This window comes from Halichoerus grypus, chromosome 7 (genome assembly GCF_964656455.1).
Source record: "Halichoerus grypus chromosome 7, mHalGry1.hap1.1, whole genome shotgun sequence".
In the NCBI taxonomy this organism is placed as follows: domain Eukaryota; kingdom Metazoa; phylum Chordata; class Mammalia; order Carnivora; family Phocidae; genus Halichoerus; species Halichoerus grypus.
In genome coordinates this window covers 43,399,015-43,687,372 of record NC_135718.1, presented here as the reverse complement: position 1 = coordinate 43,687,372, position 288,358 = coordinate 43,399,015, and the positions used below count along the sequence as shown (strand labels likewise).

At 38.4% G+C, this 288,358-nt stretch overlaps 2 protein-coding genes and 1 non-coding gene across 15 annotated transcripts in view; all 3 read left to right on the top strand.

Annotated features, from left to right (window-relative positions):
• RGR (retinal G protein coupled receptor) overlaps positions 1-2,192 on the top strand; it is an 11,656-nt gene extending 9,464 nt beyond the window's left edge. Inside the window, exons 6-7 of one of the 2 annotated variants that reach the window (XM_036103960.2) lie at positions 992-1,105; positions 1,543-2,192. In XM_036103960.2, coding sequence (XP_035959853.1) covers positions 992-1,105; positions 1,543-1,674 — 246 coding nt within the window. In that variant the 3' untranslated portion in view covers positions 1,675-2,192. Of the gene's footprint in view, positions 1-991; positions 1,200-1,542 lie in introns of both variants that reach the window. The other variant, XM_078077496.1, reaches the window with a different exon arrangement.
• Positions 2,193-48,805: 46,613 nt separating this feature from the next.
• On the top strand, positions 48,806-240,060 carry CCSER2 (coiled-coil serine rich protein 2). Of its 12 annotated transcripts, none has more exons than XM_078077491.1 (12): positions 48,809-49,040; positions 91,621-93,070; positions 94,300-94,496; positions 134,600-134,690; positions 143,427-143,589; positions 156,094-156,289; positions 183,200-183,283; positions 188,874-188,960; positions 209,079-209,168; positions 225,880-225,964; positions 237,780-237,878; positions 238,706-238,940. In XM_078077491.1, exons 2-12 carry the CDS (start codon positions 91,660-91,662, stop codon positions 238,798-238,800), a joined length of 2,598 nt encoding a protein of 865 aa, XP_077933617.1. In that variant the 5' UTR covers positions 48,809-49,040; positions 91,621-91,659; the 3' UTR covers positions 238,801-238,940. The 12 variants fall into 12 exon arrangements, 10 of the variants coding, with proteins under 10 accessions (XP_077933617.1, XP_077933618.1, XP_035959858.1 ...); XM_078077492.1 differs by lacking the exon at positions 237,780-237,878 and adding an exon at positions 231,679-231,718 and having other exon boundaries at positions 225,880-226,012; positions 238,706-238,794; XM_036103965.2 differs by lacking the exon at positions 237,780-237,878 and adding an exon at positions 231,679-231,718 and having other exon boundaries at positions 48,810-49,040; positions 238,706-238,794.
• On the top strand, positions 122,082-122,179 carry LOC118543192 (U6 spliceosomal RNA). Its single transcript, XR_004920962.1, has one exon. It is a non-coding gene; the product is annotated as a U6 spliceosomal RNA (small nuclear RNA).
• Positions 240,061-288,358: the final 48,298 nt, after the last annotated feature.

Genomic DNA, 288,358 nt, shown 5'->3' with positions numbered 1-288,358 from the left:
ACAGGGCTGCCACGCCGGTTTTCTCTTCCCTCCTCCCCCGCCTGACTTGAACCCATCAGTCCCCGCAGCATCAGCAGAGGTCGCTGCGCGTGGGCGCGGGGACCTCAGTCAAGAGCAGAGCGGCTCCGGGAGGTGACACTGTCTCCGCTGAGGGCTCCGTTCTCCTCCCGCCTCAGCTCCGCTCCGGAGCCCCTCCGTCAGGGCGAAGCCCATTTTTTTTCTTTTCTTTTCTTTTTTGGACTGAGGGGCAATTCAAGAGAATAAATGTCTCCCAACTGACATATTTGTATTTCATCAAGAAACGTGTCCTCTTTCAACTTAAGTCACCATCTTCGTTAAAGGGAGACGCAAAGAGATAATAGGCACTGATTTTCAGCGTCCGCTTTTTAACGTCCGAGTGTGTGGGGGAAGCCGGAAGAGCCCCTTCCGTCCGGAAATTAGAGCGCAAGTCGTGCGCCTCCCTGTGGCCAGAGGCGGCACCACAGGGCCCGCCCGCCCTTGTACCTCGCACCTCGCACGTTGGAGAGCCGCTTGGAACCCAGCGCAGGCCGACCCGCCGGGGGGCTGCGGCGGCTGCAGGCTGCTGGCGAGCCGGTTCTGGGACTGAGGCGTGAGGGCAGCCCAGCCTGGGGAGCCGCATCACCCGGCCACACCCACGGAGCCCAGAGCTCCGCAACCCGAGCGTGGACCCGGAAGGGAGCTCATTATCCGCCCCCTGGTCCCCGCCTCCAGGTAAGTGAAGCATTATCAAACCATTTTTGCAAACAAGACAACTGAAGTCAAGTAAGGTTAAATGACAGGTTTAGGGTCACACAGCTTACACGCCAGAGAGGTCCGTCTGGCCCCAAGGTCCTCCGCAGGCTCAGCGCCTTCCCACAGCCGGGTCACACTGCCCCGCCCGGCTGCGTGCCCACCTGGTCGCCCCCCGCGCGTGGGGCCACAGCCGGCTAGAGCAAGTCAGTGCCTCCCTCCCGTGACCATCTCTCGGCAGGTGAACACCACTGTGCCGGCCAGGACGCTGCTGTTCGGCTGGGGCCCCTATGCCGTCCTGTATCTCTCTGCCACCGTGACGGACGTGAGCGCCGTCTCCCCCAAGCTGCAGATGGTACAGACACCTCCCGGACCCAGAGTTAGAACTCGCTCCATCTCCGTGTCTCTCCGTCTGGCCCCGTCTCTTTTTCCTGCTTTCTGGCCTCCTGGTAGTCTCTTCCTCTCTTCCTTGGAACACTTCTATTGCACGGGGAATTTGCTTCTCTTGGGGGCCACACGGGGCTGCACCTTGACATTGCCTTGGCCTCGCGTGAGAGGACAGGGACAGCCACGCTCTGGGACCAAGGCTAAGACTGGTGATCAGGACGGGGTGTGCTTCCATGCGTCATCTGCCAACTGGTCAAGGAGGCCTTGGGAGTTGCAGAATCCAGCCCGGGACAGATGACTGGTGGCTGCGGGGTGGGGGGTGGGGGTGGGACTGGGGTCACCAAGTGGGACAGGGAGAGGAGCCGAGGCTGCGAGGCTTCTCCCTGAACTTTTCTGTCCCAACAGGTGCCTGCCCTCATTGCCAAAACAGTGCCCACGATCAATGCCATCAACTATGCCCTGGGCAAGGAGATGGTCCACAGGGGAATCTGGCAGTGCCTCTCCCCACAGAGAAGCGAGCTGGACCGAGCCCGGTGAGGTTCTCCGGGGGGCTGCTCAGACCCAGGCCCACCTCTGACACCCTGGACTGAGCCCCGGGCTAGGAGGCTGCCCCGGAGTCCTGCCCAGCAGCCTCAGAAGCCAAGCTCCAGACACTCGCTCCCTGCCTGCCTCGGGATGGCCCTGTTGGGCCTGGGCCTCGGTCAGACACGGGGGATTCAGAAAGCACCCAGGCTGCGTGGGAGGACCTGGGACGTTGGCGCCAGACAGATACGAGTTTCCATCACAGCCCTCCAAACAGAGGCTGAGAGACCTTGGCAAAGTCACTCCCTCTGAACTGAGCTTCCTGACCCATAACGTAAGGTCTCCACGGGGCCGCTGTGAGGTTTAAGCAAGATAATGTGTACCCACCACACACACGGAACCTCATTAAAACAGCTGTCAGGGCTCTGAGTCTTACAGAGAAAGGCGTGAAAGCCCCCGGTTTCTTGTGGGAGGGCCATCCAGGCTGTCAGCGTTCCAATGCCACTTATTAAACTGAGATCTGGTGCAAGCGACTGAGTCTGTGTGTGCCTCTGGTTCCCAGCTTGTGAGATGTGGTGACGGGCATGGTGACTTCACCGGGCAGAAGGGACAGAACATCACCTGGCGCGTTAAGTTCACTGACAGCCACCAGCACCCGCCGGTCAGAGACAGCTAGCTGCGTGCTGCTGAGTCACCAGCATTAAAAATCAAGATAATGTATTTAAAAGTCCAGATGTCTGAAGATGAGGCCCCACCAGCCTGGAGGAGGCTCCCTGGCAACAGTCTGTAGAACTCAGAGCAGCTCTGTCCTTTGCCCGGCGCTTGTCCCCTTCCATTCCCCTTCCATCAGCTGTAGCTTGTATATTCCCTGCAGAGCCTGGCATCTAGGTTTGTGACAGTGATGGGGTCCCCATCCCTGGATGGACATCTGCACCCCCAGCAGAGTCAGCATTTCAGGGACAAGGTGTGGCAGGTGCACAGACCTGGGGGGACCCGTCGCCCTAGAGGGAAATGGAGGTGGTGGGCTCTGCAGAAGGTCTGATGATGGAGAGCTGGCTGCCCCAGGGACCTCGGATGCAGGAAAGGTGAAAGCTCAAGCCCCAGATGCGGAGCAGGGAGGAAACAGGTCCCCAGAGGGTGGGGATAGGATGGTCATGAGAACAGCATCTGGGGTCCCTGTGTACCAGGACCTGCCTCTCAGCTTTGCAGATGCAGAAAATCAGGTCACATAAACGTGACTCACAAGAAGTCTGCATTCAACAGAGGCTGGCTCCGTCACTGGGCAAAACCAAGTGGAAGGGAGAAGGAAGCAGCCTTCACACAGCACGTTTTCTAGACCACGCCCTGAGCTGGGTGCTGTAGAGACAAGATGCCACTGAGCCTCACTCCAGTGACCAGCTGGGTTCCTGGTCTTAGGCCTGCAGTGGGAACTGATTGGGGAAGTCCTGGGACCTGAGCTGGGCTCCCATACAGGCTGAGTGGGTGGCCACAAAGGTGACAGTGTCCAGAGCCCAGAGATACTGACCCTGCCCCCACAGTTCAGGAGTCCTTAAATTGTCTTTACTGGGGATCTGCCCTTCTCTCCACCATTAAAGACACTAACCCCATAAGGTGGAACAAGGGAGCACAGTGAGAAGAGAAGGGAGGTGACCCCCAGACTCAGAGAGGTGGGGGGGATGCAGGCTGGCCAGCCATGGTCAAGGACACCTATAGCTCCGGCCCTGCACCCCAAGCCTGTGTAGAGGGGAGAAGGTGGGCTCGGAGCATCTCCAGCCTGGACTGGGTTGGCAGGAGATGGCAGGGGCTGAAGCAGCGCCCCATGGGGAATGACCAAAGCCCCATGGGAAGCCCCAAGTCTACCCACACCCCCGACTCTCACTCATGGAATGAGTTTAGGGAGCCTTGCCACCTTCGAGCTTTTCTGCCCATGTCTCAAAGCACTTTCAGGATCTGGAGTCCTTGTGGACGCCGTGTGCAGAGCCTTTCCTCTGCCCTCCTTGCTACCACAACCCTACCCTGCACTTCCACAGAGCAGCTCACCTCCCAGGCCAGAAGGACAAAGGAGGTGGCTGGGTCCTTTCGGATGCCCACCTCCCTGCAAGCCCTTGGCACAGGCACCGGACTGGGAGAGGAATCAGAGCCGGTCCCTGGAAGACCGTCAACACCCGAAAAAACTTAGAGCACTGCCCCCAAAGCCCTGGAACCTTCTGCAACTCCCCCTGCTCTGCCCGGCCCCCACCCAGGCCCATACACAGCCCTCAAACTGCCTGCTGATCTTCTCCATGTTCACTGTAGAATACGTCAGGAACTTTAACAGTCAGGAAAACATATGAAGAAAGCAGTTACTTCTGTCTCCTTGACGTGTTTGTTTCCTGGCCCCTTCTGTTCATTGATTTTGGTGAGTGTCCCTCCCCTCCCTCCTCACTCTGCTGTCCCTTCAGGCTCCTGTTGAGCAGTCTGCCCCAGGTCCCTTTCCTCCACGCGCGTAGGGGGCCCCCAGTGCCGCTAGTAGGGACAATGCCCTGCTCCCCCCACACAGACACAACGGGCCTGGGGGGACACGCCAGTCGGTCCCCCAGCCCACACCATCCATCACTGTTGCCATCATGCTCTCCCTGAGCTCCTGCTTGGATCACCTGGTGGCAAAGATGCTCTGTCCCCATCGGACACTGGGCTGATGGGGTGAGACGGGTCCGAGATCCTTTCCAGTCACCTCAGAAAAGGTCCACCCCTCCTTACCTCTTCCTGGCTTTTGTGAGTAAAAACTGTGCTAATCTGGCTAAGAAGGTTCAAAAGTAGAGCCTAGGGTCCCAGCTGTGTCCACGCAAGTGGAGTCACATAGTCATCAGCATTATCGACATTACCCAGAAGTTTCCTTCAGAGTCTCCGCAAGTCTCTATGTCAAAACTAAACTCTTTTCCCTCATTCTAGGTAAATTAAACATGCCCTCTGAGCTCCACGGTGTGCTCGGTTTAGTCACGGGTTTCAACAGAATTGTCTCCCACTGACTTTCAATGTGCAGAGCATGTCAGCCCCATTCTGGATTTTCCTTTAAGTGGCTGTGGCTTGACTTAGTAACCTGTGTGTCTCCATTATTTTAAAAATGTAACCCAAGGGGGAGGGGAGCCCCGTGCACGCCCTCACATGTGGTGCTGAGGCTCCAGCCCTGCCACCCTGTCACTGGGGGGCCCTGGGTGAATCCCACGCCCTCTCAAGCCCATCCTTTCTACTCAATCTGAATGGGCTCCGACAAGGGCACGAGGTTTTCAGACTCTATCGAAAGTCTAACTCTTTTTCAAACAAGATGTATGTTATGGATTGTATGTTTTTGTCCCCTCCTAAAATTCATATGTTGAAGCCCTAACCCCCAATGTGACTGTATTTGGACATAGAGTCTTTACAGGAATGATCAAGATGAAATGAGGTCATAAGGGTGGGGCCCTGACCTAATAGGACTAATCTTTTTGTAAGAAGAGATACCAGAGAGCTCTCTCTCTCTCTCTCTCTCTCTCTCCTCTCTCCCTTGGGCATCAGGGAAAGGCCATGTGAGGACACAGATGTCTGCAAGCCAGGGGGAGAGCTCTCACCAGACACGAACCCTGATGGCACCTTGATCTTGGACTTCTACCTCCAGAACTGAGACAATAAATGTCTGTTGTTTAAGCCACCCAGCCAGGGGTATTTTGTTACAGCAGCCTTAGCAGACTAATACAATGTTACCCGAAAGCTCATTGTTTAAAACAGATGGAGGGCCCTGCCTTGCCTCCTGCTCACCAGCACCCAGAGTACCCACCCAGTCTCACTTCTGCAGAACCGGGAACTGCATGAAACCCAATTTAAAAGGCACAAAATTTGCCTTCTAAGATCACCTACCGTTCTCAGATCCATTTATTTCAGAGTTTATTTTTGTAAGGAAATATAAGTACAGTAGAATAATAGCCCCCGCCCCTCCCCATCTTCCTGCTGGGAAAGACGGCTCTGCCTATTGACAAATGGACTTGAATTAAAGTCACAAACAAAATAGCAAGTTATCCCTGAGGTATAGGAATGTATAATCCCTGGCCTCCCCCTCCCCCCCAAAAAAATCCCCCCTGGAACAATTTTTCTGGGGAGGGGAGGGACTGTGTGCCTGATTGATTAGCAAAAAAAGGAAATATAAATTAACTATGGCCTAAACTATGTCTATATTTTTGCTTAAAAAGTAAGGGGATTTTTGAAAATTTTCCACATAGAGAAATAAATTCAATAGCAAGGTAACAGGCCTCATTTATTTGTATCTTTCTCCTTGCCATGAAATTGGTAGGATTTCATGTTGTTTTCTCTGTCAGAGACATTCCTGGTTCAATTTGCTCACTCCCCCTCCCATAAAACTGCCTCCAGTATTATTTTCCCTATCTCAGTAAATATCATTACTCTCTGTCCTGTCATATAAGCTAAATGAAAAGAAAATGAGGGGAAAATGCAAAGATCTGACACGCATAAATGCTTGGTAGTTTAGGACCACGCAGTGCTTAGCTTCTACCACAAGGTGGCAGTGTGAACTCAATGATAAATTCATCCTGAACCGTTACCCTGGACGTACCTTTCAGAAGAGCCTGGGAGTTCCCTGGTGAGGCCCTACGGGTGAATTCCTGATTCCTGCAGGATCTCAGGCAAGCTTTCTTTTCTGCTCTTAGTACAGAAGCCTGATGTCTAGCTGTTTTCTACTTCAGATGATGATGTGATTCCCCATCTCTCCTTGAAGGGAACAGAAATTGCATGCCCACTGGCCAGAGACCGCCCAGGTGGCCCTACAGCGTTGCCCCTTTCTTTGCCTGCAGAACAGTCACTGGAAGTCTACCAAATATAAACCTCCGAAGTCTTCCTGCACAGAGGATTTGATTAGGAGGGCATTCCAAGTACTATGCTCAGAGAAGCAGCCCGAGCCTCCTCGAATGTGCAGTAAATGGCATTTGGTGATGGTAATGTTTCTAAAGTCATGAGTGCTGGAAAAGCCCTGGGTGAAGGCCAAAATCATAATCCCTAAATCTTCCCTCTCCTCTTGGTTGTGGTAACTTGCTGTTCCCCTCGTAAGCCGTTCCCTGGCCCTGACAGCACACACCTGTTCTTTCCTCTAGCTGCCCCTACAATGGCCTCCATTGTCTCCCTGCAAGGCACCCTCCGCCCAGCTGCCCCTCCCTCTGCAGCTGTGGGAACACATGCAAGTCCGTCCCCTTCTAGGTAAGAGGCAGCATGGCAGCTTGGAAAGCACTTAAGTGTGGGTATTGGAGAGACGGAGGCATGAATCCAGGATTTGCCTTTTATACAGTGTGTGACCAAGTTGGAGCAAGGTTCTTATCTCTGAGTTTGTTCTGTGCCCGCCAAAATGGACTCACCGGGTGGCATAATTTAAAGCACATGGCACGTAGGGGGTGTTCAACAAATATTTCAATTCCCTCCATCAGGGACCTTATCGGCTCTTCCTTGCTATCCCCTGATTTTTCTTATTAGTCACTCAAGAAAGGGGTATATGGGAAAATTACGAGTGTTGGGAGACAACTATATGCAACACGCATCAAATCTGCTACCTCATTTAATTTTCTGCACATCCTTAGAAACAGTTGTCACACTTGTCTGCGCATTGAACCATCTGGGGCTTGGTGATTCAGAGTGTGGTCTCTGGACCAGAAGCAACAGTTCCGCCCAAGTGCTTCTTAGAAATATAGACTCAGGCTCCACCTCAGACCTCCCAAATCTGAATGTGCTTTTTAACAACCCCCCACCAGGTAATTTGTGTGCACTTAGAGCTTGAGAAGCATGGTGGAGCTTTACAGACTACTGGTGTCTGGGTTCCTCCCACAGAGACAATGATGTAATTGGCCTGAAGAGCTGGCTGAGCTTGAGACTTTTAAAAGCTCCCAGGTGATCCTACTGTGCAACCAGGATTAAGAACCACTGATGGGGGGGGATTACCGACATCCATTTTACAAAGAGTGATTTAGCTGAGATTTCTCAGTCATCTCTGAGTCATCTCTGAGACCATTCTCTGCTGTTTTATATGCACATATAACATATATGCATATAATATGTACATACATATATATACATATGTATATATATAACAAATACATGCATATGCATATTAATATATACACACACCTGTACATTTATATCTATGTACACATGTGCATATATAATATATACACACATGCAGATATATGTAGCTTTGCATGTATAACATAAGGCACATGCATATTAATATATATGCATGTGCATATTAATATATATGCATATGCATACTAACATACACACCTGTGCATATATAATATGCACATGCATATTAATATACACGTGCATGTGCATATTAATATATACACACATGCAGATATATGTACATATGCATATATTACAGACATAGGCGTATGCATATCGATATGTACACACATGTGCATATATAACATATACACATGCATATTAATATATACACACATATGCATACACATCTCCCTCCAGAAGTCCTTTATTTTTACTTACCTCCATCTTATCCTATGGCTTGCTTTCATCTTTCTCTTACTAATTCCCCAAATCCCAAAGATCATAGACGAGCAGGAGATCCTCAGCCCAAAGCTTTTTGTTTTATCACCATGATATCATTTACAAGATAATAGGGTCAGGTCTTGTAAATAATGGAGAGACTAAGGCATAAAAATGTTGAACACCCTGCTGAAGGTCATAAGTGCCTGGGGAAGCTTCCTGGCTCAGAGATTTTCGGGTTTCAGTGCAGGCAGTGCATTTTGAGGTGGGAGAAAGAGTCTGACTTCTCAAACCATAAAATGCACAGGATCATCTGGGAATCTTGTTAAGTGCAGACTCTGGTTTGGTAGGTCTGGGGTGGGGAGGAGAGTCTGCATTTCTAACAAGCTCCCAAGTGAAGGGGATGCCTCGGAAGCTGTGGTGTGTGTGGCCAGAGCAGTACACTATAATGTGATCCCAGCTGCCTGGCCTTCACGTCCCAGCAGCTGACTGGGGTGTTCGTTCAGTCTCTCTCACCTGGCAGATGATTCAGACCAATGTTAACGGTGTGTCATTGGCTGTGGGGATCCACTGACCTCCATGCCAGGCCTCAGCCCACCACTGGGTGGCGCTCTGGGAACACCTCCCTACAGGTTTCTTGTTGCTGAGCCACTCTCGGGTGTTCATTGAACAAATGTTTATTGAGCCTAATTATAAATCAGGACACAATTTAAACAAGACAGTCAAGGTCCTCATGAGCAGCTGACATTCTAGTAACAATCAACAAGTAAGTGTATAAAGTAGATCATTACAAATTGTGACAGGAACCCCAAAGGAGATAAACAAGGGATAAGATAGGAAGGGACTGGGAGGGTGGTCAGGAAAGAGACCTCTGAGGAGGTGATATTTGAGCCCAGACTTAAAGGATGAGAATAAGGCAGTCATGTGGAGGGCAGGGGAAAAGCATTCCAGGCAGAAGGAACACGCAAGTGGGAAACAGCATGACTGTTCAAGGAACATAAAGATTCGTGAGGCTAGAGCAGATGGACTCAAGAAGCAATGAGAGATGCAGGGACCACGTCCAGCAGGGATGTAAGGTAGGATGGGTAGGAGGTGGTAGATAGAAAAGATGGATTAGGTTTTTTGGTGGTTTTTTTTTTAAGAACAAATTAAAGTCTTTGAAAGGTTTTAATGAGGAAGTAGCCAGATCTGATTTCCATTTTTAACTAGTCTCTCTGACTGCTGTGTGGAGACTACATTGGAGTAGCCAACAGTGGAGGTAAGAAGGTGAAATGGATACTGTTATGCTAGTCCAGGCTTCAGGTGTTTTGCCTTGAAATGAGGAAAGTGATGGTGGTAATGTTAAGTGAACAGATATGATATATGGTTTTGGAAGCAAATATAACAATTTGCTAGCAGTTTGAATAAATTCATTAGTTTGGTTCTTTTGATTTCAGGAAACAAAATTCAATCTTAACTTTCTTCAGAAAATAAGGACAATTTACAGACATAAAAATGAAAGCTGATAGTTGTAGGCTTCAGGCAAGGTTTGATCAGGGCTCTAGCCTTATTTTTCTGATTCTCAGTCCTGCTCCATCTGTTCCCCACCCTTTGTGTGTCCATTTATTCTTAAGCTGAGTCCATACATTGTTGCAAGAGGGCTTCAAGAGCAAGATACATACATGGTGGCAAGATGGTTTTATTTGCATGGAGGAGAGGCAGGTATCATTTCTCAACAACTGTAAAACAAAAATCTTGATTTTGGGATTGATTGAGCCATCTCTGAACAAATATCTATTGCCAGGAAAATGGATCAGAGAGTTAGCTTAAAACCCCCACTATACCTCCATTGCCAGTGGACTGATTAGCTTTGATGGGAGTTACTAGACACAATCAGCATGGATAAGGGATGAGATTACCTTAGTTGGCTTGGACCAATCAAAGTATGGGTGTGATCCATCCTACCCAAAAGACATAGGGGCTACACAGTGGGGAAGAACCACATGGATGTTGAGGAGAAACGTACAACTTCCATTATTGTAAACTGTATTAAGTTTGAAGGCATGAAAGAACATGAGGATGACACCTAAGTTTTTGGAGATGTCAGGCAAAGATGGGGAAGACCATAAAGCTTGGAAGGGAATAAATACAGATGTCTCTTGGTACTCAAGTATCTGAGTCCAGTGAGCATTTGGAAATATGAGCAGGAGCTAAAGGGAGTTGTCCTGGGTGGAGTCACTCACATCGTATGGCATCCTGTAGGTGTGGGACAGAGTGACAAACTCCAAGCCACTGATGCAGTCTCTTCTTGACTCCTAGCCCAGGGATTAGCATGAAGAGAGGGTGGCCTAGGATTCTGATTAAAGAGTTAGGACTAGGGATTTTCCAAACCAAATAAAGCCACGAGTATCAGTATTCTGCTACTAAGGAAATAAATGGTGGATCTTAGTAAACATGTGGATGAAAAAAATTAGAATGAAAAATCTTTTTCATGTCTTTTATTTCTGTGATAGTTAGAACAACCAGAGGAGGGAAGTAGGAAGTGGATTTGGAGCCCCATTTTTTTCGATGAAAACAATGATTCACACAGGTTAACTGATGACACCAGATCTCGTGTTTGAACCCCATCCTCTTGATTCTAAATGTAACCTCCAAACCCTGTAGATCCAAGTATCTATGGTCAGATAAGTTATTCTCGGAGATGAGATGTGTACATGACTCAAGACAGGGGAGATAATTTAACAGGGTCACAGCAGATAAGATGGAAAAAATCCTGGACTCCCAGTCAGAACATCAACCTTGGAGCTTTGCTGCTTCCTTCCTGTCTGATCTTGGGTGACTCATTGAATTTTTCTGATCTGCATTTTCATCTATCTAATAAGGGGCTTGGGGTAGGTTAGTTATTTTCAGAGTTTAAAAAAGAAACCTTTTTTTTTCCCTCAAGAAAAGCCATACTAGGAAGTGTAAATAAATTAGAGAGATCCCAGCACAACTTGTCCCCTACACTCTTCCCCCAAGACCATCATCCTGGAAGGTCTGAGGACCCCTCTGTTTTGCTTTTCAGGAGTCTGTAGGGTTGCTTCCCTTTTTGCGTAAGTCCTGGGGTTGCCTACCTTCCCCAGCTTTAAAGCCTCCAGTCCTCCAGGAAAGCTGCCTCACAGTCCCTGTCTCCATACCTGGCCAGTGCCACAGGGCAGCAAGTGTTTTCTGTGCATAGCTGTTAGTGCATGAGCCTCGTGGATGGAGCACCTTGGTTGTTTTCCCTGTATGGGTTTCAAGGAAGGCCTTTGTGGAAGCTCAAGTATGAGGGAGTTGAAGACAGCGTTGTGCATCAGTTGCTGTTAGCAAGTGCATTTGCTAAACCCTTGCTCAAATTAAACAGGAAATGATTAAAGTTTCCTGGAGTTAGGAAAGGCAAGAATAATAAACACTCATAATTATGAGCAGCATTGCTGTACACTGTGTTTTGGGCTTTATATGTGTCGTCTCATCCAATCCTCTGAACCTCCTAGGATCACATTATTATGATCTTAAATATTATTATCCACATTGCATATATGGAAAACTGAGGTTCTAAATGATTATGAAAACTGCCTTAGGACACTCTATTAAAAAGTGATACAATTGGGATAGAAATTCTCAGAACTGTCTAGATACAAATGCAAGAATAGTTTTTCCAGAATTCTCTAGGATTAAGAAATAAGGCCATAGCATCCCAAGTCAACATAAATTTTTTCTCAATTGTTACCTTCTTTAGGGGTTCAATCACTCATTGCTTCAACAACAGCCTGCTATTTACCAAGCACCTGGCTTTGCTCTGGAAGGGAAAAATAAGGAGGTGAGTAAGACACAATCCTTTCCCTCTAGGAGCTCACAGCCTAGCAGGGGAATAAAGTAGGTCATACATACCATTTATTATAAGTGCTATAATAGAGGTTAATTCAAAATGCTATTGGATGTCAGCAGAAATGATAGAATTAAGGGCCTCTGAAAATCTCCACAAAAGCAATAAAAACACTGGTAAAAAATTAGAAAATCAGTGTTATCATAACCCTGGACATTAACAAAATCTTCCAACAATCTAAGAAGTGTTTACTAAGGAAATTTTCCTTAATATAATTTTCAACAGAAAATTATAAGGCATGCAAAGAAACAAGAAAGTATGTCCTATATCTAGGAAAGTAAGTGATCAAGAGAAACTGTTTGAGAAAGCTCACATATTGGATTTACTAGACAAAGACTTTAAATCGGATATTTTAAACATGTTCAAAGAACTAACGGAAACTATGAGATCAATGTCTCACCATCTATAGAATATCAGTAAAGAAAAATTATAAAAAGAGTTAAATAAAAATTCTAGAGTTGTGGGGTACCTGGGTGGCTCAGTCAGTTAAGTGTCCGACTCTTGATTTTGGCTCAGATCATGATCTCAGGGTTGTGAAATAGAGCTCCGTGTCAGGCTCTGCACTGGGCATGGAGTCTGCTTAAGATTCTTTCTCTCTCTCTCTCTCCCTCTATCCCTCCCCCCACCTCTAAAACAATAAATAAAAATTCTAGAGTTGAAAAATACAGTAACTGATATGAAAAATTTACTAGAGAGGCTCAACAATAAATTTGAGCAGGCAGAAAAAAAGGATTAGTGAACTTAAAGATAGACCACTGGAGATGTTCTAGTGGAAACAAACAAAGAAAAAAGAGTTAAGAAAAATGAACAGAGCCTCAGAGACCTGTGGCACACAATGAAGAATATCAACATGCACATAATGGGAGTCCCAGAAAGAAAGACAAACGAGTGGGGGCAAAAACAATACTTGAAGAAATAATGGCCAAAATTTTTACAACTTCAATGAAAAATATTAATCTATTATCTAATAGACATAGGACAAGCATTTAACAACAACAAAAAAACCCACAACACTTTCTTATGATACAAACACTCAACAAACTAGGAATAGAAGGGAACTTCCTCAAACTGATGAAGTGTATCAATGAAAAACCCACAGTTAACATTATACTTAGTAGTGAAAGGATGAAATCTTTCTGCCTAGGATCAGGCAAGGGTGTTCACTCTCATAACTTCTCTTCAACATTGTACTGGAGGGCAAATAGGCAAGAAATAGAATGCATCCAGATCAGAAAGGAAAAAGTAAAACTTTTCTATTTGCAGATGACCTGATCTCATATATAAAAAATTGTAAGCATCACACACACACACACACACACACACACACACACACACTCAGAGATAATAAACAAATACAGAAAGTTTGCAGAATACAAAATCAGAATAAAATTAACAATTGCTTTCCTATACACTAGTAGAGAATAATCTGGAAAATTCAGTTAGGGAAACAACTCCATTTATAATAGCATCAGAAATTTCTAAAAAATACTTAAGAATAAATTCATCAAAAGAAGTGCAAAATTTGCACACTGAAAACCATAAAAAATGTTGAGAGACATTAAAGAGGACCCAAATAGATGGAAAGACAGGCAGTAATCGTGGATTAGAAAACTTAGTATTGGTAAAGTGGCAATAATTTCCAAATTAGTCAACAGATTTACTGCAATCCCTTTCAAAACCCTGGCTGACTTTTTTTTTGCAGAAACTGACAATCTGATCCTAAACTTCACATGGAAATGCAAAGGACCCAGAACAACCAAAATGATCTTTAAAAAGAACAACATTGGAGGACTCACACTACCTGACGTCAAAACTTACTCTGGGATGCCTGGGTGGTTCAGTCATTAAGCATCTGCCTTCTGCTCAGGTCATGATCCCAGGGTCCTGGGATTGAGCCCAGCATCGGGCTCCCTGCTCAGTGGAGAGCCTGCTCCTCCCTCTCCCTCTACCTGCCGCTCTGCCTACTTGTGCTCTCTCTCTATCTCCCTGTCAAATAAATAAATGAAATCTTAAAAAAAAAAAACAAAACTTACTCTATAGGCACCTGGGTGGCTCAGTTGGTTAAGCAACTGCCTTTGGCTCAGGTCATGATCCTGGTGTCCCGGGATAGAGTCCCACATCAGGATCCTTGCTCAGCAGGGAATCTCTTTCTCCCTCTGACCCTCCCCGCTCTCATGCTTGCTCTCTCTCTCTCTCTCTCAAAAATAAATAAATAAGCTCTTTAAAAAAAAACTTACTCTAAAGTGACAGCAATCTAAACAGTGTGCTACTGTCACAAGGGCAGACATAGAGGTCAATAAATAGAATCAAGTCCAGAAATAAATCCTTACATTTATGATCAACTAATTTTCAACAATGATGTCAAGATAAATCAAAAGGGAAAGAACAGTCAACAAATGTGCTGGGACAACAGGGTATCTAGATGCAAAAGAATGAAGTTGGACTTCTACCATACTCCATATACAAAAATTAACTCAAAATGGACCATTGATCCAAATGTAAGAGCTAAAACTATTAAACTATTAGAAGAAAACATAGACATAAATCTTTGCGACCTTGGATTAGGGACTGGTTTCTTAGATAGGATACCAAAAACACAAGCAACAACAGCAAAACAATGGACAAATTGGACTTCATAATTAAGAACTTTTGTGCTTTGAAAGATGCTCAAGAAAGCAAAGGCAACCTGAAGACTGGGATAAACATCTGCAAACCATATATCTTATTAGAGAGTGGTATCCAGAATATATAAAGAGTTCTTACAATTCAACAATAGAAGGACATATAACCCAATCTTTTAAAACAGGCAAGATATTTTTATAGACATTTCCCCCAAGAAGATATGCAAATGGAAAATTATTCCATGAAAAAATGCTCAACATCATTAGTTATTAGTTAATAATACCAAACCATAATGAAATATCATTTCTCACCTACTAGGATGGCCATAGTAAAAAAGATTGACTACAACAAGTGTTGACAGAGGTGTGCAGACATTGAAACCCTCATACATTGCTGGTGAGAATGCTAAATGGTGCAGCATTTTGGAAAACAATTTGTAAGTTCCTTAAAAAAAAAGTTAAATGTATAGTTATCATATGACCCAGCAATTCTACTCCTAGATATATACCCAAGAGAGTTGAAAACATATTTCTACACAAAATCTTGTATGCTGAGGTTCATGGCAACATTATTTGTAATAGCCAAAATGTGAAAATGATCCAAACGTCAACTGATGAATGGATAATACAGTGTATTCATAAAATGAAATAGGATTCAGCCATAAAAAGGAATGAAGTACTGATGTATGCTACAACATGGATGAATCTTAAAAATATTATGCTAAGTGGAAAAAGCGAGACACAAAAGACCACATTATATATTATTTCATTTATAGGAACTATCCAGAATTGGCAAACACGTTGAGACAGAAAATAGATCAGTGGTTGCCTGACTGGGGGAAACGTGGAATGGAGAGGGACTGCTAATGGATACAGGGCTCTTCTGGGGATATTGAAACTGTTCTGGAATTAGATAATGGTATTGATTGCACAACTGTGCGAATATGCTAAAAACCACTGAACACTTTAAAAGGGTGAATTTTATGGTGCGTGAATTATATCTCAATTTATATCTTACCCTATGTCTTAGTTTTATGGTCTGTGAATTGAAAGTGCTACAGGAGCTCAGAGGAAAGTTAAAAGTTAACGGGAGGATCCAGGAAGGCGTCCTCAAGGAAGTGACACAAGTTGTCCTTTTCCTAGCTCTCAAGTCTCTGAATATCGCTGGCTTACAATCATGTCCCGAAGCAATGTCTCTTCAGAGCAGTGAGGTCCTCTGATATTCCTTCCTCGTGCCTTCCTTTCCTCTATATAGGCTTTACATCACATCCACACAATCCAAGCCCCCTTTGTCCACCCATGTTTCAGTGGATGTTTCTTCTACATCTGAATACATTATTTTTCATAGTCATTTTTATTTCTTTGACCTTTCATTGTCTTTTTTTTAAAAAAAAGAAGTATAGTTGAAATACAATATTTTATTGGTTTCAGGTATACGACATAGTGATTTGACATTTACGTGCATTATGAAATGATCACCATTATAAGTCTAATCGCCATACAGAGTTATTACAATATTCTCTAGCCAAATTAATAACAAAGACACAGCCTAGCAAAACAGAAAACTCTTAGACAATGACTGCCCCCCTTCAATCAAACACCATGGAAGAAATTATGGTCCCCTTCCCCACCCACACCAGGAAAAACTGAGTGAGGAGGCTACGCTTACACTCTTGTGAGGGTGTAACCATACTATCCCTGCCAAGATGGCATCAGGGAAGGTCAGGAAGGGAGCAGGACTTTCCTCCTCAACTAAATCAATCCCCCAAGTATCAGTGGAGAACATGGTGGGAGCCTGAACATTCACCTCTCCCCAGCAGCAATGGAGAGCCTTCTCCCCACTTTGAACATCAATAGAGGCCAGATAGAAAACCTGAACTCCTTCCTCCACCTATAAATAACAAGGAGGTGTCACCGTCCTCTGCCAGAGAAAGCCAGATAAAACAGACTCAAGTAAGATCCAGAGACTCATAACATAATAGGAAAATGTCCAGCTTTCAGTTGAAAATCACTCATCATACAAAAAACCAGGAAGATCTCAAACTGAATTTAAAAAGATAATCAACAGATACCAGCACCAAGATGAGACAGAAGTTAGGATTATTAGACGAAGATGTCAAAGCAGCCATGATAAAAATGTTTCAACAAGCAATTACACACCTGCTTGAAACAGTAAAAATAATTAGAAAACCTCATCAAACAAACAGAAGATATAAAGAGAAACCTCATCAAACAAACAGAAGATATAAAGGGAAAACAAATGGAAATTTTATTTTATTTTATTTTAAAGATTTTATTTATTTATTTGACAGAGAGAGACACAGTGAGAGGGAACACAAGAAGGGGGGAGTGGGAGAGGGAGAAGCAGGCTTCCTGCTGAGCAGAGAGCCCGATGCGGGACTCGATCCCAGGACCCTGGGACCATGACCTGAGCCCAAGGCAGACGCTTAATGACTGAGCCACCCAGGCGCCCACAAATGGAAATTTTAGAACTGAAAAATATAGTGACTGAAATGAAAAGTTCAGTGGATGGGCACCGCAGCAGAATGGAGGGGACAGAGGAAAACTTTATCAAAGGAATTCAGGAGTGGCTACATTCATGTCAGATAAAGGGGATTTCGGAGCAAAGAAAATTACCAGAGTCAAAAGAATTTTATATCAGAAGAAAAGTATAAATTCCTCCAAGAAGACACAGCGATCCTAAATGTGTGCACCAAACAACAGAGTTATAAAATATGTGAAAAGACACCGATCTGACAAGAGAACTAGAAAAACACACAATTACAGTGGGAAACTTCAGTGTCTCCCTGTCAATAATCGAGAGAACAACTAAATAGAACATTAGCCGGGATGTAGAGGAACTCAACACACATCAAAGAACATACCTGATCAACACATATAGAACACCCCTCTCACCAACAGCAGAATACACATTCTTTTCAAGGGGGTCACAGAACATTCACCAAAGTAGACCATATCTTGGGCCATAAAATAAGCCTTAACAAATTTAAAGTAATGAAAATCATATACAGTATGTTCTCTGATCACAATGGAATCAAATTAGCGATCAGTAACAGAAAGCTAACAGGAAAACCTCCAAACACTGGGAAACTAAACAAAACACTTCTAAATGATCCATGAATCAGAGAGGAAGTCTCGAGGGAAAATTTTAAAGGGCATTTAGCCCAGTACAACATAGGAAAATGTGTGAGACACAGCTAAAACAGTGCTGAGAAGGAAACTGATAACATTAAATGCATTTATTAGAAAAGAAGAAAAGTGGAAATCAGTATGGATCTCAAAAAATTAAAAATGGAACTAGCATATGACCCAGCAATTCTACTTCTGAGTATTTACCCGAAGGAAACAAAAACACTAACTCAAAAACATATCTACACCCCTATGTTCATTGCAACATTATTTATGATAGCCAAGCCCTGGAAACAACCTAAGTGTCCACTGATGGTTGAATGGATGAAGAAAATGTGGCATAGATATATAATGGAATATTATTCAACCGCAAAAAGAAAGAAATCTTGCTGTTTGCTACAACATGGATAGGACTTGAGGGCATTATGCTAAGTGAAACAAGTCAGAGAGAAAGACAAATACCACATGATCTCACTTACATGTGGAATCTTAAAAAACAAGTTCTAAAAAATTAAACCAAGCTCACAGATACAGAGAACAGATTGGTGTGTGCCAGAAGCAGAGGATAGGGGGTGGGCAAGATGAGTGAAGGTGGTTAAAAGTTACAAACTCTCAGTCATAAAATAAATAAGTCATGGGAGGTAATGTACAGCACAGTGACTATAGTTAACAATAGTGTATTGTATATTTGAAAGTTACTAAGAGAATAGATTTTAAAAAGCTCTAAACACAAGAAAAAAATCTGTAACTGTGTGTTAATGGATATTAACTAAGCTTATTGTGATGATCATTTCACAATATATACATATATCAGATCATTATGTTGTATATCTGAAATGAGTGTAATGTTACATGTCAATTATATCTCAATTAAAAAAAGGAGAAAAGGTCTTAACTCACTTATCTAAGCTCTCACCTCAAGAATCTATGAATAGAAGAGCAAAATAATGAGCAGAAGGAAAGAAGTAATAAAGAGAACAACATCATTGAAATTTAAAACAAAAAAAATATAGAAAATCAATAAAACAGATTTTTAAGTCAATAAAATTGACAAAACTCTAATAAGAGTGATAAGAATAAAAGAAAGAAGACACAAATTATCAATATCAGGAATGAAACAAGGATATTACTACAGACTCGGCAGATAGCTGAAGGATTAATATGGGAATACCACACACAACTCTATACACATAAATTTCACAACATAGATGAAATGGACCATTTCCTTAAAAAGCACAAAAGACCACAACTCACCCAATATGAAACAGATAATTTAATAGCCCTACAACTATTAAGGGAACTGAATTTATAATTTAAAATCTACCAGAAACAACATCTTCAGACCCAGAGAATTCTATCAAATGTTTAAAGAAAAATTAATACCAATTCTATGCAATCTCCTCTAGGCAACAGAAGAGTAGGGAAGACTTCTCAGTTCATTTTAAGAAGCTATCATTACCCTAATACTAAAACCAAAGACAAAACAAGAAAGCTATAGACCAATATATCTCACTAATATAGATGCAAAAGCCCTTAGAGTATCAGTAAATAGAAATCAACAATACATAAAAACAGTTTTACATCATGATCCAAGAGGGTTTAATTCCCAGAGATACAAGACTGGTTCAATATGGGAAAATCCATCAATGTAATCCACCATATTAGACTATTGAAGGATAAAAATCACACAATCATATCAACAGATGTAGAAAAAAAAAGCATTTGATAACACTCAGCACCCATTCGTAATAAAAAGTCTCAGAAAAATAGGAATAAAGGGGAACTTCCTTACCTTGATAAAGAGCATCTAAAAATCTTAGAGCTAACATCGTACTTAAAGAAGAAAAAATAAATGCTTTATCCCAAGACCATGAGCAAAGTAAGGATGTCCACTTTCATAACTCTTGTTCAATACAGTGCTATAAGTTCTAGCCAGTGTAATAAGGGCAAGAGAAGGAAGTAAATACCATACAGATTGGAAAGGAAGACATAAACTGCCTCTATTTTGCAGATGACAAATGACCTACATAGAAAATTCCAGCAAATGTACAAATATACTCTTAGAACTAACAAATATCCTACAAGCAAGATTGTAGGATAAAAGAAAAATGTACAGGGGTGCCTGGGTAGCTCAGTTGGGTAAGTGTCCGACTCTTGATCTCAGCTCAGGTCTTGATCTCAGGGTCATGAGTTCAGGCTCCATGTTGGGCTCCCTGCTGGGCGTGGAGCCTACTTTTTAAAAAAATGAAAAAGAAAAACTTACAAAAATCAATTGTATTTCTATATATTAGCAACTAGCATGTGAAATTAAGATACAATGCCATTTACAATTGCTCAAAGACAATGGAAAACTTAGGTGTAAATCTAACAAAACATATATAGGATTTACATGCTGAAAATCGTGCAATGGTGATGAAAGAAATAAAAAAAGACCTAAGTAAATGGAGAAACACATCTTGTTCACGAATTGGAAGACTCAACACAGTAAAGGTGTTCATTCTCCCTAAATTGATATACAGGTATAATGCAATTCCTACTAAAATCCTAGCAAAATTTTTTATAGATATAGGTTTTAAAAATTGTATATGGAAAGGCAAAGGAACTTAAATACCTTAAAATTTTTGAAAAGGAAGAATAAACTGGAAGGAATCCATTTACCCAATTTCAAGGCTTATTATAGAACTACAGGAATCAAGACTGTGTAGTATTGGCAGAAATTCAGTCACGTAGATCAGTGGAACAGAACAGGGAACTCAGAAAAAGACCCACACCAATACGCCTACCTAATTTTTTTTTTTTTTAGAGATTTTCTTTATTTATTTGAGAGGGCGAGCACAAGCAAGGGAAAGGGGTAGAGGGAGAGGGAGAAGCAGACTCCCCGCTGAGCAGGGAGCCCAATGCAGCACTTGATCCCAGGACCCTGGGATCATGACCTGAGCTGAAGGCAGTTCACTTAACCGACTGAGCCATCCAGGCACCCTGCCCACCTGATTTTTGATGAGGGTGCAGAAGCATACATAAATGGTGCAATTGGACATCTGTAGGCATAAACAAACAAATAAACAAATGAAAATGAAACTTGACCTAAGTGTCACATTTCATATAAAAATCAACTTAAAATGGGTCATGGACATAAATATAAAGTGTAAAACTATAAAACTTTTAGGAAAAAATCTACAGGCTGTACAACCAGCCAAAGTGTTCTTAGACTAGACACCAAAAGGATGATTCACAGGAGGAAAATCTGATAAATCTGACTTTATCAAAATTAAAAACATTTTCACTGCAAAAGACCCTGTTACAAGGGATTTTTGATAAGAACACATTTAACAGTGTCTAGGAAGGGACAGGGAACCTCACTTCAGGTCAATAGAGATTGTCATTTGGGACCCCTTGAAAACAACCAATGACGACTATCCCTATGTTACTGTCATCCAGCCCCCATTCCTCCTTCTGTCTTCGTGGTAATTAGGAGTTACTCACCTCGTGGCTTGCTGAAGTCCAGACACCACTGTGTAATGCAGTTCTTTAATCTGCCTGTCTAGTGATCCCATCACAAATGGCTCAGTGGAGTCCGGCACATTTTGTGGATGGTGTGATTTTCTACACGGTACACTTATCATAGGTGGATGGGACAAATCATCTAATTAATAAAGAAAGCTACTTTCAAAGCCTTCTGTCTCAGACCCAGCTATATGTCTGTTAGGAGGAAAACACATTGCATTTTCTATTTGAGAACCTTTGGAGTTAAGTCTTCAATTTGGGCATTGGAGGGAATACGGAGAAGATGTTGTGACATCTGTTTTATCCAAATATTTTTACAAGGTGAAGATTTATTAACCAGTTACTGTTTTGAACTCTCCATATTAAAGTTTTGAGTGAAAAACACAGTCTGTGATATGAAAGGTCCAGTATCTTCTTACCTTGGAACTCATTTGTGTCATTTATACTATCAAGGAATCAAATGTTAATAATCATAAATACTTTGTTATAAAAACTGCTTTCACCTCTCCTGCCTTCACTATACACTGCTCTGAAAATGTTTCAAATACTTCCAAAGACAACTGCCTCGGGAGCTGTCCCAGAGCATTTTCCCTCCACCTGGATATTAACCTGGCAAGCAGCTGCTTCAGAATTATGCACTTGTGATCAAGCCAAATGTGGTAGAAGCATTTACCCTTGGCTCTTCAGAGGCAAAGAAACTCTATTTTGCACATCAGCCTTATTTTTTTTTCCTTTGCTCTCTGCTCAGAGATCCAGCCCCACCCCATGAAAAGGGTGTCTATTCATCAGAGAGACACAAAGTTGGCTTGTGCAAACCAAGCATAAAAGACACAAGAGCAATTTATTCTGGTTAATAAGCTAGGGGGAAACATGTAGAGGCCAATTGTACAGTGAGCACAAGAAGGGTTTCTTGTCTGGAGAGTGTATAATGTAGCAGACACTGTCATTTGTTTGCCCATCCAATGACCATCCCCCTTTTTTATTGCTTAGGAAAAAAAAAACTATTTGCTACAGAATCAGGCAGGTGGCCATGGGATTTAGGAGAAAATGATTTGCTGCCAATCCTTGTGGATGAGCAAATTACAATTTCTCTATACAAATTTTGGTAAGCAGCCTTCAAGATCTTCAAATAATTCTTGCCTCCTGGTATTTACACCCTCCTGTAGTCCTCTTCTATATAAAATAGGGCTGATGTGTGACCAAAGGGATATTGTGGAAATGCAGAATTTAAATCTGACTTTCAAAGCTAAGTCATCAAACACATTGCAGGCTTTATCTTGCTCTCTTGGATTATTCATTCAGGAGGAACCCAGCTCTCACAGGGTGAAAACCTTCAAACAATCTGATGATAAAGTTCATGGGACCAGGAACTGACGCCTCCTGCCAACAGCCAGTATGAAGTTGCTGGTCATAGGAGTGAATAAACTTTGCTCAGATCCTCCAGGTCTGGCTTCAGACAACTGGAAATCCAGATGACATCTTGCCTGCACTTTTATAAGTGACGCCAAGCCAGAACCACGCAGCCAAGTCTCTCCCAGATTCCTGGCTCAAAGAAACTACGAGTGATAAGGCATACTATTGCTTTAAGCCAATAAATTTCAGGGCAATTTGTTACGCAGCAATATATAACAAATACACCAATCCTGTTAATTCCCACTTCCCCTGTGTGGTGTAGAGGTAGCCAGAAAACCACCAACTAAAAACCAGAGGCATAAATGAGAGACTTTGACATTGCCTCTATCTTATTCTGACAGCCTGGGCCAGTGGTATGCTCATAAGCCTTATTTCAAGAACAATTTAGAAAGCCCTGAGTCTTAGTACTTACCTAGTTCTGTGGTATAAATATTCCCACCATGGTTAAGCTCCTGCTAGCACCACAGTTGGGAAAAGTTACACACAGTTAGCTCTCTTGAGCCCCTATGAGTCAGCTCTAGCAGTGGAGAAAGAATTTAATTCCAGGTCTCTTTCAAGTCAAAGCTCCAGCTCTTTATACTCTGGATGCTGCTATTTCCAAAAAGTTGATAGCACTGAAGACCCTTGACCTAGCTAAGAAGAACTAAAGAGCATTTGGATTAAGTAATAGATACTTTTGATTACTTATTATTGTAGTGGTCTGATTGAAGCCAGGGGATACTGCTTCTTCCATACCCACTTCTTCAGCCTTAAGGGGAGCTCCGCTTGGTGCTAGACAGACCCAGCAAGTAGCTACATTCCTACTCAGTGGGAGAAAGTAAGGTCATCCCTGAAGACGTGGACTGGCAATGTCCTAAGACAGTGACTTAAGAGTACCAATGCTTGACAGCAACCTAGGGATTTCCTGTTGTGTGGTTAGGTCCCCAGTGAATAGAATGGGCTTCACAAACTAAGACCAGGAGCCTCCTTTGAAGCCTAAGATATGGTTGGTTCAGGATTAAACAGACTTAGGGAAGGAACCTTTTATGGTAAGATAACAGCATGGTGGTTAAGTGTCAACTTGGATTGTCCGCATTCACACTGTTTCCGCTAGCTGTGTGACTTAAGGGCATTTACTTAATTTTATAAGCCTGGGCTTTCCCACCTGTAAAATGGGGATAATAGAGTTGATTGTATACAATTATGTATGTTATGTGCTTGGCCTATGGAAAGTATTCAACACAATTTAGCTATTAGGAGTAGTAGTATTATCATTACCGTGCCATGATGCAGGTCACTGAAAGAAAAAAATGCAAATTTTTGACAATAAAAGGGAGACACTCCTTAGCATGTCTCCATATTCACAGCGGTGGAGCTGGAAAGACAAGCTGGATAGGGCCTCAGCGCCCCAGGCCCTCCCCACGGACATGTCAGTGATATTCTTCCTCAGAGGCAGCCCCACCCATGTCCTGAAATATTTCCAACCAGGACAGGAGGACATCACGGCCTCACCCAGCAGCTGTGCCACAGCTGGGCCTCCTGTCGGGTGCCCACTGAATCCCTGGCTACCCCTCCTCTTGTCCTTGTCTATCTGACCTAGTTTCCAACTCATTTGCTCTGCTGGACACTTGTCTGGGGCTGGAACCCTACCTGGATCTTGTGGGCTTTGTCAAGAGGTTGGGGGAAGAGGATCCCACACCCTGAGATGACAGCTGAGGTCCCTCCTGTGTGGGTACCAACGGCCAGAAGAAGGGTGGCATCATCTGTTCAATGTGCACCTGTCCCCGTGACTCCCTCACCCAGATGAGGACTTGCCACCCCACTGTGGATCCGCAGCTGCTTTCTAGAGAGGCTCTCTAGTCCCATGAGACCTAACCTGGCATCCTAATCTTTGCCACAATTTGATATTCCTGAAGTTTCTGTGGGTCTTGTAGATGTCCTCACAAAGGACATCTCCACACAAAAGAAGTTTGTTGTAATTTAACAGTCCTGTTCTTCAGTTCCTGAGCCGTACCTCACACCAGCCTGCAGCCAGCTGTCTGAGTTACCCACATGAACTGAGGGGATTCAGAAGTATCCCCGTCCACACTGAAGTGCAGTACAGAATGGAAGGTGGTAACTCTAATGGGTGGGAACACTTCTGGGAGGAAATGCATCTCTGTGTTGGCAGTTGTTATCTCTGGGTATGGACATAGAAGTGATTGTTTTTCTTTTCTATACTGTTCTGCATTTTCTTATTTTAAAAAAGACATCTAGCATGAGATGCTGTCTAACAAATGTTTTTAAATATTAAAAAATATCTGCCTATCTATCTACCTACCTATCTATCTATAAAGTAGCAGGAGTAAAAGGACCCATCTTGAGTTTGAATCACAGTCTATTCTATTTAGGTCTATTTAGACACATCTGACCACCGGGGTATTAGGAGCAGAGGTCACTTTGCAAGAATGGGCACCCCAGGATGACAGAGACTGGTCACTGTTGAATGCCCAGCATCTAAAGCAGTGCCTGGTGCATAATGGGCACCCAAAATGTGTTTTTAAAATGCACTGGTGAGTGAATGGGAAGGGAGGAATTCCTCAGGTGGAGCCTGATCCAATCAGGAACTTGGTCATCGGGGAGGAGGCCAGACCTGGCACCTCTCAGCTTTGTCTCTCAGCCCCATGTTTAATATCCAAGTGCCAGGAGAACAGGATGTTGTAAGTAAAACTTCTAGAGACAAACACCCTGCTTTATAACTACACCAAGAAAAGGCATTACAGGAGGTAGGGAAAATATATTCATTCCCCTGCTTCGTCAAAGACCACACAGAATCTCTGGCAAGAGGGACTTCCCCGTGAAACCCAGGCAAAGCCCATCCCAGTGGAGCTGAGGTGCCTGGGGAAGCAGCCAGCAGGGTGAATGGTTCTGAGTGGCTTAGCTTTCCCGGCATGGCTAGTGGCAGTTTCTATCTTCTGATTCCATTTTTAGAGAAGACAATTCAGAGGAGTCCTTCTCACTACAACCCTTCTCTTCATAACATAGAGATAAAAGTGAGGTAGAAAGTATTTGCTCTTTGACCTCAAGTGGACATCTTATATCCAGAGACCCATTGGTCCAGGGACACCTGCCTCCGTCACACTGACTGTTGAGCAATAATGTTTGGCAAAAATGATAAGAATACCTATACAGTCATCACAAACTATTTGGAAGTAAGAACAAGGACAAATTAGGCCACAGACGTAACAATCAGGATGATTGAAGTGGAAAGTTCCACTTTCCATTATGGTTTTGTCTCCTGACCCTCAAGAATGAGCTATTAGACTTGGCAAGTTGGGAGAAAAACAAGGATAGAAACTGCCACTACCCTCCCCCAAAAAGGAAATTTTAAGAGAGCATATTGCTGTCCTGCTGAATTCTAATGACAGTACCCCATGCCGGGAAAGCTAAGCCACTCAGAACCATTCACCCTGCTGGCTGCTTCCCCAGGCACCTCAGCTCCACTGGGATGGGCTTTGCCTGGGTTTCACGGGGAAGTCCCTCTTGCCAGAGATTCTGTGTGGTCTTTGACGAAGCAGGGGAATGAATATATTTTCCCTACCTCCTGTAATGCCTTTTCTTGGTGTAGTTATAAAGCAGGGTGTTTGTCTCTAGAAGTTTTACTTACAACATCCTGTTCTCCTGGCACTTGGATATTAAACATGGGGCTGAGAGACAAAGCTGAGAGGTGCCAGGTCTGGCCTCCTCCCCGATGACCAAGTTCCTGATTGGATCAGGCTCCACCTGAGGAATTCCTCCCTTCCCATTCACTCACCAGTGCATTTTAAAAACACACTTTGGGTGCCCATTATGCACCAGGCACTGCTCTAGACGCTGGGCATTCAACAGTGACCAGTCTCTGCCATCCTGGGGTGCCCATTCTTGCAAAGTGACCTCTGCTCCTAATACCCCGGTGGTCAGATGTGTCTAAATAGACCTAAATAGAATAGACTGTGATTCAAACCCAAGATGGGTCCTTTTACTCCTGCTACTTTATAGATAGATAGGTAGGTAGATAGATAGATAGAAAGATAGATAGATAGATAGATAGATAGATAGATAGATAGATAGATGATAGATTTTTTTAATATTTAAAAACATTTGTTAGATAGCATCTCACAGTAGATGTCTTTTTTAAAATAAGAAAATGCAGAAAAGTATAGAAAAGAAAATCAATCACTTCCATGTCCATACCCAGAGATAACAACTGCTAACACACAGGTGCATTTCCTTCCAGTTTCTTTTTTCCCCAATATATGTAAAATTGGGAACATACCACACATCCCTGTATGGGAAGAACTGGCCATTATCTCCCTTTCCTTCAGAAGGATGTGGGGGACCAAAGGCTCTTGGCTGAGAATGAAATGAAGACATTGTTGGAAGGGTTATTTCACAGCCCGTCTCCGGGTAACCCAGGGGGCCCCCTCCAAAGCATAATATGGTTTCTTTATTTTTCAGGCCAGCCCCAAGGAGATCAACCAAACAGGACATCCCATAACAATGCAGCGTACTGACTCCCAGGAAAAAGAGAGGTGTCTTACTAATTACAAGACCGGTCAGGGAAGAGCTCTTTCCTCTTTGTAGGTTTGGGCACTGTCCCTGACAATTAGCATTGGTATTCATCCATGGGACATGTGGGTGTTGGCGCTGGATTTAATGGGTGCATCATTTGAGGAAGCAGGAGAGTCCAAGGTCATGCCAGTAGGAATGCGACAAAGGAAAGCTGACCAATGGCAGGCAGCACGCACCTCCATCACTGGCCTCTGAAGACCAAAGCCCCTCCTGGCCCCAGGATTCACAGGGCACTAGGTTATGGGGTAGGAGTTCCCCAGAGGGCTGCTTGGGATGGAAAAACCCAGATTTGGGGAAAGGGGCTGGAGCCATATAAAAGGATAGGCGTGGAGAATGAGGTCTTGTTCCTCAGATGGGGGTGGGGGGTGTTGCTCAAATGGTGGGTTTAAAGAAAGAGACATCACCACAGTGAGGCAGGTGCAAGCAGGAGGCCCACAGCAGGATTAGGACATGGGTCGTGCCCTGGGGAGCCTCCTCCCCTCAGGGAGGGTCGTGCCCTGAGGGGCTCACCTCCTCAGGGTTCTTTGGATTCTAGGGAGAAGTGCTAATTGCCACCTTCTATGAGACAAAACTTCTTCCTCCACTGCCCTAATCAAAGCCTCTTAATGACATCCCGGGCAGCAGGCAGAGTAGACAGACATATGCCCTGGGAGGAGTCTCTATGTCCTGGAAAAAAAGGAGGTAACGCCATACCTCATACCACGAGGCCTTGTCTTTGTGGTTATCATTTAATGAAAGAAAAGAAAGCATGTTAGGACTCCAGGAGAGGAAGACACAAAGCTATACAAGAAAGGATCTGTAGTCATAACACACTCCCTAGCTCTACAAAGAACATTGTCAACGTAGACATAATAAGGTAGCCTCTGTTTATTGATTTAACCAACAATAGTAATAGAGCTATATTGGGAGAATGGAGGGAAGAAAAGGTGACGTAAGAGAGCTAAAATCTATAGCAGGCAGAGAGAATGTCTAAGACTAATGCTGGGATTAAAGGTGGTTGTCCAGGGAGAGCTGGGGTGTGGTCAGAGGTGCAGCAAGGTTTTGCTTTATCACTATCATCATCATCCTCTTAGCACTCGTAGCCATGCTTGTGCATGACTTTGATAAAAACTGTTACCTCTATGAAGTTATTTAGAAAATGGAAGTGTGCCTGCTCTGTATGGTAGGGGTCTCTGGAGAGGAGGCCCTGGGGACTCTATGGGCGTGAGAGAGGAGAGGGGCCCCCGACACGACCCCACCATCTCGGTGCTGTCCTGGATGACAAGGAGCAGCCAGGGCCCAGGTGAGCTGGCAGCAAGTTAGACCTGACATTTCAACGTTTAGCTCTCTCTTCTGTGTTTCCTATTAGAGATAAATCATCCATCAATATTCAGTCTTCTACTTCTGAATGAGGGATCTGGATGGATGGGAGCACAGCTTGCACTGGGGACATGGAGGGGCAGGTCCTCAGGCAGGTCTCCCAGCTGTGTACTTTGCCACATCTGGCTATGGGGTCCAGCAGGCACCCGAAGTCTTTGCGAGCCCCTCTCTGCCAACTGAGTCTCCCACTCCCAACTCCTCTGAGTCTAGACACTTTCTCCATCCTCCTCCTGGTCAGGCTATCTTCACCAATGTTTTTCCAATTGCAGCATGCAGAAGAATCCTCTGGAGAGCTTGTCAAAACAGAATCCTGGGCACCACACCCAGAGATTTTGATTCTGGGTTCTAGGGTGGAGCTGAGAGTTTGCAATTCTAACAGACTACCAGGTGAGGTGGGTCCAAAGGCCATACTTTGTGGAGCCCTAGACCACTTCTGCACCATGGCTTTGGGGTCACTTTGCTCTCACGGTGGTAGTCCTATGGCTGGCTCATGTGGTTCTCAACTCAGCTGCCTACCCCACATGTTCCTGGGAGCTCAAGAGAATTTCTGGAATCCTTGCATTCCACAAGAGAAACAGTCCTTGCATCCCACAGGGGGATGAGGGAACACTTCCTCTAGCTGTCCCTCTGATGAGCATTCCATGCCACCTCCTGTCCCCTAAAAGGATGTGGGAGCTCCCTGTGAAAGGCATCCTTCTAGAGTACCAAAGGGGAAGAGAAATACAAGCTCCCTTTGTTTTAGGCTTTCTACAGGAAGGGTAATTTTTCCCTGCCATCTTCCCCCATTTTAACATTAGAATCCAAATGTGGAGATGGGTAAACACAAGGACACTGCCACCTGACATTAAATGTATCTGTCTCTCGTCTCTTTCCCCCCAGAACCAGAAAGGCTTTCTTTGATTTCCCCACTAGTCTGGAAATTGCTTCTCCATTGTTAGTTCCTCCTTCTTCCTGTGGTGGACATTTGGCCATGTTCCATGGAACCGTAATGGCAGGGCTGCTGCTGCAGAACATGAGTTAAAGAATATTCAGAAATACTTTGTCCAATGTTTTCAAAATATTGTCCTCGATACATGTAGAAATTATGTTATCCTTTTTCTTTATTACATTTGCTGGACATTCTTCTATTTGTTTATGCTTCTTGATTTGGGTTTATTCATTAATCCTACTTTTTTCCTATTTTCAGATTGAATAATTTCGTTACCGTTATGATGTTTTTCATTTTTAGCTTTCTTTGTTATTTTTTCTAACATCTCAAATGGAAAGCTTCATTGGTGTTCATCAACAACGTTAAAGGTGTATTTCACAATCACATAGAAATCTGTAATTTTACGTAAATGGGATCATGTCATATGTGCTATTTTTATTGCAGACACCTTTGCAAGCCCCTGGCTGTATCCCCTTCCATTAGTACCACCCCTTGCATAATCTTTCCTCTTATATAATAAAACATTTGAGGACAGAAGTTTATCTTTTTATATCATTTGGCTGGATTCCACTGGTTCAACATGTAGCGTGGTCACTGTCTTTAATTTCTACAGACATTAAAATCCTGCCATAGATAATGTGAATTTGGACATAATCCCAATTTAGATCTATGGAGATTGGTGCTTCTTTTCTTCCCTCTCTCAGCTCTCCTCTTCCTTTTCAAAGGAGGCAAGCTAAAATTCTTATCTTCCTCAGGGGAGGGGGGAAACGTCAGATTGGGCTGTGAAGTGAAGAGAATATCGCCTCCAACTTCCTGGGATTCCCCTGGCCCATTCACTCCAGGTCAGTTGGATACCAACCAGCTAAGAGATCCCCGGCTCGTCCCTCCTTTCTTGGATGTCTGAATCAGCCACAGAGCCCAGAATCAACCCTGTAAGTATTTAGGTTGAGACAGCCATCTGCCAGGGGGTGGCACCGAACACAGCCGGGACCTGGATAGGTACATGGTAAAGCTCCAGCTAAAGAGACTTGTCCCTCATCCTGTCCTCGCATTAAAGCTTGCAGTAACATAACCCTGTGCATTTTACAAAATTGAGTATTTGGGTCTCTTCTAAGTGAATTGTGGTGAGGTTTTCCTGGGGGAGGAAATACACCAGAGTCTGCTCCTACCCCCTTCATTGTGAACGCCCAGCCCAGAAAATGGCTCCCTGTCTGTGATATTCTCCTGCTCCTGCTCTCTTTTGGGCTTGCTTCCATCATGCTGTCTGGCTCCTGGCTTTTCTGCACTTCATAGCCTTGGCTCCTAATTCTCTGCCATTTCCTCCCTCAATCTTTCTTGCTTCAACCAATGATTCTGGTAATTTCTTTTTTGGTTGTGTATTACTATTACATAATTTTTATTTATTTCCTATTTTGAGTGGTATTTTTTTAAGATTCATTTATTTATTTTTGAGAGAGAGAGAGCACCCAAGCTGGGGGAGGAGCAGAGGGAGAGGGAGAGAGATAGACTCTCAAGCAGACTCCCCGCTGAGTGGGGAACCAGATGTGGGGCTCAATCCCCCAACCCTGAGATCATGACCTGAGCCAAATCAAAAATCAGATGCCTAACCGACTGAGCCACCTAGGTGCCCCTTGAGTGGTATTTTTTTTTTTTTGAACATGATATAACATTGAAAAACTACACAAGGTTCGGGGGGGCGGGGTGGTCCCTGGGTGGCTCAGTCAGTTAAGTGTCTGACTCCTGATCTCAGCTCGGGTCTTGACCTCAGGGTTGTGAGTGGAGCCTACAAAAAAAAAAAAAAAAAAGAGGGGCGCATGGGTGGCTCAGTCGTTAAGCGTCTGCCTTCAGCTCAGGTCATGATCCCAGGGTCCTGGGATCGAGCCCCGCATCGGGCTCCCTGCTCGGCGGGAGGCCTGCTTCTCCCTCTTCCACTCCCCCTGCTTGTATTCCCTCTCTCGCTGTGTCTCTCTCTGTCAAATAAATAAATAAAATCTTTAAAAAAAAAAAAAAAAGAAAGAAAGAAAGAAAGGAAAGAAAGAGAGAGAGAAAGAAACAAAGAAACAAAGAAACAAAGAAAGAAAAAGAAAGAAAAGACTACACAAGGGTATAGAGTGAAATAAGGTCTTTCATTCCACATCTCTTAGTAACAGAATCCCCTTTAGGGATGTTAACCACAGTTAACATTTTCTTGAGTATCTTCTAAGAGATGGCCTTTGAATTTAAAAATATTTATGGATATACATATATTTATTTTTCCCTATGCAAATTGTAGCATACTATACATACTACTCTGTACCTGGCTTTTCCCTCTTTCCATCATGACTTGGAGAGAGCTCCATTTCAGTACATAGAGAGCTGCTCATTCCTGTTAATGCCATTACATTTCTTTGACTTTTGGAAAAGTGTCTTAGGTCATTCTGAGGACCCCCCCAACCTGCCCTCTGTTCCCCATATTGCATCTTCCAGTAAGAGGTACCCCCTGAGTCCTCCCATCCCCCAAATATCCCCCACCCCCTTACATCCTCCACTCAGCAGCTGGCACCTTCCCTGAAATTCTCCCTGCTTTCCTGCCAGTGGTGGACAGGAATGAAGCAGTTCTAACCACAGCACTTTAATTTCTCCCAGAACAGCTGAGCTGAAAAGGGAAATGGCTGTTTCTGGAAGGGAGTCTGTGGACCTTCAACAATGACATGCTGACATCTGGCAAGGAGCCCAGAGTCACAAAACCTCCCCAGCCATAGCAGACAAATAGCATTTATACAGCGAGGGCAAGGCTCAGCAATATCAAATCAGCAATCCTTTCTGCTTTATCAGAGTGTTTATCGTGTAAGATAAACAAGGGGTCACTTTCCACAAGGAACAGTCAGCATCTTTCTCAGGGCCCAGGGCTGTAAGATATCTCAATTTCCTTACCCCTTGATCATGCAGGTTATTGCATTATCAGTCCCTAAAAAGTTAGCCTTTTCCTCCCCAATTCAGCTAATAGTTTTGAGTGCTTACTACATTACGGGTTGTATTCTAGGCACCAAGACTATAATTGTATAGGAAGGCATGGTCCTTGTTCTCAACCTAGTTTATGGTTTTTTCTTCTCTAATCTTTCCTCTTATATGCTCTAAAACTTGCCTGGTGTCTGCTTCTTGCATAATGTTTCCATTGGAGAGCAACTTGATGGGAAGGATGGAAAAGTACTCAATCTTTCTGCTTGCTTTCCCTTCCTGTTCCTTCCCCCAGTGATTTCCATGGCTCAGGGGGAAAGAGAGTCTCCCGCCTCCCCTGGCTTCATGCCCTGGTACTCAAGATAATGCAAAGGAGTGAAATGAAGGGAGAAGGGACCAAACACTGCATTGAAGTCATCTGTGGTCGGAGACTGTCCCTAATACACACTCTTCTTTTCTTCAGTAGTTGTAGATTTTGTATCTGAGCACAGAACTGCAGAGAAGAAAGAACACATTTGCCAGCCTCCCCATAACTAGTTGCGATCATGAGCTAAAGTTTGGCTGAAGAAATGTAAGAGGAAGTGTCCTGTGGCCACCTTCAGGAATCCACCTTAAGAGACTGCTGGACTACGCCTTTTGCCCTGTCTTCCTTCCTTTCTCTGCCCTGCTGTCTAGAACACAGTTGCTGACTTAGATCTTGAAGATGAGGGCCACACCCTAGGGATGGAAGAGGGACTTTCAGAGACTTGATGGAGCCACACCCACCTACCAAATTGGAACTACGTACACCCTGACTTTTCCATGAGGGAGGAATATGTTTTGGTCTAGTTGTAACCTCTGTCAGGATGAATTTTGCTGACATTTTTCTTTTTTTCATCTCGACTTTATCCTAATAAACTACCATCCTCTCAGAATTCTCAAGAAATAGATTTTAATGTTCATTTTTAAATTTCTGCTGCTAGTAATGGCAACGGTTAATCTGTAGATGTTGGTTTTAAAAGCTATCAGCTGTTCTCAGCCCCTGCCTTTCCCACCTACATAGTAAATCCAGCTTGAAACCTCAGTCCTAGTCAGTGGGTGAGCCGAGCGGCTGGAGTATAGTGTGCGTATGAGGCAGGGCACAGGGTTGCAGAGCAGTTTGAAATTGTTCTTTTGGGAGGTTGGATTCCAATATGCCCGTTTTTACTGAGGTGACACCCTGGACACCTACGTATTCATAGACCCTCAGCCTAACACCTGCCTGACCCACAGAGTCGGAAACAGACTTCTTGCCTCTCTGTCATGAGCGGATCACTTGCTTCTCAACGGCACACATCTTCTTCTTACATCTGTTAGAAGAACCGGCTACTGGTCAGTGGTCTGGGATGGATATCCTCTCCATAACTGATCCCAAAAACCAAGGAAACTGGAAGCAGATTTGACATAGGAGCCAGTTGGGATGAAGTGAGAAAGGCAGCCCATGGGTCACTAAGCAGATGGTTTCTTCCTATCACTGGCACCACTGTTGGCTGGTGATGCGTGGGCATATTTACCCAGCTTAAAGATCCAGGGCAATTTGCATAGTTTCTGAGAGAAGCCTTTCTGGGTTGCTGATGCCTGGCCACCTGCACTCTGCTCAGCTCTAAATCGGATGGGTCATTTGGAAGTGCTCAGCTGCTGTCAACTGACTTAGAGTGTCCATATTGCTTAGAAAAGCTGCTTGGAGAAGTGGCTCCATCAACTATACCAGACTGAGGTGCATGCTGGCTCATCATGTAACTCATATTTGCTAAGTACCCTGCATGTTAATTTAGAATCTTTGCCCCTTCTATTAGAAGTCCTCTTTACAATGTCCTCAGTGACATGAGCCTTGGAACTACCCATCATCATTTTCCTCCCTGGCCCATTGTTTAACCACCTACCCAGGATCACAGACACACTTCAGAGGGTCTTTTGTGTTTGCAGGAGCTAAAGTGAGGCTATGTCATCCAGGGAGAACTAGGGAGCCCTGTGTAAGTCAAGAGAACTATATCACCTGTTACTTCCCCTGCAATCATCTGTCTGGAAGAATAGACAGGGGGCAGAGGAGGCAGGAGATATCATGTTTGAGGAACAAAACTCTTCCCTACCACCGTGCAGCCTTGAAAGCTATAGCCCTCCCCCTACCCCCATACCTTCGAAGATACCTTCTTAGAGAGAGAGGCAGGGAATGGAGAAAGCCGTGGAGATATTAGACCCTTTCATCCAGAAATGATCAGACTTCTTCAAGCGTATTGTTTAAAAGATTAACTATGTCCAAGTTTTAAACAGGTAGATATTTTAGTAATTTTTCCCCCAAAAAAACATCAGGTAAGGACTCAGGAAAAAAAGGCAGCTTAGTTATAGTCAAACAAAGGAATTTAAATTTCTCTGCTGTTACTGGCTGAACGGTGTCCCCTTAAAATTCATATGTTGAAGTCCTAACCCTCAGTACCTCAGAATGTGGACTGTATTTGGAGAGAGCGTATTTCAAGTGGTGATGAAGTTAACATGAAATCATTGGGGTGGGCCCTAATTAAATATAATGTGTATGCTTATAAAAAAGAGGAAATTAGGACACAGACACAGAAGAAGACCATGTAAAGGACACAGAGAGAAGATGACCACATACAGGCCAAGGAGAGAGGCCTCAGAAGAAACCAAACCTGCTGACACCTCGATCTTGGACTTCCAGCCCCCAGAACTGTGAGAAAACACATTTCTGTTGTATAAGCCCCCCAGTCTGTGGTACTTTGTTATGGTAGTCATAGCAAACTAATACATCTGCATGTCTGAATAATAATTTAAATAAATTTACAACCCTATTACATCTTCATTATTATTTTTTTTTTACAAACATTGGAGCATTTTATAATAATATCTAGTTATTTTGCCCTTCCTATGGGCCAGGCATCATTCTATGGGCTTACCTATATCAACTCATTTTATTTTTATTACCACCTCATTTAATCCCCATTTACAGATATGAACACTGAAGGACAGAGAAAAGCCTCACAGAGCAAAGTGTCAAGTGGCAGACAGGATTCAGGGCCAGGCATTTCCATTAACACAGGGAAACTTGGTTTTTCACTTAAACTTACTTCCTGGTGGTTTTCCATATCAGTCCACATATAGTCACTGCTTTTGTTTGAAGAGCCATATGGAATTCTGTGTTTTATTCCAGGGTATAAAACTTAAACCTGTCTTAGTGTCTTTGCTGCTTTAGCAAGTGGCCTTGTGCCCATCGTCAGGAACAGTGACTCATCTAGAAAGAATTAAGACATTTCCTCTCACCCCTGCAGGAGCAGAGTGGCCATTGTGTTTCTAAGGATTGGTAGGCTCTCCTTAACTTAGCAGACACTTTTGCATTGCTAACAGAACTCCTTTTTGAGAAGCTTTGCCTGAAAAGGATTTTAAGCCACATTACGACAGAAAAGAAGCAAAATGAGGGGTTTTTTTTAGGAGTGATAATAGATGGATTTGGAGCCAGCATCCTAAGAAATGGCTGAGGGTAGAAGACAGGAAGGCCTTTGGGTCCTGGGGTCCAGTGCCTGGGCCATCTGTGAGTGGTCCCATCTGTGGTGTGTAGACTGGAAAGGGTCAGATTTAGTGTGAACAGAGGCAGAGAACCAGAGGGGGTTTTGTTGAAGTGCCCAGGAAGGATATCAGACGAGAGAAGAAATAGCCAGGTCAGGCTGCACAGAGGAGAAAGGAATGTACAGGTCGGCACTTGCCCTGCCTGCCCAGCCTCATGGGAGAGCCTACTAAGCCCTTATCCCACAGTGATTCATCTGCAGTGAGGGGCTTCTTCTTAGTATCTGAGGACTTTGGCCAACTTTCAGGAGACCTAACTAGATCATTTTATCCTGTATTCTCAATCTCTTTTTCTGTTTGTTATCAGTTTCTGGGAGATATTTTTCAATGTTATTTTCAATCCCCTCTGTAGAGTTTTCATTGTTGCTGTATCTTTTTCATTTTCAAGGGCTCTTTCGTGTTTTCAGAACATTTCTTTTTAATAACACCTATTCTTGTTTCATGGATGCAATATTCTTTCTTCTCTGCACATATTACTGATAGTTTTTTGGGGAGGGGATTGTATGGAGGGGAGTTTTCTTCTTCCTGCAGAGTTTCTGATTCCTTTCAGGTCTATTTGTTTGGGTCTCTGTCTTCCATGTTAAGGGTTGTCCTCCAGTGGCTTACAATTTTGGTTTTCTGTTCACTGTTAAGTGGGAAAGAGGAACTAATAGATCCTATAAAACTATACTGAATTCTGTACCTATAAAAAGAGACTATACCTTTTTTTGCAAGTGAATATGGAACATTCATGAAAATTGAGCAAATATCAGGCCACCAGGGAAATCTCAAGAAATTCCAAAGAATAGAAATATACAAATAACATTCTCTGGTCATAATGTAATAAAACTTTTAGAAATTAATGACAGACTTACTTAAAATGTTTTAATTTCCTTTTTCCTGGTAAGTTAAAAACACTCTGTTAAACAACTACTGGGATAAAGAGAAAACAAAAAATAAAATAGTAGAATTTCTTGAAGATAGTAAAACAACAACACAGCATCTCTGTGATACTGCTAAAGCACATATCACAGGAAAACTTAAAGCTGGAAATACCTGGTACAATTAAAATGAAAACATAAATATAAATGAATTTAACATTCAAATGGAAACCTAGAAAAAAATTAGTAAGTCAAAAGAAAGAAGAAAGGAATTAATAAAGATACACTTATAAATAATAATTTGGAACACAGAAAAGAGTAGAACTAATAAATCCAAAAGTTGGTTATTTGAAAAACACAAATACAGAAACCATTAGCTAATTTGAGCTTTGAAAGGGAGAGAGCACAGGGGTTCCTGAGTGACTCAGGGTTAAGCGGCTAGCTTCCACTCACTTCATGTTATTAGGGTCCTGGGACTGAGCCCCACAACAGGCTCCATGCTCAGCTGGGAGTCTGCTTCTCCCTCTCTCTGTGTTCCTCCCCCTCACTCATTCTCTCTCTCTCTCTCTTAAATAACTAAATAAATAAAATCTTTAAAAAGGGAGAGAGAACAAGTATACAAAAATAGAAATGATAAGGAGGAAATAGCATAAAAACAGAGAAAACAGTTTTTAAGAAGAAAATACTTTGTATAACTCTATGCAAATAAATGTACAAACATAGAGGATTCAATAGGTATGTTTTTAGGCAAACGCACCTTACCAAAACTGATCCTAATAGAGAGTCTAAAAAACTAGTTAATGTAAAAGAAATGAAAAGGCTATAGGTTATTCCACAAAAAGAAATACACAAAGAATCACAAAGAATATACAAAGAAGACAAATGGTTTCACAAAGAAATTCTACATAATCTTTAAGGATCAGATAATTCCATTGTTAGTTAAATTATCTTAGAGCATTTTATTTTAGGAAGCACATATAATATTAATCCCAAACCTGATAAGAATTGCCAGGTTTTTATTCCAATAAACTTCAAATTTATTTGGAATTAGTTCCAAAGATTTTTATTCCAATAAAAGGAAACCACAGACCATTTTCACTTAAGAATGTCAATGCAAAAAACTTAATATAGAATCTAACAGCAAATTTAAAAGATACGTTGTGATCCAGTGGAGTTTATTTCAAGAATGAAAAAAAAGGCAATATTAGAAAATCCATTAATAGGTAAGCATTCCCACAGATGTAGAAAAGGCATTTGATAGGATTCAACATCTATTTGTGTGTTTTTTTAAGTCAAAGCACTCGGTAAACTAGAAATTGATATATATATCCTTAACATGATAAATAAAAATATATATATATATAGAGAGAGAGAGAGCTATGGTAGAGACATATATATGTACCATAGCTCAAAAGTTAGCTCCTTACTAGCTTTTCTGCTAAAGTAATGAACAAAATAATGTCATTATGTCTTCTATTACATAATATAGAGTTGGAGGCATTAACCAGGAATATTTACAGAGAACAAATTGCATATCTGGAAAACCCCAATGAGTTAATGAGAAAAGTAGTACAAACAAGATAATTTAGTAAGGTACCCAAAAAAGGCATCAAATTAACATATAAAACCCAAAAACCTTCATCCATGCAAACAAGAAACAGAAGACATAATGGAAAAGAAGTCCCCATATATTACAGTATATAAAATACTAAGGCATAAATATAATACGTGCTATCCAAAGAAGGAAAGCTGAAATAACTAAGAAATCACAAATTCGAATGTGAAAAAATGGAAAGACATCAAGTTGCTGGATAGGAAGATACAACCTCATAGATATGTCAATTCTCCCTAATTTATAAATGCAGACCAATTCCAATAAAAATATGCCTTTTTTTTTTTCTGAAACCACATAAGTTGATTGTAAAACTTTAGGAACAGAGGAGCAAAATTAACCAGAAAACCACTGGGGGGGGGGGGGGAAGAGCAATGGAGAGGCTTGGAGTTAACCTTATACAGCTTTTATATTTAAAACCTTTTGGTAATGGTCCATTAATATGCAGAAAGATCAATAAAACAGAATTTAAAAATCCAGAAATAGACTCAATTTCATTCATAAAGGTAATATATGACAAAGGCAGCATCTCAAATTGATGAGATAATAAAAGGCAAGCTGAGGGCAAAAGGCAAACTGACACTTCACATACCCTCTGCCCGCAAGATGGCAGTGCGACACATGTGGCATTCCCCAGGCACTCATGACTGCCCAAGAACAAAAAAAGGAAAAACAAATGGTGAACTGATAAAGATCACAGTCATGTGGAACATGAAACTCTTATCAGTTTGTCACTGTCTTAATGATTTACAAGAAAAACACCATCTTAATAATAGCCAGACCTCCAGAAATCTATAGATTCAATTTCCGGGAGTCCTAACATCATCTTCTCCCCTCCATAGGATAATAAACCCTATATAATTAGTCATTTCTCAGACTTATAATACAGATTTTTCTGCCCAGGGGTCTTGTCCCGTGCTTTAATAAAACCACCTTTTTGCACCAAAAACATCTCAAGAATTCTTTCTTGACCATTCGCTCTTGGACCCAAACATCAAAACTTCATTATTTTGGTGCTCATTCTGGTGCTCAAGTCTTCTCATCTGGACTTTGAGCCTAGGGGCAAATTTGGTAAGTACTTCCTCTTCTCTTCCCTTACTTTCATTTCAGGGCTTTTCAGGGAGTACAGTCTTATTGGAACACTTTCATGTTGATTGCTCAGGCTGCAATCCTCTAGCCCATGGCTACTCTATAGGGAGGAAAAAAGCCTGCCTTTTGGCTGGAAGTTAGTACCAAGGCTGGAATGGTAATAAGACCCAGAAACTTGATGCCCTCTCATCATTTCTGTCCTTATACAAAGTTGTCTTTTCTTGTGCAGAGGACAACCACTTAAGTCACTAGGACAGGTGCCAATCTTAAGACTCCCATGTGAGGTTTCCTCCTCATTGGTCTAATGTGGTCCCCTTCATATCTCTGGTCTAACCATCTTTCACCTCTGCCTGGAGCCAGCTGAAACCAGCACCCAAGTGAATTAAAACCCAACCAGCGACCGTTTCCTAGGGAAGTCAGCTGTAAGGACTACATGTGTTGAAATGTTGCTTAGATCATGGTAGATTTCTGTCTTTATTGTTTTTCATCAACGTCCCCTACTAACTACTTAAATTACAAAATTAGGTAACTTGTAAAACTTTTTTTGTGTGTTTTCCCTGGGTTAAAAATGGCAGGTTCTTCCTGGCACAGCATGGCATTTTGGTCCATTCACTGGCACCATTTGTAGCCTAAGATGCAATGGGGGACACCCACATCCCTCCCACAAGGCAGGGGCAGTGATCAGAGCAATTTTGTTCGAGGGACATCTCCAGTCTCTTTGACACCAGGAATCTCTGACATATCCTGCATGGGATGCCACCTAGGAGTCAGGGTGGATTTTTTTTTTTTTTTTGGTAATGGACTTTCTCTACTTTTCTAGGAACATGGGATCTTCTTTAGTTCCCAAGAATTCTCCCTTGGGATGCCTTTTAACCCCCCTGGAATCAATTCAGATTGCAAGATTTAAGAAAGAAAAAGCTGATCTTCTGTAACACTGCATGGCCTCAGTACTCCTTAAGAGACAAGGAAAAATGGCCCATTAATGGCTATCAGTCAGATCTTTTCTGTAAAAAACCAGGGCAAATGGACTGAGGTACCCTATGTCCAGGTCTTCATGTCCCTGAATCAGGACCCTGACCTAAGGGCCTCTTGCAGAATGTGTTTACTACCAACCAGGTTAATAAACCCCCTCTTAACATATTGGATGATGATTGTGTAAATAGGCCCATTCCTCCTAATATACCTGGGCTACTGGAGGAAACACCAGCCAGTCCAAACAAAGAGGACACCAGCTCTGTTGCTATCCTTTGTTCTTATAAACCACAAGACCCCTCTGCTCCCAGCCAAGCTGGACATACCAGGAGCAGAAGCCCCTATCATCTGGCAGCTCCAACTAAATCTTGACTGCATCCTCTTAGGGAGGTTGCTAATGGAAAAATGGGCACAATTATGTCCATGTCCCATTCTCCATGGCAGACCTGACTCAGGTAAAACAACAATTAGAATGATATTCCGAAAACCCTTCTCAATTTATGGAGAGCTTTCAACAATTATCTATTACGTTTGATTTGACCTGGCAAGATCTATACATCATATTAACTCATTGTTGCACCCCTGAGGAAAAGAACTGTATCTGGGCAGGGCCTCAAGAATTTGCTGATGATCTGGCAGCCAGAGATAGAGATCCTTTTCTGGTAGGGGGCACTGCTGTTCCCAATACTGAACCTCACAGGAATTATCAAAAAGAGACAGGAAAAGGAAAGATGAGACCATAATCACCTGTTTAATAGCAGGAATGAAAAAAGATTCTCTAAACCTGTAAACTTTGATAAAATTCAGGAAGTTACTCAAGGAGCTGACAAGAATCCAGCTCTATTTCAGGGTCATTTGATAGAAGCCATCCGTAAATATACAAATCTGGATCCAATCCCATCTGAGGGAACAACTATACTAAACATGCATTTCATAAGCTCGCACCTGACATTTGCCAAAAAATGACTAACATGACTTTAGGTCCTCGAACCCCCAACCCAGTGCCTACTAGAGGTAGCTACTGGAATCTTTAATAATAGAGTTATGGCCTTACAGCAGGAAAAGGACTGGAGAGCTGAATTGCAGGATAAAATACAGGCTCAAATATGGGCTGCTGCTATTGCAGATTCCCACCACACCATACCAACCAGGGGCCAAAGAAAATGCCAGTATCAGACAAAGGACCAGGTAAGATCCCATGCCATGAGTGTGGCCAAATCAGACACTGGAGTAAAGAATGTCCGAACAAATGCTTTCCACCAGGGCCATGTCCTGTCTGTAAGGAAAAAGGACATTGGAAGAGAGACTGTCCTCAACTCCAGAGAAAGAGGAAGACAGGAACTCACTTCCCCACCCGAGAGCAGGCACCAGAGGATGGGGCCCTCAGGCTGGTCTGGCTCCCTTTGACATCAAGATGACTGAGCCCTGGGTTATCCTGGATGTGGGAGGTAAGTTTATAAATTTTCTTATTGATACAGGAGCCACTTAATCCGTTCTTATTCAGCACTCTGGCCCTACTTGTCTTTCTTTTTTTTTTTTTAAGATTTTTTTTTAATTTATTTATTTGACAGAGAGATAGCACAAGTAGGCAGAGCGGCAGGCAGAGGGAAAGGGAGAAGCAGGCTCTCTGCTGAGCAGGGAGCCCGATGCGGGGCTCGATCCCAGGACCCTGGGATCATGACCTGAGCCGAAGGCAGCCGCTTAACCGACTGAGCCACCCAGGCACCCCCCTATTTGTCTTTCTAACCATACAATTGTTGGCATAGAACGGTAAACTAAAATGTGCCACCAGACAATGCCTTTAACTTGTAAATATAGAAGTCAATTGGCCACTCATGTTTTTCTAGTCTTTCCATTTTGTCCCACTCCATTACTTGGACGAGACTTGATGTATAAACTAAGGAGCAGGTTTGCTCTTACTAAAGAAGAGGATGGATGACGTGTTCTCTTTAACACCCAGAGAATTAAAAACTTATCTCAGTATCCTTTCTAATATCCGGAAGGAAGTAAATCCACAGGTCTGGGATTTCGATGTCCCAGGATGGGCTCTTAAAGCCCAACCAGTTAAAATGACCTCAAAGGACTCAACCACTATACCTCATAAAAACAATACCCCTTAAAACCTGAGGCAAAAGCTGGGTTATAATCACTTATTGATAAGTTTCTCAAACATGGTAATTTAAAACCTTGTCAATCTCCTTATAACACTCCAATCTTACCAGCAAAAAAGTCAAATGGGGACTATCAAATGGTACAAGATATAAGGGCTATAAATGAAGCAGTCGTGCCTACTCATCCAGTAGTGCCAAATCCATATACAACCTCACCCAGGGCCCTGGTGATGCCAACTGATTTACAGTACTTGATTTAAAAGACACCTTCTTGGGGTGCCTGGGTGGCTCAGTTGGTTAAGCATCTTGCCTTCAGCTCAGGTCATGATCCCAGGGTCCTGGGATTGAGCCCCACATCGGCTCTCTGCTCTGTGGGAAGCCTGCTTCTCCCTCTACCACTCCCCCTGCTTGTGCTCTCTCTCTCTCTGCCAAATAAATAAATAAAATCTTAAAAAAAAAAAAAGGCACCTTCTTTTGCATTCCTCTAAGTGAAGAAACACAGCTACTACTTGCTTTTGAATGGACCTCACTTTTAAGCTCACAGGCTCCTCAATTAACTTGGACAGTCTTGCTGCAGAGATTTAGAAATAGTCCTCACCTGTTCGGGGATGCACTTAGTAAAGACCTCCATGCTATCTCCCTTTCTCAAGGGACTATAGTTCAATATGTGGATGATATTTTAATCTGTAGTCCCACAAAAGAAACATCTGATAGTAATTCTGTAACTTTACTTAATTTCTTGGCAGACAGAGGGTGTCACTTCTCCCCTAAGAAGGCACAAATGTCTAAATAGAAAGTACAATATTTGGAATATGAATTAACACCAGGTCATTGCACCCTGTCTACTGACCAAAAAAAGGCTATATTAGACCTTGGACCCCCAGTTATGAAAAAACAACTCTGTACTTTCCTAAGCATGCAGGTTTTTGCTGCCTTGGATTCCTGGATTTGGGCTCTTAGCCAGACTATTGTATGATTCAGTTAAAGACCCTGATGAAGAAACTTTACTCTGGACTAAAGCCCAGCAGATAGCCTTTCAAACATTAAGAGCTAAGCTTTCGTCAGCCCCAGCTTTGGCTTTACCAAATTTAGAAAAACCTTTCATTTTATATGTAACAGAAAAACGGACAAGCTCTGGGAGGGAGCTCTTATCCAGAAATTAGGAAGTGAAACAAGACCGGTGGGCTATTTTTCATAGTCACTTGACAATGTAGCATGGGAGTGGCAAGCTTGTCTTTGAGAAGTGGCTGCAACAGCTCTCCTGGTAGAAGCAGCTTCAAAACTTACTATGAGGCAATCCTTGACATTGATGACTCCACATCAGGTCTAAAGTGTCCTAGAGACCAAAGGCCACCAATGGATAATGGGAGGCTGACTTACTAAATACCAGGCTACGCTTTTAGACACACCTAAAATAATATTCAAAACCCGTCAAACTTTAACCCAGCTATCCTTATGCTTGTACCTGACCATCATACTTTTATGACTAGAACATGACTGCTCAGAGATTATTGATCTTGTTTCTTCCAGCAGACCAGATTTGAAAGATTCCCCTACTGAAAATGTAGATGACACCTGGTTTACAATCCACAGGTGCAGATGCCAGTAGCTTCATGAATAGGGAGAAAGAAAAGCTGAATATGCTATGGTTAGTTTAACTAAGACCATTGAGGCAAAACCCCTACAATAAACACTTCTGCTAAAAACGCTGAATCAATAGCACTTACCTGTGCTCTTCAGTTGGCAAAAGTTCCCAAAATTAATATTTATACTGATTCCAAATATGCTTCCTCGTGCTACATGCCCATGGGGCAATTTGGAAGGAAGGGGGATTATTATCAAGCCATAACTCTGCAATCAAATATGGGCCTGAAATAATTACGCTTCTTGAAGCTGTACACCTACCTAAGGAGGTAGCTGGAATTCACCTCCGAGGACGTCAAAAGGATATGACCTTAGAATCTAAAGGAAACAATTTGGCAGACCGTGCAGCCAAGCAGGCAGCTCAAAATAAATATTAAGTCATACCAGTCTTGATTCCAATAAAGTCCCTAACTCCAGTCTATTCAGACCAAGAAATTCACATAGCCCAGGAACAGGGATATTTAAAAAATGCATAGGACTGGGTTATTAATCATGAGGGAAAAAACTTTATACCCCAAAATAACACCCGACATTTAGGATGACTATCATTGGAAACATGTTCTCAAATCATTGTGCTCCAGACTACTGACTGGTTTGCTACTGATTAGATAAGGAGACCTGGAATTGGATGGCTAGCTCCAGATGGAACCCAGTGGTTATGTGGAACTAACCTATGGCCCTGGCTTCCTCCAGGGTGGATAGACCATTACACCTTAGGTTTTACCTGGATTCATGTGCACATTATCAAAACCATCACTACCCCAGCTAATCTTCGCAATTTATTTATTTATTTTTTAAGATTTTATTTATTTATTGACAGAGAGAGAGAGCGCAAGCAGGGGGAGTGGCAGACAGAAGGAGAGGGAGAAGCAGCTCTCCGCTGAGCAAGGAGCCCGATGGGGTCTTGATCCAGGACCCTGGGATCATGATCAGAGCCGAAGGCACTTAATTGACTGAGTCACCCAGGCACCCCTAATCTTCCTAATTTTTTTTTTTTAAAAGATTTTATTTATTTGACAGAGAGAGAGAGACATAGCGAGAGAGGGAACACAAGCAGGGGGAGTGGGAGAGGGAGAAGCAGGCTTCCCGCGGAGCAGGGAGCCCAATGCGGGGCTCAATCCCAGGACCCTGGGATCCTAACCTGAGCCGAAGGCAGACGCTTAATGACTGAGCCACCCAGGCGCCCCATAATCTTCCCAATTTAAAACAAAGATGAACATGATCTGTTTTTCAATGGTATGACCATTTAGTATCCATTGTTGTTCCATCTGTAGGATTAGAAAGCACAATTTGGCATCTCTAAGCCCTCAATAAGTACACCATGAAGGCACTCAATGATTCACAAGACAGCATCTCCTAACTTATTACTAAAGTCACACAAATGCACAAAGTGGTTCTGCAAAATAGAATGACTTTAGATGTCCTAACCATGGCATAAGGAGGTACATGTGTCATTATTAAAACAGAGTGCTCTGTATACATCCCAGGTGATCACAAAAATGTCACAGGACTACTAAAAGATATGAATACCCATAGAGCAAGATATGCTCTACAAAATCCTTCCCTCTCTTTCAATAATTGGTTAAGTTCCTGGTTTGGGGAAGGACTATGGTTGACTTTTTTTTTTTTTTAAAGATTTTATTTATTTATTTGACAGAGAGAGACATAGTGAGAGAGGGAACACAAGCAGGGGGCGCGGGAGAGGGAGAAGCAGGCCTCCCGCAGAGCAGGGAGCCCAACGCAGGGCTCGATCCCAGGACCCTGGGATCATGACCTGAGCCGAAGGCAGACACTTAACGACTGAGCCACCCAGGCGCCCCGACTATGGTTGACTATTAAGGGTCTCTTTGTTGGACTTCTCATCCTTATAGCCATTTTAATTTTAATATATTGCCTTTTTCAAAGTTTCTCTGCCTGGTGCCGAGACTCCATCGCTACAATAACCTCACATAGATAGATGGCCTTACCACCCACAGAGATACTTCTTTGCTGTCCACATTGGACTCAGCTGCCTCCACCTTTCATAACTCCCCTATACATGCCCTGACTGATGTTGACCCATAGGTAGGGACATCTCTTTGCCCCTGTTCAGCAGAAAGAAGCTACAGAAGATGAGACCTTCCACTTTCAACAACCTTAAAGATTTAAGGGTCAAAATTGTTCAGGGGGGAAAATAAGATAACAAAAGGCAAGATAATGGCAAAAGGCAAACTGACACTCTACATACATCCCCCCACCCCCAAGGTGGCAGTGGGATATGTGTGACATTCCTCAGGCACTCATGACTGCCCAAGAACAAAGAAAGGAAAAACAAATGGTGAACTGATAAAGATCACAGTCATGTAGGACATGAAATTCTATCAGTTCATCACTGTCTTAATGATTTACAAGAAAAACACAATCTTAATAATAGCCAGACCTCCAGGAACCTATAGATTCAATTTCCTGGAGCCCTAACATCATCTTCCCGCTCCATAGAATAAGAAACCCTATATAATCAGTCATTCCTCAGACTTATAATGTGCAGCTTTTTCTGCCCAGGGGTCTTGTCCCGTGCTTTAATAAAAACCACCTTTTTGCACCAAAAACATCTCAAGAATTCTTTCTTGACCATTTGCTCTTGGACCCAAACATTAAATTACATCAGAATCTGTGAGGAAATGATGGACTTTAAAAAATACTTTCTTGGGGCACCTGGGTGACTCAGTCAGTTAAGCGTCTGCCTTCAGCTCCAGTCATGTTCTTAGGGTCCTGGGATCTAGCCCTGCATCAGGCTACTTGCTCAGTGGGGAGTCTGCCTCTCCCTCTGCCCCTTCCCCTGCTCGTGCTAGTGCTCATGCTCTCTCTCTCTCTCAAATAAATAAAATCTTTAAAAATGAATAAATAAATAAATAAATCTCTCTTTTTACCCAGAAATGATGATAGACTTCAATTTATAGTTTCAGGAAGCACAATAAACACTGCACAATATAAATAAGACGAAATCCATTGTAAACCACATAATAATAAAACTACAGAATGTTAAAATCAAAGCTATCTTAAAACATCCAGAGTGTATAGACAGTTTACCCCCAAATAATAAGAAATTGATAAAAAATTATCAACAACAGTGAAAGTTAGAATACAGTAGAATAATATCATCAAAGGTTTAAGAGAGAAGATTCTCACACTAAACTTTACCCCCAGCTTAATGTTAAATTCAAGAATGAAATGAACTAAAATATTTCATACTAAAAAAATAACAGAATTTATTATTAATGAACTTCAACTAAAATAACTTTTAAAGGATATACCTCAAGAAAATGGAGTATGATCCCCGAGCAAATATGAAATGCAATAAATAATAAGAGAAAGTGGTAAACATGTAATTATAAGAAAACTTATACTGTATAAAACTAATTATAATGTCAAAGTCTGGAGGAAAAAATCCAGAGCTAATTAAAATATTGGACAGTCCTAACCTGAGAAAAAGCAGAGAGGAAAGGAGTTACAGAGCTTTAAGATACTTAAGAGATATATATTTATGGTTTTCCCCTAAATATATATACTATACTTTTAAGAACAATCAATAAACAATAGAATTCTCCTTAAATGTTATTTGTTGCAGTTGAGCTGTCGATAAGTGTGGCCCACAAGGATTTCAGTGAGCAGCTAGTCTATTTGCCACATAAGTGCAGCTTGCAGGCTTTAACACTCAGCCAGACCTCGGAGACCTCCAGGGTAAGAGCACTAGAAAGGAATGGAAGAAGGCTTGTGGGTGATGGAAGTTCCAACGGAAAGTAGGAACCGATTCCTGGCAGTGGGAACCCAGATTGATGGTGCCATGGAAGATGCTGCAAATCTCAGCACTTGGGGGTGCCTCTTCCTTCCCCTCAGCCTCAGCAAGACCCCGTGTTTTGGTGTGGTGGGTTGGGTGTATGGTTCAGGCATGGCCCAGAGCACGGGAGGGCAGGGAACAGGGATGGACACAAACGCTGGAGATGCTCACACCACTGTAAGGTGGGAGAGGAGCCCATGTCAGTCCTGAAGCTCAGACTATCAACTTCTCGGGGTCGGGAGGTGCAGTTGACAAGTTTGACCGCGGTCAAGCAGCAAATGTTACTAGTTCTAGGTGCCGGCTAAAGCTGAGGTCCGACGCGGTGCCGGCGTCACGGGTTCAGCCTAGCAGACACCTGAGTCAGGCGGCAGAGAGGCAAGGTCAGGGGAGGGGGGCGGGTCCCTAGGTGGGGGCGGAGCCTGGGAAAGGCCGGCGCGGGGTGGGGGCGGGGCCAGAGGTGGGCTGAGGCCAGAGTCAGGCGGCGGGGGCGGGTCTGAAGGCGGAGCCTGGCCCCGTGGGGTTTGCGCCTGCGCACGGGGGCCCCGGGGGCGGGGTTGCGCGCGCGCGGTGCGCGGGCCCTGGAGGGCGGAGTCCAGGGCGGGCGCAGGCCGAGGGAGGGGGTGCGGTGTCTCTGGAGTCAGGCGCTCCCTCAGGCCGCGGACGCGATGCTGGCTGCTGCGGATCCGGCGGCGGGGCCGGCGGGGATGTGACGGGCAGTCCCTCGCGTCACCTGCGGTCCTTGGGCCTGTGGGTCACTGGGCGGCCCGCAGCCGGGCCGCGGCGGAGGAGGCAGCGTGACCTCCCCACGGTGAGAGTCGGGGTCGGGAGGGGGCCGGAGTCGGGGCGGGGCGGGGCGGGCGTCCGCGACTGTCCAGGGCTGGGGGCGCGGCGGGTCTCGGGCCCAGGCACCTGGGGTGAGGCAGGGACGCTCTCCGGCCTCCCGCCCTCCCGGCACCTTCTCGAGCTCCCCGTGAGCCGCCTGAGGAGGGGCGAGCGTGGAGCCTGGAGGCCGGACGCCCCCCGCCCCCGGGCTGTGACAGGCGCGCCGGGGGCCTCAGGCGCTGGGGCTGTGCCTTTCTCTCAGGAGGAATCAGGGCGAGGCCAAGTTACCCAGTGATTTCAGGGCCAGGATGCTTGTGAGGGTTGACAGGGGAAAGTACCCGGTTGCCCCAATGACGGGTTTTTTTGTTTTTGTTTTTTTTTAATTACTGGGCCAAAACAAAGACACACCCTAAAACACATCCAGAGATCAAACTTTGGTGGACCACACCGTTGTCATAGGTTCAGATGGTGCTTCTCTCTCCTTTTGACATCTGCTGTTTTTATACATATATTTGTTTTTTATGCTACTTTTTTTTTTATCAAAGTAAAAGGCAGAATGATTCCTTTGAGGTAGTCGTCGGTGGCTAAGCTTGAGTTTGAATTTCAATAATTGCAAATTCATCTTTGTAGGCTACCCAGCCAGTTAGGCTTGCATTTCCAAGACTAGGCCTTAGCAGTGTGGAAATTACTGATTCAGGGACTCTTCGTGGTCCCAGATTGAAATGTGGATGTTTTGCTCCCATTGGTGAGATAAAAATTGAGTTTTAGTCTTTTCAGAGTAGCCATTTGAGAAGGCATTCCTTTTCTCCTTTTTTTCTGAGCATTAAAATATAATGGAACCTATTAATTTTGCCAGTTAAAAAAAAACATCATCTTTTAGGCTAGTTTAAAGATTTTAGTGGTGGCAGCTCTTCTTTAACCAAAAGGAATTTAGGATACCCTTCTGCACAAAACATGTCTTATCTGCAATCAATATATGATAAGTATTTAAACATTCCTGAGTGTTTCACCTGAAGTCAAGTCTTCTCAGACATTATTACTGTTTGCCTCTTGTGATTTTTTAAGCTCTTAAGTATTATTTCGTTGTTTTCTTTAGTGTTCTCAACAACATTGACTTCAAAGAATCTTTAGGTAAAAATACACACACTTTCTTGAATCTTTTAGCCGTAATTCATACTCTTTCACTTCAGTGTGGTATTAATATGCTGTAGTAAGAAACTGCTAGAAGCCATCCTAAGGGCAGGAACTCTCCATTTAAAACAACAGCAACAAGCAACCATTTATTCTGTATTTCCATATGGAGACCTGCATTTTGTTTGTTTGTTGCTTTGACTCAACTCCTTTGACTGTATGCTAGAAGAAGGGGACTTTGCTTGCATCCATGACTCAGTATAGTTATTGACTCCGTCAGTGACTCTACATAATCTGTGTTTGATAAAAGTCAAAGTCCTTCACAGTTTCTGATAACTTGTGTTTCTGATTTCATTTCTGCCATTTTGCCTGCCTTTCCATACAAAGACTACGTAAGAGTTCTTTGAAGATGACATCTTCCTTTGTGGTTTTACATTGTTCCTCTGTTGAGAATTCTTCTCTACCTAGTAAACAATTTGCTCTTCAAGACCTACTGAAAATATCACCTCTGAAAATGGTCCAGACATCTTATCCCCCTTGTCTTGACTGATCCAATAGCACATCATATATTCTGCATTTAGCATTTGTCAGTTAGTAATGATTTGTTTATATGTCTGTCTCCATAAGACTTCTGGGTTTTTTCAGGGAAGGACCTTTGCAACTCTAGCATATACTGTTATGTAGTACAGGTACTCAACTACTTATTGAATACATTTTTGAGGAATGCTCTTAATCCTGAATATAGGTTTAAGATAGGCAAACTTTGTTAACTATCTCTTTCAGTATCAGAAAACATGGAAAAGATGGATGTGCAAGGTACTTTTAAATTTCCGAGAACACAGTCAAAATTGTTGTTGGTTGGGAATGAAACCCCAGTTATGACAGTGAAAAATCAATACATTTTATGATGCAAAATTTAAAAAGGCATGGCCAGTAAGGATTGCAGCTTCATTGATTTTAGGACTTTATTTTGAGGCAAAGTAATTTGCCCAAGGTCATGCAGGTAGAAAGGGACAGACCTGGGATACAATTTTGACTATCTGTATTTCACGTTTGCCCCCATTTTCCTAATTCTAAGTCTTAATAATTGTTCTGCCATCTGAGTGGAAGGTTTTGAAAGTCATAGACATGTATTAGTAAAGGGGGTCTATAAATAGAATGTTGAATTTGAAGGAATTAATACATTATTTGGTTCAACTGTAAAAATTCTACCCATTAAACAACTAAAACTCGAAAGGTAAGTGCCTTGTTTGAGGTTGCTTAGAGTCAGTCGTACCCCACATCTCCTGACCTCATGCTTGTGTATTTTTCATTACTTCATGGTGCTTTTGGGGAAAATGAGGAAGCTGCCAGTTTTCAGAGGGAGAACAAATCAACTTGTATTTTCTCCCTCCATGAATGCTTAGCTGCCATTCTTAGGAACTTAGAGCCCTTGAGTGATGAGAAACATGATGATTCATTTGGGGATAGAGGAGAAACCTGACCTTCACTACTCCATTGGCTAGATAGTTTTTAACCTCAGTGCTTGGGGCTGTCTCTGCAGATGCCCCATAACAAGTGGCTTCTGCTCACCATATGGAGATCCCATATACAGTTACGTTTTGATGGTAAAATGAGATTTTAATATAATAAGGTTACAGATGGTTAGTAGCATGGCTAAAATTACATGTATGGCTAGTCTGTATGTGAGAAGAGCCTATCTGATTACTCCTCTGTGATAGGTTTTTTTTGGGAAAAAAATGGACAGTTGTGGTTTTATGCCTCTGAAAAGCCAGTTTTGAAATGTGTATTTACTATAGTGGGCCTGATCAATAGCACATAAGAAAAAAAAATAAACATTTAGTTTTTCTTCTCATTTAATTCTTACCATATATATGTGATTTTATACTATACTATTTTATACTATAATCAAAGCATAAATATAATGTTTAATATTTGTTTTCATATTTAATGTTTTCTTTTTGCTATAATTTTTGTACACTTAAATTATACATGTTACAGTGAATTGAGGTACTTATTTTTAATAGTTGGACATCCAAGTTGTTTCTTGTTTTGCAGGTAATGCAGTTATCATATAGCTGTGCTGTTTTGCTTCTTTACTTTAGGCTAAAGACCCAGGAGGGGGAATTACAAGGTCAAAGGGTATGAAGGTTTTTGTCACTTTTGAAAAATATTGCCGAATTTATTTCTGAAAGTTTTTTTTTTATTGACTTACGCTGCCTCCTGCAGTTTGGTTGACCAGTTTCATCATAATTTTTTTTTTTTTTAAGATTTTATTTATTTATTTGACAGAGAGAGACACAGCGAGAGAGGGAACACAAGCAGAGGGAGTGGGAGAGGGAGAAGCAGGCTTCCCGCTGAGCAGGGACCCAGATGCAGCTCGATCCCAGGGCCCTGGGATCATGACCTGAGCCGAAGGCAGATGCTTACTTTTATAGGTTTTTGTTTTTATTTTTTTTAAAGATTTTATTTATTTGACAGAGTCACCGTGAGAGAGGGAACCCAAGCAGAGGGGGTGGGAGAGGGAGAAGCAGGCTCTCCGCTGAGCAGGGAGCCCGATGCGGGGCTCGATCCCAGGACCCTGGGATCATGACCTGAGCTGAAGGCAGACGCTTAACGACTGAGCCACCCAGGAGCCCCTAGGTTTTTGTTTTTAAAATTTGTTTTTTAGGGGTGGCTGGGTGGCTCAGTCAGTTAAGCGTCTGCCTTCGGCTCAGGTCATGATCCCAGGGTTTGGGGATCGAGCCCCACATCGGGCTCCTTGCTCAGTGGTGAGCCTGCTGCTCCCTCTCCCTCCTGCTCATGCTCTCTCTCTGACTATCTCTTTCTCTCTCAAATATAAATAAAATCTTTAAAAAAGAAGTTTGTTTTTTTAAAAACAGGTGTAAGGGCATCTACTGTCTAACATCACTATCCACAATAGAAAAGCAAATGCAGTATTTTTCTAGTTCTACCTTCTCCTTTGTATGAATTGTCTCTTGCCCATAAATTTATTGGAACCTTTTTACCAATTTCCATTAACACTTAACATCATACATATATGAATCTCTTAAAATATGTATCTGATCTGTTTTGTTGTTATTATTGTGGACTTGGCAGTTTTTAAAATTTAAATCACTGACTTACAAAAAATTTTTCTGATTTCATCTTTTGATTGTGAGGTCTAAGAATGAATGTCACTCCACCGTCTATCTGATATACACTTTTATTTTCTTAAGCTTCTAGAGTTTGTTTTGTTATATGTATATATCTTTAGAAAATTATATATGCAATTGAGATTGAATTTAGTTTATGTGGATTTTATACTATAGAGAATCACATTCTTATAAATATCTGAGTTTCTGTTGGTAAGCAGCTGTTTTTTTCCTTCCTGAGCTTGAATAGGAAATAAAACATAAGTAATCTAGTTATTTTTTTTAATAAATGGATACTTGTTTTTAAATAAATTATAGTAAGTTTCGACAAACGAAAATTTCAGGAAAGCATATTTTGGTTAATTGACGTTTTTGTTGGTTCATGGTTAACCAGAAGGTCATTTCTGATTTAACTCTTATTGTTAATCATTCTAAAGTATATGAGAGTAAAACTTTGGTTATCTGCTTCCTTTGATGAGTGAGACATTCCAGACAGATGAGATATCCCAGGGTAGTAGTTAACATTAACTGAATGCTGGATACTGTGCAGGTACTTGGCATGGAGTTGCTAACTTAATTCTCCTAACAACCATGAGTAGGTTGTTTTTATACCCTCACTTTGTAAATGAGGAAACTTAGAGAGGTAAAGTGACCTGCCAAAGGTAACACAGCTAATAGTGGAACTGGAACTCCGTCTGCCTACTTTTAAAAGGCTCTGTTTGAGAACTGTATTATCCTATTTTCTGTGCTAAGGATTTGAACTTTATCTTGTAGGCATTGGAGAGATATTAGATGTTTCAAAGCAAGGGGATGATAGAGTATGTCTTTTAGGGAGTTGGCTGATGTGGCAGTGTGGCAGTATATTGAATTGTGTTTCTGATAGGAAGTAGTTGAATAGGTCATATGAGAAATGCAAAGTGAATTTGGAGATCAGGGGATATTATGGAAAGATACAGGACTGAGTAACTGATTTACAAGAGAGTGGGAAGCTGGAGTGTTGATTTGGAAGATATGGAGTAGGGTAATGACAGATAAATATGTGCTTCCAGCACTTGGTTAAATTTCTTTCATGGCACTGACTGTGATGTACCTAATCTAGTGACACATCTACCTGCCCCACTGGATTATGTGCTTTTCAAGGACAGGGACTGAGTAGAAGGCATGATCTAATACAGGATGAGCTAATACAGGAAGAAGGCAGAAGATGAATTGGGGGTGGGAAACACCAAATCACCTAAATCAAGTAGTGCCTGGAGGAGGGGAGCTCTAAAAAGTGGCAGCTGTCAGGGGGGAGCGGGGAGAGCCATCAGTGCCAGACTGGGGAGGAGTGTTAAGGAGAGGGAAGTATTAGCACAAAAGCAAATACAGAATGCCACCTTAGGCTACAAACAGTTCTAGCTGTTGTGTACTAGCGTGATAGGCTGCTGACCAGCAGTTACCTACGGCTAAGTTGTCTTTACTTTGCTACTTTTTCCTCCCATACCTTTCTCAGAGTATCCTGTGGTTTCCTGCTTCTTTTAACGTCTGACACACTTGCTACTGTGCTGATGCTGGGATGTGACTCAGCCTATGGAGAGCAACCAGTCAGAACTCTCCTTCCTTTTTAAGTGAGTTGACAAATCAGAGTATGTTAAGTGTAATCTGTGAGTTTTCAGCTCTTCTCTGCTGAGGTGATTGCTTTTGAATGTTCCTCCAGTTACTTCTCTGACTTTTAAGACTTCTGATTGGTTGTTTTGAGATTTGGAACCTTGAGGAGCCAGAGAATTCTTAAAGACTGGATCCATGAAAGCTGAAGTTTTTTCACCTGTTTACTTTTCCATATTGATCAGTTTGAATATAATTGGGTCATCTTTGAGGATTGTTGATCTTAAAAATGCCCCAGGACCATCATTCCAAATAGTTAAGAATCTCTGTTCTCTTTGTACAGTTCTGTAGTTATCTAAGGTGTGGGGGCTTGTTTTAAATTTTCTTGGTCAGTTCCTAACTTACTTCATATGACTGGTTTTCAAAGAGCCACTTAGAAAAGGAATTTGTGCTTGATTTCTTCTGCTATTATTTGCTTCAGAGCATCCTTACTCTTCACTCTCTGCCTTCTTCGCGGTTTTCATCTATCTGGTTTCTATGCTTGGTAAGTACAATCGGAAGGGGAAAAAGAGAAAAAAAAATGGGTAATTACTTTTCTCTTCCCTTCTTTTCTGTAGTTGTTACCACACTCTTCACCCCAATCACTGCTCCCAACTGTCCAATTTGTCATGGCCCCCCTACCCCATATCTTCAATTCTGTGTGTGGGAATGGGAGGTGCAAGACAGCTTTTTAGCTGAGGAATGTGAATGTCTCAGGGTTTTGGTCCTTCTGTAATGTGATGTCTTACAGCTTAGTAGATGCTTTTCATTCCCTGGCAATCTACTTCTCTTTAAAATACAAAAAATAAATTTAGGCCCTATTTCTTTGAATTAATTCCCATTCATTCTCTCTCTCTCTCTACCCCCCCACCCTCTCACTCCTTCCCCTTCCTCCCTCCCTCTCTCCCCTTCTCCCTCTCCTCTGCCTTTCTCTCTGTCCTCCCCCCAGCTTCCTCAAACACACCCCTCCCCCCCCCATACCAAGATACCATAATCTTGATGACAGAGCCCCTAGAGAATACACTAGGGACAGCTAACTTAGGCAGACACCAGAAGGTACTTTGAATTTTGTTGTCATCATATTAATGATATTTGGTTGCAGCCTGAGTGCTTTGGGGAAATTTGAGAGCCTTCTCTGACCATTATGTCTTGGCAGGCAGTGTTGGGGTTGGCAGTTACAGTTTTGTCTGACAATCATACTTTAGAAAGGCAGGAACTATTTGTAACAGCTATTTAAGTGTAGAATGGGTCTGGTGATGTTTTGGTCTGAGTTTGTAGGCCAGGTTATAGGAAACGTACCCAGGGAGTGGGGAGGCAGAGATGGCCATTTTTTTTTCTTCTTATTTTTCCTTTTATTTTTATTTTTAAAAATTTTCTCAGGTTTATTTTCTTCATTTCATGGTTGCTTTTGGCAGCCAGCATTTTCCCAGGCCTTGAGAAGTTCTGCTATATAAATTCCCTCAACCCAGGCTTGAGACCAGATCCTGAGTCTAGATTTTCCTGATTCATGCCATCCATCCATTCAAGAAATACCCACTAAGCCCTTGCTAATAATAGTGCAGGGAAGAAAACGTTATTTTTTGCCTTTGGAACTTTCATTCTAATGACAAGATACAGAAAATAGACAAGTATATATGTAATATGTCAATTAATATAGTGCTGTGGAAAAAAAGCAGAATAAGGCAGAGAGGATGCAAGGAGGATGCTGCTGTGTTATATAAGACGTTAGAGAAGGCTGCAATGATGAATGGTATTTGAGCAGTTATATGGAAGAAGTGAGATTGTGATTTAATCTGTGCAGGTATTAAGGGAGAGTGTTTGAGGAAAATGAAAGGCGTGCAAATATCTTGTAGCTGAAGCATGCTTGTTTTGTTTGAGGAGTGGCAAGTAGATCAGTGGAGGCATTGAGGGGAATGATTAGTGGAAGATGAGGTGGGGGGGCCATAGGCAGTACTGGGAGAGGGGTATATGATAGATCATATATGGCCTTGTAGGCCAGTAGGACTTTAGCTTTTACTCTGAAGGTGGGAAGTACTGAAAGGTTTCGACTTGTTTTAAATAGACCTCTCAACAGTTATGTAGAGAATATCTGAGGCTAGGTATAATGAGATCGTTCAGGAGACTCCAGCAGCAGTTCAGGGTGGAAGATGAAAGTGATTTTAGGCAGGGATTGGGAGAAGTGCTCATAATCTGTATACATTTTGAAAGCAAAGCCAACAAAATCTGATGGTGGATTGGATGTGGCCATTTGTCGGTTTTGTCCTGAACAAGTGGAAGAATGGAGTGGCCATTTACCAAGATGAGAAGGACTTCAGGAGAAGCAGGTGGGAAATAATGAGTTTAATTTTGGACATGATAAGTTAGCAATTCAACTGGAGATGCTGTCCAGACAACAGGTATACATGAGTCTGCAGTTCAGGCCAGAGGTCTGGGCTGGAGATACATATTTCCAGTCATTGGCATAGAGATAGTGTTTAATACCCTGGGAACTGATTAGGATAATCTAGAAAGGAAGTGTGGCTGAATAAGCCCAAAGATTTTGCCTTAGGGTCCTGTAATGTTGACGTGGAAAGGGAGAGGGAGAGGAAAAGCTAGAGCTAAGAGAGTAAGAGTAAGAAGCACTCCACGAAGGAGGAGAATTAAGAGCGAATGGTATCCCTGAAGCCAAGTAAATGTTTTAAGAAGGAGGGAGTGAGTGAATAGCTGTGTCAGATGTTATTAGATCCAGGACTAGGATATGACCAGATTGCTAGATTTAACAATATGAAAATCATTAGTGACTATAACAAGTTCCTGGTGGATTAGTGGTGATGAAAATATTATTGGAGGGGGTTTAAGAGAGAACTGTAGGGGAGGATGGAGACAACTAATTCTTTCAAGGAGTTTGCCATAAACTGAAGATGAGAAAAACAGCGATAGCTAGAGGGGATGTGGAGTCAAGGAATTGTTATTTTTTTAAAGATGGGTGCTTTTCTAGTATATTTGAATAAATATAAAAATATTTATAGCTGATGTAATGATCTAGTAGAGAGAGAAGAAAATTGAAGGAGCTATTTCTTTGAAAAATAAATGAAATTAATTTAATCCTAGTCTGCGGACCCAGGTCTATCATTATCATATATATGTCCTTATGTATTGACCTATTTCTTTCAAATTAAGACAGTGGCTAGTGGGGAAAGGTGTTAAAGAATACCTTCTACCCCCAGTTTGGTGAATTTTTATCAGTTCAAAACTAGTTTTTATACGTGAGTAACAAAAGATTGTGTTTTTTTGTTTGTTTTGTTTTGCTAACCTATTTTTGTCTGGTAACTTCTCCCTGTTTATCGTTCTCAGCAGTTTTGCACAGTGCTTACCCTGTGGTTCTAAATTCTGTTTTGGTAATCTCTGTCCGATATTTAAAAAGGTACTTTAAAAAGTACCTTTTTAAAAAAGGAAAAAAAAATTATTTAATTAAAAAAAAACTTCATAAAGTGTAAGTGAAGTATTTTTAAGAGAAAGATTTGATGGCCATTCTTTTTCCTTTTTTTTTCTAATGTACCTGACCACACTTTTTCTGTAATTGCTTCTGATTACTGAGTTGATGTTTGAGATGAGTTCAGAAACTTATGTTGAAAGCCCATATTACAGTTACATTACTTTATATGCCTCCTTCTGTGGTTCATTTATGTTTGAGTAAGTAGTTGTCAATGTTTAGTGCTGAAGTATTACTGCAATCGCTTTTTAATCTTCTTCATTGGTCTCCCTCCAGATTTTCTTCCCTTAGCCACTCATCCATACTACTGACTTTGGAATTTCTGAAACACAGATCTGATAAGGTCTTATTGTTGCTTAAAAATCTTTTGTGGCTTTCTGTTGTCTACGGAAGTCAGACACCTTTTTTTTTGCTTCTTGCCCACCTCCTGCCTACACCTGCAATCTGCTTTAGGGGATTTGGAGTGCTCCTTACTGGGTTCTAATGCATATCTGATGTTTCTTATCACAGGATAATGGTCAGATTTGCTGTCTGTGTACAGAAAGTCCTCCATTTGATGTGGCCCTTATCTTCTGTCATGGTTCCATGAAGATGAGAAACTCTGTGACATCTCTATGCTTTTGCACATAATATTCCTTTTTTCCAGAATATCATCCAACTTCTTAGCTACTTTGCTAAATGAGTTCATCTTTTTAAAAACCCAAATAAAAGTCTCCTCTTCTAGGAAAGCTTCTAGGCATATTTTTACCACGCCTCCTCTACCTGTCCTCTATGGTATTCTTTGTTACCTGTATTCCTGTAACATTTTGCAGTTATTTTGTTGTATACTTGCTGTATTTTACTCTGTTTTCTGTCATGGCTGGTCTCCCTTGCCTCAACACCAAACTTATAGTCACTCAGTAAATTTTTGTTGAATGAATGATTGAGTAAAGCAGATGGTTATTCACCACTGACCCAGTTTTGATTGACCCATTTGGTTGGGCTTTTTACGTCAATTTAATTTGTAAAGATTATACAAATGAGCAATTCTTTTTTTTTAAGATTTTATTTATTTATTTGAGAGAGAGAGAGAGAGCGCACAAGCTGGGGGAAAGGCAGAGGAAGAGAGCGAAGCAGGCTCCCTGCTGAGCAGGGAGCCCAGTGTGAGGCTCAATCCCGGGACCCTGGGATCATGACCTGAGCTGAAGGCAGACGCTTAACCGACTGAGCCACCCAGATAGCATTCTTAAAGAAGAGTCACATACAAAATGTATTAGGAAGTTAATATTTTATTAAATATTTGTTCTTTGAGCAAATAATGAGATTTGTTGATTCCATTGTGTATCTCAAATCTTTCTTTTTTGTCTGAATATCTGAATATTTTTCCTCTGTGGTTTCAGTTTTTTCTCTTTGATGTTTCTGTTTGGTTATCTTTACTCACCCTCTCTACCCTAAACATATCTTAAACTCAGTTTCTAAACTTGATCTTGACTTTTACATTAGTATTTTCTGTAGCACCATCTTATAAGTTACTTAAGTTTCTGTGTAGCATTTTTAAGTCTCACTTCTGTATCTTAACCGTTATTGAGTTCTATTCTAATTCAACACACATTTTTTGGCCACTTCCCTTGTTCCTGATTTGTTAGTACTTGTGATGAAAGGCTGAATAAGAGAAGGTCTCAGTCCACAAATTATTGTCGTACATGATGAGTATAGTAATATAGTAAGAGTGGAATATTTAGGGCACCTTGGGAGTAGAGAATATCTCTCTTTTATGTACTCCTTAATTCTTACTTTGGCTGCTACCAACCTCTGTCAGGCCCTAGATAATTTTAAGACTGCTTCATAGTTTGTCTTGCCTTAACTCTCCTGTCATTCCAGTTCATCATGAAAGCTGTCATCAGATCGATTCATTGTCTTTAAAAGAAAAAAAAAAGCTACCAGTCTTTCTTCTTCCTGCTTGTGGAATAAAATCCAAAATAGAATACAATCTGGAATGCAGAGGCTTTGGCCCAGACTTCCTTTCTTCTCTTCTGCTACATGAACTCTCCATTCCAGCAAAACTCTTCTACATTCTGTTCCAAACACACTTCATACTTTGCCTTTTTTGCCTTGTTTGAGCCATTCTGCCATCCCAACAGTGTTGTTACCCATGATTCTTCTACTTACTGAAATTGTATCTGTACTTGGATTTAGTTCCTGTTGTTAAATCTAGTGTGAGCCTTTTAGATGATCATGCCCATGTTCGTAACACCCTCTCTGCCTTTATGACATCACTCCTGTTTCTCCTTCTTACTTATTCTTTCTCAGCTGTCTTTACTGACCCCATCCCTAAATGCTCGTGTTTCCCAGGGTTTTCAGTCTGACCTCTTTATCTTCATTCTGTCCTGCTTTCTTTGAACACATGTCGTTTTCATTATCTCCTTTGTATTCATTTCTTCAGCCCTGTTTTCCTCTTGAGCACTCCAGTCCTTAGGTGAGCTACTTAGAATGCCCACCTGATTGTCTAGCAGAAAACCTGGAACTTAAAAACATCAAAGATTAAGTACGTGTTTTCCTCCAGACTCGTGTATTCACCTCATTTTTCTATCTTGGTTAATGATGCTGCCAATCACTCAGTTACTCAAATTATAAACCTGGGAATCATCCTGATTTCTGGTCTCCTGTCCCTCATTTTCCATTAGCTGCAATGTCCTGCTATTGGAGTTGTTCCCTCTCCATTCCTTTACTGTTTCCTTGGGCCAGGCTCTATTATCCTGAGTAGACCATTGTAAAAAGTCCCTTTAAAGTAAGTCTTCTGCCTGATCCTGGATATTGTGTAAGAAATGCATGTTGATTGTATTCTGGAGAAATGCCAAAGGCAAAATAATTTTGGGTCTGCTACCCTAGAATAGCACCTGAACCATGGATTAATCTTTGTGTATCCATTAAAGGTCAATTTCCTAATATCTCTATAAAATGGTATTGTTAAGAAATAATTTATGCTTTGTACAAGAAATTTGCTTACGGATTAAGAATATTTTTTCTAAGGATTAAAGGGAAAAAGCAAGGAAAGATATAGGAAGACAGAGGTCTGGCTGGGACAAGTGCCAGAAATGATCTTATAGGACATTTTCTTAATGAACTAGAAAAGAGATTGTAAGTTTGAAAGTAACACTTGGTGCTTCGTGTCCAAATGCCGGTTAAAGAGCAGTTAACTACAGAAGGATCTTGAGACTGAATAGACAAAACTGAGAGCTTTAGGGTGGGGAATTATAAGCTAATATATTTGAGTAGTACTTTGAAGAGATGTTGTTTAACCATCAGTTAATACCCAGGAGAGACTCCTGATAACATTCTTGCATGTTCCTGGAAGATACTGGCCTAATGTGCTGATGCTGCAGATACGGTACCATACTCACTACCTATATGTCATCTAATATATTTCATAAGCACAAGTCCTTTAGTATTGAATCATTATTTTCTGAATTCAGGTATAGTCAAAGAAGAGCTCTTTAGTTTTTTGAATTTTTTCTTGGTTTGCTAATAGATTTTAGATAGAATTTGTCTTGCTTGTAACATTTTAAAAAGTCAGATTTGCAGAAAAGTACTTTAAAACTTGAGTCCTTTGTGTTCTTTTTTTAATTTAAATTTTAGATAACATACTTGAGTCCCTTATATTCTGAATGAGTCAGCATATATTTCAAGATAATTGAATTTTATATATTGTGAATATTTTGCCAAGCTATTAAGTGTATTTTTATTAGCTTTTGCTGTTGCTATATTGTTGATCTTTATTAATTTTCCAGTGAATTTCGGGTTTATGAGGATGGCACTAGATCCTCACTTGGAAGTTATCTTGGAAAATCTATTTGAGCATTCTGTATTGTAGCATTTTGAAGTTGAGAATGGGGTGTGTGTATCATTTTGGCTTACTGCTGTTCTGCCTAGGAGTTCCTCTGCAGAGGAAAGAAAGGAAAAAGGCTTCAGAGAGTTCTCAAGGTAGACCAGAGTGGCATTTTGAGCAAGGGAGTAGTGTGTAGTCTGGTAAGGAGTCCTGAAAGATCATAGTGTGAGACTGGATCTTGGGTAGTTTGGCATGAGTGGAAGGCAGGGTTTGTTGGGTAGTGGTAGGAGAGAACAGCTGCAAAGGAATACCAAAGCCATATTTGGAATCTTAGCTGTACTTGCTTACTATCTGTGTGTCTGTGGACAGATTATGTGATTTCTCCATGTTGCAATTTCCTTAAATCTGCAAAATCAGAATAATAAAATTACCCATGTTGTAGGATTGTTGCGAGATTTAAATGAGGTAATAGCTACCTGGTACACAAGTGCTCACTCAGTAGGTACCAGTTGTTATTGTTAGTACTGTTTAAAGGCACTTTTTTTGGAGAGCCATTGAAGGATTTTAAATTGAAGAGTGACATGATCAGGTTTATAATTTTGAATATTAAGTCTGGGAAAAGTATAAAGGGTGGGTTAAGGGGAAGAAGCTGAAGGTAGGGAATTAAGGAAACTTAATGCTAGAATACTGGCTAGAGATGATAAGAGTCTAGATTAAGTGGTGTTGGAGAACACAGGATGGATTTGAGAATTATTAAAAATTGACATGTGTGGGACATGTGACACATGTTGTGTTTAACTCTTGATTTTGGCTCAGGTCATGGTCTCGGGGTTGTGAGGTTGAGCCCTGCTTTGGGCTCTGTGCTGGGTGTGGAGCTTGCTTGGGATTCTCTCTCTCCCTCTCCCTCTGTCCACCCTCCCCGCCCCCCCAAAAAATTGACATGTGCATTATATTCTATGAGTTGGGAAAATCTAAAGGGAACTAGAAAAGTAGACAGCAAGGATGTAGACAGAGTACCCAGCTGGGTAGGAGACATTGTATTCTTTCTTTCATTAATAGGAGAAGGCGGAAGAGGATGGTTAGAGGCACATGCTCACCATTGCCAGGGATCTAATGGCTGAGCTGGGCTGCCTCCTGTTCTCCAGATGGGGCTGGAGTATTTGGGCAACTCAAGATGAGTCCAGAGCAGTAACTCGGGCAGCACACAGGGATAATGTACCAAATATCAGGAAGCTCTCATGAGTGCAGGAGAGACATGATAATAAACCACAAATAGAGCTAAAAACAGTACTAGGCTTGAAACAGAGGAAGAGCTAATGTCTAAGGGACTGGAAGGAGATTTGAATTATGTTTGGATTTGAATCTCTGGGTTCTGCCCTTTCTAAGTGCTAAAAGAAGGTCAGGCCCTACTAGGGACTTAGCTAAGTTTTGTTAATTTTACAAGTTCAGAAGTATCTTTTAAGCATTTGGTATTTTAGCATTTGATAGTTGGGACATTTTGAAACGTTAACATATAGTCATTTTGCTTAAGGCTGCATATCTGCTTTATAATTTTGTTTTTGGAGTACTTAATGTATATTCTCATTTAATCATATATTCTTTGCAAGATTAATTGTAGCATTTAAAAAATGCTGCCTTTCACAGTAAAATGATTAGTTTTTAATTTGTTTTACTAAGTTGAATATTCTTACCTTACATAATTTTACTTAAAGACTCTTTGATAATAAAGAACAAAGTTCTGCCTAGAATATTATGACATATATTTTCTTGTCACTGAAGTGTTCCTTGCATTGACTGACCAGTAGCAAGTATAGGTTAAATATAAATGTACTTTGATTTTAAGGTGTGGTTGATACTTAGGCGTCAGCCTACAATACCCTTTTACTTTTTATTAATCATATTTTATAAAATTATAATTATTTGTGTTGTTGAAGTAAACAATACTTGGGGATTGTGCATAGTGTTACTGGCATTTTCAGTTCTTTATCAGCAACACTTAGATATTATGTCTCCGTTGCTATAGAATTAGAGTAAGACTTTTTCTATATACTGCTATGTCCAAGGGGAAGAAACAAAATACCTTCTAGTAAAACTGCAGTCATACATATTTAGATTTTTCAGTAACTTTCATTTCTTCACTCACTAGCTTTCATTGAATGTTTTTTCCTACATATTATGATACTCTTTAGGAATTGAAGAAAACCCCAAATATATTATGGTCCTTGTTCTCAAGGAGCTCCCAGTCTAGTAGAGAAAGTAGAACACATGTAGATATGATTTTAAAAATAAAATAGGGTGACAGTTGCTATACCCAGAGATGTATGGGAGCATACAGGAGGAGCACTTAATCCAGGCAGGTGTCACATGAACATGCTGATTCTGTAGTGAGCCTTATTGCTATTTATTACATGAGAAGCAAAAATATAAAACCTAAGAGCTGTCATCTAGCAGCCTGATATAGATCAGGCCATAGGACTTAGTACATTCCAGAGAGCAGAGGTATAGATACTGTATGTCATGGGAAATTGCAAATTGCAAGAAGCCTGTTGTTATAGCCCTCACTTCTTGTCGTGCTCTCTTTGTGGAGCTATTGTGTATGCTTCTTGTCTCCCTGATGGAGACACCACTCTTGGTAATGGAAAAGCTGGTTGGGGGGAAATACATATGAGATGGATCGAAAAGAATTAGAATTAGTTAGCATGAATAAGGTAAGTGTAGTATTGACTGCCTAACATTTTTTTTAAACTTGGAAATAATTTCATACTCAGAGGAAAGTTGCAAGAATGAAAATAGTACAAAGAATATTCACATAGTCTTAATCCAAATTCACCTACTGTCAAAATTTTATGCTGTTTATCATTTCCTCTCTTCCGTATACACATATGTACATATGCATGTACATATATGTCTGTATACATATATATGGTCTTTTGTACACACATGCATGCACACACACACACCCCCCAAGCATTTGAGAGTAAGTTGCATATATTATGACACTTAACTTCTAAATACATCCACATGTATTTCCTAAGAATAGGGATGAAAAAAAATCTAACCACTATGCAGTTATGGGTTTGCTAAATTTAACACTGATACAATAATCTACCATTTGTATTCCAATTTTTTTTAAAATTTTCACTGACCAAGTCTCCTTTATAGCATTTCTCCCCTTAAACAGACTGGCTGTTATTTTATTTTATTTTTATTTTTTATTTATTTTTTTAAAAGATTTTATTTATTTATTCGACAGAGAGAGAGCAGTGAGAGAGGGAACGCAAGGAGGGGGAGTGGGAGAGGGAGAAGCAGGCTTCCTGCTGAGCAGGGAGCCCGACATGGGGCTCGATCCCAGAACCCTGGGATCATGACCTGAGCGGAAAGCAGACGCTTAACGACTGAGCCACCCAGGCGCCCCCAGACTGGATTTTAAAGAGCAGAAAGTGAAGAATGAGATTTTTTGATAGATAGTTTTTATTAAGGGTCTAAAGAAGCTCATAGAAACTTAAAGTTGGATTCCCCTTTTACTCCAAATCTGTCTCTCCCCCATTCTTTCCATTTCAGAAAATGGCAGCACCATTTGATTAGTTGTTCAGGCACTCAGAAACCTGAGTGTCATCCTTGATTTCTCTCTCCCTTTTTCCTCATCCAATGCATTTAATCTATCAACCAAGTGCTATAGCTTCTGTTTACCCCTGCCTGCATCTTCAACTCTTTTACTCCTTTCCATCCATCCACTTCAACCTGCCCAGACCATCATCATTTCTCATCTGGGCTCCTTCCTACCTAGCTTTTTTTTTTTTTTAAAGATTTTATTTATTTAAGAGAGACAGAGACAGAGATAGCGAGAGAGAGCACAGGTGGGGAGGAGAGGGAGAAGCAGGCTCCCAGCTGAGCAGGGAGCCCGACATGGGGCTCGATCCCAGGACCCTGGGATCATCCCTGAGCCGAAGGCAGACGCTTAATTGAGCCACCGAGGCGTCCCCCTACATAGCTTTTTAACTAATTTTCCTGCTTCTGTGTTTTCTCCCTTCCAATTCATTTGCCACAAAGCAGCCAGAATGATTTTTTAGAACTGAAAATCAGATCGTGTCACTCTCCTCATAACCTTCAATGGCTTTCCATTGGGCTAGAGCACTAGAGTCTACCTAGCTCTTCTTTCTTTAGGTTATAACTTCACATCTTTTTCCTCTGAGATGCCTTCCTTGATGCCCATTTTTCTCCTGTAGCATTTTGTTGTTTTCCTTCAACAGGACTTATGATTTGTAGTTACTTTTTTGCCTGTTTTTTTTTTTTTCCTTTTTCTTTCTCTTTTTCTCTGTCTCCTACACTAGACTGTAATTGCAAAAACCATAGAGACCATGTCTGTTTTGTCAACTTTTGTATATTTAGCAGCTAGCACATTGCTGGGATCATGGCAGGAGATTAAATATTTGAATATGCTTAGTGAAAGGAAACATGAGAGGTTATCTGGTCCTACTGCCCATCCAGTGTAAGAGTCGGAATTTCTCTGGCAAGTGATTATTCAGCTTGTTTTTGAACATTTTCAGATGTACAGCTTAGTGTTTTATGTGGTAGTGCATAACCTTGTTGAATAATTCTGATAGTTTAAAAGGTTTTCTTTACTTTGAGCTGAAAACTGCCTTTCTGTTATTTTTATCCATTGATCCTAGTTCTGTCCCTCTCTGACATCTTAAACTATTTGATAGTAACAATCATATATTCTATTGGTTAGGCTAAAACATTTGTAAATGCTTTACATTATGTAACATGGTTCTTCACTCTTATCCCCTCTGTATATATCCATTTTGTCAGGCTGACTCTAGAAGTGGTATATTGAAGAATAAAGATGTTCTTAATCTTTGGTTTAGTAATTTGTGGTTAAATGATTTAAGCATATTATCTTAATGTAATATAGCGATTGAAATAATAATTGTAAGTATAGTAATATGGGAAATACTTTAAAATAATTTAAAAAGTAAAATGTTAAATCGTATCTAGTTATTATAGCCAGCTGACTAGTTTATAGTTTAATAAGGGGAAAATGTAATGCTAAGAACTATTAGTGTCATTCCAGCTAGAGGTAAGTGAGCCTTCAATAGTCGGCATTAACTCTTCTGATTTAGATAGTGTGTTTCTTCTAGTGTAGTCTAAGATTGCTTGTTTTGTGGCCTTATCACACTGTTAACCCCTTTGACCTCATCAGCTAAAATTACTAAAGTTAAACTAAAGAGCAAAATTTGTTTCCTTGAGATTAAAAAACATTTGAATTTTTCATGGTGGCATCAAATTGGGTTAGAGACTTGAGATACACTGAATGACCAGGGGATTATTTAGGGCATTTTTTTTGCTGTCTAAATTATTTGTTGAAGGTACTGCTCGTATATTATTTGAATATTCTGTACCAATACTGTAATTCCTGTTGTCCTGAAATAGGTTAATATTTTAATATTATTTTTAATCAAAACTAATAAGTAGTAATTATAACTAGAGTTTAGACAGTTATTTCTGAGAAAAAGCTTACTTAATATGCTAAAACTAGCATATTTAAGAGCAAACTTAAAAATAAATCCAGGGTGCCTGGGTGGCTCAGTTGGTTGGGCGACTGCCTTCAGCTCAGGTCATGATCCTGGAGTCCCGGGATCGAGTCCCGCATCGGGCTCCCTGCTCAGTGGGGAGTCTGCTTCTCCCTCTCCCGCTCCCCCCTCTCGTGCTCACTCTCTCTCTCAAATAAATAAATAAAATCTTTAAAAAAAAAAAAAAAAATCCATACCTTGATTTTACAGAAAAATGTCTTTAGAATTGAATTATTTAATAATGTCCAAACTTGGAAAGCTTTTTTTCTCATAAAGGCATTATTTTATATTTGTCAACCAAAAATAGTAGAAAATGATACCATTGGATATTAGTAATTAAATGTAGAAAATAAAATTGAAATTATTCTTTTAATTGATATGTGAAGAAAATCAAGTTTTATTAGAGGAGCATTAAGGAGATAGGTGGACACTTGGAAAGAATGGGAGCAGGGTTTCTTATTATTCTTTGTATCTAGTAATTTGCTTAAGTGGTTGTTGAGTGAATTCAGAAAGAATTGGTGGGCCCATCCGGTGTCAGAAAGGCTGGCTTTGTGGTCAGCAAACTCTGAATGGCAATTCTCTTAACTTTTCTGGACTCAATTTCCTGTATGAGCTGTAATTTCCCAGTTCTAAAATTCTGGTTTATTGAACTACACTGTATGACAGGGTTGCATTTTCAAAGGTATAGAGGTTAATAGCACTTTTATTTATTACATCTAATTTCACTTCAAAATATTTTTCTTGCTAAGAAGTTATTTTTATCTGGTTTATTTTTTTAATGTCCATTTTATATTTTTCATATGGAGAGAGTAATAAGTTTGTGTGTGTGGAAAGTTTTCAGTTTTCTGAAAGGTATAAGAGGAGACTCCATTTCTGGTTCTCATGAGCTAGGACATTCCAGCCAACCTTCCTTCTAATAATAAATAAGCATGCTGGACAAAATATTTTATTTATTTATTCATTATTTTATTTTTTAAGTTTTTATTTGAATTCCAGTTAGTTAACATACAGTGTGATATTATTTTCAGGTGTGCAATATATGATTCAGCAATTCCATACATCATTCAGTGCTCATCAGGACAAGTGCCCTCCGTAATCCTCATCACCTATTTAACCCATCCCCTTACTCCCCTCCTCTCTAGTAACCATCAGTTTGTTTTCTATAATTTAGAGTCTTTCTTATTTTTTCCCCTTTGCTTGTTTGTTTTGTTTCTTGAATTCTGTATATGAGTGGAAATAATACGTTATTTGTCTTTCTCTGACTGACTTATTTCACTTAGCATCATACTCTAGCTCCATCCATGTCAATGCAAATGGCAAGATTTCATTTTTTATGGCTGAATAATATTCCATTGTAGATATATGTTACATCTTCTGTTTTTTTACTTTTTAAGATTTTATTTATTTATTTTAGAGAGAGAGCAAATGCAAATGGAGGGAGGGAGAGGGACAAGCAGACTCCATGCTTAGCACAGAGCCCGACGCGGGGCTTGATCCCAGGACCCTGAGACCATGACCTCAGCTGAAACCAAGAGTTGGACATTCAGCCTACCGAGCCACCCAGTGCCCGTATGTGCTACATCTTCTTTATCCACTCATCTATTCATGGACACTTGGGCTGCTTCCATATCTTGCCTATTATAAATAATGCTGCTATAAACATAGGGATGCATGTATCCCTTTGAATTAGTGTTCTTGTATTCTTTGGGTAAATACCCCATAGTGTGATTATTGGATTATAAGGTGGTTCTGTTTTTAACTTTTTGAGAAACCTCCATACTGTTTTCCACAGTGGCTGCCCCAGTTTGCATTCCCACCAACAGTCCATGAGTGTTCCCTTTTCTTCACATCCTCACCAACACCTGTTGTTCTTGTGTTGTTGATTTTAGCCATTCTGACAGGTGTGATTTATCTATTTTTCAAGTTTTATCTATCTCCCACAGGCACATTTTGTGATTCATAACTGGAACGAAAATAAATAAGAGGTTTTTTTCCTCTGAAATAATAACTAGTCAAGAATTTGAAAAGACAGAAGGAGAGAAGGATAAATATTTTGCTTTTATGTTTGTGTATAAGACTGTGCTTTCCATTATAGTAGCCACTAGCTGTGTACATAGAGCTATTTAAATTTAAATGAGTTAAAATTAAATAAAAAGTAAAAATTCAGTTCCTTAGTCACCCTAGCCACATTCTTAAGTGCTCGATAGCCTCGTGTGGCTAGTGTCTACAGTATTGGTTAGGGCAGATATAGAACATTTCCATTATCACAGAAAGTTCTATAGATAGTGCCATAATAAATTGTATGGGATAGGATTACTCATGAGAGTGAAGACAGACAAAATGGTGACTTGTGTGCATAATCCTTTTAAGGCAAAAGAGACTCAATCTTGAAGGTAGAATGAGGGAGAGGAGGTTTATGAGCAGGGCCCCAAAACATACATACATTTCTTTGCACCGGCCAGAAGGTGGCAGTGTCCACTCAGATCAGCTCGTTATGGGACAGTCACTGGGGAAAGAGGAAGTATGAGGGGAGCAGTCCTCTGAGTGGTGGCCAATGAAGATTTCTGTATATGCAAAAGTTTGTTGATAAGGTCTTTACATTTTAAGGAATACCTATGCAGAAAAAAATTTCTTAGACATTACATAAAAATTTTTTATCCTTGTGTATTTTAAATCTTATGATGTTCAGAACATATTACATGCTGCACATGTATATACACACATAACAAACTAAAGTGTCGTGAAATGCTGTGTATGCATGATGCCTTCTGATATTTTTTATTTTTTATTCTGTTGTATGTGTAGCAAGGATATTGATTTATTACTAAATAGGAAAAGTCTGCTTTAGGATATTACTACAATAAATCTAATTTCCAAAATATAAAATGACTGAAATGTTGCAAAATTAATTTTGAAAATCCACATGAACATTATAGAAACTGCTGAAGCTATAACCATCTTAGGTTCTGTATTGGTTTTCCTTATATGAGACACTTACAAAAGCAAAAATGTTTACATGAAATAATTTTATTGTACTGTTTCAGGTTTTAAGAAACATTGCAAGCAAGTTTCTTACTCTGAGTCCACTGAACATGACATACCTTGGTTTTTTGATCTGATAATAAGACCAGTACCAGGGGCACCTAGGTGGCTCAGTCGGTTGAGTCTGTGCCTTCAGCTCAGGTCGTGATCTCCGGGTCCTGGGATTGAGCCCAGCTTTGTGGGCTCCCTGCTCAGCAGGGAGTCTGCATCTCCCTCTCCCTCTGCCCCTCCCCCCACTCATGCTGGTGTACTCTCTCTCTCTCCCTCTCAAAAAAAAAAAAAAAAGACCAATACCACACACAAATGGAATCACTCCACATGAAGAAACTGAGTCTGTCACCACTTAATAATCCTTAATCTACTTTAATCTTTCATTGACAGCTTGATTATAGAATTCAGATAAAGCCTTTTGAGGCAATCCAGAACTTCTGTTCTCCTTTGCTGGTGTTTTCCCTCACGGTGGCTCATTCCAGTATTATTTTGTAATTCACCCCAAATAAGATAATTCTTTTTCACCTTCAGAAAGTTTTGATTTTGATTTCTCAGTTACATCAGAGTTTCTATTTGATGTTTTTTCTCTTTCAAACAATAAATACCTTCGTGTGTGTGTATACTTGTCTAACATCTTTTTGCCTTCTATTTGTTCTTTAATGAGAAGTTTTAGATTTCCCTGAACTTCACCTGTTTCCTCTTTACAAAAATATCAGTCTTCCTTCATCTGTCTTGTCTCACTGAAAATTTTCCAGTTGTCATTTTATAGCTACTATTTTCCTTATTTGTTCCTTAACTTCCTTAAAATGATGGAGCTGACTAATTTCCAATTCAGTGTCTCTCCTTTTGCTTAAGATTTCTTTCTCAAACTGCTTTTTAAAACTTCTCTGCATCATCTGGATTAGCCACGTCTGTTTCTAGTGCTCTTTTGTCATCTTCCTGTTTATTTATTATTATTTTTAATTATTTTTATTTTAATGCCAGTATAGGTAACACACAGTGTTATATTAGTTTCAGATGTACAATATAGTGATTCAGCAATTCTATACATTACTCAGTGCTCATCAAGATGAGTGTGCTCTTAATCTCCTTCACTTACTTCAGCCATTCCTCCTCCTCTGATCTCCCCGCTGGTAACCATCAGTTTGTTCTCTATAGTTGAAAGTCTGTTTTTTGGTTTGTCTCTCCCTTTTTTTCCTTTGTTCATTTGTTTTCTTAAATTCCACATATGAGTGAAGTCATATGGTATTTGTCTTTCTCTCACTGACTTATTTTGCTTAGCATTATACTCTCTAGCTCCTTCCGTGTTGTGGCAAATGGCAAGATTTTATTCTTTTTTTATGGTTGAATAATATTCCTCTGTGTGTGTGTGTGTGTGTGTGTGTGTGTGATGTATACACACACCATATCTTCTTTATCCATTCATCTATTGATGGCACTTGGGCTGCTTCCATAATTTGGCTATTGTAAATAATACTGCAATAAACATAGGGGTGCATATATCCTTTTGAATTAGTGTTTTTGTATTCTTTGGGGTTATCTTCCTATCTAGAGCATTGCTTTTCATTTTCCTCTGCTGATTTCTTAGCCACCTCTAATTTCTTTATGGTGAGAAGTATCTTCTTTGGCTTAATGTAGAAGAGACTTTAATTCTTTTTTTGTTTGTAGTATTCTTCTGATTTATATTTCATATTTCATTTTCTTAGCTTTAGCTATGTTTGCAAAAAGAGTTATTTTAGATACATGGGGTGCCTGGCTGGCTCATTTGGAAGAGCATGTGACTCTTGATCTCGAGGTCGTGAGTTCAAGCCCCATGTTGGGTGTAGAGATTACTAAAAAAAATAAACTTTAAAAAAAAGTTATTTTAAGATACAGTTCCTACCCATGTTACAGTTCACGGTTAAAAAGTGAATTTTTTCGTACTATGATATTCTTGAAAAAAATTGCAGTTTGTGTATTGTTTGTTTTCAATTCTTTAAAGGCTCTGGTAACTGGTTCTTTTTTTCATTCTTTTAATTTTGCATACTTGTGTTCGGTGGCTTTTTTTTTTTTTTCTTATTAGAGTTAAATTGAACGTCTTCAGCTTTCTGTTCTCAACTCCCCACCCTTTTCCTCATATTCTTCTAGAAGTTTCCCTGAAGTGTTGATTTCTTTAAAAAAAAAGTTATTTTTTGTTTCTTTACAGTTACTTTAGTTACTTTGAATAACCCTTAAACATTTTCTCTTATCTATTCTACAAAACTTTTATACTCGTAAAAGAAGAGAGATTTTCTGATTTGTGCTCCATGAATAAGTTCTTGAATACTTCTCCACTGTTAAATTTGCTTCCTTCCCCACCCATTACAGAACTAAACACATCCATTACTTAATGCTTTTCCTGCAGTTTGCCACCTCCAGGATCTCAGCCACTTCGTCCAGCACTAGAAAAGGTACTGGGAAAAAAACTGGGGGGGGGGAGGCCCATTTTATTTTAGTCTTTTCATTTACAACAAAACTTGCTTGTCATAAACTAATAAATTTATGTCATGATCAGCAGTTTGTAAAACACAGGTATATTGAGTGTTAGCTTAAGAAAATGAATTGGAGAGAGGCTGTATAAGGTAATGGTTAAATTTGAATCCTAGCCCCACTACTACTAACTGTTTCACCTTGGGAAAGCTACTTAACCCTTCTCTGTTTAGTTTCTTTGTTTGTAAAATAAAGATCGTATTTACTTCTTAAAATAGTTGTCAAGATTAAATAGGTTAATATATGTGAAATCCTTAGAACCTTGCCTAACACACAGTAAGAGCTATGAAAGTATTAGATGCTCCTGCTGTTGCTCCCACTCCCACCACTACTACTACCATTCCACTCCACGCTGAGTGCCACTGACGAGTTTAGTGGTCTTGGTCCCGAATAGCCATATGAACTTGGACAAGTTACATGATGTCTGCAAACCTCAGTTTCTTCAACTTTGAAATGAGAATATATGTACTTCTAATGTGTTGTCATGAGGTTAAGATATGATAATTCTTATAAACTGCTTAACACAGTACCAAGCACATACTGTTCTTGATAAAAATTAGCTGTTACCATTAAGGCCCCTCACAATCACGTTGTCTTCTCTTGTCTTCAGCAGGGACAATTAGGTCTGTCCACCCTCCTGGTCCCATAGGAAGAAGAGTTTCTTGTTCAAGTCATGGGGACACTGCAGAGCCTATCTTCCACTGATTTTCCTGTCTCTTGGGATTTTGGCCTGAGCTAGCCCTAGAACATCATTCATTTGTATGCACTGTTGTCTTTTATGTCAGACTCTGTGCTAGATGCTGAGAATTTTAAAAATGAGTCTTTTAATTAAACTACTGATTATAGGTTATAGGCATTTTTGTTATACTTACATTTTTTAAGTTATTTGTATTGAGCACTTTTCCTGTGTGCTCATAACATTCAGTAAGACCTGGTCCCTACTTTCTCTACCACCATTCAGCTGCAAGTACAATTCCCATACCTACAGGTTCAGCCAGTCCTCACTAAGGTGGGCTGATGGGACCTACAATCAGTGTGGCTACTGTACTTGCAGTGTTCAATGTTACTGGGGCTAGAGCCCTGAACAGTATGCCTTTTAAGCTGCCACCTTCTTTGCAGCTCAGGTATAAATCAGGACCTCTGCCTTGTCTTCTTGTCTAACATTCCAAGTCTTATAATGGGGCTGATGTCCACCTAGATCTTGTATCCTATGCGAGTTTGCTCTACCTATTGTTCCCACCATTTAAAAAAATTTTTTTACCTTTCTCTTTTAGCTCTTTCCCTGCATGTTAGAAACAGAAACGAGAGCACACAATTAGAAAAAAAACAAAACTATTGTCTTTTTCTTGTCTTTAAAAGAATGGGTTATGTTTCCTGACTTCATTTCTTTATCTTTTTTTACTCTTGCCCTCATTGTAGTCATTTGTCTGTGCCTCATCTTGCATCCTGAAACTACCGAGTCAAATCATTCTTTTTAGATTTTATATTTTCTTTCCTTATCTGTGGAATTTGACACTATTGTCACTACCATTTAAAAATTCTCTTCCAGGGGCGCCTGGGTGGCTCAGTTGTTAAGCGTCTGCCTTCGGCTCAGCTCGTGATCCCAGGGTCGTGGGATCGAGTCCTGCGTTGGGCTCCCTGCTCCACCGGAAGCCTGCTTCTCCCTCTCCCTCTCCCCCTGCTTGTGTTCCCTCTCTCGCTGTGTCTCTCTCTGTCAAATAAATAAATAAAATCTTAAAAAAAAAAATTATCTTCCAGTTCTTTGCTTTCCTTTTGGGTTATACATTCTCAGCCTTCTCTGTTGCTTTTTTTTTTTTTCCTTCTGTTCGTTCCTTAAATGTTAGTGATCCTCTGGACAGTGCCCTTAGCCTTTTTATCCTTGTTCTACATCTTCCCTAGGTGGCCTCAACTGTTTCCGGTGGAACATTTGACCATTATCTCTGTGCTGACAATTCCCAAATCATCACCTCCATTGAGACGTTGTCCTTGCATTTTAGACTCCTTTACATGACTAGTAAACATCCCCACCTGTGCCCTCTGTCGGTACCTCAAAGTCAGGTTGACATGCTAAGTTCATGATCTCTTTTTCCAGACATAATGCTTGCCCACTGTCAGATCAGACAGCCTGAAATTTTGAACCCTGTTTCCTCTTTCATCTTCTACATTTAATCACTTACTCAATTACTCATCCATTTATAACAATTAAATATTGTGCTTTCATTTTATGCCCACTATTGTGATAAAGTTCTTAAGATTCAATATTGTTAATATCTTTTGTGTTTGTATCTTTTCTCTAACCTTTTTGTTACAGTCCTTGCCATCTTTCTCATGTTATAACCTGACCTATCTCCCTTTCTTCCTCTAGTCCATCCTCCATACCAAAATCATTTCAAAATTTCAAACATTTCAAAATTGAGGTCCGATCACTGTTTTTCTGACTTAAAACCCTCGATTTCCTAACTCCCATAGTAAAGTCCACATTTCTTAGTATGGCACATAAGGCTTTCTGTGGGCTTGTTCTCTCTCCAATGTTCTCTTTTCCTGCTGCATTTCTTTGAACCCTGTTCTCTACTCTTGTTTAATAATAGTTAATGACTGTTTCTTGAATGTGCCATGCTGGTTCTGTGCTTTTGTTTATGCTCTTAGGCTGTATTACTTTTCACATTCAATGTCTTTATTATTATTTGCTATTTATCATTTGAGACAGCTTAAACATTGCCTCCTCTATGAAGCTTTTTATGATATCCCCTTCTCCCACTTAAGGAATTTTTTTGTGTTTTGTGTGTACCCCCATGTACTACTCTGTACACTCTCCTATAGCCATTATAGAGCTTCATTGCCCTTTTCTTGTCTATATGTCTTTTTCTCTGTATGGAATATCTTGTATCTGCACCCTCAGACACAGAGCCTGACTTGTAATAGGCTTTCAATAAATGTTTGAAGACTGAATGAATACAAGTTACTACCATAATGAGACATTCTTTCCTTAGATGGGAATTCCTTTACTAGATCTTAAGCTTCTCTTAGCAGGTACTTTATCTTACTTTGTCTATTTTTCAGGATCTTGTCTCGTAGTTGCTTAATAAAAAAGTATTGTAATCAGAGGTATAGGTATGCAGTGGCTTAAGCAGGGTTTTCCTGCAGAGGAGGAAGTTGAATTGTGTTGGTCTTAAGCACAGTAAGATTGTTCTTATATTTAATGGTCCTTATGTTTTATCCATACATCTTGATCAATTTATAGATGGAAACATTGCACCTAACTTTAATCACTTTGATATTTGCCAAATCAAGAAGATTCTCAGGGCAGATACTCTAGGGATTGATTAAATGCTGTTAACTAGGTTGAGGATTTTTACTTTTTAAAACTGTTAAAGTGTGGGTGTCCTAGTTACTGTTAAAAGTTGTGGGGTAATTATCTAAAATACTTTGTAACTAGGGATACCTGGGTGGCTCAGTCGGTGAAGCATCCAAGTCTTGGTTTCAGCTCAGGTCATGATCTCAAGGTTGTGAGATCAATCCCCACGTAAGGCTCAGCTCAGACTCTGCTTTGGATTCTCTCTCCCTCTCCCTCTGCCCCTCTTGCTCATGCTGTCTCTCAAATAAATTAATCTTTAAAAAATAAAATAAAAAAAACACTTTGTAACTAAATCACACAAGGAGTCAGCAGGTAAAAAGCACAATCCGACTGAGACTGATTGTGTCATGTCCAATTTCTTTTGTAATTTAGTTTTTTAAGTGATGTTTTATACGAAAAATTGTAGGTTTCTTCTTGAAAAAGACTTAAAAAGTTAGGCATCATGGATATGGGTAGGAATTGAGATTCCAAATTGGAATCAATTATTAAGCCAGAAAGAAGCTATCAGGAAAGAGATTGGTTTGTTAATGGGGTTTCATAACCTAGGGTGGTTTGTGGAGGGGTGAGAAAAAAACCAATATCATGAATTTGGGTACCTTTTTTGCCCAGGAAAAGAGGAGCTTATAAACAGAAGCTATAAGCCAGTTCTGTAGGACCTCAGATATTAGTTGAAATATACTGCTTATTTTCTGTCAAGCTGTCTTACGCTTTTTATACAAAAATGTTAATGTTATAGATTTGAAGTAAAACTAACAATTCTCAGCAAGACACTGTTAAGGGATATGCTATTCATTTATAAACAACCTACATTTATAAAACACCACTTTTGTGCCAGGCTATGTCCTAGGGCTAGAGTGAAGAAACAGATGAGTGAAAGGCATGGTCTGGTTTCTAAAAGAACTTGGCCTCCAGTGGAGGGAGCATAAACCTAAAGTGGTCTGAGGAGCATCTTGGTTTGTTGACAGAATAGAAGCCTACAACTTTAGCCTGCTGAACTGTGCCCTGCAAAGGTTGCTTGATACTATGAAGAATGTGTGAAGGGTAAGGGGTTGTGCATTCCAGGCAGAAGAAACTATGTTTAAACATATGTTAGTGGGAGACCTTGCTATGTTGTGGGAGCTCTGAGTCCCAAAACTCAACAAATCAACCATGAGCCTTTATAAGCAATTAGTGGAATAATCCTGGCCTGATGACTACCTACACTATCCATAGAAACCTTGAAAATGCCCTCATCCCCCCTTACCCTCCCATTGGACTTGGTTCCCATTGTGTGTCCTGATACCATCTTTTATAACACTAATTATATTTTTATGCATGTTTTACTGTCTTCACATGCATTTTCAGTCTTTGCTCTGTGAATGCAAGGTTTATGTCTGTTTTAGTCACAGCTATTTCCCCAGAACCTTGTCCAGTGATTGGGTTATAATGCGTGCTCAGTAAATATTAGGTCAACAAATAAAGGGTATTAAAGATAACATTGTAATAGTGTTATGGAAAGCATGTAGTAATAGTTTTGTTGGAGAAGGGGGTGTGATTTAATGCATATTTTTAGCTATGGGTTCTTTTCCTTTTAATTTCAGGCCAGATTTCTTTCCTTACCTGCTGGCTGTAGTTTAGCTATTTAGACTTCATAGAGAACACACATGTATCTTCAGTTGTTTATCTTGATTTCCTCTACCTCTAGTGATTCAGAAGACACGTGTAACAACAAAGGACATCTTGTTTGAAGTTAGGTTCTAGTTAGCGTGGAGGTTAAAAATCTTGTAATGTCACAATTGCCCTTGAAAAGTCAGATGGTGACCTAAGGTCAACCTAGTTCTTTTCTGAAGCTTTGCCTGAGCATTAGTTCAAGTAGTTGGCTTATGCAAGAAAAATCTATCTTCAGATAGTATCACATTCCTGGTAACATGCTCATGCAGATGGGCATGTACAAACGGAGACTTACTGAAGGAAAAAGAGATTCCTATCTTCCCTCATATGTTCACTTTGCTTCGTTCACATGTATAAAAGCTTATGAGTTGAAAGTGAGTAGAGGAGCCTTTGTATGTAGGATCTATGAACCTTCAGCATTTATTCTTTTCCTCGTGGTCCCAGGACCCTTGATTGGCTTTGTGAAGTTTGCTCCTCAAAAGAATTCCTATAACCTCCTCCCACTATTACTGTTTCAAATGATGGGAACATCTAACTCTCAGCTATAGGTAGACCTTTTTTTTTTTTTTTAAGCTTTATTTCTAAAGGATTAGTTAATTCAGTCATTACTAATACTAATGTATATAATTCAAGAATTAACCAGAAACTTGATTTATCTGCTTTATGGTCACTTGCAACTCTGAAGGAACTAGAAAACATGAATGACCATTCTTTTAAAATTCTGTAAGAATGGAGGGCTGCAATCCAGCTATTCTTTTAGCTAGAAATCTCTAATCAGTGAAATCTCTATTTCCGTTTTTCAGTGAAGTAACTGAATTGTGATAACTCTGAGAGAGATCCTGTGGTATTGAGGTGCTTCCTGAATCATCAGAGAAAGCTTACATTAGGTGTTACTATAGCTCTTGCACCAAGTGTATACTATTCAATTCTGTATATTAGTATTTGGTTATCAGAACAATTTGTTACCTAATTTACCAGGTTGGTTTATTATTTAAATATTTGTTGTTCAGTTATATTTGAGATTAATATTAAAATATGAGCTTTATGGTATACTGTCTTAAATACCTTTTTTTTTTTTTTTTTAAGGATTTTATTTATGTATTTGAGAGAGAGAATGAGATAGAGCATGAGAGTGTGGAGGGTCAGAGGGAGAAGCAGACTCCCTGCTGAGCAGGGAGCCCGATGTGGGACTCGATCCCGGGACTCCAGGATCATGACCTGAGCCGAAGGCAGTCACTTAACCAACTGAGCCACCCAGGCGCCCCCTGTCTTAAATACTTTTTAAAATACTGTTTTTAAAGCTTAAATATAGGAAAGAAGCTGGGAGTGTTATAGGAAGTTCTGTGCCATGCTGATAATGAAACTGAAAATGGATACACTGCATTGTGACCTAGACATTTTGGTGAAAACATTTTGTTTTACTTAAAAAATAACGAACCATGGGAGACTATGGACTCTGAGAAACAAACTGAGGGTTCTAGAGGGGCGGGGGGTGAGGGGATGGGTTAGCCTGGTGATGGGTATTAAAGAGGGCATGTTCTGCACAGAGCACTGGGTGTTATACGCAAACAATGAATCATGGAACACTACATCAAAAACTAATGATGTAATGTATGGTGATTAACATAACACAATAAAAAAAAGCCAGAAAAAAATGAATTATTAAGTATCTCACTTTTGTGAACCACAAAGTAATGTGTGACACAGCCACTTCTGCATCATTTCTGAGCTTTGGAGTAGGGTAGCACTTTGGTGTGGTAAGGGTCAAGGATGCCTGTTGTTCTTTTTACTTGGTAGTGTTTTCAGGAAATATCCCTTTGCAAATGTTAAAACAACAGGTCCAGACTGGCTTCATCAGATTAGATTGTTATGTTAATCTAAAAACAGCACAGCCTAGGAGAAAAGCCCTGATTAGGTACTCTTATTTATCCATCATTTACATATTAAAAAATGAGATTTAATGAGAGACCAAGTATTTTGTCCTATGCCACACTCCTAGGAAGTGATCTGAGTGTAAGATTCTAATCTGGGCAACTCCACAGCCCTCTTAACCATTACCCTTTACCACTTTACAAGATAGTTTTTCTCTTGATGGGACCTCTCAAGCCTTTAGGCTTATGGTACTGCTAAATCAAGAGGCCTTTGTGGGAGAAGTTAAATGTAGAGATCCAGACATTGAGAGTTCTCTGAATGGAAGTACAAACTGAGACTTATCGAGGGAAAAAGAGAAGTACTCCTGAGTTGGTTGAGGGGAAGGGAAGAAAGAAAGAGAGGTGGGAGGGGGTTGGAGAGAGAATGAATCCTAAGAGGAGGAGGGGGAACATGTAGAATGTGTTGTATTTTATTACACCTCTTTTCCTCTTATGGAAACATCCTTATTTGAGGTTTACTTTTTTAAAATTTTACTTCTTATTTATTTTTTAAAGATTTTATTTATTTGAGAGAGAGAGCACACATATGGGGATGGGAGGAGCATCAGGGAAGGAGAAGGAGGAAGGAAAGAATCTCAAGCAGTCTGCTGAGTGCAGAGCTGGACCTGGCGCTTGATCTCAGGACCCTGAGGTCATGACCTGATCCAAAACCCAGAGTCGGAGGCTTAACCAACTGAGGCACCCAGGTGCACTTCACTTTTTTAAAGAAAAAATTATATATAGAGTATCAAACATAATTCTCCACAGTATGGTGAATCCCCCCACCCCTCCAGTGTCATCACTCAGCTTTTAGCAGTTATCAGTATTGTTTTATGTATAACACTTTTTTTTTAAGGTATGAGCATTATACTCTTAACACTCCCAACAACAAAAATAATAAAATCCATAATATGATCCAGTGCCCATTTCATGCTCAATTTTCCTGAATTGTCTCAAAAACAATTATTTATTACTGGGGGTTGAATCAGTTATGATCCACACAACGTCCACACATTGCATTTGGTTAATATATCTCTTAAACTTGTAACATTTTCTTCCTATTTATTTGCTGAGGAAAGAAACTTAATCCTTCCTCTTATAGTATTTTCATATTCTAGTTTTGGCTGATGATGTCCTAATGTTTAACATGTTTTTCTATTCCTTGTCCTTCCTGTAAACTGGTAGATCTAGAGGCTTGAATAGATTCAAGTTGAGTTTGTTTTGGCAAGAATATTTCATAGATGGTACTGTGTAGGTCCTCTTGTCTAAGACAACAGGACATTAAGATTGATTCAGAATCGGGTTCTTTTCCCTTAATGGATTTAACAGTCATTAGTGATTGCTACCTGGATATATTAATTCATTAGAGATTGCTTGCTAACCAAACAAGTATATCTGGTTGTCTTTATTTTGTGATTCCATCATTTTTTCTGCATTTGTTATGATTCTTCTGTAGGGAAAACTTTCATCATCAATTATTTGATTGCTTTGAAATATAAGAAATACTAGTGTAAAGACTTTTAATTCTTCAGAGAAGCTTTTTTTTTAAATTGAGTTATAACTTACATACAATAAAGTGCATAAATCTTAAATGATGTACCTCTTAGTGAATTTTTACTAAGCGTTCACCTGAGAAACACCATCCAGATTAAGTTATAGACTGTTAACAACTCAGTCAACCCCTTCTCATAGAGGTAATCTCTATTCCAACATGCTAACCTCAGATCAGTAACTTCAGTATCACCTAGGAACTTGTTAGAAATACATGTTTTAAGACCCTATTTTAGACATATTGACTTGGAAAGTAGGGTGGGGGTGGCACAACAATCTTGTTTTAATAAACCCTCCCAGGTGATTCTGATACACACCAACATTGGTGAACCACTGCTCTGTCCTAATCCTTATTATCATAATTAGTCTGTTCTTGACCGTCTCTTTATATAAGTGGATCAGCTGAACATTTTTTATGTTCCATTCTATTTCCCCAGGTGCAGTGGATTTTTCCCTGTGTCCCAGCGGTAAGAGGGTTTGTTGCCCCTTCCCCGGGAATTTAAGGCTTTGCTGCATAAAATAGAAGGATGCATAGAAGCTAGTGGGGCTTTGTCCTTGTTCCAGCTTAGCATCTTATCTCTTGCATGCTTGTGTCATTGAGAGGAGGCTCTCTGGTGTATTTTCCTTGAATAATAGGTTGAGGCCCATGGAAAAAAGCTCGCTATTCCAAGCTGACATTTTATTCCACATTTGGCTTTTAAGCATCCACGAAAATGTGAGCGTATTACTTACTCCTTATGATGGTCACTTCTTTCTTTTATGCTCTGCCAAAAGTGAAACTGTTAAAAAATGTCTTGTCTCTTCTTGGAGGTTCTTGGCCCCCTTTGGAATTTGGCTTATTTGGTTGTCTTCTGATGTTGGCTCTCTGATGGGCTCAAGAAAAGTTAGGATTTTGAAGATTATCTAGCTGTTCCAGGTTGTTAGGTAGTAGTGACATTCATTGCAACTTTCTGCATCCTAAGTGGAAGTGACATTCTGATCTTTCTATAAATGGAACCACACTATATGTACTCTTAAATATCTGGATTCTTTTGTTTAAAGGATCTTGCTAGATTCATCTATATTGTTGCATGTAACCAGTAGCTCTTTTTTTAAATTACAATGTTGTGTTCTGTTAAGTCAAAATTACTAGTAAATTTATTTTTCTATGATATTCTTTCAGTACATCTAAATCTTAACAAAATGTTTCATTTTGGGCTATTTATTGAGTGTCTGCTATATACTGAACCTTAGGGTTGGGTAATGTATACTGGTGTATCAAACTCAGCCTGTGCCATTCTTGAACTTACAGCCTAGCAATGAGCCATCTGTGTTAATGTTACCCCTGTCACTCTTCTCCGTGACACTTGATTCTCTATAGCCCTGCTCTCGTTGCCTATTTAATTTAAGAACTGCTTGAGCAAGTCCTAAATAGACCAAAGTGCAAAAGGATTGCATACTGTGATTTTTCAATACCCAGTGTCTTATAAAATGTCTGTGGTTAATTGTTATGCCTGTATATATTTTAAAAGGCAGTGCAACTACTCAGGTGTTAGGGTTGGTCATTATTCAAGCAGCTTGGCACCTATCATCTTTACTTAGCCCTTAGCACCATAATGTCATTTGCATGCCCCACACAGTTACTTAAGTTTATCGGAACTAAATGGTAAAATTTGGAGAGAATTTTTGTGGTTTGGCCAGGGGAGCTTCTGGTTCCTCTTTATCTGCTAGTATTTTCCTGTTCCTTAAATTAAAACTTCAGAAAGTAATATGCCTTGAATCTACATTTAATAACATTATTTAATGTTCCTAAGCCACAAATTAATTTAAAGCCTCACTTTCATGAGATGCTTTGATCCCCATCTGCCTGAGTAATAAGTTGTAGCTGGAGGACAAAAAGTCAGCTTGATACAATAATGGGGCTTTGTATTGAGCTTGGTGTGCTCTTTTTAAAACCACAAACAATCTGCAAGGAATGAAGTACTGTTTTAAACCTTTACTTTTGGCTGAAGGTGTCATTTTTGTTTATTTGATTATTGTAATCAAGACTTTGAATCAGTTTATGCCACAGATGAAAGCTAGGAGAAACAGGGCAGAAGGGGATTTGGGGGAAGTGGTTGAGTAACACAAGGTTAAAAAAAAAATTTAAATTAAGATATATTTATCTGAATGTGAAAGCACATATTAAGAAGTGACTGGTTATGGGTATGCAGCCATCAGCATTGCTGTTCAGTTGCTCTGGGTCTCAGTAGTGAATTTATGCCTATGTAAATCCCCAAAATGCAGGCAGTTCATACCTTCTAAAAAGCTATTTGAAAAACTAAAAAAAGAATGTGAGTGGGTGGTTCCTCAGATGATAAGGTAATGAATATGAAAGGAGTTTGAAAAGGTGAAAGCTTCTACTGTTGCTCTGCAAAACTTCTCATTTAATTATATCTACGTTCCTTGCAGTCTTTATGCTTCCCTAACCTTAATTATCCAGTCCCTTCCTTCACTCTTGTACCTCTCAATAAGGCTCTCAGAATATTTCATTCCTGAGGTGCCTGGGTGGCTCAGTCAGTTAAGTTTCAGTCTCTTGATTTCGGCTAGGGCTGTGATCTCTGGGTCCTGGGATCCTGCAGAGCCCCATGCCTGGCTCTGTGCTCAGCGGGGAGTCTGCTGGAGATTCTCTCCCTCTGCCTCTGCCCCTCTCCTGCCCCCACATGTGCTCTCTTTCTCTCTTTCTCTGTCTCACTCAAATAAATAAATAAATCTAAAAAAAAAAAAAAAAAAGACTATTTCATTCCTTTGTCAGGAAGGCAGTCTGCATGGATCCTGGAATCAGGTAGACTTGAAACTGAATCCTTTTCAGTAGTTCATGATTTTTTGGACAAGTATTTTATTTCTTTTCCAAATCTTGGTTTATCTATTTAAAATGGGAGGACATCCACAACCTTATAATGTTATGATGATTGAACAAGGATGTGGTAAGCATGATACCCATCATGTAAATGCTCAATAAAGTTTGCTTTTTCGTTTCCCTTCCCATCCAATTGTGGATTCGTTTTAAAAGCATAAAACAAACAAACCAAAACCAAAAAAAACCCCAAAAAACTTTTATTTAATAGATTTATTTATTTATGGGGGGAGGGGCAGAGGGAGCGGGAGAGGGAGAATCTCAAGCAAGCAGACTCCCCGCTGAGCACAGAGCCCCAACATGGGCTGAATCCCAGGACACTGAGATCATGACCTGAGCCAAAATCAGGAGTCGGAAGCCTAACTAGACTGAGCCACCCAGGTGTCCCTGATTTACTAGTTTTTTAAAAAGGAATTTATATGTAGTTTTGAAAATTCTTTCAAATGTGAAATACCAATACTGTAAATGTGCTATACTTCAAAAATCATTTTACAGAAATTAAATCAGAAAATCTCAGATATTTCCAAGCCCTGTGCCAGGTATTATTCTTAGTTCAGCATTAAATTAAAGCTCACAGACAATATTGAAGCATTTCAGAGAAGATGATATCATTAGATTTTGTAGCCAGCATGTACTTTTTCAAATTGTTATGACTCCATTCTTTAATCACTTAACAGACTGCATATCAGGGTAAGTTCATCAGAGGTAGCATAGCTATTAAAATGAGGTGGACTCACAATGTTTGTTTTATTTCATTTCATAGTTACATAAGCAAATATAGGAGAAAGTTTCATGAATATTTAAAGATAATAGGTAGTCAATCAACTAATGAAGTGACAGTATTCATAATATAAGCAGATATGCAGGCTTTACAATTGAGCCATCAGATTAGTTTATACTTAAGACCACAGCCCAAATGATTGATTTCATTTATTACAATCATTTGTGCAGTTAGAAATAAATAAATACTCTTGATAGGAAATAGTGCATTCAGGTTCTAATAAATTTTTCTTGTTTTTGTTCTGAGTGGTGGCACCCCACTTTGTACCAGTAGTGTGTCTTTCTTATGGGCTTATCTTGTGCCTTTAAATTATTAATACTTAAGATATTCTTGGGAGATAATATACATTACTCTCATTTTAGACAGTAAAATAGAGGAATAGAGAAGTGAGTCTACTTGTGATAGGCAGGGAAATGTTAAAGCCTTTCTGACTCATAGACTGACTCACCAGAGGACAGAATCTTTAATGTGTGTTATTTAGTGATTTGCAAAATGACCCTTATATCTAATATTGTTACCAGTTTCCTTATGTTTATCCTGAAAGTGTTTGTAGGTGTGGAAGTATGTTTTGTGGTAAAGACTATTATTAAAAAATGGGATGGCAGTCATCTGGCATGAATACTACTCCTGTCCCTTTTTCTGGTCATGGCATTTATTGCTGTTTGATCATGATAATTTATCATAGAGTCTAGATTTCACTTTAGAATCTTTTTCAACATAATCCTCAGGGCAGCTGCTAACAGTTAATCACAGGCTCACAAAACAAAGTTATTTTTCAGTCTTGATTTAGTATTTATTAAATTAACTTGCACTAAGAGATTATGAATTTACTTAAAAGTTGAGGATCTTTCAAATTTGTGGTCCTGTGGTAGGACCCAAAGTATATAACATTTAGTTTATGCTCTTAACAGGTTTACTTTCTAATGGGTCAAATAGACATGCCCACAATTAAAAGACAGACTCAGCTATATTACTGATGTGAAAGGAATAGAGAAAGATAAGAAATCAGTTTTAACTGAAAGGTTTGTGGGTGTAGGGATTTTGAACTTTGAGCATGGGGCCTTCGAGGTGGTCTTTACAATAGCAAAGGCATAGAAAGTAGAAAATACAGGATAGATTTTGGGGAATGACCAACAGTCATCTTGGCTTGAATGTATAGTACTGCAAAGATAGTGTAGAACCAAATAGAGAAGTTTAATCTTTGTAGTGGATCTTGGGTTTTATTTTGTTGTTCCTGGGCCATGCATAGTTTTTAATCGGTAGAAGGATATGATCAGATCTGTGCTATAAGAGTGTAACTGTTGACAGTTTGAATCAAAGTGAGATGGGAGTCTTAATAATGTAGGAAGCCTCTGTAGAGAGAGATGATCAGCGTAAGAACCAGAGTTACGGAATGGAAATAATGAATTTAGAATATATTTTTAAAGATAAAATTGATAAGTAAAACATATTAAATTGAGGTTTAGGTCTGGAGAAATTGAAATGGTAATTTATGAAGATGTTCTATCTATTGAATAAAAAAATCTTTTGTTTTTTATTCAGACATCTTCTATTTTTGTGCCTTTTAAGTATATTTTATATATTAAACTTAGTTTTGAATAATTGTTTTTGGTTAGATTAAATTGTTGTTAAGTCTTGTTTTCATATTGAGGGGCACCTGGCTGCCTCAGTTAGAAGAGCATGCAACTCTTGATCTTGAGGTTATGAGTTTGAGCACCCCATTGAGTGTAGAGATTACCTAAATAAATAAATAAATCTTAAAAAAGAGAGTCTTGTTTTCATATTGAATAAATGGTTTTTATTTTTATTTATTTATTTAATGGTTTTTATTTTTAAGACACAGTTTTTTAGTTAAAACTTTTTAGAAGAACCATGAGAGACGATGGACTCTGAAAAACAAACTGAGGGTTCTAGAGGGGAGGGGGGTGGGAGGATGGGTTAGCCTGGTGATGGGTATTGGGGAGGGCACATTCTGCATGGAGCACTGGGTGTTATGCACAAACAATGAATCATGGAACACTATATCTAAAACTAATGATGTAATGTATGGGGATTAACATAACAATAAAAAAATTAAAAAAAAACTCCTAAAAAACCAAAAAAAAAAAAAAACAACTTTTTAAATTGCAAAAATCTGGGCATGTTTAAAATATTTAAATAGTAAAGATTTAAAGGTAAAAAGAAGTCTTCCCTTCACCTAATTCTCACTTCCCTAATGGTAACCACTATTAACACTTTGTTGTGTTCAAATATATGTGTGCACTCGTGTCTTTATGTGATTTCTATCATGCTACCTTTATAAAAGTGGGATCCAGTGTACAGTTTCTCAAAGTAGCAAAAATAGTGTGTTCATTTACATGTCCCAAGTCTAGTCTTTCTCTATAATAACGAGAAGCTTCTGTAATAACAAGAAGTGAAAGCATATAAACTTGAAATTACGCTTTGTAATCAATGTTTTAGCATTCTACCTTACTTAGAAATGATCTAGTAAGTCAATGATTATTCATTAGTTAATTCAATTTAATTATTTTTTAAGTTACCTTTAAAGTTCTTGAAAATTATGAGTAAGCTGACACTATTAAAACATAATTACTGTTGAAATAAAAAGCATGTCAGAATAATCACTCAAATTATTTTTTTAAAAATATTTCATTTATTTATTTGCCAGAGAGAGAGAGAGAGCACGCGTGTGTGCGCACAATCAGGAGGAGTGGCAGGCAGAGGGAGAAGCAGGCTCCCCGCTGAGCAGGAAGCTGGATGCTGGGCTCATCCCAGGACCCTGGGATCATGACCTGAGCCAAAGGCACACGTTTAACCTACTCAGCCACCCAGGCGTCCCAAAATAATCATTCAATTTAAACACAGATTTACATTTTCATAATCTTAAACATTGTTGTATGAGTAAGAATGGATTATTTGATCATCAAGCGTATATGTGTTTCATTAAAGTTACTCTACTGGAATAAAAATATATGCTTATGTTATATTTAACACTGATAAAAAATCAGAAGACAAACTTGTTTCATTAAACTAGTTTTGTTTGCCAGATACTTAACCTTAATTATGTGAACTTGGTTCTTAAAACCTTTCTGAGTTAGTTTCTGTAAGAATGATTTTTAAAAGTATAACACATTTAAAATATTAGAAGATCAATTTTCTTATTTTCTGGGAATTTTGATAATCTGTATAAATGCATATTTATCTCTGTAAGCTAATCAGAACAGAGCTGCTTTAAGAGACTTTATAATCTAATTTATTAATAACCTCCAGGGGTAGGAAAGTAATATGTACTTGGGATGAGAAATAAAAGACCTTTCTGAATTATAGATACATAGCCTTACAAACACTAAGAGAGTTTATAGTTTCCAATTCTACAATTTTAACTGTGGCTACAGAATTAACACAGAAACACAAAACCTGACCTGTCTAGATACCAAAGGGCTATTCTTCTTTCTGGTCCGTGTGAGATTCTTAATTGATTTGAGCTCAGAATAGGTAAACAGAAGAGATAAATGAACAAATCACTAATGGGTCAAATTCTCCTTTTTGTCTCACCCAACACAGAATAGGTCTCTATAAACCATCAGGGATTAGTAAATGGCAGTCCATGAAATCAAACTCTCAATCATTGTTACAAAGTAATTTTTTTTTCTGCCTGCATTCCTGGAGAATGACTTCTTTATCCATCCTTGATATTTTATTAACTTAACCTAGATATGTACTTAGATCTGTGGTTTAATTTTCCTTCTGTTCTATAGATTTTTTTTCCCCTTTATTTTAGGGATAGTTTCCCTTATGTCTACCTGCTTTTTCTCTTCTATTTGTTTAGTTATTCTGTGTCAGGGATACTAATGATCTTTACATTCGATCTCTGTCCTACATCTTCTATCTAAGTGCTCTGATATCTTTTTTTCTCCTCAATACTCAGGTTATTTTAAGACTTTTCTCCTTGCCAATTAGTTTGATTTTTAGTCTTTGGTTCTTTACTTCCTAATTGATTTCCTTAGCTGATTTTAATTTACCTGTTTTGTTTTTTTTACCTTTGAATTCTTGTTGTATTAAATGTTTGTTCTTATTAGGTTGTTCTTTGTTACAAAGAACTCACTGGGAATTTCCTTATTTCCTTTTGTGTGTTTTCTTTCACTCTGGGTTCTTCCTTTGTTCTGCTTGCTATAGTCATTATTTGTTTCTCTCTTTCCTTCTACTCCCTTGTGTATACAGTTGTGTGGCCATTTCTTTTTATCTTTCTAGGTAGAGACTTAACTAGCTAGATCAAGACTTGTATTTGCCCTGATAGAACATGGGTGAATTCCCATTGATTCCTTTTTCACCTTAGCTGTGATTTTGTCTCCTCCTTTTACTGCACCCCCTCAATAGACCTTTTGAGCAGTTGTATGCTGTTCTCTGTCTGCTTCTCTGTGATCGAGGGGTATAAGGTGGTGTTGTGGGAAGAACTCTTCTGGTGCTCCAAGCTCTCCTGTCTCCTTAGGTTTTGTTAAATGTCTACTAGCCTCACTCCATCCTGCTGAGGGTGTAGTATAATTTTAGGGGCTTCAGACCCTTCCCTCAAGTCAGAATAGTGCCTTAGTAGTTGATAGGTTCTGGTCCCACTGTGCCTCAGCTGAGATTTCAGAGCTTCTGTGCTGAAGGTGTTTTCCTAGACTTTTCTATGGCATGCCAAACCAGTTTCTATCCAAACTGGAGGATGTTTATTAAAACCTTGAAGTTTTATCAACTCACCTATTTTCCCCATTACTGCTTTCAGGCAGTGTCATCAGGCTAGGAACCAGACCACATTGTACAGAATCTTTTTCTGTCCACTAGTTTTTAAAGTTTAGAGGTGCTTCAACAATTTTTGTTTGAAGCTGGTGACTTTTTGGCTAAAAATTGTATACACACACATGTATATATAATCTTTCTCTTTTATTAGTTACTGGGGATAGGAAGTTCTGAAATTCTGCTTCACCCCACCATCTTTACTTGAATGTCTGTATAATTTCCTGAATATTTACTTTTGACATAATAACATATACATACTCTAGAAACTCTCAATTTTTAAAGTATAGGGATGGCTTACTAAAAAAAACCCAACAAATTACAGTGTTGTAAGAAAATAATTTTAAAAACCGTCAGTGACCCTAAGGCATATATTTTTCTTTTATTCACATTTTGCACTTCTGTATGCTTTTGTAGAATTTTTATATAATCACAGTGAGCATATAGTGAGCAGTAAGCATATAGCATATTATATTTCTGTTAATGTTAGGATAAACATTTTAATATTTCTATCTCATCTTTGTAATCTCATCATGTGACCATGACATATGTCATACCTTATTAAACAGTTAAATAAAGAACACTAGGTGGTTCTAGTTTTATGCTCTTGTCTGTGCATTGAACCCTTTTGTGTTTGTTGTTTTGTGTTACCTTTAAAATAAATTTGGAAGGTTGAGATTAGTGGGCTAATCAACTTTATTAAAACCATTATACTTTTCACCATGACACCTACTGTAGTATCTATTTATTTTACCAGTTGGAAATTTTTTTGAGATAGTTGCTTAAAATGATACCTGGTATCTCCACTGTTAATGTCAGAAGAATTTTTTTTGGTGTTACTGTATTTTTTCCTACATCCTACCATGATTTTAGTAATGAATTTTAAAAATGTATTCCAGTTTTTATAAGATCACATATGCTTTAAAAAATAACAAATCACATTTTATTTTTTAAAGGAGATAATTCTATCCGAAGTGAAAAAAATAATTTGGATTGGAAATTGGAAGATGTGTTTTTTATAGAAGTGCTTCTTTTTTAAAAAATACGGTCAACATAGAACACTACATCAAAAACTAATGATGTACTGTATGGTGACTAACATAATAAAAAAAATAATGTCAAAATTGGCAGTCTAGTTTCATTAATTCTGGATTTTGCTATCATTATGCATAGCCTAAGTTTATAAAAGTATTTATAAAAATGTTCTTTAGTTTCTCCTAACATTAATTTATTAATTACTGCATTCAATATTTATTAAGAGCTTTGTAGGAATCATAAGTAGGTTTTGAGCTTTGCTGCATTTCATTGTCTATGAATATACTTATTATGTAATAACCCATGTAATTATGCTTATTTAGGAACCTTTAATCTACTTTTTTGTCTCCTCAGATTCTGTCAAATTTTAAGAACAAATGCATCTTATAGCTCATGGAAGAAAAAACACAAATCAAGACATTTTTGGGTTCCAAATTGCCAAAGTATGGAACAAAGTCTGTGAGAAGTACACTGCAGCCAATGCCAAATGGGACCCCTGTTAATTTATTGGGAACTTCCAAGAGTAGCAACGTCAAAAGTTACATCAAAAATAATGGCTCTGATTGCCCATCATCCCATTCATTTAATTGGAGAACGGCAACTAAATACCAGCTCAGTGCACAAAGTGTTGAAGAGCGTAACAGTACTCAAACTTCACACGATAAAGTAATTGATCCTGAAAAACATGCACCTACTCAAGGAATGTTTGATAAAAATGGGATAAAGGGAGGCTTGAAAAGTATTTCTTTACTCACATCAAAGTTAGCAAAGCCATCCACTATGTTTGTGTCATCTACAGAGGAGTTAAACCAAAAGTCTTTGTCTGGACCATCTAGTTTGGGTAAATACACCAAAGGCACATTATTAGGAAGGACTTCATATTCTTCAGTCAGTGCTCCAAAATCACAGTTGAATGGATTGTATGGGAACCGTTCAGCTGGTAGCATACAAAGGCCTAGAGCAAACTCCTGTGCCACCAGAAGCAGTTCTGGAGAAGGCTTAGCACAGTCCCTAGACAATATTAAATCTCTTACTTGTGAAAAAATGGTAAGGTCACAAAGTTTTTCACATTCCATTCAGAATTCATTCCTTCCACCTTCATCTATAACCAGATCACATTCCTTCAATAGAGCTGCAGATCTTACAAAGCCTTATCAGAACCAACAGCTACCCATTAGAGTGCCTCTGAGGTCAAGTATGCTAGCAAGAAATTCCCGACAGTCAGAAGTACTCAATGGGAATGATCACATAGGATTTGGATTTAATAGGCCTTATGCTGCTGGTGGAAAAAAGTTGGCTTTACCAAATGGCCCAGGTGTAACTTCCACTTTGGGTTATAGGATGGTTCATCCCTCGCTACTGAAATCTAGCCGACCTCCATTTTCTGGCACTATCACCGTTGATGGTAATAAAAATTCACCTGCTGATTCATGTGTAGAAGAAGATGCTGAACTTATGGCTAAGGACAGTGCTACTAATAAGGACCAAGAACTAATTGAAAATGATAGTTATAGAACAGAAAATGACCAGACCATGAAGCATAATGCTAAAATTAGATACCTGAGTGATGATGTGGATGATATTTCCTTGTCGTCTTTGTCATCTTCTGATAAGAATGATTTAAGTGAAGACTTTAGTGATGATTTTATAGATATAGAAGACTCCAACAGAACTAGAATAACTCCAGAGGAAATTTCTCTCAAAGAAGAAAAGCATGAAAATGCACCATCGAAGGATATATTTGATTCCCCCAAGGAAAATGAAAAAAGTAAAACTGACGAGTGGATAGATATAAGTGTCTCTGGTAAATATTAATATTCTTAAGTTTGTTTGCTTTTTCTTAGATAATATAATTGAACTTCATTTAGGATTACCTTTTGATTAATTCCAAGATACTGTCAATTTTGTGGAGGGATGGATCTGGATAAAATTGGGGTAGGGCAACTTTTATCTTCCTGTGACTTTTGCTCCTGGTATTATTTTTCACTATTTAAAACAACAATAAAAATACTCTTCCCTAATGTATCTTAACTTTGTTCTTCTTTGGCTCTCATGTACAGGCCTATTCCTACTGCTTCAGACTTTTTTCTTTTCCCCCACTTCCCTAAACAGTGGCATGCCATTTTAGACTGTCTCTTCCCTTACGGTAATAGATGCTGTTTGTTTAGAGTAAAGCTGTGCCAAAGGGTAAATGAGCTAATAATAATACAGGTTATGTCCAATCTAATGAATGTTTTTATCCTAGGAAATTTTCATTTTTTTAAAGGAGGACTTAGATTTCTTATAGTTATACTTTCAGAGGAACTATATTTTTTTAACTGAGGAAAGTGAGATTAGTACCTATTAAACATTTCCTCTTATACTTGGTCATCCTGGTACTAAAAGTCTGGAGAAAATATATCTTTGTCCCCATATAGCCTGAAAAAGAGCAAACTGAAGGGATTGGGTGTAGGCATGTGATCTGGTCAAGGGTCTAGGCTATGCCTACTAACACAGTTTAGTTCAACCCACTATTTAGTTTAGTTGATATTGTTTTCATAGTAAAACTTTCTCTTTGAAAAAAGCAGCGCATTGATATAAATGCATAAAAACCCTTGACTGTCCGAGGGTCTTCTAGTTAGAAGTGAATGCCAGAACAAGTGTTTCTCTTATGAGGAGGCAACTGCAAGGTAAAATGATACATACAGAGTAAGGAGTTTCATGGCCAGTGTGTAAAAGTAAATATCTTAGGAAATATTAAAAGAATATGAAGCTTTATTTATAATTTTAGAAATGTTGCAGAAGTGAAAGATGGCTCCATGAATTTTCTTTTACATAATGTATTAGGAAACATTTCAGTAGGTTATTTAAGATTTTATCTCTGGATCTTTTTTATTATTTAGGATTTAGAAAATGCTATAGTTACTAATACTTTTTTGCCATTTTTTGCTATAATATATTAAATTATTAGAATTTATAATTTATTTTTGAGAAATATATTTTTGTGAATTAATAACTTTTTTTTTCTTTTTCTTCTTAAAAAATCAATTGAAGACAGGAGTGAATGTACAAAACATACTTCTGGGAATAACTTGATTTCACCAGATACAGATTACAGAGCTGGTTCTTCATTTGAGCTCTCTCCATCTGATAGTTCTGATGGAACATACATGTGGGATGAAGAGGGTTTGGAGCCCATTGGAAATGTCCATCCAGTTGGGAGCTATGAGTCTTCAGAAATGAACAGCATAGTACGTATGAATTTGTATATTCTTTTGCAACATTTTGTTTACCTTACTATGGAAAGACTTGTGATACTGCTTGGATTTTTTTAAGTTTATAAATAGCTCTCCTAGTTTAAAAAAGGAAATTCATATCTGTTAAGAGCCTATAAAACATCTGACCTTAATACATAATAAAGCGTATATTTGTGTCACGTGACACTTGAGTTAAATACACTCTCATACATTATATACACAGACGTATATATAAATAGATATACTATGTTCAGGTTAAGCTAAGCTAGTGGTTCTCAAATTTGGGGAGGAAGGCAACGTCTGGATCTAATTTTGGTTGTCATATTGAGGGGCGCTACTGACAAATAGTGGGAAGATGCCAGGGATGCTGCTTAATGCCCTTACAGTGGTATCCACAGCAAAGGATTATCCAGCCCAAGATGTCAGTAGTGCCACTGTTGAGAAATCCTGGGCTAGGCTATGCTGAGGTATCATTTAAGTGCTAACTCAGTGGCTTAACACAATAAAAGCTTATTTTTTTACTCTTCCAGTCTGTTGTAGGTCTGGAAAACTATATAGGGCAACTTCAGTGTTCTCAGCTGCTTTCATCTTCACCATCTTCACCATCACCAAAACAAGGTGGCTTCACCATCTCCTTTTGAGGCCCCATCAAAAGGTCACTGTTGTAGAGGAAGAATGCTGCTAGGTCTCACATGTGCAATTACTTGCCGTGGCCTGCAGATGGCACATGGTACTTTTACTCACAACCTATTGACCCTATTGAGTACTAACTGGGCAAGAAGTGTAATTTTCCTGTGTGCCTGGAAGGCAAGGGAACCAAATATGGGTCAGCACTAGAAGACCTACCATACATTATTATGTGCATATTTTAAGAGACATTGCACGTAATGTGGCTAATATGCCACATGAGTAAAGTGTAGTTGGGGTTTTTAAAGTGACTCATTGTAATTACTCAGTATATAAAATACGATTTTCCAGTAGTTGTATGGGAAAATTGGTAGTCTTCGTGGATATACTAAATTCCAAGTGGATTTTTTGCAAATGTAATTTTCTATGTTCTCATAAACCTGTGACTTGGAAAAAATAAACATCATTACCAGGGAATTGTTAAATTTCACAGACATAGAGAGGACACATATTTAATTTAGAGAGTATCTCTATCTCATTAGATAAAGGAAGTTTAGAAAAGATTATAGTTTTAGGGCTTTATGTGCTTTCTTACTAGGACTTTTTAAAGCATGATCAAAGTGGGAGTGAACATTGTGTCCAGCAGATGGCAGCAATAATCCACTTAGTACCTGACATTTTTCAGAGGTTCCCACTATTTTCAGTTCACTGTTCCTATAACTTAATGATGCCTCTAAAAGAGTTCAGGATGCACCTCGAGGGGCACCTGGGTGGTTCAGTCGTTAAACGTCTGCCTTCGGCTCAGGTCATGATCCCAGGGTCCTGGGATCGAGCCCCGCGTCGGGCTCCCTGCTTCACGGGAAGCCTGCTTCTCCCTCTCCCAGTCCCCCTGCTTGTGTTCCTGCGCTCGCTATCTCTCTCTCTGTCAAATAAATAAATAAAATCTTAAAAAAAAAAAAAAAAAGAATGCACCTCGATTGACCATTAGTCTTTAAGATCTCAGAGCTTCTGATTTAAGAGGAAAACAGTCTGAGAAAGGATGGAGAATTGATGGTAGATGTTCAAAAAGTGTTAAGATCTCCTACTGGGATAGTGGATTTACCATTTTTGTCCTGAAATTCTATCAGTTTTTGCTTTTTATATTTTGAGAGTATTTTGTTAGGTGTGTACCTGTTTAGAATTGTTTTCTTGGTGAAATTGGACTTAAAGTCATAATTTAGTGCTCTCTATTCCTCATGCTTTTTGTCTTAAGGCCCTTTTTTCAGATATTAGTATATTTTATCATTTTTATTTATGTATGTTCCATGCTTTTACCATGAACCTTTTGATACATAGCAAATAGGTTATAATTTTTTTAAATTACAGTTTCTCTTTTTCTTTTAACCAGTGAGTTTAGTCCTTTTATGTTTGCATTTATTGATATACTTGGACTTCATTCTGCCATCTTATTATTTTTAATTGTCTCACTTTTTCTCCTTTTTTTTTTTTTGCCTAGAGTAGTTTAAATGAATATTTAAAACTTAACCCAAAAAGAACTTTTAACATATTCTCATTTTTCTTGGCCTCCCTATCCCTCTCACCAAAGCCCATGTCCCCACCCCCTTCACCCCCAGTTCCCCAGCCACCCTCATGGTTGTTCTCTACAACCGTGCTCCTTCCGGTCCAGGTCAAGATAAGGAGCTTTCATTAGAATGTGAGTCAACTGTGTCACTACTAACACAGTTTAGTTCAACCCACTATTTAGTTTAGTTGATACTGTTTTCATAGTAAAACTTTCTCTTTGAAAAAAGCAGTGCATTGATATGCATTTTGGTGGGAGCTCCTCCTTATCTTGTCATGGACCCTAACAAACAGTTTGTAGACTGACTACTTTGCATAGTGCTTATCTAGAATCTAGGTGATTTTTTTTTGTTTAAATATGAATAGTGTTTTGTTGAGGTATAATTTACATTAAATATAACGCACAAATATTTTTCATACAGCACAAAGAATTTTGAATATTTTTATATAATTGTTTAAGTCATCCACATTGTGATAGAGGATATTTCTATCACCCCAGAATGTTTCCTGTGCTTTTCAGTCATTCAACCCCTCCCCCAAAGGCGCACCCTGTTTTGATTTATATCACTATAGATTAGTTTTGCCTATACTTCATATAAGTAGAATTATAAACATGCCTATTTTATATCTGGCTTCTTTGAGTCAATATTTTGTACTTTTTATAGTTTGTTTCTTGTTTTGTTATATAACATTCCTTTGTGTGAAGGTAGTACAACTTACTTTATCCCACTTATTGATAGACATTCAGGTTGTTTCCAGTTTTTGGCAACTGCTACTGTTGGGAAGATTTTGCTACATGTTTTTGGGTAAACATTTATGCATTTCTGTTGGTAAAATATGTAGGAGAGGCACCACTGGGTTATCGGGTATTTATGTATATAGCTTCAGATGCTATTAGTGTTCCAAAGTGGTTGTACCAGTGTACAGTACCACTGGTAGTAAATGAGCATTCTAGAAATTCCACTTTCTTTTGGTGTTGTCTGTCTTTTTGCATTTTTGCTATTCTGGTGGGGGTATAGTATTGCACTGAGATTTTTGTCTTGTGTTTTGTGATAACTGCTTGTTGAGCACCTTCACCTATGTTTATTCACCCTTAGGATATCCTCTTATGTGACATGTCTTATATTAAGCTGTATTTTTTCTTTTTGGTTTGTAAAAACCCCTTCGTATATTTTGGATATAAATTTTTTTACACACATATATACATACACATTTATATACATGTATGTGTATATATTTCATACATATGGGTTGCTTTTAAAATCTCTTAATAGTGTCTTTTGTTGAGTAGAAATTAACAATTTCAATATAGTGTAGTTTACATTTTTTCCTTTGTTGTTAGCCCTGTTTTGAACTGCAAAATTTTCATTTACCCCAAAGTCTTAAAGATATGTTCTAGTGTTTTCTTCTAAAAGGTTTGTTTTTTAGCCTTTTATATTTAGATCTATGAGACATCTGGAAATTATTTTTGTGCATGTTATGAGGTAGAGGTCAAGATTAATTTTTTTCTTTTTTTGAGAAGTTTTTGTTCCCTACTCTACTGCAGAGTTATCTTTGTTATAAATCAGTGATTGTATCAGTATATTTCTTGACTCTCTTTTAGTTCATTGGTCTCTTCTTTTATCCATGTGTCAGTGCTATACTGTTTTTATTTCTGTAGCTTTAAGTATTGACATCTGGTAATGTAAGTCTTACAGCTTTTTCTTTTCCAAGGTTTCCGTAGCTCACCTTTTGCAGTCTCTTTAATTATTAGAATGAACAAGTCAATTTCTACAAAGAACCTTCAGGGATTTTGAATGGGATTGCATTAACTTTGTAAATCAGCTTGGGAAGAATTGACATGTTTACTACAGTGAATCTTCCAGTTCATGAATATGGTGTGTTCTTCCATTTACTTGGGACTTCAGAAGTATTTCTTGCTAATGTTCTCTATAAAAATTTATACATATTTGCTTTATTTTTAGGTATTTGATTTCATCAATATAAATGGTACCACTTTAAATTTTTATTTTCTTTGTTTTTGTTGTATGTACAAATATATTTGATTTTTGTATTTTGAGCCGTTTTTCCAGTGACCTTGGGGAATTCAATTATTAGTTTTAATAATTGCCTGGAATTTCTACATATACTGTGAAGTCATACCGTTTGCAAAGTCTCCATCTTCCCATCCTCCCTTTTATTGGATGTGTTAGGACCTCCAACATAACGTTGAATTGAAAAGGTGATAGAATTTCAGCAAAGGTTCAATAGTCCACCATTAAAATTTCTGTGTGTGTGTGGTGGGGGTGGTTATAGATATCTTTCATCAGATTAAGCAAGTTCCCTTTGTTTCATTTGATTTTTTTTTTTTTTTTTTGTGAGTAGATGTTAATTTTTCTCTACATTTATTAAAATCATCAAAAATTTTTTTCCTGTTATATGTTATCTGTTAGTGTGGTAGATTACATTTCTTGATTTTCAAATGTTAAACCACCTTCTATTCCTGGAATAAATTCACTTGGTTGTGATGTATTATTCTTTTAAATGTTGTTGGGCTTGATATCCTAATAGTTTATTTAGATTTGTTGCATTTATGTTCATGAGCAAGATGGCTCTATCTTTTCTTTTCACATTTGGTATCAGGGTTGTGCTGGCATCATAAATGAGTTGAGAAGTATTCCCTGTTTTTTTTGCCCTTTAAAGGAATTTATGGACAGTTGATATTCCCCTTTCTTAAATGTCTACAAATTCACCAAATAAAACTTTAGAACCTGGAGTTTCCTTTGTGAGAGGTTTTTAATAACAGATATAATGTTTTAAGTAGATATGCCCATTAAGATATATAGGTATAGTTTTTGTGTGTGTTGCTTTTTGAGAATTTGTCAATTTCATCTAAGTTGTCATTTCTTGGTGAAAGTTATTCAGGGAGCTCCTGGATGGCTCAATCGGTTAAGTGTCTGACTCTTGATTTCAGCTCAGGTTATGATTTCAAGGTTGTGAGGTCCAGCCCAGTGTTGGGTGTTGCACTGGGTGTGGAGTCTGCTTAAGATTCTCTCTCTCCCTCTCCCTCTGCCTCCCACCCCCCTACCCCACTCATGTGCATGCTCTGTCTCTAAAAAAAAAAAAATTATTCAGGATTACCTTATCTTTTTTTTTTTAAGATTTTATTTATTTATTTGAGAGAGAGAGAGACAGAGGTAGCGATAGAGAGCATGCACAGGGAGGAGAGGGAGAAGCAGGCTCTCCGCGGAGCAGGGAGCCTAATGTGGAGCTTGATCCCAGAATCCCAGGATCATGACCTGAGCTGAAGGCAGGCGCCTAACCAACTGAGCCACCCAGGCACCCCCAGATTATCTTATCTTTTAACATCTTTACGGTATTATAGTGATGTCTACTGAGCTCTTGCTATAGTCCTGGCATTAAGTATCTTATATGTATGACCTTATTTAATCTTTATAGCAACCCCATGAGATAGTCAGAGATGATACTCAAAATACTCAACACCGGTATCACCATGGCTATTCACACTATTCAGGCATGTACTTCCTAATATCAGCCCAAGAGGTAGGTGCTGTTATTATCTCCATCTTATTAAAAAAAAGGAATAAACATAGAATCCAAGGATATAAAGCTAGTACATGGATTTTTAATTTAGCTTGTTCCAGAGCCCTGGCTCTTAATCACTGTGCTGTATTGCCTCTCAATATGCAAAATACCTATATGGTCCTAGGACATGAAAGGATGTCTTAAACACACACACACACATACACTCACTAAAAACCATAAAGAAAAAAATTACTAAATTTAATTACATCAAGGGCACCTGGGTGGTTCAGTCGGTTAAGTGCTTTTGGCTCAAGTCATGATCTCAGGGTCCTGGGATTGAGTCCCACATCAGGCTCCCTGCTCAGCGGGGATCCTGTTTCTCCCTCTCCTTCTGCCCCTCCCCCTGCTTATGCTCTCTCTCTCAAAGAAATAAAATCTTAAAAAAATTAATTACATCAAAATTTAAAACTAGACATAGATAATAAATAAAAACAAAGTTAAAAGCCACTGGCTAAGAGATTATTTGTGATACATTTAACAAGAATTAGAAGTCAGACCACATGATAAATTTTCCTTATCAATAAGAAAAAGGCAAAATAATACAACAGATAGAAGATAATGAAATAGTAAATAGCTAATGTGTACTGAGACATACAATTTCACACTCACCAGACTGGCTAAAATTTTAGTCAGATAATAGCAAGTGGGGTGAATATGACGAACAATAGAAATCTTTCTTCACTGCTGGGAAGGATAAATTGCTAAATCATTTTTGGAAGATACTTGGCAACATGTAGTAAAGTTGAAGATCCAAATATGATCTGATCAGTAATGTTATTCTTAGGTTTATATCCTAAAGAAACCCTAACATATATGATCAGAGACATGAATAAGAATGTTTGTTGCTGTACTGTTGTCGTCGTCGTCGTCGTCTTATTATTAGGGATAACTTAAATGTTCATTAGCAGGGAAACAAATTAACAGATTTAAGTGATCTTATACAGTATATTATACATATTATACAGCAGTAAAAATGAATGAACTTACACTTATAATACACATGTACCACAAAAATGTAAAACTAAAAAAAAGAAGTTGCAGAACATTATGTATCACTTATATAAGCTGTAAAAACACATATAAAACAATATTATTTACTGTTCACAAATACATAAATGTATTAAAGGGAAAGAAAGCCATTCCTCCAAGAGCCCTGGTTCCTTTTAATGGAAAATGCTCTTTTTGAAGCCGAATTCTGGGGGCTAGGTATACTTACTGCTGTTGAAAAGTTGCTGCTCCCAGGCATCTTCAGTGGACAGAAAGAGAGAATATAAGTGTGTGTGTGTGTGTGTGTGTGTGTGTGTGTGTGTGTGTGTGTTTATATACATACACATTTACATCAATATTTATTTCTACATTATCTATATATATTGAAAACCATGCGTTCATACTAATACCTCCAATTCCAATCCAATGCCACAGGATTCATTCAAATTTTCTTTCTATATTTGCAACCTCCCTTCTCTGATGGTGATAAACCTGGCTTCTGTTATCCTTAAAATATTTACTTACTTGATCTGTTTTCCTCTATGTAACTGATTTCTGTTCTTTGCCACCACTTCCTCTTTCCCATTTATGTCTTTCTCATCCTACCTGGGCTCTGAAACCCCTATAATGGGTCACACACCATGCATGGATAATGTTTCTACCCTGTTTGGGCTCTGATGTACCATATCAGGCCATCCCCCACATATATTCTGCTTAAATTCTTATATCTCATACCAGGCCAACCTCCTGCCTCAAATGCTCCCTCTTCACTCTCATCATTACCCCTGATGTACTTAAGCCCTGATGTACTAGGCCCACCTGGGCATGGATGCTCTTTTCACATTACTTGGGTTCTAATTGCCCATGTTCACTGTCCCTCTGTATGTATGCCTTCCTTAGCTTGCTCAGTCTCTGACTCTTCATGCCTCACTCTTTCACCCCCAATCCCTACCTGCCAATTTGAAAGAATATTTATGAAGATGCTCTTGGACATCTTAATCTTAATAATATAGGTACAGTATAAACATTCCCAGACCTGTACATGTATCTGTTTTATTATCAAAGCAAATGATAAAAAATTCATAAAAATCATGAAAAATGCTTCTATATGTAGTAAATTTTATAGAATCTGTATTATTTTATGTGATTAATATGAAAATCTGGGTCTGGAAGTATCCAGACAGCTAAAAGGTTCATTTTTCAAACACTGGTTAAATTCAGAGTTTGACATGAACTGCTCTGATTTTTAGGAAATGTGAATTAGATTATTATAATGGTCAGTGAAATTAATTATAATCAATGAGGAAAGTGAACAGTGTCTTGTGTTGGAAGGATTTCTGAGAATCTGGGATTGGCTCAACCATAAAGATTTAAGAGGCATCTATTGCAAAACTGCTTTTTCAAAGGGGGAAAAGTAGTATTTATTTGGAAAAAATATAGCACATATAATACTGTCTTTGTTGTGTATTTGTAGCAATAAAGAACTACATAATCTCAGAAATTAGAAAAATCTCATTAAGGATGCTGGGCATTCTGATTTTTATTGTTTTTGTAATCAGATTCAGACTTTAATTAAAAACACATTTATAAATCTATAGGTGTATTAGTTTTTTCTTATTGCTGTGACAAATTACCAAAAATCTTAATAGCTTAAAACAACATAAACTTATCTTACTGTCTTAGGACCCAGGCCCTCACTGGACTAAAAAAAAAGGTGGGCAAGGCTTTCCTTTTGAAAGCCCTAGAGGGGAATCTCTTTCCTTGCGTTTCTAGCTTCGAGGCTGCCGCATTGCTCGGCTCATAGCCCCTTCCATCTGCAGAGCCAGCAATGGCTGGTTGAGTCTCACCTCATGTTACTATGACCTTGTCTCCCTCTTCTATTTAAGGACCCTTGTGATTACATTGGGCCCAACTGGATAATCCAGTATACTGCCCTATTTTGAGGTCTCCTCATTGGCAATCTTAATTCATTTGTAACCTTAATTCTTCTTTGCCATGTAACCTAACATATTCACAGGTTCCAGGGATTAAAATATGGACATCTTTGAGGTGGCCATTATTCTTCTACCTTGCCTTAGAGTTTTTTTTAAATAATACGATTATTATATTATTTTGAAGTTGACAAATTTAGCTCTAGTACTAAAAATAAAATAGTAAATTTTAAGCACAGTTTAGCCAAACTCATTTTTTTCAATTTAAGTTACTCTAAACTGATGACATAGTTATTGAAGTGGCTTCACTAAGGTTTGTCATTGCTGTAGCTAATCATAGGTTTTATTATTTGGAGATATTTGAATATTTTTACTTGTAATATTTGGTATCTTCCAATAACTGGAAATAACTTATAGCAGCTTGTGTGTGTATGTTTGTATTTTCATGCTAGGTGTGCTGCACTATGAACTATGATTTTAAATAAAAGGAGGATGGGATTACTTTATAACTCCCAGCTTTTGTTTTCTTGGGCATTGGACCAATATATACTCTGGCAATTTATACATTTACTCTGAATTTTCATTTTAGATCTATTGGTCATACCTATCACAATGGAGATTGTTTACTACTCTTTCCCACCCTTCATTATTCAGTTTATGAGATTTTGCATTTGTTTCCATTCATCCACTTGGCAGTGCTATATTGAGTCTTTTATATACAGAAAAATTAGATGCTGTAGAATTGAGGACATAGAGATCATTTACTCTTATCCACTAATTTTATAGATAAGGATACTGAAGCCTAGAAAAGTTAAGTCACACAATCACTTAAGAGACACAGAGGAATTAGAAGTTGGAATAAACCAGCTCCCAGTTTATTGTCTCTACTGTACGATGTGGCACCATAAATTTATACTGGGTTTCTTCTTTAAGGTAAAGAAGGTGCTATTCACTGTTGTATTCTGTTTTCTCTTTGTTATTAAATGTCTGCCTTTTGGAAAATTGTTCCTTTTCAGTCTTACTGGAGAATATCTTTTTTTTTTTTTAAGATTTTCTTTACTTATTTGACAGAGAGAGCATGCACAAGCAGGGGGAGCGGCAGGCAGAGGGAGAAGCAGGCTCCCTGCTGAGCAAGGAGCCTGATGCAGGACTCGATCCCAGGACCCCAGGATCATGACCTGAGCCGAAGGCAGATGCTTGATACCAGGTGTCCCTATCTTTTTTGAAAATCGAAATTTACAGATTAATTGCTTCTCCTCTTGTCTCTGCACCAAACTATAGTAGACTAGAAGAATGAAAAGGGGAAAGGCTAATTTGTGGTTGGATCATTCATTTGTTCAGCATGTGTTTTAAATTTCCACTGTGTGCTCTGTACTCTAGTTACTGAGAAATACATGTGAATAAAGAGACAATTGCTGCCTCAACAGAAACTTATCCACATTAAGAGAGGAGATATACTTAATTCTGACCATTAAAGGAAGATTCCATGTGTGCTTTTAATTAATACATGTTAACCCATTTTGAGTTCAAAGTTTGGGGAAAAATTTGTATGGCATCTCAAGAAGAGCTTCTTTATGAGTTTAAAATGAAAGAACAGTTTTATTTTTTTTGTTTAATTTCTGCCTCCTGTTTCTTTGGGATATATTAATAGGGGCCAGCAAAGCTGTAGCCTCAGGCTGCCAACCTGTTTTTGTAAATAAAGTTTTATTACAGTGCAACCATACCTTTTAATTTATATATAGTCTGTGGCTGCTTTCATGCTGCTATGGCAGGATGAATAGCTGCATCAGAGACTGTATTGCCCACAAACCTAAAAATATTTACTATTTGGTCTTTTTTTTTTTAAGATTTTATTTATTTTTTATTTATTTGAGAGAGAGAGGGACAAGCAGACTCCACACTGAGCGCGGTGGAGCCCGATGTGGGACTCGATCCTAGGACTCTGAGAACATGGCCTGAGTTGAAATCACGAGTCAGACGCTTACCTGACTGAGCCATCCAGGTGCCCCTACTATTTGGTCTTTTAAGAAAGTTTGCTGACTCCTGCATTAGAACACTACAGATAATTTTAAAGATTCAGAAATTAATTTTTCAAACTCAATATAAGTCTATGTAAGCTCTTTAGGCTTTCACTTTTCTTTTTGTTATTTCTAGCACCATTCTTTCTCTGGCCTCCAGTGGAAGGCATCCATCAATCCATTCGACATATTTGAATGTTATGCGCAAGATGTTGAGGATACATTGATCAGGCAGCTATAGCTTTTATTTTAGTGGTGCTTGTGTCCTAATGAGGCCGATGTGGTTGAAATATTTAGCTAACTTAGTAACTATCTTCAGTTAGTAAGTGGGGAAAGTTCTACAGAGGAGAATTACAAAGTATGAAAGTATGTTACTGGAAAACCTGGTCTAGTGTGGGTGTTAGGTAAGGCGTTTTTTGGAAATGATATTTAGGCTAAGTTGCCCTAGGGTTAAAAGGGTATATGTAGTTGCAAGGATGTTACCTGTTTTAGTAAAAAGCATATGAGAAGGCCTTGAGGCAGGAAGGGATTATGGAATATTTGAGGAACTATGAGAAGGCTACTATAGCTTGAGCACTGACATGGAAGGGAGGAGTGGCAGGAGAGGAGGCTATAAGTACAGGCTCTTATGGAGCTCAAAGGATTTGGATCTTTGTCCTAAAAATTGAAGGGGAACTGATGGAGGGTTTTAAGCTTGAAAGGGACATAATTTGATTTACATTTAAAAAATGCTCTGTATGAAGATTGAATTAGAAGGGAGCTAGACAATGTGCTGGAAGCTATTGTTCCTGAAGACGGATGGTAGTGGCTTGGGCTAAAGTGGTAGCAAAATGGAGATCTAGAGGGGTGGGTGATTTTGAAAACAGGCTTAGTAGGTGCAATTGGTAAAATTGAATTATTTGTTAACTGTAGGGGAGAAAAGTGTTACCTCCTCACTTTTAGAAGTTCTGACTAATATTGTTGGTTCTATTCATTCTGCCCAAATCATCCTAAATTGTTAGTTTGACTTGTTATTTTTCTGTTGGTTTTCCTATTACTTCTAATGTCAAATCTAAACTCCTTTGACTGGTTCTTATGCTGGTCTGTCTGGTTGCTTTTAATCTCCTATTATTAGGAGAATATACTGGAATATACTTGATATTTCATTATCTCTCTCATCACTCTTAGGTTTCTGGCACTATGTAAGTGCTCAATATATACTCGTTGGAATGGGTGCTGTGATGACATGCCATTTAATTTGAGATAAATAGAAAAACTTAAAGGTACTGTTTAATGCTATTCAGTATTTTTCCATTCATATTGTGACATAACCTATTCACAAAGTAAGTTTCTAAGGTACCACGTGTCATAATGGCAAGGTACAAGTAACTAAAAATGTGACATTAGCATGGATGTCATAGTGGAGGGACAGCTTACAGAAAGTTGAGACCGTCTTCATATAGGTAAATGAAAATTTTAAACTGATACTGATACTTTCAGCTGTGCTGTGATATAGCATACAGAACTTGAACACATAGAAGGATTTAATCCAACTCAGCTTTTGTTGTTTGTTTTTTTTTAAGATAAGGGGATAAAATGAGACAAGGAAACTAAATTTTTTTTAATTTATTTTTTTTTGCCAAACTAGTAAATCTTCCATTTGCATTTAATTAATGTAGGGTTTTTTTTGACCTGTTAATGTAACTTTTATATATGAAAAAAAGTTTAAATTTATCAAATATCGTTGTGATGACCCTTTAAACACAATATTTTTCTTCACTCTACATTATTTCTTATGGATTGTTTATTACAATCTGAAGTTTAATTTAGTAATTATGTATTGAGCTTCTAGTGTGTTCCAAACATATTGTTAAGTGCTGAAGATACTGATACAGATAAGGTTATCTTTGTCCTTAATGAATACAAAGTCTAGTATGATTGGCAGATATAAATAAATTATCATACTGTAATTTTATAAGTGATGTGCATGCTATGATTAGTATGCATGTGGTCTCAAAATAATGCAGATGGGAGGTTAACTCCGTCTGTGTGTGTTTGGAAGATTTCAAAGAGGAAGTTATGTCTGAGTTGAGTTTCAGTGAATGAATACAAAGTTGACCGGTTGACCAAGGAAAAGAGAGGGTGAACATTCATTTTAGGCATTGAAAACAGCATATTAAACTCCATTTGATGTAATGTGCAATAAGTCTGATGCTCAGCTAAAATGGGCACTCAGTGATGCACGGTAACTTGACTGGTTTTAAGGACAGAAAATTGAATCTCAAGGAAATTCAGACTACTGAAGGAGTTGGGGCCATTAAATACATTCATTTTTCCATCATCCAACAAGAGTACTACTCCAGATCACCAATGCATTTGGCATTTCAATTTATTAAACATTGTTATGATTTTGTTAAATCAACATTTTTAAGTAGAGCCTCCAGGGTGCTGGATGGTGAGCCAAAAGACCACAAGAGAAACAAAGAGAAGTTTACTACTCACAGGCTGTGGAGGAAGTATACCCCTTGTCTTGAGGGACCACCCAGGAAGGTCAAGGCAGGGTACAGGCAGAAAGAGTGAGGAACTGGGGCACCTGCCTTTATTAGGGTCTATGGGTGGAGTGCTTTGGGGTTCCTTTTTGGGGTAAGGTGGATTGTCCAGTTAGACCATAAAGAGCAAGGGTTTTGGTAAGCTTCACAGGGGTTTTACCTAAGGGCCACACAAGGGGAAGGTGTTGGGAGGCAAGGAACTTAACATTTGCTTGTGACTGTGGGCTGTTATCTAGGGCTTGTACTTGTACAAGGGATTAGTGTCAGTTTAAGGCCCTTGCAGGCAGCTTGGCCAAAAATGTAAGCCGAGGCAGCAATATGATGGAATAGCTCAGCTAAGCTCTCAACAAACATACATGTTAACTGAAATCTGCCACCCACCATTATAATCAGTGTGGCTAAAATTGTTTATCTGAAACCTGTAAAGGCTAAAGTAAATTTTAAAAAGATCTAAGTCAAGTCAAGCAGAATTTGACTTGGGTTTTTTGCCAAAGTCTACAACATATTACAAGACTGGCAGGGCAGAGACAGTTTACCTACCTCCAGTAGAAGTCCCACACAGGATCACACACTGACTCATCTCTCCTTCCTTTTCATCGGGTGATGTGCTTATGTGTTGGCCTTTGTCTCTTTCAGCCCACTGGGAAGTACCACAGAAAGGAGGGAACAGATACTTAAACTATAAAGTTCTCAGGCAATAGGAATAGGATTGGATTTAAAACAGAAGAAACATGGGGCACCTTGGTGGCTCAGTCGTTAAGCGTCTGCCTTCGGCTCAGGTCATGATCCCAGGGTCCTGGGATCGAGCCCCACATTGGGCTCACTGCTCAGCGAGAAGCCTGCTTCTCCCTCTCCCACTCCCTGTTTGTGTTCCCTCTCTCGCTGTGTCTCTCTCTGTCAAATAAATAAATAAAATCTTAAAAAACAAAAACAGAAGAAACAGAAATGTCTTATTATAGAATTAAAGAAACAGAATATATTTGATTTCTTTTGCTGTTTTAACGAATTACCACAAACCTAGTGTCTTAAAACAACACACGTTTATTATCTTATAGTTCTGTAGGTGAGAAGTCAGATACAGGTCTCAGTGGGCTAAAATCAAGGTGTCAGCAGGGCTGTGTTCTTTTTGGAGGCTCTAGGGGAGAATCCTTTTTTATTTTTATTTTTTTTTAACCTTTTCCAGTTTCAAGCAGCTGCCCTTGAATTATGACCCTCCCCACTTCCTCCATCTTTAAAGCCAGCAACACTGCATCTCTTTCACCACTCTTCCTCTGCCTCTCTCTTGCACTCTAAAGATGATTACAGTGGACCCACCTAGATAATCCAGGATAAAATCCCTATTTTAAGGTCAGCTGACTGGCAGCCATAATTCCACCTGCAACCTTAATTCCTCTTTTGCTGTGTAACTTAACATATTCACAGGTATTATTCCAGGGATTATTCTCTTTATCAGGAAAATTATTTCATTTCTCCGGAATTCCTATTTTTATTGCAGTAGAATTCTTAAAATATTTTGTGAGAAATCATAATTTCAGCATGGAGATCCCAAAATGAAACAGTGAGTAGTCATTTCTTCCTCTGGAGCTCTTAGATTTGTGACCCTGTATACTGTGTTTATTTTTGTAAGGTGTTCCTGGGTATTAAGGTGGGTTTGTTCCTGGGAATAATGGAGGAAAATCTAAGATGAACATTTCTTGAGAGCAAAAGAGAAATTTATAAAGCATTGAGCTATAGCTGAAGTCTTCTCTTTCTAGTTACATAATTCACAGGAAATAACAATGATGAGTGGTCATTTAATTAAAAAAAAATTTTTTTTTAAGAGTTTTGTGTCATAGGGTATTCTTTGTAAAGAATTTGTGTAGAAATGTCAATAGAGCCCTGTTGTTCTGTTCTCTTGGTCTGGGAACAAGCTCTATTTTAAGGAAATTTCTTCTGTAAAATGTTTGTATTGTAGTGATATTTTATAAGCTTATTTAAACTTGGTCACTGTCATCACATCTGGCCATTGGAGTTTTCTTTACGGTTAGACTAACTGCCTCAGCCTTTATTTCAGGTAGAGTCTTGTAGCAGTACTACATCTGAAATCTCTCTGAGCAGGGATTTTTTAATATTGTGGTGGGAGTGAGAGACAAGGAAGAACTCTGGATTAGAAGTTACTGAGGCTGAGTGTTAGTCTGGATTCATTTTCACTCACTATGTTTTGGGTATCTATGAGATAATCACAAACAAGAATTTTTGAAGCCTTCTTAAATGAGGAGTTTGATCCATTATCCTTTTCAAATCTGGAAATTTTTCTTTTATTTTCTTTTTTTATTATTTTATCCCCTCCCTTGTTTCTGTGCCCTTTTCCTAGAACTTCTAATAGTTGGTTATTATATCTCACATGAGCTTATGAGCTTCCATTCTCTCCTGTTTTTCTATTTCTGTTCATTCTTCTTCTATTATTATTATTATTTATTTATTTATTTATTTTTTTGTCCTTTGTCTTTCTGAGAGATTAATTCTTAGAGTCTGTCTTCTGGCCCTTTATGTTAAATTTTTAAATCAGGCAGTTACTTAATTTTTTGTAGAAAATTTCACACCTATTCAAACCTAGAGAGAAGAGTCAAGGGGGTTCACTATACCAGCTATTCAACTTAAAGGATGATCAAAATCATGGCCTTTTTTCATTTATATCCCGATTCACCCACTCCTCTCCCCAAACAGGATTAATTTGAGTGAGTCTTACACATCATCATGATTTATGTGATACAATAATGTAATATAAAATATTTATTTATTTAAATTTATTTATTTGAGAGAGAGAAAGAGCATGAACCGGGCGGTGGGTGGGGGGCACAGAGTGAGAGGGAGAAGCAGACTCCCCGCTGAGCAGGGAGCCTGACACAGGGCTCGATTCCAGGACCCTGCGGTCATGACCTGAGCCAAAGGCAGACACTTAACTGACTGAGCCACTCAGGCACCCCTAAAATTTTTATATGTAAATGTACACTTGTACATTTATATGTAGATATTTCACTATGCCTTAATAATTAGTTACTTCTCAATGTTTTACTAATAGATAAGCACTCTTGTTCAGACATAGCTAAATTTCATTACTGTACCTTTAAAAAATAAGTCATTTCTTAATATCATTAAGATCCTAGTAAATACTCAATTTTTAGTAAACTTTTGAGTTTTAGTTTTTTTTTTATTTGAATTCAATTAGCCAACATATAGTACATCATTAGTTTCAGATGTAGAGTTCAATGATTCATCAGTTTTGAGTTTTAGATTTACAGAATTATTGCAAAGATAGTATAAAGAGTACCTGTTTATCCCACATCCAGTTTCCCCTATTATTAGCATATTATATTAATATGGCGTATTTGCTACATTAATGAACCAATATTGATATCTTATTACTTAGAGTCCACATTATTTGGATATTCTCAGTTTTCCCCTTCTTTTTCTGTTCTAGGATTCCATATAGGATATGTATTATAATTAGTAGTCATGTCTTAGACTGCTCTTGGTTGTGACAGTGTCTTGGACTTTCCTTGATTTCGATGGCCTTGGCATTTTTGAAGAGTACTACTAGTTAGATATTTTCTAGAATGTTGCCCACCTGGGGTTTGTTTCATGCTTTCCTTATGATTAGACTGGGGAAATATGTTTTTGGGCAGAAGACCACAGAGTTAAAGTGCATTCTCTCAGGGATGTATACTGTCAATATGACTCATCATTGTTGCTGTTGACCCTGGCATGAGATAGTGTTTTTCAGGTTTCTCCACAGTGAAAGTTTTTCTTTTCTTCTCTCTTTCCATACTGTACTCTTTGGGAAACATCACTTTGGGCAGCACACACTTAAGGAATAGCTAGTTATGATCCACCTCATTAAGTGTGGAGTATCTCTATATAAATTATTTGGATTTCTACTGCAAGATGGAAAGGATTTGTCTCGTTCCTCATTTATTTATTCCCTCATTTCTTTATATCAGTATGGATTACATATTTTATACTTTTGGTTCTAATTCATACCCCTGTCATTGTGTTTTTTTGTTATTTTGGTTTTGGGTAGCTTTTTTTTTTTTTTTTTTAACTTTCTGGCATTGTAAGATGCTCCAGACTCATCTCGTATATTTCCTGCCTCAGTCTTAGAATCAGCCCTTTCTCCAAAGAACCTTAGTTTCTTTTTTTTTTTTTTAGATTTATTTATTTATTTTAGAGAGCAAGAGTGGCATGAGGAGGGAGATGGAGAGAATCTCAAGTAGACTCTCTGCTGAGCGCAGAGCCCAACATGGGGCTTGATCTCACGACCCAGAGTCATGACCTGAGCCAAAATCAGGAGTTGGACACTCAACCAACTGAGCCACCCAGTCACCCCCAAAGAGCCTTAGTTTCTAATTGGAGAATTGTATTAGAAACCAAAATTTGCATGTAAGATATGTGGCAACCAGGGTTTTGGTTCTAGATTTTGTCAGCTGAAAGAAGAGATATATGTGTGTGTACCAACCTGTGTATATACACATATCTATAAATATTTCTGTATGTAACCTTTTATATTTTGAGCTAAACATGAGTTCACATATTGATGTGTCCGATTCTAATCCATTACCATGTGCATCATTCTTGCTTTTTCCCCTTGCTTGTTTGTAACCTCCCACTCTAAGAGGAAGAAAACTGCTTACTCTCAGCCATCCATTTATGTAATTGTTCAATTCCAGTATATTTAATCATTTCAGAATTGTTAGTTTGTACCCCGACAGGAAACACCTTTATCAACTAGAGTACAGTGCTTATAGAATTTCTTAGCCTTTAGTCTTAGACTCCATTCACTTCTGAAGTTACTTAGATCAGCACCTTATACCACTCATCCCCTTCAGTGAGTTTGCGTCATACATTTGTAATAAATACATTCAGACTTTTGTCACATTCTGTACTCCCTCCAGGGACGCTGACTTCCTAAAAGATTTTTAAACAAATTTGCATGCATTAAAGTTTACTCCTTGTGCTGTAAAGTTCAGTGGATTTTAACAAACGCTTAATGTTTTGTATTCACCATTACAATATCATAAAGAGTAGTTTCACCATCCTAAAATGTTCCCTATACTTCATCTGTTTATTGCTTTCCCCATTGAGCCCCTGGCAAACACTGATTTATCTCCATAGTTTTGCCTTTTAAAGAATGCCATATAACTAAAATCGTACAGTGTGTATCTTTTTCACACTGGCTTCTTTCATTTAGCAATATGCATTTGAGATTCATCCATGTCTTTTTGTGGCTTGATACCTCATTTTTTAAATTGATAAATAATACTACATTGTATGGATGTACCACGGTTCGTTTATCCATTCACCAAAGGAAATGTTGGTTGCTTCCAGTTTTTGGCCATTATTGATAAAGCTGCCATAAATATCCACATGCAGGTATTTCTGTGTGTAAATGTTTCTTTAGTATATGTGCTGCCAAAGTGAGCCCTGTGTATAGATGTTTCTTTAAATCATTGGGGAAAGTATCAAAGAGTGCAGTTGCTTGCTCATGGGGTAAGGCTAAAAAAGCCTTATTTAAAAGAAACTGCCAAATTATTTTGCAAAGTTGTACCATTTTGCATTCCCACTAACAGTGAGTGAGAGTTCCAGTTGCTCTGCATTCTTATCAGCAGTTGGTATTGTCAGTGTTTGGATTTTAGGCATTTTAATAGGTGTACAGTGGTATCTCATTGTTTTTAAATTTGCAATTCCCTAATAATAATGCTGAGCATCTTTTCATATGCTTATTTGTCATCTGTATATCTTTGGTGAAGTGTCACTTTTGATCTATTGCCCATTTTTTAAAAAAATTTTTATTGTTATGTTAATCACCATACATTACATCATTAGTTTTTGATGTAGTGTTCCATGATTCATTGTTTGTGCATAACACCCAGTGCTCCATGCAGAACGTGCCCTCCTCAATACCCATCACCAGGCTAACCCATCCTCCCACCCCCCTCCCCTCTAGAACCCTCAGTTTGTTTTTCAGAGTCCATCGTCTCTCATGGTTCGTCTCCCCCTCCGATTCCCCCCCTTCATTCTTCCCCTCCTGCTATCTTCTTTTTTTTTTTTTCTTAACATATTGCATTATTTGTTTCAGAGGTACAGATCTGAGATTCAACAGTCTTGCACAATTCACAGTGCTTACCAGAGCACATACCCTCCCCAGTGTCTATCACCCAGTCACCCCATCCCTCCCACCCCACCCCCCACTCCAGCAACCCTCAGTTTGTTTCCTGAGATTAAGAATTCCTCATATCAGTGAGGTCATATGATAAATGTCTTTCTCTGTTTGACTTATTTCGCTCAGCGTAATACTCTCCAGTTCCATCCACGTCATTACAAATGGCAAGATCTCATTCCTTTTGATTATTGCCCATTTTTTAATTGATTTGTTTTCTTGTTGTTGAGTTTTAAGAGTTCTCTGTATTTTTTGGATATAAATCTTTTATCAGATATGTGTTTTACAGTATTTTCTCCTAGTCTGTGCCTTGTCTTTTCATTCTCTTAAAAATGTCTTTCACAGAGCAGAAGTTTTAATAAATTCCAAATTATCAATGTTTTCTTTCAAAGATAATGCTATTGGTATTGTAATTAACAAATCATTATTAAACCCAAGGTCATGTAGGTTTTCTACTTTAAGAAGTTTTATAGTCTTGTACTTTACATTTTGATCTGTCATCCATTTTGAGTTAATTTCTGTTTAATACTTGTATTTGGGTCAATTTTTTTGCATATAATTTTGTCTAAGAGTTGCAGCACTATTTGTTGAAAAGACTGTCCTTTCTACATTGAACCGTCTCTTCTTCCTCTTTGTCAGAATCAGTTGAGTATATTTGTGTGGGTCTACTTCTTCTGAACTTTGTTCTGTTCTCTTGATCTATGTGTTTCTTCTTTTTTTTTTTTAAGTTTTTATTTATTTATTTGACAGAGACAGCACAAGCAGGGGGAGCAGTAGAGGGAGAGGGAGAGGAAGAGGCAGGCTCCCTGCTGAGCAGGAAGCCTGACACGGGGCTCTATCCCAGGACTCTGGGATCATGATCTGAGCCGAAGGCAGACACTTAACGACGGAGCCACCCAGGCACCCTATGTTTATTTTTAGCCAATAACATGTTGTCTTATTGTGTTGTTTTGTCTTATAGTAAGTCTTGTGTTGTATAACAAAGAATTCAGCTGGCTTTTGTATCTAGTTTGTGCATGGGAATCTCTACACCTTTGGAATTTCTCAAGTGACAGGAGTGTTTTTGTTCATGTTGGCCTTAATAGTTAATGCTAATGAGGTAACTCAGGATGGGGGTAAACTATGCAAGAAAAATCACACCTGTGTTTATAGGGTTGGGGCATTGAGCCAGATAAAATTAGTCTCACCTCTGGGGAGCAGAGGAAGTGGGCTGGAGATTGAGTTCAGTATATGGCCAGTAATTTGATCAATCATGCCTATGTAATGAAACTCCAATAACTCTGGACACTGAATCACAGATGAGCATCCCTAGTTAACAATACTCTATGCATATTGTTACTCATCACTGTACCAATGAAGTGACCTCTTTTGGCTCCAAAGAGAGAGAATACGGAAGTTTTATGTTTGGGATCATCTCAGACCTTGTCCTATGTGTGTCTTCTTTTGGCTGGGCATGATTGATACACTTTTTGTTGTAATATAACTGTAATTGTAAAGTGTATTGCCTTCCTGAGTTCTGTGAGTTCTTCTAGTGAATTATTGAACCTGAGGGAGTACTGGGAACCTCTGGATATGTAGCCACTTGATCAGAAGGTTAGGGCCTGGGAACCCCTGAGTTTTAGCTAGTGGTGTCTGAATTGAGGTCAGTCTTTGGAAGACTGTGCTTTTAACTTAGGAAGTTTGTTTTAACTCTGGATCGTTAGCATGATAAGTCATTGGAGTTTGTACCGTAAAAAGTGAAATTTGCTATATCAACCCTGACTCACTGAAACATAATTTGAGAAGAGAAAGGATGAAGGGGCAAAGGAGTGCAGAATTTTTTATTTTTAGATGGCTATATATTCATTCATGATATGAAACTGTAGCTGTGCTGTGATCCATTACTAAAGGCAAAAGTTATGGGATGGAATTTAGAAATGATGATATTCAACTCCCAATGAGATGGCTCACTGGATACATACATAAGAAACAAGCTAAATACAGAATTTCTTGATTATTGTTATGTGTAATAGCTAAAATGAAAGTAATGTAGAGTTCTGGAGCTGATTCTGATGCGGAGGCAAGCTTAGATTTCAGTCAGTTTGAACTACAACCAGTAGTCTTGAAGCCACCTGCAATGGGAAAAATTATTCTAGGACAACAGACAGTATTGCTATGACCTCTGGTTACCAGAAAAGTAGTCCAGTTGGAGGGAGGGCAAAACCAAGAAACTTCTGAAACCAGTGGTTATAGTGCCGAGGAGTTGTCTCATTTTGTGGATCTGTTCATCATCAGCTTCTTGAAGAATTTTTACTGAAATGGATAGTGAGAATGACTAATTTAGGGTTAGTATCTTTGGTTTTGAATGTTATAAAGAGGAAGAGAATGGTTGATATAAGACCCACAGCTTACTATGTAACAGTCACAAATGGCTATATACAGTGGGTTATTACCAAGGGAGCAGGTAGCCTGGTGGACTGGATAAAAACTGCTGTGAAGTTTGTTTACCTGAAAAGAGAGACTGTCTTTCCTCTGTAAATGCCTAGTGGAAAACCCAAGATGAAGTGGCTGTACACCTTATAGCAAGCCATGCTGGACTGGCTTTATGGTGATTGGGATAGTCATCTACTGAATGTGTTCCTTACCCAGATCATGGTAACTGCTATGATTAAGGGGGCCCCTTTTACATGGGCATCCTATGTAACCATGCTGTAAAACCAAGCAACTGTTCAAGAAACTTTGTCATATTTGCTGTCTCTGTTTCCCTTATAGGTACTAAAGATCAAAAAAAAAAAAAAAAAATCATTAACAAGAAAGGAGGGAAAGACAGAAGGGGAGAGAGCCTAGGGACTTGTTCTTTCAGGGCTGGATGTTTATTAGAATGGGATGAATATACCAAACATTGATGAGGTTGAAGCAGAGGTGTTAATGCAGCACTATTGAAGATCAAGTGTACCAATGGAAGCCAGTGCTGGTCCCATACCCTTAAAGGGCCCTAAATAAGTACCCCCTATTTATCTTAGTTTGGGAGAATTTAAAAGGTGAAAGGCAAAGATGCAAATGAGGAACCTGACCTGGAATTACCTGGGACAGTGGTCTGGTAGGTTAGTCAAAATGAAGATTGAAGAAGGGTCTGGGTCCCTTGGCTCTTAACTCTTCCCCTCTGGGGACCTAAGGCCTTATGTATACAAATGGGTAAAATGGTGACTGTGTGTAAACGAGACCTTTCTGGGACTCTTTAACATAGGAACCCCATGTGCTTTGGTATCAAAACCTGTTGATGGGGCGCCTGGGTGGCTCAGTCATTAAGCGTCTGCCTTCAGCTCAGGTCATTATTGAGCCCTGCATCAGGCTCCCTGCTCAGTGGGAAGCCTGCTTCTCCCTCTCCCACTCCCCCTGCTTGTGTTCCCTCTCTCGCTGTGTCTCCCTCTCTGTCAAATAAATAAATAAATAAATAAATAAATAAATAAATAAATAATTAAAAAAAAAAAAAACCCAACCTGTTGATGATGTCCTAACTGTGGCTACTTTTAGACTGAGAGAATATAGTAATGTATGGATTGATGGGATTAAGATAAAAGTTCAGATGAAAACTGGAATGTTTGAACAGGTTTTATGTGAAATGATTGGTTTTCTTTACCTGAATGTTTTATGCAAAATAATATGCCTTACCTAGTATTGTAAAAGCAGAACTGCTTGGTGAAGTCTTAATGATAGAGGTTACCGTTGGGGATGCAACAGTTGATGGGATTATCTTGTTCTATGAAGGTTTCAGAATAATAATTCTACCACTGACAATATAATTACTGAAAACAGTTTGAGGATTTTTTTTTCTTTTTTTCCTACTTGAAATAGTTTCTCCCTGAATCGTTATTCCATGAACTTGATATATAGTTGGGTTTGTGTATATCATTTTACTTTAGATTTTTAGGGATTCATTCAAGCATTGTTTGTATTAGTAAGAAGATTGGAAACAACCCAAATATCCAAATAATACCTGTATTACGTAAGAATATAATATTATGGAGGCTAAGTAGTGGAAGAGATATGAATGTATCTATTTTTGTTTAAAATTTTTAACTTTTTTTTGTTACTCCAGTGATTTTAGAAAAAGTAAGCCGATATGTATATATTTACTTCCCCTCAACTTCTATGCATATGTAATATGCTTTTGCTATTACAAGTAAATCCTTGATAAATAACCTTATCTTTCTGTATTTTGGGGATAGATACTTTGAATTGTGATGTTGAATCAAAGGTTAAATGCACAAGTAATTTTGTAAGATGTTTGAGCAATAATTTTTAATTTCCAAAAGCTTTTTTTCCCTTTAGGTGAAATTCACATAACATAAAATTGACCATATTAAAACAAACATCTCAGTGACAGTACACTTGCAATATTGTACAACCGCCACTCTGTCTAGTTCCAAAATGTTTTCATCACACCAAAGTAAACCTTGTATCCAGGTATTAAGTAGTTACTTCCCACCTGCCCCTCCCCAGCCTCTGGAAACTTCCACTCTGCTTTCTGCATGTATGGATTTACGGATTTTGGATATTTCATATAAATCATGCATACAATATGTAACCTTTTCTGTCTGGCTTCCTTTACTTGCCATGATGTCTTTTTAGGATCATCCACATTATAGCATGTATTGGTAGTCCGTTCCTTTTTAAAACTGAATAATATCCATCATATGTACATTCCATTCATCTATTGATGGACTATGGGTTGTTTCTATCTTTTGGCTATTGTGAATAGTGCTGATATGAACATGCATGTATGCTGATATGAACATGCATGTACATGTTTTTGTTTTGAGTACCTGCTTTACATTTTTGAGGGGCATTTACTTTGTAGTAATTCTGCCTAAGTTTTTGAGGAACTACCAAACTTTTTAAAGCAGCTGAATCATTTTATAAACCACCAGCAATGTGTAGGGCTTCCAATTTTTCTATATCCTTGACAGTAGTTGTTTTCTACTTTTTTCCTTTAATTTTTTTTACCTTAAAAAATTTTTTTTTAATTAAAGCCATCCTACTAGATGTTAAGTGGTATTTTATTGTGGTTTTGATTTACATTTCCCAAATGAATAGTGACGTTAAACGTCTTTTCATGTGCTTGCCGACTATTTATATATCTTTTTTCAGAGAAATGTCTATTTAAGTTCTTTGCCCATTTTTTAAAAAATTGGTTGCTTGTGTTTTTATATATTCTGGATACTAGACACTTATCAGATACATGATTTGCAAATATTTTCTTCCATTCTGTAGGTTGTCTTTCTACTTAATTGATAATATCCTAAGATGCACAGTTTTGATGAAGTCCAATTTTAATTTTGATGAAGTCCAATTTATATTTTCTCTTACTGCTTTTGCTCTTGATGTCATATCTTAAGAATTCACTACAAAATCCAAAGTTACAAAGATTTACCTCTATGTTTTCTTCTAAACATTTATGGTTTTAGTTATTATATTTAGGTTGTTGATCCATTTAGTTAGTTTTTGTGCAGGTTATTATGGTGTGAAGTAATGGTCCAACTTCCATCTTATGCATGTGGATATTTACCTCTCAGCACCATTTGTTGAGATGACTCTTTCCATATTGAGTGATATTGGCACCCTTGTCAAAAATCAGTTGGCCATAGATGAATACATTTATTTCTGTTCTCTCAGTTCTGTTCTGTTGATCTGTATGTCTGTCATGGTGTCAGTAGCACACTATTTTGAATACTGTAGTAACCTGTAATCACATGTTTTTGATTACTTCATTACAAAGATAAGTTTTGAAACCAAGAAGTATGAATTTTCCAAATTTGTACTTTTTTAATACTGTTTTGACATTTGAGGTGCCTCACACTTTCATTTGAATTTTAGAATCAGTTTTTTCATTTCTATAACAAAGGCCATTCAGATTTTGAAAGATTTCATTGAAAATATAGATTACTTTGATTAGTAGCCATTTTAACAACATTAATTCTTACAGTTTATGAACACAAAATGTCTTTTCATTTATCTAGGTCTTTTTTAGTTTCTTTCAGCAATATTTTGTACTTTTCAGCATGTAAGTCTTTTACCTCCTTGGTTAAATTTATTCTAGGCTTTTGTTTTGTTTTGTTTTTTTGGATGCCATTGTTAATGGAATTGTTTTCTTAATTTTTTTTTTTGATTGTTCCTTTTGGTGTATAGAAAAAAATAACTGATTTTTCAGTGTTGATATTGTACCCTTCAACTTTGTTGAGTTTCTTATTAGCTCTAGTAGTTCTTTTGTGAATTCTTTATATCATCATATATATATATATATATATATAAATAAAATTCCATGGTGCCCCAAATATCAAAACAGTATTGAAAAAGGAAAATCATGTCATCTGTGAAACAAGATAGCTTTACTTCTTCTTTTCCAATTCAAATGCCTTTTTATTTAATTTTCTTGTGTGATTTTTCTGGCTAGAACCTCCAGTACACTGTTGAATAGCAATGGTGAAAGCATACATCCTTGTTTTGCTTCTGATTTTAGGGAAATAAACTTTTAGTCCTTCTCTATCGCGTGTGTTAGGTGTGGGTTTTTTATAAATGGTCCTTTATCATGTTGAGAATGTTCCATTATATTTCTACTTTTCTGAATATTTTTGTTATGAAAGGATGATCATTTTGTCTAATGTTATTTCTGCATTGAGGTGATGTGGTTATTTTCTTTCCTTCTATAAACGTGGTGTATTACATCGATTGATTTTCATATGTGGAACTATCTTTGTATTCCTGGGGTAAATCCCAGGCATATAATCTTTTTGATATGCTGATTGGTTGAATTTATTAGTATATATTTATGTTTTTATATCCATATCACAAGGATATTGGTTTCTAGTTTTCTTTCTTTTTTTTTATAATTTTTTTTATTATGTTATGTTAGTCACTATACAGTACATCATTAGTTTTTGATGTAGTGTTCCATAATTCATTGTTTGCGTATAACACCCAGTGAGTGCTCCATGCAATATGTGCCCTCCTTAATACCCATCACTGGGCTCACCCATCCCCCCACCCCACCCCCCTCTAAAACCCTCAGTTTGATTCTTAGAGTCCATAGTCTCTCATGGTTCATCTCGTCCTCTGATTTCCCCCCCTTCATTTTCCCCTTCCTTCTCTTAATGTCCTCCATGCTATTCCTTATGTTCCACAAATAAGTGAAACCATATGATAATTGTCTTTCTCTGTTTGACTTATTTCACTTAGCATAATCTCCTACAGTTCCACCCATGTTGATGCAAATGTTGGGTATTCATCCTTTCTGATGGCTGAGTAATATTCCATTGTATATGTGGACCACATCTTCTTTATCCATTCATCTGTTGTAGTTTTCTTTTCCTGTAGTGTTTTTGTCTGGCAATTGTATCAGGGTAATTCTGGACTCATAGAATGAGTTAGGAAGTGTTATATTTTTTTGAAGAGTTTGAAAAGGAATGGTGTTAATTCTTTAAATTTTTGGTAGAATTCACTAGTTAAGCCATCTGATTTGATAGTTGTTTTTTTTTTTATTGGGAGGTTTGTGATTACTGATTGTGTCTCTTGTTTTAAGTTTGTTCAGATTTTCTATTTTTTTCTGGAGTCATTTTGGTAATTTCTATGCATCTACAAATTTGTCCAGTTATTTTAATTGTCTAATTTTTGTACTGTTGTTCATAGTGTTCATAATACTCTCTTAAAATCCTTTTTATTTTAGTAAGGTTGGTAGTAATGTCCCCATTTTTGCTTCTGATTTTAGTTATTTTTTATAGTTTTGTCTTTCTTTTTTTCTTTGTCAGTATAGCTAATGGTTTGTCATATTTGTGCTTTTCAAATAACCAACTTTTGGTTTCATTGAGTTTTCTCTGTTTTCTATTTTATTTTTTTCTGCACTGATCTTTATGTTTTTTCCTCTGCTAACTTTGGGGTTTAGTTTTCTATTATTTTTATAGCTCCATAAGCTGTAGTTAAATTATTGAATTTTAGATTTTTCTTCTCTTTTTAAGGTAGGCATTTGCTGCAAAAAAATTCACTCTGAGCACTGTTTTTGCTCCATTCCATAAGTTTTGGTATGTTGTATTTTTGCACTAATTTTTCTCTAAGTATTATCTGATTTCTTCTGTGATTTTTCTTTGATCAATTGATTTAGAATATGTTGTTCAGTGCTCACTTCAGCAGCACATATACAACAATTTGGGGAAGATTAGCATGGCCCCTAGGCAAGGATGATACACAAATTTGTGAAGCATTCCGTATTTTTAATAAAAACCTGTTGCAAAGTTCTTTAAAAAATGCATTGTTCAATTTCCATTTTTTTGTGAGTTTTTCAGGTTTTTTCTGTTACGATTTGTAATTTCATTACATTTGGACCAAGAAGATTTTCTTGTGATTTCAGTTTTTAAAAAGTTGTTGAAGATTATTTTGTGAATAACATGTTATATCTTGGAGAATATGCCCCATGCACATAAGAAGAATATGTATTCTGCTTTTGTTGGGTAAATTTTTTTATTTTGTGTGTATACATATATATGTGTGTTTATATAATTGAATTTTTATTTTATATATAACTTGTAACATGTAATATAAATATTATATGTTTATAAGTATATAAATATAAATCTGTATTATGTGTTATATATATTTAAATATTACATATCTGTATCTGTACCTATATGTATATTTATCTTTCAGGTCAAGTTGGTTTATAGTATTGTTCAAGTTCTCTATTTCCATAACAGTCTTCTATCCAGATATTCTATTCATTATTGCAAGTGTAGTATTGACATTTCCAGGTATTATTGTAGAACTCTCTATTTCTCCCTTCAAATTTGTCAGTCTTTGCTTCATATATTTTGCTCTGTTGATTGGTATATACATGTCTGTAATTGTTATATCTTCTTGATTAATTCACCTATTATCAATATATAATATCCTTAAAGTATTTTGTCTGATATTAGTGTGGCCACCTAGCTGTCTTCTGGTTCCTATTTGCATATTTACCTTTAACCTTTATGTGCCTTTAGATACAGTGTGATTCTAAGGTGACTATATATTTACATATGGATTTTTTTTTTTTAAACCACTCTGCCATTTGGGGTATTTAATCCATTTACAGTAGTCACAGATAAGGAATTCCTTATCTGTATCTAATTTTGCTGTTTTTTGTGGGGTTTTTTTGCATGTCTTATACTTTTGTTTCTTATTTCTTCAGTTGCTACTTTATTGAGTTTAATTGATTTTTTGGAATATACCATTTTGATTCTCTTCTAATTTTTCAAATATGTGTATCTAAAATATTTCTTTGGTTACCTAGGAATTACAATGAAAATCCTAAATTTATGACAACCTAGTTTGAATTGATACAAACTTAGCTTCAGTAGTATACAAAAACTCTATTCCTATATAATTTTGTTCCCCTTTTCTTCATGTTATTGTCACAAATTATATCTTAATACATTGTGTACAATTAACATATAATTCTTGTTTTATGTATCTGCCTGAATGACTCCCCTTAGCATTTTTTGTAAGGCAAGCCTACTAGTTACAAACTCAGTTTTTTGGTCTTTGTTTTTATTTTGTAATCTCTTAATTTCTCCTTTATTTTTGAAGGATAGTTTTCCTGGATAGAGATTTCTTGGTTGAGTGTTCTTTAAGCACTTTAAACATGCCATCCCATAGGCTTCTGGCCTCCATGCTTTGTGATGAGAACTTGGCTCTTAATCTTACTATGGATCCCTTGCATACAGTGCATTGCTTTTCTCTTGGTGCTTTATCTTTAGCTTTTGACAATTTGAATATAATGTGTCTTGGTGTGCTGTCTGCATTTATCCTTTTTGTAATTCAGTTTGTTTCTTCAATGTGTGTATCCCTTTTTTCAAATTTGAGAAGTTTTTGGCCATTATTTTTTCAAATATTCTTTCTGCCTGTTTTTCATTCTCCTTCTGAAGTTCTTATCATGCATATGTTGGATGCCTTGACAGAAATCTATCAGGCTTTTTAAAAAATTTTTAATTTAAATTCAATTTAGTTAACATATAGGGTATTATTAGTTTCAGGGGTGGAATTTAGTGATTCATCAGTTGCATATAACACCCAGCGCTCATTACATCAACTGCCCTCCTTAATGCCCATCATCCAGTTACTGCATCCTCCTTACCTACCTCCCCTCCAGCAGCCCTCAGTTTGTTTCCTATAGTTAAGAGTCTCTTATGGTTTGCCTCCCTCTCTGTTTTCATCTTATTTTATTTTTCCTTCCCTTTCCCTATGTTCATCTGTTTTGTTTCTTAAGTTCTGCATATAAGTGAAATCATACAGCATTTGTCTTTCTCTGACTTATTTTGCTTAGCATAATAACGTCTAGTTCAATTCCCATCGTTGCAAATGGCAAGATTTCATTCTTTTTGATGGCTGAGTAATATTTCATTTTATCATACACACACACACACACACACACACACACCCCACATCTTCTTTATCCATTCATCTGTTGATGAACATCTGGGCTCTTTCCATATTTTGGCTATTGTGGACATCGTTGCTATAAACATTGGGGTGTATGTGCCCCTTTGATTCACTATGTTTGTATCCTTTGGATAAATACCTAGTAGTGCAATTGCTGGGTCATAGGGTAGTTCTGTTTTTAACTTTTTGAGGAACCTCCATACTGTTTTCCAGAGTGGCTGCACCAGTTTGCATTCCCACTGTGTATGCAGTGTAAGAAAGTTCCCCTTTCTCTGCATCCTTGCCAACATCTGTTGTTTCCTGACTTGTTAATTTTAGCCATTCTGACTGGTGTGAAGTGGTAGCTCATCGTGGTTCTGATCAAGCTTTTTATTTTTATTGTTTTTCTTTCTTCTACATAGCCTGAATAATTACAATGGACAAATCTTCATATTTGTTGATTCTTTCTTCTCCCTGTTCAGATCTGCTATTGAAATTCTCATGATTTTTTTTTTCATGAGGACCAAATCAAGGTAATTTATTTGAAATGTTTACACAATACCTGGCATCAAGTAGGTATGCAAAAATACAGGTTTACAACTGTATAATCTCTTAATTCTTAAGAGTTAACAGTTAATTGTTCTTTCTTAATTTTTAATATCAGTAAAAAAATTACATAAAATTTACAATTGCAGCTATTTTAAAGTATAGTTCAGTAGAATTAACGATATTCATGTTGCTGTACAACACATCTTTGGAACTTTTTTTATCTTGCATAATTGAAACTCTATATCCATTGAACAACAAGCTCTTCTTTTCCCTCTCCCCACCAGTCCCTGGTAACCACCATTTTACTTTCTGTGTCTATGAGTTTGACTATTCTAGATATTTCATATATGTGGAATCATGCAGTATTGTCATTTTGTGACTGGCCTATTTCACTTAGCATAGTGTCCTCAAGGTTCATCCATGTTACTGCATTTAATAAGCTTTCCTTCTTTTTTAAAGGAGAATAATATTCCATTAAGTGTATATACCACATTTACCCATTCATCTTTTGATGGACATTTGGATTGTTTCCACCTCTTGACTATTGTGAATAATACTGCAGTGAATGTGGGTGTGTACATAGCTCTTTGAGATCCTGCTTTCAGTTATTGTGGATATATACCCAGGAGTTTCAGCAAATTTTTCATTTGTTATACTTTAACTTCAGAATTTCTGTTCGTTTGTTTTTATATTTCTTCTTTACCCATGTTCTGTACTTGGTTAGATATTCGTTGCCTATGGTTTTCTTGAGTTCTTTGAACATATCAAAGACAGTTGTTTTAAAGTCTTTGTCAATAGACAAAATTCAGTGCTTGAGCTCCTTCAGGGATCATTTCTGTTATTTATTTTATTTTTTTATGTGAATGGGTGATACTTTCTTTGCATGACCTGAAGTTTTTGTTGAAAACTGGACATTTTGAATATTTTAATGTGGTAAAACTGGAAATCATATTCTTTACTCTCCTTAGGGTTTGTTTTGTTACTTGCTGTAGGCTGTAGGTGTTTGCTTTTTAGGTAGTTTTTTAAAACTATTTTTGTAAAGTCTTCTTGCTTGTCATGTTTGGTCTAAGAAGTTTGTGTTACTTTAGCATGTGTTTCTTTAGTGTTTTATGCAGGGATTTCCTTGAATGCCAAAAACAAACAAAAGAGACAAAAGGAGGAGAGAAAGAGTGAGAGTAAGAGAGAAGGGAAGGAGGGAAAGATGAAGGGAGGGTGACAGAGAAAGAACAAAGAATTCAAAGCAGGAGAATAAAAAATTCTCAGTCAAAATTAAAAAAAACCTTGTTATCTTTCATCTTTGCACTTTGGCTCTTTGTTCGTGTACTCCTTCAGTGCTTAGCCTGATGATTTACAACCCTGCCTTAACCTTCACTTACTACTTTTTCTGAGCCTAGAGATTAGCTAGAGTTGAAGGCTTCGGGTCCCCTTAGGTCTTTACTGGGAATGCATCCTGCCCTGGGCTTTTTTGTGGCTTTCTAAATTCCTCACTGTAGGGGTGTCTGGGTTGCCCAGTCGGTTGAGTATCTGACTCTTGATTTGAGCTCAGGTCATGATATCGGGGTTGTGAGATCAAGCCCCGTTGCTGGGTGTGGAGCCTGCTTAAGATGAGAATCCTTCTGCCCCTCCCCTGCCATGTGCGCACGCACGCTCCCTCTCTCTCAAAAAAAAATAAGTGATAAATTCCCCACTATACATGGCACCTCTGAATTATCTAATTTCCCAAGGGAACACTCTCCCTAGCCTTTTTCTCAGTCTTTCAGTATTCAATTATATGTGTCAACTATAGTATTTTGCTCCAGGGTGATTGTGGATTGTTTGCCTCACAGTGGTTTTGAGCAATGCCCATTACTTTTCTACCGTGTGTGAATTCCAAGTTAGGCAAAACAAAGACATGCACTTTGTGTCAGTCATTCAGGTAACCCCAGACAGGTTGGAACAGAGAAACACAATTTTTTGGAATAAGGTCTCCACTGAGCTCTTTGGAAACAGGGACCAAGGTCCTAAACTGGGAACAAGATCTGCTGTCCTCAGATTTGCAGCCAAGCTGTAGAGGGGCATACGGGAAAGGCCAGTGTCACTGATAACTGGAATGCAGACCCTTAGAGCAACTCTGAGAAGTGGTTTAGAAGTCTCTTAAGAAGTTAAACATATACTTACTATGTCACCCAGCAATCCCACCACTTCTGGAAATGAAAGTTTATAATCACATAAAAACCTGTACATGAATGTTCATAATAGTTTTATTTATAACAGCTAAAAACTGGAAAAACCAAAATGTCCTTCAGTGAATACATGGATACACAAACTGGTACATCCATGCAATGGAATGCCACTCAGCAATAAAAAGTAATGAATTATTGATCTATTCAGTGACTTAGGTGAATCTTTTTTTTTTTTTAAGATTTTATTTATTTATTTGTCAGAGAGAGAGAGAGAGAGGGAAAGAAAGCACAACCAGGGGGAGCGGGAGGCAGAGGGAGAAGCAGGCTACCCACTGAGCAAGGAGCCTGATGTGGGCGGAACTCGATCCCAGGACTCTGGGATCATGACCTGAGCTGAAGGCAGATGCTGCAACCAACTGAGCCACCCAGGTGCCCCGACTTAGGTGAATCTTAAAGGCATTCTGTTGAGTGTAAGAAGCCAGTCTGAAAGGGTTACAAACTGTATGATTCCATTTATATGACATTCTTGAAAGATAAAACTGTAGTGATGGAGAACAGATCATTGTTTGTTGGGGATATGGGTGGGCAGCGGGTGTAACTATAACTGGATAGTACAAGGGAGATTTTTCAGGTGAAGAGACTATTCTGTGTCCTAACTGCATTGGTGTTTACACAAATTAATATGTATTTTAAAATTCATAAACTGTATACCATAAGAAAAAATTAATTTTACTGCATGATAATTACAGCAGATAGTGATAGTGCTATTCATTTGTCAAAAACTTGGAGGCTTTTGGGGCACCTGGGTGGCTCAGTTGTTAAGCCTCTGCCTTCAGCTCAGGTCATGATCCCAGGCTCCTGGGATCGAGCCCCGCATCGGGCTCTCTGCTCAGCGGGGAGCCTACTTCTCCCTCTCCCACTCCCCTTGCTTGTGCTCCTTCTCTTGCTGTGTCTCTCTGTCAAATAAATAAAATATAAAAAAAACAAACAAACTTGGAGGCTTTCTCCAATTTATTAGTGAAGGAGGGATTCATGGGAGGAAGAACTGGCCCCCACCATCTCATAGCTTGCTCTATTTGTTTTGTTTTTTTTTTTTAAAGATTTTATTTATTTATTTGACAGAGAGAGACACAACGAGAGAGAGGGAACACAAGCAGGGGGAGTGGGAGAAGGAGAAGCAGGCTTCCCGCTGAGCAGAGAGCCCGATGCCTGGCTTGATCCAGGACCCTAGGATCTTGACCTGAGCCGAAGGCACATGCTTAACAACTGAGCCCAGGCGCCCCAGCTTGCTCTATTTGAATGGAAAAGTATTCTCTTCTCAGAGGTCAAGGAAATTCTGTGATGATTCTGCTAATATGTATTCAGAGTTTTAATTCCAGTGAGGCTTGTGGGAAGCCTCTGGGAGCCAGAATATACAGATTTAGGTTTTCTTTGTCATACTCCCAGCTAATGGTCTTATTAGATGGTCTCCCAACTAAAACAGGTATAAGTGGATATTGGCTCTCAATAAGTGCAAGCTTGCCAGTGAGAGGAGCCTGGTATAACAAACATGGGAACAGAAACTCTTTCCCACGTTAACCAATCTCCATGCTACATGGTTTTCTTTCTTTCTATAATGATACAGCTCCTAACCTGTGCAGACGACAGATTTCTAAGCTGGTGAAGAAAAATTACAGTAGATCAATTTTTTTTTCTTTCTCTCTTTGCCTGGTTCCTTACTGAAAAGTCTCAACAATATCTCTGATATAACTCAGAGAAACATAGACCTCCTATAAAGATGAATAGGGGGAAATTGTCTAAGACAGATGTTAGAATCCAGTCTTCAACTCTGTACTGTCTCTCTTGTGAAACTCCTTACTCAGCTTTATATGTCATCAGTGTGGTGCTAACTCCCACACCTCAGATCTCTTTGCCGAACTCCACACTCATATATTGTCATCTGCTGAACATGTCTTCTCAAAGATGCAGCAAGCATGTCAAAATTACCAGGTTCTAAAATTATATATTAATTCTTTTATCTCTTACTAGATTTGGTTTTCCTTTTTTTATACTTTAATTCTAAATAGGAATTATCCATTTGTTCCTTAAGCCAGGAACCAAGGAGCTATTCGTGGCTCCTTCCTTACCTCTCAGTGAGCTTTGGTTCTATAGATCCTAACTCCTCAGTATGTTTCATAACTGCTTATTCTTCATTCTCACTGACACTGATTAATGTCAGACCACCATCATATGTCACATGCATTCTGCAATAGCCACAAAACTGCTTTTTCTTTCCTACTTAAATTCATTTTGTACACAGCAGCCAGAATAGTATTTCTTTAATGTAAATCTCAATTTACCACTTGTGAAAACTCATCAGTCATACCCCTTTCATTGACGTAAAGTCCAAACTCCTTAATGTGGCCTAAATAGTTGTTCATGATGTAGATCTACTTCCCTGTTTGAGTGTTGTCTTAGTCATCTAGGGCTACTATAACAAAATACTGTAGACTGAGAGTGGTTTAAACAACAGACATTTATTTCACAGTTTTGGAGGCTGGAAGTCCAAGATCAAGGTGTTGGCAAATTCATTTCCTGGTGAAGACCCTCTTCTTGGCTTGCAGACAGCCACCTTCTTACGATATACTCACATGGTTGGGGGAGAGAGAGTGTGTGCTCTGGTTTCTTTCTCTTCTTATAAGGACACTAATCCCATCATGGGGTTCCCACCATCATGACCCTGTCTAAAACTAATTACCTCCTGAAGACCCTACCTCCACATACACTCATATTGTGGGCTAGGGCTTCAGTATAAGAACTTTGGGAAAATACAGATACTCGGTCCATAACAATTATTAACGAACTACTTGCAGTTATTTGCATGGAGCAGGTCAGCAGACTGTGTCATATAAGCCACATCTGGCCAACCACCTTGTTTTTTACAGCTTGAAAGATGTTTTTTATACATATATATCTGGCCAACCACCTTGTTTTTTACAGCTTGAAAGATGTTTTTTATACATACAGTATAAAGGTTATACTTTAAATGGTTATATAAGTACCTATATAATATACTGATTTTGTCTGTGGGCCTGTAAAATCTAAGTATTTACTTTTTGTCTTTTAAAAACAAATTTGCTAACACTTAGAATAGATTATGCTTTTTGATTCCTTGCCTTTAGCATACTGTTTATGCAGAAGGTATTCTCCTCTTCCATGTTCTAGAGGCCATATTTGCTTGTTCTTTAGATTTTCTCTGACTTGACCTGTTTTAGGTTTTTTTCTGACAAGCTAAGACTTAGATATCCATCCATTGGGCTTTCATGGTCATTGAGCCACTACCATACTGTAAAGGAACTGTTTGAGGGAAGACAAGTAGACTTGGAGGGCTGTTCAACTTTGTTAAATTAACATTTGTGAAGTAGAGCCCTGGAGTGTTGGATGGTGAACCCCAGTTCAATAAAAGACCACAAAGGAAATTGAAATAGAGGAGTTTTTATTACTAACAGGTTCTGAAGGAAGTATTTGGCATGCCTGGAGGGGCCATAAAAGTGCAGATAAGGAGAGTCACAGAATCTGGGATATGTGACTTTATTAGGGTTGATGACTAGAGTGCTTTGGGATTCCTGAACTAAGCCTGGATTGGTCAATTCAAACCAAAAAGAGCAGGGTTTTTATAAGCCCCACGTGGGTTTATTTAAGGGGTACACAAGGGGAAGGCCCTGGGAGACAGGGTGATTATTGCTCACAAGGGCTGTTGGAGAAATCATATCAGGAATTTACATTTTCTTGTGATGCTGGGGCTGTTACGTAGGGCATGAACTCATGGGAGGGGCTAGTTTCTGTTCAAGGCCCCTGCACGTCCTTTGGCCACACTAAATGGATGCCAAGGCAGCAATATCATAGAGTAGTTTAGCTAAACTCTTGACAAAGACGTGCCTTCCATATATTGATTTTTTTTATGTGTTGAGTTATTGAGAGCATGTCTTTCAGTTGCCACATGGAGGGACAGGGTCTACTTCCCTCCCCCCAAATTTGTTTAGATGTCAAGACTGTATACTAAGAAGGTATGAAACGATTTATTATTCACATAATGATGCTTTATGGGGAGGGCAGGGCAGGTACCCAAAGTCGTCCAGAATAGTTTGAATTAAGTTAGGAGGGGCAAATAGCTCTGTTTTTTATTGTTGTTAAGGGATGTGCCAGGTTGATGGGTTCCCACACTCAGGCTAGGTTTGTGTGGTTTGAACTTCTCTGCTGATGCCAAGAAAGGTACACTTTTTCCAACATGAAGTTTTGCATATTATAAAAGCTTACTACAGAAAAAAAAGAGTATAAAGAACATAAGTACATATTATCTCACATAATGGAAAATTATAATAATCCTTTGACTTTTTCAGCATTAAAGATGAAGTCATATTGTACATATGCAATCTTCTTTCCCCTACCCCCATGTTACAGACCATCTTCCCATGTGACTAAATTTATGAAACATCATATGCAGTGATTTATTGTGAGTGTTAAGTTGAGGCATAAATATGGATGGTTTTCCCTCTCTCCTTTCCTCCCTGTAACTACTGATAACTGTGTTCCCCTTCCTTTTCCACTGGGCTTTCTTAGTACCTTCTCAGTGTGATATCATAATTATTCTATTACTTTTACGTTCATTGAAACAGGCTCATTCTCATTCTTTAAGATTAATTTTTAAACCTTTCGTTATAAAATGAAACCTACAGAAAACCACACAAAACAAATGTAGGGTTTAGTTAGTTATTAAAAGTTGAACATCTTTTTGGCAGTGCTGCTTTTGCTGACTGGTGTGTCTCAGCAAGGCAAGGCCTCCTCTGGACTTAGAAAATGAGATTCTCTATTGCCTTTGATTCTTTGCTGCATCCTTATTTATCAGAGCTGGCTTGGGGCACCCAACATTATTTTGTTTCACACATACTTATATATACAGAGACAGCCAAATGTTTTTATAGGAGATACGATTTTTTTTAGTAAAACTACATGTCAAATGCTTAATGCAGAAAATGAGAAAATGCAAGTACTCTAACGAAAACAAAGAAAAAGAAAAACTCCATAACCCATGTTTTGGCTTCCTTTCAACTTTTTTCTTTGAATATTATAGTGTTGGTTTTTTTTTTCCATAAAATGTATAATTCTGTACATACTGTTTTACAGACCTAGTTTTTTAAGTTAATATCTAGGCCTTTTCAGTGGAAAAAATGTATTTTCTCATTTAAGATTAAAAACATTTTGTGTTCATACCAATACTTTGCACTTATATTCAGGAACATAGGGTTTTAATTTAATTCCATTGTTTTTTTACATCCTTTTTTTCTTTTTCCTAATATGAGAATCCACTTTTCAACAAACACCAATTTAACTGTTTTCATTTATACCCATGTATACACAACTAGAATAATGACACCAGTACTACCATCCATAATATAATTACTGAAAATAGTTTGAAAATTTTTCCTCACTTGAAATAGTTTCTGAGTATAATGCCATAAACTTAATACACAGTTAGACTCATTTATTTTAATTTACTTTTGACTTATAGGGGTTCATCAAAACATCTATAAGAGCAAAAGATTAGAAACAACCTAGTGTGTTTTTTCACCAGTTGACATCTTTCCATGTCTATAAATATATTTTCATTATTATTTTTTAATAAAACAATATTCTGTTGTACGACTGTGTCATACTTTGTGTTTAGCCATTTTTCTGTTCTTGGGCATTTCTACTTTTTTGCCATTCTAAATAATGCTGCAATAACCATATTTACACATACATTTTGTTTATTTCTGAGGGCTAAAAAGACAAAGGAAGAACTTGTCTTTTTAAAAAGGTTTTAGTTAGGGGCGCCTCGGTGGCTCAGTCAGTTAAGCGTCTGCCTTCAGCTCAGGTCATGATCCCAGAGTCCTGGGATTGAGTCCTGCATTGGGCTCCCTGCTGGGCAGGGAGCCTGCTTCTCCCTCTCCTTTTGCCCCTCCACCCAACTCATGCTCTCTGTCGCTCACTCTCTCTCAAATAAATAAATAAAATCTTAAAAATAAAAAATAAAAAAATAAAAAGGTTTTAGTTAAATTTTGACAAATTGGCTTCCAGGAAGTTTATGAATCTAATCCTATCTGCAATATTAATGAGTACTAGATTCTTTTCAATTGTGTTAAGTCACCATGGGTGTTAGCATTTTTTCCTACATCATATTTATTGGCTGTTTATTTTATATTTTGTGAATTGTCTCTTATGGCCTTTGCCAGTTTTTTTCCATGTCCATCTTTTTTTTTTTTTCTTGGCTTTTAGGAAGACTTACATATTAGGAACAGCAGGTATTTCATGATGGAAAGAGGTTCTGTGAAATAATCCCTTTTTGTGTCAAGATTAAATAATTATCCAGAGGTGTTTTTTGTTTCTGCTTTTTCAGAAACAATTATTCCATTTGCTTTAGTCATCAATGCATCCTGGAAGGAAGGCCAACAACACAAAACTGGAAAGTTTTGGATGGAATACCCAACATAGGAAACAAATTCTAATTTTATTCATATCATCTGTAATAAAGTAGACATCCCCCTTCTATAATGGTTTTTCAGTCCATAATCTCTAAATTGTTTAAAAATTTGTGGATTTTTTTATCTTTTTATTTATATATACTAATGAAAGGTCTTGCAGTATTGAATCAGTTCTTGGATTGGAAGGATCCGCTAGTGGGCTACAGGTCAAACTAAGTTCCTGACTTTAAACTTAGTTTTTATTTTGCTAATTTGACTTCAGAATAAGAGTCTTTGAAAGCAAAACATTACTTTTCTCAGGATAGGTGAGAGCTGGCGAGGTTGCAAATAGAGCCCAGGAGTGGCTGCTTATACCAGTTTGACTAGTCCAGTACTATTTGTCTTTTATAGAAAAAACAAATTAAGGCAAACCAAGCCAAGGTAATAGTGGTGCTGAAGTTAAGAGTAGGTGGGTTTGGCACAAGAAAGGAAATGGAATAATCATGTAGTTAAATGCTTTTGTTATTTACATGAGTGGTCCAATCCCTATATATAATCAAACACAACCTCTCACCAAATATGAATAAATTTTGGGAGATTCTTTACCATCTTTGATTATTCAAGGAGATTGATAAAAGTATGGACTCAGGAGGTAGACCTTTTGTGTTTGCATCCTATTTTGGCTCTCTGTACATTAATTTCTAGTAATTATACTAGTCATTAAATCATAGAGTTATTTTGAAGATTAAATGAATTAATATTTGTAAAGTACTAAGAACAGTATCTTGTGGACAGTGAGCATTGTGTAAGTTTTTAAAAATGAATTAAAAATTTCTTGGTGGGAGGAAGAGTAGGAGAAGAATGTTACAAATAGTTTAACAAGTAAACCAATTGAATCTTTTCTATTAAAAAATTTTTATCTTAAAAATTTATTTTTACAACACAAACATTGAGTAAATTCAGACTATCATAGAGTGATGTTTTCAAAACTGATGATTACATACATTTCTTGAGGTAGGTTATAGCATTTTTTACTGCTTTTGTTCACAGGATATCCTGAATAATCTTGAATCATGTGACCTTGAGGACGATGACCTTATGCTTGATGTGGATCTGCCTGAGGATGCACCTCTTGAAAATGGTAAGTGAGGACAATATTGAAATTCCAGAGGCATATATAGTTGAGCTGCTTGTCTAGGGCCAATTTACTATTATTTACAAACTTCTTAATCTCAGTGAAGGAAGTCTTTTCAGACTGAGAATCAATCTTAAGTGATACTAAATAAATTCATTTGCAAACTTATTTAAATGTTTAAAACCTCGATTTTGTAGGTCTTAGATATAATTCTGTATGATCCAATAAAATTGTATATCTATATTATAAAGTAAGTAGTAGATAGGATTTGTCCTTTTTGCCCCTGTGTACATATCCAACTTTTCTTCCCTTTTGTTTTGATTCTAAGAAGAAATACATTTAGAGAAACAGAGATATCATTTGACTTTTGATACAGCAGTACAATTTATTAAATTTTACTTATGATAAGTAAGTTTTACTAAGAATAAGTATTTTTAAAAGATCAATTCTGAAAAAATTTTAAAAAGATTAATTCTGGGAAAATGGTGACCTTCTGAATGAATCATTCCACTTTTTTTTTACTCCCAAATCCAATCTCTCATCCTCTCTGGATCCCAGTCATGCTGGAGTAGGGATTTAGACAATCCATATGCAAGAGGGGCCTAGGTACTCTTGCCCCCACTAACTTAATATTTGTCGGATTTCCTATCTTAAGGACTGATCTAGAATCAGATACCAGCCTAAAAAAAAAGCCCCTGGGGCAAGGGTTGAAATGGGAATTCTCTGGAAAGAGGAATGGCTCCAGAAGATCTGTGGATTCCCTGTCAGTCAACATTTTCCTGGTCTCTCAGGCCTCCCAGGGGCAAGAGATGAACCAAAGAAGGTGGTGAAGTCCTTTTTGTACATGATGCTAGAAAAATGTAGGGATATTTCAGAGAGGGCAGGTGTTTGTTCTGGTGCTATTGAAGGTACTAGGAGCTCACGTTTGTCACTCCTCCCCACCGCCCCCATGCTGCCAGGATGCTCTGTAACAATCTCAAAATCTCAGTGGCTTTCAAAATAAACATTTATTTTCTGTATTCATGGATCTATAGATTAGCTGGGACAGCTCAGGCTGTGGGATTGAGTTCAGGTCTGCTCCTTGTTTCTTCATTTTGAGACCAGGATTACCTGGAGCAGGTTGCTCTCATGGCAGATGGCAAAAGGACAACAGGTTGAACAGAAACAAAAATATAATAGCTCTTAGGGTCTTGACTTAGAACCAACACACTGTTACTTCTGCGCACATCTGTTGGCCAAAGCAAGTTATATGGCCAAGCCTAATACCAGTGGGACTGGGAAGCGGATTCTGTTTGCAGTTAGAAACTCTGTGGCAGAGGACACTGAATATATAATTCTACTAAAGGAGAGAGTGAAGAGCTGAGAACAGTATCTACTCTACCACAGGGGTAGAGACTCTAGCACCTTCTCATGGTTCTGCTGTCACCTGGGATACTCTGGCAACCAGAGTTGAGTTCCAGTCAACTGAGAAAGAAAAATCACAGCCAACATCCAGGAAGAAGAATAGGGAAAACAACAGAACTCCCAGGTTTAGAGTGGCCCAAGGAAATAATAATGAAAGCACTTAAGGAAATAACAGTTGTAGCACAGTGCTTTCTGGAGCTATAAAAGATTTCCTAATAGAACAGTTCAGTAGATGACAGAAAGCATAGCTGCTGTTGAAATCCAAATTAGTGGCCTGGAAGATCAGGTGGAAAAATATTGGAGAACAGGGGAAAATATAAACCATTGATAATTATGGGGGGGGAAATGAGATGATGAACTAGGAGATTTCATGTGAAGTTTTAAGGGTTGGTAGTGAGGAGTGAGGAATATACTTCCTTGGAATAAATCACATCCTAGATAATGCATTTTACTTTGACAGATTTTAACTTCTCTTTGGGAACTTTATACCCTTTCTGAGCTATAGGAATTGGTATTAGAACCTGCCTCATCTTTAGAGGACAACATAAAGTTATCCTCATGATAGATAAAATTAGAATCATAGGGAAATTTAAAATCTTCGAGGTCTTGGTTGGGGAGTTATGAAAAGTAGTAGGGAACCCCTGAGGTATAACATCTCACATATATTGTAGATTTTCCTCGGAGAAGGCAAACAGATTTTGACTGTTTTGAGATAACCGAACACTGAAGAAAGCAGAACATAAGTCTAAAATACGTAGCCTTCCGAGGCACCAAACATAAAATAGTATTCAGGTTTGGTACTACTGGGGAGTAAGGAGTGACTGTTCTCTTTATAGCTCTGAGGTCCTGGATGACTATACCCCCCACTGAGTTTTTTGATTGGGAGGATAGGAATGTTACAAGGACTGGTACTAGGTTTAAAGGAGTTTTCTAATATACTTTTGACTATTGATTTTCATTCCCTTTAGCTTCTGGTTTTGGTGGCTATTATGCAAATTTGGGTAGAGTTTTGAATGGGTCACTCTGAAGCTTGGTGTGTTCAGCATCACTAATTCTGCCAATATCAGTGGAATTTTTACCAACAAGAAGTCTGAGACTTTGTTGAGATCTTTAGTTTGGGTTTAACTTTGGACACAAGTTTGTTATGACTTCATTATGAATAAGGGATCTTCTGGGATTTCAAGGAAGAGGCCATGAGAATATTCATCTGGCAATTATATTTGTATAGTAAATCATGACCTATTAGGTAGCATATGTGATAACACAGAGGAGGAAAGAATGTTTGGTGGTCAGGTGTTTCTTGGATTGTTATGGGCTAGGATTTGGGAAGTGAGAGTTTTCAGAAATATCCATAACTGAGTTGTTTGGTGACACTGAGGGGGGAAGATTATATAACAATAGGAGGGTTTAAGGTTGATATCATAGTGCCTGTAGCAATAAAACATTTGCAAGATTTTCTTTTAATGTTTAGAGAAAATTATCTTTTGAGTGCAAGGATAAAATTGGAAATTGAGCACTTGATCTCCCCTCCAGAACACTTTGATTAATCACCTACTTTATTTTGTCTTTTATTTCACAGGTGATGCAGGACACTTGTTTTTCCAGTGCCCTGCTGTTAGAAGTGTACTAAGAGACTTCTTCCTCTAGTGTTTAATTGGCTGTGGTGGAAGCATCTAGTTGTGATATGTGAAGGACATCATTTTATTCTGAGTTGTATTCTACTTTTTTCTAAGGCTCTTTCCAAGTATTAGAAATCTGGTAATGAGGCTATATTTATCCTATTTCTGCCTTAAAATCCTTTACAGAATGTGAGGAGACTGGTCACATCTCTTTCAGAATCTACCCCTGAATGCTATCTAAAGGTGTTAGTCTACTCTTGAAGTCTGCAGTGGATTTATCCTTTCTTTCCTTACAGAACTGAATCAGAGCCCAATCTACATTCATAGAGAAGACTTTGTTAACAGCCTCTGAAAGTCCTTTTCTAACCTCTTCTAGTTTCTTATGCAATTGATGGAGTTCAGTATGTACTACCCAAAAATATGGCACCTTGGCATATTGAATAGCTTAAGCTCAAGGAGTTTGAGAAAATGGCAGAAACAAGAAAGTCACTTTGACCTCCTCCCCAACCCTCCTTCCCTGAAACAGATCATAAAACCCTCATGTGAGAGGTACCCTCCCTATACCTAGAGGAAAGGCGCATTCTTAATTCCAAGACAAAGAGACTCCCAAGAGGAATCCTAAAAAATAGGGCTTGCTAAGTTTCCCTCAGTTTACTACAGTTACCTCATACTCCTTGACCTGTCATACTCCTCCATGACTGACCACTTTTTATCAAACCTAGCATAAAAATACACAGGTCTGGGGCGCCTGGATGGCTAAGTCGTTAAGCGTCTGCTTTCGGCTCAGGTCAGGATCCCAGGGTCCTGGGATCGAGCCCTGCATCGGGCTCCCTGCTCAGCAGGAAGCCTGCTTCTCCCTCTCCCACTCCCCCCGCTTGTGTTCCTGCTCTCGCTCTCTCTCTCTTTCGAATAAATAAAATCTTAAAAAAAAAAAATACAGGTCTGTTTCTTTGGGTCTTTATTTCCTTGTGAAGGCTCCCCTGTTACAAATAATATTAAATAAGTTTGTATGCTTTCCTTCAGTTTAATTTTCTGACCCTACAAGATCAAGAAAAACTCTTTCCTCTTCTACACAATCAATCATGGTTCTTAAGTTACATGACCTTCAGATTCTTCACACTGTGCCTTTTCCATTTTATTTTTTGCACCTGGGGTTCCCTCAATATATGAACTAATAATGTGTAATAGGGATCCTGGATTATCAATTCCTGAAACTATTCTAAATACCTCTGCAAATTTCTCCCAGTCTTATTTAGATCTTAGAAAACATGCAGCCATGACTCTCAGCTTAGAATGAGTCCAGGTCTTAAAAATCAATCTTATGGGGTTTTCCCTCTTCTGAAAGAGGTTTAACTTCAAGAGATAATGAGCCTTTGAGGTTTCTGGCCAGCTTCAGGGTAGGGAAAGAGGTCAAGGGAGAGATGGGGCAGAGCAAAATCGAGGAGCATAGAATGAGGGAAGAAGAATAAAACGAGAAAGGACTTTAGGTTTCAGTTGTGATTAGGAAGGATCTGAAAGACAAAATTGTTTTAATTCTTTTACATTTTTTCTTTTACCTTTGTCAAGGAATCTCTTAAGGAAACAGTTTTGGTTCTGAATTTCTTTTGGCAGACTGTTGAGTATTTGATATTTTCACCTTTTTTGTTCTAAAGTTCTCAAATGAACTGTTCAGGTTGTATCAAAAACACAATTGTATTGCTTTATTCTCTTGCTCTGGAACATCTAATGGTCACTCATTGCCTACAGATTAAAGCCTAGCATTTGGCATATTTATAGTTTAATCCTCAGGTTTATGATGTTTCTATAGTGTATACCTTGTTACATGTGCTATTTTATCTACTCCTTCTGTTTTTAAACTTTTCTCTGGAAAAAGATGTCTTCTGGGGCGCCTGGGTGGCACAGTTGGTTAAGTGTCTACCTTTGGCTCAGGTCATGATCCCCCGGTCCTTGGATCAAGCCCTGCATCAGGCTCCCTGCTCAGCAGGGAGTCTGCTTCTCCCTCTCCCTCTGCCTCTACCCCCGCCTCGTGCTTACTTGCTGTCTCGCAAATAAATAAATAAATAAATAAATAAATAAATAAATAAATTCTTAAAAAAAAAGAAGAGAGATATCTTTCTAATTACTTCCTGAATCCCACACCACAGCAAGTTATGGTTCCTATTAAATTGTACTTATTCTTTGTTATATTTCCTAAGGCCACATTTTTGCTTTTATTGAGTTATAGTTATATGAGTTCTATAGTATTATCCTTGATCACTTTCCAGTTACTGTATTTTCTTCTGGAAATTTATCTTTCTTTTTCAGTGCTAATTGTGTTTAGTAATAACAAGGTTCATGATTATTATTATTTTTTTTTTTAGATGAGCTTTTCTTCTTTTGAACCAAATTTTAGTTCAGAACTTTTCTGATCAGATTGTAAAACCTCCTGCAAAGCACATTCTTTCTAGGCTTTGTAATGTGTAATTTCTTCCTGCCATCTTCATAGCCAATTGTTATTCACAGGTGGAAATAATACCTATGTCATCCATTACCTTTCTATGACTTTAAATAATCAGAGAAATAATCTAGGTTACTTTTGGTGTTATATTTTTTCCTTTATCAAATCAGAAGAAATGAGTGTGATGAGTGGTAGATCTAGGCATCCCAAGTCCCATACCTTTCAGTTAGCTATCTATATTAGATCCTCTTTCCCTCTCCTGATATTATTTCTGTCTCCTACTCACAGTAAAAGAACTAAAATCTGCTGCCTCTTACTTTTGGACCTGGAAACCTCCTTCACAGGGCCTTTATTTTCTAGTCCTAAATGCATAGTTAGGGCAAAATCTGGTGTGTAGAGAGCTGTGATCAACATACCTGGTTAAAATTTTTCAAGCCAGGATATGTTTTGGTTTGCCTCATCATGCCTTATGGTATTTCATGTTCAGAGGGATTTATTTCCTTTCTTAGTCTTCTTTGTCGTGTTCCATCATTGGCTATGGAAATGGTTTTGATTTATCTCCATCTTGTAATTTTGTTTGCTTTCCATTTTCTTTTCTATGTTGTTTCTTTCATTCTGTCAGAGAACCCCCTAATCTTATCTAAGAAACCACCACTAATGTTATTTCACATTATTTTCTTAGTAACATTTTAAAGTACATGAATATATGTTTGATGGGTGCCTCAGATAGGAGTATAGTTAACCCTTGAACAACACAGGTTTGGAATGTGTGGGTTCATTTATATGTGGGTTTTTCCAATTAATAAAGGACAGTACTATAAATGTGTTTATTTTCCTTATGATTTTCTTAATATCATTTTCTTTTGATACAGTGCAGTACTGTAAATGTATTTTTTCTTATGATTTTCTTATTTACATTTTATTTTCTCTGGCTTATTGTAATACAGTATATAGTACATATAATGTACAAAATATGTGTTAAATGACTATGTTATTGGTAAGGCTTCCGGTCAACAGTAGGCTATTAGTAGTTAAGTTTTGGGGGAGTCAAAAATTATACACGGATTTTTGACTGTGCAGGGGGTCCCATACTCTAACACGCACATTGTTCAAAGGTCAACTATATAAGCAGAAACCTTAAAAAGTCTTGGAGCACTCATTTATCTGAGAATTTAGGCCCCTCTATCTCAGTGTCTACCAGTAGTCTTTTGTGGTCATGGCAAATGTTTGTTTCCACTGTTTATTTGCCATTGTGTCTGTGGTTGAGTTCTTGTTTCAATAAAGGGGCTTTAATCTGTAGCCTGTGTGTAGTATCAACAACCTCTTTAGCAAAAACAAAAGTGGCACATCAATTTTATGCACTTTAATTTCCCACAGTATTTAACCCCATCTCCTGGCCTATTTGCCTGGTTCATTTGCTTCTTGCTACTCTGTATGCACTGTGTTGATGATATCCTAATTACATATCAGATTCTTATTATGACAGAATTTCTTGTTTGGGGAGTGAGTGGAATTTTACTTGCCTGAATTAAATATGGATTCAGATAAAAGTAGATAACAGATTATCTCTAGCTTTATAGAATTGCTTAAACTAAAGTAACATTTTAATGCCATGTAGAAATACTTGAGCTTAACTGAGTCTTTGAGTGTAATACAAATATGAACTAAAATCAGTTTTAAGCCTTTCTGGGATATTTTTAAATTTATTTTTCTTTTCCGATCTCATCTTCCATTCCTTATTTTTTTCATTATAATGGTCACCATGTCTTTATTTATCTAACAGTCAGGTTTTCTATAATTGAACTTTAAAAAAAATAGATAAAAAATAGATTGTAATTTATCTCAATAAAATGACAAGAAATTGAAATAATTTCAAATGTAAGGCTTCTTTAGAAAATGTTTTCTTTAAATTTTTTTAAACTATAAAATGTATAGTTTTCCCCCAAAATTGATTTCTTTAATGGTTATAAATAAAATTTCAAAGTGTTTTAAAAAGTTATACAAAATTATTATGCATTTAGAAGAAATTACGTTACACTGAGTTTAGTGTATATGAGAATTGAACATCTGCACTTTAACTACTTTTTTGTAGTGGGGAAGTTTGTTTTTATCTGGTGTACTGTAATGAAACACTTTCCGTATTTCAAATTCAAGTTTTAGGTTAAGTGAAAATAATCACTTAAATAATGAATTTTTTAAAATTGGGGATCACATTGATTTCTACAGCTTCTTTATTCTAAGCATTCTAAGCATTCCGGATTTGAACTTTCTCATGTAATAATTCTAAGACTAGAGAAACCTTTTCTGTTCCTGGCTTGAGTTAGTGTTTAGTTGTATTTTTAGTAACAGTCCTAACTCAGTAGCTATGTAACCACTGAGCGAAGATGGAGTCACAGGGTAAACTGGGCTTGCTTCCCACAGGGAGGGCTGGGAGTTGAGCAGGAAGGAAGGCCTGTTTGTCAGTGCCTTGTATGCAACTATGTCTGAGTAGGCAGCCGGCGACACAATGTCTCCCTTGTACAAAGTAACTCTCTTAGTGAGTGCTCAGATATGTGAGGAAAAAGTGTTTGGGTAAGTGAAGGAGAAGCTTGGGGTGTTTGAAGGAGATTCTTCTCGTGTTTTTGTGGCATTTGGATTTCAGGGAGTGTACTATTTGTTGCGGCAAAGTACTGGCTTTGTTTTCAGTGACATTTTAGACTTTTTGAACAAGCTCTACTGTAAGCATATTGAAGCTTCTTACTTTCTAAACTGTGAGTTTAATTTAAAAAAAATATGATTTGTTTGTGATGAAAACTTAATCTGTGCTTCTTGAAATCAGTGAAAGCTAATTGTGGCATTTATTTTTGGGAACAAGTTCTCTACTAGACTTAAAATCTTATACTTTTTCTAATAATTTTCATTCTGAAGTCAGAACCAGCTAGTGATAATGATGAAAACCACTAAAAACTAATTACTGGTGTTTAAAATGTATAAAATGTATAATGTTTATAACAAGGATAATTTGCTTGTTTTAAAACACTGGGACCGTTGTTACTTAAGTGCCTATGATATGAAAGTTTTATAATTTACTTCAATTTGGATACTATAAAGTTCAGTTTTCACCAAAAGAACTGGTTACTTTTCTTCTGGAAATTTTGATTTTGTGATTAGCTAATGTAAATGGCTGGTATTTTTAGCATATCATTTTTATATTCTCAGCAGCATTTAATTATCAAGCTATAAGTAGTTAACTTTTATAGAGTGTGTGCATGTTTATAGTGTTTTGCTTTTGAATCTGTCTAGTGGAGTGTGACAATATGAACCGCTTTGATCGGTCAGACAGAAATGTTCGGCAGTCTCAGGAAGGATTTTGGAAAAGGCCACCCCAGAGGTGGAGTGGACAGGAGCATTACCACCTCAGCCATCCTGACCACTATCATCACCATGGAAAAAGTGACTTGAGCAGGTGAGTCTAATTTAGATTATATTCCCTATCTTTTGATTAATTTTGAATCCTAATATTCCCCTGCCCCCTCAAAACTATTTTTTAATTTGGTTTTTAGAGGCACCAAAAAATATTTCAAATTATATATGGTATTAATTGGAATAGTTTGTCTGATTCTTTCCTTTTGGCCCAAATCTTTTTTCATTAGCTTTATCATAAATAAAAGTATTTTATTTATGTCTGCTATTTGTACTTCATGTTTTGGTGTGATTTTCTAGTTCTCATTTGGGAATGATTATATGTTGAATTTGTTAAAGTTAATTATTTTTAAAATAATATATGAAATTAGTGCCAAGTGATTTGTCTTTTGCTTATATAATAAATTAAAACCTAAAAGTTCCTCAAGTACTGTTAGAAATGAAGATACTGTACAATGCTAGGATTCTTTTCCTTTTTGAAGCATAGCATAGTTTTTAATTTGATAAGATGTGCATTATGGCTCTGTAGTCAGTCAAACCTGAGGTCAGACTGTGGCCTGACACAGATTAGCTTTGTGAGCTTAAATAATTTATTTAAACCCTCTCTGCTTCAGTTTATCATCTGTAAAACACAGTTAATAATACCTTTCACTGTTCAAGGATGAGAGGCAGAAGTGCTTGAGCAGTATATGGCTTAGAGTAGGCACCCAGTGGTGGTAGTTATTATTAATTTTTTTCCTTTTCACTTCCTCATCTCATTTCACTAGGGATTTGAGATCATTTTGGGGCACAGTTACCAAGCAGATAATAAAATTGGATAAAGAAACAATGGAAGGGAAATGTGTGGGCCCATATAGTTCTTGAAGTAAGAAAAAAAAATTGGCTCTAAGAATCCTTGCAGCAAAAACAAAGAACAAACCTTGATGCATTACAAGATTTATACTATACATAAGAAAGAATGTTTCTCCTGAACTGATTTGCTTTCATGAGACAGAAACCTGAAAGAAGTTGCTTTGCATGAGTTCTTAGAGAAGGGGAATACTTTGTGATATAGTGAACAGGTCTCAGCTTCCCAAAGTAGAAATGATAAATTCCTTAAGTCAGTTTTTTACTTATGTTCTTCAGTGCAAGCTACAAAGAACTCTAGACTAGTGAGAAAAGGCAGTTCTGCAGTGGGTCACAAAATAATGAGGTTTAACTAAGGATCCCTCTGTTGGTATAATTTGATGAAATGATAAAATGTAGAAGATCTAGAAGAATACATGGAGTATATATTTTTCCAGGCATTATTTTGGCTGTTGTTTTTTTATAGCAGGCTTTTGATAAGGAATGGACATCAGAGTTGTTATTGTCAGGCAAGAATATGATGTAAAGATAGTTGTGATTGCAAATAATGAAGATTATGCTTCCCTCATTTTTGATGGTTGGTTTATAAGAAGGTAAATTTGAGGCCAACTTATGAAAATTTAGAAGCCTAACTAAAATATGAATTGCTTATACTTCTGATAATATTTATTCATCCATTTAACAAATATTCATTGAGAACCTATATGTTGAACTCTACTAAATTCTCAAGCTGGGTTGAATTTGGAAATAGTGTGAGAGGTGATAGCTGTGGATTGGTAATGGCTTCTTAGAGCATTGTTCTGAGGATGCTAAAAACAATTATGTAATGCATGAGCTCAGTTGGAGTCATTACAGTTATTGGTTATGTAGAAGATTCATGTTCCTCTTCCATCCCATACAAAGTTGAGTAGTAAATATTTCTTGGATGTTGAGTCTGTGGGAGAGGTAGGTATATTACAATATTAGTGCAGCACAATGATGATGGGTGCCTTAATTAAAGTGATTTATATAGGACTCCAGAAGCATGCAGCATCTGGTTTTTGTCTAGGGTAGTGGTGTGTAAAGGAAGTTACTATTGAATGGGTAAGTGTGACTGTAGAGATTGCAGAGGAGGAGTTTCTATAGGAGAAGGATGAGTATTCAGATGGAAAAAAATAGCATGTGCAAAACCATATATCAGTACTGTGTTATTTTTAGAGAACTAAGTTCATAGCTGGATTGCAAGGTCATTTGGAGGAATGAATAGATGTGCTCTCTAACTCTTAACAGCAAAACTCTCTATTTTAAGATAATGAGTGGCAAATTTCAGCTTAAAATGGGATTATAAATCAGACTGTCCCAAATGGAATGAGTTACCTGGATGGAGGTAGTAATCTCTGTCCCTGGGAATGATCAAGCTGAGACTGATTAGTCATCTTTCAGAAAAGTTAAAGAACATTTTCCAAAAACCATATTCCTGGATGTTAATAGGTGTAGAAGAGCAATTATCTGATCAAATAAGTATAGGAATAAACAAATTAATATTAAATGAGTTTTTTGTAAAGTGGACTTTGCATTGCCTTTGATATATATAGTACTATGATTTTGCAAAATGTGGTAAAAGATAGAATATGTAGCCATTTTGTAAAACATATGACTGCAGATCCCTTTTACACAGTATATTTTGAGGGACTAGTAATTTGTGGATCACCCACACTGTTGATTCTCAGGGAGGAGAGAGAAATGCACCATATTCTTGGGGGTTGCTCATTTGACTCAATGCAGAACTTCCCAACAAGTGGGCACACTGGTTTGTCATGAATAGTTATAGGTTAACCATTTTATTGATCCCTTCAGGCTTTGGGGTGGCCATCTGGGTTTGGGATATCTAGATCCCCAAGAACTAGTTATGAAGTTGGGTGGTACAGAGAGAAACTCCATTTAAGACAAGCCTTACTCTCCAGTATACCTTAAAACTATTCTTTTCTCTCCATGCCTTGATTTTTAAAAGCTTGGATACACTAATCCCAGGGCCTTTTTGACATGACATGTGTAAAAGTATCTCTTCCCATTCTATGACTTCTTGAGTGTAAGTTCCCTTTCCTTTCTGTCCTTTAATTCCCATCATTGTCTTCTTTTTTTTTTTTTTTAATTATACGAATCTGTCTTATCCATAATTTAGGGGACTGGTAGTTCAGTTTCCTTTATATTTTTATCATAATACTATGCTCTCTTTTCATCTGGCCTAAGCGTTCATTCCTCTTTCTCCTGCAACCTCCTTCTTTCCCTATACTTTCCATTATGCTGTATGGAATTCTCTCACATCCTAACAAACTCACATTTTTTACCCCTTTGCCTACATTCTCCTGATTGCAACTGAAATCTCACTCTTTCCTAAATGTACTGGTTCCCTAGTAGTATTTTTATATGAAGGATTCTTATTTTCCAATCACTCTAGTACTTTACTGTTTAGAGGTGGGATCTTTTGTCTTCACTCCTTATTTGCTTCTAATCAAAGTATTCTTCAGTCTCTTTCCTTGAGACTTAGGGCATTTGGCTGTATCAAATCCTCCTTATTGGTCCCTACCCCTCACTCACAAAAATTTTGACCCTTGGCTTATTTTCCCTCTCCGTTGTAAGCTTTGCTGCAATCCTGAATGCCTCCAGTGTTCATGTACATGATTCTTTAACCTCCTGGCTCCTTAGTTTCTTAGAATTTTCTGTATATGAGATCATGTCATCAGAGAATGGAGATAGTTTTACTTTTTTCATTCCCATCTGGGTACTTCTCTTTTTTTTCTCCTGCATAATTCCTATGGCTAGAACCTCCAATACAGTGCTGAACAGGAGTGGTGAGAGCAAACATTTGTGCCTTTCTATTATTACGGGTAAAGCATTCAGTCTTTCACTGTTAAGTATGATGTTAGCTCTGCTTTTTCATGGGTAGTCTTTATCAGTTGAGGAAGTTCCCTTCTATTCATATTTTGTTGAGTGTTTTTGTCATGAAAGACTGTTAGAGTTTGTCAGATGATATTTCTGTGACTATTGAGATAATCATTTTTTGGTGTTCATTCTCTTAATGTGGTATATGACATTGACTGATTTACAGATGTTGAACCAGCCTTGCATTTCTTTGATAAATTCTACTTGGTCATGGTATATAATCCTTTTTATGTATTGCTAGATTCAATTTGCTAGTATTGTGTTGAGAATTTTTGTGTATATATTCATAATAAGTATTGGTCTATAATTTTATTTTTTTGAGATGTCTTTGTGTGGTTTTGGTATTATGATCATATAGATTGAATAGGGAAGTGTTTCTTTCATTTCTGTTTTTGGAAGATCTTATAGAATTCACCAGTGCAGTTATTTGGGCTTAGGCTTTTCTTTGTGGAAATTTTTTTGATTACTAGTTTAATCTCTGTAAATGTTCTATAGATATCTATTGGGTTTTGTTAGTTTGTGGTATTGTTCAAATCTTCTATTTCCTTGCTGACCTTTTTCCTAGTTCTGTCCATTAATGAGGAAGTATTAAAGTCTCCAACTATAATTTATCTTGTAGGGAAGGTCTGATAGCAACACATTCTCTCAGTTTTTGTTTATATGGTGATGTTTTAATTTCTCTTTAATTTTGAAGACTAATTTTGCTGGATATAGAATTCTTGGTTGACAATCTTCCTTTTAACATTTTGACCCCCATGCTTTCTTATGAAAAATCAGTGTGTCTTCTCATGAGTCGTATTTTTCTTGCGTTGTTCAGGATTCTCACTTTTTCTTTAGCTTTTGATAGTTTATGATGTGTTTCTCTTAATATATTTTGGAGTTTGTTGAGCTAATGACTAGATAACAATTTTTTTTTTAAATGCCTTGAACCAGTAAGTATCCCAGCCTTTGCCAAGGGGCTCTATATGTGTATGTGTTTAGGGATACTTTCAACAACCTGGTATTGCAGCTCTGCCTTAGCCTTCGTTTCCTCCTTGCTCAGAGACTCAGGGTCAGCCAAATGTGAGAGGTGAAGGCCTTTCCAGGTATTTCCTTGGCATGCACAGCCCTACATAGGTGTATGGCCTTCTCTATGTCCAAGAATATGTTGGGGCATTTCAAAGCCTCCTGTAGGCATCTCCTTCCTCAGGTTTTTCTTTAAGTTTTTTGATCACCGTCTCTGACAGCTTGAAATTTTAAACAATTGCACTGATTTTTTTCCAACAAATGCGCTAGAGATAAGGCTGTTCCCACTGAGAAACCTCGGAATTGGGTCAAATAAAACAACAACTGAGAATGGGCCTTTTCTAGGGAGGTGCTAGTTAGGTCAAATAGTAACTATTTTCTGGAAATGGTGCTTTTCCAAGAATTCCAAACCCAGTTTACCATTCACCCCTCCCCCTAGTGATTGCTGAATTTCACTGCTATTATGCTTGTAAGGCTCTTGTTTTTCAAGCTGCCACAGAGCTGGGGAGATAGGCATGGCAGTAGAGTAAATTAAAATCCACAGAGCTTGTTCTCACCAAGATTCAACCGTTTTGTTTTTTGGTTTTTGATTTTTTTTGTAAGTGCTCCTTGGTTGTGGCAGGCGTTTGGTTGATTTCCATAGTACTGAATAAGTTGATTTTGACAAATTCACCATTGTTCTCAATGCTTTTATGGAGGAGTGGACTTTTTGGAGATCTTTATTCTGCCATTCTAGAAATACTTCCTTCTGTCATTTTTTTTTCTTTTTTATTGATGGACTTCATTTCTTAGAGCAGTTTTAGTTTTAGCAATATTGAGCAGAAAGCATAGAGAATTCTCATATACTCCCTCACCTTCTTTTATGCAATTTTTCCAATTTAAACATCTTGCATTAGCTGTTCCAGTTGATCAGTCAATATTGATACACTGTTATTAACTAAAATCCATAGTTTACATTAGGGTTCACTCTTTTGTACATTCTGTAGCCTTTGACAAATGCGTAATGATCTGTATCTACCATTACCTATCATACAGAATAATTTCACTGCCCTTAGACTACCATGTCCTCCTTGTATTATCCCTTCCTTCTTCCCCAACCGCCACCAATACTAATGGCAACCACTGATCTTTACTGCCTTCATAGTGTTGCCTTTTCCAGAATGCCATATAAGTTGTAGTCTTTTCAGATTGGCGTTTTTCACTCAGCAATATGCATTTAAGTTTCCTCCATGCCTTTTCATGGCTTGATAGCTCATCTGTTTTTATCACTAAATAATAGTCTATTGTGTACGTGCACTATATAGTTCATTTATCCATTCACCCCCTGAAACACATCTTGATTGCTTCCAAAATTTGGCAGTTATGGATAAAGCTACTCTAAACCTTTACGTGTGTAAGTTTTGAACTCATTTTGGTAAATATCAAGAAGCACAGTTGCTGGCTCATATAGTAAGATGTTTAGTTTGGTACAAAACTGCCAAATTGGCTGTACATTTTGCATTTTCTCCAGCAATGAATGAGAGCTCCCAATGTTATACATCCTCACCAGCATTTGGTGGTGTGTTTTGAATTTTAACCATTCTAATAGGTAGGTAGTGATATCTCATTGTTGTTTTAATTTGTAGTTCCCTAAGGATATATAATATTGAGCATTTTTTCATATGCTTATGTGCCATTTGTACATTTTCTTTAGTGAGATGTCTGCTTAGAACTTTTGCTCGTTTTTAAATTTGGTTGTTTGTTTTCTTGTTGAATTTTAAGAGTTCTTTATATATTTTAGATACCAGTCCTTTATCAGATATTTTACAAATATTTTTCTCCCAGTCTGTGACTTCCTTTTCAAATCTCCTAATGGTGTTTTTTCAAAGAGCAGATGTTTTAAATTTTATTCAGTCAGGTTTACAAATTTTTTTTTTCATGGGTTGTACTTCTGTGTTGTCTCTAAAAAGTTATTGCCCAACCCAGTGTCACCTGGATTTTCTTCTTTGTTACCTTGTAGTTTTACATTTTACATTTAGGTCTTTGATACATGTTGAGTTAATTTTTGTGAGCAGTGTGAAGGATCATTTTTTTCTGTATGGATTCTAGTTTTTGTAGTATCATTTGTTGAAAAAACTATCCAGTCTCCTATATTTTGTTTTTTTGGTTTTTTTTCTTTTCGTAGGTTTTCTTTATTTTTTTTATGAAGTATAATTAACATACAATGTTATTAGTTTCAGGTGTACAACATATTGATTCAACAGTTCTGTACATTACTCAGTACTCACCATAAATATAGTCACCATCTGTCACCAAAACAGCATTATTGTAATATTACTGACTAAATTCTCTGTGCTGTACTTTTCATCTCTGTGACTTATTTATTTTATATTATAACTGGAAATTTGTACCCACTAATACCCTTTACTCATTTCACTCATCCCCCTACTTAGATTCCCATTGGCAACCATCAGTTTGTTCTCTGTATTTAAGAGTCTGTTTCTTTGTTTGTTTCTTTATTTGTTTTTTAGATTCCACATATAAGTGAAATCATGGCATTTGTCTTTTTGTCTGACTTATTTCATCTAGCATAATACCTTGTAGGTCCACTCATGTTGTTGCAAATGGCAAGATCTTTTCTTTTCTTTTTTTAAATAGCTGAGTAATATTCCATTGTGTGCATACACACACTTACACACACCACATCTTCTTTATCCATTCATCTATCAGTGGACACTTGGGTTGCTTCCATATCTCAGCTATTATAAATAATGCTGCAGTAAACATAAGGGTGCATGTATCTTTTCAAATTAGTGTTTTGTTTTCTTGGGTAAATACCCAGTAGTGGAATTACTAGATCATATGGTATTTCTGTCATCCTGTCTCCTTTGAATTGCCTTTGCTCTTTTGTCAAAGATCATTTGACTATATGTGTGGATATATTTTGGATTCTCTCTTTTGTTCCACTGATCTGTCTATTTTTTCATCTGCACCACAGTCTCGATTACTGTCACTTTATGTAGTAAGTCTGGAAATCAGATAGTGTCAGTATTCTGACTTTCTTTTTCTTTGTATTGGTTATTCTGGCTCTTCTTCCTGTTCATATAAACTTTAGAATCACTTTGTTGACATTCACAAAATAATTTGGTGGGATTTTGATTGAGATTGTGTTGAATCTAACATTGAAAAAATATAATAACCATGAATATAAAATACATATATTTAACTTTTAATATACAGTTTTTATTAAAGATGAAAAAAGAAACACTAAAGGTTTTGTGAAGTCGAAGTGCGACTCGGATTAGGAAATAAATGAAGAAGAAAAATTCTCTTTCTCCCTGTCTCTCACACACACATTTCCACTTGCTGTTCTAATGTGTGAATCACAAGCCTTCAGATTAGCCCAGAATCACACATCTTAGTAATCAAGAAGCTTGGGTAGAAGTGAAGGATATAAGTATATGGGTACAGCCACGTAATTTGGAGAGATTCCTTTAAAACTGCAATAATGATTATGCAGTGATGTGATTATTAGGTGTGTGGATTGAATATCAGGTGCTGCTATTGTATGGATTCAGTTTAAATGGGTTTAAAAAAAGCTTATCTCTTAGAGATTCCTTTTTACAGTTATTCTGATCCCATTTTGGGGGGATGATTTTATTGGCTATACTTCTAGAACAATGTTAAATAATATTGGTGATGGTAGACAGTTCTTTCTCATGCTTCTGTAACTACTGGACTCATTTTTGCCTTAACCCATACCTGTATTGGTTCACTTCTTCATATTCAGCAGCCCACTTGGCCTGTGGTCAGCTACATAGAGTCTGCCTATGCTAACACACTGCTAACTGTCCAGTGTATTCCCCCAAACAGCATGCAGTCTTCTGTTGCTTTCACTATCTAAGTTCTCTACCAGAAATCCACGATTGTTAAAATCTGTATACAAATACAGATTTATGCCTGTCAACTTATGAGGTGTTGTGTCCAATAATTCCTCTATTGTCTCATATTTATTTTTCTTTACATTCTTTATGTCTTCAACCCTGGGTTTGTGCTTGTACTCTTGGAAAGTGATTTTGCCTCTCATTCTGTTTTAAAGGTTCAGATTTCCATGTGTGAACTGCATCATTCTCTTAGAATGTGGAATCTCAAAATCCTCATTATCTTTCTGTCCTATTTTTTTTCCTCTCCTGTCTTTAATAGTGTCCTTTTATTTTCTGAAAATAACCCGTTATATATTTACTTTCTCTTCCATCTTTGTTTTCTTTTGCCTCTTGACCTTCTCAGTTATCTTCATTTTTTTCCAGCAAAGTTCAGTAAGGTGTTAATGTTATTTCCAATGTATTGTCAGATGGTTTCGCACCAAATACACAAGTATAAACAAATTGTGTTAAAATTTACCAATTGGGGAATATAGGTGAAGGTTATATGGCATTATAGTATTCTTTTGACATTTATGTTAGAAATTTTTTTCAATATAAAGAAGTTGGAAATTATCGTAACAACAATAATACAATAGCAATTAGTTTTTATTTAACATTTACTATGTGTCAGGCAGTGTTCCAAGCACTTTAACATATATTACCTCATTTGAGCTTATACCAACCTAATGAGGTAAGTACTCTTATTATCCTCATTTTATAGATCAAGAAAATGAAGGATTGTTAAAGTAACTTGTCCTGTTACTAGCTAATAATTGACAAAGCTGAGATTTGAACTCAGGTAATCTGTGGAGATAATATAAAAATAAGATATGGTCCTGCTTTCAAAGGGCATGTAATCTAATTAGAGGTAATAGCTATATAGATTTCTTTAATTTGTACTAAATAAATTAAGGATCCTAAAGTGGTAGTTTTATCTAGTTGAGGGGATCAGGAAGGGCTTTAGGAGGAAGTAGCATTTTAGTATGAGGAGAATATTTAAGTTTCATTTTGGATCTCATAGTGGAAGTATTTGAAATGCAACCTAAGGTATATGAACTTTATTTATTTCGCACTGGAGAACATTGAGAGTTAAGGAAATTATGGCCCGAAGACATTAAGTATTTTCAGTAGCTAGTTACTGTCAGTCAGGATTTAAACCTTAATCCTAGGCAAGAGGTGGCTCTTTTATACCATTGTGGTTTTCTAGATACCAAATCTTTGACCCTGTATTATTAGTGATAAAGATTTGTGACTCTTCCTTTGAATGTTTTTAATTCATTAGTTCCTTGCATGTGGTTAATATTTAGTCAACCTAAAAGAAGCCTTACTCTGTACCTGTTTCTTGTAGATTGCAGACCAGTCTCCTTCAGTCTCTTCCCTCTCTAATCTTTGTTTTATTCACTTGGTAACATAGCAGGTAAAGTTTAATTTGATTATTAACTGGGATTTTTTAATGTAACTGCTTCCAAATTATAATTTTAAAGTAGTAGCTAAAGAACTTTAGAATTTCAGTGATGGAAGCTTGAAAAGAAACAACCTAGGGGTTAAAATCCATGATCCTTAATATTCAGTGAGAGCAACAGCAACAAAAATAAAAAGCTAACTGGTCTGTGACATAGAGGAAAAGAATATATAGTCTGTCGTCATGGAGTTTATAATTTGGCACAGATTGCAAATGAACACAAGGTACTATGTCAGGTAATATGGTGGGGCATACTAGAGGGCTCTATAAGGACACCTGTGGAAGTACCAAGCCCTGCTTTGGGGGATTAAGGAAGCTTTCCCTGAGGAAATGCCAACTAATTTAAGATGAAGAAGAGTTATCACTCTCCAGATCAAGTGTGCAGTGGAGGGCAGGGTGGGTAGCCTGGCCAGGAGTAGAGAGAGATTGACATAGGTTTGGAGATGGGGGAGATTGTAGCGTGCTTCAGGCGATCTCAGGTAATTGACTGTGGATTAAGAAGTCAGTCTGTGGGAGGCAGATGTGTTAAGGGATGAAGTTAAAGAATAAATTGGATTCAGGCTATCTTTGGCCTCATAAGCCATATTTAAGAGTGTCCCTGTCCCTGAAAACATGCCTTGCACTTTGTGCCATTGCTTTTCATTTTCATTCTCCAGAAAGCCTTCACTTTTCATTCCAGTCAAATTCAAACTTCATACTTTATAGTTCACCCAGGTTCTTTTCTGCCCAAGAAAATCTTCCAAAGTATGTCACCTTTTTTCTCTGAAAACATCGCTATCTCATTCTTCATAGGCCAGCTGATTCTATATTTTTGTTTTACTGCTTTGCTAACTTACTATTACTATATATTTTTTATTATTTCATGTATAGATTGTCCATCTATTCAGTAATGAATGGTTAAATCATATTAATTAATTGATCAGTATTTGAAATTTAATAATTCAACTATAATTTGAACCAATAAAAATAAAGCAGAATTATATATAAACACATTAGGTCTTAACTATAGATCAAAATTTAAAAGTTCTTAAATTTTTTTTCCTTGGTTAAAACAAAAATCAGACCTGAAATCAAATATGAAAAATAGTTTCAGAGAAATATAATCTTGTAAAAACCAAGCTTATATTGAATATTTAAGAGTTTGGGGATTTGGGAATATTTGTTTAAAAACTAGAGAATTTAGTGAAAACCATGTTTCTACTTTTTCAGTCTGGTTAAAAATTAATGTGTTGTGGCTTTTGCAAATTTAATGCATCATGAATTTAACTTTAATCCTGATATGTTAACATAGTCATTATATTGGAGAGAATACTCTTTCAGTGTGTTATTTTATATATTTTATATGTTTTTTATTTTTATATTTAAATATACATATATATGCATATATTATTGACATATATAAAAAGTTCATGTCTTAAGAACCAATTGGAATTATGTATTATGTGAATGAAGTAATTTCAAAATTGTTGTAGCTAATGACTTCTGATTAAAACATTGTGTTTTTCACATCCATGAAACACATCAGCCCTAGTTGTTTATTTTTTTTTCAGCATGTATGTTGTATGAAACTAAAGGGAAGTTTAAATTTTCTTAGAGTCAATTTTTTTTTTAAAGATTTTATTTATTTACTTGACAGAGGGAGATACAGCGATAGAGGGAACACAAGTAGGGAGAGTGAGAGAGGGAGAAGCAGGCTTCCCGCCGAGCAGGGACCCTGGACCCTGGGATCATGACCTGAGCCGAAGGAAGACACTTAACGACTGAGCCACCCAGGCACCCCTTAGAGTCGATTTTTTAAAAATATAGTTTAAGATTAGGAAATAACGTGGTGTGTATAGGACTTTTATAAAACCAAGTTTAACCTTTATTGGAAAAGCAGATTTATCAATAATGTAAAAACAAAATAAGAAGTAACAGTTCGTCTGTCTTAACTGTTTTCTGGGACTTACAAGAGACCGGAATCCAGGGGTATGTGACCAAACTGGGAATTAACATAGGTAGTATAGTTATGGGGCTAAAAAAAGATGTGAAGTTCAAGAGGCCAATTAAAGTCAAAAGCTAAAGCGCAGACAATCTGTTCAGGCAAGGAAAATAAGTATAATTTTTTTCAGGCAAGGCCTTTCCCTAGGGTTTTTTGTTTCTCTCCATTTCCTAAGGAGTAAGGTTTATTCACCAATGTGTAAAATGCACAAAAAGGGGGAGGAGTAAGAAGATAATTATATTAATGAGAACTAGAACTGATTGGAAATTTTGGTGGAAACAAATTCAGTGTCTGAGGTAAGCAAAAGTCAAAGGCTATGTGATAATGATAATTGATTTGTAATAATCACTGCAATAATTTCATTACCCTATTTCTTTCTGAAATTATATTGTATATCTTTTCCTCCAACTTCTTCCCCTGCCCTTCCAGAGGCTCTCCCTATAGAGAATCTCCTTTGGGTCATTTTGAAAGCTATGGAGGGACCCCCTTTTTCCAGGCTCAGAAGATGTTTGTAGATGTACCCGAAAATACAGTGATACTGGATGAGATGATACTCCGGCACATGGTCCAAGATTGTACTGCTGTAAAAACTCAGTTACTCAAACTGAAACGTCTGTTGCATCAGGTGAGTATATGTGAACATTTTTAGCTCTGAAATTTTGAATTGCAAAATGGATTAACTTTACTTTTTTTTAAGTTAATTGGGTTTCTAACGTCTATTCAAATTTCTGTAGAAATAATGCTTGTAAATAATACATAATAAACTTTTGCTGGAGAAGAAAACATGGGATTTTGTGTGATATTTCAGTACAGTCCCCAACATTTATGAGCTGTGTGGTATTTGGTAAGCCAGTTTTTCTCCTGTTTCCTTATTTTTGTAGTACCTACATTTAAGGTTGTTGACAGAATTAGAAAGAGTAGTTGTAAATTTAGAGATCTAATACCTGAAGTATGGTATTCAGGCATTTAGTCAGCAGTGGCTGCTACTATAATTTCAGCTAAGTAGGAAATAAACAGCAGTTTTTACTTACATAATCATAGTCATATAATTTAACTTTTGTTTGAAACCTTCAAAAGTTTAGTCTTCCTCAGTCCTTTCATTTTTTATTTGAGAAAATCTAGACTCATAGCAGTGATGTGATTTGTCCAAAGTCCAAACACACAGGGTGAGCTGATGTTAGAACCTGGCTTCTCATTCAATAGTACTTTTTTTTGTTCGAACTTACAGACAAGGTCAGATAAATAGCAGAAAACTAAGGAATAAAATACTAATTTTAAATTATGGATATCTTTTGGTTAGTTTTAAAGCTATGTTTATTTTTTGTAGACTAGCCACGGTTTGCTTAAAATTATGGTTGAGAATGAACAATCTAGCTTCTCTGCTGAACTTATTTTCTGGATTACCTTCCTCAGGATTGTATGTTATAGCTTCTTATGAACAGGGACCAATTCTTAGAATTCCTGGTGTCCCTCAAAAGCAAACTCTTGATATATGCTCAGTAAAGGCTAGTTGAAGTGAAATATGGCTCCTGTGTTAGTAATAGTAATGACGATTAGTATAAATATTCTGTTAAAGTCATGAAAATTGTTATGTAAGTACTTGATGGTGGATTCTTTGGACTACTCTTCTCCATTCTTGTGGATGTTGGATTACTTTTTGAAAATAAACTCTGTGCTATGGCTGGGAGCAAGAAAGTGGAAGATCTTTTTCAGATCTGAGATCCTGGGACTTCTCTAGAGGGAGAAAGAGATTTCATGATTGAAATATCCAAACATAGAGCTTAGAATTTTAACTGTAACTAGGAGATATACTCTGGTTTATAGTATTTTTCTGCTCACTAGTCTGGGGAGATTTTCTTATCAGAAGCTTCAGAGTCAAAGGAAAGAGAAGGTAGAAGTGGTGGGGAGTAGCTAAAATATGTTCGATATATACTTTGAATCAGTCCTTGTACTACCTATACCACATACCCTCTTTTTTGTCTGGGTTTATTGCTCTGAAACATGAAGCATGATAAATACCAGCTAACCAGACCAGGCCTAATCTCTAATAATGGGAGAAATAGTATAATCCAGGAGAGAATACATGAAATGATAACCAATGATAAAGCACCATAAAAATAGAAAACTTTTTTTAGACACATTAAGAAAAACTGTGATTCTCTTAATGGTTCTTTTCTGTCATTATGACCTCTGAAATGTTATAGTAAACACTGGTCAAGTTTACTTTACTTTTTGTTTATGCAGTGAAAACAAAATTATGAGAAGAAAAATTGCAGAATCTTTTTAGGGCATCTTTGAAATTTCCCAAAATGCTAATAGAAGTTAAAAGCTGAATGAGTGTAAGATTTCATATAACTACCTCTATTTTTTCCAGTTTAATATTACTAAATTTAAAGAAGTTCAGTGTGATACATATACATAGTTTTAAAAAATTCACATAGTATTCAGAGACTTAATGAAAATGCAGTATTTCTGTCCTTCTCTCCACCTCAGTTAACCTTTTTAGTCTGAACAGATTACCATCTGAAGATTTCTCTAAAGCTATCATTCAGGGCTTTCCTTTTGTCATATTCTGGGATTGGGTATACTATTTCTTGTGTATCTTTTTTTTTTTTTTTTTTTTAGTTTATTCCCTCATTTTGCTAGAGTATATATTTAATTTACTTTCTAAGAGAGGGCAAATGGATGGTAAATTTTTTTTAGTTACTGCATTACTGAAAATTTCTTTTATCTACTCTTAATATTTGATATTAATGATTTGGCAGGGATGGAAGAAATGAGTTTTCCTTTAGAAGTCTGAATGCATTGCTTTTCTAGGATTCAGTTTAGCCACTGAGAAGATTCTACATTCTGATCCATTTTACATTTTATATTGCCCGTTTTTATTTTTCTGAGAGATTTGTAATTTTCTTTCTGGCATTTTAATCTTTTATTTCTGGCATTATATAGTTTCACAGAGATGTCCTGGGATTTGAGTTTTGCTGTAGTTGTTTATATGTTTCCCACTTAATGTATGGGTAATTTAGTAGACTCTGGAGATTCATATTGTGTGAAATTTTCTTTTTTTTTTTACCTCACTTTCTCTGCATCTTTCTGGAATTCTTGGTAATTACAAACTGGAACTTCTGAATTGATTTTCAATCTTTTATCTTTTTCTTTCATATTTTCCTTTGGATTTGATTATCTTTTCTGGTATATTTACTCAGCATCATATTCCAGCTCTCCATTTCTGTTGAATTACTTATCGTGGCAATTGTATCCTCAGTTCCAAGAACTCTTTATTATATACCACTCCTTATTCATATCATTCAATTTTTGTTTTATCAGTAACTGTATTAAGTAGAGTGTTCCTGTTAGGTTTTGTTAAGATTTCTTAGGTTCATTGTATTATCTCTCTCTTTCCAAATAGTCATTTTGTTCTTTGTGTTTATTTTGGTTTCTTTCTTTTGGAATCTTTCTTCAAATATCTAATGATTATTTGTTGTTTATTAATATTTAAGAGTGAGGAATTAAAAAGTTGATTCAGGACTCTTTGTACGTGGGCTGGGCTGGTCAACTGGCTGGCTTGATTTTATAGTACTAGATGGATAGTGGAGGACCCTCAATATCTATTGAGTGGAAGCTTTTTCTTTCTTAGGTTGTTCTATTTTCTCCTGAGAAGCAACCTCTGATTTTTTTGCTTGGAATAGAGGTAGAAGACTGGAAGTCTGTTCTTGCCTTATGCAGACTTCCAGTTAATTCCCATCATCTTTAACCCTGATGGGTCATATTCTTACTTTTTTCTGTATCTAGCATTTTGACCTTCTTTGGGGTTGTGGGGAGCAAATTGGTTCTCTTTTTGTCCATGTCCCCCATCTGTACATACTTCGGGTCTTTTTCCGGTCCTGCTAACTCACTTATTAAAGTTTCCGTCCCCTTTGTAATGCTCTTTATCATTATGGTTTATATGTTTTTAAAAAATTTCTTCTCTGTCGGGGAGCCTGGGTGGCTCAGTCGTTAAGTGTCTGCCTTCGGCTCAGGTCATGATCCCAGGGTCCTGGGATCAAGCCCCGCATCGGGCTCCCTGCTCAGCAGGAAGCCTGCTTCTCCCTCTCCCACTCCCCCTGCTTGTGTTCCCTCTCTCGCTGTGTCTCTCTCTGTCAAATAAATAAATATATTTTAAAAAATTTCTTCTCTATCATTTTAATATAGGTTTAAAAGAAAAGATAAAAGTATCTCTAATCAAAAGTCCTCTTCTTTTGGGGCACCTGGGTGGCTCAATCGGTTAAGCATCCGCTCTTGATTTTGGCTCAAGTCATGATCTCAGGGTGGTGAGATCGATCCCTGCCTCGGGCTCTGCACTAGGTGTGGAACCTGCTTAAGATTCTCCCTCCCCCTCTCCCCCTTCCGCCCTGCGCCCCCCCCTTAAAAAAAAAAGTTCTCTTCTTTTTAAAATAAAGAGAAAATATTTTTAAAATTACTTTAGCTGTGTGAATGCTTCTTTGAAATTTCAGTGTGTCACAGCTCAAAATTTGATTATTCTTTGCACATTCTTGTTGTTTGCTGGATTTGCTATTAGAGAGGTGGGGTTTTGCACTGATTTGCAAACATAAGAACTTAAATAAGCACTGGTAACCGGTATCTGCTTGGACCTACTCATAAAAGATTGATTATTATAGGGAGGAGTCACCCTGATTTCAGTAAAATATGAAGCCGTGAAAGATTTTGACTGAGTACTAGCTCAGAAAGAAGAATGTCCACAAAGAAAGAGGTAGTTGCATTATCTCTTATGTTCTTTTACTTTGCTCCTCTCTTTTCCAGATGGTTTACCTCAAGGCAATGTTCCTTAAATTTAGACAGAAATCTTTTCCTTGATTTTTTTTAGCAGTTTAGTTAGGCTATTTCCCTTATAAGATTGAATTAAATTGGGCACCTGGGTGGCTTAGTCGGTTAAGCATCTGCCTTCAGCTCAGGTCATGATTCCAGGGTCCTGGGATTGAGCCCTGTGTCAGGCTCCTTCCTCATTGGGGAGTCTGCTTCTCCCTCTTCTTCTGCCCCATGGAGGTTGTTTTGGTAGAGGTATTGTGAGCAGAGAAGCAAACCCATATCCAGAGTAAGTGTCTATTCCAGTAAGGACAAAACATTGTCCTTTCCATGATGGAAGTGGTCTAGTATAATCAGCCTGCCACCAGGTAGCTGGCTGATCATCCAAGGAGTGGTGCCATATCAGGGGCTCAGTGTTGATCTCTGCTGCTGGCAAGTTAGGCACAAAGCAGTAACCGTAACCAAGGTGGCCATGTTGCTAAGTCTATGCGTAACCTCCATCTCTGCCATCATTGCCATTTTGTTCATGAACCTGTTGGGGGATGACAGAGGTGGCTGGGGAAAGAGACTGACTGGTATCCAGGAATGGATCAGACTATCCACTTAATTTTTTAAATTCTCTTTTGCTGAGGTCACCCTTTGGTGAGCATTCACATGAGACACACATCTTCATATTTTTTGCCCATTCACAGAGGTCTATCCACATACCTCTTCCCCAGATTTCCTTGTCACCAGTTTTTCAATCATGTTTCTTCTAAGTCCTTGACCATTGGCCCATGTATTTCTATATAATTGCGTGTCTGGACATTTTTCCTTTTAAGTAAAGTGAACAACCCATGCAGTGCTTGAAGTTCTGTCCCCTGGAAGGATTTCCCTTCCCTGCTATCCTTCCAGGATGTACCAGAAAGGAGCTGTAGTGCTGCAGCTGTCTACTTTCAGATGTTGTCTGCATATCATATGGAACCATCTGTAAACCAGATCTGAGTCTTCTCTTCCTCTGTCAGCTGATTCTAGGGAACTCCCCATGAGGCCATAGTGTGGTTTGGGAGGGAGAAGGCAGTGTAGGAGGAGTGGGGACCATGGGCATTTGAGCCACTTCTTCATGTGACCTATTTGTATCCTTAGGGCCTGTTTAGGCCCAATCACATTTATACCACTTCCATTTGATGATGGAATGTTTCTGTGTACCTCCAACTTTATGACTTTGTGTGTCAGATAATACCCTGTTCACGATGGGCAGCTCAGGTAGCATGGTAACTTGGTGGCCCAAGATTAAGCATTCAGTCACTACTAAGACACAGTAGCAGGCCAAAAGCTGTATTTCAAAAGGACAGTAGTTATCTACAAAGAATGGCAGGGTTTTGCTCCAAAATCGTAAGGGCCTGCACTGAGATTCACCTACAAAGGGCTCTAGTCTCAAACAGTATCCCTATCTGTCATTGACACTTCCACACCATGGGACCTGCTGGGTCATATGACCCACAGAGCAGAGCAGCTTGCACAGCAGCCTGGACCTGTTGCAGAACCTTCTGGGCCCTACTGAAAACTAGCAGCTATTTGGGTCACGTGGTAAGTGGACCAGAATAACACACCCAAATGAGGAGTATGTTGCCTCCAAAGATGCCCACTACGTACTGTACATCTTTTTTGGTTATAGCAGGATCCAGGTGCAATGACCTATCCTTTACCTTAGAAGGGATATTTTGACACACCCATGGTCCTTACTCCTGCACACTGCCTTCTTTCTCTACAAACAATTGTTTATATTCCTTTTGTGTTCCTGGCAGTTAAGGGTAAATTGATGACTGGACAGTGCTATTCAAAGTAGCTTGTACAAGTATTTGTTATTAGTCCAGGGAGAGTTAAAGTAGCTCTTGCCAGAATCAAAATAAACACATTTCATCCTTCTTCCAGAAATTCTTGCTATCAAATAAAAAAACTGAGCCAAAACTAAACTGTGTTTAGTAACTAGTTGGTTTATAGTCTGGTGCAAGCTTTTTATTGTGTCACAGACAGAAAATAGTTTGTGCCAGAAGTGATCTGCAAATCAAACTGTAAGTAACACTGGTGAAAGATACTATCCTTACTTCTGAAAGAGAAGTCCAGGAAATGAAAAAGATATGCAACCAAATATTACACTAGAGGTATCTTTATGTAGTATACGAAATAGAGAAATTGCTTTGGGATTGGAGATGAAGAAATTCATTCTATGGCATTATGGAGAAGATGTGAAACTGTAAGTTGAGTTTATCAGGTGAAAAATTTGAGGGAGATCAGTGGAATCAGCATGAACATAGTTAGAGGTTCTTGAGAGCATGAGCTCTCATTTGTCATAATGACTTTGGGAAAACCCATGAGTACGTAAGATAATCAATAAAGAGAAAGCCAGAAAAGCAGTGCTCACTTGATACATTTTGAGATAACTTTTAATACAACTTCTTACTTTTAAAATGTTTATTAATAAGAAGAATTAAGCATTTATATTGCATTTGTAGTGGTGTCTATATTTCAGTAACTAAATCCTTAATGAAATAGGATTGACTTTTGCTGAAGAATGCCAGCAAATAAATGTAGAAAGTCTGATAAAATTAGAAAAACATTATTTTACAAAGCCTAAAGAAATTTCTGCTTTATGCCAGGATTATTAATTGTTGCTATAACTGTTAGGTGAATGGGCAGTGGGTTCCTAGTCAGTTCTTGTTGTGCCAAAGTAACTCCATATAAATTATTTATGGTTGCAAGAGAAAAACATTCTTGTTCACTGGAGAGATCAAACTGGTTTTTTGTTTGTTTGTTTGGTTGGTTTGTTTTTAAAGATTTTTATTTATTTGAGAGGGAGAGAGAGAGAGAGAGCGGGTGAATGAGAGCGCACAAGCAGTGGGAGGGAGAAGCAGACTTCCCGCTGAGCAGGGAGCCCCATGTGGGGACTCGATCCCAGGACCCCAGAATCATGACCTGAGCTGAAGGCAGATGCTTAACTGAGCCACCCAGGCGCGCCAAGAGATCAAACTGTTATCACCCTAATCCAGAGATGGTTTTCCCATTACTAATGAGTTGAGTTATCCAGATAATATGTATCTGCTCATACGATACATGTAATTGTGCATAATATATTCTAGCAAAACCATTTAATTTTAATTCCTCAAGCCATTGCTTACAACTTTCTTTTTATAGGTTAAACAGGTGGTAGAAGAAAAAGAGAGGAAGAAACCAGACAAATTCATATGGTTGAAAACTCTGTAGGAAAAACAGTAATATCCCTTTAGCTTGTTATTGTCCTAAAAAGTTGATGTGGGGAGGTGAAAGCGCTACATTAAAAGAAATTTAACGGACAACTGGATGTAATGTGAGATTCTGAATTGGATATTGGTTGACACATCAACTGTAGAAGACATTTTTGGCCAATTGGGGGAAATTTGAATATGGCTTATGTTTAGATGAGGTAGAAATTTACTGAAATGGAAAGATAAAGATTGTTGACTAAAGATGGGTTATAAAACGGCATGTGCATTATAGTCATATATCTGTATATGTGTATCTCCAGAAGGAAATGCACTAAGATGTTAATAGTGATGATACCCGGATGGTGAGAATGTGATGCCTTTTTTTTTAAATCTACATCTTCTAATTTCTAATTTTCTATAATATGTATTTACTATTTTGGGGGGAAAAAACGTTATTGAAAAAGTACATGTCCGTATTTTTCGTATGGGATATGGTTAAAAGGTAGGATGCTGGAGAAGAGGCAGTAGTGATCGTTAGGTTTGGGGCAGATTGTAAAGGGCCTATGTGCCACAGAAGGAGCTTGAGCATTACTCTTTAGGCAGTAGTAAGCCAGATGAGTGACATGGCCAAATTGATATTTTAAAAATATTATTTGAAGGGATTTGTGGAAAATGAATAGCAGAGGGAATGACTTAAATCATAATATTTAAGAGGTTTTTGCAGACATCCAAATTTTAGCTTATATTTGTTAAATTTAATTGCTTTGAAAATAGTTAAAATTGTGTTCTCTTTCATGCATATGTCCTACAGAGTTGTGTATGTAAAACTTTTATATAGTTGTCTATATTGCGTACTGGGCATTTTTCTAGGTTTTCTAATGTTCATTATCTCTCGTCCTTGAAAAGTAGGTGATAGTTGCTTCAACTCACAGCTGAAGAAGTTGAGGCTCAGAAAGCTAATTAGTGGGGCAACTGGGTGGCTCAGTTGGTTAAGTATCGGACTCTTGATTTCAGCTCAGGTCATGATCTCAGGGTCATGAGATAGAGCTGAATAGGGCTCTGAGCTCAGCAAGGAGTCTGCTTCTCTAATCTTAAAAAGAAAAGAAAGAAAAAAGATAGCTAATTAGGGATAAAACCAGGATACCTTTTTTTTCTCCCTCAATCTTCATGACTCCAAGGCCTGTTGCACACAGTGGCATTCTTAGGAGATTCACTGGGGACAACAGGGAGAGGAGAATGTGAAGGCAGCTCCCAACTCCTCACCATCACCTTGCATCCCCTCAGCCAAACCCACAGCTATGGAGTCTATTAAATAGGCCTCTATATTTAAGCATTCACTTGAACAGAGTTCTGATTGCACACAGATAAAATTTAAAATTGTAAACCATTTGGCTTTTGATCTATTTTTTGTTTTATATGTAGTTCAAGGTTATTTCACAGTTTAAACAGCACTTTCATGTACCCTGTTTTCTTTATTACAATGACACTGTGGGACAGAGAGGATTTCAGTAATCTTATTTTAATGGCAGAGAATTGAAATTCCCAGATTTAATTGTTTTTCTCAAGGCCACACAGTTGCATTCTAATGCAGAATGCATTTTAAACTCAGGGCTTTTGAAATTTTTTAGTTTAGTACTTCTCATATTGTGTTGCCTAATTTAGAGATATTTAAATAAGAATTTTGATCCTGATCTGGAACATGGGGACATACCAAAAAAAAAAAATCTTTCAGTGGTGTCTTGTCTCCTTACTTTAATTCCATATACCCTATTTCAAACACTTGAGAAGTTATAGTTAATAAATGTCTATCTCTGTCTTCACAAACTGAAAATACACATGTAGACAGCACCCAGTAAGAAACAGAACTTTACCAGAACCACCATACAGAAGCATCACTACCCCTCATTTCTTTTTTTTTTTTTTTTAAGATTTTATTTATTTATTTGACAGAGAGAGACAGCGAGAGAGGGAACACAAGCAGGGGGAGTGGGAGAGGGAGAAGCAGGCTTCCTGCCAAGCAGGGAGTCCGACGCAGGGCTCGATCCCAGGATCCTGGGATCATGACCTGAGCCGAAGGCAGACGCTTAATGACTGAGCCACCCAGGCGCCCCACTACCCCTCATTTCTAATGGTGACTACCAATTTTTGAAAACATAGATTCGTTTGCCTGTGTTTTAACTTTATATAAATGAAATTGTATATATTCTTTTTGTATCTGGCTTCTTTTGCTCAACATTTTGTTTGTAAGTCATCCATTTTCTGCATTCATTCACGTTGCTGTAGGTAAGAATATTACATAATGTGAATATACACAGTTTATTTGTTCTACAGTTGATAAGCATTTAGCAGTTTTCCAGTTTGGGATTACTATGAATAATGCTGCTATAATATTCTAATATGTGTCTTTTGGTGAACATATGTGTACATTTTTGTTGGGTCTATATGAGTGGAGTAGCTGAATCATAAAGTATGTAGATATTCAGCTTTAGTATATAATGCAAAAACAGTTTTCCAAAGTGGTTATGCCCATCCATTTTCTTGCCTCCCATTTTTTTTTTTTCATTATTTTCCCTGTTTGCTTTTATCATATTATCATTGTCAGCATCTGTTTTGACCCTATGGTAGGAAATGAAAACTCTAAGATGGAATAATGAGAAGAGCATGATGATACCTCTTTCTGACATTTTCTTTGGGATTGTAAAATATTTGATCCTGATGATTCATACCCTATCTACCTGTTTAGGGGATAAAAATAAAGTGTATAATAGTGTTTTATAAACTGTCAAGTATAATATACAAATGTTTTATTTCATTATTTCCTCTCACCTCCAATGTTGAGAATAAAACCATTAATTTTTCCCTCTTCTTTTTTTTTTTTTAAAGATTTTATTTTATTTTGACAGAGAAAGTCACAGCGAGAAAGGGAACACAAACAGGGGGAGTGGGAGAGGGAGAAGCAGGCATCCTGTGGAGCAGGGAGCCCGAAGTGGGGCTCGATCCCAGGACCCTGGTATCATGACCCGAGCCGAAGGCAGACGTATAACGACTGAGCCACCCAGGCGCCCCTAATTTTTCCCTCTTCTAATGCTTCTGTCTGCCCCTACCTTGGCTCTTGCTCTCTGTGTGAGTGAGGGAGTGTGTGTGTGTGTGTGTGTGTGTGTGTGTGTGTGTGTGTGTAATGGATGGAATATTTAAAGCAGCAGCATCCTGGGTGAGTGTACTAAGAGTTAAGGAGCTGCTGAAATAATGCCTCTTGGTGGCAGAGAACCACAGAAAAGCGAAGGACATCATGCTTCTTTATCTCCGGACTTCTTTCATCATTCTAGGGGGAAAAAGTTTATGAAATATACATGGAAAGCACATACACAACATAAGGGTACAATTAAATGAATAATGTGAAACAGGTTTGTACTCCCCACCCAGGCTAAGAAAGGCATTAAGAAGCTCCTCTGTACTCCTTCCTGATTGCAGTGACTTCTCTGCCAGAATCTAGCATTTCCCTTGTTTTTCTGTTAATTTTTAACCATCTGTATTTGTAATCCTGTGATACTCGTTTTGATTCTTTTAGAAGTTTATATAGATGAAATTATACTGTGTTTTTCTGTGATCTTAAGGCATTTTGAGCATTTTAAGGTTCATTCACATTTATGTTCTGTTTCATAAATTTTCATTTCTGTATTTTATGAACAAACAATAATTTCTTTGCCCATTTTACTCTTAATGTACACTTTGTTTCTTTCCAGTTTGGGTTTTTTTCCTGCTATGACAAATAATATGAACATTTTCCTGGTACACATATATGAAAATTCTTCTGGATTCATTAGGAGTAGAATTTCTGAATCATGGGACATAGAATTATTGTACTCTAGAAATATCATACTATTTTCCAAAATTGTTCAATCTGTTTCACTCCCCTTAAGTAGTTTATGCTGTTTTCCATTGTTCTACATCTGTGCAACACTTTCTTAATTTTTGTCATGTGATGGGAATATAATGATACTTAATTGTGGCTTTATTCTGCATTTCCTTGACTCATAATAAAATTGAGCTGCTTTGTATCTTTATGGAATGTTTGTTGCCTGGTCATGTCTTTTGTCTGTGTGTGTGTTTTAGAGTTTTTTTGTATATTCTAGATATAAGTTATGTGTTGCAGGTACCTTCTTCCCTTCTGTAGCCTCCTTTTTCATTCTGTGGTATCTTTTCATGAACAAATATTCTCAATTCTAATGTAGTTGAATTTATCGGACCTTTTTTTGTGTGTGTGGTTTTTTTCCTCTCAGAAATCTTTAAGAAATCTCTCCTTGCCCTGAGGTTATAGACATAATCTCCCTTTCTTTTCTAAAAAATTAAGAGTTTTGACCTTCACAATTAAATTACAAAAACCTTGGAATTGATTTCATTGTGTGTAAGTGTGAGATAGAGATCCACTTTCATTTTTTTCTATATGAATAATCAGTGGGTTCAGTTCTAAAAGTATTAAGAATCCACTCTTTTTCCTCGGATATGCAGTACCTGTCCATATATGTGACATTATCCCAGTGTCAAGTAACACAGTCTAACATTTATAATAAGGCTTGATAATACATCATCATGGTTCCCTATCTTGCTCTTCTGCTAAAATATCTTAACTATTCTTAGTCTTTTGCTTTTTCATAAAATGTTAGAATCATTTTGTTGAGTCCTATGAAAAATTCTTTTGGGATTTTAATGGGAATAACAACTAATAGATCAATTTCAGAAAGAATTAACATTTTACAATATTTATTTACTTACTTAAAAAAGATTTTATGTATTTGACAGAGAGAGAGAAAGAGAGAGCGAGCACAAGCACAAGCAGGGGGAGTGGCAGGCAGAGGGAGAAGCAGGCTCCCCGCTGAGCAAGGAGCCTGACATGGGGCTTGATCCCAGGATCCTGGGATCATGACCTGAGCCGAAGGCAGACACTTAACCGACTGAGCCACCCAGGCGCTCCACATCTTACAATATTAGTATCCAAAACCATGCCGAAGGCAGACACTTAACCGACTGAGCCACCCAGGCGCTCCACATCTTACAACTTAGTATCCAAAACCATGATATATATATATATAGGTCACTGATTCAGTTTTAAGAGGTTTTTTTTTTCCAATAAAGTTTTATACTTTTTTATTTACAAGACTTGTATCATTTTTTTAGATTTATTTCTAGTACTTAAAGTTTTTGTTGCTATTTTAAGTGCTGTCATTTTCTAACGGATCGTTGCTGGTTTACAGAAGTGCAATAGACTCTTGATATATTGAGTTTGTATCCAGCAACCTGGATACAATTATTACTTATTTAATAATTTATCCATAGATTTATTTGGAATTTTTAAATTTAGATTATTATATAATTTGCAGTAATGACAGTTCTTTTTCCTTTTCAGTGTTTGTCTTTTTCCTTGCCTTATGGACTAGCTAGCAATTCCAGGTTAATATTGATTTGTTCCTTTCTTGCTCCTGAACTTAACAGGAGTGTTTTCAATGTTTGACTGTTAAACATGATATCTACTATATGTTTTTTGTGGATACCCTTTATGAGATAAAGGAAATTTGTTTTTTATTTTATTTTTTAATATGAAAGTTTTTTAAAAAACATTCTCATTCTCACAAAAACATTTTAAGTACTTCAAGTTTCATATTTTTTTCCCCTGAATCATATGAGAGTAAGTTGCCTGCTGAAGTGCATCACTGCCAAATATTAAGTATATATTTCCTACAAATAAAGATTTTCTCCTCTGTAACAATTCAGTCATCAAATTCAGGGAGTCAGCACTGATGCATTATTACCTTGTAATCTTCAGAGCCTGTTTCGGGCTTGCCATTTGTGCTAGTAATGTCCTTTATAGCAAAAAGATCCAGTTCAGAATCACATACTGTTTTTAATTGTCATGTGTCTAGTTTTCTTCAAACTGCAATACTTCCTCAGTTTTCTCTTGGCTTTGATGACTTTGACACTTTTTAATATTATAGGCCAGTTATTCTGCAGAATGCCTCTTAGTTTGGGTTTGTCTTTGTAGCCATATGATTGGATTCAGGTTACATATCCTCAACAGAAATGTCACAGAAACAGTGCTGTATTGTTCTCATTGTCAGATGGCTCATGACTTTGGTTTGTCTCATTAGTGATATTACCTCTGATCACTTGATAAAGGTATGGTCTGTTAGCCTTCTCTACTGTAACATTACTCTTTCCCCCTTTGTAATTAGTATTTTATAGGGAGGAATTTTGAAACTATATAAATATCCTATTCCTTGTTAGATTTCCACTTTATTCACTGATTTATTTATGTAATTATGCCATGTACTCATGGTTCCTTATTTTATATCATCGTTTATAATCTGTGAATATAATTTACTTTGATGCTCACATTGTCCAGGATTTGGCATTTGAGAACTCCTTCAGGTTGGCTTCTGTGTACTTTTGACTTCTTGTATTCATCTTTCTTTGAGTACTTTTTTGGCAATGCAAGATAATCCCATTCTGATTTAGTATTTGCCCTAATCCTATCTGGAAACAGTCATTTTTTCAAGGAACCCAGGTTACTTCTAGTGGAGAATGGTATTTAGAAGCCAAGATCTGGGGGCTAGGTGTGCTTATTGCTATTGGGTTGTCAGTGCCCTTAAGCCCTCTCAAGGTGTGTGAGTGTGAATGTGTGTATTTGTGGGTATTTATATGCATACTTATGACTATATTTCTGTATCTGCCTCTATGTATTGAAAACTGTGGGTTTGTTCTCATAAGTTTAATTCCAGTCTAAATACAGCATTTCTTTTTCTGTGTTTATAATTCTCTCTTCCAACAGTGAGAAAATTGGTCTCTGTTTTCCTTAGTATATTTATTCATTTAATCAATCATCCAGAGTGCAACCAATTTCCTGCCACCGCTGTTACCACCTGTCCTGTGTAGTTGCTCTCCTCACCCCATTAAGATTCTGTATCTTAGGGCGCCTGGGTGGCTCAGTTGGTTAAGCGACTGCCTTCGACTCAGGTCATGATCCTGGAGTCCCGGGATCGAGTCCCGCATCGGGCTCCCTGCTCGGCAGGGAGTCTGCTTCTCCCTCTGACCCTCCTCCCTCTCATGCTCTGTCTCTCATTCTCTCTCTCTCAAATAAATAAATAAAATCTTAAAAAAAAAGATTCTGTATCTTAGTGAGATCATTATGCATAGCTTCTTATCATCCTCTGTATATACCTTCCTCATCCTACTTGGGCTCCAACTCCTTGTCAACCAGCCCCCTGGATTCTGACATCCCACACCAGTCTCCCTCCCCATATGGATGCCTCCTTACTCTGCTTGGGCTTGATACCACATGTCAGTTGATGCCTGCACATGGACACACTTCTTGCCATAATTGTTTCTGACACCTGGCACTAGTTCTTTTCCTGTATAGGTGCCCTCCTCATGCTGCTTGTGCTCTGGTAGCCCTCTCCGGGCCATCTCATGTGTGGATTCCCACCTCAGTCAGCTTGGACTCTGACAGTCCATACCAGGCTGCCCATTAGTGCATGTGCCCTTCTCATTCTACTCAGGCTGACTCTGATATCACATTGTTCCCCTACTCCCTCTATGGATGTCCTTCTCAGTCTTGTAGACTCTGACATGCCTGGTAAGCTGCCCCCCTGCAGGGACCTGTTCTCTACTTGGGCTTTTTTTGGGTAGAGACTTCACTTGCTCTGTCTCACCTAATGGCTTGTTCAGGAAGGGAAAAGATAGTGAAGAGGAAGAAGAAACAAGTTAGGAAAAAAAATTTATCGACTTCATTAAGGTAATATTCACATTCAAATAAAGTGTACCCATTTTATGTATACAGTTTATGTTTTGATGAATATGTCTGCAGTTGTATAACCACCACCACCACAATCAAGATAAAGAATATTTCTGGGGGCGCCTGGGTGGCTCAGATGGTTAAGTGTCTGCCTTCGGCTCAGGTCATGATCCCAGGGTCCTGGGATCGAGTCCCACATCGGGCTCCCTGCTCCTTGGGAGCCTGCTTCTCCCTATGCCTCTCTCTCTCTCTCTCATGAATAAATAAATAAAATCTTTAAAAAAAAAAAAAGAACATTTCTGTAGCTGCTGAAATCCTCTCATATCCCTTTGGGGTCAGTCCTCTCTCAAACCTGTCCCAGGCAGCCATTGCTCTGCTTGCTGTTACTAAAGTTTTGTCTTCTCTAGAAATTCATCTAAATGAGATCATCCAGTGTGTACTCTTTTTGTTTCTGGGTTCTTTCTCTCACCATAATGGTTTTGATATTCATCTATTTTGAGAGTATCAGTAGTTCGTTCTTTTTTATTACTGAATAGCATTTTGGGGTGTGTGTGTGTGTGTGTGTGTGTATGTATGTGTATATATACCACAATTTTATTTTTATTCATATACCTGCTGATAGACATTTGAGTGGTTTTTAGTTGTGGGGTAATTGAGATAATGCTTAATTTCTAGATATTAATGATGAAAACTAATAAGAATGAATATAATTTCAAAAAATTAGAATTTCGACCAGTTCTTCTACTTGTTTGTTGTGTGGTCTTGGGCAAATTCCCTATAAAAAATACAGAAATTATAATAGCTCCTATCTCAGGACTGTTTTAAAGAATGCATGAGGAAATTCAGATAACGTGCTAAGCATAATGTCTGCTGCATAGAAAGCAATTAATAAATGTTAGGTTATTATAACAACAATGGTAACAGTAACAGTAAAAATGGGAAGGTCAGGGGTTTTTAACTGCTTGCATTGCTTAAAATTTTATGTAGCTACTCAGAAAGCTAATTCCATTTACTTTAGTATTCATTTAATTAGTGTCATTCCATCATTCAGTATATTTTTTAAGCACTTGTTGAGTACTAAGATTGGGGTAATAATGAAGATAAAAAAGACACAATTCTTGTCTTATACATAGTGAATTGTTCTTAAAACTACACGTTACAACTGGTTAGTGGATTTTGAAATAAACTTTGACCATCATAACTAGAATTTTTTCCTAATAAAGTAGAATAGGATAGGCACTATCAGGGGGCATCACATGTAGCAAAGACAAATATTGCCTTGTGGAACTTGTTTTGAATGTGATTCTGTATCTGTATGTCCACTATCTACCCATCCATCCTTACTTAGATATATGCCCACACACATACATGCACACATATTCATGAGTATGTATGCTTGGTTGGATTATAAATTATTTCTTATTGTGGGTTATGGTTCCCCCCAAAATAAACCTGTTTTAGTACATAAACAATACTATACTCAAAACTCCAAGATAATAAATCATAGATTTAAATTGAAAATAAAGGAATGATCACTGCATCAATGAAACATTAAATCATCAGTAAATACACTGAAAGATGTTTGTGACGTTTTATAAAGACTCCTGCAAAATTTTGTATAAAAGATTTGAAGAAAATACGTTCTATAGGAAGGCTAAATGTTGTGAAAATTAACTTATTCCATGGATATTAATGTTGTAACCAAGACAACTACCTTATACTCTAGGAGAACATATAAGCATTAAGTAATTATAAAAATGATATGATAGGGGCACCTGGGTGGCTCAGTCGTTAAGCGTCTGCCTTTGGCTCAGGTCATGATCCCAGGGTCCTGGGATTGAGCCCCACATCGGGCTCCCTGCTTGGCGGGAAGCCTGCTTCTCCTTCTCCCACTCCCCCAGCTTGTGTTCCCTCTCTCGCTGTGTCTCTATCAAATAATAAATAAAATCTTTTTAAAAAATGATACTTTATAAAGGGCAAAAAGATAAGATACAAACTGAGTGTATGATTGGAACTTACAGTTCTTCCCAGTATTATTTTTATAGATGTAATACCATTTCAGTCAAAATCAAAACACCTTTGTGGTATTCATGAAAGTGACTCCAAAACTGTTAACACCAAAGAGCTTACTCTTTGTGTTCTTTGAGAAAGACTGAAAGAGAAAGGGGGGTGGGAGGGAACTCTTTAGAGCAGGATATAATACTGACACAAATAGAAACATAAAGCGGTGGAAAAGAATAGAAAATGCAGACATATGCGCTGAGGTATCTACTAAAAAACAATTGGACACAGAAGGATTTTAAAGGAAATGTTGAGGAAAAACTCAGTAGTATAGAAGCAATTATTTAGTTCATACTATAGTAAACAGGTGGTTTGAAGAGTTTATTTTTTTAATTAAAAAAATTAGAAGAAATTGACAACTAATATTTTCAAGTAACAGAAGAAACCTGTAGAAAAGGATATCCTGTCTCAGATATATATAATTAGGCTCAATATAAAAGTTGAAACAGAGGAAATTTATAAATACTATTTGCTTAGAATATTACAGACCTGTCCATATATAACAATGTTCTAGTCAATTGAAATGCCAGATTTTTCTGTTTTAAAAATATCTTTATCCCAACCATTTGTTAGGATCACCTCATCTCTGAAGCTGTTATTGAAAATCAGGCTTTATAAGTTTGCGTTCTAGAAATCCTCTCAAGTATAGCTTCAATGATTAGATGTTAAATCCCATAGGTGAATTACAGCATTACTCAAAAATTATTCTCAGTGCACATTGTAGAGTATATGTGATTGTTCATCCATATACTTTTGTTTTTAAAGAAACGACTTTTCAAAAAGAAAATGAAAAAAATCAATCTCTCCTCTTCCTCTACTCCCTTTCCTAGGATGCCTCTTGTGATTGTGTTGTAGCATATCTGAAAAACAAGGCAGCTTTGTTGACATCACTGATGATGCTTGTCAGCAGAGATTGGTCAACGCTGCCAAAACTTTTTTGTTAGTCATTTCAAGTATCCATGTCCATTGCAGCTGCTCTGGAACTCATAGGAAAATACCAGTTTTTGCAAACTCATGGAAGAACCACTTGGGTAAGATGGAGTTTGTTACAGGGTTTTCCAATAAGTTAATATGTGGAAGAGTTATAACGTTAGAACGAAAGTTTACCTTGATGCTATGTCAAAAGAGAAAAGTGAAAGATGACTTGCTGACAGTAGTCTCCTGATGCTCTTAGAATAAAGGAAAGTTTATCTATCTTTTTGAATCTTAAATAAAATGTAAATGGCACAAGAGTTAATTAAGGTTAATTGTATTTAGAGTTTAAAAATCCTAACTAGAACCCATAGAAACTGAGACACTTCACTTAGTAAAGCAGCCCAGCATACTTGGACAATCAGTTAACTATGAATTGCTTATTTTTCGTGCATTGGTGTGTTGTAGTTATTATGTATTTCTGCATCTGTGCATTCGTTAAATATGTTTATGCAAAATGCTTAGAACAGTGCCAGCATTGTCCAATAAATGTTAGCTTCTTAGTATATGTAATATGAAGCATGAACATTGCATGCATGATTGTTATTCAGTGTTTTTTTTAAAAAGAGAAGATTTTCTGTCCATTTTATGTTTTTCTTCCCCCTCTAATGCTTAAAGAAGCTTTTCCTAATTTAGCCTTAGGCACTTTTCATTTGAATCAAGGTTTAATAGGGAGTACTACCATTGGTTAGTCTCAGAGTTATTTGGAGGGGAGATGGTTTTATTAATTGATTCAGTTGGGAGATTTTATTCATGATCTTTAGGCTCTTGTACTCTGATGGAAATAAATTTTTCCCTCTTGATTGCCTAAGTCTAGACTGCTGGACGTTAATAAAAAGTGGAATTTTTTTTTCTTTGAGGCATAGCAAATAACTTAAACATTAATGACTCTCCATTGTCTTGGCCTTTACTATAAACTTATTTAGAATAATATTTTTTCAATTTTCAAAAATACTGGTTTAAGTATGGGCTTTCATTTTTTATTGATTTCTAGTCTTAGTACATTAACAGTAAAGAACATTTATATGATACAAGTTCTTTGGAATGTGTCAATATTCGCTTTTGTGTCCTAAAGCAGGGGTTGGAAGACTTTTCCTTAGAAGGCCACATAGTAAATATTCTCGCTTTTTGGGGCAAGAAACAAAATTGCAGCTCTTATGTTGATATTTATAAAATCATTTAAAGTGGAATCATTTAAAAATGTAAAAGCCATTCTTAGCTCATGGACTATAATAAAAATAGACATCTGTTTAAAAAAAAAAAAAAAATAGACATCTGGCTGGGTTTGTCCCGTGGACCATAATTAATTATTCCTGGCTTAGAGTATGTTCAATTCTTGTGACCATTCTATGTTTGTTTGAAAAGAACATATATTCTTTATATTTTAGGTAGCAGTATATCTATTATATTAATCTTTTTAATTGTATTATTTATATCTTATTCATCCTTACTAAATTTTTATCTTTGATCTGTGAGTTTCTGAGAGTAGTGTTAATTTCCTGCTATAATTATAGATTTTTCAGCTTTTAATGCTGTCAGTTTTTGTTTTAGTATCTTCAGGCTATTTCATTAGGTATATAAATGTTTGTGATTGGCATATCATCTTGGTGGAGTGTTTCTTTGATCACTAAAGTCTTTTTTTATCCTCATTAATACTTTTTATCTTTAATTCTTCCTTGCCTCTTGTGTTATAGTAATATTGATACGTCAATTTTCTTTTTCTTGTGTTTGTGAGATTTATCTGGTGTTACACTCTCCTTTTGTTTGCTTTAAAAAGTTTTTTAGTCAGGTCTTTTACTAATTTTATAGGGCTGCCATAATAAAGTACAACAAGCTAGGTGGCATATAACACAGAAATTTGTTCTCTCAAAGTTCTGAAGGCTAGAAATCTGAAGTCAAGGTGTTGTCAGGGCCATGTGCTCTCTGGAGGATCTAGGAGAGGAATTTTCCTTGCTTCTTTAGCTTCTGGTGGTTGCTGGCAATCACGGGCATTCTTTGCCTTATAGGTGCATCACTGCTGTCTCTGCCTCCCATCTTCACATGACCTGTGTGTGTGTGTGTGTGTGTGTGTGTGTGTGGTGTGTCCAAATTTTTCTCTTCTTATAAAGACACCAGTCATATTGGATTTAAGCTTGATGCTAATCCATTATGACCTCAACTTGATTACATTTGCAAAAACCCTATTTCCAAATGAAGACACATTCCCAAGTTTTGGATTGGCATGAATTTCTAGGAGGACACTATTCAATCTAGTACAGCTCTTTTGAGGTATATCTTACATGCACTAAAATTCAGCCTTTTTTGTTGTATGGTCTGTGAGCTTGACAAATCTGTACAATTGCACAGGTATTACAATCATCCCCAAAATTCCACCCCCCCCCCCTTTTTAACTTTTACAGTCAATCCTTACACCCACTGCTAGCTCCTGGCAACCTCTGATCTTTTTTTATGTCTCTGTAGTTTTGCCTTTTCAAGACTGTCATATAAATGGAATCATATATAGTCCTTTGAGTCTGGCTTTTTTCACTTACCATAATTAATTTCAAATTCATTCATGCTGTCCTCATATCACTAATTTATTCCTGCTTATTGCTGAGTAGTATTCCATTGTATGCATGTATCATAGTTTGTTTATCCATTTACCAGTCGAAGGTTATTTGTGTCACTTTCCAGTTTGGGGCATTTATGAATAAAGCTTTCTATAAACATTTATGCACAGATTTTCATGTGTACATGTTTTCATTTCTCTTGGGTAAGTGCCTTCGTGTAGGATTTCTGGGTTTTATGGTAAGTATATATTTAACTTAAGAAATTGCCGAACTGTTTTCCAAAGTGGCTGTCTGATTTTGTATTCCTACCAGTGATTAATGGAAGTCACAGCTGTTTTGCATCCTTGCCTGTGCCTGGGTGTTTTTCAGAAGCCCTTCACAGAGACATGTAATGGTATCTCACTGTGGTTTTAATTTGCATTTGCCTAATGACTAGTGATTTTGAGCATATTTGCATGTACTTATTTACTATTTGTGTATCTTCTTTGTTGTCTGTTATTTTGCCCATAAACAAAATGTTGTCTGTTTTATTGATTTTTGATAGTTCTTTATGTATTTATGTATATAAGTACTTAAGCAGGCATGTGAAATTTGCTTTTTAGGCAGCTATGTACAATTCTGAGTTAACGAAGTCCGTAAAAAACCCTAGATCTTCACATTATCATTATTTTTACTGTCGCTATTGTTTAAAAAGTAGCTAACAATTTATAAATGCTCTCTATGAGATACACACTATGCTCAGTATTTTACCTGAATTATTGCAAATATTTTCTCCCAGTTCATAGCTTCTCTTTTTATTTTGTTAATCATTTTGTAAAGAGCAGAAGTTCTTCTCTTGAAGTCAAATTTGTCAGTTTTTTTATGGTCATTTCTGCAGTATCATATTTAAGAAATCTTTGCCCAACCCAAGGTTACGAAGATTTTCTGTTTATTTGGAGAATGTTTTAAGTTTAACATTTAGGTCTACAGACTGTTTTGAGAATTTTTGTATATGGTGTGAGGTATGAATGAAGTTAATTTTAATGTATATGGATGGGTGTTCTAGTACCATTTGTTGAAAAGACTATCCTTTCTTTGTTGAATTGCTTTGGTACGTTTGTCAAAAATGCCTTTGAACATATATGTGGGTCTATTTCTGGACTCTTTCGTTTCTTTGATCAATGTTTGTCCTTTTGCCAATACCACATTCCCTTGATTACTATAGCTTTATACTAAGCCTTGAAGTAATATGGTATCTCCCAGCTTTATTTTTAAAAGTGTTTGGCTGTTTTAGTTCTATTACCTTATGGTATAAATTTTAGAAGCAGCTTTTCTATTTCTGCAAAAAATTCTGCTGGGAATTGGGGGAGGGCACTGATCTGTAGTTGAATTTGGAAGAGAATTGACATTTCAAAAATACTGAGTCTTTAAATTCATTAACAGAATATGCCTCTCAATTTATATAAGTCAGCTTTGATTTCTTTCATTGATTTTTTTTTGTTTTATATAGAGAGTTTATCTGTTTTGTTAGATTTGTACCCAAACATTTCTTTTTTTTTTTTAGAAGTTTTGATTTTGATTTTTTTTTTTTAGTTTTGATTGTTTTTTATTTCTTGGATTTTGGTTTAATGTAAATAGAAGTAATTTTTTTATTTCAATTTTCAGTTCTTTAGCATAGAAATGGTAGATTTTTGTATATTGACCTTGTATATTGTGACTTTCCTAAATTCAGGTATTAGTTCTAATAGTAGTGTTATAGATAACTTGGGAATTGCTATGGCTAAAATTATATTACTGAATGGAGATGATTTCATTTCTTCTTTTCCTACTTGTCTTTTTTATTTCTATTTTTCTTGCCTTATTGCACTGGGTAGAAACTCTAGATAATAGAATACCTGTTCCTGGTTTTAGGGGTAAAACATTCAGTCTTTCACTTAATATGATATTAATTTCAGGGTTTTTTAAGATAGATTTTATCAGGTTGAGCAAGTTCCCTTCTATTCCTAGTTTGCTGAGTTTTTGTCATGAATATGGATGTTGAATTTTGGCAGAAATGTTTTCTTTGTCTGTTGGCGTAATAATATAGATATCTCTTGATATGTGGAATCACATTGCTTTTTAACTATTGAATAAGCTTTACATTCCAAGGATCAACTCCACTTGTTTACGATCTTTTTTTCCTTTTTACATATTGTTGAATTTGATTTAAAGATGTTTTGTTAAGGACTTTTGTGTCCTTAGGACTTTTCATGAAGGATATTGATCTATAAGTCAATTATTAGTTAAATTCCCTTATGTTCAGAGAGCATTTTTTCTTTATTTTTTTTTTCTTTTCTTTAGAGAGGGAGAAAGGAGTGGGGAGGGGCAGAGGGAGAGGAAGAGAGAATCTTAAGCAGGCCCCACGCCCAGCATGAGCCTCACACGGGGCTCCATCTCGCAACCCTGTGATTATGACCTGAGCCGAAATCAGGAGTCGGATGCTTAACTGACTGAGCCACCCCGGTGCCCCGATCTAGAAGTCTTCTTACACTATCTTTGTTTGGTATCAGGAAAGTACTAGCCTCATTTTTTTTTTTTTTTTTTTTTTTTTACCAGGATAGGGGAGAGGCAGAGGGAGAGGGAGAATCTTAAGCAGGCTCAATCTCATAACCCTGAGATCATGTCCCCAGCCGAAATCAAGATTTGGATGCTCAATCGACTGAGCCATACAGGCACCCCAAGGCTCATTAACTTGATTAATTTTCTAATTTAATTTGATTTATGTTTTCTGTAAGAGATTATATAGAACTGATATTATTCCTTTAAACTTTGGAAGAATTTGCTAGGAAAACATCTGGCTTTCAATATTTCTTTTACAGAAGGTTTAAATTATGAATTAAATTTATTAATAATCACAGATCTCCTCAGGCTGTCCATTTCATTTGGGGTGAGTTTTGATAGTCTGGTTTTTGAGTAATTCTCCATTACATGTAAGTTGTCAAATTTGTGTGCATAGAGTCACTCATAGTATTATTGCCTTATTTACTTTTAATGCCTGAGACATCTGTAGTGATATCCCTGCTTTCATTCCTGATGTATGTTTTCTGTGTCCTGGTATGTGTCTGATTTGTGCCTTCTATTTTGTTCTTTGGCAGTTTTGCAATTATCAGATAACCAGTTTTTGGTTTCTTTCTATTTCTTGATTTTCAATTTCATTAATTTCTGCTCTTTATTATTTTTTTCTTTCTGCTTGTTCTGGGTTTATTTTGCTCCAGTTGTGGATTTGACACCTTTGTATTAATATAAGCATCTCATACAGTAATTTTCCCTCTAAGCATTGCCTTATTTGAATTCCACAAATTTTGATAATGTGGTATCTTCATTTTCCTTCAAATCAAAATAATTCCTTATTTGCCTTCAGGTTTCTTCTTTGACCTATGGATGATTTAGAAGTTTGTTGTTTACTTTCCAAGAGTTTGAAGATTTCTAGTTAAATTCCCTTATGTTCAGAGAGCATGCTTTGCGTTTTCTAGTCTTTTAAATTGCGATTCTCAAATATGTAGATTTATGTCTTTCACCAAGTTTGAGGTGTATATATCCATTATTTCTTCAAACATTTTTTTCTGCCCTCTACCCTTCCTTCTGTGACTTTAATGGTTTAATTCGTTTTTGTCCCATAGCTCCCTCAGCAGGCTCTGTTTTTTTCCCCCTGGTCTTTTTTCTTTTCATGGCTCAGATTGCATGATTTCTGTTGATCTGTCTTCAAGTTCAATCTGTCATCTCAAGTGCTGGTATTCAGTCCTGCTAGTGCATTTTAAAATTTGGCTATTGAATCTTTTCAGTTTTAAAGTTTGCATGTGTTTCCACTTTATATATTCTGTTTCTTCGCTGAGACTTTCTCTTTTCTATCCCCTTCAAGAGTTCTCTTTTACTTTTACAGAATTTTTATAATAGCCCTTTTAAAATCTCTTTCAATTAATTCCAGCCTCTGTCTTGTTGTGGCATTGGTGTTTGTTGATTGTCTTTTCCTGTGTGAGTTGAGATTTTCCTTGTTGTTTGTAGGTTGAGTAGTTTTGGATTGTATCTTAGATCTTTGCATGTTTTGTTATGAGACACTTAATTTTGTTTAAATGATATGGAGAATACTGTGGGATTTTTGGGGTTTTTGGTTTTGGTTTTGGTTTTAATTCTAAAGCAGGTAAACACTCTGGTTGGATTCAGGCTATAATTTACAACTAGCCAGCTACCTTTGGATTGTGGTTGTAATGTCAGTTCTATTTCAAAGCCTTTGCCATGCTTGTCAGATCTGTTCTTAGTATACATCTTTCAGAGGCTAGATTAGGTCTGGGCGATGGTCTTAGTTTATTTCTCAAAGTCTTTGATGTACTGTTTAGGATCAGATTGAAGCCAAAGTGCTGCTGAGGGGTGAACCTAGAAAGTTACATACAGCTTTCTGGAGTCACTTCCCTGAGCTGGTACTTCATGGTCTCCCTGATGTTTTCTCTTTACCTGGGGATCCCCTTTTTGTTCCTTCACCCTGAAAGCTGATGTTTTATTTTTCCTGTTCTGCTACTTACTTTCCACAGCTATGACCATGTGCAAGACAAAAGTGGTGTATACTTGTGTTGTGTCCCATTCTTTGGGGTTCCTGCTTTGTAGTGGGCAGGAAGATGATAACGGAGATGTTTGAAAATAAGCCAGATTTTACAGCTCCTCTTTTCTCAAATATATAGTTATATGTAGGACTGTTTTTATATGTCAAGGTATTTACAGCAGAGATGAACTTTTACTGAGATGAATCTTGTAAAATTTCTTTCTTTTTTATTTTAAACATTTAACGTGGCATTCTAAAGACACTTAGTTATTCATTAGGACATTGCCTTCACTCTCAGGTCAAATTCTTAATCTCCAAAAAATATAATTTATTTATTGTAGAAATTTGACAAATGCTTATTTTTTGCTGTCAATCAATATTACCTATTGAACTTTACTAAATACACATTTGTAGACCCCATACCTAAAGATTCTGACTCAGTGGGTGTATAGTATAGTAAATAAAGAAGAAAATGACCTACATGCTATGTCTTCTACTTTAACATTCTTCTTTTAATACAGGACATGTCTATGGCCTAGACTTCCTCAGGACAGATATGTCTGAGGAGGATTATGATGGTAGCACTCTTAAAGGTTGTTGATTGAGTGGGTGTCCCAAGGCAGCTAGGTACCATCTGAACAAACCAGGTGTCCAGCCACACTTGTGCTGCCTTGGTCAGGGGCTCAGTCCCTCACCATCATCCCAGGCATATTCTTTACTGGTTCATCTTTCTCAAAGTTGTCTGTGAGTTATTTAACATGCCATTTCTTAGTTGGTTGTTCCTAACCAGTTCAGCAAGGGGTAGGCCTCAATTCTTATCTTGTCATTTTCGTTATTGCATTTAAGGATGAGAGTTTAATTTTTTCAACTTCTGTTGAAGTGTAGCATACATCCCAGTAAGGTGCTTAAGGTATACCAGTCGTAAGTGTACAACTTGAACTTTTCATATGTACTTACCCACATAACCATCATACAGTCAAGACATTTCCAGCATCCTAGTAGATTTGCTAATGCTCTTTCCCAGTCAGTAGCCCCTTTCCCCTGAGTCAACCCCTGTTCTGATTTATAGCACAATAAATTAGTTTTTCCTGCTCTCAGGCTTCATATAAATATGAAGGGGTATACACGCAATATGTATACCCCTGTCTAGTATTTTTAATCAAATGATTTTTGTGGCCACGCCTTGTTGGGTTATTGTTTCTGACTAAAAAGAAAAAATACTCAAAAAACTATATCTAAACTAAAACAGATTTAATTTGACTTTCATTTTGTATTTTTTGTAGGTGAGTTAATCTTCAAATTTTCTAGGAAATTTTCCATATTCCTTTTCCCACTCTAAAACTTTGAGTGGCTTTTTGCTTCATCCACTCATGTAGTATCTTATTTATTTCCACAAATTATTCTTGCCCTAGCTCTCTTTTTCCCTCTTCCACATTTTATTCTACCTGTGCATAGGGATGAAAAGATTTCTGAAATCTTATTTCCTGTTGGTTCTTTGCCATGCTAGCATTTGGTTGGGGTGAATTCAGGTTGAAATGAGTGTCTGCAGATACTGTATTAATCTCATGTTTTCCTTCTCTTCTGACAGCATGATGGAAGTGGTTCATTGCATGATACTCAACTCTCTTTGCCGTCCAGTCCAGAACCAGAAGATGGTGATCAAATATATAAGGTACGATTAGGAGTCATCTAAATTTTTCAAAATTCTTTTTTATTACTAAAATTATAAAGCAGTAACAGTTAAAACATTTAATAATAAATGTGTTAAAACCTGAAGCTTTGCTGTGTTGAGTTTTAATCAGGTCTGTTTTTAACTTTTGCTACCTTATTAAGTTAAAATGATATCACGGTGGTACTTTAATTTGAATTTATTTTATCATTTGGATAATTATTTGTCTATTACTGGTGCGGGATTCTTTTTCTTAAAAAAAAATCAAGAAATTATTAAATTTTTAAATTCTTTTCGATAATTATGAATAGCAGTTTTTAAAATATAACTACCAATTTAAATGATTAACAGGTACTCCTCATATATAATCACAACATTGAAATATACAGAAAATGAAATTAATTTATCTTTTTTCATGTTTAAAAGTATAATTATAGAAAACGGATGCATTTTAGTTTTTGAAAGTATATTTTTTATAATTTTCATTTTTAGTTGGAAAAAACTTTTTTCTGGGTACCTGGGTGGCTCAGTCAGTTAAGCGTCTGCCTTCAGCTCAGGTCATGATCGCAGGGTCCTGGGATCGAGTCCTGCGTTTGGCTTCCTGCTCTGCAGGGAGTCTGCTTCTCCCTCTGCCCCTCCCCCCACTCCTTCTCTCAATCTCTCCCCCTCTCTCTCAAATAAATAAATAAAATCTTTTTAAAAAAAAAGAAAGCTCTTTTCTTTTGCAGTTATTTCTGAAGTACTATTTCTTAAGCACACTAAAGCATTCTTGGTTTAATGTTTCCAAGTAAAATTATTTTTTTCTTTTACATTCTATTTTCAGGGTTTGCTAGTCAACAAATAATCTTGAAATACTGGTGGCTTACAATGACAAGAATGTATTTCTCACTTGTTATTTTTCTATATGTTACATATTGGCTAGATATCAGCTGGGACTCTATGCTTCTTCTTCATTCTGGGACCCAAGCTGAAGGATCAGCCCCTATCCTGGGACATGTCTTTGTACCTGAGGGAAAAGAGCATTGGCAGAACCACGTGTGGATTCTGCTTGCATGTTGCGTATTTCACTTCCAAATCAAGTCAAGTAGCCAACAGCTGGTATTAGAGGTCAGAAAAGCATAATTTTCTCATAGGATGTAGGGTGACTTATTGGCAACAAGATTGTATATAAAACAACCAAAATCAAAAGAATATAGGATTAATGGTCACATCTGGTTATCTAGTCTTGGTTTTTCAACATGTTATCTATCTTACCTGTTTTTGCACAAATCTCTTCCCATCTCTGTGCTTCCATCCTATTGTGGGTATGTATAGTATTCTAAATCAGCAGGTCTGCAGTAGGACATCTCTTTTTTTAAAAAACCTTTACATATATACCAGTTGAGAACCATTGACTTAGATGGTCTCTGATCATCTCTCAATTTTAAGTTTTGTGACTGACATTTTTAAAGTAAAGTTGACTTTTCCTGCATTCTTTTTTGCGAAAAACTTTTACAAATAAAGAAATAATTTTTAAAGAAAAAAATTTAATTCCAACTTTTTTACACAACTAGTGTCTATTTTTTTCTGTGTTCCTTTCCAGTTTGTCTATATATTTAATGTTACATGATAAATATATTGTTACATGGTATTTATTTCTTGTCCCTATTCCATTTCCTTCCAAGCAGGTAGTTCCTAGTCTTCCTTCTTTCCCAAGGTGAGATACTGTCTCCAGTACACTGGACTCTCTTGCACTGTGATCATCAAATTCCCAGTTATGTCCCCTGTTCATCCAAGATGGTTTAGCATACAAATATGGCGACTTGTGTCATTGCAAATTTAGGGTCTAAAATCTCCACTGGACCTGCCATATCTCTAATCTGTCTTTTATCTCAGGACAGCTCCCTCTCCCATTCCCCTGATGAGCTAGTCTCAACATTGACCACTCTCTTCAAGCCTCATTCTTAGCCACTCTTCTCAGTTTCTGTAGGTGGCCTTGTGTTCATCAAGTAAGATCTGCTACCTTCGTTTCTGCCTTCTGACTTACCTATGTCTGTTATCATTCTCATTCACTTTGTTCCAGTTATAGGACAAAAATGGCCACTATGCTGTGGAAGACCATCCTTTGTTAGGTTCTTGACTATCTTCTGCTGCTGTTAAGGACCTAACTAGCTCCTCCTCTCTCATCTCTCTTCTCTGTGCTTTCTCTACTTTCTCTTCATTCTCAGTTTATAAATTTCTGTATCATAAATTCAGTAAACCAAATAAACTTTTCCTTGACTCTCCTTAAACCTTTTTCCAGTTAACATGGAAGCCTGGAAAGATGAAAGCAGCTACTTGTTTTAATGCTATAAACATTTGGTGTGACTGTTGTCTTAAAAGGTTTATCCTTTATTTTTCTGTCACTTCTCTCTAAAATTTCTTACACTCCTCAACATTTTTCCATATTCCCATTTCCTTCGTAGGTTCCTTCTCTTCTTTAGAATAGAGATTTATATATTTTGTCCATTTCTCTCTGAACTTTTTACTGTCGTGATTTCATATATGACATATGTGTTGATAACTATACAATTTCTCTTTCATACTTGGTGATCCACTTGCCTACTGGACATTTCCACTGTGTCCCTCCCACAGGTACCTCTAATAGTATATCTGAAACTCACAAATATTCCTCTTTGGATGTATTTCTCCTCTTTTAATCTCCATATCTTTTGGTGGCACAACTAATCACCATATCACCCAAGCTAGAAATATAGGTAATCACTCTTGACTGCCCCTTGTGCTCTTTCACATGGAGTCAATCACCAGTATCTCCTAATTTTCATTCCTGCTCTTCCTTTTTCTCCCTATTATCACTCTCTTGGGTCAGGCTCCTACTGTCATCTGAAGTATTACAACATCTTGGTAACAAGTTCCCTAGTCTAATTTTGTTGTTGTTGTCAAGTTTGTTGTCTAAACAGCTGTCAGAGACATCTCAAATGCACTGTCACTCCCCTGGCTTATTAGGCCATGCTTGATGTTCATGGCCCTCTATAATTTAGCCCTTGCCCAGTTTACTAACCACATTGGTACCCACTGTTCACTATAGCCTTTGTGCGACAACATCACTGCTTGTAATTCTCCAAATATGCTATGCTTGCCTTCATCTCTGTCTTGTTGTATGATACTGAGACTCTCTTACTCTAAAATCCAAAGCCTGACACACTTTGGTGTCTTCAGAACTTTTTACTCATCCTTTAAAACTTCACTGGAGTTACGCATTTCCTGATATGTTTTTGCCCATCATTATGTGTAAAATCCTTAGAGCAGTGCCTGTCATAAATAAAGTTAAGTACTATGTACATGTTGGTCATTAATACGTTATCACATTGTATTTGGATTTCATTTTCAGGTCTGTTTCTTCCAACACTGGCAGGACCTAGCAGTGACTGAATGATGGCTACATAGTATTTCATCAAATTGCTACATTTTATTTCAGTTGCCCCCTTTTTGGACAATTATAAATTTATCTCTTTCATACTTGGTGATCCACTTGCCTACTGGACATTTCCACTGTGCCCCTCCCACAGGTACCTCTAATAGTATATCTAAAACTCACATTGTTTCTTTGGCATAGTTTCCAGGAGTGGGACAACTGAAGCAGAGTGCAAGCATTTTTATGACTCTTCTATGTACAGCCATATGTTTGTCCAGAAAGGCCAGTTTTGATGTCTGATAATGTACCGTTTTTTCCTGCAATTTTGTTAATCACATTGAATATTTCTCCCCCCAACTTAATACCTATAAAATAATACCTTAGTACTTGAATTTGTATTTCTTCAACAAGTCATATAGAACATTTTACCAGTTATCTGTATATTTGTAAGAACTGGTTTATTTGTCTTGGGGCCTAGAAAATGATCTGTATGTTTGAACAGGCTCTTAATATACTTGAGTATAAATCCTTTGTCATAATTGGATAGGTTTTCACCAGCTTTTAACTTCAATGATAATTGTATAGATACTTTAAAATTTTATATAGTCAAATATACTTATCATTTCTTAATAGCTTCATTTGCCACATAGCTTAAAAGTGTATCCTTCACGATCTGCAATCCGATTCTCTCTTTTTTTGGTCTTGATTTATGATTAAAAAAATTAAACTCTTTAAATTCAACTGGAAATCATTTTTTATATATAATAAACAGTCTTGTTCAATTGCAGTATACATAACAGCATTACAAAAATCTTTTCTTCCCCATTTTTGTGATGCTTATATGTATTAAAGCCTTTGTAAAATGTCTGTTCCTGATCTCTTGTTAAAGAGACTGCAATATTTTGTTTGTTCCCAATGTATCTGCAAGAGATGCCATACTTTGCTCAGTAACAACATATTATAATTATTTGCTTACATATTTTTCTCTCTAGAAAGATATATCATTCACGTATATATGTTTTTATTTCCTTGCTTATACTGTTTCCTCAGTAGATATTTCTGGATAATTGAATAGTAGTAAACACAGTGGACTAACTATAAGGTAATGATACTTTACACTTCGAAATGTAACTGGATTCCTGCTTAATAAGCTTGACAGTAGATTTCCATTTAATACTATTAGGAATTTCTTATAGACTAAATTGACAGGCAGTTCTCAGGAAAGTGGTTCATGAAAAAAAGAATCTTCCTGTTACCCTGCCATGAATATTTATCTTTCTGCTAATTTCTGAACCAGCTGTGAAATGACTCTGTGCCTTTAATTATGCTGTTCTTCTGTTTGTTGTGCCCTGCATTGTTCTTGATAGGCAACTCTCATACATCTCTTTAAATCTACCTGAAGTTACTGTTTTATATGTAATTTATTTTACTATTGACCTATGTCCCTGTTTCCTTATCTGCAAAGGGGGATAATAGTATCTACCTCAGGGTCTCAGGGTCATACTCAGGATCAAATGCTTAGATATCTAAAAGTACTTTGTTCTTAGCACCTAAAAAGTATTCAATGTTAGCTGTGTTGCTGTTATTGTTCATTTTTCACATGTTGGTCTCCATTACACTATGAATTCTTTTTTTTTAAAGATTTTATTTATGGGGCGCCTGGGTGGCTCAGTCATTAAGCATCTGCCTTCGGCTCAGGTCATGATCCCAGGGTCCTGGGATCAAGCCCTGCGTCGGGCTCCCTGCTTCTCCCTCTCCCACTACCCCTGCTTGTGTTCCCTCTCTCGCTGTGTCTTTCTCTGTCAAATAAATAAATAAAATCTTTAAAAAATAATAAATAAAGATTTTATTTATTTATTTGAGATAGAAACAGAGAGAGCATGAATGGGGTGAGGGGCAGAGGAAGAGGGACAAGCAGACTTCCCACTGAGCATGGAGCCCCACGTGGGGCTCAATTCCAGGATCCTAAGATCATGACCTGAGCTGAAGTCAGACCCTTAACCGACTGAGCCACCCAGGCACCCCTATACTATGAATTCTTAGAAGACCAAAATGGGTTTTTGTTCATTTTGTTTGTGTATAGGTTAATAGCTGGCATTTTTAAGAAGAGTTTTCCCTTTAATTTCCCCTTAACAAAAACCATTCATTATTCAGTCTTCATCGTTGATTTAATGCTTGCTAATTTTTTAAATATTTCAGAATGAAGATTTATTAAATGAAATAAAACAACTTAAAGAGGAAATAAAGAAAAAAGATGAAAAAATTCAACTATTAGAACATCAGCTTGTAAGTATTATAGTATAGTACATAAAGTAGAGGCTTTTCAAACTACACAATATATGTGTTTGCTTGTTTTTTATAGAAGTCTGGCTAGAATTGAAATTTGACTTTATTTTTGGCTCTCAAAGTTGCACTCTTGTATTATATTTAGATTATATGCACTCTGAAAGTATGTGATTTACTTCAATCTAAATATTAAGAAAGTTTTGTCTAAATATTAAGTATTCAAAGTGTAAAGAAAGTCTTCATCAGTCCATTTTCAGTGGCCTTTATTTGGAGGTTCTGAAATTCACCAACTTATCGTTCATGTTATTTGATGAAGGGTAAATGTCTTTCTTTATATATGTTAAAGAAATGAACCTGGTGAGTTGAGAGCAGTATTTTTTTTCTCTCTGAAAGCAGAAATTAAACTGGATTTTAGGGTTAAGTTTCTGTAAGTAAGACTGTCAGAGTGAACAGTAGTCAAGAAAATGTTTCTTCCCATGGATGATATTGAGTGATCCCTCAGAGTCATGTTTGGGTCTTTGTAATTTTATAATTGTTACAATTTCAAATGTTAGTCTCATATAAAAACAATATGTACACTGTCTTGAATGTAATTATAATTCAGTTCATAAAATCTAGAAGGCCAGGATAACAACATAATGGCATAAAAATGACAACAGGCCAAGGAAAATCTTTGTTGGAAGTCAAAAGCATATTTTGGTATAGCAAAGCTTTTAGTAATATAAAATATTAATATCACTTAGAATATAAAGGATATAATATACTGAACTCTGAGCCACTGAGGTCAGATCACAGAGATCCAATTCATGAATAAATAATAAGGCCAGTTAGATGTTATGTTTTAAGAGTATGAAGAAAACTTAAAAATCTGAAAAATGAATGAATGAATATTACAAATTGAGGGCCTACCAAATATAAAACTAAAAAGGAAAATAATAAGACCTAATGTTTGTATTTCAAAACTAAAGATAAAACCATAGCCAGTTTGCAGGGAGAAGAAAAACAGCATTAGGATATTAAGTAAGCTTCAGATTTTGGAAAAATATATTATAGAGCACAAGTAGTGCACTTCAGAAAAAGGTTATGCCCTCATATTTTATATCTAAACAAATTTTTATTCATATACCAAGGTAAATTTTCAGACCTTCCATCCAGTTGCCTTTGTAAAATTGCATTTTTTAAAAATAATGCATTCCAAATACTTGAGGGAGAGATTTAAAAATAACTCAAGAATTAGGGGGTAAAGGGGGCACCTGGGTGACTCAGTCAGTTAAGCGTCTGCCTTCGGCTCAGATCATGATCTCAGGGTCCTGGGATCAAGCCCCGCATCGGGCTGCCTGCTCAGGAGGGAGTCTGCTTCTCCCTCTCCCTCTGCCCTTCCCTCTAGCTCATGCTTCTCTCTCTCTCTCTCTCTCAAATAAATAAAATGTTTAGAAAAAAAATTAGGTAAAGATTAAAATGAATGAAGAGTGAAATGAAAACCATTTTGGGGGTGCCTGCGTGGCTCAGTCGGTTAAGCGTCTGCTTTTGGCTCAGGTCATGACGATCCCAGGACCCTGCTTGGTGAGGAACCTGCTTCTCCTTCTGCTTGCTGCTCCCCCTGCTTGTGTGCGTGCTCTCTCTCTCTCTTCTTCTCTGTCAAATAAATAAAATCTTAAAAAAAAAAAAAAGGAAAGACCATTTTTAGGTAGGCTAGATGAGAGAAACTTAGTAATGGGAGAAAATTTATTGCGTCTTATGTAATTATATATCATTTGAATGTTGGACTTTCTGAATTTATACATTTTTATTTTCTTGAAATTGAAAGTTTTTAGTTTTTAAAATTTTAAATTACTATTAAATTCTTGAAAATGTTTACATTAAGTAAAATACAGGTTTGAGGAAGGAAATGAGTATCCTGAAGAAGTCGTACTGAAGTTTTAATCTTCTGCAAATGGATATTAAAATTATTTTAAAAATTATTTTGATATACTTACATAAATTATAAAATGTTTATGAAATGCTTTAAGATAACTATTAGGTTAGAATAACGTATCTTGCAAAAGATAAAATTTAAAAAAGACATAGAAAATTGAAAAATACCAAGGATATCTAAAAACAGCAGAACTAAGGTGACAGAAATTAGATCAAATGTAATAAATATAGCAGTAAATGAAAATGGTCTTATCTCCCTTAGTTTCATTGAGGATTTAATGCAAAATCCATTAATTTTCTTTGGATATAAGAGAAATTTAGATCAAGTAAAATGGTACAATAATGCTGAACATAAAAGGTTGAGTGAGACAGAATGAAATTATTCTCATCAAAAAAGCTGGGGTTGCAATAGAAAAATAAATTTAAGACAGAAAAAATTATGAAAAGTCACTATATATTGATATATGATTAATAAGGAATGAAAAGGTAAAGCTTTTTATGCTGAGAAGTTTTAATAGTGTTCTGTTAGTCTTAATATGTTTCTTTAAAAAATAAGAACAGCTTATAGCTGAAATACTACCATCTTAACCAACTAATAGTAAATCCTTAATGTCTTCTAATATGCAGTCCATCTTCTGATTTCCCTAGTTTCAAAAATATCCTGTGCCTTTGTACATTACATCTAGTTACATCTCTTAAGTCTCTTTTCATGTAGAACCATTCTTTTTTGTTGCTGCTATACTGACTTATTGAAGAGACTGGCCCAGTTGTCCTGAACAATATCTTACCTTGCAAATAACTTTTAGAAAGATCTTAGAAATATCTAAGAGAATCCTAAAGAAAGAAAACAGAAGAAAAGTGAAAACATTACTTTTCAGCAAAAGATGCTTTGAAGTTCTCTATATTTGCTATGTTCATTTTTTTTGTTTTTTTTTTTTAAATTATGTTCAGTTAGCCACTATATAGTACATCATTAGTTTTTGATGTAGTGTTCAGTGACTCATCAGTTACGTATAACACCCAGTGCTCATCACAGCACATGCCCTCCTTAATACCCATCACCCTGTTACCCCTGCCCCCACCCATCTCCCCTCTGAAACCGTCAGTTTGTTTCTGGAGTCCAGAGTCTCTCATGGGTCATCTCCCTCTCTGATTTCTCCCCTTTTGGATTTCCTTCCCTTCCCCTGTGGTCCTCCGTGCTATTGCTTATGTTCCACATATAAATGAAACCATATGATAATTGTCTTTCTCTGCTTTACTTACTTCACTTAGCATAATCTCCTCCAGTTCCATCCATGTCTATGCAAATGGTGGGTATTCATCGTTTCTGATGGCTGAATAGTATTCCATTGTATATATGTACCACATCTTCTTTATCCATTCATATGTTGAAGGGCATCTCAGCTCCTTCCACAGTTTGGCTGTTGTGGACATTGCTCCTATGTTATGTTGCTATATTAAACCTAGAAATCATATTTATTTTGGAAGAGCTCATCACCTATCTTTAGTTTAGTAATGGAACTCTAGGAAAGTCACTTGTTCAAATCAAAATAACTTAAAAAGATATGGATAGGGGACTTTGTTTGCCTTCAGTATTAATTAGCTGAATGACATTGGCAGGTTCATCACTCTCCAGTGCTTTTCTTATCAAAAATGTGAAGGTTTTGAAAGCTGGGAAGATGGCAGAGCAAGAGGACCCTAAACTCAGCTCATCCTACAGATACAACTAGAAAACACTCCCATCAGTGTAAATAACCCAGAAAATGACCTGAAGATAGGCAGAACAAACTCCATAACTAAAGGTAGAGAGGAAGCCACATTGAAGAGGGTAGGAAGAGTGGAGATGTGGCTGGGAATGAAACAGACTGCAGCCATCTGTGGAGGGAAGGGAGCCCCAGGAACAGAGATGGAGAGAAACAGACTATCATACTGGGACACCTGCGTGGGGAAGATGAATCCCCATAACATTTGGCTTTGAAAGCAAGAGGGGCTGAATTTCATGAGTTCTTAAAACAGGGGGACTTAAAGCCTAGAATTTTAAAAATCAGTGAGCTTGGATCTGAGAGAGTCTGAAGGATGAGAGGAAGTTGAATCCCTGCCCTTAAAGAGACAGCATGACAACCCACGGAGATACAGTATAGAAGCAGCAGTTTGAAAAACACCTGGGACATATGTAAGGGAAAGCAGTTTACTTATTTTGGAGCATGTCCCAGAGGGGCAGGGATTGCTGAGGGATTTCTACAGGAACAAAGGAGACGGCAGGCACCATCTGCCTCCTCCACCCCCCAGCATAAACACATGGCCACCTGTGTGAACTAGCCAAGTACTGACATTCACTACTTAACTTGGTAACACCAAGCCCTGCCCAACCCCTCGTGCTTTGGGGGATCTGCCCTTCCGAGTCATATTTGCCTCAGTCCACAATACTGCAGATCCCCTCCCCCAGAAGACCTGTACAAACCTTGCCAACACTGTCACCTGACCCAGGCATTTTGCAAGGCTGGGTTGGCAGCAGACCCATTGGCAGCAGGCCCTGTGGAAGCCCAAGGTGTTAAAATTGTGCACCCCGGCCAGGGACCAAACACTGCCCACAGCAGGCAAAGAGAACTTCTGCAAACAACTGGACTAAAAGAAAAAGTGACCAGGACACGATAGCAGGGCACACACAACACGCATAGGAGAACCCTCACCCTTGAAATGCTTGGGGAGCAGGGGACACTGCAGTGCAGGGTACTATAGGACCTCTTCTTCATACGGGCTCTACTTTTCAAGAGCAGAAGACATAGCTGACTTTCCTGACATGAAGAAACAGATTCAGAAAGTTAGACAAAATGAGGAGACAGAGAAATATGTCCCAAATGAAAGAACAGGACTGAACCACAGTAAGAGATTTCTAAGGGAAACAGAAGTAATATGCCTGATAAAGAATTTAAAGTAATGATGATAAAGACACTCACCGGATTTGAGTAAAGAGTGGAAGACATCAGTGAGATCCTTAACAAAGAGATGAAAAAGAACCAATCAGAGATAAAGAACACAACAAATGAAATTAAAAATACAACTAGATGGAATAAATAGCAGGCTAGAGGAAGTAGAAGAATAAATTAGTGGCCTGGAAGACAGAGTAATGGAAGGTAATCAAGCTGAGCAGGTGAGAGAAAAAAAATTATGCAAAATGAGAATGAACTTAGGGAACTCAGAGACTCCCATCAAGCATAATATTATAGGGATCCTAGAAGAAGAGAGAGTAAAGGAGGCAGAAAATTTACCTGAAGAGGTAATAGCTGAAAACTTCCCTAATCTGGGGAAGGAAACAGACATCCAGATCCAGGAAGTATGGAGATCCCTGAACAAAATTAACCCAAGGAGGTCCATATCAAGACACAGTAATTAAAATGGCAAAAAGTAGTAATAAAGAGAAAATTTTAAAAGCAGCAAGAGAAAAAAAGAGACCCCCTAAGGCTATCTGCAGATTTTTCAGCAGAAACTTCAGGCCAGAAGGGAGTGGCATGATATATTCAAAGTTCTGAAAGGAAAAATCTGCAGCCAAGAATACTCTATCCAGCAAGACTGTTGTTCAGAATAGAAAGTAAGATGATGAATTTTTCAGAAAAGCAAAAGCTAAAAGAGTTATTGACCATCAAACCAGCCCTACAAGAAATGTTATAGGGGACTCTTTGAGTGGAAAGGACAGACTATAAGTAAGAGTAAGAAAAGTAGGACACATAAAAGTAGTAAAAATAAGTATATCTGTAAAAATCAGTCAAGGGATTCACAAAATTAAAGGATGTAAAATATAACACCATGTACCTAAAATGTGGAGAGGAGAAGAGTAAAGAAAGGGTTAAAACTTAAGTGACCATTAACTTAATATAGACTGCTATATGCACATGTTACATACAAACATAATGGTAGCCACACATCGAAACCCAGTAAGAGATACGCAAAAAATAAAGAGAAAGGAATCTGAGTATATCACTAAAGAAAGCCAGCAAACTGTGAAAGAGAGCAAGAAAAGATCAGAGAAGAATATAAAACAACCACAAAACAAGTAACAAAATGGCAGTAAGTTCATATCTATCAGTACTTACTTTGAATGTAAATGGACTAAAGGCAATCAAAAGACTTAGGGTGACAGAATGGATAACAAAAACAAGACCCATTTATATGCTGCTATGAGACACATTTCAGACCAAAAGAAACCTGCAGATTGAAAGTGAGGGGATGGAGAAACATTTATCATGCAAATGGATGTGAAAAGAAAGTCGGGGTAGCAGTACTTACATCAGACAAAATAGACTTTAAAACAAAGACTGTAACAAGAGATAAAGAAGGACACTATATTCATTGAGGGGACAATCCAACAAGAAGATATAACAGTAGTAAATATTTATGCACCCAACATGGGAGCACCCAAATACATAAAACAGTTAATAACAAACATAAAGGAACTAATTGATAGTAATACAGTAATAGCACGAGGCTTGAATGACACACTGGGACAGATGGATTTAACAGATATAATCAGAACATTTTGGGATGAGGGGGGCAAGTTGGTCGCAGGGTAGGGGACCTCGTTTCATCTGGTCCCTTGAATTTAGCTTGATATCTATCAAACCATTCCAAACACATGCGAATTCAACCTGAGATGTAAGAAGATTTATCTGGATCTCTACAAGCAAAAAAACGACTACTTTTTGCAAGGGAAGAGGTATGGAACCTTGAATCTTCGGGGTAAATATCAGAAGATAAATGGAGGGGGGGAGAGAACCTCCATAAGCCGGCCACCGGAAAGTGATATAACACCGGTGCAAAAAATCAGGACCCTTGGAAATCTGCTCTAGTGAAAGACACCCCTTTCTGAAAAGGGCAGGGGATGAATAGGGCAGAATTCTAGGTGGATGATTGTGGTCTCAGGATTCCAGGAGACTCAGAAAGAACAGGGGAGACTGGTTATGGTCAGTGAGTCCAGAAGGGTCTCTCAGCTCCGGTCAGCATAAACCGAGAGTCGAGGTAGGGAGACCACTCTCTGCCTGACCACCCTGAAAAGGACTGGAAGGTGTGGGGTGTTTAACATTGTAGGGGAGATATAAAACAGTTTGCACCCACAACAGCGCAACAGCTCTCAGGGTGGTGTGACCCCCGAAGGGACACTGGGGCAGCACCCAGCATGACCTGGGAGCTGCGAAAGAGGGTGCATGTGAAAGCACACGGTCACTAGCAATGCAAAGTCACAAAGTGCAGAGACACTCGCAGGTCCCCGTAACTCCCCCGGGAGAGCTGCACTGGGCATGAATAGTGTGAGCTGGATATCTATCAAACCACTCTGAACACACGCAAATTCAGCCTGAGATGTAAGAAGATTTATCTGGATCTCTACAAGCAAAAAAACGACTACTTTTTGCTCTGGGCCACAGATTCCCACATAGCCATATATGCTCTGACCCTCTAAAGAGAAATGGAAAGACACCAGGGAACAAAAGCCACACAGCTGACCAGCTCACATTAAGCCCATCCCCCTGAGAAGGGGTGGGGCATCTCCACCCAGGCAAAGACGCCCGAGAAGCTGAGCAGCAGACCCTTCCCCCAGAAGACAGACTGGAAGAACAGGTGAATGATAAGCTTAATTTCCCACGGGATTGTAAAACTCGAGCAACAGGGGAAAATAATATAGGGAGCTCCAGGTGTTCCCTCACAACTCGTTTATACTTCAGGCTAAAATTTTACATTTCTTCTTTTGTTTCTTTTCTTTCTTTCTTTTTTTTTTTTTTTTACCCTGTTCTCGTTTCAAATAGATTCTTCCCAACTTAAGTTTTTAAGTTGCTTTTTAACTTTTATGTTTTTCACATCTATGTTTTGTAGATTTATGCCCCATACTAGCCCGTTTTTCACTCTATTCAATTTTATCTTGATATATATACACATACATATCAAGAATATATATATATATATATATATATAATATTCTGATTTCTTTGCAATTTGGGGATATAGTGTCTTTTAACACAGAGACCAAAAATCAATCAGGAACAGGCAGATCACTCTGCTTTGTCCACCCTGAGAGATTATAATCTCTCTCCTCTCCCCCCCACCCCCCCGCTTTTTGTTTTGTTTTGGATCATCTTGGCTTTGGTTGCATATCTCTGGTAGCTTTCGACCACTTTGGATTTTTTCTGGGGTGCATTTTGCTTGAGATATTTTGGACTCCGTTCATTCGCTCAACCATCCCTCGACAGAATGACTAGGAGGAGGAACTCCCAACAAAGAAAAGAACCAGAGACAATTGTCCTCTGCCAGAGAACTAATGGATATGGATATAAACAAGAGGTCAGAGATAGAATTCAGGATAGCAATCATGAAGTCAATAGCTAGGCTGGAAAAAAATATTAGTGACAGTATAGAATCTCTAAGGGCAAAAATGAGATCTAATCAGGCCGAACTTAAAAATGGTATGAATGAGATGCAGTCTAAACTGGTACTCTAACATTCTGGGTAAATGAGGCAGAAGATCAAATCAGTGATCTAGAAGATAAGCTGATAGAAAGGAAGGAAGCTGAGGAAAATAGGGATAGGCAGCTATCCCTAGCCCATGAAAAGACTTAGAGAGATCAGTGATGCCATGAAATGTTCCAATGTCAGAATTATTGGGATCCCCGAGGAGGTAGAGAGAGAGGACTAGGAGGTATATTTGAGCAAGTCATAGCTGAGAACTGCCCTAATCTGGAGAAGGAAACAAGCATTCCTGTGCAAGAGGCAGAGAGGACCCCTTCCAAAATCAATAAAAATAGATCAACACCCCAACATATAATAGTGAAGCTTGCAAATCTTAGAGCCAAGGAAGCTAACCTAAGAGCAGCTAGGGGGAAGAGATTTCTTACGTACGGAGGGAGGAACATTAGAATAACATCAGACCTATCCACAGAGACCTGGCAAGCCAGAAAGGGCTGGCAAGACATATTCATGCAGGCAAGAACACTTTATCCAGCAATGCTGTCATTCAGAATGGACAGAGATATAAAGAGCTTTCAGGACAGGCAGAAACTGAAAGAATATGTGACCACCAAGCCAGCCCTGCAAGAAATATTAAGGGGGGTTCTATAAAAGAAGAAAGGTGCCAAAAGTAATATAGACCAGAAATTAATAGAGACAGTCTATAGAAACAGGGACTTTACAGGCAATACAATGGCACTAAATTCATATCTTTCAATAGTTACTCTCAATGTGAACAGGCTGAATGTTCCCATCAAAAGAAACAGGGTTGCAGGTTGGTAAAAAAAGCAGGATCCATCCATATGCTGTCTACAAGAGACTTGTTTTGAACCTAAAGACCCCTCCAGACTGAAAGTGAGGGGATGGAGAACCATTTACCACACCAGTGGACCTCAAAAGAAAGCTGGGGTAGCAATCCTCATAACAAATTAGATTTTAAACCAAAGACTGTAAGTAAGATATGTAGAGGGACACTATATCATACTTAAAGGGTCTTTCCAACAAGAAAATCTAGCAATTGTAAATATCTATGCCCCCAACATGGGAGCAGCCAATTACATAAACCAACCAGTAACCAAAATAAAAAATCATATTGATAATAATACATTGATAGCAGGAGACTTCAATACTCCACTCACAGCAACGGACAGATCATCTAAGCAGAAGATCAACAAAGAAACAAGAGCTTTGAATGACACATTAGACCAGACGGACTTCGTAGATATATACAGAACATTCCATCTTAAAACAACAGAATACTCATTCTTCTTGAGTGCACAGGGAACTTTCTCCAGAATAGATCACATGCTGGTAACAAATCAGGTCTCAACTGATACCATAAGATTTGAGATTATTCCCTGCATATTTTCAGACCACAATGCTTTGAAACTGGAACTCAACCACAATCAAAAATTTGGAAGGAATGCAAACACTTGGAGGTTAAAGAGCATCCTGCTAAAGAATGAATGGGTCAACCAGGAAATTAAAAAGGAACTTAAACAATTCATACAAACCAATGAAAATGAAAACATTGGTTTAAAACCTATGGGATACTGCAAAGACGGTCCTTAGAGGGAAGTACAGAGCCATCCAAGCCTCTCTCAAAAAATTAGAAAAATCCCAAATGCACAAGCTAACCTTACACTTAAAGGACCTGGAGAAAGAACAGCAAATAAAGCCTAAACCAAGCAGGACAAGAGAAATAATGAAGATTAGAGCAGAAATCAATGAAATAGAAACCAGAAGAACAGTAGAACAGATCAACAAAACTAGAAGCTGGTTCTTTGAAAGAATAAGATCGATAAACCTCTGGCCAGACTTACCAAAAAAAAAAAGAGAGAGAGAGAGAGAGAAAGGACCCAAATTAATAAAATCATGAATGAAAGGGGAGAAATCATGACTAATACCAAGGAAATAGAGACAATTATTAGAACTTATTACCAGCAGCTGTATGCCAACAAACTAGGCAATCTGGAAGAAATGGATGCATTCTTGGATACTTCTAAACTACCAAGACTGAAACAGGGAGAAAATAGACAATCTGAACAGACCAATAACCAGCAAGGAAATTGAAACAGTAATCAAAAACCTCCCAAAAAACAAGAGTTCAGGGCCAGATGGCTTCCCAGGTGAATTCTACCAAACATTTAAAGAAGAAGAAGAAGTCATACCTATTCTATTGAAGCTGTTCCAAAAAATAGAAAAGGAAGGAAAACTTCCAAACTCATTCTATGAGGCCAGCGTTACCCTGATCCCAAAGACCCCATCAAAAAGGAGAATTACAGACCAATATACCTCATGAACATGCATGCCAAAATACTCAACAAGATCCTAGCCAATAGGCTCCAGTAGTACATTAAAAGGATTATTCACCACAGCCAGGTGGGATTTATTCCTGGGATGCAAGACTGGTTCAACATTTGCAAGTCAATCAATGTGATAGATCACATTAAGAAAAGAAGAGAAAAGAACCGTATGATCCTCTCAATTGATGCAGAAAAAGCATTTAACAAAATACAGCATCCTTTCCTGATTAAAACTCTTCAGAATATAGGGATAGAGGGAACATACCTCAATATCATAAAAGCCATCTATGAAAAGCCTACAGCAGATATCATTCTGAGTGGGGAATAACTGAGAGCTTTTCCCTTAAGGTCAGGAACACGACAGGGATGCCCGCTTTCACCACTTTTGTTCAACATAGTACTAGAAGTCTTAGCCTCAGCAATCAGACAACAAAAAGAAATAAAAAGCATCCAAATTGGCAAAGAAGAAGTCAAACTCTCTTCACAGATGACATGATACTTTATGTGGAAAACCCAAAAGACTCCACCCCCAAATTACTAGAACTCATACAGCAATTCAGCAATGTGGCAGGACACAAAATCAATGCACAGAAATCAGTTGCATTTCTATATACGAACAATGTGACTGAATAAAGAGAAATTAAGGAATCCATTTACAATAACACCAAAAACCGTAAGATACCTAGGAATAACCTAACCAAAGGGATAAAGGATCTATACTTTAGAAACCACAGAACACTTGTGAAAGAAATTGAGGAAGACACAAAGAGATAGAAAAACATTCCATGCTCATGGATTGGAAGAATAAACATTGTGAAAATGTCTGTGCTGCCCAGAGCAATCTACACTTTCAGTGCAGTCCCTATAAAAATACCATCAACATTTTTTCACAGAGCTGGAACAAACAATCCTAAAATTTGTATGGAATCAGATTCCAGATCGCCAGGGGACTGTTGAAAAACAAAACCAAAGCTGTAGTCATCACAATGCCTGACTTCATGCTATATTATAAAGCTGTGGTCATTAAGACAGCATGGTATTGGCACAAAAACAGACACATAGATCAGTGGAACAGAATAGAGACCCCAGAAATGGACCCTCAACTCTATGGTCAACTAATCTTCAACAAATCAGGAAAGAATATCCAATGGAAAAAAAGACAGTCTCTTCAACAAATATTGTTGGGAAAATTGGACAGCCACATGCAAAAGAATGAAACTGGACCATTATCTTACACCATATACAAAGATGATGGATGGATGAAAGACCTCAGTGTGAGACAGGAATTCATCAAAATGGATGAAAGACCTCAGTGTGAGACAGGAATCCATCAAAATCCTAGAGGAGTACATAGGCAGTAACCTCTTCGACATTGGCCAAAGCAACTTCTTTCAAGACACATCTCTAAAGGCAAGGGAAACAAAAGGAAAAATGAACTATTGGGACTTCATCAAGATAAAAAGCTTTTGCACAGCAAAGGAAACAGTCAACAAAACTAAGAGGCAACCTATGGAATGGGAGAATATATTTGCAAATGACATTACAGATAAAGGGCTGGTATCCAAGATCTATTAAGAACTTTTCATACTCAACACCCAAAAAACAACAATCCAGTCAAAAAATGGGCAGAAGACATGAACAGACACTTCTCCAAAGAAGACATACAAATGGCTAACAGACACATGAAAAAATGTTCAACATCACTAGCCATCAGGGAAATACAAATCAAAACCACAGTGAGATGCCACCTTACACCAGTTAGAATGGCAAAGATTAACAAGACAGGAAACAACAAGTGTTAGTGAGGATGTGGAGAAAGGGGTTACACTGTTGTTGGGAATGCAAGCTGGTATAGCCAGTCTGGAAAACAGTATGGAGGTTCCTCAAGACGTTAAAAATAGAGCTACCCTATGACCCAGCAATTGCACTACTAGGTATTTACCCCAAAACACAGATGTAGTGAAAAGAAGGGGCACATGCACCCCAGTGTTCATAGCAGCAATGTACACAATAGCCAAACTGTGGAAGGAGCTGAGATGTCCTTCAACAGATGAATTGATAAAGAAGATATGGTTCATATATACAATGTAATATTACTCAGCCATCAGAAAGGCTGAATACCCACCATTTGCATCAATATGGATGGAACTGGAGGGGATTATACTAAGTGAAATAAGTCAGTCAGAGCAAGGCAGTTATCATATGGTTTCACTGATATGTGGAACATAAGGAATAGCGCAGAGGACCACAGGGAAAGGGAGGGAAAATGAATGGGAAGAAATCAGATAGGGAGATAAACCATGAAAGACTCTGGACTCTGGGAAACAAACAGGGTTACAGGGGGTGGGGGGAATGGGGTAACCAGGTGGTGGGTATTAAGGAGGGCATGTGTGGTGATGAGCATTGGGTGTTATACGCAACTAGTGAATCGTTGAACACTACATCAAAAATTGATGTACTATATGTTGGCTAATTGAACATAATAATAAGAAAAATACTTGGAACATTCCATCCTAAAGCAGCAGAATACGCTTTCTTTTCAAGTGCACATGGTACATTCTCCAGAATATATCGCATATTAAACCACAAAACCAGTCTCAACAAATTCAGAAAGATCCAAGTCATACACATACATCTTTTCTGACTACAGCACTATGAAACTAGAAATAAACCACAAGAAAAAAATCTGGAAAGAGCACAGATTCATAGAGGTTAACTAACATACTATTAAACAATGAATGGGTCAACCAAGAAATCAAAGAAGAAATAAAAAATTGTATGGAGAGAAATGAAAATTGCTACCTTAAGCAAGAAACATCTCAAATAAACAACCTAACCTTACACCCAAAGGAGCTAGAAAAAGAACAAACAAAACCCTAACCAGCATAATGAAGGAAATAATAAAGACTAGAGCAGAAATAAATGATATAGAAACTTAAACAATAGAACAGATCAATGGAATCAGGAGCTGGCTCTCTGAAAAGTTCAGCAAAATTGATAAACATCTAATCCAGACTCATTAAGAAAAAAAAGAAAAGAGGACTCAAAATCAGAAATGACAGAGGAGCAATAACACCCAAGAGCACAGAAATACAAATGATTGTAAGAGAATATTTTGAAAAATTATATGCCAACAAACAGTACAACCTAGAGGAAATGGATAAATTCCTAGAAATGTCACCTTGCAAAACTTAAGCAGGAAGAAATAGAAAATTTGAAAAGAGCAGTTACTCGGAATGGAATTAAATCAGTAATCAAAAAACTACCAACAAATAAAATCAGGTAAAGACATCACAAAAAGAACTTTAGGGCAGTATCTTTGATGAATATAGTTGCAAAATTCCTCAACAAAATATGAGCAAACTGAATCCAACAATACATTTAAACAATCATTTGCCATGATCAAGTGGGATTTATTGCTGGGATGCAAGGATGGTTCAAGATTTGCCAGTCAGTCAATGTGATACATCACCTCAATAAGAGAAAAGATATGATCATTTCAAGAGATGGCAGAAAAAGCATTTGATAAATTATAACATTGTTCAAGATAAAAATCCTCAACAAAGTATGTTAGACAGAACGTATCTCAACATAATAAGGGTCACATGTGAAAAACCCATGGCTAACATCATACTCAATGGGGAAAGACTGAGAGCTTTTCCTCTAAGGGCAGGAGCAAGAAAGGATGTCCACTCTCACCACTTTTATTCAACATAGTACTGGAAGTCCTAGCCACAGCAGTTAGGCAACAAAAAGAAATAAAAGTCCTCCATATTGGTAAGGAAGAAGAAAAATGTTCACTATTTGCAGATAACATGATACTCCATATAGAAAACACAAAGACTCCATCAAAAAACTTACTAGAATTAATAAATGAATTCAGTAAACTTGTAGGATGCAGAATCAACATACAGAAATCTGTTGTATTTCTATGTACTAATAACGAAGCAGCAGAGAGAAATTAATAAAACAATCCCATTTGCCATTGCACCAAAAATAATAAAATACTTAGGAATTAACTTAACCGAAGAGGTGAAAGACCTGTACTCTGAAAAGTATAAAATATTGATGAAAGAAATTGAATATGGCAGAAAGAAATTGAAAAATATTCCAGGGACACCTGGGTGGCTCAGTCGGTTAAGCAAGCGGCTGCCTTTGGTCCGGGTCATGATCCCAGGGTCCTGGGATCAAGTCCCACATCGGGCTCCTTGCTCAGCAGGGAGCCTGCTTCTCCCTCTCTCTTACTCTGCTTGTGCTCTCTCTGCCAAATAAATAAAATCTTAAAAAAAAAAAAAAGAAAAATATTCCATACTCATGGATTGGAAGAACAAATATTGTTAAATTGTACTACCCAAAGCAATCTACAGATTTAATACTGTTGCTATCAAAATACCAACAGCATTTTTCACAGAACTAGAAGAAGGAATCCTAAAATTTGTATGGAACCACAAAAGACCCCAAATAGTCAAAACAATCTTGAAAAACAAAACTGGAGGTATTTTAGATGTCAGGTTATATTACAAAGCTGTAGTAATCAAAACAGAATGCCTCTGGCATAAAAGTAGACACATAGGTCAGTGGAACAGAATAGAAAGCCCAGAAATAAACCCACAATTATATGGTCAATTAATCTACAAAGGAAGCAGGAATATGCAATGGGAAAGATCGTCTCTTCATCAAATCGTGTTGGGAGAACTGAACAACTACATGCAAAAGAAGGAAACTGGACAATTTTCTTACACTATACACAAAAATAAACTCAAAATGGATTAAAGACCAGGGTGCCTGGGTGGCTCAGTCGGTTAAGTGTCTGCCTTCAGCTCAGGTCATGATCTCAGCATCCTGGCTTGAGCCCCACGTCAGGCTCCCTGCTCAGTAGGGGCTCTGCTTCTCTCTTTCCCTCTGCCCCTCCCCCCACTCATTTTCTCTCTCTCAAATAAATAAATGAAATCTTTTAAAAATGGATTAAAGACCTAAATATGAGATCTAAAACCATAAAAATCCTAGAAGAGAGCACGGGCAGTAATTTCTTTGACATTGGTCATAGCAATATTCTTCTGAGGCAAGGGAAACAAAAGCAACAATAAACTATTGGGACTTAATCAAAATAAAAAGCTTCTGCACAGCAAAGGAAACAACCAACAAAAGTAAATGACAACCTACTGAATGGGAGAAGATATTTGCTCATGACCTATTCAAGAAAGGGTCAGTATCCAAAATATGTAAAGAACTTACACAATTCAATACCAAAAGACAATCCAGTTTAAAAATGTGCAGAAGACATGAACAGGCATTCCTCCAAAGAAGACCTACAGATGGCCAACAGACACATGAAATGATATCATTTATCATCAGGGATAATCAAAACCATAGTGAGATATCACCTCCCACCTGTCAAAATGGCTAAAGTAGCTCAAGAAACAACAAGTGTTGGCGAGGATGTAGAGAAAAAGGAACCCTTGTACACTGTTGTTGGGAATGCAAACTGGTGCAGCCATTGTGAAAGACAATATGGAAGTTCCTGAAAAAGTTACAAATAGAATTACTCTATGATCCAGTAATCGCACTACTGGGTATTTACCCAAAGAATACAAAAACACTATTTAAGGGGCGCCTGGGTGGCTCAGTTGTTAAGCGTCTGCCTTCAGCTTGGGTCATGATCCCAGGGTCCTGGGATCGAGCCCCATATCGGGCTCCTGCTTGGCGGGAAGCCTGTTTCTCCCTCTCCCACTCCCCCTGCTGTGTTCCCTCTCTCGCTGTATCTCTCTCTGTCAAATAAATAAATAAAATCTTTAAAAAAACAAAAAAAAACCCCACTATTTGAAGGGATATACACACCCCTGTGTTTATTTTAGCATTATTTACAATAGCCAGACTATAGAAGCAACCCAAGTGTCCATCAATAGATGAATGGATAGAGAAGATATGGTTTATATATATATATGAGAGAGTGTGTGTGGATGGGTATGTAATACATATATGTGTAATGTATATGTATATGTATATACACACATATATATGTATTCCATTACACACATGCTTATATATATGTATATGTATTGGAATATTATTCAGCCATAAAAAAAGAATGAAATCTTGCCATTTGCAATAACATGGATAGAGGCAGAGTATAATGCTAAATGAAATAAGCCAGTTAGAATAAGACAAATGCCATAGGATGTCATTCATGTGTGGAATTTAAGAAACAAAACAACCAAATAATGGTGGGGGAGGTGAGAAACAAACTCTTAACTATAGAGAACTAACAGATGGTTACTAAAGGGGAAGTGGGTAGGGAGGTGGGTGAAATACGTGAAGGGGATTAGGACTGTGCTTGTCTTGATGAACACAGTAATGTATGTAATTGGTGGATCACTGGGTTATACATCTCAAACTAATCTATCACTGTATGTTAATTACACTGGAATTTAAGGAAAAAGAAGGAAAAAATGTGAAGGATTTTCTAGGTGATTTCAAAGTCCCTTTCTAGTTCTAGCTTTCTATGCCTTTTATCTTTTGTTTTTTTTTTTTTAAATATGCACTCACCCCAACCTGGGTTTGCATGCAGACTTTCAGAAAAGTGACAATATAAAGTGTTGAATTCATATTTTGTGTGAAATGTGCATATATAAAATCAGATTGCAGTGCTCTAAGTATTTAACTGGATCATATAGAAGCTCAGCTATTTAAACCTCATTTAAGATGCTGAGAATGCCCTTTTATTTTCCTCTCAGTATACTAGTTAAGTAATAGTTAATTTAGATACATTTACTCATTGAACCCTCAGAATAATCAGTGAAATTATTAGTGTAGAATTTTCTTTATAGAGCCATAGAAAGTAGAAGTCTGCTTAAGCAGTTAGCACTGTCATATATTTGAAAAACTATGACCAGCTATGAAAAGCTGCATGTATCTGGGTTCAAATCCGGCCCTGAAACTTAATAACCATGTTGTTCTAGGGAAGTTACTTAATTTCTCCTAAGCCTCTTCTGTATGTGGGGGTAATAAAAATAATACCATATAGGATTATGGTAGTTTAATAAGCTATGTGTGCAAACTACCTAATGCTATACCTGGACCATGGGTACATGATAAATATTAACTCTTATTTAATGACTTGCCCCAGATCACCCAGCTAGTAAATCAATGCATATCTTAAGATGTTATAAGTTCCAAGTAAAAGTCCCTAACCAACAGTGACTTAAAAATTAGAACATTTGTAAACTCAAATAGCAAAATTGTATAGATCTCATGGTTACTTAAATGGTCATTTGGGTAATGGTGAAGTTCTAGGTTGGCTTTCTGGAATCTTTTTGTATGTCCTGTGATGGTTACAAGATGTCTTCTATAGTTCTATGTGTCACATACTTCTGTATTAGTCCCCAAATGTAGGAAAAGGACCTGTTTTCTCTAGCATGCCTATTTTTTTTTTAAAGATATTTATTTCAGAAAGAGAGAAAGAGAAAGGTAGGGAGAGGGAGAGGAAGAGACTCTCAAGCAGACTCCACGCCGAGCACGGAGCTGATGCGGGGCTCTATCCCACAACTCTTAAGATCATGACCTGAGCCAAAACCAGAAGTTGGATGCTTAACTGACTGAACCACCCAGGCATCCCTCTAGCATGCCTATTGTTAAAATCAAGAGCACTTTCTCAGAAATTACCCAGACTTTTCACATGTTTTATTGGCTAGGTTTGGATTCTTTGTCCCTTTCTAAGCATGGTGAAATGGGATTAATCTGATTGGTTCAGACTAATCAAAATGTATCATTGGGTCAAAAGGTAGGATACACTTCCCTCAATACGGGACTACATAGAATGTGATCATCCAAACAATCTATTAGCACAAAGAAAAGCATGTGGACAGAGAATGATTTGGGTAGTTGTTTTACATCTATTGAAGTGTCACTAAAAACTAGGTTTTTCAAATTATGAAAAATTCAAACATTTGCCAAATAGTGTTCTTCATATGTTAGCAGATAGATTACAAAAAGGAAAGGAAATTGCTTCTGGAATTGCAGTAGTCAGGGTAGAATACATAATGTGCTTGCATTAAGATAAATATTCTATCTTTTTTTATATACCTTCCATATATATTAAAAGTTACATCCTATTATAGTGAATTCTATGACTCTTTTTTTTAAAGATTTTTTTATTTTATTTTATTTTTGAGAGTGAGAGTGTGAGCAGGGGGAGGGGTGGAGGGAGAGGGGGAGAGAGAATCTGAGGCAGACTCTGTGCCACGCCAGACGCGGGGCTCCATCTCAGGACTCTGAGATCATGACCTGAGCCGAAACCAAGAGTCGGACACTAAACCAACTGAGCCACCCGGGTGCCCCCATGAGACTCTTAATTTGCCTACTTATATAGTGAATTTTGTTTCAGTCACTATCCCATTTCTTAGGAATGGGAAATATTTCACCTGTACTATAAGGAATGGAAAAATGTCTATACTACAGAGATTTTTGTTTTTAATTAGATCTTATTTTATATATGGAAAATGGAATGATCTGATTAAAATTAAGAAAAATGCTGAATTTGGGTAAATTTTTAAAAATAAGACACCTAATTTTAATTTGATGCAGTAGTCAAGAATTTGTTATGTGGGTTTTCCTACAAGAAAGTATGTTTACCTCTGGTGAGGTTGTTTAATAAATAATATGGTATATTCCAACTTCACACTAAGGAGAAATTCTCATTATCAATCTTTTCATTCTTTTTTTAAATTTGATCATTATTTATTTGAGAGACCAGAGTTTCCACAATAGGTACATTGCTTTGTGTTGTATAAATGACTAAATGAGTATGCTTTAAGTGGAATCATATGTAGAGAATTCATTTGTGAACTGAAATGGTCAGATACATCTTGTCAAAAGGCAGTGGTCCTTCAAATTCTTCAGTCCAATAAGGTTAACACCTCATTAAGGAGGCTTAAAAGCACTACACATGTGAATAGACAACCTTATCTGTAGACTGTGGTATTTAATATCCATGGAGTGCCATCAAAAATGAATTTAAGAAACTGGTGTAGTGACTGTAGTACCATGGTAGTTTAGACAAATACATTATATTTTGCAATTGTATTCTTTATAATCTGTATGTTGTATATATATTCTACATTTATATACAATAGTATTGTATGTATTTATGTACATAAGATCATAGATAGTGTGTTTATGGACAACGTAAGAGATTCCCAAGGTTAATTTTTACTATTCAAAATTTTAGCTTTACTGACTGACTCTAGAATCCAGTCTCTAAATAAGATGGGAGACTACTGAATAGACCTGGATGCTTGCCCTTTTTTTGTGATGGTGGTCTTTTACCCCTTAAGAGAGCCTCTAATTATTTTTGTATGTATATGTGTGTTTATAGAATTATACCAGTGTAAAAATTTGTGGTTTTATTCAGGCAACTCGGTGTAACTGTCACCAAAAATCTAAAGAGGAAAAATGCACATATGCTGATAAATATACTCAAACACCCTGGAGAAGAATTCCTGTAAGTAACATATGACCTTAACCTCTTCTCATGTCATTTACTCTTTTGATGTTTGTTCCACTCTTTTTACTCTAATCTAATAATTTTGAATCTGCCATGGCTGTAATTTTTTTTTTTTTAGGTAAGTTGATTTTTCTTGTCTCGTAGGTGTTCATGTACTTTCTAAAGCTTCTCTTGTGTGTCTTATATAAATGAATGTGCATTTAGTAGCTTTTCCATTCTGCACACTATATAGCCCATTTTATTTGAGTGTTTAGTCTCCTCTCATTGCATGTATTTATGAGAGTAGTTTTCCCCATGCCCTAAAAGAAATAGAAATCCAAAAAAGCAGTCTTCCCTCTTTAGCAGCATGACTCTTTGGAAATATGTGATGTAGCTTATTCTTTTGTTGTTGTTGAAATTTTTCAAATATATTCTATTATAATTACTCAAATGTTGAGGCTGTTAAGAAGTATAAATGCATTAAGATATAGATAGTAAAGGTTATGTTTTAGGCATGGTTAGGGAATAGTTTCTTCTAAACAGTAGGAAGTAACCATGTTTCTTGTTTTTCAAAACATATTTAGGCTAACATACACTGAGGTCTGAAACTAAATTCAGGATGTGCCTGAGCCAGAGAATCATCACATGGCCATCCAGTCATCATAATCCTGTTGTTGGGTGCCAACTAATAGACATTTTTTGTTAAGAGAATGCCTAGTAAGCCACCTTTGACTCTTCTTTTGCCTTATTTTAGCAGTGGAATCCTAGTAACAGAAATGAACAGGGAACTATAATGGTTAATATAATCAACAATCCAATATTTAAAACTTAGGTACAGGCTTTAAAGTTTATAAAATACTTTTTTTCATTTTCATCTAGTAAGTAATTATTTTTTGTGTGCTCTACATAAGGTACAATGCTAATAATTAATTTATTCAACAAAAGTTTGTGAGCTTCTCCCATCTCAGTTATTAGACTCTTGAAGTAGAAGTAAGAATTGGGAAAGAAAATATACAGACCAGTAAGGATTCTTTCCTCCATTAGCAAGTGTTTATTAAAGGAACTGGTGATGTGATACAATTAAAGTGTAGTGAGTTCTGTTAGGTTCAGAGGATTGGGAAAGTCTAGTTGGAAGAATCAAGGAGCTTGGTGAAAAAGGTGAAGGTTGTGGTTGAATTCTAGAAAGTAAAAGATGCTGGTAGACAGAGATGATATATTTCTTTAAAGGATGTGGAAACTTACCTATTTGAAGGAAATTGCAAAATAAGACTATGCCTCTTGCTTATAGATGGGGGTTTAGGCTTTCCCTGTTTCTCCAGAAGTTTGTGCTTTCAGACACTAAGAAGACTGGTGATTTCTTTAAGTGTGAGAAGTTCCATTTTCCCATCCTCATGGGAGTTTTTATACCATCTCTGGGTTCCTTGATCTTTCTGTTCTGAAAACTGGCTGTTAATCAGACAAAAGTAAATGGTACAAAACAACCCCAAGACATTCCTCAGTTAGTTTTACTATAATTTTGGGTGAAATGAAGGTCAGTTTTCTAGCCTAGCACTGCTAACAAACCCAGACTTTAGGCTTCTTGTCATCTACTACTATAGGAATCACCTGGCTTAGCACTTTTGTTTTACAGTTATCTAAGTTAACAAAAGGTAGGGAGATTAAATGGCATATTAAAGTTTCCATAATTAATCAGTGGCTGAGATAGTACTCTAACTTCAGGCCACTGACCACTAGTTCAAGGTTCCTTTCCCCAAAGGCACACTGAGGAGCCTTGAAGGATTGAGAGAGGTTTGGCAGTTTGAAATGGGAGAAATATCCCTTACAAAAGGAACAATACAAGTAAAGGTGATGAGGTAGGAAGATACATTTAGGCAATAGTAAGTGTATGATTTTGGCTGCACACAGTTGTATGTTTAGGGAAATAGTTGAAGTTGGTGTAAAGTCCATTTGAAAATAGGATTTAAAATTTTATCCAGGAATTATTGGAAAAGTAGTTTTACTGAGTTGTATTTAGTTAAAGAGGTAGTTACATATATTTATTTACTTAGTTAAATGATAATTATTAGCTATTAACATTAAATATTGAGTTTATTCTCTGATTTTTATGTTTTTTGGACTTAGCATTCATTTGAAATAAAATTACTTTATTTTAGAAACCATTTACTATAATAAAGATTTTCTTTTCTCTTCTAAAAAGTTATACTTTACTCTACATGTTCGTTTTTTAGCAGGAACCCAGTATCTTTAAACAAAATGTTGATGATGGGGAGGTGCAGTGGGATCCTTCTTTGGCCAGAGTGAGTTTGTTAGGTAGCAATTTGGGGAATCAAAATGTGTTATGTTTCAAAATCCCCAGGTTGAGTGTAGGTAACATTTTTTGATCTGGCTAATAAGACTTTGGGAAGATTAAAAGTTATAGTCTGAGTCCTTGTTCTTTACCATTCCCTGAATATCTTGGGAAATTTAAATGCCCTTCTTGACACTCTTAGTTGAGGATCTGAAGTAGAATCTACTTCAGAGGTTTGTGAGGCATATGTAAGCATGTCCTCGGAACATTTCCTGGCATCCGAGAAAGAAATCTGGTTGTAGTAGAAGGCAGAGAAGGATGGTGGAGAAGAGAGAGATACCGTCCATAATACTTGTTGGCAGCCACTTAGGATATGGAAAGAAACATGAAAAAAAAAATAGACATTTTTTGAAGAAATGAAGGAAGATAAAGGAGATGGATTTCAAATTTAGGGAGGGAAAGAAAGAGGGAAGAGAGATAAGAATGAGCTATAGGAGAAGATGCTACTTTCAGAGGAGAGTGGATAAGTCTGCTTCCGGTGAAATATTCTCATCTGAGGGACAGAATACCAATAAAGTGGTGAAATGGGTAACATGGAAAAGAACAACAACAATGTGGGAAGGTATCTAATCATTCACGCAAAAACAGTTGAAGTAAGCTAGGAATAATAGGAAGATGGTGATTATGTGAGAAAAGATGGTGATTATGTGAGAAGATTCATTTAAAATGTATAAACTTATAAAAGTTTATTTTTAAAGATAGTATGACATTATTGATTTGTGTACAAGCATGTTCTTATAAATAGCATTATCTTGGACTGAAGTAAATATTTTTAACATATTTCCAATATTGTTTCAAAGCATTTAACATCAGTGTTTGAAGATTTGCACATTAAGTAAATTCTAAATTTTCACAATATATACATTTTACAGAGCCTTTGTTTAAATATCTTAAATGAACTAGAGAAGCCAAAATATCAAAAAAGAAAACATTTCTAGACTCAAACCATCAACACTCTTATTATTTATCCCTTTGAATCTCAAAGAAGGGATTGTAAGATGGACCCAAAGGATCTACCTGGCCTGTCACATAATGGCCCACCTGTATTACTATTAAAATTGAGTGTAGAAATAAATGCTGTTGTATCAGTATCAGTGGGAAAGTTGCCTACCAGTTGAAATTCAGAATATACACAATTAGATCTGTTACTAGTTTTCTCTCATATTCTAAGAACTCACTTTATTATATGGCAAAGAGGTGAGAAAAGATGATTTTATATGCATTTTAAAATGTTCTCTTAGAATTACTTTCTAGTAGTGAATCAAAGATTTAATCCATTTTATGGTCTATTTAATAGATATGTATATAACTTACATAAATTCAACAATTAGAATATGGTCAGCATTATCAGCAATTCTTTGTGCTTAGAATTAGGTTCTCATGTCTGAGATTTACCGGATTATGCATATAGTTCAAAATATCATAGTCATGTATGTTCCTATCATAACTATTTATAAAATAGAAAAGATAAAATCAGAAAACTTTATCACAGACATATAACAGAATTCATGTCAACTGTTCATAATTTCCAAAGGAGGAGTTTGCCTACTTCCTAGCAGCATGCTATTATGTACTATTAAAGAACTCTGCTCCCTCCCTTTTTTTGCTTGCCTGGGAGATAAGATAAAATATTAAATGAAAGGAACATCACAACCTAAAGATTTGTCTTAAGAGGACTCTCTCCTAAGTCCTTTTTCTTTTATTCTGTACATCTTCCTGATTTGGGAGTGGGCAGCATTATTAATTTTTATGTGAGATTTATGTCCTGATTTTATACTTTGGTATTTCATTTTATCCCAATTGGAGAGATGTTATATTACTACTCATATATATTTCAGAGGGAATTGATTTATTTCTTTGTGGAGGTCTTTGTTTATATTCACTATTGTTTATATATAGCATATGCCACTAGAAGTATTTTTTAAGTGAAATATACATATACTTTGGTGTTTAAACAAATAATTATAATGTGAGCATGTAATTATTTTTAAGTTATTGATGTCTAGTCATTTTTATTGAATATGGCCTATGTTTCAATGAGCTACATGCTGACAGGAGCCATCTGTGTGGCTGAGACATCATGCTAGCTGCACGTATTTATGACAATACAACAAGAATCCTATTATGTGTATCTTTACACTGATTTTTAAACAATTGTACTGTAACTTTCGTGGATACATCTGAAACCACTAACTGAAAAATAGAATTGTTCTTCAAGGCTAAGAACAAATTAAATATGACTATTTTAGCAATTGATTGACTTATCTGGTCATAAATTTTAAGGGTATCTAAATCGGCGCCCTCTAATACCAAATGCCAGAACTATAGAAAGCATTTTTAGAACTTTGTTTAAAGTATCCATTGAAGAAGCAAAGTTTATCTACACTGTAGTTAGAAAACAGAGGATCGCACCAAAGTTTTCTACTACTGGGATCCATTTCATTTGTGTAATACATAGTTTAATTTACTGACTTGTACACCAAGGGTATAGGCAGGACATAGAGAGATTTTACTCGTAGAAATTTAATGATAGCAATCACTAAGAAATGGATAATCCTGTTAGCTTTCAAGAAGCAACTTGATCAAATCAGTCTTCCAGGAGAAGTTAGGTGGAGATGTAGATTCAGAGTGTGGAGGGGACTTGAGTGTATGGAAGGCAGAAATCTTTAATGATAGAGCTTCATCTACTAGGAAACCTCAGTGTTGTAGGGCCAAATGCCACAGACCCTTTGAGAGCAAGTAAGACCATTCCAGGAAGCTTCCTAAACTCTCCCAGAAGAGGGAGAAATAGGCAAACTTAATCATGAATCAGGAAGAGTTTTATCTCTTCGGTGTTAAGATAAAAATCCCTCACACTCTGACTTCAGGTGAAAACTCTCATCTGTTCTCACTTTTGTGTTTAGAAAAAGCAGCTGTTTGAAGGAAGAGCTACAAGTGTTCTGGAGGAATTGGCTCACAGTTCCTTGTCTTATCCCACACAGAGCTCACACAGTGTTTTATGTGAAGACTTGGTAGGCTTTATCTTGAGAGAAATGAAGTTACCTCTAAAACCCTGAGTTCAGACACTTATGTTTTTCATGTTTTCTTTTTCCTTTATTTTTTTTATGTCCCACCAATTTCAAGTATAATTAAAATATTATGCATATTGTTAAACTATATGTCAGATATCCCAGGTATGTTTTTCTACAACTAGATTTTATTTTTCCCCTTGGATGGAATATATTCATATGCATACCTACTTCTCTTTGTTTGTAAAACAAAGTGTTTTAGAAAAACCACCGTGGTTTCTCTAGCGGAAAGCATCTCATATCTACCATTTCATCTTAAAAGTCATCAGAAGCTTTAAAGTAGACTCAGATGAGCAAAAGGTACTTTCTTGGCTAGAGCTTAGAGAACTTCATGAGTTCATGGCATCAACTAAGAGAGAATTATGCACTCTCTGCCCTCTAGATTAGTGCTCCAGTAGAAATATAACGTGAGCTGCATATGTAATTAAATGCCCTAGTATCCAAATTAAACAGAAACACATACTGCAATGAGCACTAGGTGTTATACGCAAATAATGAATCATGGAACACTACATCAAAAACTAATGAAGTACTATATGGTGACTAACATAACGTAATAATAAAAAAAAGAAACACACAGAATTAATTTTAATAAAATATTTTATTAACCCAGTAGTACCATTCAAAAATGGAATCAATCTAAAGAAGATAATGAGATATTTTACATTCTGAGTTTTGGCTTTTGTTTGTACTAAGTCTTTGACATTTGGGGGTATTTTACAGTTATACAGCATTCCATTTCAGACTATCCATAATTCAGCTGTGTGGTCGTCATTGGGTTAGGCTTTAAACCTGAACTAAGTAGCAGGAATTAATGACCCCCCCCCACAAAAAAAAGGTACATTCCTTCAGCTTTTAAACCATAGTTTCATTCATTCATTCATTCATTCAGTGAACCTTGACTACTTTATTCTATATTTCAATCCCAGTGTGCTAAGGGTTTTGGATACTAAAAAGACATTGCCTGATTCTTAGTTTATGATCCTCATGAGCAGACAGCAAAGGGTAAATCTGAGATGATAGGAGGGTGAGGCTCTGTTTCTAGACCAGAGGAAGGTGGGCATGTGTTCCAGACTTGGGGACTAGACCTTCTGGCTTTCAAATCCATCTTAAAACTGCCATCACTTAATGGTAACTTCAGTTCAGGAGTGTAGCGTGTTCAGCACTCACTGATGGAACAGATCCGTGCATCTGGGAATTTGCATTGCTTCTGCTCTCTTTTTGCTGAAGATCAGGTCTCCCACCCTTTCCTTACATCTTATAAATCCTAAGTCTTCTAAGTTTCTAAGTTAAGTTCTTCTCCACAAGTTCTCTTTTATTTTAGAAACACTCCCAATGGATAGGGAATCATGGGGAGGCAATACCTGCTCTTAGAGCTGCTGCTTAGTGTTGTTCAGATGTCTAGTATTTCTGAACTGGCCTGATCTCAGGGTTTGGTCATGTATTTTACAGCTATTTCAGTTGTTTACTATTGAAAGGAGTAAATAATCTTTCTTCTTTTCATACTCAGGGAAATTACCTTTAGTTTATAGAGATGAGAATGTCCTTAGACATGTTTTCCATCTCTCCCCAAGAAAATATGACCCTACCAATATAATCAGCATTTTAAATAATCTTCCTCTGTATTATTCTAATGTGCATTATGGTTTTATTCCTCTATTTTTTATTTTTATTTTAAATACTTAAGATTCATAAAAAGTTATAAAAATAGTACAGAAAGATCCTTTGTATGGTTCACCCAATATCCCACAATGATTACATTTTATATAAGTATAGTACAATTTCAAAACCAGGAAATTGACAGTAGTATATATGTAGTTCTATGCCGTTTTATTATTATGTAGATTCCGGCAACAACACCGTATTTAAGATGCAGAATTATTGCACCACTACAAAGTTCTGCCTTGTGTGCTGCCTTTTTTTTTTTTTTTTTTTTTAAGATTTTATTTATTTATTTGTCAGAGAGAGAGAGAGCAAGGACAAGCAGGAGGAGGGGAAGAGGGAGAAGCAGGCTACCTGCTGAGCAAGGAGCCCAATGTGGGACTCGATCCCAGGACCCTTGGACCCTGACCTGAGCCGAAGGCAGAACTTCACCAACTAAGCCACCCAGGCACCCCTGTGTGCTGCCTTTTAATAGTCACAATCATTCCCTTCTTCCTCTACCATTTCTAATGGCAACCACTAATCTGGTTTTCCACACCTATAATTCAGTCATTTCAAGAATGTTATGTAAGTGGGGTGCCTGAGTGGCTCAGTCGTTAAGCGTCTGCCTTCGGCTCAGGTCATGATCCCAAGGTCCTGGGATCAAGCCCCGCATCAGGCTCCCTGCTCAGCGGGAAGCCTGCTTCTCCCTTTCACACTCCCCCTGCTTGTGTTCCCTCTCTCGCTGTGTCTCTCTCTGTCAAATAAATAAAATCTTAAAAAAAAAAAAAAAAAGAATGTTATGTAAGTGATATTATATAGTGTGTGAGCTTTTGAGATTACTTTTTTCACTCAGAATAATACCTTGGAAATTCATCCAAGAAGTTGTGTCTATCAATAATTTGTTCCTTTTTTTTGCCAAGTAGTATTCCATTGATATGGGTGATCCATAGTTTAACCACTTCATCTGTTGAGAGACATTTTGATCACTTCTAGTTTTTAGCTATTACAAATAAAGCTGCTGTGAGTATTTGTGTAGAGGATCTTGTGTAGATGTACATTTTTCATTTCTCTGGGATAAATGCCCAGTAGTGTGATTTCTGGGTCATATGACAATTCTCTGTTTAGTACTCAAAAAAATTCTCAAACTATTTATCACAACTGCCAGAACAGATTCTCATAAACATTGTATGAGTGATAGTTTCTCTGCATCTTCATCAGCATTTAGTAGTGTTATTACTTTTTAATTTTAAGCCATTCTGGTAAGTGTGTATTGATATATCAGTGTAGTTTTAATTTCTATTTCCCTAATGGCTAATAGTGTTAACGTCTTTTTGTGTGCTTATTTGCCATCTTCCTTGAAATATATCTTCATGTCTTCCTATTTTCTAACTTGATTTTTAATTTTTTTACTGTTGAATTTAGAGTTCTTTATGTACTCCCCGAGTCCTTGCATAAGAGTAAAGTATGTGGTTTGCGAGTATTTTCTCCTGATAGTTTGTCTTTTCATCTTCTTCACAGAGTCATTCAAGAGTAAAAGATTTTAATTTTGAAGTCCAATCTATCAATATTTTTTTCTTTTATGGATTGTGCTTTTTACGTTATGTCTAAACTCTTTACCAAGGCCAAGACACTGAAAATTTTGTTTTCTTCTGAGATGTTTATAGTTTTACATTCTACGTTTAAATCTGTGATCCACAGGGTGCCTGGGTGGCCCAGTCAGTTAAGCGTCTGCCTTCGGCTCAGGTCATGATCCCAGGGTCCTGGGATCCAGCCCCTCATTGGTCTCCCTGCTCAGTGGGGAGCCTGCTTCTCCCTCTCCCTCTACTACTCCCCCTGCTTGTTCCCTCTCTCTCTCTCTGTCAAATAAATAAATAAATTTTTTTTTTAAGATTTTATTTATTTATTTGACAGAGGGAGACACAGCGAGAGCAGGAACACAAGCAGGGGGAGTGAGAGAGGGGGAAGCAGGCTCCCTGCGGGAGCAGGAAGCCCGATGTGGGGCTCGATCCCAGGACCCTGGGATCATGACCTGAGCCGAAGGCAGACGCTTAACGACTGAGCCACCCAGGCGCCCCATAAATAACATTTTTAACATAAATAAATCTGTGATCCATTTTGAGTTAATTTTTATGTAGGATATGAGGTTTGGGTCAAGGTTCATTATTTTCCTACAATTACCCAGTTGCTTTGCACCATTTAAAAAAAATATTATCCTTTCTCTATTGAATTACTTTTGTGTTTTTGTCAAAAGTCAGTTGACTATATATACTTGTATGGATCTACTTCTGGGTTTTCTATTCCACTGATCTATGTGTCTACCCCTCCACCAATACTGCACTGTCTTGATTGCTATAACTATAAAAAGTCTTAAGTTGAGTGATTCCTCCTACTTTTTCTTTTTCATAATTGTTTATATATTCTAATTTATTTGCTTTTCTGCATAATTTTAGAATTAGCTTGTGTTTATCTAAAAAAAGAATCTTGCCAGGATTTTGACAGAAAATGTGTCATACCTAAATATCATTTTGGAGTTAACATCTTTAGTATGTTGAATATTCCAATCCATGAATAACGTATATCTCTCCATTAATTTAAATCATTTTTTAAATTTCTTTAATCAACATTTTCTCGTTTTCTGAATACGAGTTCTACATATGCTTTCTTAGATTTATTAAGTATTTCATCATATTGAGTGGGATTATAAATGGTATTGTCTTTTAAATTTCAGTTTCATGTGTTTATTGCTGGTATTTAGAAATACAAATGACTTTTTTTTTTTTTTAAGATTTTATTTATTTATTTGACAGAGAGATAGCGAGAGCAGGAACACAAGCAAGGGGAGTGGGAGAGGGAGAAGCAGGCTTCCCGCCGAGCAGGGAGCCCGATGCGGGGCTCAATCCCAGGACCCTGGGATCATGACCTGAGCTGAAGGCAGATGCCTAACGACTGAGCCACCCAGGCGCCCCTAGAAATACAAATGACTTTTGTATATGGATCTTGTATCCTATGAATTTATTAAGCTCACTTTCTGGTTCTGGGTTTTTCCTGTAGATCTAGATTTTCTATGTGGATTGTCATGTCATCTGCCAATAGGAACAGTTTTCTCAATTTTTTGATCTATATGTCTTTTATTTCCTTTTCTTACATTATGCCACTGGCTAGGACCTTTCAATAGTATGTTGAATAAGAATGATGAAAGTGAACATTCTTGCCATGTTCCTGATCTATAGGGGAAAGCATTCAGTCTTTCACCATTAAATAAATGTTAGCTATAGATATTTGAAAGATGGTTTTTATCAAGTTGAGAAGTTTCCTTTCTATTCCTAGTTTGCAGAGAATTTTCATCATGAATGTGTGTTGGATTTTGTTCAGTCCTTTCTCTATACTAATATATGAACATGTCATTTTTTTTCACTTTAGCCTGTTGATTGCATTGATCATTTTTGGAATCAGTCTTGTTGACCTAAACCCTCCTTGATCATGGTGTATAATTCTTTTATGTATTTCTGAATTCTAATCAATAATACTTTGATAAAGCTTGTTTATGTTTATATTCATGAGGAGTAATAGTCTGTTGCTTTCTGGGTTTTTTTGTTTTGTACTATCTTTGTCAGTTTTCTATTAGGGTAATTCTAGCCTCATAAATGAGTGGGGAAGTATTCTTTCCTCTAAATCTGTTTTCTGGAAGAGATTATGTAGAATTGGTGTTAATTCTTTAAACATTGGTAGAATTCTCCAGGGACCATCTAGGTCTGAAGATTTCTTTTTTGGGGAGTGTTTTAATTGTTATAGACCTATTCACATGATCTCTTTCATCTCAGATGAGTTTTCATAGTTTGTGGTTTTGAGGAATTTGTCCATTTCTTCTCATTTGCCAAATTTATGACTGTAAAGTTGTTTATAGTATTCCCTTTTAATGGTTGGGGGATCTGTATTGTGACCCTGTTTCATTCACGATTTTGGTAATTTGAATCATGTCTCTGATCTTCTTTATCATTTGTAGTGGTTTGTCAATTTTATCAAACTTTTCAAAGAACCAACTTTTTGTTTCCTTGATTACCTCTGTTTTTCTGTGTTCAGTTTCTGTAGTTTCTGCTCTTTATTGTATTCTTTTTTCTACTTACTTCTGGTTTATTTTGGTATTTTTTCCCAGGTTTCTTAAGGTGGCAGTTCAGCTTATTGATTTGAGGTTTTTTTTCTCTTTTCTGTTACTGCTATAGCTGTGTTCTACAATTTTCAATATGTATTTCTTTTGTATTCAGTGTGTGTGTGCATGTGTGTGTGTGTGTTTAATTTCCCTTGAAACTTCTTTGATCCATGAAATTATGTTGTTTAGTATCCAAGGGTTTGGAAGTTTTTCTATCATTTTTCTGTTACTGATTTCTTTTTTTTTTTTTTTTAAGATTTTATTTATTTGACAGGGAGAGACAGTGAGAGAGGGAACACAAGCAAGGGGAGTGTGAGAGGGAGAAGCAGGCTTCCTGCCGAGCCAGGACCCGATGCAGGGCTTGATCCCATGACCCTGGGATCATGACCTGAGTTGAAGGCAGATGCTTAATGACTGAGTCACCCAGGCGCCCCTTGGTTACTGATTTCTAATTTGATTCCGTAGTGGTCAGAAAACACATTCTGTGCAATTTTTATTCTTTTAGTTTGCTGTGGCCTACACTGTGGTCTGTTTTGATAAGTGTTCTATGGACTCTTGAAAAGAATGTTTATTTGGCTTTTGCTGGTTGGAGTAGTCTATATATGTTGAATAGATCCTGATTGTTGATGGTATCCTTGAGTCCTTCTGTATCACTGCTGATTTTATTGTCTAGTTGTTTTATCAATTAAGAGAGGAGTGTTAGACTTTCCAACTGTAATTATGGATTTGTCTGTTCTCCTTTCAGTTCTATCAGTTTTTGTTTCATGTGTTGCACAGTCCTATAGTTTGGTGCATACACATTTAAAATCACTATGTCTTTTTGGTAGATTGACCCTTTTATCATTTTATAAGGTCACTTTTTATACCTGGTAATTTGCTCTGAATCCTCCTTTATTTGATATTAATATAGCAACTCTTAACTATCTTTTGATTTTTTTGCATGGTATAACTTTTTCCTGTTTTACTTTATTTTTTTTTCTTCTTTCACATCTTTAATATTCAACAATTATGTCTCTCCTTAATATCCTTTGGCGTTAAATTTAATTGACCCTGGTTGTGTCAATTAGAAGCACTTGTATTATTTATGGATTTTTTATGAATTGTCTTTATCAGGTCTGTAGAGCTTTAGGCCACTTGCTTATTCATCACCTTGTTCATCAAATCCCCGTCTTAAAATATGGGGATTTCTGAAATAGTTTTTAATACAATAAAACATCCACTCTTACTACTGTATCCTGATGTAGGTGGCAAACATTTTCTGTAAAGGACCAGATAGTAAATATTTTAGGCTTTATAGGTAACATACTGTCTCTGTCACCTCTTCTTCTTCTTAGCAACCTTTTATTTTTTTTTATTATGTTATGTTAATCACCATACATTACATCATTAGTTTTTGATGTAGTGTTCCATGATTCCATGATGTAGTGTTCCATGAAACAAGTGTTCATTGTTTGTGCATAACACCCAGTGCCCCATGCAGAACATGCCCTCTTTAATACCCATCACCAGGCTAACCCATCCCCCCACCCCCCCTCCACTCTAGAACTGTATTGTTATATATAAAGTGAATTTCTTGTGTCCTGCATATGATTGGGTCATGATTCTTTATCCACTCTGCCAGTCTGTCTAATTGGTGTCTATACACCTTTATATTTCATGTAATTACTGATATGTTAAGTCTGCCATTTTATTTTTTGTTTTGTTTCCTCTCATTTGTTTCTGGTTTCCTTTTCTTGCCTTTCTATATGTTACTTAGACCTCTTAGACTTCCATTTTGGTTTATACATAAGTGTTTTGAGTGTATCTGTTTGTATGGGACTGTTATGGTTGTTGTAAGTATTATACCCTTTAAGTCCCTTTCTCTCCCCCATTTATAATATAAGTGTCTTAAATATTTCCTATACATATATTAAGAATGACATAAGACAATATTAGAGCCAGGGAAGGGTGGAAGCCTAGGCTCCATCGTTGGTCTTTTCTGTTGGGAATAGGGCTGGGGCTGCAGTTTTTCTTGTGGCATTTAGCATGTCCTTGTGTACAGGTTTTGTGAACTGCTAGGCTACCTCTTTCCTGGTTCTTTGGCATGGTTCAGGATTTTCTTGACACTATTTCTGTTTTTGTTTTTGTCTGTGTCCAGTGGCGTTTCTGTGTGCTGGCTTCTCCATCACCTAGTCTAGGATACGTTAGGCAAAAAGATACCTCAGGAATTTTCTACTATGTCCTCAGATTTCAAGGTCCCTAGCTGATCTATCTTCTTAGCTCCACCTTTCAGAGTTTTATGTTTGTTTTATATATAATGTCAAGAGTTTTGGCCTCTACTTTGCAGAAGGAGAAGGGGAAGTGTTTGATTAAATTTTAATCAAAGTATATTTCTGCTCTGTGAAAGTCACTTACTGAAGCTATAGTTGACACCAAGAAAAGTGAGAAAGCTGTTATTCTCAGGGTGGTTATATTTCATAGAAGAATAAGAGCAACATTCAAATCAACATAATGAAAAGCAGAAGAAAAATTCCCTGAGACAAGCGCCCACCAAACGATGTAGATATTTATAAACAAGAATGATCATAATCAGTTCAGGTAGGATCCAGAGAAGCTTTGAGAGGCTGGATAGGAATTAGGTAGATGGGGATGGAGAAGTGGAAGGAGACATTTGAAGTGAAGTAAATAAAATGAGTAATATTCTTTGCCTTTCTAGACATAAACTGAAATGACAGCTGTTCAACTGGTAATAAATGGGTGCCCCTTGGCAGGAGCAGGCAAAGCTATTTATGTATTTATTTCACAAGGTTGTCTCTCTTTCCCTCTCATGCTCAAGCCCATCCCAGAGATCATGGTTTGTTGATCTTGGGTGAGGGAAGATGGGTTTCATTGTTTTTGTTTCTAAAATTCTTAGGTGCTTGCAATGTGTAGCCAGACCTGATGTTATAGCTTTATCTCTAGTTAAATACATTAACTTCATTTGTTTTTTAATAACTTCATTTAATTCAGTTTAAATCCATAAACAGTTATTTAGAGTCTGCTGTGTGTTAGGGACTGTTAGGCAAAGAAGGTAGGACATTTAACATCCTTTAAAACTCCTGCCAGGTTCTCGGTATTGTGACAGATAGTTTCACTTAAATTATTTCAGAGAACTAATGAATTATCATGAGACACCATTTAATACAAAGTTGGTTGTTTTAAATGCCATATAAATAGTTATAAAATTAAAGGATAGGGGTGCCTGGGTGGCTCGGTCGTTAAGTGTCTGCCTTCGGCTCAGGTCATGATCCCAGGGTCCTGGGATCGAGCCCCGCGTCGGGCTCCCTGCTCAGTGGGAAGCCTGCTTCTCCCTCTCCCACTCCCCCTGTTTGTGTTCCCTCTCTTGCTGTCTCTCTCTGTGTCAAAAAATAAATTAAAGATCTTTTAAAAAAAAATTAAAGGATAACAATGATTGGAGTGGGGATAAGGACAGATATGTGAGTCACTGAATTCTAAGAACTGAAAGGGAGAATCTCCTTAGAGATGAACCATTCTGTCTTAGTCTGTTTGGGCAGCTATAATAGACCACCACAGACTTATAAACAATAGAAATCTTTTTCCCACAGTTTTGGAGGTTGGGAGGTCCAAGAGTAAAGACACCGGCAGATTCAGTGTCTGGCAAGGGCCTGCCATAGACAACTGTCTTCTCCTTGTGTCCTCTTGTGGTGGATGGGGCAAGAGAGCTTTCTGGGGTTTCTTTTATAAGGGCACAAATCCCATTCATGAAGGCTCCACCCTCATGACCTACTCACCTCCCAAAGTCCCCACCTCCAAATACCATCACACTGGGGGAATAGGTCTCAACATATGAAATTTGGGGGGAACACAAATAATTCATTCTCTAGCACATTCTAATCCTGCAAATGAGGAAACTGAGGCTCAGAGAAGATCAGTGACTTTTTTAAGGTTATAGGACTTACGGAAGATCCAAAGAAAAACACAATTCTCCTGGCTCCTAGTCAGTACTATTTTCACAAACCTCCAGAGAGAATTTATTTCTTTGAAAAGGAATCTCTGCTGGTTTAGCTTATATACAAAATCCCCATCTGAAAGTGTCTTTACCCAGTACAGTGGATGGAACCTTGGCCCTGGTGAAACTCATAGGAAAAGTGCAAGCCCCTTCTTGGTTGAGGATTTGTTTTGTGTAAAGCTTTTGAACCAAAACATATCTGAAACAGCAAAATAGAATTGTATCAGGCACTCTCTTTGGAGAACACTTGGGATTATCACCCTATTAAATATTTTCTAAGCTACTTTCACAAACACCTGTGGCTAAATTAGTGGAGAAAAGATAATAATTTCAAAAGATAGGATCTTTACTTACTAGGATATTCTAAAAGTCATTAATTCCACATGGTTTCTGGGAGCTGTTTTTCCCCTTCATTAACATAGAAAGTGGATCATTCTGTTTTTGTTTTATAGTGAGCAGTGTAGATACAATTCCTCTTAAATTTAAATTAAGTATCTGATTATACTGAACTGAGCCAAGAAATATTGATACAGAAGTGGAAAAAAAAATTTATTTGGACCAGTGTGTTTGTGAAATCTGTAAACACCAATAAAAACCACATTAGTAATTTTCTAATTATGTCTATGTCAGATTAATTTGTCTGTAAATTATGCATACTTTTGCAAATTGAACTGGGTATGATGATTATTTTATTTACAGCTCATTTTCCTTGATGATTTTGTTAGTGTTTTAATAGTTTTATTTGTGGCTATATTTCAGTCGATGAGGGTGCTAGGAACAGACCTGAGACCCAGTCTGGTTCTATTTGTGAGACATTGCACGAATCTTTTTCTCGATAACCCAGTTTTATCTGGAAAGTGAGGAAATTGAAGTAAATGCCATTGCAGATGTATTCCAATTTTGATAACCTGTTATTAAGTAAATCTAAGAAACCATAAGTTACTCATATTAAAAAGCGTGCATGTTTAACCTGTGGCCTGTATGTCACATTCTTGACAGTACTCACTCTCAGAACATCCTGAGTCTTTTTAATGCTGTGTTGGTTCTGCTATCTTCAGCCAATGTTCTTTATTTTACCTGCTAATCCTCTGAAAACCTATGATTTAAAAAGAAATAAAAATTTTTTATATGATAGTTTTTTTGTTGCCTGATTTATAATTGATGCAATTTCTGTGTTTAACACTTAAAAGTCTATCTCCCTTTTTAAATGCTTTCACATTTTTAAAAGACTGGAATCTGCTATTTAAAAAAGAGCTATATGATGATAAATGTAATGTATATGAGAAAATATATATTTCATTTCTTATGTATTAACTATATTAGGGGAAAATAATTTTTTTCTTAAAATATTTGGTAATACCTAGGTTTGGATTATGATGTATTTTTAATCATTTGAGCTACCTATATTAAAAAAATGAAATCTGTCTTCTTATTAACACTATTGTTGTTATTTTTTTTTAAAGTATGACTTTGGTTTCTCTATTTTTCGGTTCCCTTTTTTATTATACCTCCCTACCCCATCTCTCTCTGCACAGGGTGGGTATTCTGCTCCCTCCTTCTCTCCTTGGCAGGGCTCCTTCCAGGGGATCCCACGGACTGTTCCGCCGCACCGCAGACAGAGTGAGTCTGTGTCTCTCACTCCTATCCTGCTCTGGCTTCCCGTTCATGGTATTTCCCTTCTGCATGACCTGTCCCTCCCCCAGCACCCCATCTCCTGTCCAGAGTGACCTGCAGGCATGTGCTAAACCAGCACTCCCTGGGCTCTCTTCTCTTAATTAACCCTTCCTTTGACTGCATGTGAATAGACTTCTACTTAGAGCCTTAGGAGAACTGTCTGAAATTAATCTCATTTTAATGCTGTTTAAACCTATTGCCAGTGACCCTAGATCTACTGACATGCATCTGCCTTTAATGTATTTTCTCTTTTTGTGACCTTGAGATCTATGAATAACAAAATTTTTTTATCTAGTTACGTCAAAAATGTACACACCATTTGCAGCGATATGGACAGATGCATACTGTTTGAGGGAGCAGGCTTACTAGACCATTGCACATTTCTTTAAATATTTCCTAATCAAGAAGCTTCGATTGCATTTCACTGTCATCTAAAAGCAGTCTTTTTATCTTTTTAATTTAATCATTTCAAGGGTTTAACAACTAATATGTTTTTGTAATTCATCAGCTGCTTTACAGTACAGAAAAAAATGGCTTTTGAATATGCATGGTTTACTAACATTTCTAATGATTTAGTAATTGTTTGACTTAAAAAATTTTTTGTTTACATTGAATCTGCTTTCCAAAACAGTGTTTATTATTTTATATTATGTGCTTAAATACACCTGGTAAGTTGGTTATATTTTATCTTTTTTGAAAAGTCACCCAAAAAAGCTAATATTAATGGAAAAGAGATATTAATATTGTCAATCAGTCACTTTTATGCCTCCTGCATGGATTTACCCTGATTTTTGATTCAGATCAATTTTTTTATAAATTATCTTTATCCATGTGAAGTATCAAAGGTCCCAAAGTTTTAAGCAGTTAAAATTAAGAAATGTGATTTATTCAAATAAAAATTCATTTTTTGAATTAGGCAAAGTTATGAGGTATTAGTATGAATTTGAGACAAGGTTTGAGGTTTATTTTTTGGCTGTTATGCCTCTGTTTCCCTTTTGTGTTTTTTGTTTCAAAGAAAATAGATTAATAGAAAGTTTGTATAGGCTTTTATGTCAGATTATTTAGTAGCAAGTTAATTTGTTTAGTGGAAGCAATGAGAAGAGGGATTCTTCCTCCTCCTCTTCTTCCTTTCCCATCCCCTACCACCTCTGTACGCCTCCTTTTTACTTCTCTTGTCTTCAATTACTTCCCATTCCTTTCTCCTGTATTAAGTATTCCTAGCACATAAAAAATTACCTTAAGATGCTAGTGAACTAATCTGACTTTCAAAGGGCAGCTATAACATGATAATATATTTTTAGGCTTATAGCTAGTAAATTGCATGGTTTGACAGATTTCCCTCAGATTAACATCCCTGCCTTGAATTTACTGTAACTCCCTTTTAGTTCCTGTCCTCTTTCCCTACCATTCTTCTCCCTCATTCTCCTTCCCTTCAGCTAGCTATAATGTGGAATTGAAGTTTAAGGTTAATTATTCCATATTGCAAACAAAGATTTATGTTTATTTTTAAAACATGTTTCTCAGAAACACTCATTTCACTGGTTTCTTATTTGTATAGCTTTAGAATTTTCTTGTCTCTCCCTTGAGTCATTGGCCCTCCATTTTTAAATGTTTCTTCCTTCTTTCCTCTTGGGTTAGAGCTGCCTTTTTCATTTCCCAACTATGAAGAAGCACTGTCCTGCAACACTATCAAGATCTGTCTTTCTGGCTTTTGTAGATCAAACCTTCCTTATCCTCATCTTCACATTAGTAAGGAGAAAGTTTTGGTTCTGTAGAGTTTGGATGTGTTAGCCACCTATCAGAAAGTAATACATATTGGAGTCTTTTCTTGAGTAAGTTCTCACAGCTTACGTAGCTAAGAGAACTGGCCCTGGAATTTGATCATTGAGACTTGTAGGACCCTGGTTGTGGAAAGTGATAATTAGATGACTTGTTCATGGCTTTTTGATACCTCTTACTGAGTGGGGAAAGTTCCTTTAGAGGAAAAATATATTCTAAACTACACTATTTTGGATTTACCCTGAGAACAGCTAAAGCAGTTTACTAATAAAATTATTATTATTTTAATTTTTAAAGAATATTTTGAATTTCTCCAAAATATAGAATTTTTATAGAATATAAAATATAGAATTATATGTATTATATATAAATTATCTAAAATACAGAATTTTAATTTTTTTAAAGAATATTTTGAATTTTTCTAAAATATAGAAAAGGGGCGCCTGGGTGGCTCAGTCGGTTTAGCGTCTGCCTTCGGCTCGGGTCATGATCCCAGGGTCCTGGGATCGAGTCCCACATCCGGCTCCCTGCTCAGTGGGGAGTCTGCTTCTTCCTCTCCCTCTGGCCCTCCCCCTGCTCGTGTGCGCGCGTGCGTGCACTTTCTCTCTCTCTCAAATAAATAAATACAGTCTTTTAAAAATATATAGAGAAGAAAGGTATGGAGTCTCCAATGGTTTTCATAGGGTTTTGGAATAGATCTCCCCCTACCTACACTAAACTTATATTTAGTGAAATAATATTTGTCTCCATGTTTAGTTAGTATGTGATTCCTAGGGCTGAGTTTTGGAGAAGTTAATTCTGTAAGTGATAGTAGATAGTTGAGAGAGTTCTCCTTTATTATAATCTGTTTCATTAATAAGTTCTTTTTGAGGCCCTCTTGAACATCAACATAAGTGAACTCACTTTTCTTCTAAATGCAAAAGTCAAGCAGGCTTTAGTAAGGGTAGTCTGGTTTTGTTTTTGTTTTTAATTTATAGGAATAGTAGACCTTCCAGCATAATGAGAGCCTGTTCTGGTTATGTAGAGAGTGAAATAATTAACATTTACAGGGAATGTTTAGCTCTGGTCACTCAGGAAAGCTGCATTGGCCAAGGATGTTCTTGCTGAATTTAAGAATAACTCTAGAAAAATGGAGAAAAAAGGAAAATCCTGGTCTTTATATATTTTTCTCTGACTTCCATTTCTTTTCTTGAATATGTTACTAGTCTCAACTTGATAATGCTTGTCTTCCAATTTCAAATTAAATTTTTCTCTAGGTTAGTAGAAAATATCTACCTTTGGACGTAGAAGAGGTCTTCTTCTTGTCCTGACTTCAGCTTTTGTCCAAATTGACTTAACTAACATTAGTTTAGTCTTTTTGATATCCAACTGTATAAAATTAGGAATGATAAATAACCTACCTCGTAGTAGGAAAATTTAATAAAAATAATTGCTTTTGGCAAGTAAAAAGCCCTAATGGTAATCTGAAGTAGCACTTCTTGCCAGAGCATATACTTTTAGGAATACTTGACTTTTCAAAAAGTATGTTTTGAAGTAATAGTTTTATTTTGAAGTAATTTCTTGTCATGCCTAAAAAGACTATTAAATTTGTTCTTTAACACCTTGATTGGAAGAATTTAGAAATCTTACCAACCTTTACCTTTAATGTGCACTACGGTGAGACAAAAAATGTTTTTAAATAACAAAAATAACATAAGTGCATCTACCTATGTCTTAATAGCTCAGCAGTTTCTTGATGTAGCATTAGTATTGCCTGATTTCTAAATTTATATTATAATAACCATTCCACCCAGAATTACATTAAGAATGATGATTACATTGTCTTATATCCTCCTCCTTCTCTTATAACCCTCAGAGGATATTTTACAAACATTTTTGACAAATGACACTTAAAATTCACTTTACATCACAACCCAGTATGTATTTACTAAACGAAACTATGTACTTAACAGCCCAGCACACATGTGAGTGTATTTAATATTCAGATAAAAGTTGAATGAAATAGTACTTTCTCTTAGAATATATAATACTCTCATATTTTCTTCTTAATTTTTTGTTTTGCTTTTTTTCACATAGTATCATTATATGAACATTTTTGATATAGTACATATTTCTTGAAAGCATCATTTTAATGGGTACATGATAATACATTATTATGTGGCTGTACTATAATTAATCTTTTCCTATTGTTGGGCATTGATGTTGTTTACATTTTTCCCTATTAAATAGAGATACGCTTGCAATGACGTTTATCCTTGTGTATAGATCAGTATCACCATCTCTCTTAGGTAGATTACTAGAAGGATGTTGCTTAATCAAAGGGTGTGTGCACTTTCTAAAAACACTTGATGTGTATTGTTGAAATGCCAAACATGTTCATAAGGTATACGTTAATGTGGCTCAATCTGATTGGCTCCACCATGTGACTGTAATCAATTTTATATATAAGGGTAGCATTAGCTTCAGTGCTTTAATGAGAAATTAGCTCTGGGAGTGACTTTTCATAAAAATAAAATATTTTCAGTGAAATGGAAACTAGGGTAACTCAGTAAAAACTGAACAAATAATACAGAATATGACACTCTGTCCATTTTTGTAGCTAATTTCAAGGCTGTTTACTTTAGTCATTGGTTAATTGACTAGAAATGTGCATTAAACTCATGGTCCAGGAGGCTGTCCCATAAACTAGTTTCTCTGGGCACTTTGTAATTATGAGAAACACAGCAATGGCTGTTTTCTGCATAAGACTTTTATAACAACCTGCTCTGTATATTATGGAACTGTTTTGTTAGCTGTGTTTGTTGTACCATAATGCCTGCAGTATCGTACTCTGGATAAATATACCATGCATATTGGTCACAGCAATGGAATGGTACTATTATGATGTTTAGTTTTGTTTTCTGAACTACTCTGAATCCCAGAGGTTAAATGCTAATGGGTTCTGTGTCTTAGAGATAAAGACCTATGAAAATTAAGTATTCACACCGATTGTGCTTGGGTCGTAAACGCTTATTATTTAAGTCAATATTAATCAGTTTGATAGTTTTTAAAGAAGTTAACTGATCAACTTAGAAAGCCATTGAACTCCTTATCTCAGAATTTGTTTATATATAATTTCTGTTTATCAATCAGTTATCTTCTCTAAATTCTCTGAGATCTAGAGGCATCATTCTGAGATCTAGAGGAATAAGAGCATTCCTGGTTCCCAGAAAACTTTGGAAGTTGTGATTGGTTTCATGTGAATTACAGAGCAAAATTCTTTGAATCTAGTTATACTAGGGATCTAGTCATATCTTCTATCTTTATAGTGATGTGTGGAGCCTCGCTTATAATTTAGAACATCATATTTAAGACAGACACATACATGAAGATCAGATAATACTTTAATTGGTCTTTAATGCAGCAGTAGTAATAAAAGTGAACTAATATTGAATTGTATTTAGTTTATAATGTGCAAGGCTTTCTGAAATTATTAGAGAAATAATTTCTACTTGCTTTATAAGGGATTACTTGTGGCTAAACGTTTTTAGATCTTTGGAGTATGACTACTGTGTAAAAACCCTTTCAATATTTTATTTGGTAATATTCTTCAAATGATTCCTTTTAAGTGAGAAGTTTTACATATACTATTCTGTGGTTATGAATATTTATATTAACTTGCAAACCTCTTTAGCAAGAAAGTATAAATTTATTAAAAATGTTTTCATTTTACATAAATATACTAAATAAAATAATACTGCCTAGAAAAACACAACAAAAGCTAAGCAAATACTGTTGGCTGCTATACCCAGTCCTGGCAATTCCTTGGTGTTGTGTGTGGTCTCTGACACCATTGTCCTGTCTTTTTCTTGTCTCTGCTCTCCCATTATGCCATTGGCAAGGAGTTGAGAAGTTAGTCCATTACTTCTCTGACAAAGCGTGGTACAGTACAATTTCAGATTTTTTCCTACCACCTTCCTCATAGTCACTTTCTGTTTTTGTTTTTTTTCCAGTTTGCATGATGCATGTCAGAGCCTGCATGAAAATACAGGCATGTTACAGATGGCTCCGTTTCCATCTTCCTTTTAGCCTTTAAAATGTATTTAATAATAATAAACTTATATGTACCAAGAAAATAATTTTAAGTAATTCCTGTGCCTGCTATGCAGTAGCATTATTATGCTTTAGAACATTTCCTGCTTTCTACCTTACACACCTGGACATATTTTTCTCAGTCACGATTTGATGTTTCTAGCTGGCATCTTATTGTTGGTAACTCTAGAACAAAATGTTTACAGAAACTGCTATGAGTTTTTTCTTATGCTAATTCTAGAAATCTCTGAAATTGTAGGAAACAGTGAAGGTGAAGTTTTTCTCAGTGATGAGTGCTATTTTGCCTTTCCTTGTGTTCAGTGTATTTCCTCCAGTAGGTCACTTAGAACCATTTTTTTTCTCCTAAAATACTGCTGCATAGTGTGGCTTGAGTTTGGTGTCTGAGACTTAGCTTGTGTAGGATAGATCAGCTGAGAAAGACATAGGATATTATCCAGGAAAGTTAGTACCTGAATGTTGGTATTGAATTTGCCTATTAACTTTTTAAAATAATCATCCTGCTATACTGCATATTCTGGAAGTCTGTGAACTCATTGGAATTACCCAAATAACACAGAATGACAAAGTTTTAGTGCTGCATTTTAAATTCTGTCAGTTCAAATTCTGCCTTTACCATTTGCTAAAGTATGTGAATTTCAATATGTTACTTAATTTCTTTTAACCTCTGTTTACTCATCTACAAAAATAAGACCGTACTTTCCACTGAGGCTCTTGTGATAATTAGAGATCATGCATGCAAATTTAGTGTTTGGCTATTTAACCTTGGGAGAAGGGAAATGCTGTTCTCTCAGAGCCCAGAATATAGCATTTCTCAAGTATTTATAATGTGTCAGGCACTATATTAAGCACTTTGGTGTGCATGTTATCATTTATTATTTACAACAATTCAGTGAGGTATAAATACTGTTATTATCGTCATTTTATAAATTATGAAATTCCTTTTTTTTTTTAAGATTTTATATTACTTATTTGAGAGAGAGAGATAGCGAGAGGGAGCACCAGCAGGCTCCCTGTGGATGTGAGGCTTGATCCCAGACCCTTCCATCTCAGAGTAGTAAGATAATTTACCCAATATCTCACCAATAATAAGTGATGGAGTTAAAACTAAACCCAGATCAGTCTGATTCCAAAAGCTAAGTGATTCAGTATTGTATGTATTGTACTAGCTCCTCCATATAGCCGTATATAAATTCCTTCTATACTTTAAAGTGCCTTGCATGTCCTAGCTCTGTTTTATCTTCAGGAAGGTACTTAAGGAACCTTGACTTCTGTATCATATCAAACATGCCTGCTATAGATTTAAAACACTTAAGATATAACTGACATTACTGAAATACTTATTCGAAGCCTAGAAAGCTCTTATTCTATAGCAACTAGTTTATTATACTGCTATAAAACTTGCCCCTTTTTTTCAAAACCCAGTTACAAAAGGACCATGGGTTGAATTCATCATTCTCACACCTTTTAATAATCATAGGTGACATTTATTGAGCACTTTTGATGACTAGGAGGTCCTATGCTACGTGTTTTACATGTATAATCATATTTAATTATTAGGATTAGAAATGGAAAATAGTTGAATGTTTGTTAAGACAGTTTTCCAACTTATTTCATCCAGAAATACCGATCTTCAGGTAAAAAATATTTGTAGCTTAGCTAGTAGGTCATGGGAGGTGCTATGTTCTAGTTAACTTACAATTCTTCCTGCTGCCCTTCTAAACATTAATCATTATGCTAACCCCAAACTTATTTAGAGAAGACTTTTTTTTCTGTTATAAGATTTCTTTTTCATCAGTGTTATTTTTTAAACTTGTTTTTATTTGGTTATTAGTGCTGTATCACTGACCTAATAGGGAAGTATCATTTTGATTATTTATTACCAAAGAAGCAATTTTGTAATATACCACTTACTAATTTCATTTATTTATTAATTTATCTAGAAAATATATATTTAATCCCTACTATGTGCCAAATACTAGGCATACCAACTACAACAACAAATAAAGCATGGTACACTCCTGTAAGGAGCCCATGTCTCTGGTTATCTTTGTAAGCAGCCCAAAATAGACATTTAAGATTATTTTTGAAGATCCTACCAATCCCCTGCACAGTTACCCAGTGTGCCCCTGGCTCCCTTGACCTTGATACCTGTAACCATTGTTTCTGAGAATTCTCAGAATGGTGCGCTGAGGTATTTGTATCTAACTAAATAAAGTAAGACATGAAATCACTGAGTCTAGTTAGAAGAACTTAGTTCTTCAAACCTGGGGATGTGTCCACATTTTGAAACTTCAGTAACCAACCATTCTGTAAGTTGCAAGGATGGAGTACTAAAGCTCTACTTATTTGTGACTACAGGATATTTCCAGAAGTCTGCCCCACCCCCCAGTAGGTGGTGGGATTCCTTTTGCCCTCTGAGTCTTTTGGGCTGCTGAGGCTCTGAAATGAATGGGCTGGTGGGCAACTTTTTTGGATACAGATTATTACCTCATCATCCATCTCCAAAGCAAGAAACCTGTAACTCATCTTGAATTCCTTCCAAACAGCTGCTTACCTAACCACCATTTAAAAAATCTCTTTCAATCCTTTCCAGTTTTTCTTTCAGTGTATTAATTTTAGACCCTTATAATTTATCATCTGGGTTATTAGCAATAGCATACTGCCTGGCTATTCTGCTTATAATCACCCTTCCTGTACGTTCCTCACTAATTCCACCAAAATAACATTGTAAAATACGCATTGGATCTTAGAATTCCTCTGTTTAAAATTTATCTGCCATCATCTGTTGCATAAAGTCGAACCACTTAACCTGATATGAGTTTATTTATGAGCTGGCCCTTTGCCTATGCTTTCCCACCAACACTGTGATCTCCAAATTCAGTCTAACAGTTTGAAGTTACTAGAACATACCATATTCTTTTTTTGCCTTTGTGCTTAGCATGTACTGGTGCTCTACCCTGAATGTTCTTCCCTTCTTGTCTACTTGGCAAACTCTTAACTCACCTTAAAACTCAGTTCAGATGTTTGTGATTCTTGGATGCCTTCTATGACCTCTATAATCAGGCATATTTTTTCTTTTTGTTCTCATATGTTGTTATGCTTGAGACATGGTCTCGTCATTTGTTTACCTATCTCCCTCGCTAGATCTCTAGGTTCCATAGGAACAGCATTGTAATTCAGCTCCCTATTTTTCTATACCTAGTACAATGCATGATATATTGTAGACCTTTAAAAAAAATGAATGGTCTTCGATGTTCCTTCCTATTAGTCTTATTATTGGTGAGAATATGGAGTCTTTTTTATTTATTTCTTTGGAATTCATTCTAAAGGTGTCTGAGGGCATAGAAGCAGTAATAAATGTGGGCAGGAAGAATTGTTAATAACTTGCCTTTTGTTAATACAGTTGAGTGCTTAGAATTTGGAGGAAATAGTGCTGCAAGCAACAAGCTATCCAAACCCATCTTTGCTTTGTTTACTAGAGGTTAAGAGGCAGCTTGTTGTTTAACTCGCCAGCAGGTAACTAATGACAATTCAGTCCTTCATGGGCATCCAATTCTACACAGTCATCCACCTTTAGGAGAAGTCATTTTCTTGGTCCTCACTACTGCAGTCATTTCTTCATCTTCTTTGAGAGACTTTTTTCTTATGGTAATAGAATTGATTTCAAAACTAGTTTCCAAATAAATAATAAAACAGGGCATTTATTTGGGGATAGGGAAATTAGCTCACACCACTAAAATTAACTTTTAATAAAAATGCAAAATCTGCATTATTTATAAAGCACTTAGAAACCACTAATCTATTCACTGTAGTTAAGTGATAGGCATCTTTTATATAATTGTTCAACCTAACTCCTCTCAGAAGACTCAAAATTTTATTATTTTTAAAAACCTGATTATGGGGCGCCTGGGTGGCTCAGGCGGTTGAGTGTCTGCCTTCGGCTCAGGTCATGATCCCAAGGTCCTGGGATCAAGCCCCGTCAGGCTCTCTGCTCAGCGGGGAGTCTGCTTCCCCCTCTGCCTCTGCCTACCACTCCCCCTGCGTGTGCTCTCTCCCTTTCTCAAATAAATAAATAAAATCTTTAAAAAATAAAAAAATTAAAACCTGATTATTTCCTAATTCTTTAATACTTGATATGGGGCTTTATTGCATTTAATACATGCAGCACATCTTCCTGCTGTACTTCCATTTAGTTCTCTGATAAGCAGGAGTCAGTTGGGTAATAAAAGGACAGTAGTCCCCCCAGCCTTATCCATGGTTTTGCTTTCTGTGGTTTCGGTTACCTGCTGTTGACTGCCACCTGGAAGCAGATGATTGTCCTTCTGACATATTGTCAGAAGATCAATAGTAGTCTTAATGCTGTGTCACAATTCCTACATCATTCACCTCATTATGTAGGCCTTTCATCATCTCACATCATAAGAAGAAGGGTGAACACAGTACAATAAGGTATTTTGAGAGAGACCACATTCACATAACTTTTATTACAGTTATTGTTACAATTGTTCTCTTTTATTATTAGTAATTGTTGTTAATCTCTTACTGTGCCCAATTTATAAATTAAACTTTATCATAGGTATGTACGTATAGGGAAAAACATAGTAAATATAGGGTTCATTACTATCTGCGGTTTCAGGCACCCACTGGAGGTTTTGGAACATATTCCTGCAGATAAGGGGGGACTACTATAATCAGTGCAAATGGATAATTTATCTACAGTTCACAGTGCCCCTTTTCTGGAGGTTTGGTTATCTTAATGATAAGTTTATTACTTAATTAGGAAATCATACCTTTTTATGCTTTGAACTGATAGCACGTGTTGATACCTTTTTTCCTTACTAGCAATAGGCATATTACAGTAATTTTAAATTGTTATATTTTCAAAGGTCTTAAGTTGCTTTATGATTTTTTTTATTCAAGATTAGAGTATCTTTTGGTATTTTTGAAGGTTTTGAAAAGATAGGAAAAGGGAAAGTAAATCCCCATTTCAATCAACCATTTGGTGCTGCACCTTTCCCTTTGGTTGCTTTTTTTCCTTTTAGTAGTTTTTGGTTTGCTTAATATGGTCCTGCTCTATATTTTTATTAATCTTTCTAAAATGTATGATCACTTTGGCACTGTCATTTTTTTCTAGGGAATCCCAGCTGATTGTCATTACCTAGTGATTTTAGTACCTTCCTTCTTGAAAGATAGTTTATTCATCTCTGTGGTGATTTATTGTGAAAATGCCCACTGGACTTTAAAGTTTAGAACATTTAGCTTGAAGCAGAAACTGAGATGGCTTATTTGTTTTAAATATTCTAAAATAAGAGTTAATGTAACATATTCTATATGAATTTTGAGTAGTCATTGTCTTAATTTTACTATTTTTTTGAATAACCAGTTGACCATATACCGTCCTGGCCAGCCATCCCTCTACAAGTCATTAAACTTTGCTCTCAGTCATCTGCCATAATTGGCCTGACTCCTGGCCGCAGCAGCCATAATTAGTACTGGTCAAGGAGGTGAAAAAGTGACAAAACGTGAATGATGCAGTATAAATAGATTTGCCCCTTTTGTTGGAGAAATTAGAGATACTGCGTAGATTTATTTGTGGATTAGTGTAGCAAAAAAAAAGTTATTTTATTAGTAAAAGCTGACCCTTTAAAGTCTGTGTTTCAAAGCCCTTTGGCAAACATTTTTATATTTTCGGCCCACATTATTTAATAGAAAATTATGTGTATTTGTGTTTATACATTGATAACAACCTCCCCTGTAATAGGACATGACCAGTAGGCTCTGCCCCATATACTCTACTATCTGGGCCATTGAAAGATAACTTTAATGTTCATATTTCTTTACCGACTACCCAAGAGTAATAGAAGTTGCATGTTTCCTCTGATTTATATAGCATATAATCACACAGTGAGCTCCAGAGAAGTGTGTGTGAGGCACATTGGCCTGAAGAATTTTGTTATTGTAGGCTTCTCAGCTTTAGTTCAAGTTACAGGTAATTTCACATTCGTTTTACTCTCAGTTGTTATTCAGAAAAGCTGATTATTTTAAATCTTAAATGAATGTTCACTCTTGGGCAGGGTAACTGTTTTCCATTTACCAAAACCTTAGTTGATCCCTCATACGGCAGTGAGACAGAACAAATAAGCTGTGAAAACATTTTATTCTGAAACTTTTCAACAAGAATGTTAAAGGTAGGTTAGTATTAGCTAAATGTTTTGACCTATTTTTGAGTAATTAGAATTTCACATCAAGGGAGAATATAATCAATCTAAGCCTTGTTTATCTGCTGGTAATTTTAACTCTTGATAGAAGTACAGCACCTTGACACTTTTAAATTAATACTTTCTCTAGCCAAGTGTGATAAAATGTTATACATCTTTCCTTTTAAAAAAAAAAAAGTATTTAAAATGGGTAATATTCTGAATGATCACAGTTTTTATCTGTGCTTTTTGAAGATTAAATCAAAGTGCTATAGAAATCATTCTATCAAGCTATCTTACATATAAAGTTTTAAAAAATGAATCAAGGCAGGAAATCTTTTTTCTACAATAAATAAGTACTTTAAGATTTTTCTTTTCCCGTTTGATTTCGAATCTTGTTTAGTGTTTACTGCCTGTATCATTTTTTGTTTGCATTATCACTCTTGTATGTGTCTCATGAATTCACTTGAATATTGCAGTTTATTTTTTTATTAAAAAAACCCCACATACTTTTCATATTAAAACATAAGTATCAACACAGCCTAATTGGAACTTATATAACTTCTGGGTGGCATTTGTAAAATGAATTGTTGCTTAATGTTGTTTTTAATTTTAATAGCCTCAAGTACTACAGCCTTCCAGCAGCCTTCCCAGACCCACAGACCACGCCCAGGGAAAACTAATAAAGCCGCAGCATATCGAGGCCCACAGTGAATGCACAATCCAGGACATACAGCAGGGCGTTGCACATCTGGATGAGAGCTTTACACATGGCTTACAACAAGAAAGCAGCTATGGTCTGGAAGACCGGCCTTTTTCTTCAAGCCCACAATTCGCTGAGGATGTGGCTAAGAATACATCTTCTGAAGCAAACTTGAACATGACCACGAATGCTCAAGAGCCTTATCATTCGGCAAATAATCAAATTAGTGACATGCAATTTGTACCTTCTTCCCTTCAGACGCTTCCCCAGTCAAGTACAGTAGACCATACTAAGAGAGTTGGAAGAAATCAGTCTTCACTGGAGGGCTACACATCCCAGCCCAAGTCCTTACCGCTTTTTAAGCCATCCATCTCAAATTCTTTGGTACCTCCTCCAGTTTCTGAATCATCTCCAAGTAGGACTCCCACTTATAAAAAGTCACCAATAATCACACCATGGAATTCATCAAAACTTCAGCCAACATCTAGTCAAACAAATCTTGCAAGCAATCCAAATCCAAAAGCATCTAAGCTCCGTCCCCCTTCTGGCTCTTTCAGACAAAAACAAATAAGCAGCTCCCAACTAGAGCCTCAAAACTTCCAGGCCAAGACAAGCATCCCAAGGCCTCTAACAAGAAGAAAAGAAATCATGCAGAATCTGAACGGTAATTTGAATTCTGGGGATTGTTTGGCTTCTAATCGATACTCCCGTCTTCCTAAACCAAAGATACATTAAGTGCACAGCCATCACCTGCCAATTTGTTTTTTAAAAAAACAATCTGTTCTGTAATAGCTTTATGTGCAGTTTGCTACCATGATGAAGGTTTCATTGAAAGCTTGCAAATCTTAAAATTAAAATGTGGAAGCTTCTAATAGTTTGGCTCTTCCATTTTATATCCTGGTTGAAGTACACAGCATTTGAGCATATTTGTCTCAGGTAAACACAAAAGTTTGCTTACCCATTTCAGAGACCTACAGAAGGCTCTAATCATGTTATCCATCCCTCTGCACATCAGAAAGTTCATAATATTCCACTTAGCAGGCAAGAAAAGTGCTTTGTTCATTTAGTCCTTTTAAGGTCTGTATTAAATGTGGTTCTTAGAGCCTCACCCTTTTTCACTTGTCCCTCCTGTGAATATGGTTACTGTTTTAACTGAAGATATGGTGATAATTGAAGATGGTAGACTGTAAGTAAAATTCTGGCCAGTGCTTTGTGTATTCAAAAGGTCTATGCAAAAGCTTTGTGATGAATAAAAGAGATCAGGCTTTTAATGGGAAGTCTATGTAAGTTTTATTTTTCCTTGCTAGGATCAGCCAGTTAGTCACAGTATTTATTTATTTACCACATAAAGAAACATAAAGATGTTTCATGTGATATAAAAACCAATTATATGTTGCTTTAGCATCTTGTTTTGCATGTGTGTGAGTACACACACAGACGCACACGCGCGTGCGCACACACACGCACACACACCCTCCCACCCCATTTGTATTTGTTTTTGCTACTCCATAAATTTTGGAAAGCTTGGGTTACATCTTGAAGTCTGTACCTAAAGATGTATTCATTTTGTAACATGTGTTGTTGGTGCTAGAGTTTTGCTGGTAATTGTTTTGAACCCTGTAGGCTTACGGATCCATGATAGCTGTTTTAAGGTTCCACAGCTTATATTTTAAATTAAGTCTTTATTATAATATTTATATTTATTGACTTTCTGCTAATATCTGAAGACTGGAATAATGGACTTGAAATGTTTGCACAAACCTTTGATGAGCTATAAATACCCCACAGAATAGGGATTGAAACTATTTTCTATAGCAAAACAGTTAAAATATTTTGAGAATAATTATAAACTTAAGTAAGACTATCTTGAGAAAGCTGGAATTCTTAATAGTTTTGTTTTTCTGAGTTTTCCAGGTTTCCCTTTTATGTTAGTGTGTTTGGCCGTTTCTTGAGAAGTAGATTTGGGATGAAAAATAGAATTGGAGAGGGACATTGTGTTTTACTAAAAGGTATTAAAAGCTATCCTAATGTTCTAGGAAGGTAGCTGGGGAACCGCCAAGGGACCATATACACCAACCCAATCATGCTGCAGGCCACTCATCAGATGGTTCAGTAAATTTGCCCTCTGTTCTCCCAAATCATGTCATCTTTAGGCTGTTCACCTGTTGCTGCTTTAATTAGAATTAATGTTTTTCAGATAGCCTTTTACAAAGTCAATTTTTGTTGTGATCAGCTGACCAAAACTGTATCATAAGGGATTATGACCAAAAAGTTAGTCACTCAAAGTTCCAGGGATTTCATTTTAAAAATGTACACTGGTGAAATTGCCCCTTTTAAGAAAAACAACAGCAAGTGCTTTAGTGGAAATTTCGAAGAGCTGTTTACTGTCATTTTGATGTACTCTTCCCTTACCTACCAGAAGACCATTCGAGTGAATTTGCCATTCACTGGATACAAAAACCATTCTTGGATTTGGTAACAGGTGAGCAACACAAATCTAGTACCATAGTCTCATTCAACAGAGAAGCACTAAAGTTCAGAAAGATTTTCACATAGTCCAGATATTGTTAGTGTAAAGTACTCAGATATATCAGCAAAGCTATTCTTTGTTCATAGAGACAAGAAGTGATGGCTGGCAGCTGTAAGTGGGTCATGTGGTGTGTCATCTTGAAGAAGAAAGAAAACTGATCTCATATATTGCAAATGGAATGTTATCACACTACATTTTCCTAAAGTAAACATTGACGAATTGGTTTTGGTTTATTTAGAAGTTGGTGTAGACTCTTGTGAAACATTATTTACAAGTAGTCCTTTAATGGAAAAATTCAAAGCTTTTTATTTATTTTTGACCCCCTAGTCTGAGGGAAATATCTTTGTTATATAAAAATGTTGACTCCTGCAATTTGTTTATTCCAGTCTTTTTCCTGCTCTATTTTTTCTCCCTGATGAATTTACAGAAATATTAACCCATGAGTTTATTAACTTCTCTGTGCTTTTGTTGAGCCTCAGTCTTGGCTCAGCAATATAGTTATGAAGGATAATATATTTAAGAGAAAAAATCCAGGATGCTTGTACAAAACAAGATTTGCCTGCAGTTTGCTTTTAAAAACTGCATGAATATTTCTTTAAAAACTGCTCCATAGTAATTAAGTCAGAAATGAGGTGAGGATGTAACTCACCTGAATAATCAGGGATCACTCTCAGATTTGGCTTGATCTCTGTTTAGTGCTTCTATAAGTCAACTCTGTGCCAAATCCTCCTCTACGGGAACTCAGATCACTTTTTTTCTGAGTTCTTGTGATTTCGGTGAAGATGGCTGCAGTATATGAATTGTAAATCCTGAAGAAAAAGTTTTGTGGGGGTTGATTAAGTTTCACATTTGTGAATGAGAAAAGTAATAGAGCATGTAGAATTAGACATTCGGCTGTTGATAGAATGGATGTATATCAAATTCTTTAGAGAAGGCTTGGCCTAAGGAGTTAATCAATACAGGTGCAGATGATTTTAAGGCATTAAACAAAGGATTATATAGTTATATCATTTAGAATGTTCCTAATAACTGAGACCCTCTAGCATTTTTCTTTTGGAGTCTCATTTTAATTTGTGCAATATTTTCAGGCATATAAACTACTGTTCATTGTATTTATATAGATGTTAGGGAACTTAGTAAGTATTTTAACAAGTAAAAATCTGAATAATGAGAGAAAGTATCAGATTTGCACTTTAAATAAGCTTAATTGCTTGGAGTTGTGCCTGAAATATCGAAATGCCTCTTGGGCGTGGCTTTGTTGTTGAAATGAATTTCTCTATAATTGTTGCTGTTTGAAGTACAGCCTTTCACAGAATTATATCCTCAGCATGTCACTTTACTCATTAAAGCACTAAGTTCTTTGAATGTTTCATGGTACCCTTAAGTATTTTACTCAGTGTGTCAAAGAGGACATGATCGTCCGCCCCCCACCCCCCCATAGCTGTCACTTCTGGTCTTCCTGTAGGTGGTGGTTACAGACACAGAAGTGCACTTTTCATTTCTGAGCAGAGTTGTCATGATGGTTTCCTGGTCTCTGGGGCACTGACGATGTAATTGGAGTCACCAACTAGGCTTGCAATGAAGTTCAGTAAGACTGCAGCATAGTTTCAGTTTACTCCTCTCTTACACAGTAGTTTTCGTGTTTATACATTAGTTCAGGTGGTTATGTTTGCATGCCTATGCGCACATTTGAAAATTAATTATAGCTGTAATACAAATACCTGATGTTTTTCCTTGAGGATGATGGCCTTGCTATTTTTCTTAATTCTGATGCTTGAATTATATTTTCTAATTTTCTTTCCACACCTCCCTTCAATTTTTCTGCTGCAGCAATTTGAAAGAATACACTTGGATAAATGATTACGATGGTGGGTGCCAATCTACAACTATGCTATTAATTAAAGATACATCATATATTTTAACTGTGTTGGGGAAAAGCGACCCACTTTCTCCTCATTAGAGCGTCACCATAACAAAATAATACCGACCCTACGAATTTAAAGTCTCTAAGTCATTACTAACTAAAAACAAAAACACCACAGTCTTTAATACCTGCAGTATTGTTTTCCCCACTGATTTTAAAAACCAGAGTAAATACTGTATATTAGAATTTGCTTGTAAAATGAGTTATAAAAACTGGATGTAAAGTCTCCTGAAAATGTTGGCATAGTAAATAAAAATAAAGTTCATAATTATAAAAGTTTTCTTGTCCTCAGCACTGCCTTCCATAGTGTACTTTTTCTCGGATATATTTTTCTCCACAAAGATCCAAAATGCTCTTCATTTGGTTGATTTTCAAGCTGTCATTTTACACGCTCCCTTCTACACATGTGTCACACTCCAAGCCCTGATTAAGTAGGAGGTGAACAATAATTTAGTGTTTCCACAGACTCTGTAAGTGATCTAATACATCAGTTTCCATTTTAATCAAATGCCTGCTTTATCTCAGAAAAATAATTGGGATAATGGATAATTTTTACTTAAAATAATATTAGCACCTTGAGTGAGAATACTGCATACAAGAGGAAGACTTTGTAATTTTAATTATTTTTTTAGACATAACATATACAAAAAAAGCTTGAAGCAACAAGAGTGCTTAATGAAATTTTACATAGTTTTTAGGAACAAAAGGAACAGGGCATTTATAATTTTCCAATTTAACTATATGTGGTAATAATTATATAATGGGATATAAAAAGTTGATGCAGTGATATTAATTATTAATTCAAAATGGTTTTATAAATGTTGGAAAAAGAATGAAGGAAATTTCATTACTAATAAATTTAATAATGGCATTTACCACCTCTTAAGACATCTCTATCAGTTTTAAGGCCCTCTGAGTTACTAGCAAGTACTTTCTTAGTTAGATTAACTCTAAATTTTTCTTTTTTAGGCTGTTATCAAGTGTAGTAATTTCATTTGTTTCTCATGTTCATTCCACATTTTCCATTCTGAAAATTTTTTTTTTCCCCACAGAAAGACAAGTAGAAGTTGAATCTGACTTACGCTTCTACTAATGAGGTTTAAGTAATTTCTGTGGATGTCTTACGGATGTCAGTCCCTGTGCTAACTGCTGGGTGTTCTGAGGTTGAAGGCCACGTGGTCCCTGCCTCATGGAGCTTGAGGAGCTGCGGGTGGTTTTAACATCATGCCATCCTATTCAGGAATGCCCTATTTATCATCTTGTTTAGAACATAACAAGAAAACTCCTTTCCCCCTCATTTCATTTTATTCTGGGCTTTAACTGCCTTTTACTATTCACATCTTTGCTTCTGTATTAATTATTGGTTACATGCCTTCATTTCCCTTTGATAATCTGATTTGATTCCAGAACTCCTTCTTTAACCATATCAAATATTCTTAAATTCTCTGCCCTTTCTTTCTTATGTCATCAGTCAGGATTTAATTTTGAGGCTTCTAACTCTCTTAAACCACCTTCCCTTTTAGACCTTGGCCCATAGGATCTCATATTCTGAAGTCTGCCTTTAACATTCAGTTCATACAGTTCACATCCAGGCTTCATTTTCCTTCTGTCCCATTCTCGTATACATATAAAATCTAGTATGGCCTAGTTGATACTTTTGGTTACCTGCCATTTTTTGCTATGTGATCTGTGAGGAGAAATTTAGGTCATCTGGAAGAGCCTTTTCCTCATTCATGAATTCTTCCCCAAAAATCCTCAAATTAGCATCCATGTTTAAAAAAAAAAAAACAAAAGAAAAACAATTCCTCACAGGCCTTTCTCTGATTTTCCAACCATAGAAACGGTATTGCTGTTTTCCAGATTTGGGAGTATGACCTGTTATCTGATCTAATCCACACATACATTTATTCAGGCATACATTTTGAGTATGAATAATGCTTCTTTGGTGATATTTTAGGTGATTATAGTTTTCTGCAAAAGTACATCTCAAATGTTCATCTGTTAAAGTGAAAGATACCAGCTTTTCTTTGATTCCTCCCAATAAATATTGTTAAAATGCTTGTTGTGTGCCAAACCCTGGATTTGATCTTGTAGGGGATGAATGAGACACGTTCCTGCCATGGAAGAGATCACATTACAGCAGAATAGATCCCCAAACGATGGAGGGCTACCTCCAGAACCATTCTCCCTTAACAAATGTGCATTTGTGTTAGAATTTTTCACTGAATTACAAGTAAAAATTAGATCATTATCACATATGTCATAGGTAATGATACATTCAACCAACTTGAGACCTTTTTAAGCACATGACTAGTTCAAAATACTTTTGAGTTCTAAGGAATTTTCATGACAAATTTTAGATGAAATGTTACATTTATGTAATGTAAATTAGAAGTAGTTTTCATGAATTGCAATGAAAAAAATAGGATCTTTGATGAATTATTAGTTCATGGTTTTTCGTAAGTTGTATCCCAGACTAACGCTGAGATGCAAACACATGTACTCTAAGCACCTTGCTACCTCAGTCCAGTTCAAAGAGCCAGGGTTAGACAGAGCTTAGAGGAGATGTTTGGGAATCAGCTTATGCCTGACCTGGGCAGCTCATCTCAGGACTCCCTGAGAACCCTGGACCTTGGTCTGACTGTTCTTCTAAAGGGAGCTTGGGCTGAGGGCAAGGGAATAAAGTACAGTGAACTCCTGCCTTTCAGAACTCCCCAAGAATCTGAGAAGCCGAGGAGACCGTGGATTTATAATCATTTGTGAATGTTGCAAAAAGCATTACTTAAGTTGCAGAATGGACCAACCACAGACAAAACTACAATGAAACATGAAAACTTGACCTTTGCTAGAGTGAGGCAAAATAGAATGGCAGGCCATTTATATACCTTTGTACACAAAGATCTATTTAAAAGAATGGAAAATAAGAAATTTCTGATGGGTGATTAGATTATTCACATATGAAGGGTTCTAGAGGGGAGGGGGTGGGAGGATGGGTTAGCCTCGTGATGGATATTAAAGAGGGCACGTACTGCATGGAGCACTGGGTGTTATATGCAAACAATCATGGAACACTACATCAAAAACTAATGATGTATGGTGATTAATAAAAAAAGTAAAAAAAATCCCACTTCATCATAGTAAAAAAAAAAAAATCCATTATGAAAATAATTATATGGTCTCTTAGTGTCTTAAAGAATATTTACTCAAGTGTTCACATTATAACATTTACTCAAAGTATTCACACCATAACTGGGACAAAAGCAAAATAACAAAGCTGTGAATGCAGTACAATCCCAATATGTATGTTCTTATAAATACCTAGACAAAAGAACAGTAGTTAAGAATAGTGATAGAATTATGGGTGGTTTGGGGCGCCTGGGTGGCTCAGTCGTTAAGCGTCTGCCTTTGGCTCAGCTCATGGTCCCAGGGTCCTGGGATCGAGCCCCACATCAGGCTTCCTGCTCGGTGGGAAGCCTGCTTCTCCCTCTCCCACTCCCCCTGCTTGTGTTCCCTCTCTCGCTCTGTCTCTCTCTGTCAAATAAATGAAATCTTAAAAAAAAAAAAGAAAAAGAATTATGGGTGGTTTTATTTTTTAATCTTCATCTTATATATTTTCTATGTTTTTAAATTAAGAGACTGTGCTCTTAGAAAAAGGGTTTTTTGTTTGTTTTAACTAGCAAGGTCATTTCTATTGCCTAGGCAGCATTTGTAAAGCACCTGGCACAAAGGCAATCACTAATTGATCCTCCTTACTCCAAACCCCCACTTCCCCTAAAACACACACACTACTTTGAGCCGAGAAAAAAAAGTTTTATGGAAAGGGAGAGTTGGGTCACCTTGTCCTTAGGAATTTCTGACTTTACTCATGGCTATCATCACAATCCTATAGTCCTCATTTAAGTTTTGAACCCAGAAATAGACCTAGAGCCTTCCCTGAGCCCAGCTGACTTGGGCTATGACTTAGTAAAATTAAGGAGGACAGGAATCCTCAGTGCAGGCAGGCTTCCTCCAAGCTCCTGGTGCTGCCTGGTCTGCTTACTCATCCTTCAGCGTTCCATCTTCTTGTCCAGCCTTTTCTGTTTCCACTGGGTTTGCACACACCTGAAAGCCGTCTCCTCAGCGGGAGCCCTCAACACGGAGCTGGTCCTCTCCACCACTCCTCTGGGACTGACACTCCTGCCTCTCTATCTGGTTACTGATACATTGTTACATGAGTAGACAAATGGAAGGTCAGGATAGGACCTGCAGAAAGAGTGACCGTGAATTTGAAAACCCCCAACCAATTGAGCTGAAGTTGGGAAAGGGTGAGGGATGGAATGGGGCATTTCAAGTTCTTTAAAATTTCTCTTATTAACTAGCAACAGCAAGTTAAAACATTTGAAATGGAAGATACTTAGTTTTCTAGGAACATGATATAATAGGATGTGAAATGTCACTAGTATGTCACAACATGGTCAAATTGGCCTCGGCTAAATTTTATTCCTGTGCCCCACCAGACTTACCTGGAGCAAGGACATGTTTGGGGCTATTGGACAGGAACTGGAAATGTTACTAAAATCCATGGCGTACAAAATTGTTGCATTTTCTTTAATGGTTACCTTTATTAACTATGTTGCCCCACTCAACAAAATGTGTAAAACACTAAAGAGGAAGGCACTCAAAAAAGATGTGGCAGGTAGTGATGATCCTTCCATGTAGGAGAGTCAGAGCCAAAAGAAAATGGCGGGAGCTTTGGAAGCCTCCCCTTCCCAGCCTCTGGGCCCATTGCCCTGGCGTAACCCTCAGTATCCCATCAGTATATTGGTCAGTATCCATTAGATCCAATTCCTTCTCACCTACCTGTTTAAGTCTACCTGCACCTGTCCCCGTCCTATGTCTCCTGTGCTCCTTTACACTTCCCTGGAGCAGGAAAAGATGTGTCCTGGGCTTCCTTCATCTCCCTGCAGGGTCCCCAGGCCCAGCAGTCTCTGGTTACAGGGGTACAGCCACGGAGGAGTGAGCCGTCTTTGTTCACAATGTCCTGTTATAGGATGATGTGTCAGCAAATTTTAAGTCACTTATGCAAAGACACAGCTAGTGGCAGATCTATTTGACACCAAGTGTAGTACAACTGCATCATTGTTTTACTCCATTTTGCATTCAGGTAATTGAGGTTGGCATCAGAGATAGGGCCTCTATCAGTGACAAAATACATTTCTCCTGAACTTGAATAGTTTACACACTTAGCATATACTAATTGGGCCTGGAGATATTCATCTTCTATCTACACCAACCCTTCTCCATGTAGTATTTTCTTATTAGTCATCAGTTTTATTTACAACCTCTCAAATGTGAGTGCCATGAGTGAAAATCTGTAGAGGTTGATTGATCCTTACCTGGGTCCCGCGGCATCATTAGGGCTGTTTGCTGTGGGATGTTAACTCTCCCTATATAACCGGACCTTCAGGGCTGGTATCATGCAATTGTATAGATTTTTAAAGTATGGTTCAGTGATGCTGGAAACCAGAACACACAAGTCTCAGGGCTTTGCCTGGCCCTGCTTTGGTTACAGACCCAAAGACTCATCTGATCAGTTCAGCTCTGGCTCTGCTGCCTCCTGTCTTGGCCAAACTTGGGCGAGCTCAAGAACAGTCCACCCAACTCTGCTTGTTCTGAGCCAAGGAGGAAGACCTCAGCCTTTTCGTATACCATTTATTTATGGTTTCCTTAACGTTAAGTTTTTACTGCAGTTTGGGGTGAGTAGGAAAATCTGCCTGAGTCCAGGTGCCCAGTGTTGAACAGCCCAGGGTCAGCTCACAGTTTCTTGCCCTAAGGAACACCACACAGCTGCACACTGTTGAGAAGTAGAACAGGAAAAGGGATCCCTAACAAGCAACCGGGTGAAAATCCAAGCATGTATTCATTCAGTGTGCAAAGAAACAGAATTCTTCCCATGACAACTGTGTCTCTTGTTATCAATACTTGGCTTTCTGTAGCTGGTGGCCCAACCTCACCCCCACTTCCCCAGTAGCTTCTAACTGCAAATGAAGTTACTAGACCAAGGATTGTGTTTTTCTGCCTTAGGAAATGGTAATTTTTCCTTTTATCTGAATAAGCCCCCCATGCTTAACTATTTTGTCCTTACGCCACTCAGCACTTGCAAATCATATGTGACAAGTTCAGCACTTCAAAGACAGGTGCCTTTGTGCCATGCGCATCCAATGTCTGATTCTCTGCAGAGCCTGAGAAGAGGGAATAGACGAGTGTTCAGAGTAGTGAGCTGTGCAGATCAGGGTGTGGGTGGCTTTGTGGGGAATGGGGCAAGGAGCTGTTCCTCCTCTTCTGCATGATGTGGGCAAGAAGACACAATGCTCTTTCTAGCCCCTTTTAATTCCTGCTGCCTACACTTTCTCGCTCCAGCTTCTGAGTGTTCCCAATATGCAAGAGGATTTTGCCCCAGCTTCCCTGAGTTCTTTGTATTTTATATTGATTAAGCATCTTTAAATAAGGTATCATTCCCCTGCCTGTCACACCTCCCCCTCCCAGAGTTGATACTCACTGGTAGGGAGATAAAGTAGGTTGTTTTTTCCCAAGCTGTGTGGCCTCACTTTACTTTATTTAAATGCTACTTGATCAAGGCATACTTTGCATATCATATAATTCACCCATTCCAAGCATACAAGTCAATGCTTTTTTTAAAATTTACCAGATCGTGCAACCCTCAGCATACATCAGTTTTAGAACATTTTCCTCACCCTGGTGAGATCCCATATGCTCATTTAATATTACTCCCTGCCCCCTGTCTTAAGCATCACTATTCTACTTTCTATCTCCATAAATTTGCCTTTTCTGGACTTTTTATATAAATGAAATCAAATAAGATATAGTCTCTTGGGTATAGTTTCTTCTACTTAGCATAATGTGTCAAGGTTCATCCAAGTCATAACATGAATCAGTTCATTCCTTTTTATTGCTAAATAACTTTCCATTTCATGGAAACACCACATTCAGCAGTTGACAGATACTGACATCGTTTCCAATTTGGGGTTACTGTGAATTGTGTTGTTAACAACAGTCATGTGTAAGTCTTTGCGTGGACATATGTTTTCATCTCTCTTTGGTAGATACATACCTTAAACAGTGGAATTGCTGGGCCATAGGACAAATTTTTGTTTAAACTACCAAACTGTTTTCCGAAGTTGCTGTACTATTTTATGTCCCTACCAGCAACGTATGAGGTTCTTATTTCTCCACATCCTTGACAACATTTGTTATTGTTTGTCTTTTATTATAACCACCCTACCAGGTGTGAAATGGTATCTCACTGTGGTTTTGCTTTGTGGTTTCCTAATGACTGCCGTGCTGAGCATCTTTTCGTGGGCTTTTTCACCATTCATAGATCTTCCTTGGTAAAATGTCTATTTAAATCTCTTGTCCTTTTTTTTTTTTTTGTAGGCTTGCTTATCTTATTATTGAGGTATGAGGATTCTATTCATATTCCAGGTACAAATCATTTACCAGATATGTGTTTTGCAGATATTTTCTCCCAATCTGCTGCTTGTCTTCATTTCAGGGGAATAATGTTTTTTGAAGTCCAAAAGCTTGCAATTTTAAAGAGATCAACTTTGTCAATTTTTAAAAATATATTGTTCTTTGGGTATCATATCTAAGAAATCTTGGCTTAATCTAAGGACTTGAAGATTTTCCCCTATGTCATCTTTTAAAAAGTTTTATTATTTTAGCTCTTACATTTAAGTCTGTGATTCATTTTGCGTTAATTTTTGTGTAGGGTGTGAGTTAAGATTTTAAAGTTTATCTTTTCATGTGTGGATACCCAATTGTCCCAGCTCCATTTGTTAAAAAGGCTATCCTTTACTCAGTGGATTGTCTTGGCACCTTTGTTGAAAATAAATTAACCATAAATACAAGTAATTTTTTTTGGACAGTCAACTCTCTTCTATAGTCTACGGATTCGTATGTCTGTTTTTTACAAGCCTTGCTTTTACCCTAACTATAACTTGATAATAAGTTTTGAAATTAGGAAGTTAAAGTTCTCCAAATTTGTTCTTTTTTAAAGGATTATTTTGACCTTTCATGTCCTCTTCTAATTCCATATATATTTTAGGATCATTTCGTCAAGTTCTGCAAAACAGCATGCTGGAATTTTGATAGGAATTGCATGCAATCTATTCAATTTGGGGAGAATAGTATTCTTAACACCATCGAGTCTTCTAATCCATGAACATGAGATATCTCTTCAGTTGTTTAGATCTTTTTTTTTTAAGATTGTATTTATTTAAGAGAGAGAGAGAGAGAGCATGAGTAGGGGGAGGGGCAGGGGGAGAGGGAGAAGCAGACTCCCTGCTGAGCAGGGAGCTCGATGCAGGGCTAGATCCCAGGACCCCGAGATCATGACCTGAGCCAAAAGCAGACACTTAACCGACTGAGCCACCCAGGCGCTCCTTAGACTTTTTAAAATTTCCCTTAGCAGTGTTTTATAATTTCCAGTGTCTAAGTCTTATACTTCTTTTGTTAAATTGATTCCTGTTTTTTATTCTTTTTAATACTATTGTGAAAGGAATTGCATTCTCAATTTCTTTTCAGATTATTCATTGTTCATATATAGAAATATAATTGATTTTTGTATCTTGATCTGGTATCCTACAACTTACTGTACTTATGTATTAGTTCTAATAGCACTTTTGTGGGTTCTATGGGATTTTCTACATATAGGGTCATGTCATCTGCAAAAAAAAAAAAAAAGAAACAGTTTTACTTATTCCTTTCCAATGTGGATGCCTTTTTCCTTCTCCTTGACTGATTGCATGGCCCTCTTGAGGCTGCTGCTGCTGTTGTGGGACACACTTGAGAGACTCCCTGTGGCCACGAACTCCTGCTGTGGTCTTTAGTGGCCTCGAGGACAGCAGCAATGAGTCAAGACAGCCTTCAACCTTTGGGGGGCAAGGAGGGTAAAGCCCGTGCTCTCTTTGTCAGAGGCCTGTCACACTGGCCCATGGAGCCAGGAAGCACATAAAGTGTGCGGGGCCTCTGGACGGACCTCTTAGTTTGGCATCTCCTGGTTCTGAGAGCCCGACTGAAGGCTTTAAGTATTTTATTCCTACTTCATTCCTCCAAACACACATTGCCGCAGGTGCTGACTGCTTAGGCCCCAAATGGTGGCCCTACATTGTAGTAAAATTCATCTTGTATTTTCCCTTATTGAAATATCCGGGATCTTAGAAATAAAGTATAGAGGCATTTGGGAAGCCGAGCGTGCAAGACTGTAGGGCCTATGGTTTTAGATACATGCTCCCCAAACAGAATATAGAGCCTCATGCCTGATACATATATGTTTTTTAACACAGTAAGAGGTATAGAGATGAGGAGTAGGGGGTGAGAGGAGGAGATTACTTTTCATGGGAACCAAGAAGCTTCAAGGAAGGTTAAGCTGCCTTCAGTGGGGTAGATTACAATGTCTGATGGGTACACTTTAAAGAAGGAATATTCAATTCTATAATTTGATTTTGTTTTCCAAATCAACTCCTTTTGCTGCGATATAAACAAAAAAATTAAATTCAACAAAGTCATCTTTGTTACTGAAAATTGCAGTAGATACAGTGAGTCTCAAAGGAAACATGGAATTGTAGGGGTTGCTGTAGTCCTGGTAGAGACTACACTGGGGAAATACCATTACTGTGGCCCCCAGTCTGGTGCCCAATGAGGAATCTCAGCACATAGTAAGACTTAATGTTTGTTGAGGGCTTTCTATTTGCAAGAATAGAGTTAAATGCTTTATAAATGCAACTGTTATAAATGAAGGACCCGTTTTGTTCAGTGTTGATGCTAGGTGAAATGGAAAATACAAAACACAGTCTGGCTACCAAAAATAATTTCACAGTAGTGTAAATTCTTTACTTGCCTTGGGAAAAACTACGATGGAATCCAAATACAAGGTCTTCACACAGCAACATTACTAAAGAGGTCTCTCCACCTGTCCAGCCCACTTCCTGCAAGCCTTCCCCACATTTGAGCCACTCTGAGCTATCTTTCTGCCCTGTTCACCAACACTGCGTCCCTCCACATCCGTCCTTACCCCAGGGCAACAGGGCCAGGAGCCAGTCCCACAGCCTCACACACAGAAGAGCCTACAGGCCAAATGGAGGCCCCATTTCAAACATCTTAGATATTCACAGGCACAGTAGTATAACCTTGGTGTCTAAGTAGGCACCGTGCCAAGCACTTTGATGGGTGCTTTTTGTGTTAATTATAATGATAAAAGGCAATACCCTGAATTCTGTGTGTGCCATTGTTCTAAGCACCTTATATACTGCCATGTAATTCTCAGAACAATCCTGAGGTAGGCGCTACTATCTCTGTTTTTCAGAGAGGAAGCTGAGGCTCAGAGAAGTTAAATAACCTACCTGAGACCTCACAGTTATTAAATGACAGAATAGAATTTAAAAGCAGGCCATCTGGTTCAGAGTCCTTGCAACTAATCCCAAGGCTATCCCCACTTCTCAAGCTGTATTTCATCTCAGTTCATTTTCACAATAGCCCTTCCTTCCTCACATGATAAACTGAGACGGGGTAATAAAGGTCACTCGCCCAAAGTCACACAGTTAGTAAATAGCAGAATAGTCCTGACGGGGCTGAAACCAATATAGTCTCTTACACAATGCTGCCATCTAGTGGTAAATTTGGAAACTTCCTTACCCATTTCACACCCTGCCCATTTCCAAGACTTCAAGGTTTCTTAAAATTTCAGAAGACAGAAACCCTGCAAAATCTCCAAAGTATTAAAATAAGAGTGAAAGCATAACTAGTTAATAATGGAGGTATTACAGAGGCGGTATCTTTGCACTGAGAACAGACCCAACTCTGAGTTTCCTAGTAGCCAAGGCAAAGAAGGAAATTTAAGTGTTCCATTGCACTCACCGCCCAAAAATAATAGATCAGTCGCAAGAGTTTGCCTGATCTTGGACCTTATCAGTCATTCAACAACAACAGTACTGAGAAACGCTGTCCATGTAGACATTCGTTAACTTGGAAAAGCCAACCTAGAGTTTCAGGGTAACAGGGGTGCCTGTTTGTATAGCAGCCCTGCCCATCTCCTCCTCCTCTCCCTGAGCCATTGCTCCCAGGATGGACATGCCCTGTGGAGGCTTTGACAAACTCTATCCACTCGGTCTTTCAGCCCCAGTCTCCCACATTTCAATACTTTAGGCTCAGTTATGTTTTGAAAGCAGCACTGAGGACTTGACCCCCGGGGTAGGACTTTGGAGAACAGCAGTAATGTTGCTCAGTTGTGCCCTGGGCTCCCAGAGTTGGACTCCCGACCTGCACAGTCCAGTGGGGTAGCCATGAGTCACATAGAAAGGCTGAGCATTTGAAATGTGGCTAGACTGAACTGAAATGTCCTGTAAGTATAAAATCCACACCAGATTTCATATTTAAAGAGGTAAAATATTTCATTAATAATTTTTATACCCATTACATTTTGAAATAAATTATTTCATATTAGGTTTTTAAAATATGTTATGAAACTTAATTTCACTTCTTTTTAAATTTTTAAATGTGTCCTCTAAAAAGTTTTAAATTACCTGCGTGGCTGGCATTGTATTTCTGTGAAACAGAGCAGGTCCAGACCATCTCCCCTCCCCTCCCTGGCTCCTACCAGAGGCCAGATGGACAAGGCACTGTGGTGGTCATGTGCAATGCCCAGGACCCCGGAAAATATTCTGTGCCATCAAGGGGAGGAACTTTGTCCTTGTCCTCTAAACACAAGCTGGTTCCAGAAAGGATTTTCAAGACCTTGATAGGAGCCACACCAAAGCTGGGTTAGATTTGGAGAACTCGGCTAAAATGTTCAGTACTCCCAAACAGCTTTGCTTTGCCAGTTGGGACATCTGGTTCGCTGTATGTGTACGCACAGTGCTGGGGAAGGGGAGTGTTGCCAGCCGTGGGAGAGGAGGAAGGGGAAAGCAGGTTTGTTTTTCTGGAGTCCAGAATGAACAACCTTGTGTACCTGAAGGGGGTCTCTCTTTTGTAAAGGGTTCCCCAGTCTCCAGGTATATATTGCTCAGTCCTCTGCAGGGTGTAGGCCTGGGGGCTAGGGTTTGCACTATACAGCTAAGGCAGGCTCTGATTTGCTACTACATCAGTTACAACTTTTTTTTTTTACTCATCAAGGTAGAATGTATTTCTCTTAATGGCATAGTCATACAACAGAACATTATACAGCAATGAACGATCTACAACCACATACAGCAATATGAATAAACTTCACATATATAATGCTAACTGAAAGAAACAGACACAAAAGAGTACAAACTATGTGCTTTCATTTATATAAGGACAAATATGGGTAAAAATAAATTATGCTATTAGGAGTGGTTTGTCTTGCAGGAACAGTGACTGCAAGAGGATATGTGTTCTTTTTTTGTTTTGTTTTGTTTTTATTTATCTCATTACTTTTTTAAAAATTTTATTTTATTATGTTATATAGTTACAACTTTCAGAAGCAAATCTCTGCAAATTTCCTTTGGGTTTTGAAAAGGCTAGAGGTGGGGAGATTCTAGCACACAACTTTCATAAGCTATCCAAGTCCCAAGTGCATACATTTTCAACCATGCAGGAACCACAAGTCTCCAATCACGAGCTCATCGTTGCTCTGATTCTATTTCTTCTGCATCACATATTACAATATTAAGAATCAGTTTCCCAAAAGTTTTAACAGCTTTTCTCTGTATCAATTATATGAATAACAAACTCTCACAGTCACATCAAGTGAATGTCAACAGATCCCAGGGCACCATGTTTGCATAATTACTAAAAGCAACAAAACTCCTTTAGAGACTTGTTGGAACACGACAGAGCACAGGTTTGGGAATCTAGCACAAAAATCTCAAAAATGGCACCAGGCTCTACTGTGTACCCTGGCACGATGGCCAGCACGTGAAGGCAACTTGTCCGCATGAGCTTCCTCAGACTTTCCGGTTTACTCCTAGTGCATCTGAGGTCACACACCAACTCTTAGGTAAGACACGGGTAGGACTGGCACTGCCCAGATCACTGGAGGGCTGTGTGTGCCTCCCACATGATGCCTCTTTCTTAAATATGAGTCACCGTATCAGAGGAGCATGGGGCCTTCTCCTGGGGCACAAACCTGGGAAGGGAGCGATGAGAAGCCCCGTGCTGAGGTACACAGGATTCACAGTGGGGCTTTGGTCCTTTGCTAAGTCTGAAATTCAGTGGGTAGATTTGACAGCCCGTCATAGTCTGTGGCAGGATGCTCCATAAGTAGGTAGCGTGCTGAGTAGGTAGGTAGGTGCTCAGTAAGTACTGCTGGATGGATGAAGGAAGCCGAGTGAGCTGTGCTCTGTCATGTTGCCCGATACTCTGGGCATTGCTTTTGAGCTGCCCTTAAATCTCCAGGGAAACCCTGGCGGGGCCTTGTACCCAGACCAGGGTAAAGCTGTCATGGGAGGGCGAAGTCCTTGGAGAACAAGAACCTTGGGATACAGGAGTGGGAGCTGTGCCACCTGGCAGCCCTCTCCTCAGGGGAATGCTCCTCAGGGGGTGGCTGTCCTAGGAGATCCAGTTTTGGCAAGTGCCTTCCAGTTTGAGAGGGGCTCCAGGGGGCCTGAGCCTGGGGTGGCCGGTTTCTGGGACCTGCGTTCCCAGGCACGGCCACAAGGGGGCTCGCGGCTCCCTCTCCTGAGCAGCTTCATCGTCCGTCTGGAGGGGGAGGGGAGGGAGAAAGGCCAGGCGGGATTTGGGGAGGGCGGTGGTCAGCGGTGTAGAGGAGGACTTCTCTTAGGGTCGCAGGAACCCTGTCTGAGGGCGGGATCTTCCTTGAGCATCTGAGGGGCCAGGCCACTGTGCCTGAGTTCTCTTCTGACTTTGTTTCCAAGGATGCCAAGGACAACCCGGAGGGGACTGCTCGCTGTTGGAGGGAGGATAATTCTTTACCCTTCAAGGTCTTCCAGCAGGATTAAGAATTAAATTTACATGAAACAGATTAACTGAAGGAAAAAAAAAGTTTTATTATGTGCTCACAGAGGCCCAATAATGAAATTGAGACCTAAAGTAATGACCAAGGCAGGCAATTTTTATATTTTTTAGACAGAGACAATAAATTTGGGAAGAATTGACAGGATAACGAAGATAGATGTTTGAGAGCTTCTAAGTAGATTATTAAAAAAGTGACAAGGTTTGTTTCTACAGCTTTCTTGGATTTAAAGTTCCTATCTGGGGGTGGCTGTCAGGCTCAGTCGATGGAACATGGACTCTTGATCTCGGGGTTGGGAGTTCGAGTCCCACGTTGGTGTAGAGATTGCTAAGAAGTAAAATAAAATAAATTGGGGTGCCTCGGTGGCTCAGTTGGTTAAGGGCCCGACTCTTGATTTCAGCTCAGGTCATGATTTCGGGGTTGTGAGATTGAGTCCTGTGTCAAGCTCTGCACTGAGCATGAAGCCTGCTTAAGAGTCTCCCTCTCCCTCTCTATCTGCTTCTCCCCCCACTCATGCACGTGCTCACTCTCTCTCTCTGTCTCTCAAAAAATAAATTAAAAATTTAAAAATAATAAAATCTTAAAAATATATTTTTAAGTTCCTATCTGGTGATAAGGATGTCTTTTTACTTCTTAGCACCTGGAGGGCACCCTACATGTAGGAGATTTGTTTGCTGTTTTCAGGGGGCAGAGGAGGGTCTGAGTGTCCTTGCACCTGCCGTTTCCCAAGTAGCTTCAATTCAAAATAATCAGTATGCCATTGGGGTACGTTTTGGGTGGCCTACCCTTGGCCTCTATAGCCACCTGACCTGCAGTGCAGCCTGGCTTCTATCTGGTTATCCAGGAGCTATGATGACAACGCCCTCCTTGCAGGGTTGTGGAGAGATGAAAGATTTCACTAGTTAACAGGGCATGCTTCGTCCTTCTCAAGTGCAGGGAAGATGCAAGGGGTCTGTTCCAGAACAGAAGTTGCCGGCAGGGAGGAGGGGCCGTCCTGCAGATGGCAGGGTGGGCAGGGTGCCGATGAGGACTGGCAACCTCAGCCAAGCAGGGGGCTCCATCAGGGACCCTCTGCAGTCTTGGCTGTACTGGCCACATCCCCCGGGGCGTGGGTCTGTCTGTCTGAAGTCAGCAGGGCCCAAGCCTGTGCCGTGAGCTGGGGAGCTTCCACGGTTAGACAAAGGCATTAGCTGCAAGTTGACAACCGAAGCAGAGGTTTCTGAGCCTCAGTCCTGCCCTGAGTGGTACTGGGAGCCACAGGAGAGGCTGGGGCCCACACAATGACAGCTCCAGCACCCAGCACTTCCCATAGGCCAGCCCTCGATGCCTGGAGTCCTCACTTAATCCCACCACTGCCCCGGGACGTAGGTGCTCCTGATCCCCGGTGTATAGTTGAGGAAGTAGAAGCACAGTGGCTTAAGGAGCTTGCCCACAGCCGCCCAAATGTAGGGGATACCACTGCAGGACTGAGAATCTCCAGGACCCAGACTCACCCCAGGGTTGAATCCCCGCTCTCCCCATAGTCAGGCGCTTCTCAGCTTTCCTACCTGAGCTCAGCATCCTTGTCTAACATCGCCTAGACCTTCCCTCACTGTTGGGGCGACATGAATTTCTTGAAAGCCCGTGAGGGCAGGTCCAGGCCCAGAGTGGGGGTTTAGGAAATAGTTTTTCTAGTGAGCCAGCAGGCAGCTGCCGAGAGCTCATGGACTCAGGGCACAGAGGTCTAATTGCAAAGGGTCAGGGAGGTGTCTCTTAACTCCCAGAGGGTTTTTCTGCGTCTTATAAATGGAAGTCTGAAGTTCATTTATTCAATAAATATTTATAAGGTGTTTGTTCTATGTTAGATCCAGTTCTGAGTGTTAGGGATGCACCAGTGTGGGGAGAAAAAAAGGCACAAATCCCTACCTTCATGAAACTTGCATCCTGGTGGGAAAGAGAGAAAATGTGTAAGATAAATAGACCTTTAAATGGTGCTGTGCGCTAAGGAAGAAAAGCAGGACAGGAGAGGAGCATGTGTATGAATGTGTGAGTGTGGGGTGCTTGTTTTGATTGGGAGGCCAGGGCCGGCTTCCCTGAGATGGTACTGTTTCATTAGATCCCTGAGGGATGTGCAGAGGTGAGCCAGGTGACCCCATCCTCTGACCTGAGGCCGCAAGGGCTGGAGAAGCACAGTTTCTAAGCCCTGGTACAGATGGGTGCTTAACGAGGCCCCCTGGACTCCTCAGCACTGCATCTGTAGAAAAACAGTGGGTCATGACCTCCAAGGCTCCGTAGACAACAGTTCTTGCAAAAACAAGGCCAGGGACGCGGAGACAAGAAACTCTACAAAAAAGTGAAGGTCTCTGAGACCCGTCGCTGGTTACAGTTGTTATATTTGACCATTTGATACTCAGAATTTAAAAATTTGGATAGCAGGCAGAAATGCTTGAATCTGACCTTCAAAAACTGTTTTATTTAAAAGCATTAGAAGTTTTGTCAGCTAATGTGCTGAGGAGGCATTTGCAAGGCCCTCAGCCTGGTGTATGTGCCCCCAGGGTCCTACTTCAAGAACTCGTTAGGCCTCCTGTGGATGGGCCTGCAAGAGGTCACCCTCTTCGAGGTTGCCCTAGAAGTCAGGGCTCCCTGCCAGCACGATTCTCACCATCTCCTTGAAAGGTGGATGCTCCAGCCCTATGTGTAACTACAGTCCAGGAGTCCAGTCCTCTGTTGACCCCCCAGAGGTTGGTCATCTTGTCCTGATTTGGCCCAGCTCTGGGCCTGACAATATGACCACCAGGGAGGTCCCCTCAGTCCCAGGAAAACGTGGAAGGTTGGTCACCCTGCTGCCCAGGAACCTTGGGAGACCAGCCATCCTCCTGGGCCCCTGCCTGCCTCCCCATCTGTGGCCTCTGGACAACCTCTGAGGGCCTGCGGAACGCAGTTGCATTCCTGCAAGGGCTGTGGACTCGGCTGGCAGCCTAACCCAGGCCCCGGGCTCTGAGGGTCCCCCAAGCCTCATTCTAGACTAGAGCCATAGGGGCGTGATTTTGAGTTTTGTGGTCTGACAGATGTCAGTGCAAACCTATTGTGTGACCTCGAGCAAGTTCCTTACCCTCTCTGAGCCTCAATATTCCTGTGATAGTAACAAGAATAAGGTGAACAGAAAGGAGGGCTCAGGAAATGTCCTGGGCCCCATCGGCCTCCCTTTCCCCTACTATCTGAGAATGCGTCCCGGGCCTGGTACCACTATCTCTCTGGCACTCTATGCCTGGAGTCCTCCAGGACCTCCTCCTCTGAGTTCTCATTCCCGGGGTCTGCTTGGGAAAGCGTACCTTGCGCCCCCCTCTCTGATGGGCGCCCATCGCCTGTGCCTGCCCCTGGCCTTCCCCTTGACCTCACTCTCCCACATGGCAGACGCGCTGTTGGGCTGTAGTCTTGCCTGTCATGGTGGACTCTCCAGCACCCATATTGTGAAGTTTCTGTGGTGTTTTCCTCCAATCCTGTAAGCTCTGGAAACTTCCTGGGTTTTCCTCTCCCTGGCAGATATCAAAGGCACCCACCTCACTGCCTGCAGCCCTTGAGCCTGGTTTTTATAGGGAGGAGCCATCTTCTCCAGGTAACACCAGCCCTGGTGGCCTCCGTGCTGCCCAGAAGGCCCTTCCTCCATCCTGACTGCCCGGTTCACCCACCTGGGGGCTCACGTGTGCTGCAGGGTCCAGGCATGCTGTTCGATGTGAGCAGACCAAGGCTTCTGGATTGTGGACATTAGTAGATGGAGCCTAGGGGTGTATGTGGGAGTGTGTTGTGTGTGCGTGTTTCTCTGTATGTGTGTTTCCATGTGTTTCTGTATGCGTATTTATGTGTGTGTTCTTTGTTAGTGTGCATTATGTGTTTCTGTGTACGGGTGTGTATGCATGTGTATGTCATTCTGTGTGTGTGTGTTTTTATGTGTGACTGTGTATGCATGTGTTTTTGTGTGAGTGTGAGAGTGTGCATGTGTGTGTTTCTCTATGGTTCTGTGTGTTAGTGTGTATGCATGTGTGTTCTGTGTGTACGTGATCTACATGCATGAATGAGCCCAGGCCCTCAGCAGGGGTGCTGTGTGGCAGGTCCTGTTCCTCATTTTGCCTGAGGTCAGGAGCTTCTCAGCCTGTGTCCCCCTCTGCCTCTCTGTGCCTGAGGACTCAGCAGGGTGGAGGGGACCCAGCCCTGGTGCTGATGCTGCTTTCTCCTTCCCAGCCCCGCAGTGTGAAGGTTGGGGGCCAGGGGTGGGACACAGAGCCAGCACTTAGGCTGAGCTGGCCCACCCCTGTGCCCCTTCACGTGGCACCGGCACCCACGTGTTCACCGCTGGAAGCAAAAGGAGAAGAAAGAATCCTAAGCCCAAGCCAGCCCTCCCTCCCTGGGCCGAGTAGGACAAAGGGGCAAGAATCTGGTCTGGCCCTTAAGCCTAGCACGAGGACATCTCAGTCCCACACAGCAACGTCTGGCCTTCTTCTCTGGCCCTTCTCGGGCCCTCAGCCCCCAGTCAGGGCATAGCCTTTGTCTTCTTTTCCCATGGCCTCGGGACAAGGGCAGAGCCCATTTGGACAGCCAGAGTACCGGCTCGGAAGGGAGACAGAGTTGCCTTGGGGGAGCTGGGCCCTAGTGGCGTCCAGTCTCGGGGCACTTTCTGTCCTCTGGCCTCCGCTGGGGGGTCACTGGCCCAGCTGGGGTCAGGTGACCCTGATCCACCATCACCTCTGCTCTGCCCCCTCTTCATCCCGCCCCACGGCCTCTTCCACCCACCCTGCTCCTGAGGACAGACACCCACAAAGGAGCGCCCCCTGCAGGCTGTCGTGCGGGCCCTAAGCAAAGAAAGGCCTTCTCCACTGCTTGATGTTTCAACCAGTAAGAACCCAAACTGCTAGCAGTTACCTCTCCGCGAACAAAACCAGGCTAGGGAAGACTCCTCTGGCATGCAGTCATGCCTCAGTGGGTGCCCCCGGTGGGTCCCGGCCCATCCCTGCCTCTGGAGAAGAACGGGACAGTGTGAAAGAGGGAACACTGGATAATGAGCAAAAAGTGGGGAAGAAGTAAAAAAGCCCAAGGATGACCGTCCTTCTGCCCTTGTAGGGAGGTCCAGCCATGTTTTTCTTTTGGGGGGTGGGGGGTTTGCACAGGGTGACGGTCTCTTTGGGCAACTATCACAGAATGTCCCAGGCTGGGTGGTTGTAAACAACAGAAGTTTATTTCTCACGGTCTGGAGGCGAGAAGTCTGAGATTAGGGCGCCAGGCCAACACAGCTGAATTCCTCACTGAATGCGGTCTGCTCACTATAACCTCACTTGGCCAGAGGGGTGAGGGCACTTTCTGGGGTCTCTTTTGAGTGAGTGGGTGTATGTGTGCAGGGTGCCAAGGCTATTGTTCCCCACACCTTCATTTGCAACCTGGGCCGTCCATGCTCTCCATAGCCCTGCCATGACCCATTGTGATAAAAAGTTTCCTGGGTCTGAGTTCTTGAGCCCAAGCCCCCCAACAGGTACCCAATTAAAGAGCTGATTTTCTGCATTATCCCTAGCTTTAAACTCCTGTGTTCTTGTGAAAGTTGTCAGCTAACTGCTTAGAAATCTGAGGATCTCATCCATAAAATCCCTGAGAAGTTACCCTAGGTAGATTGAAGTGGTGGTCCTGATCCTTCACCAGCCTGTAATAGGATCCTATACCTGCCCTTAACCATGCCTCATGCTGTGCAGAGTGTTCTTCCTGGCCCCAGACTTTGGCCTTGGCCATATGACTGCGGCCAGTGGCATGAGGTTAGCCAAGGCTTTGTAACGTGCTTGACGGATTGGCTTTGCCCTCTTGCACTCTGGGGGTCCAACATCAGACCCGCTTCCCCAGGTAGATGCTGGGCCGCAGAATGAGCACGTGTAGCAGCACAGGCTTGGTCCTCTCGTGGGGAGAGCACACCTGCCATGGAGCTACCCAGCTGAGCCCAGCCTGGCCAGCGATACTCAGAGGCCCACATTCGTAAGTGTGAGGATGGCCGTACGCCACTGAGAGTTAGCGCTGGTGTGCACCAAGCTGACTGACTAGTGTCCTTTACCCCCAGGCCTGAATGAGTTACAGCCCAATTCCTTGACATAAAGGACATCATTGGGACGATAATATTTTGAAGATTGTGCAAGGCAGATTGCAGTTGTCCTACCTAGGAAAGGAGTTTTGGTGTGTGTGTATATGTGGTATGTTCATGTGACATTGTGTGTATGCGTGGTGTGTGTGTGTGTGTGTGTGGTGTGTGCATGTGTGGTATATATGGTATATACATATACATATGGTATGTGTGGGTAGGGTATGTGAGGTGTGTGTAGGGTATAAGGAAGGTGTGTATGGTGTGAGTGCATGATGTCTGATTTCTGGGGTGTGTGTGTGTGTGTGTGATGGGGAGTCAGGGCTCAGGCAAATGGCCTACACACCAGTCCAAGGTGAGGAGCAGGCTTCCTGCCCAACATCGGTGGGCAGGGAATTCCTTGTGGACTTTCTAGATGAGATCTGCTCAGTGCTTGGTGCTACAACAACGTTATTAGCCACCTCGCAGTCCTGTAGCCTTCTGCTCAGGGAACGATTGACCTGCATCGACAGATTCAGATTCTGTCTTCTCTCCCCTGGTGGGTGGAGGGGGGGGCGTTGTCCTGTCTCCATTCTGAAGTCACAGAAGCTACTGCTCCCCGTGAGATCAGTGTTTCCAGGTATTATGAACTCTGGTCCTCCTGTAACTTAAGCCGAACATGTTCTAAAGATTCCAACTTGCCTTGAGTTCACACACGCCGGATAAGTGGTTTCCTTTCCGACAGCCGTAAAGCACTGTGGCCGGGGGCCTGAGGGCTCAGTGCAGGCAGGTGTCCCAAAGCAATTCGTCACCGGCCAGGAAAAGCCATCACGGGAGCAGTGGGCCAAGGTGTGGTGGACAGGCCATGTCCCGTGCGTATTTGCTGCAAGAACTCAGAGAAGTAGGAGGCAAGGCCGAGTCACAAGATTCTCTCTCTGGTTTGACAGGTGGGTGGACCTCCCCAGGCTTCATGTGGGCTGTTAACATCTGGCCTTTGGTCATCACTGCGGGCTCCCCTTCCAACCTCAGGGCCAACCTGGACACAGTGAGTGACCTGGGGGACTTTCTGGCCATCTCTGGACCCCCCCCCCCGCCCATCTCCCCCTGTCCTTCTCCTGTGTCTTCCCTGGGCATTGCTTTGTGCAGAGACAATGCATACCTGGGAGTTGTCATCAGAAAACGTACCCTTGTGCAGGGGCCCCATAGGATTCACTCACTGCATGTGATGTCCAAGCTTCTATTTTGATATGTGGCTTCTAAAACTCAAAAAACAGGAGCAGATTTTAGCAGCCACTCCAGTTCCTCTAGGTATGATGAAATAATAAGACAACTGCCCCGTGACATCTGACACAGAACGTTCCTGTTTCCAGTTTACCCAGATAACAAGATAGTTTCATTTATAATGAGATAAATGGATAGCGATGCTCGGTAAGGCTTGGTGTCATTCTAGAGCTATTTCTACGTTAATGGCAATGAGAAGAGAAGTGTCTGTCACCACTGGAAAGGAGTGATGTAAAATATGCCAGTTGCCACGTAGCCATGGTGGAAGGCCCCATATCCATAAAGAGGGTGAGTAGGTGGTGTGTAACTTGCATGTTTCTTGGGGAAGAGGGTGTTTTTGCCTCTTCGTGCCCCTTCCCCTGGAGTCTTTCAAGCAGTCGCTCTGGTCTCTCAATGGGCATTTGGCCATTTAGGGCCAGGGCTTCCTGGCAATGACCCAAGCAGGTCCTTGAGAGAGATGCACACTGCAGGTCATCAGCCTGGGCACCAGCAGGCCAAGGAGGAGACAGACCATGGTCTTAGGGGCCACGCAAGGGCCCTGACATTGAATACAGAGAAACTGACTCAAGTAGATGGCAGGAAACTAGAGCCAAGCTGGCTTAAGCAGAAGGAGTTCAGGTGTGGCTTGATTTGAGCCTACAGGAAGCCAAGAGGGGGCTAGTTCTCATTTTTCCTTCTTGTACTCCATTCCCTTCCACCTTGGGTCTTGTCTTGGACTCCCCGTCATGGTCAGGCTCCAGGATGAGTGTACTCATCCTGTCAGGCTCTGGGGAAACACAGTGTCCCTTTCTAAGCACCCACTAAAAGTGTCATTGCCAGACCTTTGACACTGATCAGGCCATGTGCTCACCCCTGACACAACCCCTGTGCCTAGCAAAATACTTGCTGTGCTCAACCACACCAGGGCCATGGACTCCCCCTGAACCACATGGTCCCCAAATGGTGGTTCTCCATGAGTCACTGTCAGAAGTCTGGCGACTCGTACTTGCCAGCAATGCTTGATGACAGGGAGGCAGGCTGGGTGAAGCAGGGTCAGGCCCAGAGCCTGCTGGAGTGTTTTAGGAAGGCGGATCAGCATGGATCCCATAGATGTGGGGTTCCCTTCCATACAGCTCTTAGGTTTGTCCTTTTTTATGCCTGCATTGCTACAGGCCTATTTATTTATTTATTTATATTTTTCCCTCTTGAGTTACTCTTGTCTGAGAAAACTTTGAGGAACGCAAAGGATCCACTCCCCTTTGGATACACTGGTGGCTCCCACTCCCATAAGATGAGGCCCCAGCACCTTCGTGTGTCCCCATCTCCAGACTTCTTGGACCAATCTAGGTCCCCTAAACATCATGCTTTTCCCATGCTTGGGCTTTGCACCTGCACCTACCTGAGGTGCCCAGCCATCCCCCTGACCCCTGCCAGCTAGAAAACTCCTCTATATCCCTCAGGACCCAAATGGTGTCACTCCTTCTGTGATGCCTCCCACAAGTTCTCCCAGGCAGTTACCTTGTCTATGCTCTGGCTCTCTGTGCTGGTCCTTTATGTATCAGTTTTAATGGTTGTCTCCTTGTCTCATGTCCCCAGGAGTCTGGAAACTTCTTAAGGACTGTGCTATAAAATATTCTTTTAAATGTTTTATTATGAAACATTTCAAACATTAGGAGACCGCAGAAAATAACAAATATGTATTCACAACCCAGATTTAATAGATAACAACAGCTTGCCACATTTGTTTTATCTTTCTCTTTGAAGAAATAAAAATTAGAAAATACAACTAAAACCCCAATCCCCCACTCTCTTTCCGTCTGCTCCCAGGCTCCTGAAACTGGATGGAGTCTCTATTCAACATCACACTCTTGAGAATTATCTGTATTGATTTGTGTAAATGTTTTGTTCCTTTGAGCAACAACGGAGTGCTTCTTTTTTAAATTTTATTTTTTAAAAAGTTTTATTTTATTATTTTATGTTAGTCACCATACATTACATCATTAGTTTTTGATGTAGTGTTCCATGATTCATTGTTTGCGTATAACACCCAGTGCTCCATGCAATACGTGCCCTCCTTAATACCCAACACCGGGCTAACCCATCCCCCCACCCCCCTCCCCTCTGAAACCCTCAGTTTGTTTTCCAGAGTCAATAGTCTCTCATGGTTCGTCTCTCCCTCCGATTTCCCCCCCTTCATTTTTCCCTTCCTACTGTCTTCTTTTTTTTTTTTTTTTAACATATAATATATTATTTGTTTCAGAGGTACAGGTCTGTGATTCATCAGTCTTACACAATTCACACCGCTCACCATAGCACATACCCTCCCCAATGTCCATCACCCAGCCACCCCATCCCTCCCACCCCCACCACTCTAGCAACCCTCAGTTTGTTTCCTGAGATTAAGAATTCCTCATATTAGTGAGATCATATGATACTTGTCTTTCTCTGATTGACTTATTTCGCTTAGCATAATACCCTCTAGTTCCATCTACATCATTGCAAATGGCAAGATTTCATTTTTTGATGGCTGCATAATATTCCATTGTATATATATACCACACCTTCTTTATCCATTCATCTGTTGATAGACATCTTGGCTCTTTCCATAGTTTGGCTATTGTGGACATTGCTGCTATAAACATTGGGGTGCACGTACCCCTTCAGATCCCTACATTTGTATCTTTGGGGTAAATACCCAGTAGTGCAATTGCTGGGTCGTAGAGTAGCTCTATTTTCAACTTTTTGAGGAACCCTCCATACTGTTTTCCAGAGTGACTGCACCAGCTTGCATTCCCACCAACAGTGTAGGAGGGTTCCCCTTTCTCCGCATCCCCGCCAACATCTGTCGTTTCCTGACTTGTTAATTTTAGCCATTCTGACTGGTGTGAGGTGGTATCTCATTGAGGTTTTGATTTGGATTTCCCTGATGCTGAGCGATGTTGAGCACTTTTTCATGTGTCTGTTGGCCATTTGGATGTCTTCTTTGGAAAAATGTCTGTTCATGTCTTCTGCCCATTTCTTGATTGGATCATTTGTTCTTTGGGTGTTGAGTTTGATAAGTTCTTTATAGATTTTGGATACTAGCCCTTTATCTGATATGTCATTTGCAAATATCTTCTCCCATTCTGTTGGTTGTCTTTTGGTTTTGTTGACTGTTTTCTTTGCTGTGCAAAAGCTTTTTATCTTGGTGAAGTCCCAATAGTTCATTTTTGCCCTTGCTTCCCTTGCCTTTGGTGATGTTTCTAGGAAGAAGTTGCTGCAGCTGAGGTTGAAGAGGTTGCTGCCTGTGTTCTCCTCTAGGATTTTGATGGATTACTGTCTCACATTTAGGTCTTTCATCCATTTTGAGTCTATTTTTTTGTCTGGTGTAGGTTTCATTCTTCCGCCTGTGGCTGTCCAATTTTCCCAACACCATTTAACAATGGAGTGCTTTTGATTTTAACAATAAACCTTACTTACCCTTTTTCCTCCCCATGAATGGATTTGTCTTTGGTATTTCAATATTACAAATTTGCTACAGTGAATGTTCTTGCATGTGTCTCCTGGGCTCACAGGCAGGAAGCCATCAGCAGATATACCGGTAGTGGTGGAATTGTTGGCACATACGTAAGTGGGGTCTCTGCACCCTCAACTTTAATAATCATTGCCTGAGTTCTCGCTGGGGTGTTCTACCTGTTTACACAACCCCCCTAAAGGATTTCATTTCCATGTAGCCCTCAAATCTCACCAACACTTACCATTATGAGACTTCTAAGTTTTCGTCACTCTGACTAGAAGGCAATGATGTTTTGTTTCATTTGCATTTCCTCATGACTGTTGAGGCTGAGCCTCTGTCTTATGTTTGTTGGTCATGGGAGTTTTCTCCTGTGAGTTGCTGGTTTTCCTAATGGCTTGTTTGTTGTTCTGGGAGTGTTTTGAAGCCGACTTCTTTGTCTGTTATACACAACCCTGTCTGACCCATCATTGCGTCCCTGCATCTCCCTCAGTGATGGACAGAGGGTCAGCCCTTGGTGAATGTCTGCTGGAAAGGGATATTAACCTTAAAAATAAAATAGGTATTTTACCGTAAAAAAAAATGCATTTGTTTGGGAATAGCAGGGAATTGGAATTTAGGACATGCAAGCTGTGGCAAAACCATAAACAAGTCCAAGGAACAAAGGAGAAGAATGTTATTTTATGAAGAAGGAGGAAACTGGGAGGGGTTGCTTTGAATGAATCAGGATGATGATGGTTTCTCATTGCAAGGGTGGTCGATTTCTTGCAGGAGATGCAATGTACATCTTTCCTTGTTGGGACCTGAAAGTGATTGTCCTTTCCAGTCTAGGATTCTTAGAGTCTGTAATTGACAGTTTTTTTCCTGTAATTGACATTGACATTGGCTCCCCCTTCCAGCCTCTGGATTCCATTTTAGTGAGGTTTCCTCTTATTAATTTTCTCGGGGAGAATGAAGGAAGTGAGCCCGGGGGCCCAGAGAAGTTAGTAGCTTCACTGTGCATGTGGGGTAACCTGCATGAGCACAGGGCCTGCTTAGGAGATGGGTCTGCCTGGAAGCCACATGCTAGGGACTGGAATCTGAGTGAATAGGAAGGAGATAATAGCCAGTGGGGGCAGGAAGATGGAAGTGGAGGCCCTGAGAAGGGATTTGAGCCAAGGGTAAAACGGTGTGCTTTAAAGAAAGCCTCTGTTGAGGAGCAGGTTGGGAAGGAGAAGCCTGAGGGGTCAAGCAGGAACAGCTCCCAGGAGAAATGAGGCCATAGCTCCAGGAGGCCAGGCCAGGAGATGCGGAGGCTGCGGAGTCTAGGGGCCCTTCACAGTTTTACCCTCCATGAAGAGTCTGGGTCTTGCTGACTTTGTCTGCAAGTTATTCCCTAACTTCTTTGGGAGACAGTAAGAAAGGTGCCCAGACAAGCTAGGATCTCAGTCCACTTCCTAAGGTGAACCCATTTGCCATGATCCCCAGGACTCAGATATAGACATTTTATTTCCAGTTTCTTCCTATCTTGCTACTGTTCTGGGTCATTAAACAGGCTCCTATGTACTCTCCATTTGATCACACACACTCAAGGGAGGGCAGCTCCCGTATGCTCTTCAGGGACGGTGAGCTAGCAGCCGTCTCTTCCTGTAGTCACCATAGGAGAAGTGGGGAATGGAGTCGTGAGTCCTGATCATGTCCTTTATTAGCCAAGACCCACTTGCACTCACAGCCAGAATTCAACTCTTACCTATGTGTAGAATAATTCTTTAAATAAATATAACATTCAGAATAAGCTTTGAGAGGACAGGAATCGTTGCTGACATTGCCCAGCACCCCAGCACCTGCATTACACCTGGCACAGCGGAGCCCCAGGAATGATTTATTCAGCCAGTGAATGAAGGGACCAGAACACTCAACACTCTAAAGGTGGCAATCCTCCCAGAGCTGTCAATAAATAGAATTCCAGTTCAATTAAAATATTACTGGGGCCTTATTTTATTTTTTAACTTTTAATGATGTTCATCGAAAATAATGAACGCGGACCAGCCAAGAAAATCCTGAGCTGAAAAATTTTCAGATATTAAGCTTCTTCCAGATATTAAACCTATTATAAAGGGACAATAATTGAAAGAATATGGTACTGGTAGAGAAATGGTTACATTAGTGGGCAATATTAAAATGCAGAAATAGACTCAAGTAATATCAGAATTCAGTTCATAATAAAAATGGCATTTCAAAACAGTAGAAAAATTAACTAACTGATAGTGTTGTAATCCCTGGCAAAATATTTGGAAAACAAGAACATTTAAGTCTTGGCTTCATCCCATGCACAAAAATAACTTACAGGTCCCAGGGGGAGTGTTTCCTAGAGTGCATTTCCAATTCCCATCAGGCCAGGCTACATTGTTCCTTGCCTCCAGCCTTCCCAGTAGAGGGGTCTTGGGCCTATCCCCCCTTCCTTGGCCTGTCAGGAAAGGATGGATGTGGGTCCCTCAATCTACACCTGTCCTTTCTGTTCAGGAGGCTGCAGTCTTGTAAGGGTGTGAGGGATTGGAGGGGGGCAATCAAGGAAAAAGATATGACTTCAAGATGCAGTAACACACAGTGAGTTCTGTTGGATGAAGCTTGGATATGGTTGCATTTCAGGGAAGGAAGCTCATTGCAGCAAGAATCTGTCTAGCGGGGGCGCCTGGGTGGCTCAGTCGTTAAGCGTCTGCCTTCGGCTCAGGTCATGATCCCGGGGTCCTGGGATCGAGCCCCGCGTCGGGCTCCCTGCTCTGCGGGAAGCCTGCTTCTCCCTCCTCTACTCCCCCTGCTTGTGTTCCCTCTCGCTGTCTCTCTCTCTGTCAAATAAATAAATAAAATCTTTTAAAAAAAAAAGAAAGAATCTGTCTAGCGGCTGTGGCAGTTCAGGGTCACTACTCAGAGGGGAGGGGGCAAGGGAATTCCCTAGGAGAGCAAGTAGTCTGGAAGGGAGCTTATGTGTCTGGTGAGGTGCTGAGCAGCATGGCATGGTGGGGAGTCTGAACTCTGAAGGGCCTTAGCAGCTTGGCACCTTCTAGCTGCAAAGCCCAATCTTATCAATAGGTAACAGCTGTTGGGTGAGGTGGGGTATGCAAAGCAGGCAGGCTCCAAATGGCTAAAAACTTGCTTGTTCGACTATTTTTAAAATAATTGGTTATGTACATATTTGCATTTGGCACCTGCAGGCTTTTGAGCAGACCCCTTTTGAGCTAAGGGGTCTCAGCCTGCAGTGAAGAAAGACACAACCTAGAGGCCAATACACAGAGCCCATCTCTGGCTGATTTCTAGAACAAGCGCCCCTCAGGACTTTCGGTGGCTGTGGCTGGCGGGGCCACCTCCTCCCTTGCCAGAGGAGCTGTGTACGAGCAGACCCTGTGAGTAGGGCCCACAAGCTAGGATTTTTGATTCTAATGTTTCAGCCGGTATTGAAAATCACAGCCCTATGTCTGTGGTCCCCGACCTTGCTGAATATCCAGCTATTTGGGGCAGAGGCATGAGGTGACAGTGACAACTTTCTGGACCTATTAAAACCCGGACCCTGCTCCCAGAAGTTCTAATTTCATTTTGAGATCAGGCAGGGCATTGGTGGTGTTTTGACTGTGGGGAGGGGGCAGCGTAAGGTGCAGGCATGGCTGAGAGCCGCCATGCAGGGCCTGGAGGGAGGACAAGCTTTTATCAGGAGGGTCGCGATGCCCAGAAGTCCAGGGACCGAGAGCTGCCAGTTACTGACTACCTGCACGTTACACGTGCTGGGCGTCGTGCTGCTCACGGGAGCTCACATCATTTCATACACGACAGCATCCACACCTTCTCCTCTCCCTTCTCCATATCACTTAGGCTTTGCCAAGGGTTCCCCGTGACTGGCAGCCACACGGCCCAGAGCTGGGGTCCTCTGCAGTGGTCATGTCTGCAGAGCCCCTGCTACCACTGTTTGGTGGCTCTTTCCAAGGCGTTTGAAGGAGCTTGTCCTTTGCCGGGATATACCTCCAGGTTGGTCAGAGGAGTGGTCACCTCGCTCAGCTTCTTAGGGTGGTGGTTGGGAGGTGTCTCTGCCCAACGGCTCTGTTCCAAGTGCAAAGTGCCACTGGGGGAGCCTGAGGATGTGGGAAGGGCCACAGACTCAGCCCTCAACCCCAGGGACAGAGAGCTCCACTGGGCAGCGGGAGGGTACCTCCCAGGTTCCAGGAGGGGTTGGGAGCCCTTGCCAGGGCTATGCACTGACGTGGCCCAGAGAGCTCCCCCGCTCGCAGGCTTCGGGGTCAGGTGAGCTGAGTGCATCACTTCTTCTCAATGCAATAGCTGGCCGTTGCTGGTCGTGTGGTCCTGGGCAAGCTGTTGTACTTTCTGCACATCACTTTCCTTACTCCTTCCAAGTGCCCTCTGATGAGGATCATGACGACCATCATCACGATAATAGGCAGCATGCACTGCACATTGCCATGCCAGGCACTCTGCCAAATGCCTTCACTTAACATATCATTACATAGACGGAGCAAATTTAGGTGGCAGGGACTGCTATCGCCTCTGTTTTACAGATGAGTAAACTGAGGCATAGGGAGGCGAATCCATTTGCCCAAGGCCACACAGAGAACAAGAGGCGGAGCTGGGTTCAACCCCACAGGCTAACCCACCCCACCACACCTGAGCAGGTGGGCTTCCTCACCCTCACCCCTCATTTGTTCTCCTTTTGGTACAGGTGTTTCTCACGCCGCCCTCTGCAAGGCCGCCTCCTGGTTCTGGTCCAATCCTTCTGTAGGGGTCCGGAGCCGCAGGAGTCATTCAAGCAGAGAGCACTGAATACGAAGGATTCTAACTAGATACAAAGTTGTTTGTTGCATGACTGAAAGGGTCAGAGGACTCTAGGGTGTCCCAGAGGAAGTGACTGGAAGAAGCCAGACGCCACACCACTCCTAGGGCTGGAGCAATGGAATTAGTAAGACTCCAATCTTGGAGCTGGAACTTGGCTTGCTGGGAAGGGGCACGCGCTGCAGCGGGGTCTCTGCCCAGCTGGCAGGGCAGGTAGAATGGGACGAAAAACCCGCAGACAAACTCAGCTCCTGCTCCAGGAAGGAACTGCCTCTGCCAGGGTGAAGACACGATGCTGGGGAGACCCTCCCAGGAGCAGGAGGCAAACGGGAAGGAGCACGCCTGGCTCCCTCTTCCAGCCTCACAGTCTCCGCAGCGTCCCCTACTGGCAGAGTCTGACGGGAGCCGCCGTCCACGCCTGCGTGTGGCGGGCTGGGTACCCGCTTCAGCATGGTAGAGCTGAGACAGGACGGTGGGTTTGGAGCTGAAGGACAATTACTTACTAACTGGCCCATCATCCCTTGTGTCTCATATCTCGGGACATGCCCCAGACCCAGGTGGACTCTGCTTGGCTGCAGTGCCCTGCAGTGAGCCCTGCAATGCCTCAGTTTCCACACAGCCGTTGTTACATTTCCATGGGATGCCGGTAGCCAGAGCCAAGGCCTCTTTCCAAACCGAACTGAGGAGTGTGCGTGATATGTCCTCATGCAGGGGCTGAGACTCCTGGGTGGCCCGGAGCCCGAGTTCGGCTGTGAGTCCCTGCAGTGAGTGAGCCCCTTCCCAGAGACGGTCGGTCTGGGCGGGGAGGGAGGGAAGCCGAGGCAGTGCTTTTCGCCCTTCCCTCCTCAGCCTGTCCAGCCCCTTTCCGTCACATGTGTTCGCCCAAGCGTGGCACCGACACCTCCAGTGGAGTCTGACCTTTACAGAAAGGAATAATTTGATTTCTCAGGAAGGTAGAGAACGTAAGGTAGACTTTAGCGATATCAAAGCCGCATATCAATTAAATATCTGCCTAAGAGTTCTCCCTGGGTTTCCATATTCCAAAAGGCTCACAGTAAAATTAACTCCAAAGTTACTGAACTGAGAAATGTACAATTACTGTCTTGTTGATGCAATAAAATAGAAAGGACTGTTTAGACATTTAATTGGCATCCAACAACAGGCGACGGTATGTTAATTAGACATCAATTACCGCAAAGTACTAATTGACATTTGGTAAGCATTCTAACTGATAACCAATGTTTGCTCTGCCAAATTAAATGGTTTGGTGGGCTGCATTTGGCCGCTGGGAGGGGGTTTATAAAAGGACTGCAAGTTCCTGGCAGCCTCCAGGAGGCAGGGGCTGTCCTTAGAACCTCCTGCCCCTCCTCGCGAAACACTTGGCAAGAGTCAAGTGATTGTTTTCTGGTCTTGGGTCTTCCTTGAATGTTGCCTCAGACCCAAATTTGAGCCCAATTTCTGTAGGCTCTAGAGTCAGACCTATTTGAATGCTAAGCCTAGCTCAACTTTGAGGCTGTGGGCTCTGAACAATTCTCTGGGCTTGAGTTTCCTTCTCTGTGCAACTGAGACATATCTTCAGCGTTGGGACTATGGGGAAGAAAGTTCTGGCCACAATTCCTAGCACAGAGCAGAAGCTCAGTACCTTACCATTCCTCTTCTTCTCTCTCCTCTCTCTCCCTTCTGATCTCCTATTCCTACTCCTGGGCCATGGCTTTTTTCCACACTGTTGGACTGTGGCCCAGGCACCATCTTTCCCAAGGGTCCATCTGAACTGAGATCAAGCTTTGACGACTACCAGAGAAATAGTGTCTTGGCCTCTGGATTTAAATGCAGGTTCCAGGGGCGCCTGGGTGGCTCAGTCATTAAGCGTCTGCCTTCAGCTCAGGTCATGATCCCAGGGTCCTGGGATCGAGCCCTGCATCGGGCTCCCTGCTTGGCGGGAAGCCTGCTTCTCCCTCTCCCACTCCCCCTGCTTGTGTTCCCTCTCTCGCTGTGTCGCTCTCTGTCAAATAAATAAATCTTTAAAAAATAAAAAAAAAATAAATGCAGGTTCCACCACTTGTTAGCTGTGTGACACTGAGCCAGTTACTTCACTTCTGTATTCTTTGGTTGTTGTGGGGATAAGAATGCTCACCTTCCAGAGTTGATGGAAAGACTAGGATGATGCCTGTATTTATAAAGTACTCAATATATGTTGGTTATGATAATCATCAGACCTGGTCATCAACGTGAAGCCACTGAACTTGATTCTCAACCAGGTAATTTGTTTATTTTTTAGCAACCAACTCTTGAATATATCCAGGCTTCCACAGTCCCTTGTTTCTGGGTGGCAACATGCTATGTGGCCTCATCCCATCCTCTTTACCACCTTTCTCTTGAGGACTGCCAGATCTGTTCAGATAGACTCTGACTGCTGCAATGTGGCAACTGCATCCTTTGTTAAAAGTGTGTGTGTGTGTGTGTGTGTGTGTACACTCACATACTGGCACACAGACTGATTAAGAGTTAGTGAGTCCTGGGGTGTCTGGGTGGCTCAGTCGTTAGCATCTGCCTTCAGCTCAGGTCATGATCCCAGGGTCCTGGGATCGAGACCCGCATCGGGCTCCTTGCTCTGTGGGAAGCCTGCTTCTCCCTCTCTCACTCCCCCTGCTTGTGTTCCCTCTCTCACTGTGTCTCTCTCTGTCAAATAAATAAATAAGATCTTTTTTAAAAAAAGAGTTAGTGAGTCCTAGTTGTCTTAGAGTATAAGAAAAATGTGACTCTTTCTTTGCTACCAGTTGGCATTTTGTTCTGAAATATCACTTGGGAACTTAGATTGCCAATGGAACTAGGTCAGTTCGATGAAAGCTAATTTATTGAATGGCTAATTGCCAAAGCCAATTCACCAAAAGTTAATTTGCTGAAAATAAATTTGCTGAATCATTAAATAACTTACTGACCAATTCACTGAATAGTGTCCAACCCTCCACCGTATTTTAGATGACTGGCTATGGACACTGCCATCAGAGCAAGAGGCACACGGAAAGAAGACTCCAAAGCAAAGTAAGGGTTAGGGAAAGATACTTAAAAATAAAGAAGATAGGAACTGAATTTAAAAGAAAGTCCAACTGTGCATAGTTAGATGCTGTTCATGTTAAGCAGTGCTCTGCCTTTGAACTGTGAAACACAGAAGGATTTCAAATTCAGTTGACCTGAGCACTCTGCTCTATAGTTAAATAGCTACAAGAAACCTATGATGAAACTAAAGCAAAAATTAATTCTCAATAAGTTGGTGGCTCAATCATTTACGAATTGACTTTGGCAAACTGATTTTCAGTGAATTAGTCCATTTTCTTCCCCAGTACAGCTTAGCCCTCGGGTATGCTGAGAATGAAGTGAGAAAGGACAACTAGGAGAGGCTGGCCGTCTGTCCACAGAGAATGACAGGTAGGAGGCTTTCGGTCTCAGCTAAGGTTGGGCAGGGAATCCTGAGAGTGGCATCAGGGCTCAACAGCCTGACTGATGATTAAGTCAATAGGAGTTCTCTGTTCCTGGGGGCATGCTTAGAGGGATGCCAGACCCAGATACTGCCAAGACTGGGACATGTAAAAACTTAGAGGAGGTGACTGACCTGAGCCCAAGAAAATAGGCAGGGCTCTGGGGAAGGACCCTCTTCAGTCCCAGAGTGCCTATTAGAAGCAAAACAGAATTGGCAGGGACCTGGGGACAGTGCTGGCACACCAGACTGAGCTAGGGACCCCAGGCTCCCTGAATGTGGGCTCATTTATTGAGGGGAAAAAAACTGTTGCATGCATCTATGGCAAAAAGAAATATTACCTGAATATATTGCGCATTCACTATGTCCCAGAACCATGCTAAGTATTTGCGTGCATTGTCTCCCTTAGTCATGGCAATAACTCTTTAAAGGAGTTGTGGTTTTTATTTCCATTTTACAAAGAACTGAGGCTCATAGATATGAAGAAGTTTGCACAAATTTACAAAGCTAACAAGAGTCAGAGATTGTTATCACATCTAGCTCTGTCTGGTCCTAGATCTATGCTCTGGACCCAAACCTCATCTGGCCTTCTCACCATGAATCAAACATTGAACTGGGTTCTAGGAACAGACCAAGCACACCTGTTTTCTGCTTCATAGAGCTTATGTGCCGTCACATGTTGTCACCAGACCTCATCCTATGCCAGTGGGTCCTTCCAGGCATTTGTAGGCCTTGGACAGAAGGGACTGAGCCCTGAGAAGGACTGAGTATGCAGTGAGCAGGTGTCAGCAGCAGGCAGAGCTGATCTCCCACGTCTTACCTATTCAGCCTCATACTTGCCCTACAGGCTGACGACTTCTTTTCCAGCAAGCATTCTCCAAGTGCTTGCTGAGTACTGCTAGACAGAGTTAGGATGGGCTGGGAAATACCTGGGAAAAGAGCTACAATGAGCTAAAAGACTGGCTAAAAGTGAAGGGTGGATAGTGGAAACAGAAAATTTTAATCACTAAATATGGCCTCATACCAAGTTGTAGAAATGAGGATTGCAGTGTCCATAATATTCATCTTTATGTTTATATGTGTATATTTTTATCTACTGATCAATTTTCCCTCTCTTCTCTCCATACTAGTTGGTGTTATATGTGTTATTTGGAGTTAGTCTTGTAATATAGTTTAGGTTACCCAGGAGAGCAAAAGGGAATTGTGACTAAATGATATGAATAAATATCATCCAAATATGGATTTAGTAACTTATGGGTTTTGGGTCATCCCTTTTTGGGAAGAGGGCTAGCATACCCTTATTTGTGCTAGTTGCACTATGTTAGGAGGAAGCATGGTATTTTTTGGAAGTATAGATACAGGCACTTTCTCTTTGCAATATCATAGATATAATGATATATTTTAGCTAATTATATTCTTCCTTCATCTTCCTTTTTTGGTAATTTTATGTAGGGTGTATTATGATATTGAACTCTACCATTTAGTCCATGATTTACAGAATGTCAATACATGATTATCACAGAACTAGAGGAGGAATGGGCATTTTTCGGTAAGCCTAGATAAGGGGTTGGGTGAAGTATCTAATAAGGCTTTGTATTGTCTCTGTTTTAGGGAAGATCATGAGTACATCTTTCTGGGACAGATAGTTTCATTATTCTTGGTGGGATCATTATTGTTGTGATTTGGAAGATTAAGGGAGAAAGTCATATGTTGATGTTGGATAATTAAGGAGTGGACTGCAATTGACATTTCTCATTCTCTCTGGCTACCCAGGAGCATTGAACTTATTTTCTATCTTTGAGGAATTTCCCACTTTATGCATCTTAGTGGGAGGCAGAGACCATCTCTCATATTGAAATTTCCTTGCCTCACTTGTAGCTGAGACTCACGCATTTGACTTTGGCTTTGCCACTTAGTTATACTTTTCCAGACTTTGAGTCAGAAGCTAATGACATAGAAAGATGTACTGAAAGTCTGGCATGGTTTGAAGGAGCTACACAAAGTTTGCAGAAGCATTTTCTAGTTGTGACATATAGTGCCTAGTATCCATGGGCTTGATGATGCAAGCTGTAATGTTTTTTCCTAGCAATGGTGACTCTGTTGCTCCAGTTCCGTGAAGTAATTTGACTCTGACTAAATGCCAAGCCTGACTCTCTGACCCTCTAAGAGATTTCATATCTTTTAATGAATTTCTTTTCTGTTTAAACTAACCCAAGTTGGTTGTGTACATTTAAGAATTCTGACTGCTACAGGGGGAAATAAAAGCCAGAACAAAACAGTCTAGTGATCTTTATATAATTATCTTGTATCTAGCCACCATATCCCAATTGCTTATTCTTCATAATAGTATTTTAAAAATAAAGTTATTTGTTTATCAAGGGATACTGTTATTTTATATATAAATTTAGATAATTTGGGGGCTTTTTACAACTAATACATTTGGTGAAAGTACAGATGGTAGAATTAGCCCAGTTACCATTCCTGAGTTCTGCTGAACTGGCTGCAAATCCTAGGCTCTGATACACCTTTGCTCAAGGTTGTCCTATGAGTAGAGTAGGGATGCTGTGGTTTAGGAAAAAGCAAGTTCTTGCCCAGATATAGTCAGTACTAAAACTCCCCTGTAGATGCTATGTAGACTTAGCTTGGTTGTGGCCAAGGGTATTAGGACTGTGATTTGGGTCTTAAATAGTAGAGAGTGGTTACCTACCCAAGTCAGCTAAAAGTTGAAGGAACCAAATTTTTAGATATAATAAAAGGCAAATCAAAAAACCAGACAGTGTTGAAATGATAAAAGTTAGGTAAAAGCAGAGATAAAGCCAAGAAAGTGAACCCAGAGTTAAGAACCAGGAAGGACTGGGATGGATCAGGAATAAGGTTAGGATCAAAACAAGGGTAGTAGTAGGGGATAGGCAATGATGGATCTGGAATTTCTCTGGATCACTTCTATTAGTAGAATGAATAGTGTATGAATTATTTGGTCAAATCATAGGCATCCAGAGTGTACTAAGCTGAACCCTCACTCCCTCTGTAGGTCTAGACTTCTGCTTTGACTCTCCACTCTGCAGTTACCTTGGTGACCTGCATGTAGCAGGACTCTGCTTCTGAATGGGATGAAATGTTTTATTGCCCCGAACTAAGCCTGTCCTCAGAGGCAGATTGGGCTATTATCTAATCATTACCAGAATTAGAGCATTGATATTCTAAATGCTAGAGGTTGATATTCTAAACCTCAAGTCATTTTTTAAAGATTTATTTACTTATTTTAGAGAGAGAGAGTGCACAAGTGGGAGGGGCAGAGGGAGAGGGAGAGAGAATCTCAAACAGACTCTGTGCTGAGCACGGAGCCCAATGCTGGGCTGCATCTCATGAGCGTGAGATCATGACCTGAGCCAAAACCAAGAGTTGGACACTTAACCAACCGTGCCACCCAGGTGCCCTCCAGTCATTTTTAAATAAACGTCTGCCAACATATAGAAGTTTATAGTAACTTTAAAACAAGATTTAGACATTAAAGCAAAGAATGCATGAATGTGTGTGTGTGTTTGTGTACATGTGTGGTGTATATGAGTATGCACACACACAAACACATATGAAGAAATATATGCACATGTTAATTCAAACACTATGAATTATTAAAGCCTCCTTCTATCCTCTGTTCTATTCCTTAAGAAGAACTGCTACTAACACTTTCTTGTGTATACTTACAAAAAAGTTTATATCATTGTAAGTGTATTAATATATGTAAATATATACCCATACCTGTATCCTTTCATTTTTTTAATACATATGAGATAATACACTGTTCTTCCTTTTCCTCTTCTCATTTAAAAATATGAATTGGAGTTCTCCCTATGTAAGTACATATAAATACCTCATGCTTTTTAAAAAACTGGGTATTTCATTGTGTGGATCTACTGAACCATAATTTATTTAAACGTATATGAGGGTTCCACTTGCTATACTTGACAATGCTTGGTATTGCTAATCTTTTTAAGTTAGCCATTCTGGTGGGTGTGAAATCATATTTCATGTGGTTTTAATGCATAATTTCTTGATCACTAATGAAGTTGAGGAGATTTTCATATGTTTATTGGACATTTGTCTACACTTTTTAATGAAGTACCTTTTCTATTGCATTGTCTTATTCCTATTTACTTGTTACAGATCTTTATATATTCTGGATTAAAGTCTTTTGTTACATATATGTATATTGCAGAAGTTCTGTCATTCTATGGTCTGTTTTTGATTTTCTTTTGTTTTTGTTTTTGATTCTCTTAATAGTATCTTTTGGAGAATGAGCTCTCAATTTTAATCAGATCCAGTTTAGCAATTACTTCCTTTAAAATTAGTGGTTGGGTCCTTTTGGGTCCTACTTAAGAAATCTTTTTTTATTCCAAGATAATGATGAAATTTCCCCATATTATCATCTAGAAGCTTTATTGTTTTATGTTTTTATTTAAATGTATAACCCAAATGTGTTTACTCTTTGTGGATAGTGTAAAGTAGAGGTCAAGATTCGATTTTTTTTTTCCAATTTACCCAGCTCCACACTGATTAAAACAGCATCATTTTCCCCCCTGGCATAGAATGTTACCTTTGTTAGAAACCAGCAGTCACATTGTATGGGCCTCTTTCTGGACTCCATGTTCTGTTCTATTGGTTTAATTACTGCCTTAATTATTTTGGCTTTCTAAGTTTTTATATTTATTATCCTACCTGGTTCTATTTCAAGAGCTTCTTCCCTTTCCTTGGACATTTGCATTTCCATTTAAAATTAAAAATCAGCTTAACAACTTCCAAACTGAATTGGAAAATCCTGCTGGAATTTTGATAGGAGTTGCATTGAATCTCTAGACCAATTTGAAGAGAAATTAATATCTGTATAAGACTGTCTTCTGGTCCATATATACAGTGTGTCCTTCCATTTATTTAGGTCATCTTTCATTTCTCACAATATTTGGTAGTTTTCTGCATAGAATTCTTGTAACTTCTTTGTTAAATTTATTCTCAGGTTTATATTTTATATCTTATAGTATTTTTATAATCCTGTAATTGAAATATTTTAAAATTTCATTTTCTGCTTATTCATTGGAATATAAAGCTACAACTACTTTTTTTGTGTATGAACTGTGAATTGTGTATTGATATTGTATCCAGTGCCTTTGCTAAATTTATTTGTTAATTTTAATGGTTTATCTATATATTTTCATGTATTTTCTATCATATATATCATAGCCTATGTAGTAGCTTGTAATGACTTTTACATCTTTCTTTTCAATCCTTAACTCTTTCATTTATTTTTCTTGCTTAATTGCACTGTTAGGATGTCTCCTATAATATTGAATAGAATTGTGACAGCAAGTATTCTTGCTTCATTTCCAACTTCAGAGGGAAAGCTTTTAGGATTTCACTAAGTGTAATGTCGGTTGTAGGTTTTTTGTACCTATCACAGATTTAAAAGATTCCCCTGTAACTCTAGTTTGCTATGAGTTTTTATTATGAGTGAGTGTTGAATTTATCAAATGACTTATCTTTATTTATTAAATTATGGGGCACCTGGGTGGCTCAGTTGGTTAAGCTTCTGCCTCAGGCTCAGGTTGTGATCCCAGGGTCCTGGGATCGAGCCCTACATTGGGCTCCCTGCTAAGCAGGGAGTCTGCTTCTCCCTCTCTCTCTGCCCCTTTCCCCTGCTCATGCTCTCTCTCTCAAATAAATAAAATCTTTAAAGAAATTATAATGTGATTTTTTCTCCCCTATTCTGTTTGTGGTAAATGAAATTAGTTGATTGTCTAATGACCAATTTTCTTCCATTCCTGGAATAAACACATCTTGGTTATGATGTTTTATTTATTTTTTTATTTGTAAAGATTTTATTTATTCATCTGACAGAGAGAGAGAGAGGCAGAGGGGCAGGCAGAGGAAGAAGGAGAAGCAGGCTCCCCGCAGAACAGAGAGCCTGACGCGGGGGCTCGATCCCAGGACCCTGGGATCATGACCTCAGCTGAAGGCAGCTGCTTAATTGACTGAGCCCCCCAGATGCCCCTGTATTATTATTTTTATATATTGCTAGATTTGTACAATTTTTGATTCTGTGTAAGAGAGATTAACTTTGATTTCTTTTCTTTTTTTTTCTTTTTTTTTAAATTTTTTATTGTTATGTTAATCCCCATACATTACATCATTAGTTTTAGATATAGTGTTTCATGATTCATTGTTTGTGCATAACACCCAGTGCTCCATGCAGAACGTGCCCTCCTCAATACCCATCACCAGGCTAACCCATCCTCCCACCCCCCTCCCCTCTAGAACCCTCAGTTTGTTTTTCAGAGTCCATCGTCTCTCATGGTTCTTCTCCCCCTCCGATTCCCCCTCCCTTCGTTCTTCCCCTCCTGCTACATTCTTCTTCTTCTTTTTTTCTTTCTTAACATATATTGCATTATTTGTTTCAGAGGTACAGATCTGAGATTCAACAGTCTTGCACAATTCACAGCGCTTACCAGAGCACATACCCTCCCCAGTGTCCATCACCCAGTCACCCCATCCTTCCCACCCCACCCCCCACTCCAGCAACCCTCAGTTTGTTTCCTGAGATTAAGAATTCCTCATATCAGTGAGGTCATATGATACATGTCTTTCTCTGTTTGACTTATTTCGCTCAGCATAATACCCTCCAGTTCCATCCACGTCGTTGCAAATGGCAAGATCTCATTCCTTTTGATGGCTGCATAATATTCCATTGTATATATATACCACCTCTTCTTTATCCATTCATCTGTTGATGGACATCTTGGCTCTTTCCACAGTTTGGCTATTGTGGACATTGCTGCTATAAACATCGGGGTGCACGTACCCTTTCGGGTCCCTACTTTTGTATCTTTGGGGTAAATACCCAGGAGTGCAATTGCTGGATCGTATGGTAGCTCTATTTTCGACTTTTTGAGGAACCTCCATACTGTTTTCCAGAGTGGCTGCACCAGCTTGCATTCTCACCAACAGTGTAGGAGGGTTCCCCTTTCTCCGCATCCCCGCCAACATCTGTCATTTCCTGACTTGTTAATTTTAGCCATTCTGACTGGTGTGAGGTGGTATCTCATTGAGGTTTTGATTTGGATTTCCCTGATGCCGAGCGATATTGAACACTTTTTCATGTGTCTGTTGGCCATTTGGATGTCTTCTTTGGAAAAATGTCTGTTCATGTCTTCTGGCCATTTCTTGATTGGATTCTTTGTTCTTTTGGTGTTGAGTTGGATGAGTTCTTTATAGATTTTGGATACTAGCCCTTTATCTGATATGTCATTTGCAAATATCTTCTCCCATTCTGTCAGTTGTCTTTTGGTTTTGTTGACTGTTTCCTTTGCTTTGCAAAAGCTTTTTATCTTGATGAAGTCCCAATAGTTCATTTTTGCCCTTGCTTCCCTTGCCTTTGGCGATGTTTCTAGGAAGAAGTTGCTGCGGCTGAGGTCGAAGAGGTTGCTGCCTGTGCTCTCCTCTAGGATTTTGATGGATTACTGTCTCACATTGAGGTCTTTCAACCATTTGGAGTCTATTTTTGTGTGTGGTGTAAGGAAATGGTCCAGTTTCATTCTTCTGCATGTGGCTGTCCAATTTTCCCAACACCATTTGTTGAAGAGACTGTCTTTTTTCCATTGGACATTCTTTCCTGCTTCGTCAAAGATTAGTTGACCATAGAGTTGAAAGTCCATTTCTGGGCTCTCTATTCTGTTCCATTGATCTATGTGTCTGTTTTTGTGCCAGTACCATACTGTCTTGATGATGACAGCTTTGTAGTAGAGCTGGAAGTCCGGAATTGTGATGCCGCCAGCTTTGCTTTTCGTTTTCAACATTCCTCTGGCTATGCGGGGTCTTTTCTGGATCCATACAAATTTTAGGATTATTTGCTCCATTTCTTTGAAAAAAGTGGATGGTATTTTGATGGGGATTGCATTGAATGTGTAGATTGCTCTAGGTAGGATTGACATCTTCACAATATTTGTTCTTCCAATCCATGAGCATAAAACGTTTTTCCATTTCTTTGTGTCTTCCTCATTTTTTTTCATGAGTATTTTATAATTTTCTGAGTACAGATCCTTTGCCTCTTTGGTTAGATTTATTCCTAGGTATCTTATGGTTTTGGGTGCAATTGTAAATGGGATCGACTCCTTAATTTCTCTTTCTTCTGACTTGTTGTTGGTGTATAGGAATGCCACTGACTTCTGTGCATTGATTTTATATCCTGCCACTGTACTGAATTCCTGTATGAGTTCTAGCAGTTTTGGGGTGGAGTCTTTGGGATTTTCCACATAAAGTATCATATCATCTGCAAAGAGTGAGAGTTTGACTTCTTCTTTGCCAATTTGGATGCCTTTGATTTCTTTTTGTTGTCTGATTGCTGTGGCTAGGACTTCCAATACTATGTGGAATAGCAGTGGTGATAGTGGACATCCCTGCCACGTTCCTGACCTTAGGGGGAAAGCTCTCAGTTTTTCTCCATTGAGAATGATATTCGCTGTAGGTTTTTCATAGATGGCTTTTATGATATTGAGGTAGGTACCCTCTATCCCTATACTCTGAAGAGTTTTGATCAAGAAAGGATGCTGTACTTTGTCAAATGCTTTTTCTGCATCTATTGAGAGGATCATATGATTCTTGTTCTTTCTTTTGTTAATGTATTGTATCACGTTGATTGATTTGCGGATGTTGAACCAACCTTGCAGCCCAGGCATAAATCCCACTTGGTCGTGGTGAATAATCCTTTTAATGTACTGTTGGATCCTATTGGCTAGTATTTTGGTGAGAATTTTTGCATCCATGTTCATCAGGGATATTGGTCTGTAATTCTCCTTTTTGATGGGGTCTTTGTCTGGTTTTGGGATCAAGGTAATGCTGGCCTCATAAAATGAGTTTGGAAGTTTTCCTTCCATTTCTATTTTTTGGAACAGTTTCAGAAGGATAGGTATTAATTCTTCTTTAAATGTTTTGTAGAATTCCCCTGGGAAGCCATCTGCCCCTGGGCTTTTGTGTTTTGGGAGATTTTTGATGACTGCTTCTATTTCCTTAGTGGTTATAGGTCTGTTCAGGTTTTCTATTTCTTCCTGGTTCAGTTTTAGTAGTTGATACATCTCTAGGAATGCATCCATTACTTCCAGGTTATCTAATTTGCTGGCATAGAGTTGCTCATAATATTCTTATAATTGTTTGTATTTCTTTGGTGTTGGTTGTGATTTCTCCTCTTTCATTCATGATTTTGTTGATTTGGGTCATTTCTCTTTTCTTTTTGATAAGTCTGGCCAGGGGCTGATCAATCTTGTTAATTCTTTCAAAGAACCAGCTCCTAGTTTCGTTGATCTGTTCTACTGTTCTTTTGGTTTCTATTTCATTGATTTCTGCTCTGATCTTTATTATTTCTCTTCTCCTGCTGGGTTTAGGCTTTATTTGCTGTTCTTTCTCCAGCTCCTTTAGGTGTAGGGTTAGGTTGTGTACTTGAGACCTTTCTTGTTTCTTGAGAAAGGCTTGTATTGCTATATACTTTCCTCTTAGGACTGCCTTTGCTGTATCCCAAAGATTTTGAATAGTTGTGTTTTCATTTTCATTGGTTTCCATGAATTTTTTTAATTCTTCTTTAATTTCCTGGTTGACCCATTCATTCTTCAGTAGGATGCTCTTTAGCCTCCATGTATTTGAGTTCTTTCCGACTTTCCTCTTGTGATTGAGTTCTAGTTTCAAAGCATTGTGGTCTGAAAATAGGCAGGGGATGATCCCAATCTTCTGGTACCGGTTGAGACCTGATTTATGACCTAGGATGTGATCTATTCTGGAGAATGTTCCATGGGCACTAGAGAAGAATGTGTATTCCGTTGCTTTGGGATGGAATGTTCTGAATATGTCTGTGAAGTCCATTTGGTCCAGTGTGTCGTTTAAAGTCTTTATTTCCTTGTTGATCTTTTGCTTAGACAATCTGTCCATTTCAGTGAGGGGGGTGTTAAAGTCCCCCACTATTATTGTATTGTTGTCAATGTGTTTCTTTGCTTTTGTTATTAATTGCCTTATATAATTGGCTGCTCCCATGTTAGGGGCATAGATATTTACAATTGTTAGATCTTCTTGTTGGATAGACCCTTTAAGTAGGATATAGTGTCCTTCCTCATCTCTTATTACAGTCTTTGGTTTAAAATCTAATTTGTCTGATATAAGGATTGCCACCCCAGCTTTCTTTTGGTGTCCATTAGCATGGTAAGTGGTTTTCCACCCCCTCACTTTAAATCTGGGGGTGTCTTTGGGTCTAAAATGAGTCTCTTGCAGACAGCATATCGATGGGTCTTGTTTTTTAATCCAATCTGATAGCTGTGTCTTTTGATTGGGGCATTTAGCCCATTTACATTCAGAGTAACTATTGAAAGATAGGAATTTAGTGCCATTGTATTGCCTGTAAAGTGACTGTTACTGTATATTGTTTGTGTTCCTTTCTGGTCTATGTTGCTTTTAGGCTCTCTCTTTGCTTAGAGGACCCCTTTCAATATTTCTTGTAGGGCTGGTTTCGTGTTTGCAAATTCCTTTAGTTTTTGTTTGTCCTGGAAGCTTTTTATCTCTCCTTCAATTTTCAATGACAGCCTAGCTGGATATAGTATTCTTGGCTGCATATTTTTCTCATTTAGTGCTCTGAATATGTCCTGCCAGTCCTTTCTGGCCTGCCAGGTCTCTGTGGATAAGTCTGTTGCCAATCTAATGTTTCTACCATTGTAGGTTACATATCTCTTCTCCCGAGCTGCTTTCAGGATTTTCTCTTTGTCTCTGAGACTCGTAAGTTTTACTATTAGATGTCGGGGTGTTGACCTATTTTTATTGATTTTGAGAGGGGTTCTCTGTGCTTCCTGGATTTTGATGCCTCTTTCCTTCCCCAAATTAGGGAAGTTCTCTGCTATAATTTGCTCCATTATACCTTCTGCCCCTCTCTCTCTTTCTTCTTCTTCTGGGATCCCAATTATTCTAATGTTGTTTCGTCTTATGGTATCGTTTATCTCCCGAATTCTGCCCTCGTGATCCAGTAGTTGTTTATCTCTCTTTTTCTCAGCTTCTTTATTTTCCATCATTTGGTCTTCTATCTCACTGATTCTTTCTTCTGCCTCATTTATCCTAGCAGTTAGCGCCCCCATATTTGATTGCACCTCATTAATAGCCTTTTTGATTTCTACTTGGTTAGATTTCAGTTCTTTTACTTCTCCAGAAAGGGTTTCTGTAATAACTTCCATGCTTTTTTCAAGCCCAGCTAGTATCTTTAAAGTGATGATTCTGAACTCTAGATCTGACATCGTACTAATGTCCGTATTGAGTAGGTCCCTGGCAGTTGGTACTACCTCTTGTTCTTTTTGTTGAGGTGATTTTTTCCGTCTTGTCATTTTGTGCAGAGGAGAATAGATGAATGAGAGAACAAAATGCTAGCAGGGTAACAACGTCCCCAGAAAATATACTCTAAACAAATCAGAAAAGACCTGAAGCAGTGGGAAAAGAAAGGGAAAGAGAGAAAAAAGAAAAAGAAAGAAAAAAAGAAAAAAGATAAAGATAAAAACAAACAAAAGCAGAACAAAACAAAACAAAACAAAAACAGAATGTGATCAAATATGATCAGGCTGGTTTATAGATCAGTGCCACACACAAGATTTTGGGTGTATTTTGGTCTGTTAAAAGAAAGTCCCTCCCAAAATTTTAAAGAAAGAAAAACTTATATATGTACAAAAATAAGGGTTGATATGATGAAGGGATGGAATATGATTGTAAAGATGGAAATTATAAAAAATTTTATAAAAGGATTTGATAAGTTGTTTGAAAAAAGAAAGAAGAGGATTTAAAAAAAAAAAAGAAAGAAAAAAGGGAGAGAATGTGATCAGGCAGGGGAGTAGAAAAAAACCATACACTAGAGATTTAGAGTATATTTTGATCTGTTAGAAGAAACTATCTCAAAATTTTAAAGAGAGAACAACTTATATATATATGCAAAAAATACAGGTAACTACTATGAAGGGA

Coding starts and splice junctions, on each gene's coding strand:
- CCSER2 (XM_036103961.2), top strand. CDS start 91,660: ATGGAAGAAAAAACACAAATCAAGACATTTTTGGGTTCCAAATTGCCA. Junction 93,071..94,299: donor GATAGATATAAGTGTCTCTG/GTAAATATTAAT, acceptor AATCAATTGAAG/ACAGGAGTGAATGTACAAAA. Junction 183,284..188,873: donor ATGGTGATCAAATATATAAG/GTACGATTAGGA, acceptor TAAATATTTCAG/AATGAAGATTTATTAAATGA.